We start from the raw sequence: 288,358 nt of genomic DNA, 5'->3' as shown, positions 1-288,358 counted from the left end.
AATATGCAGATTTGAATTTCTTGTTATTATTACAGTTGAAAACAGTTGTGCTGCTTAAAGGGATAGTTTACCCAAAAATGAAAATTCTGTCATTAATTACTGTCATTAATGTGTGGAACACAAATTAAGGTATCTTTGATGAAATCCAAGAGCCTTCTGACCTTGCATAGACAGTAACGCAACTGACAAGTTGAAGGCCGAGAGAGGTAGTAAGGACATTGTTACTAGCTATTGTCTATGGAGGGTCGGAAAGCTCTCAGATTTCATCAAAAATATCTTAACTTGTGTTCCAAAGATGAACGAAGGTCTTACGGGTTTGGAACGACATAAAGGTGGAGTGATTAATGACAGAATTTTCATTTTTGAGTGAACTATCCCCTTAATATTTTTGTGGAAACTATAATGATTTTTTTAGGATTATTTAATGAATAGACAGTTTAAAAGAACTGCATTTTTTAAAAAATGGAAATCTTTTGTAACATTATGTCTTTTGATTTTGATCAATTCAATGTGCCCTTGCTGAATAAAAGTATTAATTTCCTAAAAAAATCTTATTGAAACAGCATTTCAAATCCATTTCTATCTATTATAAGTTCTTTCAGCCAATAGAATTGTCTTGGGGTGCTACAATAAGTGAACTCAATTCAACGGGAGGAATGAATAGTCCAAAAGATTGCAGTTTTCGTTATACAACTTTAGGTTTGAGTGGGTGCAGGTTCGTAATTAACGGCAAAAAAAGTTTTATTTTTACCAGTTTCATTTAACAATTAGAGCCTATGAAATCTGTGAAATCTGAAATTTTACAAGGTGGTGATTTAGTATGGATTTGTACGATATGATTGTTATGAAAACTTAAGATTTTTAGGAAAAAAAGCAAGCATGAAGGACCAATCCTAACACTCAATGAGGTGAAAGCACATCGTATGAAATGGTACAAATGAATTTGTATGAATTCATATGAATTAGCCACCAAATTGACAATATGTAAAATAGTTAGCAGCCTCCATAAACATGCTCCAATTAACAATATTTTGCTAACAATTAAAAGTGCATTATGACTGAGGACCAGGATTGTGACAGGAAATTGTGACATCTTCTACCCCGCACATTAGAGGTTGTATGACTAGTTGTATGCCTAATATCTTATAAGGAGTGTCTATTTACACTAAGTGCAAATAGCCCGCCTTGTTGGCGGAGGCTGTTTACATGAAGTCCTCCCACCAATGTGTGATTGTGGTAGTCAACACTGCAAAAGATGATTATCAAACATCAGCTGTAGTGGCATAGATGGTAAAGCGCATAAAATAGTCTTTTCACTATTCCAGCTTTTGCCGAACTTTTCTCCGTTTTCACAACCCTTATCACATCAGGAAGGCATTCATTTTCAATAAAAATGAAGTAAACAACCAAAAAGTTGAAAATAAAGTATCTGGTAGGGTTGGGGTAGGTGTAGGGGAGGCTTTATTGCCCCAGTAAGGTGGCATCCATTTAATAATTTAAAGGCGAGACACTGCAGGTGAATAGGGTAAAAAAAAAAACCTAATAGTTATCGCCTTACTTACCCAGTTGATTGATTTCATTGATAATTACTTTTTGTATTACAAGTTTTCTAAAATGTTAGGTTTAAATATGCAAATGAGGCATTATTTAATGAAATATGCAATAATTTGCATACATTTCTAGTTCAAAAATCTAAACACTGTATGAACTCAGTTTTTAAAATTCTTGTTTTTTTGACATATTACACTCAAATGTTTTTACAGAGGGTATTTTGGGTATCTTATTTTGTCCCTCCACAATTCAGAAAATATTAGACAGAAAACAATATATTTTTTCACAATTTTTTGGGGAATAAACTGCTGTACATAATCAAGCAAATTATATATGAACAAATCCCTCTGTAAAAACCTTCAGCATATAGACAGGAATAAAAATGTAAAGTCTGGTGTGTGTAAGTGTTACTGAGATGGAGATTTATGGCTCAGTGTAGAAGAAAAAAGACCTTTAAAAATATGTATTGTAATTGAAATCTATTGACACAAATAAATGAAGTGCTATAAAAGATGTTTGGATGTTTTCTTTCCACTAGTCTGAAAAAACACTTTATGAAAAACCAAAAAGCCCAAAATCTCACATTTGACAGGTGCATGAAAAAACAGTGTTTTCCTGCAGTGTCTATAATTTAAATTCTATTTGTTATTATTGCATACTCTTTTAGAATGTAGGACTACATTACTGAGGTGCAGATAATTGCAACTATTTGCATTAAGTAGTATAAATAGCAGAAAATCCTGCTATTTTAACATAGTTTAACACATAGTTTAAATAGCATCTATCGCTAAGAAAATATGCAGTTTTCACTTAGTATTTAATTGGTCTTTACACTTAGTATAAATAGCATCTATTGCTATTTGCAATTAGTGTAAATAGCCTTTATCACTACACTTAGTGCAAATAGCTGCTGCCTATTTTATAATATGGTATGAGTATTTTTATCTTAAAGGACACATCGGATGCCCATTTTCCACAAGTTGGTATGATTCTTTAGGGTCTTCATGAAATGTCTACAACATACTTTGGTTACAATACCTTAAAGGGGTCATCGGATGCCCATTTTCCACAAGTAGATATGATTCTTTAGGGTCTTAATGAAAAGTCTATAATATACTTTGGTTGAATTCTCAATGGTAGTGTAAAACAACAACCTTTTTACCAAAATCAGCTTTGCAAAAATCATCTCATTCTGGTTTGGGCTGCTTTAAATGCAAATGAGCTTTGCTCGCCCCGCCCCTCTCCTCTCTCTGTGGAGAGATGAGCCTGTTTACTTTAGCCGCTAAACTTGCTAACTAGCACATTATTAGGAAAAGCGATTGCAAAAATTTATAAAAAAAACCCTTATACTCACTTCTGCTGTAAGTGAAGCTGGATCACGAATTATTCGCGCGAACATAGACGGATATATGTAGATCGGGAGGCGCATTCCCTTCACAAACAAGCGTAATCCACTGCATCTTCAGCAGCTCAGATGTCAGGAGTAAATGACGACCACTATGTTCATTATTACATCCAGCAACACAACACCTCAATCGCTCAATTCTTGTCTAACTTACATCCCTGCACCGGCATCAAAACATGGAGGCTGGACTGTTACAACTGATCTGAGGTAAGACGCTCATGTCAATCAACTATCATGGGAGCGGCCTCTGTCAGTGTGACGCCACATCGACAGGCATCTGAGAATGGCTCGATTTGAAAAAGGGGATATTATTTTTACAGATTAATTAAAAAACACTGCATGGATTTTCATCATTATAGGGTAGATTTGTACATACACTGCCAACACACATTAATGTTCAAACAACATGTAAAAGTGAACTTAGCATCCGATGACCCCTTTAATGGTCATGTAAAACAGCACCCTTTTTACCTTGTCAAAAACATTTCTTCACAACAACCCTGTTTCAGTGCATGTCTCTTTAAATGTTAATGAGCTACTGCTCACCTCACTGCTCTCCTCTGTTTTTTGTGTATTCTGTGGTGTGTTACCATCAAAAACAAAACTAATCCACTGCATTTTCATTGCCTCACATGTCAGGAGAAAATGAAGACTCTTACACCTGTTTCACAGCGCAAGCTTGAGCTTTGCATCACTGCGGTTGCAGTCTTGCGAGAGTATTCACACTGGAAGCATTTGTACAGCATCACAGCCACTCATGCTTGCGGTGTGATGGCTTTATGTTCACTTTTACATTCCAAGTACAAAACACCTGCATTGCTTACGAGACACTGTTGTCGCTACAGCTGCTCGAGCACGGAGAAAATGGCGGATACCGTTTAACTGGCTGAGGGTGGAATGCTAATACAGGACAGTCTGTACTTCTCAGAAAATCAAAATGGCTTGATTGAAAAAAATGGAGTGAATGGATTTTTATCACTGTATATGCAAAACCCATGTAAATGTGAATTTTGCATCTGATGTCCCCTCGGCATTCAGAGTCTTACTGCACATTTTCTTGATTCTGCATAAATGATCTATTTACGCAAAGCGTTGTCACCTGTGAACATCAAGTGGTTCGTAATTTCTTCAAACTTCTGCCTATTAAGCAGCAAGACAACAACTTTAGTGAAGTATACTCAACCTGATCCGTTTAATTGTCCTTCTCTTCTTCTTCTTCACTTTCTTTCTACTTGAGCAGAAGCCATAAATCAGTAATAAGGCTGTCAACTTGCAGATTGGAAAAAAGTGAATCCTCACGACGGCTAGTTTTACACCCAATTGGAGCACAAAGACAGAAAACGAACTTTAACAACGGGGGGCTGTTTGATGAGTTTGAATGAAGCCAGATGCGCTGCCCAAACACAATCATCTAGAAACTTTTAGAGAATCAAAGAGTAATGATTAAAAACATCTTTGTCACATGGCGGCTTGTTTTTAGGGATGTTTTGCAATCATTTAATTCAAACGAGGGCGATGTGATTTCTATTCATCAAACCGTGCTTCGCAACAGGCCAGGGTGCCATTTGAACAATCTCGCCATCGTCTGCATAATCAAAGGAATACTGTAATCTGTGCCATTTGGCAAATAACAATTAAGCGCATTAAGCTGGTGAATATGAGTTAGCAAAATTAAGTCACAGCAAAATAAATAAATAAATACAATATATGGATGACACATGCCAGTTATATTCTTTTATATGGTGGGAGTGTATCAGTCCGAGTTGGTGCGTCCCTGTGCCAGCAGACCATTAATTGATAGGCTTTTAGTGTGTGTGTTGGTGAGAGAGAGATGTGGCGGAGTGGCAGGTTGCCAAGCATGTCGATGTGGGCAGATAAAAACAATGGGAGGAAGATGGGAGCGAGACCTCCCTGAGGCCAAGAGGGAGTAAGCTATAAAGAGATAAATGAATACTAATGGAAAGATGATTGGCACCGAAGATGGGACACAAATGGAAGGGCACGAGGACAGGGCAGGGACGGCGAGTGATCATATAAAAAATGCTACAGCACTGCCCTTGTAGAGGTCAGTGTAAAAACACCACACATTTTGACTCTGATTTGGCCGTGGTAGCTTGAATAACAAGGTGTTTTTAGGATAAGAATAGGAAACCCTGTAAGATTTTGGGTTTTGTCTTACCCACCTGGAAACATGTCGAGAAGACCTGACAACAGTGTTATTGGGATTTGAATCTAGGATCCACGTGTCTCTAGAACCTTTTACAATAAAAGTCTTGCACTGAAGTGAGATGAAATAGTATCACTGATATATAAATTATAGTTTAGATGATAGTTTGTATAAATATTTAGAGTTTGTGTTTTCATTTGTTGTGTTTTTGTCATTTTTATCATTTTTTTTATGGATAAGTCTGTATACCTTATATTATCTTTTATATGTGTACTTTTGCTTTTTATCTGTTATTTTAAAGGGATAGCTCACTCAAAAATGAAAATGAGCCATTAATTAATAATTAATAATCAGTAATTAATGCCAGAATTTTTTTCAGTGAAGAGATTTTATTATCATTATTGTTGTTGTTTTAGTTAACTACAACAACCTTGATACAGATAATACTTAAAAATAAAATGATTCTTAAATACTTAATAAATAAATCATTTTATTTTAAAGTATTATATATATTAAATATTTCAAAATATTCCAAAAATATAATGCATAATTATAATTTCTATTTTAACTTTGTTGTGTTTTTGTCATTTTTATTTTTAATAGTTACGTCCGTATACTTTACATCTATATATATATATATATATATATTTATATATTTACTTTATACTCAGTTTTAGTTTTAGTTATTTTAAACTAAATAAAAATGAGAAATGTTACCATGGCAACTCGCTGACATAAAAATTTTAGCTTTTTTTTTTATGTTATATTTTAAAGGGATGGTTAAGCCCCCCAAAAATCTGTCATTAATTGCTAATTAATTAATAATTAATAATTAGTAAATAATGACAGAATTTTCATTTTTGTGTGAACTATCCCTTTAAGTAATTAAAGTTATTATTATTATTATTTTAGTTTTTAACCCAGATACAGATAATCTTGTAAAATAAAATGATTTTTCAAATACTTTATACATTAAAACAATCTAAAAATACTATGCCCTTTTTATAGTTTTCATTTAACTTTGTTGTGTTTTGTAATTTTATTATTTTTTAAATAGATACATCTATATACTTTACATTATTTTATTTCTGTTTTATTTTTATTTATTTTAATCTTTTATTTTAAAAGGATTGCTCACTCAATTAATAAACAGTAATTAATGACAGAATTTTCATTTTTGGGTGAACTATCCCTTTAAGTAATGAAGCTTTTTTTCTAGTTATTTTAATTTTAATTTTAGTTAACTACTACAACCTCATACAAATAATACTTTGTATTGATTTTTTCAAACACAATAATAAATACTTTAAAATATCCTAAAAATATTATGTGTACTTACTAAAATAGCAAGCAATATACAGTGTATAGTGTATTGCACTAAGTAGTAAGTTAGTGTTCCACTCTGAGCATAGCCATGCACTTGTCATTACCATAAAGTGTTGCTTCTTCATGTGTAGTGCAGTGACACAGATAAACTAATGAAATTCGTTGCTGATTACTTTCATTATCTTTTTTATTGATTAGCCATTGCAGCCTTAATTTATTCACAATAGACCTATTAGAAATCCACTGTGCAGTTAGATTTTTTTTTTTTTGTTCTTAGACAACACATGATTACAGAATGTCTGAGTCATTATACGCAAGATGGAGTAATTCTGAATTTAGATTTTCATAGCAGTTATTTTCAATCATTTTCCCACTAATCCTGCTCAATTAATTTCCGCTCCAAGGGTCATCTATAAACCATTGGGTCGTTTTTAATGGCCATTTGAATGCTGGGGCTTTTCTGAGCACTTCGTTCTGATGGCTCGAGTAGAGCTTCATGGTATAGCAGTCATTTTAATATTTCTTTAAGAGGAAATTTATTACAGTGGATAAAGGGGTCACACATAAGAATTTGAGAGTCTGATCAAGTGGCACTTGGTTTATATTTATCCATTTCTTCCCTCACACTTTATTAGTTCATTCATGAGCTCTTGAGAATTTCCAATTTTATTATGAATTGGCACCACAACTTAAAATTCATTATGGCATTGGCAAGCTGTCTGATGAAAATGGAATCTGCTACATTAATTAATACCATAGTCAACTGTCAATGGAAAAAAACTGGTAAGACATAAGGTTTATAACAGGAAATAGTGCTGTAATGGTAATTTTACAGCCTGGACATTTTTTTTATGCAAACTTTAAAAGATCAATGAGATGTTGGCAGGGTCCATGTTTTTCCCCTTATTGGTGATGACTGTTGTTAAACTCAATCATCAAACATCAAACTGAATGTGCCATCTTTTACTTCCAGGTCATTCCAAATCTGAGCCGTTTTACAGCTTGCAAATTTTTAATTCCACTGAATATTGTTTAATTAAAGCAAACTCAACTGCAAAGATGTGATGCTGTAAGTGATTATTTAATTGAGGATGGTTTGGATTGGTTTAGAAGACCGTGCAAATTCTAAGTGACCGAATCATTGTAACTCAGTTGTCAATGGTAATTACATTCAGTCTTTCTGACAATAGTGGATAACAAACACAGGATGAAATGGCCTAACTGCAAATCAAACCAATCATGAGTCAAGAGGTTTCTTCATAAACTGTGACAGATTGTCTGAACTGGGTTCAGGACTGCAGGTGCAGAGTTTGCCCTATAAAGCAACACATTTAAAATATTATAATATTATTTGCACATTTTTGGTAGTGACAATAATGTTTTGATAGCAACCACAATCACATTACATACTTTTAATTTACATACCTGTACACCTGTAAAAAATTGCTTTTTTTATTTATCCCAAATAAAGGATGTGTTCCCTTTTGCCACTACCGAAACAATAATGACATGTTTCAGTTGTGACTGTTACGGAGAGACAATTTTAGATACTTTTGGAGATACTTTTTGATTTTCTCCATGTAATGGACTTAACTGGTGCCCCGATTTTGAACTTCCAAAATGTAGTTTAAATGCAGCATTAAAGGGCTCTAAACGATCCCAGCCGAGGGTCTTATCTAGTGAAACGATCAGCCATTTTTTCGGAAAAAAAAAATTGTATACTTTTTAAGCACAAAAGCTTGTGTAGCACAGGCTCTGGGATGTGCATTCACGTACTATTGAATCACGTCGAAAGGTAGGTGGAACGTTCCGCATGACCTTTCGAGACCCAGTGTTTACAAAGCGAACGCGCAAAGACTAAGAAAGTGCAAGTCAAACGCTGTTACAAACAAAAAGGTACAACAATGTCGGATGATTCTGAAGTTGTAAGAGAAAATAACATGGAGTTTTTTGACATACTGTACCTTTTTGAGCCGGAGTACACAGACGACGAACTTGTGGTGATTCGAAGACGTGATTCATAGTAGTGATGGGAAGTTCGGATCATTTTACTGACTCTGACCTTTTGAGTCTCGTTCAGCAAAATGAACAAAGTCATTTCTTCATTTTAGCCAATCAGCATCATGTGACAGCCCCATAAGAACGAACGACTCGAAACAGGTGAACTAATTCCAGTGCAGAACCTAATAGGATGTTGCGCATGCGCGACTGAACGATCACTCCCTGAGATGACTCGTTCTTCCTGAGTCACATTAAAGATTTGTTCGAAATGAACGAATCGTTTAAGAACGACCCGTGGACGCGCATCCCAGAGCCTGTGCTACACAAACTTTTGTGCTTAAAAAGTGTACAAATTTTTATTTTTCAAAAACAATGATGATCGTTTCGCTAGATAAGACCGTTTTTCCTCAGCTGGGATCAATTAGAGCCCTTTGAAGCTGCATTTAAACTACATTTTGGAAGTTCAAAATCGGGGCACCAATAAAGTCCATTATATGCAGAAAAATCCTGAAATGCTTGCCTAAACAACCATAATTTCTTTACGACTGAAGACAGAAAGACATGAACATCTTGGATGACAAGGGGGTGAGTATTATTTGTAAATTGTTGTTCTGGAAGTGGAGTTCTCCTTTAAGCTAACTGATATTTAATTATTATTGTGGGTTTCAATAGATAATAGAACGATCTTAGTAAACATCTAAGATTTGAATACTTAAATGCTTTTTAAATGTGTTTTTTGGTTGTGGGACAGCAGTTTTACACCAATTCTGTAGAACGGCCCATATAGTTTATGGTAACATTCATAAGTTTATCACTTTTTCATCATTCATCAATTTTAGTGTTAGGTTGCTAGTTGATGTCCAATGTAAAGTCTTGGGCAAACCAGCTAAGAATCACTGTACTAAACTATGACAATCTCAAACTGTATTCAAACCGCCCCCAGTTTTACTAAAATTAAATGGCATTTCCAGAATTTCCAGCTAAATTACAGAAGTCTATTTTAGACTCTGACGTCAGTGGCGAATATCAAAAGCAAGGACAGTAGCAGATGAAAGACAGATCAGTTCAGTTCCTCTCGCCCAATGAAATCCAGCACTTAATGATCTAAGAATCCCATCAAAACTAAACGGCTTCATCCATCGGCTGCTCTTTCAACACATTCCACGCACTTTTTAACATTAGATTAAGCGATAGCTTTCTGAACAAAGTCTGAATTTACTGTCCGAAATGAAAAACACATTGATTTGTTCCTGTCGCTGAGCCTGGGCTTTGACTTTATTTTTAGAGAGAAGAAAAGAAATGATGGTGGGTGGAAAATATGAAAGCGCATGTACAAGCGACAAGATAATAAATTGTGTCTATCAGGGGGCTGAGACCACAGACGAGGGATTCTATCTTCTGATTCAAGGTTAAATGAAGATAAGGAAAGAAAATGTGTGAATTGTGAAGAGGGAGGTGGGGGGAGATGGTATTTTGCCGCTAGGAAAACCTATCTGGATCATTGAACATTTGAACTTCATCTTTATATCTTGCTTCTGGACCATCAATTACTGTTTGGACTCTGACGTCCCATGACCTCTGGGCAGAAGTGACCTTAAGTCTAAAAAGTTTCAGAGAGAACCAAACGTGGTTAAGATTGGATTAATAAAATAAAAATGAAGCAAAGCAATGTGTGAGGAAATAAATGTAAGAATGTAATGAAATAGATCCGTTCTGGTTTCCAGAACCAGTGCTAGACTGTTTATTATGGCTTTGTCTGCTAACTTTGTTCTCGTCTCCCACTCATGGGTGATTTGGGGTATTTTTATGCTGGAGATTTGTGAGGGAGATATATGAATCTCTAAAAATGAACAATACAGAAACTTTGGTCTTTGGTTTTAAAAGCGCAATATGCAAATATCAGAATATCAGAAGTTTATTACTCACCATTATGATTAGATGCTACATTCAATCTGCATATCTTCAATCTTCATGGCATAAATGAAGAACTGGACACACAATGCAGAAACTCATTTTCATCATTATTTTTCATGCTGAATGTGGCATTATTAGTATAAAACTGCACTATGAGTAAAAAGTCTTAGTAAAATTCTAATAATAAAATTCCAGCAGAGCAGAGATAATAAAATACTTCATAGAGAGAACAATAATTGAAACCTTTTATGTGATACAGGACAAAATCCTGTTGCTAGACCTCATGCTTGGATACATGAGGAAACTAATTTTTTTTTTTTTTATTTGGGCTTGAAGAATGACAAGCAAAAATGAAAATGAAATGCCTGATGAATGAAAAGTGCATCGCACCACTCTGAACGTCTCTAGCGTATTGTAGAAGTTTGCACAAAATCAATTTGGCCAATGTTCCAAGCTAGTTTAAGGTGAGGAGCAGGAGAAAGGAGTTTGAGCAATGGGTGATGAACAACAAATGTGGGCTAAATTTCAGATCAAGTCTGTTTATCAGGGCAACATAATGTACCATAAATTCCACCTCCACTTTCTGCCTCTTAGATAACGTTTTATTCAATTTAGTTGTGCTTCTTTCTTTTGATTAAAAGCTACTCAGCACAGTTTGACTTGTGGAGAACGGCTCTCCTTCTCTTAATGCCTATAAAGTTAGATTTGTCTCGCATTCTCCTGTAGAATTAGGAGCAATGTACCCTGTGGCTTGGCAAATTGCCTGTCTGTAGACTTCATTATGGTTAGTTTAACCTCACATGACAGGATATCTCTCAGAGGTAATATAGTGAAATTAAAATCAACTTTAGTAGATGTCAACAAACTGTGAATGCAAGCTGTCTCTAAGAAAGTACATTTAACAGCACTTTGTAGAGCGTGTCTGATAAAGTTGAAGACATATGGTAAAGTTGGGCTAAAACTATTTGTACCTTTCCAGACGTTTGATCTGTATTATTTAAACAAGTCTGCAAATATTCCTTGAAGACTTAAAAGTGTGCATATGTTGACCACTACTTCATTGAATAACTGATTGTTCATGTGATGCATTTTTTTTTAATACATAGTCACAATAGAGTTTTGTTGTATAAATTAATAATAGAATGTGTAACAATTTAATAATAGCTTATTAGTTTAGTAGCTTGAGTTTTTTTTAAATAAATAGGACATTTTAGCCTTGACACATACATTGTAAGAAAAGAAAGGTGATTTTTGACTGGATTTTGATTCATGCAAGCTAAATTTCACATGCTAATTTGAAATCTCTTTGCTAATTCTGGTCCCCACTGTGTGAAGGAAACGAGAGCGCACAAAGTCAAAGACATAAAGGAAAGTAGCGATTTTCCTTCTGCGGAGTCGCAGTATAATAATTAGTGGAAAGAATTAACTGGTGCAGCTACAGATGAGAAACATTCACATTTATCATGAGGCACACCTGGTAAAATGAAACATGTTATTAAAGCTTCAATGGAATGAATGAGTAGCGGAGAAAAGTATTCAGGAAGAACAGACTCAATGAAAGGGTACAGATATAAGTGGCTCTGGATGTAATCCAACTCAAGGACCACAATGATAAATTCAAATAGTTGCTCGTTTTTAAGAAGTTAAATTAAACTAGGAATGTTCTTTGCTGTGAAGTTAACAAGGCCAGGTGTTTTGCAGGCTGACTTTTGGGACAGAGAAAAATACAGCTGAAACAATGCAGTGAGTCGAGCTGGAGTTTGGTGGGTGTTTATGCTTGAACCTTTTTAACAATCTGAGGTGCCCTCAATCAGAGAGGTATCTTCAGCTCATAAAGAGTGAAAATTGGCATCATGTGAGCCGGGCGCAGGTGTGCCTGTCAAACTCTCATGCTAACCTGCCGTCATTAGAGAGCACAGACTTCCAGAGCAGACAGTCTCAGCAGCTTCATCTGAGGGACTCTACAAACCCACACAACAGCAGGCAAATAATGGACTTCTGCTTGAGGGACAAAATATCACAGAGTCTGTTTATCTGTTAGCCATCTGTCTGTCTGTCTATCTATCTATCTATCTATCTATCTATCTATCTATCTATCTATCTATCTATCTATCTATGTCTGTCTATCAGTCCGTCTGTCCATCCGTCATCTGTTTATAAGGGGTCAACCGATTAACGGCGCTGATATTAAGCATTTTTATGGTTATCGGTATCTGTCATTTTCAAAACTGATTTGCCGATAAAATAATTCAAAAGGATATAAAGAAAGTTTTTGTCAGAGCTCTTGTTATTCTTAATTTTGACATTAATTTTCATTTTTACACCAGACATATATCTGTTCAAAATATTGGTCTATTTGATCTGCAGTAATCGGTATCGGCATTGGTATTGATCTGTCGATCTATCTGTCTGTCCGTCAATTTTCAAAACTGATTTGCCGATAAAATAATATAAAACATTTAAAGACAGTCGTATCTGTCGTATCTATCTATCTATCTATCTATTAGGGGTCAACAGATTATCGGCTTGGCCAATATTAATAATTTTTATGGTTATCGGTATGTGTCATTTTCAAAACCAATTTGCTGATAAAGTAATGTAAAAGCAATTAAAGAAAGTTTTTGTCACAGCCCTTGTTATTCTTAATTTCAGCATTTTTTTTTCATTTAAACAGCAGACATATATATTGGTTGAAAATATCGGTTATCAGTCTACTTGATCTGTAATAATCGGTATTGGCATTGGCACTAAAAACACTTATATTAAACATTTTTATGGTTATCGGTTCAAAACTGAGTTGCCGATAAAATAATTTAAAAGTTTTTCAAGAAAGTTTTTGTCGGAGCTCTTGTTATTCTTAATTTTGACATTAATTTTAATTTTTACACTAGACGTATATCGGTTCAAAATATCGGTCTATTTGATCTACAATAATCGGTATCAGCATTGGCACTGATCTGTCTATCTATCTGTCCGTCCGTCCATCCATCCATCCATCCATCCATCCATCTATCTATCTATCTATCTATCTATCTATCTATCTATCTATCTATCTATCGGCGCCAATATAAAGTATTTTTATGGTTACTGGTATCAGCCACATTTTTAAAACCGACTTCTGCCTGTCCATCTGTCCGTCATCTATCTATAAATAAGGGGTCAACCGATTATCTGCGCTGATATTAAGCATTTGTTTTAATGGTTATTGGTATCGGTCATTTTCAAAACTGATTTGCCGATAAAATAATTAAAAAACATTTAAAGAAAGCCGTACCTGTCGTATCTATATATCTGTCTGTCTGTCAGCCTGGGCTATAAAACCTTCAAACTTCATGACTTCTGAATTGCTGAATGGTGAACAACCCTGTTTAGCATAAGATTCAAAAACTACACAATTCAGCTTTAATTTTTTCCTTTTCTTTTCTTTTCTTTTCTTTTCTTTTCTTTTCTTTTCTTTTCTTTTCTTTTCTTTTTTCTAATGTTGAGAAGTTTAAAGAGCAATTTATGTGTGAAAGTGTATTATATAAAGACACTTTATTGCCCTAGATGACATGCTTTCATTAACAGCTCTTCTTGGTTTCTTACTGATCTTTGTCTAACATACTTCCTATTAAAACAAAGCCCGCAGGCAGCATGAGAACTGAGTGCAGGAAGGCGATCTGTTGTCATTGGTGTGTGTGTTTATGTCAAAGTGCTTTGACAGTGAAGGCCTTGTGCTGCAGGCTTCACAAGTTTTCTTGTATTGTATCAGATGCCTTGTGGGTCCAGAATTACTCTGTGTTATGTAATAAACTTAAACTGTGTATTTGATAGATCGTAATGTCAAACAGGAGTTTTTGATGAGCAGTGTCTAAAACAGTTTCACAGTCTAACTTTGTTAAATGGAGAGACTGATTGAGATGGGCAATAATACTTCACCCTCACCGTATGTAATATGCAAGTACACATGAACTTTGAGGCAGAGAACTAGAACAGAATCTCCAAGGGTTTATTGATCCATCCATGACAGACAATCAAAACAGATATCATTCACTAAGTATTTAGTGTTATACTGAAACACCATTAAGCAGTTTGAAGATGTGATGAGCCAACAGCAACTGTCAGCATTAGTTTCTGAAATTGCCTTTTCAGACTTATCACTTGATGCAATCGATGAGCTGAATAAGAGGAGATTAATTGGCTTTTCTACGCACTAAGAAACTTAAGTAACCTCACTTATTCACAGTCATCACAGCAGGGCTGTTGAATACAGGCAGTGACGGCTATTATAAATGTGTTTGGGCTGAAAGTAGACCACCGGGATGCACCACTTATCAGTCACAATTAGGAGAGAATGGAAATCTAAGCTTTTCCAGTGGGGTCTTTTTTTTTCATTGTTATTTTTCTGTGCTGTTAATTTAAAATTGAATTATACAACATTTCTAATAATAGTTTAGCGCTGAGTAAAAATACATATTGATTTCTCCAATAAATCCCAATAAGCTTTGTGCTTATTCCAAATATTTCTGTCAAAACCCAGCCCTATAAAATCTAATAATATAATGTAAAAATAAAATTTAATAATAATAATACAAATTTTACAGTTACATTTTTTCATTTTTTCATATATTCTTACATTTTTGGACCCCACTGTATGTAGACATATATGGGTGTATAGAGTGAGACTGTGCTTTGATACTCATTTATAAAGAGAAGCTTCATTTAATCAACTTTCACAAGCTGTAAGGTCCACATTTCAACTATGGCAAATTTCTCCTCATGGCTGATTCCCCTCCGTGCACGCCATATAATTTGAATAAAACTTCCATCTGAGCTCTCCATGAAGGCCATCATCAGTTTGAATGCAGGCAGGATGCGGTGATGTCACAGTAATGATAGATTTGCTGTGTTTCTATGGCGCTCTAGAGAGGGAAGGAAGCTGTTTGTGTCTCAGGCCTTGGCCATTCTTTCGGATCGTCATTTGCGGTCATGCCGATCCGCTTATTAATAAGGAAAGGAGCGCACTTAACAAGTGCAATCAGTGCACATGGGCGGAGCTGAATGGTTGTAAGTAGAGGGTCAAGTATCTTTAAAAGACCTCTGATTCATCTGGTAATTATTTAATCTCCTTCCTCATACATCTCTGACATCTCAAAAACTCTAAGAAATATTACCTAGCATTACTGTAAAATTAATCAACAGCCGGGCCACTTATCCAGGAGGTCGCGTAGGGTCACAAATGTGCGGTAATGGGAGCAGAGACAAACAAAATGGCTTATTTCTTTTCAGTACAACAGGATAAAAGGACCTTTTAATTTTTTTCTTCCAAAACCCACTGGGCTGGGTGATATGGCCAAAAATATTATCACAATATTTTTCTTCCATGGCATACAATACCAGTATTTATTGCAATATTTATTTAATGGGGAAGGAAAATGAATGTAAACATAACTTCACACAACTGAACTCCACAGAAAGCCCTATGAAATTTATTTTAAATTCAGTGTTTTCCTTTTTTTCTGGATTCTGTGATTTATGATCGACATCTTGATGATCAAAAATAAAAAATGACCAAAAATGGTGTCTAATGAAATTAATTAAACTTTAACAGTTTAACCAATCTTTTAAAACATAATAAAAAAACCCAATTAATCTACAGCAGAACACAGCATTTTTATTTTTTAGTGAAAATGCTGCACAAAAAACTATATAATTTACATTTTTTAAGAAGCACATCTTATACAATAATAAATAATATGCATGTACTATATATATATATATATATATATATATATATAGATCACTGACGTATAAGGATTTTTGACAGACCAATTTTAAAATATAAAAAGTAATATCTGTTGTAATTGTTCAAACATTAATAATGTTGTGTACACATAAATTCATATTTAAATTTACAATTAAGTGATTTTTTTTTTTTTTTTTTTTTGTAAGCCCCTTCTCCATCAATTGCTCCATTTGGCCAGCTCTAGGAAGAGTCTTCCATTATGGATAATGGAGGCTACATGCTTCTGTGAACCAATGCAGCAGAATTTTTTGTGCCTTGATCTGTGACACAAGCCTGTTTCTGAGCTCTACAGGTGGTTATTTTGACCTCAGGGCTTGGCTTTTGCTCTGATATGCATTTTCAGCTCTTAGTCCTGTTGTGAGAGGTGTGTGCCTTTCCAAATCATACTCATTCAAATGAATTTACCACAGTTTTACTCCACTTGAAATGTAGTAACATCTACAAGTGATATGAGTGCTCCTGAGCTAAATTTCAAGTGTCCCAGAAAAGGGTATCAATACTTATGCAATGGACTCATTTCAGTTTTCTATTTCTAATAAATTTGCAAAGTTGTTACAAACCTGTTTTATGCTTTGTCATTATGGTGTATGGAGTGTAAACTGATGTTGATAAAAAAGTAATTTAAAGCAGTTTAATATAAGGCTGCAACATAACAAAATGTGAAAAATGGGGTATGAATACTTTTGCAAGGCAATGTATGTTAGAAACATATTTAAACATTTTTTTAAATCTTATTTTAGCCCTGTTGTACACTTTTAGACAGAAATTGAGAAAGTTAAAACATAGTTGAAAACTAAGAGGACAGATGGTTCAGTTCTCTGGACTGGCGCAAACCCATTGAACAACATACTGATATTTTTCAGAGAGACTGACTCAGTCGAGCTGTCCAAACTATTTTAGAGGACCAAATGTTGATGTAAAAGCAGACAACGTTGTTTAGACTGAAAAGTGATCAGAAAAGTCAATTTCTGTAGTTCTAAACAATAAAAAAACATATCTGTTGTTGTTTGTCATAGGAAAAAACTCTTTTTGTTGTGCTTTATGACAGATAGGAGGCACAAATGTTGTGCAAATCTCTGTTGCTCCAGACATGCTGACAGGATAAAACTTCGGGATTTCGAATTTTGTCATGTTGACTATTGGGACTTTCAATGCTTTGAGCCACTGGATAGAAAAAGAGGGTCTGTCTGAACAAACGGTTTGATAGATTCACAGGAGTAATGGCAAAATGTCTTCTCCTACAGATGCTGTTCTCTGTGGAGATTTGTTGTTTATCATTCGTTTGTATGTAATAAGCTTTCACTCAAACCTCCTGTTAATGTTTTTATTGGCACTTTGTTTCTGTTTTTATCCTGATCTACCTGCCTCGGGAATGTCATCAGCTTCGGTCTGGTAAGAAGCATCTGCCAAGAGAATAAATGCAAATAAATATGAATATTTACCAGTAGGGAGTGTCTCATTAAGAGACCCTGCTGTCTGTCAGTGTAACTGATTCCCAGATCACTTGGTGTGGTGGCTGGGAGCTTCGTCTTTCATTCTAATCTCTTTTAAGGACTAATCATTTTCGTTTTTAATTCAGATTTGGGCCGAGCGCAGTCATCAATCACAGCAGCCTCCTCGTTCTCAGAGCCACTTTCAGCTTTTGAGGAAAGACACAAGATATTCACAGCTGACTGGCCAAGCCAAATATGCACTGTCTCAACTGACAATGACAAATGCAGACGATACAGAACTAGTCCTGATCAAAGCCATCACGGCATTTGGAAGTGACAAAAAGATGCAGTAGTTTCACTGGGTAGAAATCTCCTATCAGACCTAAGGTTATTATAGTTAAATAAAACTAAAACTATATAAAAAGAGACTAATAAAAATCACAAAAACATGAATAATTCACACAATATTTAAACTAGAATTGAAATGCAAAAATTAAACTCAATGATACTAAAATACCAAAAACACTGACCTGACTTGAACCTAAAAAAGATTCAACAAACTATTAGGTACTGGTTTTGTATGTTGTTGTTTTTTTTAAAGTACATTTTCAGATATGATAATGATTTAGGTTTGAAGTTTTGTTATTGTTTTATTTTATTTATAACTTTTTTTTGCGAGTTTATATTTCACAATTCTTACTTTATAATTCACAATTGTGAGTTTATATCTTGCAATTTGAACTTTATATTTCACAACTGAGTTTAGTTCTCGCAATTCTGAGATTTTTTCTTGCAATAGTGAGTTTATATCTTGCAATTCTGACCTTATAATTTACAATTATGAGTTTATATCTCACAGTTCTGAGATTTTTTCTTGCAATAGCGAGTTTGTATCTTGCAGTTGTTACTTTATAATTCGCAATAACAAGTTCATATCTTGCATTTCTAAGTTTTTCTCTCACAGTTCTGAGTTTATATTCGCAATTCTGACTTTACAATTCGCAATTATGAGTTTAGATCTTGCAATTGTGAGTTTATATATCACAGTTGCGAGTTACTATCATGCAATTCTGACTTTATAATTCGCAATGAGTTTTTTCTCAGAGTTTTTTTGTGCAGTTGTGAGTTCTGAATTCATTTTTTAGAACTGTGAATTTATATCAAAAGTCAGAGTGAGAATTGCGAGTTTGTAACATGCAATTCTTAAGGAAAATAAAAGTCAGAATTGCGAGATGTAAACTCTTAATTGTGAGAAAAAAGTCAGAACTGTGAGATAAAAAGTTACAATTACCTTGATTTACTTTTTTATTCAGTGGTGTAAGCGATCTTCCATACTTCAAAGTATACTTAATTTGGCAATATAACGCTTTACATGAAAACAAAACCAGACCAAGCTACAATATTTGTTTTATAGGTTCTACAGACCAAAATATTTGTAAAAGTTTATTTAGGCCACATTTAAAAACAGTATTTTAAAACAAGGCTTAAATTAATTTGGTTCAGTGACAAATCTCTGACAAAGTTTTCTTGGAGAATTTTTTCAGATCAGGTCTCAGGTAATGAAGTAGTTGTACTGGTTATAGATTTGTATGAAGGATATAGCATGATTTGAATTCAGAACATCAAATGATTGTAAATAAATATAAAAAGATAATTTGACTGCTTATATTTGATCTCTTTCTTCTCACACTAATACTGATTTATATTATGGTAAACACACTTTAAAATACTCTGAACTCAGTTGTATTAATCACACAGGCCAAAAATATGATCACGTTCATAAGTTTTACAAGCTGGTTTGCACCTTTGAGATGTTCTGGGTTGAACAGCAAATCTAACAACAGTGGGTTAAGTGCTGCCTATTGCCACTCAGCCATGTAAATAGGTGAAATACGTACTTAATATGTAAAAGAGTTAGACCTTCCTAGGCAATGTTGCTTGATCTCATTTGCCTCAGAGAGAGCAAATTAAATGACAAGCCTGTTTTAATCCTGAAATAACCTCTCTAATCCTCCTTCAGTGGTCCACTGAATCCAGCCAACAAATCTCCTTGAAATCAAATCAAAGCGGTCTCTGTAGGGACCTCAGGGGCACTGCTATGCCGCACTCATTTGATAGGCAATTAGGTAACATAATGTTATGATTGTAAGGTTGTGAAAAATAATACCTGTGCGCTATGTGTGTGAGCAAAGACTTAAGATGCAATCTCACACCATTGTATTTCACAGCCGAAACTGGCCTTTTAAAATTACTTGGGTTGACAGTATGATTTGTTTTCCTGTGTTTTTTTTTTTTTCCACCCCATTATGAGTAACTTAGAAGCTGGAAGGAACGTCAACATTTATTTGCAAAATGACACCTTAGACATCACCATCGGACTGACAGGAGTGTAAAGAGCCTGAGACCAAATGAAGAAAAATGGCAAAGACTTTAAAAGAGGGGGAGAGAGGAATGGGAATGGCACTGCGGAGGAGTGAAGGCATCGGAGAGACAGTGGGGATGTCAAAATGCTCTTATTTGTAGTATCAGATGTGAATAATAGTTGGAGGCTGACATGAATCAAGAGAAATGTGCGTATGCGAGACACCAAAAGTAATAGTGACAGAGCAAGAGAGAGAAAACACACCTGCTGAACAACAGGTTGAAGAACAGTTTGGTAACACTTTAGTATAGGGAACAATTCTCATTATTATTTATTTACTTTATTGGCCTGCCTAACATATTGGCTGTTTATTAGTAGCACCTATTCTGCATGGCCATATTCTACATCCCTAATCCTAAGAGATGGCAAATGTACACACATCCTTCACTCAAGTAGAAGTACAGATACTCATATTTAAAAATACTCTGGTGAAAGTAGAAGTACTGACTAAACTTTTTTACTCAAGTTAATGTAAAGAAGTATGAGCTCTGACATGTACTTAACTAAAAAGTACCCATTACTACTACCTGTCTAAGTGTCATGCTGGTAACTGGACCTCATATTGACAGATTAATACAAAATATTTAAAATTTTGTTAGCTAATGAATGTATCAAGGCTAAACAACCACCATGTAGAACAGGGCAGGACTATGACAAAATTTCAGGCCGGTGAAATCTCACACTCATCCAGGCCACCCCATACACCCACAACAAATTTTGAAACCACTTATTTTTTGTATGGCCTTTTTTTTTTTTTTTTTTTAACCTAATAAACCTAAACCTATGTTATTGCTTTATCATGAGTCATATTTATCTTATTAAAATTAACCATGTTTACAGTATTATTAATTCTCTGGCTGCTACTGCTAAGAGATGCTAGCACTTAACTAAGTAAACAAAGACAAACTATAGTACAATACCTAAACTTAACAACTACCTTACTAACTATTAATAAGCAGCAAATTACAAGTTTACTGAGGCAAAAGCCATAGTTAATGGTTTGTTAATAGCAAGAACTGGACCTTAAAATAAAGTGTGACCAGCAGTTTTTACATATAATGGTGAAATTCACTGTAATAATGATAACAATAGTTTTCTTACTTTTACAACATTTAGTTCTGGTTATTAAATTTAATTGGCCGAGAGGAATTCCAAGAGTCTTGATATACAGTTAATTAAATATCTCTCTTTCTTTGGACATGTTTGGAGAAAAGCTTTACATCACATGCACACAAATCAGTCCTTTGCAGTGAATGGGTGCCGTCAGAATGAGAGTTCAAACAGCTGATAAAAACATCACAACAATCCACATGACTCTAGTCTATCACTTAACGTCTTACTTGTGAAAAGCTACCAACTGTTGCTTCCAGCTAAAATGTAAATGATGTGGAATGGAGGCGGCAGGCCTACTGAGATTCCTTCATGTTTTGATGTGTTTCCTTTGTACTGCATTTGCCTCTAAGTGCAAGATGTGGCATCAGTGTTTTTGCTCTGTTTTCCCAAAGGCAGAAGACTGTAAATTTATATAAATTTATGTATGTTTGGTAAAAGAGATGTTTGACAACAAATGAAAACAATACCTTATATAGTTGAGTAACAAGACCATGAAGCTAGTAGACATGTACTTAAAAGTCAAATTTAGTTTTATGGTGTCTGATTATTATTATTAATTGTTCCACCCAATGACGTTAGGGAGCAAAATGCATTAGCTGTCTTAATTTTTTAGTATTTATACATTTGAGTACTCAACAACCATATTAAAATTATTCAGTGAAATTGGACTTATCATCACAATATAATTATTTTTCCTTTAAATAAGATCTTTATGAAATCAAGAATGTTGATATCATAGAAATTTCACAATTCTTGTCACCAGTGTCAATATCACCAAAAAAAAAAAAAAAAAAAAAACGAACACTAGCCAAAAAGTTAACAGTCAGTGATTAAATAAGAATAGGAAACTAATTACAAACGGTAAAGTGAATGTTGTCAAAATGGTTATTGCTCCACAGTTCAATTATATATCCATGATGATACCTGTGAACATTCCAGACCCTATCTTTAAAAGATATGATAAAATTATCAAGGATTTTTTGTGGGAAGGAAAAAGACCTCGGATTAAAATGAGTAAATTGATCTCCCCAAGGGACAAGGGGGGGACTTGGATTACCGGATGTGAGGATGTACAATCTCTCTTTCGAAATGGCCAAACTGGCTAAACATTGGAGTGAGACAGACTCTGAACTGGACTGGATCAAAATAGAACAGAAATTGGCTTCACCATTTCATCCCATTAGTATTCTCTCGCAAAGCTCTGGAGCTAAATGGGACTCAAATCCAGTGATAATACACTCAAGACACGTCTGGAGCAAAATTCATAAACTGTGCAAGACATCACATCATAAACAGTCATATGCTTCATTGTGGAAGAATCCTGAAATCTGTATAGGCAAAACAGGGGTGTTTTGGAAACAATGGCAGCTGAAAGGGGTAACTGTAATTGGCGATCTATATGAGAATGAAATTTTTTTGTCATATGCTGAATTGGTGAAAAAATATAATATTGTCGGCCAAGGAAATTTTTGGAAGTATCTGCAGATCAGACACTGTGTTAGGAACAAATTTAATGCAAGTGATAACCCTGTGTATGCCTATCTTAAGTTACCCTGTGAAACCCAAACGGCTTCTATGTGTTATAAATTAATGCTCAATGTAAATGCAGATACCTGTAATAACTTGAAAACAATATGGCAGAAGGATTTGGGGATCAATATTCATGATAATGACTGGCTAAATATCCTAGCTAATGTGGGTAAGAACATAAGGGAAGCAAGGGGGAAATTCATCCATTACAAAATAGTACATAGATATTATTATACACCATCTAGACTTTACAGGATGGGGATAGCTGGAAATAGTCTATGTTGGAAATGTAAGGAAGAAGAGGGCACTTATTTACATATGATTTGGGAATGCTCCTTTGTTCAGCAATTCTGGCATAAAATTGTGAGAATACTTGAAGAGGGTTTGGGCTTTAATATACCTGTAGAACCACAATTATGCCTTCTTGGAGATAAATCAGTTGTACCTAATGTAGAAAAACACACATTTACCCTTATTAAGACTGGTTGCATCACAGCTGCCAGGATGATTTTACGAAATTGGAAATGCCCCAAAACCCCTGATTTAAAAGATTGGACTGATGGGATGATTGAAATTGCGTCATATGAATGCATGTTGGGAAGACTGCAAAATGAGGGAGGAATTAAGAAAGCATGGGATAACTTTTGGCAGCGTATAAAAATGGTGTAATGATCAGGACCCCCACTGTTTAATTTCCATGTACTTTTATTTTTGTTTTGTTTTATTGATGGTGACTGATTGGGAAGGGGAATATTGAATACTGTGACAATGTATGAAGTTTTGACTGTTGAACAATAAAAAAAGTTGAATTATAAAAAAAGAAACTAATTACAAACAATAGGACAAAAAACAAAAAATGGCACATACATTGTGTATATAAAGTAATCAAATATAAAAACACCGCATATTCTACACTGTGTAAATTAAATATTTCTTCTTCTTAAAGTTACAAAAGTTATTTAGTCAAAAGCACTGACAGATTTTCTCTCTTTTATTGTATGATTAATGTGAATGGCAGACAGCAGGAATATTAGACTGCTGTCATTTTAAGAGCTGTCCGAATGCAATATAATTTTACACGTTTTCTTTCTCAGTTTGCTTTCACTTAAGACCTAAATGACTGTCTTTACATGGATACTTGCAAAGATGGCATTTTGACAAAAGTGTGTGTATTTATCTGTTCAAGGCCTATAATGCTGCAAAAACAACTTAAGTTCAATACTACCATGCTCTATGAGTACCGTCTTCACATACGTGCGCCTCTCTCACAGCGCTCAGAAACAGTCTCTCAGACAGTGTGCGCATATATAGCGTTCTCTTTCACTGCTGATTGCGTTTGAATGGCTTAAAATCACTCGTTTTTTTAAACCGCAATGCTTAAAAACACATGCAAACGATATATTTTCGTGACCACGTAGCACAGCAATGTCACGTGAGTAGAGACAACAGTAGAAAATCTCTACTGATTGACAAATTTCACCCAAGAAAGCATTTGATTGGACAAAAAACTGTGTAGTGCAGGTTGAGTCATCAGTATTTTGATCTGTGTTTACTGAATAAGAGAGAATGTACATTTGTGTATACAGTATATGCTTAAAAAATACATGGTCAATGTTTAGTAGACTAGATGACCTCAAAGCTAACACTCGTGAACTAAAAGGCATAAAACATTGACATAACATTCACTGAATATCAACAACTCAGAGAGCTAACTAGCAAATATATGTAAATGTATTCTGGCTACACTGTGAGAACCCAACAGACTCTCCTCGGAGATCGTCTAGATTGCTGAGAGGTCATGATGAACACTGCCACGCGTGAAATAAACAAAGACCGGATCAGCTCGAAAAGATTTTTTTCTCGTACCACTGCCCTTCTGTTCATAACCATTCAGCTCGTCTGCATGTACTGTTATTTTCATGCTTGTGAATTCTGCGGTATCCCAGAGCCTCCAGCAGCTTGTCTAACTCCTCTGAAGTGTGAACAACAGCTTTTGAAAGATGAGGCATGAATTTCCGCCATGGAAAGGGCCACAGACCGCTGGATTATGATTGCTGTGGGCCTGCTTTACCACACTTTGTTACTGCAAAAACAAACTCAGAGGCCTTCAGCAAGAGAAAGAGAGAGCAGAAAACACTCACAAACCAAGTGCTCAGAGGGGAGAACTGCTTAAGACCTGTGCTTTTGCTGCACACATTTTTGAAAAGGCTAAATAAGATCAAATCCCAGTGTATTTATATTTCTATTGCTTCAATAATCAACAAGAATTTAATCTGAACTTGACAGCCAGTGATAACTATGCATTTTTATTGACATTTTTTACTCCTTTGTGTTAAACCCCAAAACATTGTTTTTTTAAAAGGATAGTTCACCCAAAAATGAAAATTATATTACAATTCAGAGTATTATAAATACTCTGAATTGTTGTTTCTGATAAGAGATTAACAATGTTAATATTTAGTAAAATCCCCATAAATAATAGAAATATTAAAGAAAATTAAAATCACAAAAGCACAAATATGTATTAGTTCTCTTAATTTAGTATGCTCATCTACTCCTTCTAGTCCTCGCTTTTCAATAGCTTGTAAATGCATGTGCGCATTTTACTTTCACTTTCGAATTAGTATCAATTCGGCATCAATTGATTGAATGGACAACAATGACAAACTCACTTATTAAACAGAATGATTAATTTATTATCAAAATGAATAAAAATATGGCATGCTATATATAGGCCATATAAAATAACAAATAACTTACACAGAATTTAAATTAAAAAAAAAACAGAAAACCAGCAAACACTGTGGAACCAAATAAATTAGAAACAAATGTTTAAAACACTTTCAAAATCAACAGGCTTTTCAAAATCTAAAATATTTTTTAAAACAGGTGCTTTTGCATTTCGCTTGGAAACAATATTCCGCTTGACTCACTCAGTGAAATCTGACTGCTGCCGTTGATCTGTGTTGCGCACCCTGCATTTAGCATCCGTGTTCAGTTTTTAAATGTAATTTTAACAAAATTAAATGATTTTTATTACTATAAAAGATCAAAATGACGGTGGGGAACGGTGCTACGGTGGGCAAGTGACAAAACCGGTGTTTTTGCTCACACAAAGTATTCTCACAGTTTAATAAAATTAAGGTTGAACCACTGATGTCACATGGACTATTTTATTGATGTCCTTACTATCTTTTTGAGCCTTGAACTTGGTAGTTGCATTGCTGTCTATGCAGGATCAGAAAGCTCTCGGATTTCATCAAAAATATCTTGACATGAGAGTGAGTAATTAATGACAGAATTTTCATTTTTGGGTGAACTAACCCTTTAAGAGTTTAGAGCGGCATGTTGGTGGGGTAGTAAGACTCCGTTGGACTGACTGACATAAATAGTTGATTTGTGCCACTGCAATATAGAAAAAACCCTACTTAATTTTCAATTTAAAATCTACTCACCTCAAAAAAAGTGAGGCACATTTGAATGGCCATGAGTATAGATACGCTGATTTCTAAAACTGATTTTACAAACCTTGAATGTGGGCTGTTTAAATGTACAGCATTTTTGCTCTTTTTTTCTTTAGTTGTTTGTTATCTTTGCAATGAATGATGTCTGAGATTTCCAGGCAGGCAAGGACACAGTGTCTTCAGTTCATTTATGGAGACAAGAAATAGGCACACGCTGGTTTGCAGTGCTTTATTGTTTAAGATAAGCAGTACTAAGAGAGGCAAAATTGTAAACACAGAGATGTTCTTATAGAGGCTTTTATCCTCTTTAATTCAAATCGTCATGTTTGTGCCAACTCACATGGCCTCTTTTGCCCTCTATGTTAGAGTTGATAGTTTGTTTTGCAGTATCATTTTTTATATTTCAGTTGTTATGCTTAGGTCAGACCAGGATGAAAATATATACACACAAAAATGTTAAGCAACACAGGTGTTTTCATTATTTATAATAAAAAATAGATCATGTGACACTGAATATCACACCGATCACACCGAATATATTTCCTTCATTCTGCAGTCTAAATTTTGCTTACACCACAATGTTAATAATGTTTTCCAAAAATGTTGGAAATGGTTGCCTTCCGATGCATGTGCGTACAAATGTGTAGACCAATTTAGAGTAGACGTCACAGCGCAGGCATAGTGGTTGCAGAAAAACACTGGTAACAAGTGGAGGTAAACAGGTCAAATCCATGGAATAAAAGAAAAAAAAAACATTTTGTGCCTTTTGATGTCAAAATTGGAATGCAAACCATTTTTAGAGAATACTGTAGTCAAAGTCGCCATTTGAAGCTAAACGCAGACGTTTAAATGGACAGACTATGGATGAAAACTGCTATGATTACTTTTAAAGCATAAATTTGATTTAAACAACAGGTCTACATAATATTCACATATGCTGTTCATAGGGGACGTATTACTATTAACATTTTTACATAACATTTATTTATTTTATCTTACAATTCTGACTTTTTTTTTCTGACAAGTTTATATCTCCTTATTCAGACTTTGACGAGTTGTTTTTACTTATTAGAATTGTGAGATATAATCTCAGAATTTCGAGAATGAAGTCAGAATTTTAAAATATAAAATCAAATTCACCTTTTTTTCTTTTATTCTATAGCTCCATACACTGTAAAAAATGAAAAAAACACAATTTGAGTTGAGTCAGCTTAAAATAATATGTTACCCTGCTGACTTAAAATTTTAAGGTTAGTCAACTAAAATAAGTTTATTCAACTTGAAATGTTAAGTTGTACTAAGTAACAACTTAGATATTTGTGTTTGCTAAACTTAACAGATGGGTAAGTAACCCACACTGTAAAACCCAATAGTTTACCTTACTTAGTTACAATTAGTTATCTTTACTTAGTTACTATACTTACTAGGTTTTATTAAGTTACAGCTACTTTCAAGGCAAATAAAACAATTTACTTACTTGTTTGAGTGATGTTTACTTAAAATATCCAAGTATCCACAAAGAAACCAATGACATTAATAAACCAGTGAGAGGCAGCAGTGCACTAATATGTTGCTAATGTGCAACATGACAACAGAAGAAGAAGAAAAAGTTTTTGAGATGGGGCAATTTTTAGTAGACTTTTCACTCACATCTTTCTTTCACTACTTGAATTCACTCATTTCCCAAAGTCATCTTGAATGTTGAATTTTCAATACAACTGAAATATTTGAGAGAACATCACAATTTATTTATTTTTTAATACTCACCATTATAGTGAATAGTGTTACTTTTGGTTGGGCATTTGGAACTTTGTTTATATTACTATAGTTTTCTTTCTATTGTTGCAGCAATGCAACATGAAATGAGAGTTCTTTGATTTCAAAGAAAGAAAAGTAATAAATAGTTAGCTTTTAGAAGGTGATCTATATTCTAGTTAAATCATTAGGTTGCATATTTTTCATGTTGATGATATTTTACAATTTTACGGTTTTTCTTTTTTTTATAAACACTACAAGAAGCTTGTAACTGTGTTGATACAATCTTTTAATATTTGGGGTAATGTGCATGAGTCACACACAGACTTCAACATTCAGCATGTGAATCACAACAATGGTAACAACTCAATTTTATTTATTTTTATTAACTGTATCAATAACCATTTTATGAGCTTTTTTTTTGTTTGTTTTTTGTTGTGCTACTACTGACACAAGACAGCAAATGAAATTGGCAAATACAAACAACAACAGTAAAGCAAAGCAACTGCATAATTTATTCATGTCGCAATGCACTCTGGGAGTCAGTGAGTAGCTATTAGAGGAATGGAGTAATCAGATAAATTAAAAGCATTAAGTAAATTCAACTTAAAATGGCTGTTAAAATGACTCTTATATTTAAGTAATGATTACTTCAAGTTTTCCAGTAAATGTTACTTAAATATTTTAGGGCAACCAGTTTCCTTAAGTTTTTTAAGTAAATTCAACTTAACCGGGTTTAGAGTGCAGCTGCCTTAAAATTTTAAGTTGATTCATCTCAAATATCTAAGTTGTCACTTAGTATAATTTAACATTTCAAGTTGTATAAACATTTTTTGAGTTGACTGAAATTAAAATTTTACAAATTATTTTAAGTTGACTCAACAAATAGTTTTTTACAGTGTGGACTGCCCACAAAAAAACATCATCCCTGTTTCGGATTTGTAAGACTCACTACCTAACGGCAGTTTCGTTGAATAACAGTGCTTATCGCTGGGTGACAAGCTCTTGTAATATGCGGAGAACATTTTGAAAATGACATCTAATCAATATTATCTATAATCTTTTTAAATCTTACTATTTTGTACCGTATCCGTGTAATTCTCTAGCCATAAAGGCTATCTCTCCCGGGTTTTCTGCAACCATGATGCACGCGCATCCCGAATGTTTACAAACAGATAATTGGTCTATATTCTTTCACTTCAGCTGTCCCTGTTTTACTCCTAGCACTGCAGCTAGTTCAATCAGCCCGGAGTCATTTCTTTGTTTCACTCTTGGTCAACGCCTCAGGGAGGAGGATTTGTTTTGTTCTGCACAGAAAACCCCTTATCTGATCTGCTCACTACACTCTGCTTAAGACTAACACTGAGCTGCTGTTATTTTAAGGAAAGCCCTCCAAGATTTTCCTCCCTATGGTTGGTGTTATGTTGTGGCACAGCCTGAAAGTGAAACATAAAAAATGAACTTATTATAACAAGCTGACAATGCAAGGAAATTGTGCTTTCATGACATTTCATGAAATTGTCAGGTTGCTTTTGAATCAGAATCAGAATCAGAAAGAGCTTTATTGCCAAGTATGCTTGCGCATACAAGGAATTTGTTTCAGTGTTATTAGCTTCCAGTACACAGAGACAACAACGCACAGACAATAAAAATAAGAGAATAAGAAAAATACACATAGAACATAAATAGAATATAAATAGACCAAAATAAAATAGAATATAATAATTTTGTGGTGTGTTCTGCCGAATGTTCAGCAGTTCATCCCTGGTAAAACTGATCGTGTTTGCAAAACAAAAAACAGGAAAAACGAACAAAAACACTAAAACAACTAGAGAGCTAAGCACAGAGGCAGCCATCCGCGGCACCATCTTTTGACATCAAAATGCAAAAAACCTGTCAGAACACCAGTACGAGCATTTACATACAGAACAAAATCAAGGTAATAGGAGCAAATCTTTGTGTTTCAGTTACGTTTTGATTGTCATATACTGAAAAAAGGTAATCTTAAATAGTACCATCTATATGAACTGGTCTTAATGATCAAGTCAAAAATATAATTTAACATCACTGAATCCACCTATAAAGTCATTATACTGACAAAACTCATTTATATGGTTTAAATGGTTATAATCACGTAGAAATAGCTCTTTGACAATTGAAGGTTACGACTTTTTACAGTGTACATACTGATTGTGAGCTAATTTGTATTTGGGCAGTGAAATGTGTTTCTGAAAGTAATCCTTTCTGTTATTAAGAAGAAAAAAAAAAAACATAATTCTAAAGCCAGCAGGTTTTTCAATAGGTTTTTAGTTAAATGCTTGAAATAAGGTCAACAAGGCATTTATATCATTTTTTATTCTACAACATAAAAATCACAGTAATACCCACATGTGATTTTTACTTGTCTTGAAAAAGTTGCTAACAAGTAGCTAAATGGGTCTACAGAAGATGCCAGGGATATTAAACATCATCAAGCTCATCAAACATAAAACTCATCTAATTTGCTTTTAGAGTTTTACTGTGTTTATAATCACACTCTCGCAAACTATTCTAACTCAAACTTTCAGGGAAAATGTTTTTAAATAAAGACTATAAGAGAGATGGTTGTTCATTTATATACTACATTTAGCTTTTTAGTGGGGCTGCCCTCAACTAAAGATTTTTCTGGTTGACTAGTAGTCGTTCATTTTAAGCATTAGTTGACTATTAGTCGCACGTTTATTAATAAACCATATAAATCATAATAATGAGCCTTTAATTGCCTACATAGCTTAATACGCGCTCAAGCGCACACAAAAAAGCCTGCCACATGCAGTGCACCAGCAGATATAATAATTATGAATGTGTCTGGGAAAAACAGCATGGAGACTCCATTAACATTTAAAAAATTTATTGATAAACTAGCACTTTCTTTGTTTTCGGCTTAAGAGATGAATGACTCATCTCCGCAATAGTGGATGCACCTGTATGGATGTTTCATACTGATTACATAATGTGAGAATATTTTTTTCTCTTTGAATGGGTTCATTTGAAAGTATACATTTCACTCTCTACACTGTAAAAAAACAATTTGTTGAGTCAACTTAAAATAATTTGTAACCTGGCTGCCTTAAAATGTTAAGTTTAGTCAACTCAAAAAAGGTTTATTCAACTTGAAATGTTAAATTATACTAAGTGACAACTTAGATATTTGAGTTGAATCAACTTTAAATTTTAAGGCAGCTGGGTTACCCATCTGTTAAGTTTAGCAGACACAAATATCTAAGTTGTTACTTAGTACAACTTAACATTTCAAGTTGACTAAACTTATTTTAGTAGACTGAACTTAAAATTTTAAGGCAGCAGGGTAACAAATTATTTTAAGCTGTCTCAACAAATTGTGTTTTTTATTTTTTACAGTGTACAGATATATTTTTATGTCTGTAAGGCACGTATACACGGAATTTCGAAGTTCTGTGCTCAAGTTCACACACTGTAAAAAAATGCAAATGCATATTTTCCTATTTACGAAACATTTTGAGTCTCAAATAAAAAATGTGCTTTTCTTGAAACAACATAAAAACCCTTGTCAGACCAACAAAATTGCCCCAAATGTTGTCCCAACTAGTTAAACACAGTTATCTGAACAAAACATTTTATATTGTTGAAATGTTAAGGCTTTGTGAGTTCCCAGCATGCATTGCGGCATGAATAAATTATGCAGTTACTGTTATAGAATTATTGTTTTGCTGTTTGCTGACTTAATGTAAACTTTTTGTTGTTGTTTTGTCATTATTGTTAGTTATTTGTTGCACTGTAATGTAGAGCTCATCTTTTTAACATTTGTTGATTGCAACCATTCTTGAGGTTTGTGTGTCTAGTTTTGAGGCCTAGAGTATGTTTGACCACTTACATCTGTTTGCTGGATATCTTAGTCTTGATGTTTTACAAGCAACGACAATATGTTGTCTACATATTAGTTATTCATTAAGGTCTCTATAACAATTCACTGTTTGTCATTTGTAAATAAACAAAAAATTGATACATAAAAAAATTAATTACCTCAGCGACAAAGTATCTTTACTGAGACAAACTAAAAATCTACTGTTGAGAGAACTCAAAAGTCTTACTTCATCAAGTTGCCTTATTTTTTTAAGTTTTCTCAACTATTTATTTTTCTACAGTGCAGAGACCAAGACGCAAGAAAGCGCATCCTGTTTGCTTTCATTATTTTACAAAAGCACAACACTGTAATTGTGAGTGAACACAAAAAAAGTAGTCTTTACAGATTCGAAAGATGTATTACTTTTTTCTGTACGACCAAAAATTAGTATTTTAAGAGTAAGTGACTGCATGAGTCATGCAGTGAGCACGAAACGGTTCAGCTTTCACACTTGAATAGTGCACAATTTTCTAGGTTAAAGGAGAAGTCCACTTCCAAAACAAAGATATGTACTCATATAATGTACTCACCCCGTTGTCATGCAAGATGTTCATGTCTTTCTTTCTTTAGTCGTAAAGAAATTATGTTTTTTGAGGAAAACATTTCAGCATTTTTTCTCCATATAATGGACTGCTATGGTGCCCCGATTTTGAACTTCCAAAATGCAGTTTAAATGCGGCTTCAAACAATCCCAAATGCAGTTGTACATGATCCTAGCCGAGAAAGAAACGTCTTATCTAGCACAACGATCAGTTATTTTCATAAAAATAATATATAATTTATATACTTTTTTTTTTTTTTGTGATTGTTTATTTTCAGTAAAGAACAGCCAGCATACCTGGCTTACAAAACTATATACAGACCAGGGTTTGCCATTATAATAAATAAATAAATAAATAAACAATTCATATACTTTTTAATGTCAAGCGCTCTGCTTTCACAGTTCATGACAGTTAGTGTATGTTGAAAAACTCCCATCTCATGTTCCATCAATCGTCCTATATCGCTGTTTTACCTTTTTTGTTAAGGGTGTTTGATCTTCTTTGCATGTTCACTTTGCAAAGACTGTGTCAGTACTTCTGCAGCGATGTAGGATGATTTTGAAATGATTTGCAAAATGAGGGAGAAAATACGATTGGAGTTTTTCGACATACCTTAACTGTCTTGAGTCAGAATACACAGAGCAAGGCAGAGCAAGGCAAGATGAGCGTTTGAGATTAAAAAGTATTTAAATAGTATTTTTTTTTAAAATGAAAATAACTAATCATTTTGCTAGATAGGACCCTTCTTCCTCAGGTTGGATTGTTTACAACCGCATTTGGGATTGTTTGAAGCCACATTTAAACTGCATTTTGGAAGTTCAAAATTAAGTCACCATAGCAGTCCATTATACGGAGAAAAATGCTGAAATGTTTTCCACAAAAAGCACAATTTATTTACGACTGAAGAAAGAAGGACATAAACATCTTGGATGACAAGGGGGTGAGAACATTACATGTGAATCTTTGTTTTGGAAGTGGACTTCTTTAACATTAGATTGAGCTGCCATGTTGCTACTACATACATATTTCAGATGAAAAGCCATATTTGAGGCTGATGAATGACAGATGAGCGTTTGGATGTCCTGCTATATATGTACTATATTACCACATAGAGCAGCCATTAACAATCTATCTGTCATGGACTGCATGACTTCAGCACTTCCTGTGGATTTTTTTTTTCTCCTAATAAACGAATAAAATTTTGGTCGACCAAGACTCTTCTTGTCGACTAACGGTTAGTTGACTATTAGGGGACAGCCCTACTTTTGGCAATTGTATTTAAGGCTTCAGAATTCATAAAAGTTGTGTTCATTTGTGAAGATTATCATGATGAACAAAATGTGTAAGAATCATACAATTCAGTCTCTTTAAATGATAATAAGTTACTGCTCACCCACCCCTTTCTTCCATTTTTTTGTGTATTCTGTGGTGTGTTAACATCAAAAACAAAACTAATCCAGTAACTCCTATGTTGGGCGAAATGAAGACTCTTATGTTCACTGTTGAATCCTACAAAACACCTGGAATGCTTACAAGACGTTGATGTTTGAGCTGCTTGAGTGCGGAGAAAATGGCGGACAGCGTACAACTGGCTGAGGGCAGAAATATGCTAATATGGCAGTCCATCGTGGGCGGGGCCTGAGCAGTATGACGTCACTTTTACCATTATAGGGTGGTTGTGTCCACGCACTGCTAAGACACATTTATATGCAAACACCATGTGAAAGTGAATTTTGCATCTAATGTTCTCTTTAATATTCTTCAGAGTAGGACTGTTTCAATTTGAGTCTTATGAACACATTTGGAAATGTTTCAATTGCAAAGAATTTAATTCTTCAATATTTAGAGGATAAGTGGGGGTAACATTTTTACTACTAGATAACATAATTGAGCACATGGAATGGCCTAATAGATCATATTATGCTCTGTCACTTGCTATTGCATTCAAGTACTGTGGGCGTATCAATTAATGTGCACTTATGTTGAATACAGTCCATTTTATTCACCAAGCAATTCAACTGATTCTGACTCCTTTGCCCTAGTATTGTTATCTTAACTTTAAGTAATTGATTTTTAAAAACTAATACTGGTAATTTCTTTTTGAATGTACACACTTATGGACTTTTCCCGGTAATTGAAATTCAATAACACAACATATTAATCCTCTGCAAAAAACAAAGAAAAAAGAAAACAAATAAACCAGAGAAGATTGGTTGCTTTAGAAAAGATTATCCAAGCTTGATAATGATTGCAGCATTACAGAAAATCAATAAACCTGATGCCACTCCAGCTTAACCAAACAAATGTGTTTTTCCTTACATAAAAATTCTTAAGTCTCTCAGCTGCCTGGGTTTTAGTGAGAGTAGCTGTGTTTTTCTTCTTCTCTTTCTGCTGTAGGCTCTCCGTCCTGTTTCGATTATACAGATTATAGAGAAAAAAAGAGGCCAGGAGATGAGGGCTCTGGAGATGAGTTCTTCACTCCACAATTCAGCTGGTCACGTCGATTAAGATGTGAACTTTTAGAGTTCCAGCAGTTCACATTCAGCTCAGGGGGCCTTATCTGAAATTAAAAAACCCTCCCTTTTCCTTCCGCTTTGAAGTTTCTCCGAGCCACTCAAACAGTTTCAGTCAGAGGATTGGAAAGCTGAATGAAGACTTTGATTTCTGGAGCTGGTTTTGGTCGTCGCTTTGAGTTATGCACCGGATGATCTGACGAGGAGAAACACGCATTTCACCGTTTCTTTAGCAGCCACTCCTCTTTATTACTGTCCACAGCCTCAGCTATTGGTTGGATTAATAGCCACATGCTAGTTAAAAGAGGTTACTGTAGTTCAGATGTCAGAGTTGTATCTTAGTCAAGAAGTTCGATCTTAGTCAAGAACCTGGTCAGTTAAGTCACTGATGGACTTCTTGTACCAGTTACTGGTCTAAGTGCATAAACATATGCATGTATTCAGGGTTAACTTTTGCTACACATACTAATGGTAAGAAAACTTAGAAAATGTTGTATTTCTTATCAGCCATGAAAATTATTTTTAAATATATATATTTTTAAATTTTATTATAGATAGGATTAGATTTGATATATTAGGAGATATTGTTTTTTAAGTTCACCCACCCTCCATCTCCTAGGAAACTCAGTCTGTCCTAATAAAGCTCCAGCTGCAAAGTAACTATTTTATTTACTCATTAGATTTGCTTACATTTGGTTCTTGGCAGGTGTATTTGCACAGATCTGAAGTTGCTTAAAAAAATAGATTCATTTAAGATGAATCGCTCTGTATTCAACCATCTAGTCTCAGATGACACAAACTGCCAATAGACAGTTTACAGGGAGTCAACTGCATATCACTAACCAAAAGTGTCACTGATTACTTATACTTCTAGCATTGATTTTATTTTAACGTGACCTTTAACTGAAAAAAACAAAAAAACAAAAATGTGTTTCATCACTTTAAATGCAAGTGTGATAGATAATCATTACATATCACTTCAAAGCACAAAGAAAAAACTTGAAACTCTTAAATATCTTGATGTTCATCAGTCTAAGGCAAAAACACATAAGTGGCTGTGGGCGGAAAGAAACAACTGTGAAGAAGTGTGTGGATCAAGAGGATAAGAGTTGTGCACAATAACTCTAAAACAGTAGTCACATCTATCTATCTATCTATCTATGTATCTTGTCAAAAGTAATTAAACTTAAAGGGACAGTTCATCCAAAAATGGAAAATTTCCCCTAATTTACTCACCCTCAAGCCATCCTAGGTGTAAATGACTTTATTCTTTCAGATGAATACAATCTGAGTTATATTAAAGGAGAAGTCAAGTCAGTGCAAAACCTAATAGGATGTTGCGCATTCGCGACTGAATGAATCACTCCCCGAGACGACTCATTCTTCCGAGTCACATTAAAGATTCGTTCTAAATGAACAAATCGTTCAAGAACGACCCATCACTAATTCGTAGCATCGTGAACGTGCATCCCAGAGCCTGTGCTACACAAGCTTTTGTGCTTAAAAAGTATACAAATTTTTATTTTTCTAAAAAAATGGCAGATTGTTTCCCTAGATAAGACCCTTCTTCCTTGGCTGAGATCATTTAGAGCCCTTTGAAGCTGCATTTAAACTGCATTTTGGAAGTTCAAAATTGGGGCACCAATGAAGTCCATCATATGGAGAAAAATCCTGAAATGTTTTCCTCAAAAACCATAATTTCTTTACGACTGAAGACAGAAAGACATGAACATCTTGGATAACAAGGGGGTGAGTACATTTTTTGTAAATTGTTGTTCTGGAAGTGGAGTTTAATAAATGTCCTGGCTCTTCTAAGCTTTAAAATAGCAGTGAATGGGTGTTGAGATTTTAAAGCAAAATAAAGTGCATCCATCCATCATAAAAAGTGATGAACGTGTGTACGGCAGGTAGCAGAAAATAGAGATTACAGTTAATAAACTTTTAAATATGGATGTTTTTCTTACATAAACTCATCGATTCACTTCAGAAGGCCTTTATTAACCCCCTGGAGCTGTGTGGAGTACTTTTTATGCTGGATGGATGCACTTTTCTTTGGAATTCAAAATCTTGACCACCATTCATTGGAGTTATAAAGCCCGGAAAAGCCAGGGCATTTTTTAATATAACTCTGACTGTATTCGTCTGAAAGAAGAAAGTCACATACACCTAAGATGGCTTGAGAGTGACTATATCATGGGGTAAGTTTCAAATTTGTGGTGAACTAATCCTTTAATATCTGGTTGTGCATTTAGCAGCAACATACATACATAAAACTTTAACAATTCACAACTTTTTAAACTACTTTAACTTTACAAATAAGGTTTTTTTTAAAAAAACTTTTCAACAATCCATGATTGTCTAGTTAAAAATTAAAAAAAAAAAAAAAAAAAGACTGATCTATCGGTAGCACTTTATTTTACAGTCCTGTTCTGCTTGTAAACATCACAGATGTTGTGTAGAGATAGGCCCTCAACGAAGAAGATGTGAAAATCTAAGGTACTTTATTCACCAACATAAACACAGTCGAGCACAAGAGAAATGCTTCTACACTAACATCAATACCAGACACTGACCAAGGAGCAACTGAGGATTTAAACAGAGCAACCAAACAAGAACTAAACAATCAGCACCTGAACTGAGTACTCGATCAATTAGTAACTATAGAAACTAAACAGGCAATGAACAAATAGAGCATGAACTAATTATCAATCTAGAAAACTGCTCAGAGTAGGCTACTAAAATAGAAAACAAGACAAGAAAACAGATCAAAAACAGAACCAAACAAGCACAAACAAACTCAGAATGTGACTACATTGTACATGTGACTACATATGTACAATGTACATACTATGTATTTATTATATACAATAACTGGGTAATAACTAGGTAATAACCCTGAACAATACCCCTAACCCTAACCCATGTTTTACCTTACAGGCTACTACTTACTTGTCCAAGTACACTGTACATGTAAAATAACCAATCTACACTCTTAAAAATAAAGTTGCTTTATAAGGTCTTCACGGCAATGCTATAGAAGAACCATTTTTGGTTCCACATAGAACCTTTTTTTTTGTAACCTTCTTTTCACCACAAAGAACCTTTCGTGAAACAGAACAGTTCTTTATGGAACCATTCAGACAAAAAAGGTTCTTCCATGGCATCATGAAGCACCTTTATTGTTAAAAGTGTATCTATAGGCTTATAAACTTTCAAGGCTTTTAACCTTTCAAATCAACTTCAACCCAAAAGTCTACCCCTTGCTGGCCTCTTTTCACATTGTACTTTTGAGTTGAAACTTATATGTTTGCATCATCAACTTGAGTGCCACTGTGACTACAACCTGAATCTCCTAGTCTTATACAGCAGGGAGTAGGAGATCAACACACCGACAGCAATATTGCCTCTATCACAGCAGTAACGCAGGGCTTGGCAGAACACCAGGTGGAGAAAATGTATCCTAGTAGAAAACTTGAGTGTGTGAATGCTCAGAAAACAGATTCTTTTCCAATTTCCAATTTCTATTTCATCACCTTTTTCAAAGATACCAATCCGTCTGGAAGGGTGCAGATGCTATTTTGAGAAATAGGAGAGAGAAATTGGACAGATTGGTTTAAGTAGATCTGTCATAGCCTGGGGGAATGAAAAAAACACACCAGGCAATTGGTGGCCTATGGAACTCATGCAAGATGGCGCAAGATTTTTGGCCGGTGTTTATGAGCAGGACAGTGCATGTGATTTGTTGGGGACTAGACTATTGGAAAGCAATGTTCGCATCTCAAGGACATAGAGCTCGCTAATTACAGTTAACCATTGCATTTGGCACCATCCAACGAGGATATGGTGGCATCAAGCCACCCTCACAGACAACAGGAAGCGCTGGTCTCTGAATGGCTGATGTCTCGGTGTTCAAGGGGGACTGCGTTTGGCTTGAGAATGTCTTTTGGGACCTCCTCTAATTATGGGCAGGCTGCCCTTAATCGGTGGTGGTATGCTGGCTGTCCTTGCTTTGATAGCTTGGCTGGGTGAACTCTTGGTAAGCAGGGCCAAATCCAAATGTCCAGCTGTGCTTGTAAGAGGATATTAACATTAGCAATATCTTATGTTCTTTGGGGATGTCTGTTGGATTTCATGCTTTGTGTTTTTAATCGGTGGAGGTGTGTACAATGATGGACACAGCACCTGTCAACCACATGGCTGGAGCTAATCAAATATGACATATGCCAGTCACACATGATATGACCTAAATAAAAATGCAATTGCCAAGAGCGTATATGCAGAAGGCAGAAGACAACAATTAAAGCATGTCATTAGGAAGGTTGTCTCAAGCTACCTCCATAACACATCTCCAAATATATCATGGTGTAAGCAGTCTTTTAGCTGCATTTATTACCTGGGTTATTGGGATAAGAATGTCTATAATAAAATAAATAAATAAACAAAAATGCCAAATATAGTTGTGCCATGTTCCTATAGAATTTTTATTGTTATCAATGCTGGTTTAATGTGGTTTTGAAAAAAAAAACAATGACATTTCAAGCTTACTGAATGTATGTATATATATATATATATATATATATATATACACACACACACACACACAAGTTATGTATTTATTTCTACAAATATAATTAATTATAAATTTAAATTAAATTTAAATTTATTTAAAAATGTCCAATTATTACATTTTTTTGTTTTCTTTTAGCTCTTGACACAAACAAAGGTCTAAAAGGGTGTACTTTATGATTTTTCTTTTATATTTTTCTTTTTTTTTATTATAAGAGAACATTATATCACCTTAAGTTTTTCTTTTTCTCAATAAGGCTGTTTTCTTCATTATGGTATGTTGTATTAACATGACATTTTTGACTTTTTAAATATTTTAATTCAAAAATTAATAACATGCCCATCATCGAAGAGATGTTTTCAGGTTATTACATTACTAAATTGCATTTTTGTAATAAATTAATAGGTAGGACAGAAAAATGAGCATCACATCATTGACCCACCTTTTACATTTTTTTAAACTTCTACTTCCATGGATGTCTAAGCACTGAGAGCATGTTGAGATAAGTTTTCTGTGGCTGCGTTAGAGATCATAACAGGCAGAAAGAGATCCGATGAATATTAATAAACGTCTGCGGCCCGTACCTAATGCCAGTTCCAAACTGAGGCATCATGGGGAAGTGTGGGTGCTCCGTAGCAGATGGAGACACTGTCTGTTTGTATAGCAGATTTCATGAATAAAGGGAGGGACATAAACAACTCTAGTTTGCCCAGTATTTAATGCAGCCAGAGGCCCAACGTTGACTATCCGAACTCCCTGGACCAACTAGTCATTAAAGAAAGAGAGTTTATAGGCACTCTGCATTAAGGAAGTGTGGGAGGGGAAAGCATCTAGAAAGTAGGAGTCTTAACCCTCTAATCAGAGCCCGAGTCAGACGCACACACTCGCTCATGTTTATCGGACACGCCGTGAGCAGGCTGGGGCCCCCTGGACATGTAGATATGCTCAGGTAATTAAAGAAGCGGGGGGCCGCAGGCTCTAACTCAGCCTTCATTAACATTCTCCCATACCGTCCTCCGATCTCGGAGCCTCTCCAGCCAGAACAATCAATCCCTAATCACTCCTCCCTCCCTCTGCCCGCCAGCCAGACAACTCAATCCATGCTAAGATATGCTAATGGCATTCCCGGCGATGATTACACTGTGCAGTCAACATCGATTTTCAGTGACCTCCCAAAATGATCTATCTTCAAAAGCAAAGCTAAAGAATACAGTGGTCTCTCTACTAAGCAGTCAGACCCAAACTGTATATTGTCATGCACGTGTGCATCCTTGTTAAGTAGTCACCTCTCAGACTGCTTTATGCAAAGCAACTTACAGTACACTTAAGCGACATTCCCCCCTAGAGCCAAATGAGGTTAAGCGGCTTGTTTAAGAGTGCAATTGTGATGGATCACGGGTTGCTTCTTGCAGTAATTAAACCAGCAACCTTCTGGTTTCCACTGAGGAGCTTTAGCCATGCTACTCCAGGTTTGGTATGCTCTTTGAAGCTCCTCAAAGTTGTGATTTTGTGTTCTTAAAGGGACAGTTCACCAAAAAAATAAAATTCTGACAGTTCTACTCATTCTTATCTTTTGTTGTTTAAAAACATGTATGACTTTCATTCTTCTGTGAGGAAGGTCTTTTGAAAGTGTCTCAGGGTGAAAAGTCTTTTGTTGTATCTGTATGGACAATCTTAATGCTTTTTGTGTGAACTATCACTTTAAGCATTAGACTTATTCTCTATGATTTAGAGAAGAAAAGAGAATACTTGCTCTAACTTTCAGTTTCCTCTCACCAATAGATGGCACTGTGCCGCCAATATTGTCAGCTCAGACCGGCTACAGAGAGCGGAGGAGCCTATTTAATGAAATGTCAAGACATGGTAGTATCTCAGTGTGTTGTTTGAAATACACAATGAGTCTCAGCAAAGCAGTTCTCAGAGAAAACCTGTGTTTTTGTCTTTTTTGCAGGCAGGAAGTTGGAGTAATCCAGTCTTTAATACATTGTGTGCTTGGATGAACTAAACTCTCGCTTTGTCATTCAAAACATTTTAAATAAAGACGTGGCTCAACAAGGTTCCTTCCCCGGGTTTGATGGCAAGGATTCAACTTCATTCTGGGGGTGACTTCCTGCTGGTTTGCGCTTTGACAGTATGAATGTACATAAGTTTGACTTGACTAGCTCATTAACGCTAGGCTTTAGTCTCCTTGTGGGAAAGAGGTCAGTGCTAAATTGCCCTGACTGCCATTCAGCATCTTTCATGTCTTTCTTTCACACACTCTTAATGGCTAATCAGCTACGTTGCTGAATATTCCTGTGTTCTGCTTTAGTGTGGCAAAGAGCGGGGTTGGTTTTTCTTTTGACCTTAGTAAATGAGGTTATGTATGGATAAATATGTGTTGTGGTGAGGGGGAGTTTGTGTTGCAGTACTGTAATGCCAATGTGGTGTTCTGAAAGCAAAAAATCCTATGCATTTTCTCCATAGAGAAATTGATTGTTAATGATTCCGTGTAACTTTATAAGACCAAACTACCTTGAGCCCTGAGGTGATGAATCAATGGTATATGCTTCTGTTGAAACCATCAGTCGGTGTAACTTCAACTTAATTTTTTTACAAATTGATATTTAATTTAATTTAGACTTATACTTCATTCCCCATTAATCCTACAGAGATTTATGTAGTTCATTCTTTAATAAAAAAATAACTATAATTATATACAGTTGAGGTCAAAAATTTACGTACACCTTGCAGATTCTGCAAAATGTTAATCATTTTACCAAAATAAGAAGGATCATACAAAAAGCATGTTATTTTTTATTTTGTAGTTTATTTAGTACTGACCTGAATGAGAAACAATGCATTAAGAGCCAGGGGTGTAAAACGGAATGAAGATGTGTACATTTTTCTTATTTTTCCTAAATATTATTATTTTACTGCTGTTCAGAAGCTACAGAGGATACTTGCATGTTTCCCAGAAGACAAATACAGTGAAATTTACCCTGATCTTCAAATTCCAAAAGTTTTCACTCCCTGGCGTTTCCTTCTGAAGCATCAGTGAACGTTTGAACCTTCTGTAATAGTTCCCTCAGTTGTTCTCAGTGTGAAAAGATGGATCTCAAAATCATACAGTCATTGTTGGAAAGATTTCAAATACACAAAAATGCTGAAAAACCAAAGAATTTGTGGGACCTGAAGGATTTCTTTGAAGAACAGTGGGCACTTTAACTGTTCAGGACAAACAAGGGACTCATGAACAAATATTACTAAACACAAACAGCTGTGGATCATTCAGGTAACACAATATTAAGAATCAAGTGTATGTAAACTTTTGAACAGGGTAATTTTTTATAAATTCAACAATTATTTTCTCTTGTGAACTATATGTAAATGTCTTTTATGTGAAATCTTATCTTATTCAGGTCAGTACTAAATAAAAAATAATAGTATTTTGCATGATTCTTCTTATTTTGGTAAAATAATTAATATTTTTGCAGATTCTGCATGGTGACCTCAACAGTACATACTGTATATAAATACTTTTGTTTTATATTTTGTTCCCCTCCTATTGTTTTCTATTTTTGCTTTTATTTTAGATTAAATTGTATTAAAAACACACTACGGTTTACTAGGCACCTTACTATTCAAAGAATCATTAAAATATTTTATTGCCATTTCCATGAAAATATTAAACAGCACAACTGCTTTGAACATTGACTAATAAATGTTTCTTGAGCAGCAGAAAAAAAAATCACATTTTAAAATATATTACAATAGAAAATGGTTATTTTAAATTGTAATAATATTTCAGAATATTACTGTATATTTTTTTGTCAAATATTCAAATAAATGTAGCCTTGGTGAGCATAAGAACCAAAAACCATTACAAAATCTTACTGACCTCAAACTTTTAACCAGTGTAAAGCATGATATTTTTTGCTACCAATGTTGTGATTTTTCTTGTTCCTGGTTGGTTTGGTTCACGACACAGAACTCTTTATTGAAGAATTATGTTAGAGAAAAAGAAAGGAAAAAATACTTCTAGAACGAAGACTACCAAACAAGTAGGTGGTTGAACTCTATTATATTTCATAGTGTATTATATTTCAGCACACATCACTAGTCTGGTAGAGTATAATCACAAGCAGCCGGACATGTTTTTCCATTTATTTCAAGACATCTGCGAGTGGCTTTATTAGTTGTCTGATTGTAAGGATTTGCTGGCATTTAACCTCACATACACACACCAAAGAAAATATCTTCAGTAATTTCAGCAATTCACTCCTTGAACTTTTTTGTTTAAAAGGACACATCTTCAAGTTTGAACCTCAGTGATGTCCTATCACTGGCCACCATGACCACACACATATCATATTTTATATCATGGTAAAAATCTATTGACTATTGAATTGTTCTTACGCTAAGATAATAATAACCATACCTCCTACAGATACCTTTTGGCACTTTTCATGATAAATGAGACATTATCATGATGTTTTCTCACAAAGTAGGTCGTATGTGATATGGGACTGTCATTTTGGGATATTGGTCCCTATTCAGTTCCCACAAGGACAGACCCAAGCACACACTGGCCTAAAGTTGAATAAGTCGAGCACAATCTCAGACCTTTATTTTTCTCCATCACGATTCCCTCTTATATCTCTATCCAAACAGACAGGAGCCTCCTATTATCATTGGTCCACTGCAGTTCCAGTGTGTATTTAATGTCTGCTCAACTGTACCCTCGAAACGCATTTTCACTCATATTTCATGAGCACATTACTCAAGCTTCTGCCTTATTCGACGTCCTAAAGCACCACTCATTCGGTTAATGAACCGTGCAATCAATTCCCACAAAGGAGGAGAGAGCGCCAAGTAAAAAAGATACGGTCACCGATAGTATCTATGACCATTTTGGTCCGAGACTTCCTGTATCGCCCTGGCAAATGATGCTTGGATGGGTCACAAACCTTTCTGAGAAACACTGGGATCAATAAGAGGCCATTGTGTTTGTTATGTGAGCTTCACACCTAATCCCAGAAGACATCAGAGACGCCCATTGTCTCAGGAGCTTCGTATAGGTGCTCTCCGGATAACAGAGATATCACTCACTCACAGCTTGGAGTCATGACCTGGGGTCAGCGGTCTGTATGTGTGTGTACACATTTCTGTCAGCCTGCGCTGTAGGATACTGCATATGTTTCTGTATCTTGCTGCCTGTTGGACAAAACCTGATCATATGTTGCACATTGATGTAATCACTCCTCACTGAAAAGATAAAAATACATTTCCACCGCTAATCCCACAACTGATTGAGATAAATGATACCAGTCTGTCATACCTTGGGGCACCATGCTTCTGAGACTCTCCGAGACAGTCGGTTTACTTTTTGCCCTTGGCGCTTATGTGCGTTTCCCATCTTCTGTGTGTGTGTGTGCTGTGTGCATGCATGATTTATTCAGCAGATATGCAGCTGCTTTGGCCCCACTGCTTTTTATAGATAGTCTGAAGACAATAAAGAAATGCAGGCACTGCAAGCCGGTCGCGAGGCAGTTAAAAGCAGAGTCAATAAAAATGATGAGCTTTTGCAGAGCGGGAGTGGCCCTGTAAATGCCTTACCTTCTTTTTCTTCTGCATTGATTTTTATTGTGCTCGATGCACCTGATTAATCGCCGGTGGCCCCTGAGTGGTAGGGGCCGTGGACGGCGGTGCAAAAGGTCCCCCAAAGCGCTGCCGCTCATTCGAGCAAGATCATCATGTGCTTTGTGAGCAAGAGAGAGACGCTATTAGGTAGGACTAAATGGCTTTGATATGAACTGTGTAGAGTCGAGAGGTCAGGATGGAGGCACTAACAATCCCATCATCCATTTATCTAGACCAAAGGTTTTCGAATTGGGGTCCGCGGATCTCCAGGGGGCCGCATGAGGGTGCTAGAGTGGAAATTTTTAGGGTTGTCAACACTGAAGTTATTGCATTAAGGATTAGTTCGCTGCAGAATTAAATGACATCCAAGATGTTCATGTCTTTCTTTGTTCAGTCATAACAAAATTAAGGTTTTTGAGGAGAACATTCCCTGGTTTGAGCTCCATATAGTGAATTTCAATGTGGATCAACAGGTTTAAGGGCCAAATTGCAGTTTGAATGGAGCTTCAAAGGACTCTACACGATCCCAGCCGAGGAATAAGGTTCGTATCTAGCGAAACAATTGGTCATTTTTTAAAAAAGAGAATATTATATATTTTTTAACCACAAATGTTTGTCTTGCACTAGCTCTGCGATGCACGTCTACGACTTCACACATTACGTAATCATGTTGGAAAGGTCATGCAATGTTAGTTCTTCCTCTGTGTATTCTGGTTCAAAAAGATAGGGTAGGGCGTAGGGGCGTGCGATATATATTGTCTGCGATAATATTGTAATTGTTGTTTTAACAATGATCAATTTGACATTATTGAGTATTTTGCAAAAAACATTCAAAACATCTGCATGCATTACGTGAAGTCTAGACTAGTGTCCGTGCGCATTAACAATGCGTTCTTTCACTGCATGATTCAGTCTATTAAAATACATTTAGAATGATCAGAAATTCAATACATGGGGATAGAAAATGATTTATTCCACTTCATATAGTTAATCAATATCATAGCAAAAATAACTATGATTACAAATGTGATATTGATTTTTTACAACAGTTCAACAGACACGAAGACTTATGTTCTAGACACCAACATTTTAGGCATTTTGCCAACAAAAATAATTCCAAACACAGCCACAGCACTGTTTTGCATCTGTGAGCAACATGATGATGTTTTGTTTCTAAATGATTCAGTTGTTTAAATGATTCGGTTCAACTGCAATGACTCATTAACTGTGACTTGCTGTTGGTTTTAATTCCACAGTTAAAGTATCTTTTTATTATTTAAATAATTTCAGATATCAATATTCAACGTTTTATGTTTAAAATATTAAAACATTATTTATGCATTTGTAACTGCAGGTTATTCAAATTCATGACCTGCATTAAACAGTGTGTATCTAATAAAAATACATTCAAATGCCAGTTCAGATGCAGCTTCTGTTTCCTTTGCATTGCAAAGACAAATTTTGTTGATACTTATTTCATTTGCTAAGAATCTTGTAAGAATCTGACTCAAAAGATAATGCACACTTTTAGAAAAAAAGGCTTAAATACCAGTTAAAATGCCCATAAAAGGTAAAAAACAAATTAAAAATATTGGAAAAGATTAATTTCTATCAGTGTGAACTGACCACCACACAGAATATGAAGAATGCCAAAAAATGTAGGAGTCAGCTGTCCATGGTAGTCCTTAAGATACCAGAACAATAACATACTCGTCTAATTAAAAAAAAAATTAAAAGTGTTTGCTTTTAATATCTACAATATCTTAACTTTAACAGCCAATACTGGATATCTTAATCAGGCTGATTTTAGTTTCAGTGTTTTGTAGTATTTTCTTTAAATTATTTAAACAAAAAATAAGTAGTAGAGACTTTTAATATCAGCCTTTCTTCAGATGCATATTGACCGGAATGTTAATATTGGTGCATCCAACATTCCAACATGTTGTCTTTTAAATATTATGTGGAATATGTGATATGAAGAAAGGAATCATCATATCTGGAGATGCTTTATATCAAAAAGTTTTTCAGCAAACGTTGAAAATAAGAAAGCCACCCCTAAGGGCTAAAGTCATGGACAACTCGGGATGTTTTAGCAGGGATGCGAGGAAATTTAAAGTGAAAATAACAAAAATGGTCTCTGCGGTGCTGCTGGCTTCCTGAGGGGAAAAATGCCTTCGTATTAGTGGCAAAAATGAAAGAAAGAAGCCAATTAGCGCCGATGGGTGCCGGTAATCAAGAATAACAAATGGCTGAAATTAGCTACCCCCCCATTCATCTTTGTCTAAACATCTCTATTGTGCAGCAAACGCAGGTTGTACGGCCAGTGAATTTAGTCGCATGCTTTAAAGAGATTCGACACCCGGAGGTGGCGACCCTGCTGGTTTCTCTCACAAAGCATGCATGCACACAAAACACAAACACGTACGTAGAAACTGCGGAGTGATTTATCTTTTGTGTTCATAAATGAATGGGTAGCTTTTATGTTTTCAGTGTTTTCTCCCTGGTTCTTTTAATGACCAGTGTTAAAGTAGCTCCATTTATCGACCTTCGCTGAAACCTCAGAGCGCGAAACGACCACCGTTAACAAGAATGTGGGGAGAGACAGGCTTTTAGATAAAAATGAGCGGATAAAGGGAAACTGGATCTTGCTTTCGCTCTCTCTCGCTCTCCCCCTGTGCACCACACAACTCTGGCATCAGATCAGACACCATGTTCTTTTGGTAGATAAAGGGAAGCTCTCACTATTGTAGCAAACACACCATCTTTTGTGACCGGCAACACCCATATGGATGATTACAGACTTGCCCTCTACAAAAGCCACTCTGCTGCCAGAGATCACAAAAACGTCCACGTCAAAATCTTTCTTGCCGTGACATAAACAAACAAGGCTCTTTTGAATAAAAGCAAGAACACAGATTGCTTAAACAGTAATTAAATCATCAACACTCATGAAACCATTGTTCCTGCAGAGTAACTTGTGGTGTTTGTGCAACCACTGTAACCTCAGGAAAAAATTGATGGATCATTATTATCACGTTTAGAGCAATGTAACTGGTTTCTAAGTCGCAATCTATGGTTTTAATCACAAACAAGATAGTGAACTCAAAAAATGGCCTTACTTGTATTAAAAAACATTACCTTTTACATTGGACCCCAATGACTTTTGCATGGACAATATATATATTCAAAAAACAGGTTTGGAATGACATGAGGGAAAATTTCTATTGAAATGGCTGTACTTAAACCCAAGTTGGTTACATTACTGTACATTCATGCAGATGGCTTTATCTAAACACATTTACTTTGCAATCAAAGTATACATATTAGCAGTTAATACGTTCCCTTGAGATTGAACCTATGGCCTTGTTACTAGCACCATGTGCCACTGTTTACGATACAGGAAAGCTTTTATACATCAGGCCATGTCGCCGAGCCCTTAGGAGATTATTATGAATGAACCTACACCATTCCTGCCAAGATACTGTAATTGCAGACCCTTTTACAGGGATTCAGCCCTCTGTGATTAACACAGTTGTTAGCTAACTTAACAATCTGTAATTATACAGTATATTTGCTTTATTTTTTACTGAAAACTGTTTGGAACATGAACTGTAGATATATAGAGTCATTGGTTATTAAAAGAAAATTTGATTTTTCACAGTGTGCAGAACATTTTAAAATCTAATAAAACCTTCTTTTTCAGGTTCTTCACGGGGTTTCAGGTTTTAAAGAGTGTAGTTACTGGTGATATTAATACATTTCAGTATGTGAGTTTAAATAAGTTAGTTCACCTAAAAATGAAAATTTCTCTTTAAATACTTTTAATGACCAGTGTTAAAGTAGCTCCATTTATTGACTTTTGCTGAAACCTCAGAGTGCGAAACGACCACCATTAACGAGAATGTGAGACCTTTGTTCATCTTCGGAACACAAATGAAGATATTTTTGATTAAATCCAACAGCTTTCTGACCCTGCATAGACATCAATGCAGCTGACACATTCAAGGACCGGAAAGGAAATCCTTAGTAAGTAGTCCATGTGACATCAGTAGTCCAACCTTAATTTTACGAAGCTACGAGAATACTTTTTGTGTGCAAAGAAAACTAAAACAACGACTTTATTTAACAATTTCTTCTCTTCCGTGTCAGTCTCTGGCACGTGTTTACAAGAGTCCCACGATGCATGTATATGGTTCTGCTGACGCAGAAGCCGGCGTTCTGACAAAAGAATGTTCTGCAAAAGAAGACGCATGCTGTACATAAAACAATCTTCATAAACACAGAGTATGACTTGCAATTTTTTGCCCAGCCTTACTTATTTGAAGCTGTCACAGTTATGAACTCTTTTGCTGTGTTTTGTTTCACATAGGTTCTGTCTTCTGTATTGGTTTAGTCCTTTGTGTTGGTTTCTTCCAGTTCCTGTTTGTCCTTATCTGGTTATGTTCCTGTTCTCATTAGTCTATTATTAGTTAACTCCCATCACCTGTTTTGCCCTTGTCAGCCACCCTATTTTAAGTCTCCTTTCTCTTCAGTTTTCTGTTGGTCAAGAATCGCATATCATTCATTCCTAAACTTTACCATCCATTACTGGTGATGAAATTAGGCTACTGGTTGATGTGTCCCATAGTGCCCTGCATTTCAGCCCGAGCCCAACGGGCCCTGACTCTTTCATGCCCCCTAGGGGTTTTGGGGCTATTTTCACATCATAGTTCAGACGCAGGCCAGGCTTCGGGCCTGTTTTAGGCTTCTCCTTATTTTTATATTTCAGACATCCACCAACTATGGTGATGAGAAAAATTTCCGCAGTGGTAGAAACAACATGAAACTTGATGGAGACACGCGAATGTCTCTGTCAGCAGGAGCAGGAGTGAGCATGCCTTCAGCTCAGCTGGAACAGTGGATTTAAGCGCACCCAATAGGCTAAAGCTTGCCGCAAAGCACCAGCAAAATTTATTACCACAAATGTGTCGGGGGGGGGAAATGGTAAGGAGATTTTTTAATTGTTTATTTATAATTGCAAAGTTGCCAACCTTGACTCGCCATCTCCTCTTTGGACGCACCTTTAGAGAGAAATGCATCTTTACAGATCACATAATGAAAGAGTTGAAAGAGTTTAGAGAGACAAATCGAGAACACAGTTATGATCAATGAATCTCTTTTTTACATCGTGTCTGCGCTTAGTCATCAGGTGATTCACGAGCGTGCAAAAATGCAATTGAAAAAAATGATCCGGCGCTTTCAGAGGGGAGTGAATTCTGACAAACTAAAACGTTTCTGATTGGCCATTGCATTCAGGAAATCAGCAGATATGTCTGTGATTGGCTACACTGCTCAACGCTGCAAAAACATGTTGCATAGTTTGTCAGATCTTCAATTGCTTTTGCTTTTGTTTGAGGGCATTTAGCACTGTCCAGTAACTCCGTACAACCGGGCCTGGGCATGGCTAACCGCTCCAATTTCAGTGTGGCTGACAACGGGGATGACTAACCATATGGGGGGGGGCTGCTGCCCCCTCTAATATCGCCCATGCTGTTGGTTGCTGTCAAATGTGTATGTTTAACCTAGAATATTTACCTTTTGTGTATCGTGTGGATTCTAATTAAAAGCATTTGAGTATTACCTTAATCTTCCTTGCCTTCCTTGGACCTACCGTGACAGAAGCAGAATATACAGATGATGAATTATGAGAGATGGCCGTTCATGCATCGTGATACTTTCTTTGTGCACAAAAATATTCTCGTAGCTTCACAAAATTTGGGTTAAACCACTGATGGAACTATTTTAACGATTTCCTATCTGGGCCTTGACCATGTCAGTTGCGTTGCTGTCTATGCAGGGTCAGAAAGTTCTCGAATTTCATCAAAAATATCTTCATTTGTGCTTCAATGATGAATGAAGGTCTCATAGGTTTGGTACGACATGAGGGTGAGTAATTAATCACAGAATTTTCATTTTTTGGGTGAACTATCCCTTTAAGGACATTTTGTACAAATTTAAAACTATGTTGATTTACCATTTGATGTCAACTGTAAAATCCTGGCTTGAAGCAAACCATTTGAGGACCAACATTTTTGAGGACTTAGAACTCCTAATTTGGACTTTCTAGTACAGACCATGTTTTTACATAGTTTTTTTTGTTGTAGTAAAAGGCTGCTAAATATTCATAAGAGAGAAACTAGTCAAAGTAAGCTTAATTTCCAAAAGGGGATCTGAGAAGCTGCTTGCCATGGACAGAATGGGTTTCTCCACAGCTGATATCACATACAAAGGAGGCAGGAAGCAGATGTTGTGCTTATCGCTCATGCTCGATGCTCAAGTTTGGCCACGGGCATTTAAATTTCCAGAGTGATGAGTGCACGAGTGGCTTTTTTGCTCGTGCCTCATTCAGAGGGCACAAACAGAGGTGCATTTGAATATTTCATCCCCCTTCCCCCCACAATGGCACGGCGTTTCGCTCAGTGCCCACTACGGATGTGTCACTTCATATTACTCTTTCATTCTTCTGTGTTCCTTACTTCCTCCATATTCATGATGCTTTCATTTCCATGGGATTCAAAAATGAAGGCACCAGAGGTTAATGTACTCCCTCTGTACACCATCACTGTGGAAGACGTCCCATAAGATGTCTTTGTTTGGATCAGTAAATGTTTGAGAAGATGCTTTGCATTTCAGACTCTTGGAGCGTTCTGATGGAGTCACGCAGCAAGGCTGCGGTGGTTGTTTTAGAACGCATTGCCCTGTTCTATTAGTAGACTGTGTTGTGGAGGGCGTCCTTGCTTTTGTGTGGGAAAGACGGACCCTATCCAAACAAGAGTCTTCCATGTGGAGGCATAATCAGAGAGCTGTGGGCGGACAAGGAGAAATCACTAGGTAGCTACTGTACAAGGCACTTTTGGCTCTTGAGATTGTATTTGTACGAGAGAAGATTTGTCTGCTAATTATCTGATGTAATCACAATGATAATCAGTTTGTGTAGATGTAGTACACATGAACAGAATTAAAACACATGCTGCACTGCAGTACAAAATGTTATTTTAGATAGACGTGTAGGAATGTTGAAGAGAAATGAGTAAAAGCCTTTATTGGAAGTGCTGTTACAACAACTACTGGAAGCCAATTAAAAGGCTAGTTTTTGGTAGTTAACACTTCAAAAAGTACATAAAACACATTAAAGTACCTTTAAAATGTACTTGCAGCTTGTGCGTTATATTTCAAGACTTCAGAATTCATATAAAACTTTTATGTGAAGAAAAGAAATTTCAAGCCATTATCCACTGTTAATTTTCCCCTCCGGTGAACTATTAACCACTGTAGCTGAATCATTCAGTTGAACTCATGTTGAACTGAATCAGTGAGTCGTTTGGTCCATTTTGGGAGCAAATAATTCAGCCCTGTTTTCTAGTTAATTTAAAAGATCTGACACAAAGTAAAGATTCACTGCAAATCGTTGCTTCTCTCCTATTGTATGTTACACAAAATTATAAATGGATTGGAAGACTTGGAAGTCATATGGATAGTTTTTGTGATACTTTTATGTGTTTTCTTGTCCTAAAGCTTAAACCTGCTTATATTCTAATTTAATGAAAAATAAATTTGATATTTGGGTAAACTACTACAAGCAGCTATATGATGACAAGGAAAGAATGCAAATCACATCTGTCCATGTACATGTCTGTACAGGTCAAAGAAATAATAAATTCAGCCAGCGTTAATGCATTGTGATTGTAACTGAGATGAATTGAACAAAATATTGATCATATGTGACCCTGGACCGCAAAACAAGTCATAAGGGTGAGATTTTTGAAACTGAGAGTTATACATCATCTGAGATACAACTATTTGAAAATATGGAATCTGAGGGTGAAGAAAATTAAAATATTAAGAATTTTTTAAAATTGCCTTTAAAGTTGTCCAAATGAAATAGCAAAGCACACTACTAATCAAAAATTAAGTTTTGATATATTTACGGTAGGCAATTTACAAAATATCTTAATGGAACATTATCTTTACTTAATATCCTAATGATTTTTGGCAAAAGAATTTTTTGGCTATTGCTACAAATATACCTGTGCTACTTAAGACTGGTTTTGTGGTCCAAGGTCACATATAAGACTGAAATAATGAAATGATCAGTGTAATCATATTGCAATCTTTTTAATACTTCTTGAGTTATAGGCATGCAAACGTTTCATATTTATGGCAGATGGGTAAATCCAATGCAGTTGTTTTGACAGAAGGAAACGAGATACATCTCTAGTTTCAACATTATTTCTTCTAAGGACATTCCTCTTTGCAAAAATATGATACTTCTTTTCTTTTAAAGTGACCCACATTTGGTTTCTGATCACTGAAAATTTGTACAGTTTGATGATTTACTCCTTAAGTCATACTGAAAATATCTGTGGAACTGAACCATACAGAGCCTTTAAAATTAAGATGCCAAAAGGGAAGTTTGTTAAGACCCAACATCTAAAAGGACATTAAGATATCTTCAATACTTCTTGAGTTACAGACATGAAAACTTGAAAAGTGCTGTTTCCCCATTTTTAAATGGTCACCTTTGGCACATAATGCAACAAAAAATGCTAAACGCAACAGATTTTACTAACAGATCTACCAATCTCCATGTTAAAATAACATCATGATGCTGCCATCTTTCTAAAGTCATTTTTAACCCCCCTGTAATTTGGCTCTGAATCTCAAGTGAGCCAACATTGCCATTTTGACCCCCCCTTTACAAAATAGTAAATTACTCAGTAAATATTCATCCATGACATTTAATATTTTAGCTTTCACCACTATATTATCTTTCTTTAGAAAAAAATATTAGCAAAATGAAGAAAATTGAGCCAGGGGAGTTTCTAAAATTTGGTACATTTGACATGGAATGGCCCGTTTGTGCACTAAACAATGTGACTGATGTAAAATCAGGAATGGATTTCATATGTGGATTTTCAGTACAAAAAAATGCAGGTTACTGAAGCTTTGCAAATAAAAAAAGTAATATTTCAATGCCAACACGGCATCCGGTTAGATCTATGACCGGCTGACAGAGGTATTGTAGGAACAACAAATGTTGTTTCAAGACTGTGTCATACTTGTGTAAATCATGTTATGCATTCAAAAACATGCATAAGTTATGATGTGAGAGGGGCCTTCCTGCCCTATGCCTTCCTTGCATGCTGTCTTGATGTAAAACTGTGGATTTCAAAGAGGCCAAAGCTCTCTAACTTGCAATTAACATCACCCCAGTGTTGGCTGCCTATCTGTCTCTTTCTTTTGCCGACTGTCTGTCTGATACTGGTCTGCAGTGGGCGGCATCAGGTTGTGTTGAGGAATTGGCTCGATGATGAGATGAGATCCGTTCCAGTGGGACGGGGTTAAACCCCTCGCAGTATGAAGCACATAGCTAATCAAGAAACATGTTCTGACACAACAGTAACAATTAACCCTCATTAGGGGTAATACACTCTTCTCGGTCTAATCAGACACACATGCATTGATACAGATGTGTCACACACACACAAACAGGCGCAGTTGGTGGTATGGGTGAATTTGATAGGGTCTTTGATGATCATCTTGACTTTGATGCATTTCTAATTTGATCTCACAACTTCTCGTGATCCTTTGCACAGACAATATTATAATTCAGCCTTTAAATGGAGTTGGAAAGATATAATTGATTAAAAATACAGTTAAAACAGTAATATAATTCATGTCCATTTTGGAAGAGAAACTTCCAGATGCAACATATATTCCAATCCTGATAATATTGCATTGTTTTGAATTTTATCTCAGTTTTCTCACAATGCTTTTTTTTGTTGCCAGTTTTGTTTAAAGGTTACTTATCTTATTGCAACAATACTGTAATATGTAATGCAACAATAAGACAATATTGCACCCTGGAATTTCTGCTTTGTCTAAATGCTAAGCACAGACTGCAAGCTCCGCTGGAAAAAAAACATATTTGTTTACTACAATTTTAGTCTTTGTGGACAGAACAGGACTGCAAAATAGCTGAAACCGCTGGCCCAGTGACCTCATAAATCTAAAAACCTAAACAGACATGTGGTGCTGGTCTAATCTGTTTGAATCAAGTGATAATATCTGTCATTCACAGCTTGTTGGTGCCGACTAACAGAAATAAAATGATTGCAGTCAACAAACACTATTTAAGAGGATTATGCCTCTAAATTTGTTCCAGCTGTCATCATCGAATGCATATAAACCTGAGCATCTACTAAGGCGAGAGAGATTTTCTTTCCAATATTTGCTATATCTCACACATAATCTGTGTCATACAGCAAAGAGAGACATTTTAAGAGAAGTCCACATCCAGAACAAAAATTGACAGATAATGTACTCACCCCTTGTCATCCAAGATGTTCATGTCTTTTTTTCTTCAGCCATAAAGAAATAGTTTTTTTGAGCTGAACATTTCAGGATTTTTCTCCATATAATGGACTGATATAGTGCCCACATTTTGAACTTCCAAAATGCAGTTTAAATGCCGCTTCAAACGATCCCAAATGTGGTTGTAAATGATCCCAGCTGAGGAAGAAGGGTCTTATCTAGCAAAACGTTCGGTAATTTTCATTAAAAATTACAATTGAAATACTTTTTAATCTCAAATGCTAGTCTTGTCTTGCTTTCCCTGAACTCTGTATTCTGGCCCAAGACAGTTAGGGTATGTCAAAAAAAACTTATTTTTCTCCATAAACTTCAAAAATCATCCTACATCATTGCAGAAGTACCAACCCAGTCTTTGCAAAGTGAACATGCAAAGAAGATCAAACACCCTCAACAAAATAGGTAAAACAGTGATATAAGATGATTTTAAAGTTGAGGGAGAACATGAGATGGGAATTTTTCGACATATCCTAACTGTCATGAACCGGGGGTGAGTACATTATCTGTAAATTTTTGTTCTGGAAGTGGACTTTTTCTTTAAACACTATACAGCGGGACAATAAATGACGAACACGTGCTTTGCGTGCTGGTCTGCAGTTGGGACACAGGTCCCCACACAGGTGGGAGTACAGTAATATGTGCCGAGGTCACCGCTGTGTCTCTAATGTGACCTGGCTAGCGTACGCATGAAGAAAACCAATGCAAGAAACCTGCCGAGGGCACAGTTAGTGTGAAAGATTCATGAACTTTTATTTCAAGAGCAAGCTGCGAAGGGTTACATATTTGTGTGTGTGTGTACATCAGCGCTGAGGAAGCACCTTTCAAAAAATCCTTTAAAATTTACAGTCATTTAGAATCATATTTTTAATTTGCCAATGCTTTTATCCAAAGTGGCTTACAAATGAGGATCATCATCTTTCTTTCTTAAGTAGAAAAGACCAAGGTTTTTGAGGAAAACATTCTATGACTTTTCTCCATATAGTGGACTTCAATGGGAGCCAATAGTTTGAAGGTTCAAACTGGAGTTTCAACACAGCTTCAAAAGGGCTCTACACGATCCTAGCCAAGGGTCTTATCTAGTGAAACGATTGGTCATTTTCTAGAGGAGGTGAAAAAAAAAAAAAAAAAAAAAAAAAAACTTTAACCACAAATGCTCGTCTTGCTCTAGCTTGATCTCACGCATTACGTGGTCATGTTGGAAAGGTCGTGACGGAGGTGGAAGTACCGACCCAGTGTTTAAAAAGTGAAGGTGCAAAGAAAGTTGAACTGCTTTTACAAAAAAGGTAAAACAATTTCAGATGATTTTGAAGTTGGAGGAGAAAATGAGATGGAGTTTTTGCCCTGCCTATCTTTTTGAACCAAAGTACACAGATGAAGAACTAACCACGCGTGACCTTTCCAACATAATTACGCAATGCTTTCATGTTCACAAACACTTTTCACTGTGTATGATTGCAGAAAAATACATACGTTTGTATACACAACAGATTTTGTGTGAAAATAAATCATACAAGTGGTTTATTTATTTATTTTTTAAATAATCTTTTAAATATATGAGGTAGCAAGAGGTAGAAAGCATTGTGAACACTGGTTTGTGCTGGTTTTGGAGAAGGAAGTTACTTAGAAGTCAGCATGGAAGTGGGCTACTGTAGCATGCCAAGAAACCCCATTAAATTTTCATGGAGGTTCAATCATGCTGAGATACGCAGTCATTACGGCTTGTTTTTAATTTCGTTATACCTATAAAAACTTTATGACGAAAAAAATAGAAAAAGATACAATAACTTTTACACAAAGTGGTCTGGGTTTGCCAGCCAAGAGAGGTCAAAGATGTTATGTGTTCTGTGTTGAATAAATATTTCATTAGATTTTACCCTGCGTCACTTCGGGTAACATCACAAGTGCATTTACACTCCATATATAACAAGTCTTCTGCGTATTATCATCTGTTCTGATATCTGAACTCACCCGTGCCGTGTCTGCAGGAGCGGCAGATGATATATTGTGAGCTGTAATTGGCACTTCAGTCAATGAAAGCTTTAGTGCAGAAGCCGAACTGACGTGGGTAATAAGAGGTGGGGTGGAAAAAAGTCCTCACGCAACCCGCTCTTGATTAGCATGTGAATGATGCGTGGCGAGCTGGTGCGAACCTGTTAGCAGTGATATGTCATCAGCCTTACCTCAATAGGAGGGCCCATTTGCGGTGAATGAAGCCCATCTGCTGCCCAGGCCTGTTTGGAAACCTTTGCTTTTGTGGAGCAGCGCAGGCACTTAGCACGCAGAATATGGCTAATTGAATTCCTCCACAGTCTCAATTAGAAGGAAGAGTAATTAAAACAGATGTTTGTGCTTGTGTGTGTGCATATGCGGTGGGAACAACATTTATTCCCAAGGTGAAAGCCACATGCATCAAAATATATCTCAGCAGACGATCCAAATTTTCCCATTTCTCATTCCATTCAATACATCTAGATGTGTTTCTTTATCCAATTCATGAATGCACTGCACACACAGGCACCAACTCCAGATGTGCATGTTATTCTCAGGTGGGTCTAAGGCCACTTATCCTGTGACCCTCTGACCCCTATATGTCACAGAGCTATTAGTTTTCCCATCAGCGCTTCTGTTATGGTGTGGCAAAAGTCAGGCATGCATAAGAAGCCAGAAAAACAACTGCCAGACGGTGGAACGGCCCAGTCCAAACAGATTCGGATTCATTTGAACTACTTAAAAATGCTACTGTATGTTCCCGTCTTTGCCATCTGGGGTTTGCAGCCTGGTTTCTCTGACAGGGTCAAAAAAAAAAAAAAAAAAAAAAAGATTGATGAGAGATTAAAGTGGAATGTTCAATTAGGATCCAGACTGGAGCTTGCCTCACTACACTTATCCTGATCAGTGATGTGGGAAATGTCCTAGACAAGAACAAAGCAAGTTGAAGGAATAGTTTGTCATCATTTACTCATCTTCTTGTCATTCCAAACCTATGTAACTATATTATAATTTAAGTTTTAATATAGATGCAGAAGCACCATTAAAGGGAACCCCTGGGTATTAAGACGTGTATGGCTTAATATAACATAAATGATATCTCTTACTAAAATATGTAGTAGATAACCCATAAAAGATTTATGTTGTTTAAAAAAAAAACCCATAGTTTTATACATATTTTAGACTATTGGGGGTGTGCCATTATTTCGATAATGTGAAATGGTTGCACTTTGTGAGCTACATTGTATGGCTCTTGTTTGTAATGTTCAGTCGAAGGGCAACAAGTGAAATGATGTAAGTCTTTACTGCTTTCCTAGTGATAAGAAGAGGAGAAAAGAATGGGAAGATGCCTGTGGATGAATAAAACTTCCTAAAGACCAGTGTCTTTGTTCTCTCCACTTTAGCCCTGATGCTTTCAGGCTTTTAGTGGACCACAGCCTGGCAGGATGTAAACATTTCGGCGCCTGTCATGATGCTGCAGCCAATGAAGGAGTTTCTCAGGATGGGTTTCACTCAATATCCAGGGGAGTTTAGACTCCTTGTGTGGAAAAACAAATGGTACGGCATTTGGTATGTACTGTAAAGGTTTTATGGGTTTTCTACTACATATTTCAGTAAGATTGACGTTATATTAAGCCATACAAGTCTTTATACCTGGGGTCCCCTTTAAGGTTTAAAAGTCATGCAAAACTTGTCACATCTGTATTTGATTCAATGGCCATTAGGAGTGTTCTGGCATCACAGTTCAACACGAATTCGGTACAACAGGAAATGTATTTTTACATTTATTACAGACAGTAGTGCTACATACATGTAGCATGAATAATTGTATGATTTGAATTAGATTGTAAAAAAATAGAATGGTCTGTCTTTAGATTTGTGAAAGTATGCTACATAAGACACCTGCACAAAACAAAGACGGACAATGAAAATGCAAATTTATTTTCTATCAGCTGGTGGCGCTTATGAAACAGCAACGATATAGAGTTTCCTAAGTTAACGCTGTAAACAAAGCAGCTGCGCTTATAAACACTACTTTCACGAGTGAGGAATAAAAGTATGCGTATTTGGCGTGCTGTCCGGGAAGAGGACTCTGAGCTTGGTAATTCCTCCCGAGCCCAGGGTACTCCCCCCCTGTCCAGGGAGAGGGGTCCGAGCTCGGCCCCTTAGCCCGGACCCCGCGCTTACACCCCCCGAAGGGTTAATGGCGAGGAGTCGGGGTGGAGGAGGGATGCTGACGATTAGAGATGAGGAAGGTAAGGCTGTTTAGATTATTTATGGGCGTCCTCCCGGGGTGGCGGGATGGACGTTGTGATTGCTGATGGTGAATTGGCCGAGTTAATTATGTGTGGGTGCTTCTCCCGAAATTTGTTAATAAAACATCACTTAACATGTGGTGGTAAGAGGAAATGAAAATACCATCAAAACAATTCTGAAGACAGTCAGTTGCTCGCAGAGATACATTTATATAAACTCCCACATACTATATAAACTCCCACATCCTGTATTTCGAGCATAACAAACAGTGAGCTTGATCTACCTGGTACAGTATTTTCTCCTCTTTACAGACATCATAAAAATTCCACACAAATTACATTTTGGGAAATGATTACAATGCAGTTTCTGTGCAAGTACGGAATAGACATCAGCCAAAATAAAACTTAAAACCAGTTCTGGCCAACCATGTGCATCTCTAAACTTTCCCAAACTGCTGATTTTAAATAAGCAGGTGGTTCTACTGAACTTGCCGCTCTTGTTTTGGGTTGGTGTGTAGATCATCTCTTTTTGTGGAATGATCACCTATGACTGACTGTATTGAACTAAACCATGACATCCACACCGTGATGGTTCGGGACGAATACATGTACTGTTACACACCTAATGACCATACCTGTCAACTCTACCATTTTTCCAGGAGTCTTCCGTATTTCTCACCCATCTCCCGCCCCCCTCCAATTCTGTTATTTCTCTCAGGAAACTTCCATAGTGTTTATAGCCCAAACCTTGTTAAATGAATAATCACATCCAAGGTCGTCCAGTTGCCAGATCTTGTATGAAACGCAACATACTCACACATTCGACACATCATACAAATTTCAACCCATTTGTGGCCTCAACCTGGCAAACTGCAACTTAGTTGCGCTGTCGATATCTGCACAGGTAGTAGACGTGGGAAGGTGAATCAAGTATTACTGGTAGAAATGGGAGGAGAAGACCCAGGTGGTGCTTTGGCCATAAAAAAAAACAAACAAACAAACAAACAAAAAAACTAAATAAACTAAATATACTTTAATAAATTTAACAACAGCTGTACAGAAGAATTTAATTTCATATCTCAAAGCATTAAATCACAACGGCACAATCGTGCAGTGAAGGCACAGAAGGGCACACTAGTCACTTTAACCTTCATCACTAAGGGACGGACGAAGAAACCGTGTTACAACCGGAACTTTATTTATGTGTATTAAGCCTGCCTCTGCCATCCAGCACCACTCATCTGACTTAAGTGGCTGACTTAAAAATAGACATTTTATGATATACATGGAAAAGATATCATGGAAAAGATGTTTTTGAAAGAAGTCTATTATGCTCTAAGGATGCCTTTATTTGATTGAAAATACAGTAAAAACTGAATTATTCTGAAATATTATTACAATTCAAAATAACTGTTTTCTAACTGTTTTGGAATTTACTCCCGTGATGCAAAGCTGAATTTTCACCAGCCATTACTCCAGACTTCATGGTCACATGATCCTTCAGAAATGATTCAAATATGCTGATTTTGTGATATAGAAACATTACTTATTATTATCAATGTTAAGATGGTTGTGCTGCTTTTTATGAAAAGCACTGTATTTTTTTTCAGGATACTTAAATATTAACATAAAGATAAACTAAAATAGAAAAGAACTGCTCTGTAACAGTCTTTACTGTCACTTTAGATCAACTTAATGCATCCTTGAATAATAAAAATTACAAAATGTATGAAATTTTCCTGGGCCCAATCTTTTGAACGGTAGTGTATATTGTGGTTATATTAATTTTTTAATATATTAACTATAACAAAACCTTCAGTGTATGACCAATTTTTACATTTCTAGTTAGTATTGAGTTCATAAAGCATTAGTTATTGTATTTTGGCACAGCAAGCTTTATTCAAGGGTTTAACCAAAGCTTGACTGCACATAGTGTTACATTGCATCCCATGTGCCGCTTTATTTTGCACTTGTGCAGCTGTTCCTTTTTAGCTCTTTGTCTCGGGGTGATAACCTCTACCGGTGGGCACCAGTCTTGGCTGTCAACTCTGGTTAATTAACACAGTAGATGAGACAATTAAATCAATATGTGAGTGGCAGAAACAATTTTACTCCATGATTGAATATCAGAGGGGATGAATACAGCCCAGAGAATTTCTGTTTAATTGTGTTGGCTTAATTAATTTTTTATTTTTTTTTTTTTTCGATCAATCATACAAAGAAAGCAAGACAGCAAGCAATGCCAAAACAGCCAGTTGTGAATGGAGCAGATTTCATCTCTTAAATGCTTCTAATACCTTTTAAAATCTGTGGGATAGACAACTCTCTCAATGATATAATTTCATCTCGTGTTCTATTGGCTGTTGTGTAGCTAATACTAATTATATAAATCCATACCTCATTGGAATGGTCTGAAATGCTATGCCGGCAGTGGATAAAAGAGTACAGAAGCCAGCGTTTCTGACAAAAGAGGATGAGGAAGATGTGCAGTGGGCTTCTAGTCATGCTTTTATTGCTCGTGATGGTTTGAGAATTACCAGACTTGGCTGCCTGTAAATGTCCTCTGGCCAATTTCTCAATGGGATGGACGTCAATGTCATTGCCTCAAAGCGCTATTCTCTCGGTCGGGCCCTGAACTTTTTAGAGCGATTATATGCTATGCTTTGTTGAATTGGTCCACTGATGTTCTGCCTAGCATTTCTCCTGCTCTGATTAAATGTGCAAAATTTGGGAGAAGCGCTTAAGCCATGAAAAGAATCTCATTTCCACAGGCTGTTTGTTGAAGTAAATTTTGTGTGCAAGTGTGTCTATGGACACTGTCGGTGTTTACGTGTATGTGTGTGTGTGTATATGTGGCATTGTTTATTTACTTGTGTGGATTGCATTTGTGATTTTTAGTTCTTTGATGTGTTAATCAGGTCTAGTCCCTCTTAGGGGAGCATCCGGGTTCAAAGGGAATTAAATCCCTTTTTCGTCTATGCGTCTGTGTGCGTTTGTGAACACTTCATAAAATGACTCTAATTGTCAGAATGCCGTAGCACAGATGGGCCTGTTGTCACGGAATTAACGTCGCTGGTTCAACTGTTGGATGAAATGCTTGACAAATAAAAAGAGTAGCATTCCTCAAAATTTGTGTTTAATTAATATTTCTTATAATTTAGCATGCACATGTAGACAACATAAAAAATAAATAAAACAATATATTGACGTTTGTCAATTTTTGTACACTTTTGTTTTTGCCCCCATTTTTCATGAGCTGAACTCAAAGATCTAAGATTTTTCTGTGTACACAAAAGGCCTATTTCTCTCAAATATTGTTTACAAATTTGTGTTAGTGAGCACTTCTCCTTTGTCAAGATAATCCATCCACCTCACAGGTGTGGCAAATCAAGATGCTGATTAGACAGAATGATTATTGCACAGGTGTGCCTTAGGCTGGTCACAGTAAAAGGCCACTCTAAAATGTGCAGTTTTATCACACAGCACAATGATGAATTATGAAAGATGTTGCAAGTTTCGAGGGAACGTGCAACTGGCATGCTGACTGCAACAATGTTCACCAGAGCTGTTGCCTGTGAATTGAATGTTCATTTCTCTACCATAAGCCATGTCCAAAGGCGTTTCAGAGAATTTGGCAGTACATCCAACCGGCCTCACAACCGCAGACCACGTGTAACCACACCAGCCTAGGACCTCCACATCCAGCATCTTCACCTCCAAGATCGTCTGAGACCAGCCACATGGACAGCTGCTGCAACAATCAGTTTGCATAACCAAAAAATTTCAGCACAAACTGTCAGAAACTGTCTCAGGGAAGCTCATCTGCATGCTTGTCGTCCTCATCGGGGTCTCAACCTGACTGCAGTTCGTCAGTGTAACCGACTTGAGTGGGCAAATGCTCACATTCGATGGCGTCTGGCACTTTGGAGAGGTGTTCTCTTCACGGATGAATCCCGGTTTTCACTGTACAGGGCAGATGGCAGACAGCGTGTATGGCGTTGTGTGGGTGAGCGGTTTGCTGATGTCAACTTTGTGGATTGAGTGGCCCATGGTGGCGGTGGGGTTATGGTATGGGCAGGCGTATGTTATGGACAACGAACACAAGTGCATTTTATTGATGGCATTTTGAATGCACAGGGATACCGTGACGAGATCCTGAGGCTCATTGTTATGTCATTCATCCATTCAGTTTCAGGTTTGGTTCTGATATTGTAAACAAACGCAAACATATACAATGTACATGATGGATGTACAATGCAAACATGTACATCCATCTTGCTCACATATTATCGTAGCACCTTTTGTGCTGAATACAAAAAAATTATATGTTGGCTAGTAGTATGTTATAAGTAGCTGAAATAAGCACAAATGTCAGGGCATGTCAAAACATCTAAAGGGCCCCAAAATCACCTCAGACCCCAAAGGGTTAAAAACAAATTATGTTTTTTTTAATAACTTTTGTTTTTATAACTCTTTTATTGGACAACAGGTTTAGAAAGGCTTATCATTGCATGTCATTAGAATGGAAGATGCTCTGCGTGTGTTGCTTTTCAAATATAAGGGGAACCGTTTCCTCATTTCAGCATGTGAAATCGTGGGCACACATACAGCAAATTCCGAGAGAAATAAAAGCGCGTATTGAACCATGGATGTCGTACCGAACGCTTCGATATTATATTGAGAATTGTGACATTCCTAGTACAAACTACATGATACCTAACTAAAATATTTTGATACTACTACTGAACCGATACCAAGACAAAAACTAAAAAAAGTACAGGAAGAGTAAGTGAATAAGCTAAAAGGATAAGATGGCATGAGCTAGGGGTGGGAAATATAGCCAAAATCTTATTTCATGATAGGAGTGTTCTTTTTTTTTTAAATTAATATCATGATATAGTCATTTTTGTTATTTTACCTCTATTTTAAATAATAAGAACATAGATGCAAGTAGCAAACAGAAGGACAAATACAACAAAACTAAGAAATCTCAGTAGGTCTACTGAACTGTAGCATTCAAGTAAGAGATAAATGAATAAAGTAATTAAAATGTAAACATAAAGTGCTGCATAGCTGCATTACTGCGCTTATAACAGTATATAAATAACAATTTTTAAACATCGAACGGATTACTGGCTAGTATTTTTTTGTGTTTACTTGCCAAAATATAAAACATGCTAAGGTCTGATGAACTAATGGGTTAATGAATATTAATTATGCTGTCTGCATTCATTCAACCTTTAAAATCGGTGAACGTTAGCCAATAGGACAACTGCTTGTGCATTAACTCCACCCCCTATTGAAGAAACTGGCAGTGTCTTCTGCTTGTTCTTCATAGCTGAATAATTCCAAACAAACTCATTCATTTGACAGGAAAACACCTCGAAGTTCATAATTAACATGTAGCATGTAAATTCTGTGTGGTATGTAAAACTCTCTCGCTTTCTCTCTCTTTGCATGGAAACACAGCTCTCTTAGCCAGGCGACAATGAGTTTCCCGCCTACACACTAGAGGCTACAGGATGTCAAATATGCTGCGCATCCATTAATATCAATGAGAATAGTGCGCAGTAAAGACGTAGAGTGAAACTCAAGAGTGTTCAGGCTAAGGCGAGTGAAAAAATATATATACTGTATATCGATCTAAACTTATTCTTAGCATCTGACTCAAACACTGCCAATCTAACAATTTATTAGCCAATGGCTAATGATACACTAATGATATGTTTAGCTGAAAATTTTGTCGCATATGTGTAATTGAGTGAGTGATTTACTCACATTGAGGCCCATTTCAAGGGAAACTATCATATCAAAGTGTTCCAATTTGAAACAAAAACATTTCTTAATCTAGATGAAAAATATGATGCAATGCATTTGTTATTTATTTGAAAAATATTTGTTTTGGATATGCAAATAAATTCTGAATAAAGCCAGTCTGTCCACAAACCTGCAAGCATGAAGCACTAGAGAAGTGAATGAAATGGACTTAACTAGACTCTCATTTAACACAATGACAGTGATTAAAATAGAAAACTAGAGAGAGCTTGCACTTATAAAGATGAGATTCATAAGTTGCAGTGACCTGGACCTCCAGTGTTAACACTGACCTTTTAAGTGAGAGACACTGGCACCTTTTTATGATCTGGACTCTGTCAAGTGGATGGAGTCAGAAGAGGATCCCACAATGCACCCTTTGCATATTCATGACTGCACAGATTTATTTATCACTCTCTGCAAACATGGCGCCGTTCCAGAAAAACAAACATGCCAATGTGTGTGTATTTGCATGCATGCAAATATCTTTGGTGTGTTGCAGTGCCACACATGGACAGTTTCCAGAGCTTCGGAAGACAGAATTGACATCTCGGATGAGTTCACTGCTAGGTGGAGTGCAAGAGGCGCAAAACAAGGTGACCTTTTTCATCCCCCCCCCACACACTTTTACAGATCTTGGCTCGCTGTGTCTGCCATGCTCATTATAGAAGCATTGTACCGCTTGCACCTGACAGTACTCAACAGACACAACGGGCATTAACATGCACCCCAACGATTGCCTCTCTAACAGCTAAATGTCCACAAAGCATTGGTCAGGGGTGTGTCAATGGCTACATTTACGTGCATCCTTATGTGCGTACTGTGATTAAAGCAATGCTGCAATTTACTTGTAGCTCATAGAATACTGTGATTATGTTAATGTGATTATGCTCAGTAACCATAATTGGCATACAATATGTGGACTACTGCTGTTTTAATTGTTCTATACAGGCTTGTATATGCTATATAATTATGCATGCATGTATAATCACATTTCCTCCACTGTCGCACAGTAGTGCACATTGTAGAGTCCTGCGTGACTGCATCGTTCTTCAAGTTTTTTTCCTTCAAAATCTGATTTGTTAGTCGATTGTACATTAATGGTAAAGTGTCCTTGAGCTTGCCAATGGTTTAAATTAATAATAATAATAATAATAATAATAATAATAATAATAAGCCACAATGTTTCTTAACACCAATGTTTTATATTAATAACTAAGTTAATAATAATAATAATAATTATAATAAAATAATAATGAATTGTAAAGTGACTAGTAGTTTAAATCAATGTTTATAACAACAACAACAACAACAATAATAATAATGATGATAATGATGTGCTTTATGCCCACAATGAAACATTATTATTATTATTATTATTTTTATGTCCACAAAATTTGTGGTTTAAATGGTTTAAATGAATGTTAATGATAAATGCTATATAATAATAATAATAATAATAATAATAATAATAATCATCATCATCATCGTTTTATTTATTAATGTTAATAATAAGTATGCAAAATAAATTAATAATTATAATAATAATTATTATGTTTCTTAACACTATTGTTTAATACTGATGATAATAATAATAATGTTTAATAGACGATGATAATAAGTTATTATTATATTTATTATTATTATTATTATTATTGTTATTGTTATTCATAAAAGAACAACATTAAAAAAAAAAGACCAGTGGCTTAAATAAATGTTTATAATTAAAGTTTTTGGAATGATGATAACAACAACAACCTACAACAACAACGATAATGAAAACAATAATAATATTTTTATAAACATTAATTTAAACAGATGTCAAGCTTTATCTTTATGCCCAGAATGTTTCTTAACTCCATTGTTTTATATTGATGATAATGATAACAGTTATTAATATTATTGTATACTACTACTGCTACTACTAATAATAACTATTATTATTATTATTGTTTAATTATTATTTAGAATTATTAATATTATTATTATACCCACATACCACTGCATGCAAGGCTCTGCAAACAGGTGGCATGGTACAAAGGAAAAAAAATAAAAGGAGAGACAGAGAGAGAAAACAGAACAACTGCAATGTTGATGGTCATTAGAGAGTGCCATTCACAATAGGAATTTTGATACCTCTCTCCATCCAGGCCAACCATAATGGCTCAGAAATTGCATGGCAACAGCCGTGATTACAGTAGGAAACTGTTGTCCCTGTCAAACACATACAAACAATCCTCCTCTCAGAAAAAAAACACTATCCTAATGCCTTCTCTTGCTGTCATCATCCTTTTTTTTGTAGAAGCAGTAAAACTCTTTGGCAGCAAAACTCCATCAACAGCGGCAGCGCTCTCATATGAATCAATAACATCGTGCTGACGTGGACCTTGGCCATCAAACGAGATGACCTCCTCATAAATGACCAGTTAAACCAAACACTGTACCATTACGCCATATGTGTGTTCCATAAAGAAGCTAAACACCTCACTGGGGAACTAAAGTACACTTGCCAGGGTCCTCTCCCCATTTGGCTGTAAAACATTTTCAAGGTGAGTCCATTCTGCTCGTCCATATGCAACGTTGGCAATTATACCTCTTCCATGCTGTTAATGTCTCACCAAGGTCTCGTAGAGGCAGCAGTCAGTAATGCGGAGCAGCTCGCCTGCTTGGTCATGCCCTGCACGTTAAACAGCACGACGCTGGCATCAGCTAAACTCAAGGCGACAACTCATGCGGCGGTTCCATCGAGGCAGACGAAAGCCGTACTCCACTGATCTCAGGCCTGACGGTAGCACATCGTGAACGTTCGCTCCACTAGCGGCGAACGGTGCGCCGCTGACCCCTGAGCTCCCAGAATCCATTCCATGCTCCCTTCAGCCTCCATTCCAAGAACCGCCCGTCTTCCCGCTATATTAACTATGCCATTGGCTTCACAGGAGGGAGAGAAAGGGCTCAAACCCCATTAGATCCCGTTAAATTCATTTTCGTTTGACCACACATCGAGTGCCTCCCCTCAGGCAGTCATAGTTCTCTTTCTGCATATCTAATCAGCGGTCTTGAGCCCCGTGCCCAGGCCTCGGCCCCGTCCGTGGTGAACACACGACTCACTAATGACGCTCCATTACAGGGCACAACCTCAAGCATGCGGGCGCTACAATCTGCCTGACATTGCCATAAATCAACCCAAATGCCCCGCTCCCTTTTTTTTCTCCCCCTTTTATCCGACCCGACGAATCGTTCCTGACAGAGTTTGGCCTTCAAAGCCATTACGTAGTATTACAGATTCACAGTAAGTCGGTATAACGCTGCCACCCAACCATTCCACAGAATTGACCACACCCCCATTTATCTATCTATCTATCTATCTATCTATCTATCTATCTATCTATCTATCTATCTATCTGTCTATCTATCTATGCTGTCTGTCCATCCATCCATCTTGTCTGTCTGTCCGTCCATCCATCCGTCTGTCTGTCTATCCATCTTCCTGTCTATCTGTCTGTTTCTCCACCTATCCATTTTTCTGTCTCTCCACCTATCTTTCTGTCTATTTTTCTATCTATCTATCTATCTATCTATCTATCTATCTATCTATCTATCTATCTATCTATCTATCTATCTTTCATCTTCCTGTATCTCCATCCATCCATATCTATCCATCTATCTATCTTCCTGTCTCTCTGTCCATCTCGTCCGTCCATCCATCTTCCTGTCTGTCTCTCCATCTATCTATCCATCTTCCTGTCTATCTATCCATCTATCCATCCATCTATCTGTCCATCCAACAATCAGTCTATCTATCTACCTATCTATCTACCCATCCATCTTCCTGTCTCTCCATCCATCTCGTCCGTCCATCCATCTTCCTGTCTGTCTGTCTCTCCATCTATCCATCTATCCATCCATCCAACAATCCGTCTATCTATCTATCTATCTATCTATCTATCTATCTATCTATCTATCTATCTATCTATCTATCTATCTCGTCTGTCCATCCATCTTCCTGTCTGTCTCTCCATCTATCTATCTATCTATCTATCTATCTATCTATCTATCTATCTATCTATCTATCTATCTATCTATCTGTCCATCCAACAATCCGTCTGTTTATCTATCCACCTTCCTGTCTGTTCATCTATCTATCTTCCTGTCCGTCCATCTATCTGTCCATCCGTCCATCCATCCATCCTTCCGTCCGTCTTTGTCTATCTCAATTCAGGAATTCTCAATTTAGTTGTGCTCTGAATGTTGTACAACCCTGACACACAAGCACATGGCTGTCATTCTGTCTTTGGGTCACAGGAGGGGTCAAATGTAAATGCACTGTGTGTCTATTCTATAAAAAGCATTATGGATACAGTGGGATGATTTTCACAACAATTTTGCCAGGGGGATTTTGGCAGATTTTTGCACATTATATTCTCAGTGCATCTCTGTAGTATCACTCCCCTGATACTTTCCATCGTAATAAACCAATATGCTTTTATTGTAATACACTCTTCTAAGAAAATCCCCTGGCTTACCTAATTTATAACTGTATTACATCAACAAAAAGTTTATCAGCCACTAGATTCTTGCAGAATCAGTTCTAGGGCACACACATCCTTTGGGTCTGCGTCTTCTTTGAGCGCATCAACGCTTTATATACATCAGTGTTGCACCTCATTGGCTGTGCGGCAGCCAGGTGGTCGGTTAATGTTCTGCAGGGAGTTAACTACAAGAATGAGTCGTGCCAATTGATCACTCCCAAATTGGCATCAGCAAAAGCCACTCTGATCTTCAAAATAAATCAGAATTAGATCTTTATGCAGCTTGTCCGACCCTCTGATCGACTCTTTATTGCACTCTGGCCTGACATAATATCAATCTAATCTGGAGATATGAGAATTTATATCGGATTGAGGTCGTAAATGTAAATTTGGTGCTGCGCACAATTAGGGGAGCCCTTATTCAGACCTCACGCTGCTCAGGATTCAATATGTTTGGAAGGTGCCAAAGCTATAAGCTAATTTACTGCCGCTCCAGTTTGGCCATTTGAATTGGTAATGTCTTTTGTTTAGTTGTGGCACTGAAAAGCAAAAAGCATTTAGCTGTTTATGCTCAGTAATGCTTGGGGCCAATCAAAAGCAATATGTGGTGTATTTTTGGACAAGCTACACACTAGGTCAAGGGTAGATTGTTTTTTTTTTGTTTTGTTTTGTTTTTTTTTAAAACATCTGCAGTTAGGGATCTAGAGACATCAGCTTCCTTGAAGCACCTCATCAAACTTTAAAGTAAAATTCACTATTAATTTAAATAACCTTTCTTTGCTCACTTCCAGGCAGTGTGACCTTACCCAAAAAACAGTGACCCATTTGTGCTACTGAGTGGTATTTTGAATGCATTCTGTTTTATGTTTGCAATAAACAGAAGTTTACTTGAGTTTTGACTAACAAACGTTCAAAACAGCCTTCCATGTTCCTCCTAATTTCCACCCTAGCCTAATCGACCTTTCTCATTTCTAATTTGTCAGTGAGGTTCAACAAAAGATCAAGCATTGACATTAAAAGGTCATCTCACCTGTCTGCTGGAGTTTGACTGAAGTTTGACAGGCAAAGTTGTCTAGGGTTGGGATGTGTCTGACATGCTATATGTCAGCTTCTGCATTACACACATCGACCTTAGACTCAAAATATTTACCCATTCGAGGCAACAGAGGTCGAAAAACCTCAGACTCTTAGCAGACATGCACAATTAAAGGAATAGTTCACAAAAAAACCCTCATGTTTTTCGTATGACTTTCTTTCTTTTCTTTCCGTGACACATTTTAAAAGAAAAGCATACAGGCTTTTTTAATTTTATGACCTTGACTTTGATATTGAGTAATAAGTCATAGGACCAAACTAGTGTAAACACCATACTTTAAAACAAAACGTTCAACAATAAAAGGTGCTACGCATTCAAATGCCACACTGATTTAAGTGAAAATATTCTAAATATAACCATAATCGTGAAGTCAAAGCTTAATGGTGCTTTAAATCCTCCAAAGCAAAGTGAGTGTAAAAACTCTATTGTGAACCAAAGAGGAGATTTAAGCAGAGGAAGAACGACACTGAACCTTTAAGAAACCACATCTTACAATGTGAGTGATCTATCTATCTATCTTTTTCCTTAAAAGCTATTTCTAGATCCTGAGGTTGGGCTTCACTCTTGAGTGATTTCCACAGATTATGGCCTTCTGCACGAAGACTGTCGAAATACCATGGTAAAGACCACAAAAAGCACTATGGCGAGGTGACAATGCACATAGGAATGAGGTACAGCATACATTACATACTATTGTGGAATTATATTTAATCAGGGATGCACAAAAATCATGCACAGGTGCACATGTGCGAACGAAATAAAAACTGTGCTGTGTAAATAAGTTAAGACGATGACATGGTTGATAGCCGTTTTAAATCAACTCTTTCCAACCATGACTGTATGATGATTTTGAAATCCATCTTTTGACACTGAGGACAACTAAGGGACTCATTTGCAGCTATTACAGAAGGTTCAAACGCTCACTGATGCTTCAGAAGAAAACACGATGCATTAAGAGGCAGGGGTGTAAACTTTTGAACAGAATGAAAATGAGTACATTTTTCTTATTTTGCCTAAATATAATATTTTTTTCATTTAGTATTGCCCTTTAGAAGCTACAGAAGATACTTGCATGTTTAACAGAAGACAAAATAAGTTAAATTTACCCTGATCCTGAAATTCCAAAAGTTTTCACCCCCCGGCTTTTAATGCATGGTGCTTCCTTCTGAAGCATCAGTGAGCGTTTGAACCTTCTGTAATAGTTGCATATGAGTCCCTCAGTTGTCCTCAGTGTGACAAAATTGATCTGAAAATCATACAGTAATTGTTGGAAAGGGTTCAAGTACGCAAAAGCTGAAAAACCAAATAATTTCCGTGACCCTGAAAGAACAGCAGACAGTTTAACTGTTCAGAACACATATATATTTATATATACATACACACACACACACACATACACACACAAAGAGTACCATTCATAACTCTGGGGTTGATAATATATATTTTAAAAATTTTCATACTTTCATGTATATATTTCAGTATAAACCAGCTTCAAACCATTCCTCTTTCTAAGCAAGACACTTAACACTTAAAGTTGTTGAGCCAATAATTCTGTTCCTTAGATATGTGATATCTAGAATAAGATGTGACAGCCGGGGACAAGTGCTGTAAAAAAAAAAAAGCGCTCGAGGAGGCACGTGGCCACTCAGCATGCAGGGTGATTATTCCTTCAGGCAGCCCTCAACTCATTACGGTGTGCAGTAATAGAGAAAAAGGAGAAGTGTGCGGCAAGATTTACAAGATAATGGGTGAGTGCTGCATTTTCAGTATGCTTCCCTGTGATTAAATCAGAGGCTCGATAAATATTTACATTCATCTAAAATGAGATTAGGCCTCGCCAAGATGGCTGGCAGTCCAGCCCGCCGCCCGAGGACAACAACGCCTTCGAATTCCTGATGAGATGCGTCAGTGTGAGTTTTCTCGTGCTGTTAGACCCACTTTAAAACTCAATCTTCCCAGAATAAGCTATTGCCCTCACAGACATTAAACGTGTAAAGGTCACCTACGGGTTGGTGATTGTTAGCAAAGTCAAATTTGGAAATGGGAAAAAGCCACCACAGAATAAAATCAAGCTTAATAGACTACAGTGGATCATTTGTTTAGTCTAGTTAGTCTGAATTTCTGACTATCTGTATGCAGTTTATCCTTCAATGATGACATAATCAGAGTTGGCATGTAAAACTCTTTGTTTCTACCCGAGCGAAAACGGCTCATTAATAAAGTTGATATACTGCACTGACAGTCCAATAGCTGGGCAAGTCTGAAAAACTGACAGAAAAAAAAAAAAAAAAGACTGCAAAGCTTTATCTGTTCTGACTACTAACAACGGGCAGCACAAATGGCCTTGGAGAGTGATATCTAAAAAAGCTTAATTTCAAAAGTCCTCTAGCAGACTTTATTTGGCCAACTAGAACAAAGATTTCCCTCCAACTATGAGTCTCTTCAGTGTAACAAAATTAGATCCACGTTTAAAGCTTTTCTCTCAAATAGCAGAACAAAGATTGATCAGAGCAAGAGAGTGACTGATATAGGGAATTGTATTTATCGGCGAAATTGCTCCAGGCAGTAAGGGGAGTGCATCAAAAATAATAAGATCATCGATTAGGAACAGAGGTGTGTAGATCAAAATGGGTTTTCGGGAGAAACTTGCTCGCAAACACACACTCAGATGTGCTGGATTGGTTCGTGAAGCTAGGAAAGCATTTGAAAGATGTTTGAGTTTTCCATAAAAAGATCATAAAGCCATATCTGATGAATAAATATGAGGTATGGGGGAGGGCTATTGCTAGGTCATTGTGGTGTTACTGCTCCAAGTTTATTTGCGATTATTTTTCAGGCTTGAAATCTTTCTCTCTCACTCTCTTACTTTCTCCCACCCACTGTACTTCCTTTAGCGTAAGTGATCTACCCTTCTTCCTATCCTCCAAAAATGTCACACAGAGCCACGTGATGAACGTGATTGTGCTTATTCCTGCGTTCTCCTGTCCCATTTCTGAAAAAGTGCAATGTAGGATCTTTACGGTTGGGGTGGAAGCAGAGCAGAGCGCTTTAATTTAGACTTAATTCTTCTCCTCTCCATACCCTTTGACCTGAATCGATCAGCATTTGTCATACTTCGTGGCTTTAGGTCATTAAAATGTAATTGAAGGCCCGCTGGTAGGATATAAGAATATTGCCTAGGGTGCAAAGACAAAAAATGTAAGTTCATTCTGACCTTTTTTTTTTTGCCTGACCTCTGTATCTAATTGTTCTCAAGAGACAGTTGCTTGAGTGGCACAGGATCCTTGGACAGGAAGAACACATTCAAAAAACAATGTAAAATAAAATATATATATATATACATTATTTTAAATATATTTCAAAATACACCAAAAAAAAAAAAAGCCCCAAAAATTGATAACGTATTTTAAAAGGATCAAAATTAGAGAATAACCAACAATTTCCTATTTAATAAGCATATTTTTTAAATGAAGTGTATTCTGAAGCACAGTATAAAAAAATTAAAGATATCTGAAAAAGAACTCTGATCAAAATTAGAAAACACTTACAGATACCCAAGTTACTGGTGTTAATCTGGCACCTGGCACTAATTTCCTTAATTATATGACAAAACCTACTTAACTGGCACCATTCCTCCAATTTTCCCTGAGATTAAAACTCTGCAACAGGAGGTGACCCTTTAAGCTATTGTAAGACAAGTTGGTCATTCCAAATCTGTGATTTCTTGAATACACTGCAGGTTTACAATGACATTAATACATTCAAGTCCCCCAAAAAGGCTGGTCGTCCACATAAGACTAAATGCACAAGAGGACAGGATAATGCAGTTTAATGCAGATAATTGAGTCTCAATGGGGAATTGGTTCAACACTGCAGTTGGAATTGCTTGCAAGTTCAGTGCTGTACAGGGTAAGGATCTGTCTCGACATGTTTAAGAGAAGTTGGACTGAGAGCACACTTGGTAGTGACCAAGCCTTTCATCAAGCAGAAAGAATCAAAAGGCGAAGCTCATCATTGCTGTGTGGAGAGTGGAGAACTGGTCCAAAGTTCACTTTAGTGATAAGAGCGAGTTTTATTTATTTGGGTCTGATTGGAAACATTTTGTTCAGCGTCAAACTGAGAAAAGACCGAAACCCAAGTCAAAACTGCGGTGAGACACGTACAAACCCCCATCACATATAACATACCATATGTATGTTCATCTGTTCCAGGGCAAAAAAACTCAGTGGATATTTCACTTTGAATATGTCACGAAACGTACATGGCGCTACATATTTCGCATCTGAAAATTTGCAAGATGGCAGGCCACTCTAAGGTAACTGAAACCCTGCAACAGAATGTTGACCAGATGAATGCCAAAGGAATGACCCTTTCAGTCATCGCAAGAGAAGTTTACAATGACACCAATTCATTTAAGTCCCCCAGAAAGGCTGGTTGTCCACGTAAGACAAATGTACGAGAAGACAGGATAATGTGGAAACTTTCAATGGGGAATCAGTTCAACACTGCAGCTGGAATTGCTGGCCAGTTCAGCGCTGAACAGGGTAAGGATCTGTTTCAGCATTTTTAAGAGAAGTCAGACTGAAAGCGCACTCTGCAGTGACCAAACCTTTCATCTGCAGAATAATTAAAAGGCTTGGCTCACCTTTGCTGAGGAGCATGTTGTGTGGAGAGAGAACTGGTCCAAAGTTATGAAAGCAAGTTTAATTTATTTGGGTCTGATGGGAAACATTTTGTTTGGCGTCACACTGAAGAAAAACAGAATGCCCAAGTGCGTAAAGAAGTCAGTAAAAGGAGGAGGAGGAGGAGGAGGAGGAGGAAGTGTCATGGTTTGAGAGATGTTTTCTGCAGTTTTTAAGCATATTTCACAAATAATTATATTCTGAAGCACAGTAGAAAAAAATTTGAATAAGATATTTGAAAAAGAACTCTGATCAAAATTAGAGAACACTTACAGATACCTCCAAGTTATTGGTGTTAATCTGGCACTTGGTTCTAACTTCCTTAATTATATGACAACCCCTATTTAACTGGCAGCATTCCTTCAATTTTCACTGAGAATGCAAGATGGCAGGTCGCTATAAGGTGAGTGAAACCTTGCGACAGGAGGTTGTCTGAATAAAGGCCAAAGGAATGACCCTTTCAGTCATTGCAAGAGAAGTCATTCTAGATCTCTGATTTCTTGAATGTTGCAGGTTTACAATAGCATTAATACATTCAAGTCCCCCAAAAAGGCTGGTCATCCACGTAAGACAAATGCATGAGAAGACAGGATAATGCAAAGATTCTTAATAGGGAATCAGTTCAACACTGCGGCCGGAATTGATTGCCAGTTCAGCGTTGAACAGGGTAAGGATCTGTTTTAGCAAGTTTAAGAGAGGTCAGACTGAAAGCTCACTCTGCAGTGACCAAGCCTCTCATCTGTAGAAAGAATTGAAAGGCTAGGCTCACCTTTACTGAGGACCATGTTGTGTGGAAAGAAATGAACTGGTCCAAAGTTCACTTTAGTGATAAGAACAAGTTTAATTTATTTGGGTCTGATGGGAAACATTTTGTCTGGTGTCAAACTGAGGAAAGAATGTAGCCCAAGTGCATAAAGAAGTCAGTGAAAGATAGTGGAGGAAGTGTCATGGTTTGTGGGATATTTTCTGCAACAGGAGTTGGGCCTCTTATACAGCTACATAGAAGGGTGACTGCAAATGTTTATCAGAACCTCCTTCAGCAACATGCAGTTCCTTCCCTGCAAGCGTCTCCCAATCAGCCTGCAATTTTCATGCAAGACAATGTCGCCATCAAACTGCACAACAGGAAAAGCAGTTCCTTGAAGCTAAGAACATTGAAATAATGAAATGGCCAGCCCAGAGTCCTCATCTAAACCTGATTGAAAATCTCTGAAAAATCCTTGGCGACAAAGTTGCTTGCAATAAAATGTTTTATCCGAGTTAGGGTACAGATTGTGAAACATGCTTTTTTGAAGCCAGATGGTGTAGTTACAACATCGACCAGCAGGAACTAACTGGGCCATGCTAACCAGCGAAACCTTGACCCACACCTACCAACAAAAGCAAATCAAATATCCATTTTGCAGTGACAAGGTCCATTCATATAATGAACTATTTTATTGCTTCTCTCACCTTTTTTCCCTGCCCTAGATTCGCATATACCATGGCACAGGTATAGAAAAACAAAGTGTTTTTGCAGCCGTAACCTGGTGTGACATTTATGTGCGCCATTGTAAACCCCATGAGTAAGTGTGCTTTTCTTAATAGCCATTTTACTCTCTAAATGACATGTTCCAGTTTTTTCCTGCTCTTGAACCTTTAACTCCGTCTGTGCAAATCCAATCAATACCTTATTATTAAGGTAACGGGCGAGGGCAGGCAATGAGCTACTTCAGCGTGCTTGTAATTTTTTTCTCTGCTCCTGTGAACGGCTTGTTTAGCGTGACAGGGAGATAATAACATTAATGTGTCATTGAGCATAGATTTCTGTGGTGCTTCATTGCGCCGCATCCATTGACAGCTCATCAAAATCAGCTCCTGGGAGGAGAGTCTGAACTTCAATCCGTGTTCCTTGGTGTGACGGCTCGAGCCTTATTGTCTAACGATGACCTCTAGGTCCAGGCCATAAAGCAAAAATCCATATGGTGTTGACGCGTATACAGTTTCATTAAATTGGAATTATTGATCAGGGTTTGCTGTTGTTGCCTAATACTCAGTGACGCTCACTGGACCGTAGCTGCTGTGACCAACGGGCTTCATAACAGTTTTATCAACACAGCAGGAAAAGACAGGAAAAGAAAAATTACTTTGAGGTAGTGAATCATTTTCATTGCAATCATAAAACTGGAAAAGAATATGTACAGTGTTGGTGGCCTCCATCGCAGAAATGTTTTTGAACAAAAGGACAAAATGTTAAGATCTGCATAGATTATTAATTATTACTACAGCACCAATGCCAAAGAAGAGCATCATAATTAGGGGTCGACTATTATTGGGGCCGATATTAAGCATTTTTTTTGGTATCAGTCATTTTCAAAACCAGTTAACCGATAAAATTATTTAAAAGCATAAAAAACCAACACAAACAGAACAACAACAAAAAATGTATAGCAAACTGTGATTATTAGAGGTTGATCTATAATTAAGAATAATCTAAAATTAAGCATTTTTATGGTTATTGGTATCTGCCATTTTCAAAACCGATTTGCTGATAAAATTATTTAAAAACAAAAAAAGTGACAAACAGAAAAAAAAAAAAAAAAAAAAAAAAAAAAAAAAAATATATATATATATATATATATATATATCAAATTGTGATTATTTGAGGTCGACCTATAATTAAGCATAACCTAAAATGAAGCATTTTTATGGTTATCGCTGTCTTCATTTTCAAAACCGATTTGTCGATAAAATTAATTAAAAGCATAAAAAAGCGACACAAACAGAACAACAACAAAAAAATCAATATCAAATCGTGATTATTTGAGGTCAACCTATAATTAAGCATCATCTAAAATTAAGCATTTTTATGCTTATCGGTATCGTCATTTTCAAAATCGATTTTCAAAATCAGAGCCCTTAATTTTTTTTTATTATTAATTTTGACATTACTTTTCATTTTTACATGAGACATATACATCAGTTCCAAAAAAAAAAAAAAAAAAAAAAAACTGTACTAATCGGTATCAGCATCGGCCCTGAAAAAGCTAAACTTTAGCATTTTTTATGGTTATCAGTATCTGCCATTTTCAAAACCGATTTGCCGATAAAATTATTCAAAACCATAAAAAAGCGACACAAACAGCACAAAAAAAAAAAAAAAAAAAAAAAAAAAATCAAATCGTGACTATTTGAGGTTGACCTACAATTAAGCATAATCTAAAATTAAGCATTTTTATGGTTATCGGTGTCGTCATCTGTACTAATTGGTATCAGCATCAGCCCTGAAAAAATTATTAATATTGTTCAATAGACACATTACAAAATTCAGAAGTATTAGTGTCACTCTTTCCTCTACTGTAAAAGCCAATCTTGCCAACCTCTTTCCTCAGAATAAGGCCACTATTGCATGACACAGCAGTGCAGATTACATCTTGATTGGTGCAAAGATGAGAACACTTCCTGTCTCAGCAGGAAGTTAGCTCTCTGCTGAGACCCAGCGGTGTTCTCGTGTGGCTGTTCATCCGTGCCATTCCCCCCGACCTGGCTGTGCTGATTAATCTCCCGCCGTCAGAACACTCAGTATAAATGAGTGGTGCTTCTTTTGTCTCTTGATGATGGAAGATGATAGGGAATTCAGCTTGGGCTAGAAGCAGGCAGCATTCCTGGGGTGGTAGTTCTTGCCATAGAGCATGTAGCAGTTTGGGCTTTGCTAGATCTGAGCTTCTGAAACGTTCTGTTGGATAGTTATATTGGTAGGTTAATGCACTGCTGACTGTGTGTGTGTGTGTGTGGTAGAGAAGTGGAACAACAAGTGCTCTTGAGTCTCAGTGGTGGATGTACCAGATGTGCAGCAGAGGGAGATGGAGGCTGTTATGAGTGGAGGCTAATCAACGAAATTATTAGATAAAGCCGCTCTCAGAAGATCCTGTTGGTATGTAGCTATGTACACAACTGTTTTCCAGTATTATATTAGTATTATATATATATAGTATTATTTATTAGTATTTAGTAATTTGGTTATGTGTTTTTGTCATTTTTTTATACTTCTATTTAGCTTTATTTTTTATTTCAGTTTTAGTTTTAGTCATTAAATACATTTTTTATTGCCAGAAAAATATAATGCAGAATACAATGATAGGAAAAAAAAATATATATATATTAATAATACAAATGACATAAAAATATATTTTTATATTTTAGGTTTTATATTTTAATTTTAGTCATTTGGTTGTGTTTTTGACATTACATATCATTACTGTATACTTTTATTTAGCTTTAATGACAAAAACTAAAACTGAAATAAAAATAAAGTTAAATAGAAGTATACAATATTAAAAATACATAACCAAATGACTAAAATTAAAACTGGAAATATAAAAATATATATTTAAAAAAAATATTTTTACATAATTTGTATAATTTAATTATTATTTCTATCATTGTATCCTGCGTCATATTCTACTGCCAAAAAAAAAAAAAAAAAAATAAAAAATTAATGACAAAAACTAAAACTGAAATAAAATAAATATTTTAAAAAAAATGATAGAAATAATAATTAAATTACACAAATTACGTAAAAATATATATTTTAGGTTTATATTTTTATATTTCCAATTTTAATTTTAGTCATTTGGTTTATTACTGTATTCTGCTATTTAGCTTTATTTTAATTTCAGTTGTAGTTTGTCATTAAATAATTTTCTTTCTTTCTTTCTTTCTTTCTTTCTTTCTTTTTTTTTAATGTTATTGCCAGTAGAATATAATGCAGGATACAATGATAGAAATAATAATTTAATTATACAAATTACGTAAAAATATAATATGTTTATATTTTAGGTTTTATATTTTTAGATTTCCAGTTTCAATTTTAGTCATTTGGTTATGCGTTTCTGACATTTTTATTATTGTATACTACTATTTAGCTTTTTTAATTTTTTTTTATTTTAGTTGAACTTAATTTAATTATTATTTTTATTATTGTATCCTGCGTCATATTCAACTGTCTTTAAAAAAAAAAAAAGTATTTAATGACAAAAACTAAAACTTAAAAATAATAATAATAATAAAAATAAATGGTAGAAGTAATAATTAAATTATACAATTTACGTAAAAATATTATTTTTACATTTAAAGTTTTATATTTTTATATTTTCATAATTTTAATTTCAATAATAATTTTAATTTCAATAGTTTTAATTTTAGTTATTTGGTTGTTTTTGTCATTTTTAATTATTGTATACTTCTATTTAGATTTATTTTTTATTTCAGTTTTAGTTTTAGTAATTTTACACAAAATATGGAAAAAAAAAATTATTTAGGTTTTACATTTTTATATTTTCAGATTTAATTTTAATAATTTGGCTGTGTTTTTGACTTTTTTTTATTATTGTTTAATTTTAGTCATTTTAATACTTTTAGTAGTTTTTAAGATGCATTTCTTTCTTTCTTTTCTTTCACCACGCAATAAAAAAAAATGAAATCATACAAATTATGTAAAGTATTACTTTTTATAATCTAAGGTTTTATATTTTTATATTTTCACTACTCATTTTAAGTCATTTGGTTACGTGTTTTTATCAATTTTTATTATTGTATACTTCTATGTAGCTATATTGTTAAGTTTTAATTTTAGTCATCATATATTTCTATATAAAATTCTCAATAACACAAAAGATTTTAATTACTAAATTTGCTTTTGTGAATATGAAATCGTTCACTTTGATATAGCTTTATTCTCTCAGATTGTTAAGAGGAAGCACAGATGATGTCAAACACCTTTTGAGTGGGCTGGAGACCTGTGGGCTGCTTTTCCCAAAAGCATCGTATAAGCCTAAGTAGATTGTACAGATCACTGGTGCCAATGTTTTCGACAGTCTACTTAAGCTTACGATGCTTTTGGAAAACACAGCCCTGATCAGCCTCCAATTACCTGTAGACACATCTCTCCCTCTGAACCAATCAGACTGATCAATCATTGCAAACATTCATGCTGCAGTGGAGGCACAGTGTAAAGCTCAGTGTTCTGGTTTGAACAGCAGAGAAAATGCTGTTGAAGCAGCTGATGTCAGGCTGCTTTACACACTTCTCGCTCTCTCCTATCTCGTCTCTTGATTTCTTACCTATTTGTTTCTTTTTTCCACCCTGCGGTAAAAGCAGTAATATAATTTCACCCCTTTTATCTATCCCTCTGTTTTTTTCCCCTTGTTCGAGTCTGATTTGTCCTTTCACAGAGTGTCTGACTATTAAGTTTAGTTTTTTTCATCTTTGATATAGTCGCAGCCAACTTCAGCATATCACTTTATAAAAAAATTCTAATGAGCAGGCTGGTTTAAATAGGGAAGCATAAGGATTTTGAGACAGCACTTTAATGCCTCCATTGTTGCTGTCTTAAAGCCTGATGTACTGCATAGAATTCAGCCTCAAATGGACTGCTTGCCCTACTTCCATATTCACAGAGAAAATCATCACAATAAAAAAAAACATACTTTTTTTTGAGGAAGTCATAACAAAAATGACTGAATAGTTATTCACAATTCACAGCTCTCCAAATAGAGATTCCATTTGAGCATTTTCAAGGGGTTTTGTTTGGCAAAAGCAACCTGATTTCTCTTCTTATTTCCTCTCTGTCTGCTGTGTGTCATTTGCTGAGCTGGTCATTTCTCAGCATGAATCCATTGCTAAAGGCAGCTGGAAAAGGCTGTGCCAGCTGCTGGCCACAGCGTCAAAAACACGGTTACTGCTCCAGAATGTGCAGAAGTGCACAAAATGACGGATAAAGAAAGAAAGAAATGAAAGGTGTTAATGGAAAAAAAAAGTGTGATAGGGCTACATTTTAGTGCAATATTTGTGAGTAAAGGCTCACAAACTTTTACATTACACTCTCTGGTCTCCTGTGCTTTTTTTGTGGGTCCTTCCTTCTATAGTATGAGTTCAACAGAACAGATTTGGAGAAATTTACATCGCTTTGCTCACCACTGAATCCTTCTGCAGTGAATGGGTGCCGTCAGAATCAAGGTGTGAGCGCGAGTGATTTACATGTTAAGTCAAAGCAAAGACGCGAATAGACATCCTGCGGCGTGATTCGTGCGAATTGAGCATTTTGGGCGTTTGACGTGTGAGTTGAACAATCTGAACTTTGGCGAATAGTTGCACCGCGTTAACCAATCAGGAGCTTGCTCTAGTAGTGACTTTATTACGACGTAGCGAGGGAAGGCAGAAATCCGAAACAACAAAATCATTGTCGCTGTATGCGGATACCCGCAGCTGTACAATACATCTTTGTACTTTTATAGAAACAGGAATAAAAAGGATCTTGCTTGGAAGAAAGTGAGTGAGGAGGTCGAACAATCTGGTAAGTTGTAAAAAATGCTCTTTACTCAATTTGAGCTATATACATATTGATGGACTGATCTGATGTACCCAGACACGGTGCCGAACGAGTCTACGCCGTTTTTCAGCCTTCCATAGCACATAAAGCGCAGCTACCCTCTTAACAAAATCCATGTCAGCCATTTCAGCTCAGCTCCCATGATGCAAATTTGCATCTGTTGTGAAGTGAATTTCATGCACGAATTAAGCGAGTAAACTCAACAGGTTCAAGCGTCCAACTACGCGTGAATAGCGTGATTTATTCTGGTGTGAACACACCGTCAGAGTTCAAACAGCTAATAAACCATTACAATAATCCACAGGTAATTCATTTGACTCCAGTCAAACAATTAATGTATTGTGAAGCGAAAAGCTGTTTGTAAGAAAGTTTGTAAGAAAGAAATCCATCACAACGTCTTATTCTTTAAACCATTGCTGGCCGTAATCCATCTAGTGAAAGTCAATCCCCCGATGTCCTTTCACATCAAAATCCACCAATATATTTGTTCTGAATTGTTTTTACTTGTATACAGTGCTTGTTCTGTGCATATTTCTCTCTTGATTCAGACAAACAAATAAAAATAATATATAAATATATATTAAAATATAATTTAAGTTTTATATTTTAGGTTTTCATTTTAGCCATTTAGTTAAGTGTTTTGTAATTTTTTATTATTGCATACTTCCATTTAGTTATTTCAGTTTTAATTTGAGTCATTTTAGTACTTTTAGTAACTTTTTTAAAGTAAATTTTTCTTAATAAAAAATATATTTTTATATTTTTATATATTTTAAGTTTTATATTATTATATTTTCAGGTTTAATTTGAGCAATTTGGTTATGAGTTTGTCATTTTTATTGTATATTTTTATTTAGCTATTTTTTAAATTCAGTTTTAGTTTTAGGCATTTTAGTACTTTTAGTGAATTTTTTTCCTTTTCTTTTTTTTTCTTTAATTTATTGTCTGTAGAATATTTAGATTTATTTTTATTTCAGTTTTAGTTTGTCATTTTAGTATTCTTAAGTCTTAAATTGTCGTTTTTCTTTTTTATTTTTATTGCCAGTAGAATATAATGCAGGATACAATGATAGAAATAATAAATTAATTATACAAATTACATACAAATATCATATTTTTATATTTTCAGTTTTCATTGTAATAATTTGGTTGTGTTTTGTCATCCATTATTATTGTATCCTTCTATTTAGCTTTTGCTTGACATGCTTTTTTTTCCTGAAAAGAAAAGAAAAAAAAAAAAAAAATCAATATTGATAGAGGATTTCAGCCAGAAGCTACAGTTTGAATTTAAAAACATCTTAATGGTGGATTTGTTTCTTATAAACACACAGCTTTTGGCTTCACAAGGCTATACTTGATGGACCTGAGTGATGTGAATAATGTGGAGATCAGTGTTTTTAGATGTTTTTATCTGATGTCTAGACACTTTGACTGTGTGGTTCTGAACTGACGCGCATGTGCAAAAAAAACAAAAAAAAACAAAAAAAACAACAACAACAAAAAAATACGCACAGGGTTGCCAGGTTTTCAAAACCTGCCAAATTGCTTTTCAAAATTAGTCTACAACTAGACCAATCGCATTCCGAGGGGTAAATATCATGTTAGTGGTGTCGCTTCAACTCATGGAGTTGAAAATTCCGTGGGAAAACTGTGGACTTGGCAACACTTGTGCTGTCATATGGAAGTAAACACGGAGGATATAAAGTAAGTGATTATGTGATTATTTATAGTGTGATCTGCTGCAGAAGCCAGTGAAATTATGAGTATGCAATATGAAAAATAAAGACAAGGATGTGACAGAAGAGATTTGAAACACCCTCATGTTTTGCTTGTATATAGAGTCACTGTAGTCTACTTATGAGTTCTGACACATCACACATTGTTCCCACACCTTGGTTAACTTCAAATTCAAGGACCTTTCAAGGACTTTCCAAGTCCAATACCCTCAAATTCAAGGACTTAATGTGGGGACACATTTCAAGTGAGCAAGGTTACATCATTTTACCTTGTAAGATACATTGTTACAGTTTTCATGTGTCAAACACAACTATGCAAAAAAAGCATTTTTACATTTATTTTATGACAGAGACATATGACAGAGATCCGATACTCTATTTGTCGTATTTCTGTTTTGCATAAAACTGTATAATACTAGGCTCTGCACCTGGCCAGGTGATGGTCCTTTGGATCTCTGGCAAGCCAAGACCCCAGAGTAGCGCAATGACCAAATCCCATATCAAAATGTAAAATATTCCATTTCCATACATAAAAAAATATATATTATAGTCACCCTTGTGCAGACTGATTATTAACACAGCTAAAAGGCTTCCTACCAACACAAAACTAATTTTGCAATATTTTAAACATTTAACGCACAAGAGAAAATCAACCTTTCTCAACAGTTTAAAATCAGTCCAATTCTGTGCAAAAAATGTGGATTTGGCAACCCTGTATCCAACATAAGCTGCAGGAATCAGATTTAACTGATCATAGGTCAAGACAAGAGTAAGAAGAGATGACTGACAAACCATGCTGGAGGATTTGCTACTCAGCAGATAATGTGCTCATATCTATCATCTTGTAAGATGTGCTCCCTTTATACAGAGTGCGTGTGATCGCGAAATTGAAAGTGAAAGTGAATAGCTGCTCATTCAGAAGAGATTTACATACTCTGCATACGAAAGGGCACAAAAATTAGATTCAATATCAGAATTATTGCGCGAGTAGGCGGTAATGGCCCGAAATTCAGCGGAAGCGGCATCAATAAAACAGTCCCGCATAGGGCTTTATTACAAAAATGCATATTGAATGGTGACCGTAGAAAGCAAATTAAGCAAATTCATTTCTGAGTGAACTATTCCTTTAATCGACCAAAGAACAACTGAACTTTCTAGACATCCTGGCTATGTGGTTCTGACCTGCCATGTGTGTGCAAAAACAAACAAACTAACAAAAAAATACGAACAAGGTTGCCAGGTTTTCACAACAAAATCCGCCAAATTGCTTCTCAGAACTAGTCCACAACTAACACACCCGCATTCCAAGGGGTAAATATGGTGTCCTACAATTCTGTGGAAAACCTGTGGACTTGTCAACACTTGTGCTGTCATATGGAAGTAAACACAGAGTACATAAAATAAGTGATTATGTGATTATTTATAGTGTGATCTGCTGCAGAAGCCAGTGAAATTATGCGCTGACTACCTTTCGCAACTGTTTTGATAACTTTGGGTATGTAAAATCTTTGAAGTGGATTCGGATTTAGTGCCAAATATGGAAGTGGCACAAATTGAAATTGAAAAAAAAAAAAAATCTGATTCCATGTGGTTTGTGCTGTTCACACTGTCAGGAGAAAAACAGATCTGAGTCACATATGAGCAAATACAATCAGATTTGGGCCACATTTGCCTGCAGTGTGAACATGATGGCACCCAATCACTGCAGAGGATCCACTGATGAGCAAGTAATACTAAATTTCTCCAAATCTGTTCTGATGAACAAACTCATCTACATCTTGGATGGCCTGAGGGTGACAGAATTTTTAGCAAATTTTCATTTTTGAGTGACCTATTCCTTTAATCAACCAAAGAATAATTGAACTTTCTAGACATCCTGGCTATGTGGTTCTGACCTGCCATGCATGTGCTAAAAAAACAAATAAATAAACAAACAAACAAAAAAACAATACGAACAGGGTTGCCAGGTTTTCACAACAAAATCCGCCGAATTGCTTCTCAAATCTAGTCCACAACTAGCCCACCCACATTGCGCTAACTACCCTTCGCAACTGTCTTGATAACTTTGAGTATGTCAAATCTTTGAAGTGACTCCCATGAGCGCAGAATCATGACGAATGTTGATCTAGAGTGACGTAAAAGCCGCATGAATTCTGGTATGACTGTTCAGACTGCAGTCGCATTGCAAAACATCTGACCTGTATCGGATTTAGTAACACATATGGAAGTGCCACAAGTTGGAATTGAAAAGATCAGATTCCATGTGGTTTGTGCTGTTCACACTGTCAGGAGAAAAACAGATCTGAATCGGATTTGGGCCACATTTGCCTACAGTGTGAACATAACCTCTGACAGCACCCATTCACTGCAGAGGATTCATTGGTGAGCAAGTAATGCTAAATTTCTCCAAACTCATCTACATCTTGGATGGCCTAAGGGTGAAAGTATTTTTTGCAAATGTTCATTTTTGAGTGAACTATTACTTTAATCGACCAAAAAACAACTGAACTTTCTTTTGTCTCGCCTGCATTTTATTTCCTCCCTTCACATTCAGGTCTGTTTTAGGATTAGCTGGTGTCCTTCTACAGTGGACCGCAATAATCATCTGTCTCTTCCTCAGAGACAGAGCCACCAGGTGCAGCTAATTAACAGCGTTTCATATAATGATGTTTGTGGGCATTCTTTGAAGATACACTGCACAGCCATATTCCCATATTTGAGTAGAAACATGTGTTTATGTGTCTATAGGAAAAAAGGGAGGAAAAACAAAAAGAAATGTCTGGATACATAAGTGTTTGGGAATTAATTATTTCAGTAATGTTTCTCTCTCAAGCCTCAAAGCGTGATTGGACTCTATTGTGACTCAAAGAGATAAAAAGCCACGTTCAGGAAGTGCTCCTCCTACACCGCCTCGGTTAGAAGCTCATAAGGCCAGTTTTGCCGCTGTCAAGGGGTCATTTACAGCAGCTTAATTAGGATAAGTGAGTAATCTCGCTAATTCACCTTTATTTACCTCTAGCGTGGGAACAGACAAGGGCATACAAGGCCATTTAATCCTCTCGAGAGTGATGAAGCCTGTCACACATTATAAGATGAGCATGTAACAATGTCACCTCTTACTTTGTTAAATAAAAGGAGATTTTATGGTAAATTAAAAGTGTCACAAAGGCTCGAGAGGTGTCTTTAGATAGTTACGGTAAATTGAACTGCATCATCATCTACAAGATCTGAACGTTCAGGCTTTAAATAGATAAATGTGAAAACATGAGGTGTATGTGTGTTTTAAATCTTGATTGTGACACTCTCAACTCATTATCAAGCTGGATAGAAAAGTTCAGATCTTTTTAAAGGGATTTATTATCGGGTCTGAGTGGGAGTACAATATGTTCTAAACAGATTCTCAGTTATCCTCTTTGGCAATGCATAACATATATTTCTGGAATCATCAATGCCTCCAGTTAAACTTTGGAAAAATATCTCCACTGAATCAACAGTTTGAATCAAGTTTTAGAATTTGGATGAGCCATTGCATGGTTTAAAGAATAATGCATATTACCTCTTATGAGATTTTTCATTAGGGACATCATTTGTTTGAGCTGCTACATGGCTCTACCTCACTAAGAAAATATTAATAATATGAATATTTATAATAACATTAAATTTTAAGTAGAACGGGGACATTTAGGTGAATGTTCCAAGTAATTTTAACAGATAAGGGTATTCAATGTACCAGAGTGTCACATTCAACATTATATTACATTGTATTATATTATTTTTTAGTCTATAATGATTTAATCATTATAATTTGAATTAAACTTTAAATATATTTAAACGTATTGCGGAAAAAATCCAAAATTTCCACAAATTTTGTATATATGCAGTTGTATAATATCCAAGGTACCTGTACACATTTCTAGTAATTGTGCAGTTAATTCTCATATTGTATTTTTAGAAAGTTTTGGAATATTTGTCCTCTCTCCAAATCTGTCCATACCAAAACACACTAATATATAATTTAATAAGAAGGTTTATACTGACCTATTAAGATTTTGCTTACATATTCCTTGTAAACATATTTTTTCTATTTTATTAAAAAGTTTTCAGAGGTAAATCAATAACAATTAAAACAATATTTCAAGTTTGATTTATGAGATTTGTTGTATTTTGAGTCCAATCTTTCTTTGTAAAAGGCAAAACGTTGATCACACTGATTTCCAACTATGACTGAACCAAAAACTATCATATCATCTTAGTTGATAATTCAGTACTTTATTTTTGACAAAACATCCCATGTTTCGGTAGTGACAGCACATTTTCAGTAGTGACAGTAATGTAAAGTAGTGACCACATCACATTACAGAATTTTAACCCACAAAACATACTAAAATACTACAAATTTGCATAACTGTATTCAAATTTTGTTTATTTCCCACAAATAAAGGATTATGTCTTTCCTTGTCACTACCAAAACAATAGCCGCATTTCTACTGTTGGGCCAAAAACAAGCGCGCAAATGGCCAGTCACATTTCCAATGTTACTTCCGGGGCTTGATCGTGCCTCGTCTGAGCTTTCGTGGGGCCAACGCCCAGGGTTTTTTGGCGCGCCGAAAAGCCTTAGGCCAAAGCAGGCCAGCTCGGGCTAGAGGAGATGCTATGAATAAAGGTGGAGTTTACCATAATGAATGAACAAAGGTGGAATTTATCATAGTAAACAAGGTAAATACGACCGCTTGAAGAAATCAGATACCAAATCAGACATATAGGCTATCACAATTGTTATCTGTCAATAAGTGTTGTTTCTTTATACCTGACTGTCTGTTGTTCATATTTAGCTCCAAGTATGTCATAAAATAGCCTATATCATAATCATAGTTTTTGTTCGGGAGCTCCCTCTGCTACTCATGTTGTATTTTGATAGAAAAATGATAGAAATGATCATTCTATCTAAAAGTGATGTATACAGTGACTACAAATAAACAGAAACAGATGTGATCTGATGTGTCCTCTTCTTTTGTGAAATAACGGTAAATACCACATTATTTCTGTGTGACTGTTTTTCAATCACAGTACTTTGCTGTCATACAATGATCAATCGGTACAGCACAAACAACTAACACCTGGTTAATTTAAGCCAGGGTCTCACCAAACTTGAAGCTCCAACTTGCCTTAACTCACCTACCTGGAAGTTTCAATTATACCTATAGAGGGTATGCATGTGATGTCACCGTCAGCTGGAGTGGCTGCGGCTCCACCCACTGAGTGGCAAAAAGACTGAGTGGTAGCATTGGTTTCAACGTGAATGCTGGGACAGAACACACAAAACACTTCTAAAACCAGAACAAGCTTTGCGATTGACTGTACAAAGAGAAGCAAATTAATCGCTGCAATTCAAAGAAACAAATGGCCTCCAGGCAGCAAAACACAAATTTGCAGTTATCATTTCATGTTAATATGTTGAATTGTGCAGTAAAATCATATCCTATATATTGTATTGTAGTATATTATATTGACAAGTCATCAGCTAAATATTTACCATCTTAAATTCTGCATAACTGTATGTTTTTAAATAAACACAGACAAAAACTATATACGTTTTTCAGCTGAACGATATGACGATATATATAACATTGATATAAGTGATCACCGGGGTTTAGACCAACCTATTTTGTATTTACAAAATGAGTTCACAGGCAAATTTGATTTATTTATTTTCCCCAGCATCAAAATCAGACACACGTAAGTGTTAGAAAACACGATTCCTGGCTGCATCAATATCCATTGACCACTGGATATTTGTTAAGTTGTTAGGAACATTATATCAAGTTCAGCAACCTTTAGTTTAAACTGATTATCGTTTGTTTTACCTGCGTTTTCGCATCTTCCCTATTAAGTCCATTCACGCCGAAGGCTCTTTTGCCACTCAGTCCGGCTGAGGGGCGTGTCCTGGCAGGAAAGTGACGTTAATGCATACCCTCTATTAAGACCTTGATTAGCTCGTTCAGGTGTGTTTGATTAAGGTTGGAGCTAAACTCTGTAGGACACCGGCCCTCCAGGACCGAGTGTGGTGACCCCTGATTTAAGCAATATAGAAATCCTGTACTGAACATGTCCCCGGCAAGTGGCACATCTGGTCACCCTAGTTTTAGGGAAGCGCTTCTGGTCTGACGGTGGAAACGCAGACTGATTTTGGGCTCGGCCGCTTGTGGGACAGCAGTTTGCATCAGTTCTGAAGAATGGTCCATATGAATGTACATTAATTGTGCAAAAGAATATAATGTTATACTGCAATATGGCGGAATATGTCCCACCTTCTAAATGAAAGAGCCAATCACTGATTGGTAAAATTATTGTGTGACTGCAGCTGCCATTATTCATTTTAATAGGACTTGGTTTGGATGCCCAAAATAGCTGCCCGGAGGCGTTGCAAATATGGCCGCCGAGTGCACAGACTTTCCTTTAAAGGGACTGTGATGGCACTAATGAGGCTTTGTGTCTCTGTGTATTTGAGTCATAGAAAAGCAGGGTTGAGAATAGGCAAACGCATTTACAGTGTCGGGATTCATTCAGTGACAGTAGCACCGAGGTTGACTGAGTGTCAGCACCACTGAAGGACGTTTAAAAGTCAACGCCCAAGTCCCCTCTACTTCTCAACCTCTGCCTGATGGGACTTAAAAAGTCATTTCAGAGTGCAATTCATGTTTGATGACTTTATTGATTTTCCTATCCCGTCTCCCTTCCTGCCCCACTCCTCCCATCGAGGGTCTCCGCAGAGTGAAATGTACCTACAGTTACAGCTTGCTGAAGCTTCAGTTCGCTGCCCCTAAATTACGGCCCTTCGCACTGAGAACGACACGAGATGAGAAAGGGAAAAATAAAGATTCAATTAACCTGAGTAAGAACTCGCAGTACGAGAAGAGGACGTTCTTGCACTGATGTCGTTGCTGCCTACACACTTTTCTTTGTGATTGATCGAGGACACACTTTTGTATCACCAGGTGTTTTAGCGGGCTTTGCGTGAGGGGGCCGGAGGCCGACGAACTGACAATCTCTGACATAAGCATCTGACAGAAACACACACTTTCCTTCCTGCGACAGTCCTGTGATCGTAAGCGAGGGTGAGGTATTACAACCTTGTCTGTTGCCCCAATTGTCAGCTTGCAGTCGCTGATGACAGTGATTGCACCCTCTCATCTTCCTTCTAAAGGGATGAGCCATTACATGCAATTTTTTATGGATGACAGCTAAATAGTGCCCTGTTATGCATACCTATTCACACACTTACACACGCACACCGCGTTTCCAACAGCTCCTGTTCATGTTCAATTAAACCCATAAGAGGCCATTCAGTGCAATGAGGCGGTGAGTCAGCCCTCCCACTGCCAATGTGTGCAGATCCACCATGAAAGACACAAAGTAGGCGGATGAGACCACTGACCCCGGAGGGAGGCGAGGGAATCTTCTAGTGCCTTGCACTTCTTCTCAAATAAGCTTTGTTTTCCATCATTCGTGATGTAGGAACAAAAATATCGATCTTCTGCCATCTAAACGTGATGACGGCCAAGTGCCCAATTGCTGTGCAGGTCAATAATAGCATATTTACTGTGTAGACATAGAAGAAGTGGCAGCGGGATCAGGAATATGTTTTATTAATGTGACAGATGTGGTACCACAGGTGGTCCACCACGACCAATTTGAGTGAAACATCCTTTAGAAGCCCAAAAAAGGGGGGTGGAATTTCATAGGATATTCATTTGTAAAGGGTTTTGGCCTATGGATGTTCTTGCAATACCACAAGCCAATCAGCATTGGCAGTCACACCTTGTTTGGCTCTTTATTCCATGTTCTATCATGAGCAAAGATGGCAAATTTATAATCATGTTCTTTCAGCAGCTCCTGCGCCAGTAGAGCAGCTGCCATTGAAACCAAAGGGAGGGTTAACGGATTTCTCCATTTATTATAGGCTTAGGTTAGTTAGCACTGGAAATGTTAAAACACCTGTTGAACACACCTGGTCCTTTTGTACTGCAGACCACCAGGCTCATCATGTTCTAGTTGGGTCTCTTCAAATAGTAGAGCTGTTGACTTCATGTCACCTGGTAAGTGAGTACACTGTTGGCTGACATGAGTTATCCATTTTAAATTGGGTTCAAATGATTGCGCACACCTGGCCACTGTGGTAAATGATGCCAAATCTTTGTAATTTGAAATTACCTGTAGCCTTTAAAGTGGTGGGACAGAGATGAAGTTGTCAAGAGGCTGCCTAAGTGGTCTGATAGATCTGGGTGAGAATACTCATGAATTTAGTCATGCATACTGCAAATTAACCAAACTGGGGTACATTTCAAAAAGCAACTATGGATGCAAGTTCTGTTGTTACCAGTAGAATTCAGAGCAACTTCCGACAATAGTTAGCTAAGGATACTTTTGGGAAAGGCACCACTGAACTGTTATTTTTTATTTTCAGAACTGAGTGCCCAATGAGCAAGGATGGCGTAGATTCTCAATAGGGGCGGAATCACACTAGACACAACAAATCAAATGTTCTAAATCCATTTGTCCTGTTAACATATAGCAAGAGAAATATAACGGGGCGTTCATTTATTAAAGGAGAATTCCACCTCCAGAACAACAATTTACAGATAATGTACTCACCCCCTTGTCATCCCAGATTTTCATTTCTTTCTTTCTTCAGTCATAAAGAAATTATGTTTTTTGAGGAAAACATTTCAGGATTTTTCTCCATATAATGGACTGATGGTTTGAACTTCCAAAATGCAGTTTAAATGGGGCTTCAAACGATCCCAGATGTGGTTGTAAACAATCCCAGCAGAGGAAGAAGGGTCTTATCTAGCAAAATGATCTGTTATTTTCATTTTAAAAAATACAATTTAAATACTTTTTAATCTCAAATGCTCATCTTGTCTTGCGCTGCCTGAGCTCTGTGTATTCTGACCCAAGACAGTTAGGGTATGTATTTTCTCCCTCAACTTCAAAAATTATTTCAAAATCATCCTACATTGCTGCAAAAGTTTCGACCCAGTCTTTGCAAAATAAACATGCAAAGAAGATCAAACACCCTTAACAAAAAAAGGTAAAACAGTGATATAGGGTGATTTTGAAGTTGACAGAAAAAATACAGTCTGAGTTTTTCGACATACCCTAACGCATGTGTACTGAACAAATACAAAACTGTTTTAACCACTGCATGAGAAATAAAGTCTCATCTTTAAAATTCTGTCAATTCTGTCAAATGTCATTTTGGTGCTCTTTGATGCGGTGAGACAGAAGCCTCAGTTTAAACCTCAGTTTTTACAAGTACTTTTAACATGAAATAAACATGAATGAACATCTCACGCCTCATGTAATCACTCAGTCAGTGATTCAAGCACAGAAAGATGTCAATAAAACAGCATGTAATCAAAATGTCACGTCGCATTTCATTTACCTGAGCACGTCAGTGTCCACAGCTCGCAATAGTTTGCTAGAGAAATAAAGACTGTTTTAGATATTAGACTATATTCTCTTATTTTACTCAATGTTTTAAATATACAATTTTGAATATAGAAATATTAAATGATTTAAACAACTAAAAAGATTAATCTAATTTCATTTAAATTAGATTAATCTTTTTTAATTTCATTTAAAAATGAATCTAAAACTGCCAGTAGGTGCTGGCAATTCACTAATTTAATTACTGAATCATTCATTCATTTGATTCGTTCGAAAAGCTGATTCATTCAGGAATAAAAACAAGTGACTGTCTTTATGAATTGGAAATTGGATCATTGACTCGCTAGATTCATTTAAAAACACACGTTGAGTTTGAATGGAGAGTTTCAAACTATTTTTGATAGAAACAGAGCAAAATCAGGCAATAGTGTTATAGTCAGACAATGTAAGTCACTTAATACTAACTTCTTGTTTATTTACTGTTGGATTAAATCAGTATCTCATTTACAAACTCCCTTACAAATAATTCAGAGTTGTCACTCATCTTAGTTCATTGCGATCTCACAAAGCTCCATTATAATCAACAAAGCTCTCTACACTGCACAATGAATCTCTTATTTACACTCTTTTTACACTTTGTTTATGAAAAGATTCATGGGATATGTCTGTGATACATTACTCAACTATTGTTGGTCTGAAAATTGGAAAAATCTTCATGAATTATCTCTACAGTAAACGCTTATGTCACTTGACATTCCGAATAGAATACTCTGATGTGCTCTGCGATCTGTCTACAGAAGGTATTCCTTATGGTGACTGACCTTTAGGAAGTTAGGGCTTCCGTCTTTGGTTTCCCTAAGGACAAAAACAAGGTTATCGCCGCCTTAATCTCTCTCTCACACCCTCCCCCGCTGTTTTCTCCTCTCTCTCTCACTTTCTTATTCTCTCTGTCTCATTACTGTGTCTCATTCTTCCTCTCGGGGTGATGGGTCTTGTCACGCAGTCCATGTTTGCCGGGGACAAAATGAAGAGAAATACACGCAACTGAGACTAAGAACACACTGTTCCTCCTCTCGTTTCTCTCCAATGGAGAATTTCATTATTCTATGTCCATTCTCCCAGTTCCGGCAGGAATATAGATCTTTATCAGGCAGGAAATGGTTTTGGGTGGGTGGGGTGTATTTATAGTTGGTGCTGGGTGAATGTTTTCCTCTGAGGAAATGCAGGACTCAGTGGAGCTGTGATATCACCTGAGCTGACACCGATTCTTATCGCGATCGTCTCTCGTTGCCTCTCCCTCACTCTTGATCTAGCTCTGAGGGATGTCAAAAGAGAGGATGGACAGTGTTTAGACTTCAGATTTAGCTCGTATTTGCGCACATTTCTGTCCTTTATCATCATGACTGATTTCAGATATTTTTGCTCTTCGGACATGTCTCTTTATGCACTTAAGTGCATTAAAATGTATGCATGTGATCTCAAACTGCTTTATGAACAATTTACATACACAGTCCCTCTCATACTGTACAAAGACTGTTTTATTCTTGTGATCACATCATTCGGACACTTCATTCAACTTCTGCATAAAACATTTCACCAGCTTAGTGCAAGTCATAAGTATTTTACATGATCTCTTTTTTTAGCTTAAATTATAATAAAAATCATCTTCCAAACTGTCCGCTTTCTCATATGTAGCACTGGATTCACTTTCATGAATCTGTTGATTTGAACACGATTTATATGCTTCATAAAACAATTTATCGGTTAATTTCAGCATTTTATAATATTATTATTATTATTTTTTTTTAAAGATACTAAAAGATTAGTTTTTTAAGAAACACGTTTACTAAACTGTCCACTCTCTTGTATGTAGCATTGGATTCATTCTCCTTAATTGATTCATTAAATGACCTGCTTCATAAATGATTCACCAGTTCAGTTCATTAGCATTTTACGTTGTCTTTTTTGTAGCTAAAGGAATAAACACATCTACCAAACTATTCATCGTCTCTCATATACAGCATTGAATTCATTCTTGTGAACTGATTCGGTTTGAACGGTTCATTTAAATGCACAAAGAATTTAAACTTTACTTTTTTTATACTTCTGTTGTTTGTTTTTCAGACAGATCTGCATCAAATATTAATCTAGCATCAAAAATTCATTCACTAATTAAATTAATCAGCATATTACACCATTTTTTTGCACAGCAAATAATATTATATTTATTTTAATAATGCTACAAAATAATAGGGTAGACCAGGTGCAGTTGGTACAGGAGTGCATTTGAAATACCTTAAATAACTTGCGTACACAGGAACCCTGAGCCATGATTTCTGCTCCACACATGTATTAATGTTCTCTTTGATTGTGGAAAATTTTAAATGTGTGTGTCTTTCCATTCCGAAGATATCTGCAAAAGTTTTTTTTTTTTTCCAAGGTGAGATTCTCATTTCATCCTTACACGACTGTAAAGTTAACTTACATTTTTATAAAACTTAATCTGTGCTGTAAATATTGACATATTGCATGACTGTGTCATGCAAAGTCATCGTGAAGTCTAGAGAAATGTCCAAGGTGGTCAGCGGGGTACAGTTGAGACACAATGTTTCATTTATTTATTATGTTTATTGTTATTATGTTTATTAGGTTACTGTTTGCTAGGGACGTCACAATTCTCAATATAATATTGAACCGTTCGTTACGACATCCACGGTTCAATACGCGCTTGTGAATTGCGGTTTTTCATTTTGCATTTAAATAACGTACTTGTTTTATTTCTCTCGGAATTTGCTGTATGTGTGGTCGTGATTTCACGTGCTGAAATGACGAAACGCTTCCCCGCTTATATATGAAAAAGCAACACACGCAGAGCATCTTCCATTCTAATGACATGCAATGATAAGCCTGTTGTCCAACAAAAGAGTTATAAAAACAAAAGTTAAATAAAAAACATTATAACTTGTTTTTAAAGGGGTCATCGGATGTTAAGTTCACTTTCACATGTTGTTTGAACATTAATGTGTGTTGGCAGTGTATGTACAAATCTACTCTATAATGACAAAAATCCATGTGGTGGTTATTAATTAATCTGTAAAAATAATATTCCCTTTTTCAAATCGAGCCATTCTCAGATGCCTCTCGTTGTGGCATCACACCCACAGAGGCTGCTCCTACGATAGTTGATTGACAGCGTCTTACCTCAGATCACTTGTAACAGTCTAACCTCCGTGTTTTGATGCCAGAGCAGGGATGCAAGTTAGAAAAGAATTGAGCGATTGAGGGGTTGTGTTGCTGGATGTAATAATGAACGTAGTGGTCGCCATTTACTTCCGACATCTGAGCTGCTGAAGATGCAGTGGATTACGTTTGTTTGTGAAGAGAATGCGCCTCCCGATCTACATATATCCGTCTATGTTTGCGCGAATCATTCATGATTCAGCTTCACTTACAGCAGAAGTGAGTATAAGGGTTTTTTATGAATCTTTGTGATCGCCTTTCCTAATAAGGTGCTAGTTAGCAAGTTTAGCGGCTAAAGTAAACAGGCTCGTCACTCCACAGAGAGTAGAGAGGGGCGGGGCGAGCAGAGCTCATTTGCATTTAAAGCAGCCTCAACCAGAACAGGATGATTTTTGCAGAGCTGATTTTGTCAAAATCAGTACCATTGAGAATTTTTAACCAAAGTATGTTATACACTTTTCATTAAGACCCTAAAAAATCATATCAACTTGTGGAAAATGGGCATCTGATGACCCCTTTAATTCACAACATCAGTCAAGTGTTTGAAATAACTTCCTGTGTGATCGGGATTCTTATCACAGAATGAGGCAGACAATAAATTCTATACTCATATCCTATGTATGTCGATTAGCAATGGCTTATGAAAATACACGAGATGGCTTGAAGAAAACAGATAAACCATATATTATTGCAGATGATTGCTCAGTGTTTTTTTTTTTTTTTTTTTTTTTTTTTTTTACTGTTTTACTGTTTACTGTACTCAACTTTTCAACTGTTACTATTAAAATGATGAACTGAAATTAAATACTGAATCGCCATTTGCCATTGCTGTACAATGTTTTACAAATGAACTACTTTTAACTAATTAAATGTTCAGATTAAATACTAAATGAACATAAAAACTGCTGAATTCTCATTTTTAAGGTATTTTACATTTGCATTGAATTGGTTAGGCAGCTTTACAGCATTACGGATGGGTGTCTCAACTGTACTTGGGTACTGTTCCAACTGTTCCTGACATGGGTACAGTTAAAACAAAAAAAGCATCTTGTGTTTATGGGCTAAATGTGGCAAAAATGACCCACTTATGGATGTTAATAGTTATTAGTATTTTAGTAGACAAGCAAAGGAAATGCCATATCAAAAATCACTTCTTTTCAGTCCCTTGTTTTGGTGTGGTAACGGAAAAAGCAAAAAGTGTACCAAGTGTACCCGGTCTACCCTACATTTAGTTAAATGTTGCTGTTCTTTTTTGTTTACAAATAATTTATGGAAATAAATACATTTTCAGATTTATTTTTAGCATTATGCCTTTATTTTGATAGGACAGTAGCTAGACGAAGCAAAGTGGGAGAGGGAGAGGGGGGGCGGGATCGGGAAAGGTCCGTGAGCCAGGACTCGAACTTGGGACGCCTGAAGCGCAACCTCGACGAGGTGATCGGTGCTGATGGAAATGAATTAATTTTCTTGTTTTGTTGCTGGAATTTAGTCTAAACTGATTTAATAAGATTAAAACTGTATCATAGCATGGCTGTTGCCCCTTCTGTCCATTTAAATGGAACTATCAAACCTACTACTGTAGCAAAACAGTGTTGATTTACTGTACTTTAACTACTTTCAATTTTCAGTAGCTTGTACCACGGCTTCCACAACACTGGCCAGCAGCAAAGTATAGAAAAATAGAGAACTCACAACCGCAAGATGGAGTCACAGACAGAACAAGAGGTGCTCCCTTTTGTTTGTGTGTGTGCTGATTTTGTCTCCCCGAGCAAACAGCCCATGCAAAGTTACAGTGAATCAGCCAGTGCCAATATCTATTTGTCTCCGTCCAATGGACCACAGAGGATCGAAAGGATTCACTGCACACGAGCACATGCAGTTCCTGTCAGCAGACGACTGGTGGCACTGCATTATCAGCCAAAAGCTTCGGGTTAGCCAACCTGTGTGCAGATAGACAACAAACACTGTGCTTATGAACATACTCTCACAGAAACACACACACACACACACAAGACCACACGAAATGATTAGTATGCAGGTGCACAAGCTCGCAGCCACAAATGTACACTGATAAACCAGTCCGATTCAATATAAGGAAACATGCAAGATGTTCCTTCTCAAATAGAGGCAGTATTAGAGCCACAGCAACAGCCTGGAGAGATTTCAGGGACTGGGGTTATAATGTGGGACAGTGGGCTCACTGTGGAGGCAAGATCCGCAGGAGGTTATTTGTCTTCTGTTAACCCTTTACGCGTCAGGACAGCTGCTCCTAACCCTGTGTCTTGCTGAGAAATAAGATCTTAAAATGTTTGAATAAACCAAATTGACCTTGAAATCTGCTGATGCCTTAAAAACGGCTCGGTTGGAGAATGGTGCATAAACTGAACTGTGAAACGTCACAAGTTTTGGAAACTTCTTTAAATGCATGAATGAAAACGGGACTTTGTAATTGCCTCCGATTATGCATTTTCGCACAGGGAGGGCGTGTATGTGTGTGTGCATGACGGAAAGGTGAAAGAGCTTATAAATGTCACATTTGACAAGATTACTGGCATATTATTCATTCCTTTATGCATCTGATAGACTTGTAGTACGCACACTTACAGCATAAAGTGGGCCAGATATAAATACGTGGTAGGATCAAATGTAGTATTGCGTTGGCTTAAGAATGTTTGTGATATTTCTTGCTGCCGTTAATAATCTTTTTACACTTGTAGTTAAAATAGCAGCTACAATTTTCAAGTGTAAATTGCCATGGCACCTTAGGTTACTATGACAGCAATGTCTCAACAGTAAACAGAGTCATTAAATGTAATTACAGCGACAATTTCGACAAGACGAGAATATTTCGACCCATATGCATATTTTTGTTTGTGCACATAGTGCAAACGTGACTTTTTACTAAAGTACGCCAGATTGGGTTAGTCTGCTGCATTGACAACAGCTAGTGTTCATCATAGATTTGTGGGCATGTTTAAACTGGACAATTTGTTTCAGTGCATTAGGCTCTAAAACTAAACAGACAGCGCAAATAAATGGCGCCATCTGCAAGTGCAGTTCTTTCTTCGAAGAATCGCTCTGTGAGAGTATTTAAAGTTGATTTGAATAGCAATAATTGGGTGTCTTCATGCTTTTGGACTTAAAATATGATTCTAAAACACGTTTCTAAACAGTGCAATGGTGAAATACTGAATGAATGTAACCTTTTCCCCACGTGCCACAACTGAATCAAATCAGCTTTAGCCTTCCGAACGGTTTCAGTGTTGGCTTTTTCTCTCCCTAGGGGCTGCGTGTGTATCATCTTCAAACAAACGGTTCACCTTTGTAAAAACACTGCGGCCTGCCTGCGGCCTCAAATCCTATTAAATCTCCCTCTCTCTTTCTCCAGCAAGCTGACAGGAGTGTGTGAATATGGAGAGAGTGGGAGTGGCAGCTGCATTCAACTCTTCCCCGGAGCGCTGCACATTTCTGGGGAGTGTAGGGTGTGGAGTCGAGGGAGGGGGGGCGGTTATGTTTGGCGGAGGCAATTAGCATAATCCTGCCGAGCGGAGACCGTCGTGTCTGTTTTCCTCAGTCTGGCTTATTTGGAGGCACAGGTAAATATTGAAGTTTATTGGTATGCAGACCTCAGAAATGAGACTTAAAAGACACAAGGTCAAATGGTTTAAACTAGTGTGGAAATAAGAATTTCGATGGTATTTGGGTAACGCTTTAGATTACAACCCGCAAAGAACTACGTAAGTAAACTGAATTTACGGTGTATGTTTCTGTAATTATAGTGTACCTATAAAGAACGTACATGTAGGTATAAGGGAACAATATGTTATATTTGGGTAATAAGGGGATAACAAACCAGATATTCAACCTGCAAAGAACTACATAAGTATACTGAATTTACGGTGTACGTTTCTGTAATTATAGTGTACCTATTAGTACGTATGTGTAGGTATAATAGAACAATAGGCTATGTTACGTTTTGGTAATTCGGGGGTAACAACCAGATATACAACCTGCAAAGAACTGCGCTAGTAAACTGAAGTTACAGTGTATGTTTCGCATTTATATTGTACCTACGTGTAAGTATAAGGGAGCAATATGTTACGTTTGGGTAATAAGGGGGTAGCAAACAGATATACAAATAATTTATAATGGAATTACTTAAAAACTTAACAGGTACCTATTCTATTAAATCGTAAGTTTGGTGTATCTATACGTAAGCTTTTTAAAATTACTGGGAAATTATACTCTTGTTCCATGTAGTTACAGGGTAAGTGTGCCCTCTGCGGGCTGTAAATTAAAGTGGCGATTGTTCCCCCTTGTTCAAGGAAGTTACAGGGTAAGTAAGTAAAAATATTTTTTTATAGTCGCTAATCCCACTTCTACCTCTAAACCTAACGTTAACTATGACTGAACAGTAATAAAAATATTAAAAAAAAACAGGAAAGTGCAATCACAATCATTTATTTATTGCAAAAATGTCAACAGCCATACAAAAAAGTAATCCAAATAACGATGCGTTTGCAGCCGCAGTCCTCTCTAGCGGAATACAGTAGGTTTGAGGTGCAGTAGGATGAGAGCAGAATTTAAATTGTTAATCGCTGAAAATATTATCCAGATTATTGTCTTGATCCACTCCTCGAAGGCGCCCGCGCGTCATTCCAACACATCTCACCAGAAACACGGCATGTCGTAATCTGTGACGAATGCAGGCGAGAGCCAATGAACGTCCGATTTTCCTGTTGCAAAATGCACTTTAGCACGGGTTTATGGCTGTTGCTGCTGGACTCGCTGCTAGAGATTGAGATGAAGATCGCCGGACAAAGCCTTGAATTCGGTTCTGGTCCTCGCAAATCGTATGGATTCTGAAGATCTGGGTTACAGCACACAAATAAAATGGTTTAATTTGTAATTATGATGTGTGTTCGGTGTATTTTATGGTTCTATTGTTAGTCACAGCATGTTAGAGAAAACGCCTTTGTGTTCCACCACGGCAAACGAAGTTAATATTACATGAATGATTAAACGATTGCAGAAATATTATTTATTTTAAGGGTTTAACGTGTAGTCATGATAACATTATGTAGACCTATTCTTGGAAACGAGCTGGCAACAGAAATCACACAGAACAGAATGAAATGTTATAATTTCATATGAAGTAAACGTTAAATGTTTAGATGATGTAAATATGTCAGTATTGTACATTTAGTGTCTGTAAAAATGTAAATAAATGTACATTTTGTAGAACCACATTTTACGTCACGTTGTTATATGTATTGTACCCTGTAACTTCGTTGAACAAGAGGGGAACAATCGCCACTTTAATTTACAGCCCGCAGAGGGCACACTTACCCTGTAATTACATGGAACAAGAGTATAATTTCCCAGTAATTTTAAAAAGCTTACGTATAGATACACCAAACTTACGATTTAACAGAATAGGTACCTGTTAAGTTTTTTAAATTAATCTATTATAAATTATTTGTATATCTGTTTGCTACCCCCTTATTACCCAAACGTAACCTATTGTTCACTTATACTTACACGTAGGTACAATATAAATACGAAACCTTCACCGTAACTTTAGTTTACTTACGCAGTTCTTTGCAGGTTGTATATCTGGTTGTTACTCTCTATTACCAAAACGTAACATATTGTTCCCGTATACCTACATGTACGTTCTTTTTAGGTACACTATAATTACAGAAACATACACCGTAAATTCAGTTAACTTACGTAGTTCTTTGCGGGTTGTAATCTAAAGCGTTACCGGTATTTGTTATATTTAACATCGTTTTATTAAAGGTTATATGGATTTATTTGTAATATAATGAAATCTAATACAATATGTTTGTGTGTACGTAAATACAAAATAGTAATGCTGTCAAAATTAATGCTTTAATGCACACAATAAATTTTTTTCAGTTGAACATTGTTAAACATTTTTTTAACGCAGTTAATGCAGGGGTGGAGCTATGGGTTGGCCACCCCACTTATAAGAAGAATTGCATTTATTTAGGCCTTGTCCACACGAACAATGTTTTCGTTTTCAAAAAATCTTTTTCTCTCTATTTTGGCTTTTTGTTCACACTGAGATGGCGTTTTTGTCCAAAAAAAAAAAAAAAGCTGTTTTCGGGTTGTAGTGTGGACTATGAAAATGGAGGCTTTTGAAAACAATGACGCATGTTTAGCCATGTGACATATTGTACTGATAGTTATCCATATTTACTTGTTACAGTATGTGCAATTTACTTTCACACTATTGTTACAGATGTTACTTTGTACAGTCTTCATATCACAGTCTTGCAAAGATCACAGAAATTTTTCTTATTCAGTAAAGCAAATATGAAATGTTTTCAGATGATTTAGTGTGGACAAGAAACTTTTGTAAAATGCTTGAAAATGCTCATGTGGATGGAGGGTGTTTTAAACGCCATTTTCATATATATATACATACATACACACATATACATATATATATATATATATATATATATATATATACACACACACATATACATATATATATATATATATGAGCTTTTTATTTATGTGAGCTTTTTACCCTGTGTATTTATTTTTCTGCAATCATACACTTTTGGTGCAGTGAAAAACACATTTTTTTTTCTTAGGGTGTGCCTTTAGCCCCATTGTATCCTAATGATTTTTTCAATTCACTTATGCTCACCAAGAATGAATTTTTGATCAAAAATACAGTAAAAAGGGTTATTGTGAAATATTATTAGGATTTAAAAGGATACCTTTCTATTTTTGCACTGATAGAAAAGTTTTATTAGCTACACCCCAGTTAAGTGAGGTCAGATTTAGGAGGCAAATGGTTGGGTGTGGGGCCTTAAGGGAGTCACTGAACACTACACTGAGTGTAAAGAACTCTTTATTAAACTCTCTGCTGAAACGCTTTTATTCAGAGATGAGAATCGATATTTCATCTCCTCAAAGGCTTTAAACTGGTAAATAAATCAAAATACATAAGGCGTGGAGGGGAAACCTGCCAGAAATTAACAAAATGTTTACCGAGGGATTTGTTTTGATAGAGCGTGACCCGTGCTGTTGTGTACAGTCATTAAATCTCGGATAAGGGCTCTGAATTATTAATCAATTATTTGGAGAGACTTGCATGAAAATGTGGCATTCTTTGTGCAGGAATGGGAGTTTTGTTTTAAGATGGGATAGGGAAAAAGTCTTTCTAAAAATCAATGATATTGTACGTTTAAATGCATGTTTTTAAATGTCAGCCAGGAGTCATTTTAAGGAAGAAAAAATTGAAAAAACAAACAACAAAAAAACTTCACAGAGCTATTCATGAGCTGAGATTGGTTTCAATTATCAGCAAGTGAATGAAAAACTCCTTCATGAGGAACACAAACTATTATCTGCTTCAATTATCAGGAGGCAGAGAACATTTTTGGCAAATTATACTTTTTCAGCGGAACCATGTTTATTCAAATTTCGTGTTGATTCGCTGTCTTCGTATCTTGTGACAACAGGTGAGCTCCATTTTTTTTTTCTACAACCAGCATCCCAGCGGTTTTCAGCAGGGTTTTTTCTTCTTTTTCCTCAGTGCTGTGTGGCGTCTTGATCGTGTGTATTGTTTTTTGGTTGAAGGAGTCAGTTAGACCTCTGAGAAGGGTGAGTGAGTTACTGTTTGAGCTGCTGTGTGTTGATGGAGTGCCGTAATTTGTATGCCTCTTTTCGCAGCTCTTTTATTGCCATTGATTTTTGGTTGTCCCCTCTGCCAGTCCTCAAGGGAGATGTGGAAGCAGAGAAAATGTCTGTTTCCCAGTAAACAAAGGATTTTCTCTGTCCATAGAGACAGGCAAAGAAAAACAAGGGCTGTGACACAACAGTGACACTTCGATGTAAAACCACTATTGGTGAGTGTTCAAAATAACACTACACCCAAAAATCATAATTCTGCCATTATTTCCTCACTCTCGTTTTATTCCACACCTGCATTACTTTGTTCTATTGTGAAACTCTTCTACATAATTACAATTTATGGCAACTGAAGCTTTCAAGCATAAAAAAGGGTGTAAAACCTCATAAAAATAATTCATATGACGCATACACTATTTTCAAAGTCTTCTGAAGCTATACAATCTTTTTGTTTGAAGACAAATTTGGTGTTTACTGATAATTTCCCTCTCCAGTAAGCTGTTGTAACCACTATAATTGGATCATTGCGTCTGTAAGATTTTGTGAATTTAATATTAAAAGTTGAAAAGACTTTCAATTACAGGCTTTTGCTGCCTTGGCTAATCTGAGCAGTGATCTCTTCTGAAACTGAAAAGACAAATGTGAGCTTACCGGAGAAAAATCTCCATTTTAGATCCAAAAGTGGCAACACAATAAAACCTCCATAAAAATTATTCATATGACACTATATTCCAAGTCTTCTGAAGCTATATGATCATTTGATGTTTAAAAAAAAAAAGACAAATTTGTTATATACTGAAAAAAACAATTTATTGAATCAATGTGTTACCCCGCTGCCTTAAAATGTTAAGTTCAGTCAACTCAAAAAAGTTTAGTCAACTTGAAATGTTAAGTTGTACTAACTGACAACTTAGATATTTTAGTTGATTCAACTTAAAATTAAGGAAGCTGGGTAACAAACCCAGCTTTTAAGTTTAACAAACCATTTTTTTGTTTACTCAACTCAAATATTTAAGTTGTCACTTAGTACAACTTAATATTTCAAGTTGACTAAATTTAAGTTGAATAACCTTAAAATTTAAGGCAGCAGGGTTAACAAATTATTTTAAGTTGAAAGTAACAAATTGTGTTTTTGTTTTGTTTTTTTTTACAGTGTAAGCTGTTAACTGCTGCGACTGGATCATTCAGTCAATAAAATTGATTTTGATTTTGTGAACAACAGGGTAAAATGATTCATTCAAAAGATGTGACTCAAAAGAATACCTTCATTGGGATTTTGCATCCTTTGTGGAGAGCTTCAGTTCCCATTCATTGTACAACAGCATGGAAAAGAATACAGTTTTGAAGTGACAACTTGCTAATTTTTGAGTAAACAAGCCCCTTCAACAATTCAACGAAGGCAGAAAAGTTAACCAACCAAACTTTGAATAAAAAAAAAAGCTCATCATATCCCAAAGGTTCAGGGTTTGTGAGAAGCCTTCTCCATCTGACGTGTGTATCTGATTTATAAAGGAAGCTTCTCTGAGGCCGCTTGTGTCTTCAGAGGGATAAGAGCTTAATTAACTTCATATCTGCCTTTGCTTATTGTCACCGCCATGCTCTTGCTCCCCGATACACACATAATAATCTGGCGTTATATGTGAGCAGACCTGCCAATGCAGCAAGTATAAAGAAAAACACATCAGCACTGCAGCCATTCTGTGGACGGGATGCCACTACCTCTTCCCGCACTTCTTGAGGAAGATCAATCCAGATTTTGTATCTTAATTTGATTAACGCTCATTCCTCCTACAGGACATTAGCCAGGTCACAGATTCAGATCCGGGAAAGGCGAAATGCACAAACTGTCAGCGCTTCCCCAGAGACGGAGATATAGAGTGGGAGAGAAAAAAAAAAAGGGGCAAGGGGGCAGCGTTGAAGCAAAAACTTTGGCTACATCAAACAGGGCAACGCTGAAGGGACACTCGCAGCCCATCAATCAGGTTATATTGCTTCGGCCTCACAGAAAACGCGGTCCCTCCGCGCCTCAGCTCTCCACGCTCTACGTGCCGCTCATTGTTCAGGCAGAGAGAGGGAGAATGCGCAAGTGAGAATCACTGTAATTAAAGCAGAACGGCTTTTAATTAAATCTTGTGTTGGTTAATTAGGAAAATTATCTTTAAAGCAAATTCCATCTTTACAGATGTTCTCGCTGTGCCTTCGCGACGACGGTGAGCGAGTTAAGAGGCAGGGGTGCGGCGGAGGGGCTCGATCTAAAGGCTGGTCATCCATTGCTCAAATGTAATTTCTGCCCATTGTCCAGCATAGTGGATTTCATTAGCCTGAATTGAAAGTGTAATGCAATAAGAGACTGGCTGTTTCTCAGGTCTCTGCTTTCCTGAGCCCCGGGGATGATGAAGGGGTCACTAATCTCATTGATTGACACACTTGGTCGAAGCCTCCGGCCGATGCTAACTTCTCACGCACACGTTACCAAATCTTATTTTTCCAATGACCTTCATATAGATTTTGTTTCACAATTTAAATATTTGAGAAAATGGTATGTTCTCATGATTTAACTTATTATTCCTACTGATTCTCATTTTTACAAAACGATATGTTTTATGCACGTTTCAGCATAAAATAACCATTAATGAACATCAGAAGATATGTTTAAAGAAAGATTACAACTTACCAAAACCTGTGTTCTGTCTCATTGCTCAAACAGTGTTTCAACCGCAGATAGACGCCAATATTACAGCTTGTAAACAATGTCACATAATGTCACATTTAACTTAGAAAAAACATATTCGGAGACCAAAAAACTAGTGAGGAGCACTATGCTAAATATACGTAACATATAACACATTCATTAGGGCCTGAGCGCAGCCGGTGGTGTGAGGACCCTATTGGAATTGCTCAGTTTCTTCTCCAAAATGAATCTCATTTTTGAGGGCCTAAACATGTTCAAAAACTCATGAAACTTTGCACAAACGCCAAATGTGGTGAAAATTTGCATCTGACATGGGTTTTAGAAGTGGGTATGGCTAAATGGCTCAACAGCGCCACCTATAAAAATTTAATGAAGCGCCCCTTGAGCTGCCTTTGGCATACATGTACGAAATTCGGTATATCTACAAAAAAGTCCCACAGTACAAAGTCCGAAACCGAAAACTAAGTCTGTTATTTAGAAAATTCTCTTTGCAAGTTTTGTGCCGTTTTTGCCATTTTCACGTATTGTATTTAAATGAACTCCTCCTCCAACAGGAAGTGACATATTTTACACTGTAACAACCTCCTCCTAGATATTTAAATGACAACGACATTATATTTGGTCAGTCTAATCTAAATGCCCTTGTCATGATAAATTGCAAATATTGTGAGTTTTCGTTAAAGGGCGTGTCTGTGGCGGCCTGACAAGTTCAATGTTTCGCCATGGAAAAAGAAGTTGTTGTAACTCAGACATACAATGTCCGATCTGTCCCAAACTTCACACGTTCGATAAGAATCCTGGTCTGAACAAATCTAGAGGCCAATATTACAGTATAATCATAGCGCCACAGGAAATGTCTTGTTTTACACTAACTTTAAACATACAATGTCCAATCTGCACCAAACTTCACGTTTAGTAAGAGTCCTGGCCTGAAGACATCTAAAAAGGCCAATATTCAGATGGAGACATGATATGTCATGCTTTACAAATACTTAAACATACCATGTTCAATCTGCTCCAGATTTCATGTTTGATAAAAGTCCTGGCCTGAAGACATCTACATGCCAATATTCAGTTATAGTCATAGCGCCACCAGCTGGCAGCAGGAAGTGTGGCGCATATAATCGACATATTTCTCCTATATTTACTGCTTTAAACTGATTCTCGTATATTTTACAGCATTAATTGACCGATTTTTTTCCTTGACTAAATTTGCCATGTGTTATACCTGATGTATATCCAAAATAATCAATATTGAATTGAACTGCAACGTTGGGAATACAAAAAATGAATTGAATCGTGAAATGTGCATCAAAACCCAGCCTTATTAATTAAAATACTGTGGTGACTTATATGCACGTCCTTTGACCGTCCACTTATTAGCAAATTTAGGTATTTTTCTAGAGGTTTTTCTAATTGTTACAAAAACATGTGATAGGGTTATGTGTAAACATCACAATATTTGTTTGCTGAATGACAATTCTGATCTTAATTTGAATGCTTATCAGCGTAGAGTATTTCACACCACACTAACTGCAGCCAAGAAGGTAATCTTTAGAATCTACTATGAAACCACATTCCCAGCTGACAAAATGTGGCTTATAGAACTAAAAAATATTGCGCTGTTAGAATGGTCAACAGATTTTAGCTTCTAAAACAGACTAAATACTGTGAAAGATAAATAGTTGGTATTCCAGGTGTGTATAAATGTGGTATGTCACCCCATTTTTGTTGTTCCTTTTTTAAGGCAAACCCTGGCTTCTATATAGTTATTGTAGGCCAGGTATGCTGGCTTTGCTTTACAATAAATAAACAAATCACAAAAAAACAGCCCTATTAATGTTGCCACAAACCCATAACATGGAAAAAGCTAATCAAACTGTGCAAATGCCAACATGAACATTGAAACATGAACTAAAATATGTAAGATAACAGAAAATACAACAAAATTAATGACATTTTGTTACAATTTTGGTATTCCAAAACCTGTTGAGAACTATTTCCTATAAAGCAATAAGATTGAAAAGGAGATTCTATTTCTTAGATTTTTCTCCCAAGAACCAGACTCCAGTAATCTCACATCCGTCTTTTCAGTTTCAGAAGAGATCATTGCTCAAATTTGCCAAGCCATCAAAAGCCTGTAATTAAAATCACCTTTACAACTTTTAATTTCAATATTTCAATATGAATTCCAGCATTTATCATCTTTATCAGCCTATGATTTTCACATTAATGTTATAGCTTTTTTAATTTCTCCTAATGGATCTCAGGAGATGCAGAGATCAGAGAGAACGTAAAATGCTCAATGAGAAGTTCTCCTCCAGTACAGCATCCTCAACAAAACAACGTTTTGCTCTAGGGTTTCTCTTCAAATGCTTGCCATCATTTTAGCTTCAAAAATACCCAAAGAGCAAACCACCAAAGTGACTCAAAACGCAAAATAAAGACTCTTGTGAGTAGGGGGATAAGATAGAGAGATGTGTACGTCTCAAATGTGGGTGCGTGACACGTGGACTAGTCCATCTCTTTGTTCTTCACCTCCTCCACTGTGAAAAGCCATTACATAAACAGCCCACTTCTTTCCCACTTTGCATAGTTCACCATCTTGACATAAGAGCACTGCAGAGCCTTTAACCACATCCACAGTGTCTGCAGGGAGAGTCTGTCTGTATCTCCCATCTAATCTGTTTTCATGTACCGCTAAAGCTCACTTTATGGACATGTCTCTTTAGAGGGTGACAGTTAAATTACTGCATCTGTTAATGGCTCATCTCTTCTGATTTATATGTTGCTGGGGGAAAGAGTGTATCCAGGCAACCACAAAGCCTAGCAACAAAAGGTCAAAGCAGATACAAAAGAGTGACTCACTCATAAAAAACTGCAGCATCAATATTGTTGCTGAGACAATGAGAGAAGAAAACGTTTTAAGAAAGAGGGAGGCTGTGCACCGATAAAAGAAATACCTGGCAGTTTGAAGCGCTAATCAACAGTTTGATCAGTACAATACAGGCTTTGGTTTTAACAGTTAACGAAATACATCAGCACTTCAAGGGTGAACACACTGAAAAAATAGGTGTAGAAAAAATGTTCTCTTGGAAATTTCTACTAGATTTCACAATTCATTACAACAGCAAGAAACACTATTTCCTTGTAAAACATTTCAATAATCTTTGTTTTATTCACCTTGAAAACTCATAATTTTGAAAAAAAAAAAAAAAAAAAAAAAAAAAAAATATATATATATATATATATATATATATAGTTTACACCCCACACATTCCTCACATTAGTCAAATTAAAATAAATATAATTAAAGGCACAATTGAATAGTTTTTCGTTATGTTGTTTTCTGAATAAGAGATGAAAGTTATCAAATTATCAAACAAATTGGTATTTGTAATGAGTCAAAGGTCAGAATTTGTCTTGTGCTTTGAAGGATGTTCCAGGCATTGCAAACAAAACTGACATGACCTATTGCACCTTCATTCATCCTTCTGAATCAAATGTCTTACATTAGCCTTTCAGATTCGGCTCACTCCCCGCTTTTCATAATCCTTGCAAGACTTGGAACAACAGCTATCAAATCAGTTAGCTTGGCATGTCTGACCTTTGTTTAGTTGTGTACTATTAGCAGGTATTGGTGTAGATTTGATTTGAACAAATCATTCAGACTGGCTTTGTAAATGCTTTTAAAATATCTGGCTTAGAAAATGATATGTTCACAAATTGGTACTTCATACTATCAAATGACTATAATTATTCTATTTTATACATTTTAACGGGATGCTTCACCAAAAAATGAAAATTCTGTCATTAATTACTCGCCCTCATGTCATTCCAAACCGGTAAGACCTTCATTCATCTTTGGAAAACACATATTAAGATATTTTTGATGAAATCCGATAGCTTTCTGGCCCTCCATATAGAGCAATATAACTGAAATGTTCCCTGATCATGAAACATTGTAAGGACATCGCTAAAATAGTCCATGTGACATCAGTGGTTCAACTGTAATTTTACAAAGCTGCGAGAACACTTTTTTTGTGTGTGCAAAGAAAACTAAAATAACGACTTCATTCAACAATTCTTCTCCTCTGTGGTCTCACCTATCTGGAATGATATGAGGGTGAATAATTAATGACAATTTTCATTTTAGGGTGAACTATCCTTTTACCACTGTGAGAAGAGACCATCATTTTCTATATACAATACACAATTCAAATTCAACTCATGTTATTTTAATTCTACAGTATATAAATTTTGGAGTCAGTAAGATTTATTTATTTTTTAATGTTTTAGAAAAAAGCCTTGTATGCTCACCAAGGCTGCATAAATAAAAGGATAAGTCCACTTCCAAAACAAAGATTCACATATGATGTACTCACCCCCTTGTCATCCAAGATGTTCACGTCTTTCTTTCTTCAGTCGTAAAGAAATTGTTTTTTTTGAGGAAAACATTTCAGCATTTTTCTTCATATAATGGACTGTTATGGTGCCCAGATTTTGAACTTCCAAAATGCAGTTTAAATGCGGCTTCAAACGATCCCAAAAGCGGTTGTAAATGATCCCACCCGAGGAAGAAGGGTCTTATGTTGCATGACGATGGGTTATTTTAATAAAAATAATACAATTTATATATTCTTTAATCTCAATCGCTCGTCTTGTCTTGCTCTGCCTGGATTGTTGTTTTTCCGGTTCATGACAGTTAGGGTATGTTGAAAAACTCCCACCTCATGTTCTCCCTCAACTTCAAAATCATCCTATATCGCCGCTTTACCTTTTTTTGTTAAGGGTGTTTGATCTTTTTTGCATGTTCACTTTGCAAAGACTGTGTCAGTACTTCTGCAGTGTTGTAGGATGATTTTGAAATGATTTTTGAAGTTGAGGAAGAAAATACGATTGGAGTTTTTCGACATACCCTAACTGTCTTGAGGTAGAATACACAGAGTTCAGGGAGAGCAAACGAGCGTTTGAGATTAAAAAATATTTAATTTTTTTTTTTTTTTATTGAAAACAACCAATTGTTTTGCTAGATAAGACCCTTCTTCCTCGGTTGGGATCGTTTACAACCGCACTTGGGAAGGCGGGCCTTCCGAAAAATGAATTGTGATTGGTTAGCTGTCCCACTTCGTTGTAATTGGCGAACAGCTTAGACGGTGTTTCAGTACTGCCACGCCCCTTGTCAAAGAAGCAAGTTCCGTGTACAACTGTTAGCGCAAGCTAGATTAAAGTGGTTCTTATGTTTTAAATATGGATATTTTTCTTACAAAAATGCATCGATACGCTACAAGAGGCCATTATTGACCCCTGGAGCTGCGTGAGGCACTTTTTATTATGGATGGATGCATATTATAGGACTTGTTTTGGACTGATGAGGAGAAACACCTGTCTATGCCATTCTAAAGCTTGGGAGTGCCAAGATGAATTTCAGTATAACTCCGATTGTATTCGTCTGAAAGAAGAAAGTCATATACACCTAGGATGCATGGAGGGTGAGTAAATAATACGCTACAGTAGTGTTGGGTCCTATCGTCAGCCTGTGAGATCGTGCTAATTTATTTAATTATTTACATACTTAGTTTCATTGCCCGAAACCAGCTCCAGCATAAGGCTAAAAGCAGCCTAACATTATCAAAGAACATCATCACTGATTAGCCTAACCTATTCTAGTGCAAGTTTGTGCATTTTAAAAAACACTCGTGTTATAAGTGAAGCTATGTACACTGTATGATGAATAAATCTCTTTCCACACACTGCACACGTTACAGTACGTTACAGCAGCTCTGACGCGCCATCTGGAGTAGATTGCGGCTTCGGCATGTGTTTCAACTCCCTGTACTGCACATGTCTGCAGCGCCTTACTGCTCTGAAGCGGCCACTCTAGTCAATGCTTGTGTTTATACCCACCGCGTTGTGGCTTGTTAAAGCAGCTCTCCACGCTGCATCGCTAAAGTTAGGCTAATCCCCCACCTCGTCCCTACCCACCCCCCCAAACAATTTGAATTCCCGTAGGCGAGATTTAATATGATGATATTCTAATGGACCACATTGAGACATAATTGCATGCGGAAAACAAATGCTATAGTCCAAAGGAAAGCTGCTACTGCATACAGGGCATAATAATAAAAACATTTGGGGCTTCAGCCCCCTTAGCCCACCCCTAGTGCCACCCCTGTGCTCAAGAAACATTTCTCATTATCAAACAGTTGTTATGCCTAAAGAGTTAGTCAACCCAAAAATGAAAATTGTCAATAATTGCTCACCTCACATATAGTTCCAAACACGTAAAATCTTCAGAACCCAAATTAGGATATTTTTGTTGAAATCCGAAAGCTTTTCTGGCCCTGCATAGACAGCAACACAACTGACACATTTTAACAGTATCCTTACTACTTTTCTGGGCTTTAAACGTGTGAGTTGCATTGCCGTCTATGCAGGGTCAGAAAGCTCTTGGATTATATCAAAAATATTTGTATTCTGAAGGTATTACGGGTTTGAAACTTCTTGAGAGTGAGCAATTAATGACATAATTTTATTTTTGTGTTCTATCCTTTTAATATTTGTGTGGAAAGTGAAATTTTTTTTTCAGGATTTTCAGATGAAAAAAAAAATGTATCTGTAACAATGTAGAAGTCTTCACTGTCACTCTGAAGATCAAGGTAATGCATTCTTCCTGAATATAAAAATACGTTTAATTTTAAAATCTGATCACAAACCTCTGAACGGTAATGTATACAAATAATTGTTATTATTTGTCTGCATATTATGTATCTTTTTTTGATTGACAGTTAGAATACATTTGAGTCTTACAGTGAACCAAACATACAGTTCAAACATCAGTACAAGCGATCATGTTCAAAGGTACACTAGAGATATTCATTAATGTGTTCCTTCAGCTCTTAATATAATACATAATCTTCACTGCTGGTGATGGATGATAACCTCTCTCTGACCTCTGAGCTGTTTTCATTCAATATCTACTTCAGCCTGCTGTGTCAGAAACACATGGAGATTCTAATGGAGTAACGACAAACCAAATCAAAGCAACATGCAGAGTGACAGTGAAATGCAAGTCAAGAATTGATTGTTAATGAATACCGGACTCAGAACAATATAACGCAGCCATACGTGAAACAAACATAAACATATTGAATTCCACTCGTGACCACCTACACCTACTGCAAGAACTGTATTAAAACTTGACAAATGCTCATCGCAAGCTAAATGTCAGAGAAAATACATGGTCAAGTGTTTGGAGACTTGAATTGATTGATTTTTGTTTTTTTTCGCCTCTCCATTCAGAGCCTAACTGCTGACGGCCTATGCGCCCTATTGGTGTCTGGCGGAACCTTCCGGCGTTTTCCCCTCTGAAAGACCCCGGTCAGATATAAGAATTCTGATCAGTGGGTGATCGGCCTCTGTGTTCCCGGGGGGGTCTTTGTTCACTGTAGCACATCTGAAATACCAATAGGTCTTCAGCCAACTGACGAAGGATAGATTTTTTTGAGAGATACCCTGCTGTCCTCATGAAAGATGCTCGGCCATTTTTGCAAGTATCAAAGAACTGCTCGCTCTGACAAGACAAATGCTGGAGACCTTTAGCGAAGCATGTTTCCACTGTCTCAGATACACCCCTGAGTGTCTTTTCACAGCAAAACCAGGCCAGCGCTAGGCTATGAGCACAGCTATTTAATGTGTTTCTATTTACAGGTTTGTTTTGGCTGTTTAAGAGGATAGAGTATACGCTGTTGGAATACAAATGGATCTCTCAGGCTTGGACTTTAGAGTTGCTGAGTGATACGGAACTAGTCACCTGTGTCACAGTAATTGTAAAGAGTTGAATTGACTAGCGGTGTCACTATAAATTTCTCTAGCTTCTACCAATACTAGTAAAATTTCACAGTTCTTAGTACCACTTTCAAAACCAAAGCTATTGGAAAACTAAAAAAAAGTTACTATTTAAACTATTTCAGGGCTCGACAACAAGAAGTGCCCGATGGCCCAGGGCCAACGTGAAAGACGCTCAGGACAGTTAACGAATCTGTCACTGCACTGTAAAAAAATAAAAAACACAAGTTGTTGAGTGAGCTTAAAAGAATTTGTTACCCTGCTGCCTTAAAATTTTAAGTTCAGTCAACTAAAATAAGTTTAGTCAACTTGAAATGTTAAGTTGTACTTAGTAACAACTTAAATATTTGTGTTTGCTAAACTTAACAGATGGGTAAGTAACCCAGCTGCCTTAAAGTTTTAAGTTGATTCAACTCAAATATCTAAGTTGTCACTTAGTATAATTTAACATTTTAAGTTGAACAAACTTTTTTTTGAGTTGACTGAACTTAAAATTTTAAGGCAGCCAGGTTACAAATTATTTTAAGTTGAAAAGTTGCACATCTTTATGAGAGATGTCATTACGGTTCTTAGGGACAACATATGCTGTTCGAATTTGTGTTCCCATATCGTTAGCATTGAAACTTTTCCTGAAACAGTCAGAGTAATGTCTCAGTGTTTCACGAGGCTTCATTTGCCCATCACTCCTGTGAACTGTTGAATGAATGAGTGTCACGTCCTGCTGGTTTACTTTGAACCGGAAGATGCTCCCACTTTTGACGCAAAGCCTCATGGGGCGTAGGAAACTTGTAGATACAGTTGAGTACAGATGCATCGATCGACTGGACATATTTCAATCATTTTTCAAAATGTCATGTGTGTGGAAATATTACGAACTATTTAAACGACCGTTATCAGAGGCCAGAGACGCTGAAGACAAACGTAAACAGGAAAAAATACTGTAGTGGGCAGAGCAAGATCACGGTTCACAATGCACAAAATAGTGGAAATATTACCCTAAATACTCAAACGGGGTTTATATGAATGTATCTCTGAGGGGAAGTGACTGTTTTAAGAAATGTTTACATAACGTTTTCTTTTTATTTTCCTTTGTATAATGCATTTAAAGTTGCATTCATAAGCACAGCGCTGCTTTGTTTACAGCGGCAACCAGGGAAACGCTGTATCATTATTACATAAGCGCCACGTGCTGGCAGAGACTGAATTTGCATTCATTCACTTCTCCTGCTGGTTTTCCCAAAGCATATTTTCATTTGTAATAAAATAATAATAATAAAATAATTCAATATTTAAAATAACTTTATATTTGTTACTTTATACTTGTTAGGCTAGTAGATTTTGCTGTGATATCGAAATTGGAGAATTGAGAATTGTACAATTTAACTGGTATGTAAAATTTTGATGTCATATAAGCTTATTTATTAAAATAAAAGATAACATGGGTCAAAAACTAATAGTCGACTAATGCTTAAAATGAATGACTACTAGTCGACCAGAAAAAATCTTTACTCGAGGACAGCCCTAAAATGAAGTATTTGGTCTAATAGTTTGCATTTACTGATTTTTGTCCAGCCCACTGCTATGCTTATGCTATGCTATGATCACTGTATAATTTTTATGACAATTTATTAATAATTTTGGAGCTTGACAGCAGTTTTAGCTTTTTTTATTTTCATCCAGATGCAAATAGTTTGACCAAGGCTGCATAAATTTTATAGTAAAAACAGTTTACCGTTTTAATCTGTTGTAAACTGTAATTTATTTCTGTCACATTTATTCCTGAATTTTCTGCATCACTGCTCCAGTTTTCAGTGTCACATGATTCTTCAGAAAGTATTCCAATATGCTGATTTGGTGCTCAAGAAACATTTCTCATATTATCAATGTTGAAAACAATTGTGCTGCTTAATAATTGTGTGGAAAATGACACTTTTTTTTTTCAGGATTATTACTGTTAAGCATCATGTAATTTTTATGATTATTTATTTATTTATTTAGGAGCTTGAAAGCCATTTTAGCTTTTATTATATTCATCCAGATGCTATTACAGCAAATAGTTTGACTGAAATCTTTTACTGAGGTTGTTTAGTTTGTAATAAACACATTGATTAAATGCCAAATCACGCAATTACACAATTTAACTGCATATTTATGCTAATCACACAATTGTGGTTTCAGATGTTTAAACTGAGGAGAGTTTTGGTCACTTATTCTTTACCTGTTTACCACCAATCAATCGTTATAATACACATGCATATAGATTGAAGATTGCGGATATGTTTCGGTCAGTCAGAACCTTCATAACAAAAATAAAAGTTTTTGTTTCATTTCATTTCTGGTCTACACTTAACCTTTTTCAAAATATCTCTACATCTTCAGAAGTGTAATATATCGTATGCTAACCTTTAAGATAAATTCTGCCATTTACACTGCACACAAATACCAGTTTTCTGTACATTCAAAATGACCTTTGAAATAAATGGCATACCGTGCTATATGGTAATATTCACATGTTTTCTTCAAATGAGAGTTCCTTTTGCTTTCCATAAATATGAGTTTTGTACTCTTTTAAAGATGAGCACAATGAACCTGTTATGTTAAATGCGCCCATACTCATTTCACGGGCACTAAAACAGCAGGACTGCATTCAGTCTTGACCAATGAATTTACATATGTCAGATGCATATTAATTTACATATGAATGCTGCAACATTTTCATTACTAAATGCCACCAATTAGATTTATTCAGTTAATTGTCAAGTATTGAGCCTAAGAAAAATTAGATGGTTGGGCACATCTGATTATCATTGATTTTGGTCCTGCTGACTGTTGTATCTCCCATCACTTCACATCAGAATGATGCTTATCCTATAATTCGGCTCTCTGAAATACTACTTCAGTGTTGTTGTGTCAAACTTAAACTAGAGAGGCAGAGAGTTTGTAAGAATAAGATTAATTTGTGAGTATTGCAATGCATTCATTCATTTGTATTGTTTCGTTTTCAAATGAAAGGCAGTGCCATTAATTTGATTCATGAGTTCTCTACACTTTAGACTGATTCTTTCTCACAGTTAAAATATCATTTATTGCTCATTTATGTTCCTGGTGCGGCTTCAGAGATCACACAGAAAGATAGTCACTAGGTAACTGCACGACCCAAAAGAAAGAGAATATTCCACATGAATTAGAAGAGAGTAATTTCTAGAGGTGGATTAAAGAGGAAATTTAAGTCATTTAACTGAGTCCAGTCATGCATTCAGCACCACTTTGCTCTGTTTCCATGTAGCGTAAGAATTGGTCAAGACTGGGAACTCCGGCAAGTCAAGCACATAATAAAATAACATTCATAATTCATACAATTTCCGCTTAAAGAACGGCAGGCAACCCGGTGGACTTCTGTGGGAAAAGTGTCTGTGCATTCGTGTTCCTGACCTGATGCAATATCCATTTACCTCTTCAATAAATCTCGTGCAACACAGGCGTCTTGAGAGGCAGGCGGTTTATTAAATCCCCAGTGATTGTTCCAAAATACACTCTTTCCAGGAAACTGAAGTCATATACTGCTGACTTCTGAGGACAGACAGTCCTTGCGTCGTCTGGATGATGCCGCTGCTATTTAAAGAGATATTGTTTCACCATATCCAGTGTCCTAGGAAAAAGACTTAACATTATTTAATTTCTCTTGACACGTATAGTTGCTCTTCTCACTTCTCACAACCTTTTAATCTCTTGATAATTTGTAGGGAGCAACAAAGTAAAGAGGCCATGTTGAATTCACATGCAGGGAACATTGAGAAAAGTAAAAGGGTATGCAGGCAAATTTAACTCAAAATCAAATCTTTTGATACACAATGTGTTAATTTTAGGGTCCTATGATTTCCACAATGTGGAAAATGGGGACAGAATCACGGAATCCAGTCATAAAAATGGAATTTTCAGTATAATACGGAATGTCACCGAATTTTCCAAATTTTGGATGAATAAATCGGAATTCTGCATGTTATGCGTGTCTCTATGTGATTAAATGGCGCAGACGTGCAATTTCGTTTACTACACACATACTGAGGGCGCTCGCTGTGTTTTCAGGCTCTGCCTCTCAATATACGAGTACATGAACGTATAAACACTGTAGAACTGCTCTGGGAGTCACTTCATGAGCATTTTACAGTTTTTTTTGTCTTTTTTTGAGAAAAACTATTGTCATATCATATACAAACAAAAACTTAAAGGTCTTTAAAGCAACCCATCAAAATAAAAGTTTGGTTTATTTAAAAAAAAAAAAAAAAAAAAACAGAACTAAATATATTACTTCACGTAATGATAGTACTACTACTACTAATAAAATTAAATACTATCTTTTAAGGAATATTTACCAGAAAAAAAAAAAAAAATTACTAGAAATTATTTAGCAGCAAAATGTAAATACACAACATAGTATTTCTAAATAAATTAACAAATAAATAAAAAACCTTTTATATAACATCAATGAATTAGGGATGCTTTTGTTTACAAAAAAATGTAATGAAACCATTAAAACGGAACCCAGAAAATTAATTAAAAAAAAAAAAAAAAAAAAAAAAAAAAAAAAAAAAAAACAGAATTTAGTAAAATTAAACTAAATTTGAGAAAAATAAATGAAACATTTCATAAGGCCTTAAAATGTAATTTTTGTTAAACTTAATAAAAATGAAATAAAAAAGAAATTGCTGTTAAATTGCTGTGTACGTTTCATGATTTTAGTTAATAAAACATGCTTTTTGATGATTGAAAAATAAAACTGTAAAAAAACAGAATTTGAAAAATAAATAAATAAATAAATAAATAGATAAATAATAAAAAAAAAAGATTTCACAGGGCCCTATAGACCAATTTGAAGTAGACGTCACAGAAACCTGCTACGATTACTCTACTTTTAAAGCACAAATTTGATTTAAACAATTTGTCTACATAACAATCACATATGCAGTTCACAGGGGACATATCATATTACAGTTGCAGCATGAAGTACTATTTAAACATAACATTTTACATAACGTTTACCGATTTTTTTTTAACAATTCTGACTTTTTTTTTCTCACAAATGCAAGTTTATATCTTCTAGTTCAGACTTTATAACTCGATTTAACTCAACAATAGAAAGTTTGCTAATTCTAAAGAAAAAAAAAAAAAAACAGTAGCTGTGGGATATAAACTCATGATTCTGAGCTGTGGGGAAAAGAGATTTTTTTTTTCTTTTCAGTAAGAATAAAGTCATAATTTTAAAATATAATTGACCTTTTTCACTCTTTTATTCCATGACTTCCATAGACCACTACTTGAAAACTGTCATTTTCTGTAACCAGATAAACTCAGTGTCCTCACTGTTTGCAAACACCGAATTGATCTATAATTTTAGTGATTGCCATAAGTAAAATAATGTTTATAAAATAAGCATGAATGCTCACTTTTTTTTTTTTTTCATATTGTCCTTATGAGATCAGGAGAATTTCACAGTGACAAACAGGTGTTCAGGTTCCCCTTCTTCTGTTTTTATAAATGTTTTAACCATATTTAGAAGTGATTCTTTCGTTCAGTCTGCCTTATAACATTATCAGGGTTAAAAGTTGTGCCTTTTCACGTAGTTCTTTCGATTCTCGGCACGTGCAGAGTTTCCTGCATGCATCCAGGCATTGTGAGGTTTAATTGGGAATTTTATGTCCCCTGCAGGTGATTTCAGGCATATTATTTCCTTCTCGCTGACACCTGCTGCCCACCAAGGTCATCCTCACAGGAAGCAGACACATGGGGAGAAACAACAGCAACTCACAATTAACCTAAATAATGAGCTTTCACAAAGCAGAAGCATGAAAAAATAGCACCTTTATATTATATTTCAGAAGTGTTTTGAAAATAGTTCATTAAACTAGAACTAAAAATGATGAAATCTAGGCAACACACAACAGCGTATTATCTAATGCCTATATAAACTTTGACTTTTGTTTTGCACAACAAAATCCATTTGCAGCTCTGAATGGGAGTTTTTTTTTTCTCAGTGCATGTTGGAAGAGATTTCTTTGCTGACCTTTCCAGCTCCCTCAAAGCCTCGCTTGATCAAAATGCCCTTCAACAGTTTCCTGGGCGCCGGAGCTAATTGAATCTAAAAGACTACAAGTGAACCCGAGGCCGTGGTAATGAGAGCCGCTCAGACTGAGCACAAAGGCTCAAGAGAAACTAGTGGCCAATCTCTTGGTCAGCCTCCTTCCAAAGGAGAGAGAAAAGGGCAGCAGTTTGCTCCCTCTGATCACCAGCAAAAATTTCAAAGGGCATTCTGAGTCACCCTGGCCTAAAACACAGCACTGATGTTTGCCAGAAATGTATGCACTGACAAGGCTGAAAGGTTAGACTGACATTACACGCCAGATTTGCACAAGAGCCGCTCGTAGTGAATATTTTTGAACTTCCACACACAGTGACGTCTGACCTTGTAAAACGCTGCGGCGTTTGTTATAATTGCAACCACACACAGGAAAATGACAACCTTAACCTCTGTCTGACTGCGGTCTCTGACAATTCTGCTTAATTGAGCTGAATGTGTACTATGATTTTCAAAGTAGTTTTCGGTAACAGAATCTCAAAGATACAAAAAACAATATAACATTTTTTTTTTGTCCTTTAAAACTAATATATCAGCTTCTCTGGTATATAACAATTTCAATTTCAGTTTCAATTCATTCCATTAACGATTCTTGTAGTACTTTCAATGAATAAATATTTGGGGTGAAAAATGCAATTTCATTCAGTGCCAAATGACGATTTCAATAATAAATTGGTTTGAAACAATTTACACAGTGTGTTTACACTTAAAATGAGTCTGTTTAGAGGTGATACATGCAATCCAATAATTAGTTTTGACCAACAATACTAAACAAAAATGTGATAAAATACCACAGACAAACCACGTGTATTTCTAAATATACTTTATCATAAGAAAAACTAATCTGTAAATACAAATCTACGTGAAAGCTGTTTAATTAATTAAAATAAACTGATTCATTAAAACAAATGGATGTGTGATTCATTAAACTCATTAAAATCATTCACTCAGGAATCAGACTACACTGGTTGTGCCCATTAGAGTAATTTGTTCTATAACATTACTGTATCTTAGCTGTACACTAATAAAAGTCTGTAAAAACAGAACCTGGTGTACTTTGTAATATGTACATGGGTTGTTGATGTGACATGTCATTTTTACTGTCCCACAAGATAAAAAATGAATATAATTAATATTGTCGTTATTTAAAATGCTGTTAGTCATTAAACATTTTTTTGTCCTACATTGAACTGTGGTTATAAAAGCTGCAGTGTTATTTTTATTTATTTATTTATTTATTTATTTTTGAGCCAAATGTCAAAATTGTCCTATGGTGTGCCTGACTCAAGTATGGTTCAATAAATTACAACTTTTATAAGTTAAAAAGAAAAGCATAAAATGTTAATAAATACCTCTTGCATAATTGTACAAGTATCTATTTTAGTAAATGGCAATCGTTTTTTTATTCATCTATATATTTCTTAAAGTATAGGAACTTGATACATTTTGTCTCTGAAAACCATGTCCTTTGGTGTAACACCATATCCTGATTTTAAATCAGCCAATTCCACGTTTATTAGCTGAAGGACCCCATTCATGGTCATGTTACTGAAACCCCTTGTCAAGCCCATGACATGTGCACATGGTCAGAATTGTTCAAATATTTAACTTTTTTGGAAAAGTGTTATATTTTGTTGTCCTTTGGTGTGACACACTAAATGATAATTTTTAATTAAAAACTGTATATTAAACTAATCATCGAAAAATTATACGTTTTGCAAACCGCTAATGACAGGTTAGCTTGGAATAGCAAGGTCATCAATTGACACAAATGACTGAAATGTGACACCTGTACTGTCACACCATAGGACAAAGATGTCACACCAGAGGACAAGGTCTCTTTAAAAAGCATTTTAAATAATTAAGTAAGATTTGTATGCTAACTCATTTTTTGATCATTTTCAGTGTTCTTAAATGCAATAATTACATTGATTAAAACATTTTATGTTTTGCAGAAAACGTGTACTGTTATAAAGTGTCATAAAAAATATGTATAAAATGTGATACTTTGTTGAAACAGAAAGAATTGAGGGAGAAAAATTATTGAACGAAAAAGGATGTGGAAATATGGACAGAAGGTAGGAAATCCTAAGAGAACAATGCAGAAAGTAAATAGAATCAAAATCATGCTTTAAAAAGAGTAGCTATATAGTTTTAAAAAAATTCATTCACATCTTAATGAATATAGTTTCAATCATATATCAATAATATTTAGCTGTATCATAAACATCAATCATATTTAGCTGTGCCGCACATGCAGCAGGGGGGCTAGAAGAGTTTCAGTAACACACTGATTGACTACGAGACTGAATTTTGTTGATGAAAATAAAATTGTTCTGTTTAAAAAACATTTTTGTATCAAAATTAAACTTTCTTTCTCAGTTGACATGTTCAAAATTAAATAGAAGTACTTTAATAACTACCAATTCTGTCTTTTAGTGTGATATAATGTCCTATGTCGTGACGTAATGTCCTATGGCGTGACATAAAAGAACCATAGATTTGTTTTTATCCCAAAATATCTTAAACAAAAACAAAAAAACAAAAAACAGTTGAGTATTGCAATAGGGGAGATAGAAATACCTTTCATCTTTAAATGGTATAATTTTCAGCAGTTTTGAACAGATGACAGAAAAGTTTGTCTTGTTTTCAAAGTTTGTTTAGGAATGGTCCAAGTCATCAGGAAAAAAAATGATGTTAATCATATTTTTTTTATTAAAATAAATAACACTATATGAAATTAAGTGTCTAACAATGAAGATAAATCGCTCTCATGCTATTTATATGTTATTAAGACTTTTTTTTTCTTAATCTTTGCTGTCACACCATAGGACAAATGTATGGGACAGTTCAGTAAAAAAAAAAAAAAAAAAAAAAAAAAAAAAAAAAAAAAAAGGGACCCTTTATATTTTCTCAAAGATCAGACTTCACACAACATAAATATATGCATTTCTTCTCTAAAAGCATTTTTACTGGCTATTTGTCAACTACCCATGTATTTCAGCAGTGATTTCTCACATTTTACACATATTTTTGAATTACACATTGCCTTTTGTTGTAATTTTCTGCCAGGACATTATCCGTTTCTTTACAAAATGTTTTGCATTGTAGTGTTTGCTCTTGATTCACACACACGCAAACAGGCTCATAAAAGTCATTTGTTTGGTAACTGAAATCAAATGGTTGCACTGTAGGATGTCTAGAACAGTTAACAGACATGCAAGAACAGTTAACAAACGTCATTTCAGTTGTGAATAAGAAACCTACTAACCAGTGTGCAAAATAAGTCGACGTTCTCTGAGAAATGCCAGTTTGTGGTAATTGTGTGTTTATTAGCTTGAATTTCAAAGCATGGCTAATCATCATGAGGGTCTGAAATGCTACTGAACTGACTATAAACAGGCTACTTACTGAGTTGACTGGATTCTTCATCTCATAAGCATATTTTCCAAAATACTGTTCTTTTTTGTGTGTAAAACATTTGAGTGCATCTTTACAGACTTTTTGGTAGCATTGTTTAGAAATATGCACTTGATTGAATGCTGTGTAAAGACCTCCAAATGCCGCTTGCCTAGATAATCAAAATACGTTCGCACATTCTCAAGGTTCATTTTAAATCAACATCTGTTAACACGAGTCAGAACTACAAGGCAAAATGGACTGACCTTGGCAACAACCTCTACACAGGTGCCGTATAACCGTGAAAGTAACAAGTCAGGCTTTACACCCGCACCTGCTCTGCTCGTAACTTGCTGGCAGGGCGAGGCAGTTTGGTCTCAGTCATTGATGATGGAAAGGGCTCCTCCAGGGCAGAGAAGCCTCTAGAACACTTGGCCACAATAGACTGAGGTCTGGTGATTAAAATCACATCAGTACCATGGAAACAGGGAGCTATATTGCTCCCCCTGGCCAAATTACTACACCATTTTAGGCTGTATTTTACACCAGACAATGCTATGCAGATTTTAGTGAGGGCAATTAAGGCCTGATATGTGCTCATATGCAGGCAGGCTGAAAGCAATAAAGGGAATACAAGTGACTTAGTGTTTTTATGCGCATAAAAGTCAGCAGAGTCACCTCACAAACTTTCAAGAATTGAGATAACATCCCTGCCAGATCATAAATTCATTTAAATTAATTTACAGGAGATTTTGGCATAGCATGTGTTTCCGTGCACTCTTTTAGAAGCAGTATTTTTTTTTTTCCAAAGTGTAAATTTATGTTCATTATTCAAGTAATTTTATGTTTTATAGTAGTTAAATTCAAAAATACATCATTTTATATTAAATTAATACAGCATATCCTAATTTAAATGTAATATTAACAATCAATTTTCATACATATACATTAAAAAAAAAAAAAAAAAATTAAACTACTACATTTTTGTCTCTTATGTGTAGAAATATAGAGAAGGGTATGCATTAGTCATTACTGGCCAAGTGTAACAGTCTCCTATTGCAGAGGAGTCTCTCTTTCTAAACCTAAACGCACAGTCTTACCACTGATGGTGCTATTGAGCTAAAAATGTGGAAGCCAATTTCCACAGAGCATTTATCATTGTCACTGTCTAAAACAGGTTTGCTGGTATCAAAACTATAACTTTTAATTAGCTCTTTTATTTAATTTCAGATGAGAACCTTCATTCTATTGTTAAACTCCCGTTTCTCTTTTTCCTGAGTTCCACCTAAGTGGGAGTTTTTGAGAAACATTAGTCATATATTCAATAAATAAAAGAACAACAAGATTTTTAACACTTATTATATACTTACTACAGTAGAAGAGACAACAACCAGAAGTGCACAGAAAAAAAAGGCTAGCCTCCAAACTCATATGACTTCCTTGCTTCAATGCAACACAAAAGGTGACATTTTGGAGAATGAAGTTCGTTGCACTTTTCCATGCAATTACAAAGAACGGAGAGTGAAGCTTTCAAGCGTCAAAAAGGATACAAAAGAACCATAAAAAGCACTCTTTTGTATTCTGTGAAAGAAAGAAAGTCATACGGATTTGAAACGACACGAGGATGAGTAAATGATGACAAGAATGAAAATTCTGAGTGAACTATTTTTTTAATATTCAATACATGTGTCGGTCAGACAAGCCTAGTCGAGACGACAGAGCAGCAATCATCAAGCTTCACGCAGAAAGCATCACAGTGTTTACTTGAACAGTTAATGAAGCCTCTATGAGCAACAAGAGTTCATACAAAATTAAAAATGAATGACAGCATTCAATCTCCAAATGCATTTATAATAAAGCAAAGCAAAATCCAATTTTCTGTGTATGTTGACTTTATTCCGTTTCTGTCAGGGCTGCGCCTTTCATTATTGTCTTGTGTATTTTCAGTGGCAGCCTCTATGATACGCATGGTCTGTTTGTGTGTGTATTCCGATGAATTGGCTGAGTCGCATTTTGTCTTGCTCAATAATTGTAACGGATTATTCCTGTGATGAGTTTGTGCAAATCAAAACCGGCCCTTGTAGTGTCAGGTCTCAGTTCACATTTTTATGTAATGACAGTGAATCTAATAACAACAACTAACATGCTCTTGGCTTGTGAGATGTTGCACCATTCTTCAGAACTGGTGCAAAGTCAGAGTTGGAAACATCTTGAAAAAACACATTTTGTATGCATGCAAATTGTGTAATATCCGAGGTACACGTTTCTAGTAATTGTGCATTTTATTCTCATATTGTATTTTCTGAAAGTTTTGGAATATTTGTCCTCTCCCCAAATTTGTCACTACCGAAAAATAATAATAAGGGTTACATTGACCTATTAAGATTTTGCTTACATTTTCCTTGTCACTATATATATTTTTCTATTATATTAAACAGTTTTCAGAGGTTAATCAATAACAATTACAATTTTAACAATATTTCCAGTGTGAATTGTGAGATTTGGATTTTGAATCGAATTTTTCTATGCAAAGGCAAAATGTGGATCATACTAATTTCAAAGTTAAGGATTCATTCATTTGAATATAGACTGAACCAAACACAATCATAACATCTTAGCTGATTATTCAACATACTTTATTTTTGACAAAACCCATGTTTCGGTTGTGCCTGCACATTTTCAGCAGTGAGAATAATGTTTTGGTAGCGACCACATTACATTACAGAATTTTTACTTGCATACTAAAATACTACAAAAACATACTAAAATAATATAGCTGCAAGCAGGGTTTAAGCGCTTTAAGGCATTTAAGCACATATGAAAAAAGACATTATTTAGCAAGCCTGTAACCACCTAAATCAATGATTTAAAAAAGCATTTTTTTTGGCAAATCCAGGTAATTTACCATAGAAATATTTTATGTTTTTAACATTCATGACTGTTACAGCACTAGCTGTGGTCCGATCACCTTAAAACTTTGCATGTTTGTTTAGAATCACCTGTCGCACATGTTCTGCAGGTTTCATGAAGTTTTGAGTTTTCCTTTAGACTTTATAGGATTTTAGGTCAATTTGGACAAGCCCCTTTTCTAAACGAGTACAAAAGTAGTTTTTTTTTAAAACATCTTCTCAATCCTCAATCATTTAACAAACAATTTGATTGACAGCAGTGGTTCTAGAAGCAAAGTAGTCCAGAATGAGGAGTTCCATCATATGATAAGAATATTGCGTGTATATGTGAAAAACCACACAATGTACAATCGCTATGCCCTTGGAAAAGGCGTTACCGCCCCCCAGTTTCTCACAGACCTTTGGGGCCGTGACTCAAACAGGCCAACTGAGTTTCGTTCCGATCAGCCTCCGTTACCCTTGTCTAATAGGTGCTCAAATTTCATCAGCCAATTGTGGCCATGTTTTCTTGGGATATGCAAATGTCCTTATAGACACTAGTGGCACTTTGGACCAAGACCATGCACAGTGATTTTCCTTGTTCCTGTTCCTTGGCCATTCTAACATTTACAGTAGGGTTTCAGCGCTACGCTTTTGATCCCCTAACTAAACACTGGCAGAACTGTACTAAAATTTTGTTTATTTCCCCCAAATAAAGGATTAGCATTAGGAAAACATTTTTTTGAACTTCACTTCACTTTAAAAAAACAAAAAGAAAAACAAAACTAAAATATATTTTTAAAAACAACAGTGGAATAAAATGCGCTACGCTTTTGATCCCCTAACTAAACACTGGCAGAACTGTACTAAAATTTTGTTTATTTCCCCCAAATAAAGGATTAGCATTAGGAAAACATTTTTTTGAACTTCACTTCACTTTAAAAAAACAAAAAAAAAAACAAAACTAAAATATATTTTTAAAAAACAACAATGGAATAAAATGCAAAAATTATTTCAATATCATTTTAATAAGTTGAAATTTAGGGGTTAGAGTTTGGGACAACCACCTCCCAATTGCAGGTACCCACTAAATTATGATTACATATATATTAAGCTTACTGATATTTCAAATATTATTGTGGGTTTCAATAGATAATACTGTAAAAGGACTTAAGTAAACATCTAAGATTTGAATACATAAATGCTTTTTAAATGTGCTTTTTTTGGCTGTGGGACAGCAGATTGGACAATAGATTGGCCCATATCTAAAAAAATAGTATTTTAATCTGTGTGCAAAATGATCAAACATCCAAAACAGGAAAATAAAAGCATGGGATACTTGTCTTCGTATTGTACCTTTACGATCTTTGAAGCCTTTGTAAATGAATCTAGTAAGGGGGATGAAAGCTACAGAAAGGTCAATAAAAAGGTTACAGTGCTTTGGTAGATCTAAGCAATCAGGTCAGTTTTGATCAGACCCTTTTGATTGAGACTGAACTTTGCTGCTCCCTTCTGCAGCGTCCAGTTTATAGTGTTAACCACACAGCAGACGGTCCAGAAGGCATCTTCCCCCCAGGGACTTTCTCTGGTTTGCGCTCGGGAGAAAACTGAAGGTTTGCGTTAACCAGTGCCATTAGATACTGTGACAGCCTTTATAAATCTTTTATCCCGTTCTTTGGGAGTGCTTCTGTGATACTTCACGACAAATTGACTTTGGGGAAGGAGTCAGATAGTATCGGAGACTTTAACTGCAGAGTCGGGCAAATAATCCCTAAAAACTCCTGCAACCCAGAATGAGCGAACGGAGGAGATTGACGGATTTATCTCACCCCAAACCTTTCTCTCTGTCAGTGCTTTTCATTCCGATGGATGTACTCAAAAACAGTCCGATAAATACTAGCCAATCCATCTGTTCCTGTTCAGTCACACTGATTTGTTTGTTAAAACTTCAACAAATATGACGGAAAGATGTCAGATTCTACCTCTCAAAATGAACATGCTGAGCATTTTGCTATTTAACCATACCGCAATTTTAAATCCTGAAATACAGTCCTTATGAAATGCATTATTGTACTATAGGCATGCATCCTTTTCTCGTTATTCTCTTCTGCTTTTGCCATTTAATGCTCAGCATTTTAGTGCTATAATCAACACATTCATCTTCATTCACATCCTAAACAATAGCAAATGAGGATGAAGGATGAACTGGGAAATGCTAGACAGAAGCTTTTTAAATAGGAAACAGTGCTCATCCTTCTGCATAGTGATATTCATTTCTTTTAATGGTTTTAAAAAAAAAAAAAAAAAAAAAAAAAATCTGTCTCTTTCTTCAAAAATAAGCACTTGAAACTGACCGAATCATATCATAATGTGCATATCCTAAGCTTTTATGCTGCATTTAATGTAGTTAAAAAGCACCAATTTATTTAATTGTAGGATATCACTTTTGAGATCACTTGAACATATAGTTTACCACAATACTAGGCACTATTAAGCATTTTTGGTTTGATATAAATTTGAATGTACTTCTGTTAATGTTGTATGAGATCATTTGCACTGCCAACTGTAATTGTTGTCCTTGTAATGACTACAGGCTAGGGCTGGCCGATAAATCGATAACGATAATTGTTGCACGATATTAGTTTCCTCTATAAACTATATTTGTGTTGAATTTTATTGTGTTATTAATGCAGACATGTATTAAATGTATTGAAGGAGGAATAATGGAATATAATTACAGTATTTTTTGTGATTAAGCTATAGTGTTTATGCATTTACACTAAATGTATTTAGACTACTGTTTTTCACACAAATACCTTGGAACCATATTACATTTTTACCATGGTAATGAGGTGCTGTACTGTTGTTTTAACTGTTATTATCACGATCTATGGATGATACTATTGAAGAGCAATGAGTAATTAAAAAAAAAAAAATAAAATAATAAAAAAAAAAAAAAACAGTCAGAATAATTAAATTTCATCATATAAAAAATGAGGTTTTTACAGATACAATTGATTGTGATAATGAACCTAAATCTACATCTGCATCCTAACTCAAGCTACTATCAAAAAAAAAAAAAAAAAAAAAAAAAAAAAGAAGTTAGATTATTATTATTAATATTATCAGGTAACACAATCCCATTTCTTGATTTGAAACAATATTACTCATTAAAACATGCAGAACTAAGTTTTTTTTTTTTTTTTTTTGTTAAGGAAAAATGACTGGAAAACTGTTAAGAATCCAAAAAACCTGAAGTGTTTGTCATGTTCTGACCATAAAGAATATTTTAAAGCAACATTTAACCATCTGGTTTTGTCAACCTTCACATTACAGCAAAAACATGCCTGTAAACTTGAAAGAAATAAAAATGTGACATTTATCGTGATAATTGACTGATATAAAAAAAAAAAATATCGTGATAATGTTTTGGCCATATCGCCCAGCCCTACTAGAGTTTAAACATGGTCTTACACTATGTTGGGCTTTGCAACAGTTGTGTTTAACCAAAAAGAGTTAGAGAAAAAAGAGTTAGAGACGCCACTGGTATGAACAGGTAATAAAAAAAGATGGAAGTGCTTTCCAGTATGTGGGCTGCAGGAATTGTAAGACATTGTAAGAGATTAGGATTAGGATGTATAGGATTATACTGTCTTCTTCTAAATTTTTGGTTCAAATTAGAAAATACACACAATAGTGGAATACACACAGTTCTGAGGTTCTGAATTATTAAAATTTTTCTCTTTGCTTGGTTTAAGGCGCTGAAAGCCTTAATGCACCCACTTTCTTTTTGTTATTTGTTTATTTATTTATTTTTTAAATAGGGTGTTTCCTAAGTTAAAAGTGCACTGAGTCACTCCGGCCTGCTCTCTCCAGGTATCTGGGGAAGAGAAGAGCAGTTTAATTGCTACAACATGATTTATTTGACAGAGCCTGAGGCAGTTACAATGTCCTATCCTCCTCATGCAGCACTGCAGAAATGCCAACTGACAACAGCCTGCATGAAAAAGTGAAACAGCAGAGGAAAAACCAAGGCTAAAACATGGTTTAATAGGAGAAAAGAATAATAAATAAATAAAAATAATAATTACTTAGTTCAACGTAAGCCTATGGGGTATTACATAAATATGTTTTCTTTTTGAAGAGCTACAATTATAACTGGTTGAGGGAATAGTTTCCTTTAAAATGACAGTTATGTCATTATCTGGCTGAGGGAATACTTTGCTCAAAAATGACAATTATTTCATTATCTATGCATTCTCATGTTGTCCCAAACTCTACAACAATTGTTTTGCAACTTTATACAAAATGATGTCGTTTCAATTCTTACAAAACAGGACCAGAATGACATACAGTAACTGTATATGCGCACATTCAAAACAGAAACCAAATGTGCCACATTTGACACGCTCAAGTTTACTTACTGTATTAAAATTATATCTGGGTCATGTGAAGAAAAAAGTTTTCCTTTTTCCCAAAAATCCAAACATGACCTTTCATAGCTGCTTTGAAACAATCTATATTGTATAAAGTACTATATAAATACAGGTGATCTGTAGGAATATGCGCATAAAATACCATCTATGTTTGCTACTGTCCACCATGTTACCTTTACTGGGTAACACAGTTGACAGGTAACTTAGTTGACATTTTTAGTGTTTTGGGCCTATACTCAACATGGAAGCCTAGAACTACTGAGCGTATGTTTAGAAATATATTTTCATAAACAAAACATAAGTTTAATTGAATTGTCTTGTTAAAATTTGCAGCTATAATACTTGGGTAACACTGTTGACAGTCAATTAATCCACTCTTGACACAGGTTTGCTAGTTAAACAAATATTAGGGGAAAGAGAAAAAATAACTTCTAGTGTTTTATCCATGCGCTACTATAGGAAATATCATCATAATGTGCAAATTATGCAAGAATGGGACAAACCATTCCTTTCTGAGGGGGGTTTCTAGAGAGTAACAGTTGACAATGGTTTTTCGGACACAAATAAACCAAGTTATATCACAATAAAGACTTATTATTTTTGAAGCACACACCCAAATGTCTTGATAACCTAATCTAACTGAAGGCAAAACTATGAAATTAATTGATATTTGAGGTAATTTTCATGCTTTACGAAATCGGACAGCTATGTGATATGAACATCATTTTTGAACAAAAGGCTTTTTCAACATATAGTAGCATGGTTGGGAAAAATATAACATTGTACCTAAAATTAAGCATTGGGGCTTTATATTGATGAAAATATATTAAAAATATATTTCACGGACATGAGATGCACCCACAATTATAGAATGACCCATCTAAACTTAATCATAATTAAATTTACACATGAAACAAAGCCTCCCATTGTGAAAAAGCAGCATATAAAACTGGCACAGCGACCAGGGCCAAACATTTTGGTTACCATGTTGCAGGGATGTAACGTTAGCTTCCTAGCCTGTGTTAAAACTCTGGCGCAGCATCTCATTCCACTTTCCCTCTGGAACTTAGCTGTCATTAACAAACATACATTACCTCACAACTTAATTAACACTCGTTAAGATATACTCTCTCAAACTTGGATACAGATAACGTGCGGCATTTGCAATTTAACCGTGTCTCCAAGCAAAACAAAGCGGTGGTTGAATACTGTGTTTTTGAAGGAGTCATCTGAGTGAATGATTCAATGACTCATTTATGTTTCCCTCCTGACTGTGATTCATCAGTGATTCACTCTTAAAAACAGTCATTTTTCGCCACCTATGGGCGTTTCCATGTGACATACAGAAGAATTTTAACTGAAAGAACATAAAATACTTTTAAACACGTTTAACAGACATGCCTGTTGAATGAAAAGCCCTTGAAGACAGTCTACTGTAATATGTCCATTTAACACAATAGGAAGGACTGTCTGAGAAGTTTAAGCCTTGTGTAAAGCAGAAGATAAGGAAGGAATCAGTGGAGTGACCTCTGTGTGGGTTGCGTGGAGAGCCTGCCTAAGAGGCATTCATGGCAACATTATTTCGGATGTTGAGCATCATGATGATGGGGGCTCATATGTGAACACCTCTCATGTATGGAAATGTTCTGGAGAGGAGAATGCTGAGGGTGCTAAAGCATGCCTCATCTCTTATAGTCAGTGACTCACAGGTTACTGAAAACAAAACCGATGCAAAATAGCTCTTATGACTGAGAATAAAGAATGATTCAGAGAGACTCACGAGTTGAGGCAGTTATTTGACTCTGACTCAACTATCAGGGTTGCCATGGTGAAAGGCTGGTTTTAGTTCTGAAAAAAAAAACCTGTTGTTTCAAAATCTAGTGAGCTGTCTCTCTGCCTACTCCCTACATGGGCGGCTGCCTTTTAAGACAACCTTGTAAGTGAAAGATTTGGAGGGCTGTATACATAGGTATCAAATCAACGCCTCACAAATACAATACAGAGCCTATTTAACCTATTTAGGTCTAATGGGTATTAGGAAATAAATAAATCATTTGTTATTATTGTTATTCATTTTATTTTGGGATGAAAAATTTAATATTGTACAAAATATTATTAGTCAAGATTTCTTTTAGTTTCCTGCTATCTTGGATTTATTTTTTTCCTCAGAGTTCTCTGTAACGCATTCTGAGATTGCTTTAATTCATTTTTGAATGATTATTATTTTTCATAAAATGAATGAATAAATGAATGAATGAATGAATAAATAAATAAATAAATTGTATATAGTATCATTTTTTATTTATTAATTTATTTGTATCTATAAATAGTTGTATTATTATTATTACGAAGTATAAAGTATTAAGAAATATTATTTTTATTGTTATTAATGTTTTTATAATAATAATAATAATAATAATAATAACAATAAAATAATAATAATAATAATAATTATTATTATTATCATTATTATTATTGTTATTATTATTATTATTATTAATTTATTATTATAATTATTAAGAAAACAAATTAAGTATTAAGAAATATTATTTTTGTTGTACTTAATGTTTTTTAATTAATAATAATAATAATAATAATAATAATAATAATAATAATAATAATAATAAATAATAATAATAATGATTTTATTAATGTTATCCATTTTATTTTAGGATAACATAAATTTCTGTAGAATTTATTAATGTATTTATATAGAACAAAATATTATTAATCAAAATTTATTTTATTTTCCCGCTATCTTTTACTATCCTGCTATTTTCTTTTACAAAAAAAAAAAAAAAAAAAAAAAAAAAAACTGGAACAATTACTATTTTTTTTCATAATTACTCGTTTTTTAATACATAAATAAATAAAGAATGATACATAATATCTTTTTTATTTTTTATTTAATAATTTATTTTTATCTAAAAATAGTTGTATTATTATTATTATTATTAAGAAGAAGAAGAAGAAAACAAAGAATTAAGAACTATTGTTACTGTTGTTGTTGTTGTTATTATTAATAACAACAACAATAATTGTATTATTTATTTATTATCAATTTTGGAATGAAATACATTTCTATAGATGTTTTTTTTTTTTTTTGAACATAATATTGAACATAATATTATTAGTCAAGATTTATTTTGCTTTCCTGCTGTCTTGCATTTCTTTTTACTCAGAACACTTTGTAAAGCTTTTTTGTGTTTTTGATACATGGGATTCTGCCTTGTACAATTTGGCTAAAAAAAAGGGGGTATCTTAGAAGGTGGCATGGTTCACATGCCTTCTTTTTGAACAGCACATTGTAAGCACACCTATGATGCTCTACAATGCTGGAAACTCTCTCTTTTCAGGTGGGCTGAATAAGAAATGATTTATCCTGCTAAGATGTTGCAGACAATAGACTTGATCAATATGCCTCTTCATCGGTCTGGCTGGAGCTCTTCACAAAGAATCGAACTCTTCTGTGCGTTTTTCTTCCTTCTTCAGCTATGGCATTTCCCTCTCACCTGTCATCCACTGTCTCTGATCAATTAGGCCGCATGCCTGTCAGTTGTGTTCGCTTGCATTCATGTCTACAGACCTATATAATAAATCTATAGCAATAGTCTGACATAAAGATCTCATATTCTCATATATTTCTGTTCAAGCCACACACAGCGTTACATGGAATCCTGGGGAATTGTTGCTTCAACAAGGTCTGAATCTAGAAAGCTATGATTGCTGAAGATGACTGTCACGTTTAATCGCCGAAGGACGCTGTGTTCCCACCGGATGCTTTACTTCTGGCACTATTCTGCAGGTCCCAGTGAAATATTCAGTGTCGTACAAGGAGAGGTTGTTCTCTGAGTAGTGCTGAGAGGTCAATGGCACTCACAGACCCATTTGCATTTAACACTGAATGCCGTGACCTTACGTGATGTCTGAGAGGCAAAGACCATGGCCAGAATGACATTATTACTAAATAAGAGATTAAAAAGATTTCCCTCTAGACTACTGTACTGTATGGAAGCCTGTTTCTTCTACTGCAAAAAAGAAGGTAATTCTGACTTTTTTTGTCACTATTGTGAGTTTACATCTCGTAATTTAGACTTTTTTCTGGGAATTGTGTGATACAAACTCACAATTCTTAACTTTTTTCTCAGAATTGTGAGATATAAACTCGCAATTGCAAAGTCAGAAAGTTGCGAAGTGAGATTTGCGAGACATAAATGGACAATTCTGACTTTATTCTCAGAATTCGAGTTTGTGTCACAATTCTGAGAAAAGTTGAATTTTTATTCCACAGTTCTGACTTCATAACCTGCAACTGTGAGTATCATGCAGTTCTGAGAAAAAAAAAATCAGAATGGCAAGTTTATATCTTGCAATTCTGACTTTATAACTATATATCATAATTCTGAGAAAAAAATCAGAATTGTGAGATAAAGAGTCGCAATAAGTGGTGGAACAGCCTTCCTTTTAAATAAAATAAAATAAAATAAAACAAAACATGGTAATATATTTATAATTGATAAACATTTTTGATCTCTTAATTTGGGCAGGATACATCCATAAAAATGAAAAAAAAAAAAAAAAAAAAAAAAAAAAAAAAACCTGGGAGATTTAATGCAAGTAAAGGAATTTAAAAGATTGAATAAAAAAAAAAAAAAAAAATACTAATTAAATGAAAATGTATTTATTTTTTATTAAATATATTTTATTATATTTATTCTGTGTTACAAAATATGGGCATTTTCTGAAACAGATAAGAAAACAGGCTTCGCAGTGTATGAGGAAAATATAATTTCTTATAAATACACTTTTGTCAGATTTTGTGAGATTCACCACCTCACATCAACATAACATATCAGATTTGGAAAATTTATAAACTGTCTTGATCTCCTAATTTTTTGCAGGACACATCCATCAAAACAACAACAACAAAACCTGGGTCATTCATGAGATTTAATCTAAGTAAGCAGATTTCAAAAATAAAATAAAATTAAATAAAATAAAATAATTTATATTAACATGTATTTATTTTTTATTAAATATATTTGATCATAATTATTTTGTGTCACAAAATATGTGCATTTCCTGAAACAAATAGGCTTCGTAATAAATGAGAATATAATTTCTTATAAATAAAATTTAGTCCGATTTTGTGAGATTCACCACCTCACATCAACAAAACAGGCGTTGAGATATGGAAAATAAACTTTCTTGATCCCTTACTTGGTGCAGGATACAACCATAAAAAAGGAGAAAAACCCCAAGGGAGCTGGGTCATTCATGAGATTTACTCTAAGTAAGGGTATTTTAAAAATTGACTATGTGTCCAATACACAGAATTTATCTGGCAGTAATGTGTCCTCTTTGTTTGTGAGAGAGACTCTGTGTATTGAGCGGCAGAAACACTTTCCCCCTGCCATTTTCCCTCTGCATGGTTTCTTCAACACTTTGTCGATATAATTATTCCATTTATTTGGTCCATTCTAGTCTGAGATCCCTCATCACCTGCTCTGAAAGAGAATCTCCTGTAGTAAGGGCCTGAATTACAATGCAATTCGTTTTAAAGACAAACTCACTTTGACATAATGGAAAAAATCTGTTTATCCCCAGTTTACAAAGGTGCAAACTATGATAATTTGTCAGTTAAATCCATCAGGGCTTGATATGGTGATGCAACACATTGCTTTCCTATCTAAAAATAGCTAAATTCTTTCCATTACTAACGCCGGTGTTGAATTTTAAAGAATATCCTGGCCTCTCTTTTCTATATGATGAAAGTAAAAAAAAACCAACAACTTAAAAAAAGTTGTTTCAACTTAAAAAAGTAAGTGTTTGTGCTGCCTTAAAATTTTAAGTTTACTCAACTCAAATATCCACGTTTTCATGAAGTAGAACTTAACATTTCATGTTGACTAAACTTAAAATTTTAAGGCGGCACAAACACTTACTTTTTAAGTTGAATCCTATTCAAAAAGAGCATTCCGATTAGAGGGTCAAAACGTGGACAGAAAATAGGCTATTACTTCTAAATTCTGATGTTTTTTTATGTAAAAGTCTTGATAACATTATAAGTGGACCTCAAAGAACAGTACAAAACAATAATAATAATAATAAGTCAGTTCATAACCCCTTTAAGTTGCTACTCACTGAAAACTTTGAAACTGATTCATTTTTATGTGAACTATTCCTTTAAGGATTCTGGCTGCCAAGCTAAAGGTTGCAGGTTCAAACTTTTGTAAAGCTGAGAATTATTGCGATCCCAGCAGTGTGTCTCTGTTGCCAAGCAGGTCTACTGTTTGGCATTGAACAAAATATCAAATTATGCAAATAAATAACTTTTGCCTCAGCTATACAGCTTGAGCGTATATGGTCTACTCTTTGGCTCGCTTGGGTAATTAGTAACTTTCTCTACAAAAGTTAATGGAGATAACATAATGCAAGAGCAGCGTCAGTCTATGGTTATTCTTGGAAGTAACGTGATTTCCTGAATTGTAGCCATCTGTTGAGTGGGAGGTGCCACAGCAATTAAACAGCTTTAATGACTGATCTGTAGAAAAACACCTAGCTGCGACGCCACTCACTAACATCAGCTTTACGCAAGAACATCCGTTCCACCCCCAGACTGTCATTCACCCTCAGCATCAGCCCGAGACCTGTCTCTGATGAAGAACATGTCAACACATACTTAACTTTCAGCACCACTGTCAAAACACCATTTGACAAAGCCCACCAGACAACTCTGGGAGTAAGAAAGAAGTAAAATGAACTAGTGGGAAGTGTTTTGCATTCTTTGAGTTGAGACTGAGAGGATATAAAGATAATGGTTATACAATGAGCCGCTAATGTGAAATTTTGCTCATTTTGATCTAGACAAAATGATTCAGGAGTGTCATCTCAGCAGGAAGGTTTAAAAGCACAGAGGTAGCGCTGATTTATGGCAGATGATCTCTCCTTGAAGGTTTTGGGTGTTTAATAAAATCTTAAAAGAGAAAATTTACATACACCTTGCAGAATCTCCTAAACGTTATTTTACCAAAATAAGAGAGATCATACAAAATGCATGTAGATGTTTACATATAGTCCACAAGAGAAAATAATAGTTGAATTTATAAAAATGATCCCGTTCAAAAGTTTACATACACTGTTATCAATTTTTTTTTTTTTTTTTTGTTGTTTAGTGATAGTTGTTTTTGAGTCCCTTGTTTGTCCTGAACAGTTAAACTGCCTGCTGTTCTTCAGAGAAATCCTTTAGGTCCCACAAATTTTTATTTTATTTTTTTGCATTTGTATGTATTTGAACCCTTTCCAACAATGAATTTGAGATCCATCTTTTCACACTGGGGACAACTGAGGGACTCATATGCAACTATTACAGAAGGTTTAAATACTCACTGATGCTCCAGAAGGAAAAACGATGCATTAAGAGCCGGGGGGGTGAAAACTTTTTGAATTTGAAGATCAGGGTAAATTTAACTTATTTAGTCTTCTGGGGAACATGTAAGAATCTTCTGTAGCTTCTGAAAAGCAGAAATCAATCAATCAATCAATAAAGATATTTAGGCAAGATAAGAAAAATGTACATGTCCTCATTCCGTTCAAAAGTTTAAACCCCTGGCTCTTAATGCATCGTTTATCCTTCTGAAGCATCAGTGAGCGTTTGAACCTTAGTTGCATATGAGTGATGGATCTCAAAATCATACTGTCATTGTTGGAAAGGGTTCAAATACACAAAAATGCTGAAAAACCAAAGCATTTGTGGGAACTGAAAGACAGCAGGCAGTTTAACTGTTCAGGACAAACAAGGGACTCATAAACAGCTATCATTAAACAAAAATCATTCAGGTAACAACACAGCATTAAGAATCAAGTGTATGTAAACTTTTGAACAGGGTTATTTTTATGAATTCAACTATTATTTTTTTCTTGTGGACTATATGTAAACGCCTATGTTAAGCAAGTTACATTTTGTATGATCCCTCTTGTTTTTGTAAAATGAGTAACATTTTGCAGATTCTGCAAGGTGTATGTAAACTTTTGACTTCAACTATATATAACTATATTTATATATATGTATTTTCCAGAATGATAATTTGCCGAAATAATCAAAAAGTCAGATTTAGCATGAACATGATTTATCTGAATAAACTGTTTTATGATGAGTAAAAAATAATGCTATAATTCATTGCATAAAAGAATGATATGAAATCAATTGGGCCTATTTAGTTAATAATTAATGACATAATTATATTTAATTGTATAAAAGATAAAATGACTCATAAATTATATATCACTTTCACATTTTAATAATAAATGATGTAATTATACATAACTGAATAAAAATACAATACAATTATATAATATGAATTATGTATCAATTTATCTTTATTTAGTCTAAATAAAAGCTCCTCTTAATAAGATTCTGTGGAAAATAAGGTGAGAGGAAAGACAAAAAAGAGAATGAAGGTAAAACAATAAAAATGACTTTCAGAGAACAGCGAGTAAGCCATGACAATAAAACATTTCTACACTGCCTCAATATATCCTAAATACAGGGGCAGTACATCTTGCAGCCTGATATTTTCGTTGAAAGGCTCTTCTAAGTCTGTCTCACATGTGAGATGGCTAGGAATATGACAGAACACAATAAAAATTGCTGTCTGTATGTAAAAGGATGCAACAAATGCATTTTTTTTGCCACGTTAGGGCAGACAATATCACACTGTTGTAACACTGCTTTACATCATTTCTCTGCGAGACTGCTCTGTGTATAGCTCACATGTCTTTAAAATGCAATTAAAATGTCTCTTGTGATCTGACAAACGTCTTCATCTGACTCTGCAAGGATAAATCTCTTTAATGCGTACAGTGGCGACAGTAATTTTATGTACGCCCAAAAGAGGAACACATGCAAACCAATTTGTTAAAGCCTTCTAGAATACACTTGATGAAGTGCCATTTTTAGATATTAAAATATTTTCCCTTGTGTTTAATATCCAGAAACAAGTCATTTCTAGATTGATGTGCCTAAAAAAACAACCTATTTGTCTGACCGGTGCAGAATCATTTGAAAACGAATTTCAGCAATACTGTTTGGCGATGCTCCACCTTTTAAATACTCAAGAAATGATGACCCTTTCTTTAGATGTCATAATATTATCAACAGCTTCCTCATCCTGAATTTACAATGCTTAGTTGCTGAGACGAAAAGTTCCATAATGGATTTATTAAAATTAATGATCGTGCTACCAGCTATCATCTGTAATCTCTGCACTTCAATTCCAGTCATTAGGATTTATTGCAGTCTGGAATTATTAAGCACTAAATACATAAAGTGTGTGCAACTGCAATTTACTTCCTGTCACACAGTGCTTTAAAAACTGGTGTATGGTGTTCTTGTTCCTAAAAAGTAGCAATTATGATGAAATGAGCTCAATTAGAGACTTGGATTGCTTGGATGCTACTCTTCAGGTAAAAATGTCCTCTTCAAAATAGCCCCTGAGACATGTTTAAAAACTATAAATATAAATTTTGTATGAATACATAATTACATCCGTGTGTATTTCCAGATTTAAACATCCTTCCTGAGGTACGTCAGATGGCAATTTTCCTTACATCTATGTGTGTTGAACGCTAGACGTTCAGGCAGCTGAATAATTGCCCTTTGGACAGGATATTGTGTTTTACAGGAAATGAAAAACTCAGAACACAAAAGATGAAAAATGCACCCTCAAAGATTACGTTTCAACCTTCATATTTTTAAAACAACGTCCACGTTCGTTTCTAAAAGCAATAAGGACGACCCTTGTTCCCCATGTAAACAGGCTTTCACAGACATGCGCGGCTGATTATTGGCCACATCTCGGCTCTGTTGACGAACGGGTTGCGGTAATGGAATATCGTCGTGTCTTTATGAAGCCCCTTTTAAGTTGGTGCTCCTTTCCAGGTAGAAATTGGGCTTTGACGGTAACAAAATGTACAGGGAATAGGCTGGCTCTGCTGCTCCTCATTACCGCCAGAGCCTAGCTGTGCTAGCCCGACTGCAGCCCTGTGACTCATTTCTACAGTGAGTGAACGAACGCCACCGCTCCACTCTCCTTTATTAGCATGAAAGCTTTTCTGGCAGATCGCGGGCTCTGAAGAGCTCCCTTCGTAAAGGCATCCATTTGTAGCTTTAGTGACGGCATTATTCGAACACCTCAGGAAGGTAGAGACGTCATTATTAGTAATTGACTGCTCATGCGGTGCATTTTATTTTGATTTTGTGGAGTTAGCGTAAGCTGATCAAGAAGGCTGGCTTGGAAGGAGAGTGCCACTTGTGCCTCGTATATTCCGAATGTTTAAATGCACACTGCATTTTCATATAGTTCTGGTCATATATCTACATTGTGAGCCTCTAATGAATGAATCACGGTTCACTCAGGTTCAGATATGGTGTAAGATAAAGGCTAGATGTAAGAACCTGACCACAAAAACACTAAACAACTGTTTGTTCATGAGGCAAGACAAACACAAATACATGCAGCACAAAAATACAATAGGCTATAGAGATAATCTTGTAAGAATTGATTGTTGATTTGTTTAGTTTTATTTTATTTTTCATTGTACATATTTTGAGGGCAGGTTGTCATTATTGAGTGAAAATTGCATACAATAATTCCACCTCTTTTATTCCTTAAATTAGAAGTTCACTTCCAGAATGAAATTTTTAAGTCTTTCTTTATGTTTTTTGAGGAAAACATTCCAGGATTTTTCTTCATATAGTGGACTTCAAAGGTGGCCACTGGGTTGAAGGTCTTAAAAGGGCTCAACACGATCCCAACAAAGGAAAGATCTTATTTATCAAAATGATAGGTAATTTTCTAATAACAATAAAAATATACTAAACATTTTAACCACAAATGCTCATCTTGCACTAGCATTGCATAATTAATCAAGCATGCGTGACCCAGTGTTTACAAAGTGAATGTGAATAGAAAGTCAAACACCCTTTATAAAAAAGGTAAAACGATGTTGGATGATTTTGAATTTTGGAGGAGAAAATTATCTAAGGTTTTACGCACTATACCCTACCTTTTTAACTGAAATACACAGATGAAGAACTAACTGTGCGTGGTTTTTCTAATGCGATTATGCAATGCGTGAAAACACACATGTGCATCGCAGAGCTAGTGCATGACAAGCATTTGTTGTTAATAAGTATATAAATTTTTATTTTTTCATTTTGCTAGATAATGCACTTATTCCTTGACCTTTGATCGTGTAGAGCCATTTGACACTGCAATTTGGACCTTTAACCTGTTGAAGTCCACTATTTGGAGAAAACAGTGGAATGTTTTCCTTTAAAAAACGTAATTTCTTTGCGACTGAAGAAAGAGACATGAACATCTTGGATGACATGGGGGTGAGTAAATTATCATAGATTTTATTTATTTTTTTTTATTCTGGAAGTGAATGACTAAATGACTTTTCTTCAAATATAAACATCACAAAGTTTCATTTTCTATTGTGGATGCTCGTGTCTCAGCTACTGTATCTTGAAAAAGAGATTGATGTTTGACTAATAACACTATGCAAACGAAGTATTGTTGTTCATTTATTTTTAATAGCTTTTCCAATTATGCAAGCAACAATATCCATTAGAAGTTATTGCTGGTGTATGCTGGCGCAATTGGACTTCATGCTGAAATTTATGTTTATTGTTTGAAGTTTACGCTGAAGACGATTTCACCATCTATTAGATCTATGTTTTTTTCTTTTGCTGGTGTACAGCCAAGACTAGCCGATCTATAAATGGACAATTACAGCACCGAAAGACATCGTCTTACTCAACACTTTTTTTTGTTAATAACCCTGGATAGTTTTTATTTCTTCCTCACATCTGTACTCCCTTTCTAAATAAATACTCAGCCCCCAGTCTTGAAGAAAAAGTTGTGGAAATGAAGATTCACTCACAGGCCATTCAAAATGTAGATGATTTTGTTTCTTCACTGGATCAGATTTGAGGAAATTTACATCACTTGCTCACCAATGGATCCTTTGCAGTAAATGGGTGCCGTCAGAATGAGAGTCCAAACTGCTGATATAAACATCACAATAATCCACAAGTGATCCACACATCTTCAATCCATCAATGTACATCTTATGAAGTAAAAAAAGTCATTGAGATATTTGTTTAGAACTGTTTTTGCTTGTAAACAGTGCTTGATCTGGACATATTTCTCTCCTGATTCAGACGAGATGAGTTTTTCACTGGAGAAAGCAATGATTATAGATAAGAAGACTCATATTTCATAAGACTCAAGTTAAAAACGTTTAACGTAAACATGCAGCTGACGGCACCCATTCACTGGATTCATTGGTGAGCAAATGTTGTAATGATAATTCCTCCAAATCTGTTCTGATGAAGAAACAAACATCTACATCTTGGATGGCTTGAGGGTGAGTAAATTTTCCGCAAACCTTAATTTTTGGGTGAATTAATGAATTAAATTTGGCAGTACTATCTTGTAGATCATTATATGCTCCCTGTAGATAAAACCTTTAGTACTTTATAAAATTGTTTGTTACTGTGGTTTTATTTCGTAAATTTAGTCCTTCACTTAGGCCTTTTGTGTTATGTGTCAAGTATGAATGAGCCTGTAGAGTTGCGTGCGAGTCTGTGTATCCCCATCTGTCAATGGGAGTGCATGAATGGATGTAAGTGTGTGTTTTCTGAAGAAGGTGTTAAAAATAGGGTAACATTAATCACTGACTGAAGCAGACACAGATCAGTTTGGATGGGCCGTGGCCGGGCGTCTCTGGCAGACCTCAGTGTCTGAGAGTGAGACTGACAGGCTTTAAATCAGGGCCTGTCTGTGGTTGTCACAGCAGATGGATTCGAGACAGATTTACCACCGGAGCAGACCAGGAGGCTGGAGGGAGGTCAGTAAGCACAGACAAAAACGCTGAGTGGGACAGAGGGAGAAATCCCAAGGGTGAAAATTTAAAAAATTGCTTTTGAAAGCTCTCATTTTTCCTCTCATTGGAAAGGTTGAGAGCAGACTCTTAAACAAACAAGAATCAATGAGCATGCAAAATCTCCTCTAACCTGTAAATGGATGTCTGATGCCATGCTGGTGTTCCACAGGTTGAAAATCTTGAATTTCCTCTTAAAGGGGTCATCGGATGCCCATTTTCCACAAGCTGATATGATTCTTTAGGGTCTTAATGAAAAGTCTCTAATATACTTTGATTAAAAGTTCTCAATGGCTTTGTAAAACAACACCCTTTTTACCTTGTCAAAATGAGCTCTGCAAAAATCATCTCATTCTAAGGGGTTGTTCCTTTAAACGCAAATGAGCTCTGCTCGCCCCGCCCCTCTCTGTTCTCTGTGGAGTGACGATCTTGTTTACTTTAGCCTTTAACTTTAACTTTAGACGCTAAACTTCCTAACTAACATGTTATAAGGAAAGGCGATCGCAAAGATTCATAAAAAAATGCTTATACACACTTCTGCTGTAAGTGAAGCTGGATCATGAATGATTCATGCGAACATAGACGCATTTATGTAGATTGGGAGGCGCATTCCATTCATAAACAAATGTAATCCTCTACATCTTCAGCGGCTCAGATGTCGGGAGTAAGTGACGACCACTATGTTCATTATTACATCCAGCAACACAACACCTCAATCGCTCAATTGGAGATATTCTTGTCTAATTTACATCCCTGCTTCGGCATCGAAACAAGGAAAGTTATTGGACTGTGACAGCTGGTCTGAGGTAAGAGCACACACCGACTGGGGGAAAAACGAACACTCTTGTAGCGCATCTGAGTGAACATTTCTGTTGGAAACTGCAGTGGTATGTACTTATAGGTACATATTTCGCGTCTCGCATCGCAAAAACGTTCCCACAGGTAAGTTTTTGTCATGAGACCAGGTTTTTAAATGTATTTTTGATCGAACAAATGCAGACTTAGTAATCGTAAGTAATTTGTATAAAAAATCATAAAAAAAAAAAAAAATAAAACTTTTAACCAGTAGTGTACTTTGGCTTTTTAACAATTATTACTTTGAAGCAGACTCATTTTTGCATTTTGTTTGGCCGGAACAACTTATCCAGCTTCCTGCTTACAAACTGCGGAAATTAATGAATTAAAATATCAACTTCAGGAGAAACTGCTGAAGAGCTGCATATAAATAGAGGAAGATGAAGCTGCAAGTCAATTTTGATACCTTCAGACAGCACCTATCTATTTTTAATAATGCAATTAGATCGGGCTGGTACGCTCATTTCACTAAATTGGTCTCTGAGAACCAGAACACCCCAAGGGTGCTATTCTGGACCACTGACAGGCTTCTAAACGCCTCTCTTAGAAGTCATCCTGACATAATCCCAGGCTTTAAATGTGATAAGTTGGCAGTGTTCCCTAGAAAAGTATCAACAGTTAGGTTGGATATAAACAGAACATTGGGAAATAGTGCATTTGAGACTGTTATTTTATCATTTACCACTGCAAGGAGCAAATTTAGTAGTTTTTAATGTTCTTGATCCGGATGCAATGAGGAAAGTGATTTGGTTTGCCTTTGTATAGAATCTGCTTATCAGGTTCAAATCAAATAACGAATCTTATCTGAGAATGATTTAATACAGCCAATTGCCTTTACTATTTTAGAGATGTTGCATGATGATAGTCACTTTTTGTTTCACAGTCCAGAACTAAATTTGTTTATTTTTTTTTTAGAGTTTTTACAACATCAACATTAAAATATTACACATTATACACAAACGTTAAGGGTCAGTAAGATTGTTTCTGAAGTCTCTTACATGCTCACCATGGCTGCAAAAAAAAAAAAAAAGAAAGAAAAAGTACAGAGTAAAGTAAAACTTCGTAAAACAGTAATATTGTGACATATTACCACATAAATAATATATATATATATTTTAAATAGCTGGATTTTGAGCAGCCATTACTCCTTATATAGTCTTATTTATTTTGGAAACAGATACAAATGGATTCTTTGATGAATAAAGTTTAAAAGAACAGTATTTATTTAAAAGCTTTTGTAACCTTGTTAATCTTTTTATTGTCACTTTTAAATCATTTAATGCATCCATGAATAACAAATACAATGAGTAAAAGTATTAATTTATTTAAAAAAAATAAATAAATAAATATCATACTGACCTCTAACTTATGGTAGTATAAGTGTAATTACTAGACATTACAAATTATTAGACAAATGTTTATTTTTATTTATTGATTTATTTCAAATCCCTTCTGGTGCTGTACTGCATTAAAGGTGCAATATATATTGCATGGATTTATCAACGGAGCTGCATCAGATGAAAACTAATGAGGATGACAGCAGTGAGTGTTTTCCAAGTAATTTTGTCAATTTTACCTGATGAACAAACACATATGGAGCAAAATTGCATGGCTGGAATTCTGAGAGTGGTGATTTCCATATAATTGAATCCAGATTATATTTAATTAGGCCTCATCTGGCATGACTGAAAGCGCATCCCTGGAACACACACATATGCCATGTAAAGCTTCAAAGAAGGTAATTTGCCTTTTTAGATGTTATAATATGACTTAATGTTACTGACAAACCTGGACAGAGCATGTTCATTTGATACGATATATATATTACTTACAAATTGTAATCCATTACTGATTACAAATTGCATGACAAAAATAGAAATTGTAGTTAGCAATGTAATCTTTTGGATTAGATGTAAGGTAATGTATTCTGACTACTTCTTTTTTTTTTTTATGATTAAGCATTACATTACATCAAGATTACCCAAACTGGGGTTCTTAACAAAAAAAAAAAAGCTATTAATTACATAAATAATAAATATGTCAGATTAATCTAATTTATGTGGCCAATTTCTATGTAATTATAGTCACCTGACTAGTGGCTGTTGTGCGCAGTTTATTTGAACTGAACTAAGCTGAAGGATGACATCACTGAATTCAGTGGTGAAAAGCCTTTAACTGAACATTGAGTGTTTACTGTTGTCTTTTTGCATTATTGACACACTATTTCCTATTTAATACTGTATAGCTGCTTTGTCACAATCTCTATTGTTAAAAGCGCGAGAGAAGATGAATTAGGGCAGATCAATACTTTATGAATAATTTACTGGCATTATGTGATATGTATAAAAAAGTAACCGTAATTATTATGAGCACTTTAAAATGTAATATAATCTAATTACAACTACTTGATTTTTGGAATCTAATTATGTAATACAGATTACATGTAATCAGTTACTTCCCAGCACTGTGTGTGTGTGTGTGTGTATATACATATGAGCAATATCACACTCGTAGCTGTTCAATATGGCTGAGTAGACCTACGATTTGCCCATAGGTATTCACAGCATGCCGATATACAGCCATATCGCACAGCTACGAGTGTGATATTGTGTTTACACAACAGATCGACAGCACGGGTGTGTAAGTACATAAACCCTCTTTTGTGCAAACTACTTCCTTCCGCCATGAATTCAAATCTAATTCGAAAATGTCACTTTAAAACTAGTAACAAAGGACCATTGAGTTGGTTAATTGAAAGCTTATTGTATTACTTTATTAAAAGCTTGTTGTATTATGTAGAGTATCATGAGAGAAAGAGGGACTGAGTGAGTGTGGTTACCTGCCTCTGATACAGCATTCATTCTTCAGCTCAATCTCATATTCACAATAAAACATTAGTTTAAATGTCCGCTGAGGAAATCTTTGTTGTACTATCCTTTCATACATAAAGGGTGATTTTCAATGACAGCGCTGCTCACTGCATTTGTTGGCTGCGTCCTACAAGGTGTTGTTGACAGTTGACAGTAAAAATAACTTCCGTTTACAACAGCATTTCAGTCTTTTTCAATATAAAAATCTTTATTGCTGACACTCTTTATTTAGCTCTTTATCACTCTTGCTGCCATCTAATGGCGGAATAATGGAACTAAAATTACCATCACGAACACACGTGTTTCCCGAAATATTAAATTATTTTTATGTAAAATGTTTAGTCAAAAGTACAAAGGCAATGCTCTGATATACAGCATTAAATTTACATAAAATATAAAGTGATAAGATTTTGCCCTCTGCCAACTTTTTGCTCTGGAACAAATACTGCCCGTTAGATGTATCCAAAACGAATTATATCTCATGTTTAACCACTATAGAGATATCAGAGCCAGCGGCAAATTCCAGCAGCAAATGGAGCTCACATCTTCAAAAACATTGAAGCAAATGTTCAAATAGACATTATCTTTATTAACGAAAGTTTGAAGTCTAAACAAGTATTTTCTGGCCTAAAAACTCTTAAAATACTCTTAAAATAGTATTATTTATAAAATTGTAGCGGATTTGGGCATCCACCATGACTCTCACTGTGAGAAATAGCACAAGCGGAGTGATACAAACGGTAAAATGGTTGGAGTTCTGATATCACTAGAATATCACACTCCTCTCAGCCAATCAGATTTGAGGACCAGAAACAACTATTGTGTATGTGTGTATTTTTAAATAATGGCAAATCTCTCCATTAGCATATGCGGTAAGTATTTAAAAAAAAACATACAGTACACAAAAGCGATGACTGACAGGCGGATGGGTGATAAGCTGCAGTCTATTATCTGACTTCCCATGGTGCTGCACTCCATGCTATTTAAAAACGAATCCAGACTTGCATTTAGTTTGCATACAAGAGTTATCATGTTTTTTAATGCTGCTGGCGTATTCGATGTTTATGATAAAACATCAGTCATGCAAGTTGCTGAATTACCTCGCATGACTGACATCTGCAACAACCTAAAACGAATCAAAGCATCCACCAGTCACTTCCAACTAAACAACCTGAAGCTTCATTACATACAGTGCATCTTATTAGTGCTTATTTAATTAGATGGTGGAATCAAAACATAAGGTTGTGCTCAAATCAGAGGTCAATGCATAATTATCAAGGCAGAACATGCTTTCTTATGTCCCTATGAAATAAATATCCAGCTGTTTGTTCAGTCTCATCTTGACACGCTTCGTTAGTTCAAGGTGTTTAATTAGAATATCATGTTCTCCAGCCAGCTGACGGTTTGTAGCGCATCTCACCAAACTTTCCCAGCCGCACAGGTCACGGAGGTCCTAGCAAACACCTCATAAATGTATGAAAGGTGTTTAGCAGTACCGTTAGCTGCATTAAACAGGCTCCATGGGCTTGTTTATTGGTCTAAACAGTTCACAGCCTGATTACTGCATTTCAGTATATGGGGAAACTTTGAAAACAGATGTCCTCATGCATTAGTGAACCCATTATAAAAAATTAACACACAGCAATGAGACAAAGCCAGTGGGGTTATGTTCATTTAATTATTACTTTGATATTCCTCTGCTGTTATTTCCCCCCTCAGCTTTGTTTATGTTTATCTTCTGTTTGTCGTATAATTTAGTTTACACAAATCATATATACAGTATACATGGACCTATTATAAATAATTGAGTGTGCTCGCAAATTCAATTTTAGACTGGCTGTACCTTAAATGTCTGATAATGAAATGTTAATCCAATGTTTATAACATCAATGTGATATTTTTATGTACTATTTATTATTACATTTTTTTTACTGCTACTACTGCAGCTGATTGATATAACAGTTCTAATATTTACTCTTCTTCTTGTCTCTCTCTTATGTTTAATTATTTACAATTTATTTCATATATAATTCATAAATATTATTTGTTATTGTAGCAGCAGTGGATCTATTAACATGCATTTTACAGATCTGTTTTCTATAATATTAATCTTTCTAGTTTATTGCGGCCAGTGATGTATTAAAAAAGTGTTGAGTAACTAATGCTGACATAATTAGGTTCAGGACACTGGGTCGCTCTGGTGACATGAAATTAATGTCCTCCATTTGCAGCATGGCCACATTTTCCCTCCCACCACATTCCCATGACTCCAGTGCTAATGTATTCTTTTAATCGAATAATAACACACATTTATTATCACAAGCATTTATAATTGGTTAAATCTTTATCAGTGGATTTATATGCTCATCGGATGACAATGCAGAGCAAAGGACAGTATTATTATAGTGTTATTTATATACTATAGTATTCATTAATGTTTTGAATTGGCTTTTATTTATATATTTTTAGTTTGAATTTCAGTTGAAGTTTTAGTCATTTTATGTGCTTTTTATTTAAAAAATATTTCTATTTAGCTTTATTTTATTTTCATTTTAGTAATTTTTGTGCTTCAATTTAACCTTTTCAGTTAGTTATCATATTTTAACATTTCAATATTCATTTAAAGCTTAAGGCAATTTCTAATTTTCAATTAAAGTTAAATTTTTTAAACATTTCTTTATTTTTAAATGAACTAAATTCTGTGTCCAACCATCTTGATGTCCATCCATCCATCTATACATCCATCCACCATCCTGTCTGTCATTTATCCATCCATCCAAGAGTCTGTCCATCCATCCAGCAGTATGGCCATCCATCCATTCCACTAACCAGTCATCTAGCTGTCCGTCCATCCATCCATCCATCCATCCATCCATCCGTCCATCATTTATCCATCTATGCAGCAGTCTGTCCATCCATTCATCCGTCCTTCTATCCATCCTTTCAGCAGTCTGTCTGTCCATCCATCCATCCATCCACCATTCTGTCTGTCATTTATCCATCCATCCAGCTGTCTGTCCATCCATCCATCACTGTCCTTCCATCCATCCATACATCTAGCAGTCAGTCCATCCATCCAGCAGTATCTGTCCTTCCTTCCATTCAGCAGTCTGTCCATCCATCCATCCTTCCATCCATCCATTCAGCAGTCTGTCTGTCCATCAGTCCATTCATCCATCAATCCATCCACCATTCTGTCTCTCATTTATCCATCCATCCAGCAGCCTGTCCATCCATCCATCAATCTGTCCACCCATCCATCCATCCATCCAGCAGTATGTGTCCATCCATCCATCCATCCATGCGTCAATCTGTCCTTCCTTTCATTCAACGGCCTGTCTGTCCACCCATCCATCCATCCATCCATCCATCCGTCAATCTGTCCTTCCATCCATCCATTCAGCAGTCTATCTGTCCATCCATTCATCCATCCAACAGTCTGTCCATCCATCCATCCTTCCATCCTTTCAGCAGTCTGTCTGTCTGTCCATCCATCAATCCATCCATCCATCTATACATCCATCCACCCTTCTGTCTCTCATTTATCCATCCATCCAGCAGTCTGTCCATCCATCCATCCATCCATCCATCCATCCAGCAGTATGTCTGTCCATCCATCCATCCATCCATCCATCCATCTATACATCCATCCACCCTTCTGTCTCTCATTTATCCATCCATACAGCAGTCTGTCCATCCATCCATCCATCCAGCAGTATGTCTGTCCATCCATCCACCCATCCATCCATCGGTCAATCCGTCCTTCCATCCATCCATTCATCCATCCAGCAGCCTGTCCATCCATCCATCAATCCATCCATTCATCTGTCATTTATCCATCCAGCAGTCTGTCCATCCATCCATCCATCCATCCATCCATCCATCGGTCAATCCGTCCTTCCATCCATCCATTCATCCATCCAGCAGCCTGTCCATCCATCCATCAATCCATCCATTCATCTGTCATTTATCCATCCAGCAGTCTGTCCATCCATCCATCCATCCATCAATCCATCCTTTCAGCAGTCTGTCTGTCCATCCGTCCATCCATCAATCCACCCATCTATACATCCATCCACCATTCTGTCTCTCATTTATCCATCCATCCAGCAGTCTGTCCATCCATCCATCTGTCCATCCATCCATCCATCCATCCATCCAGCAGTATGTCTGTCCATCCATCCATCCATCCATCCGTCTTTCTGTCCATCTGTCCTTCTATCAGTCCTTCAGTCTGTTTGTCCATCCATCCATCCAGCAGTCTGTCTGTCCATCTGTTCACCCATCCGTCCATTCTACCTCGTTCCATCAGGACGCTGCAGCCACTGAACGTTTCACAGTGCCATAAATACGAGATCTTAACCTTTATTATATAGATATACTTTTTTATTAGAAATATGACACATTCATTTTGTGCTCTGAAAACTGTACAATAACAAAGAAACCCCAGTGAACTTAAAAAAGGGAACGTGGAAAGGCAGGGAGAGGAGGAAGGGGAGAAGGAGGGAGGGGCTGATGGTGGAGAATTCAGGCAAGTACGTATCATGTGGAGTGACAGTCAGTGATACCGAAACACACACCGTTACATGATGTTACAGAACACTGATATAGTCCAGTAACCCAATGGGATTTGGGGAGGTGGGTGGGTGGGATCTCAGAATCGCAATGATATCTATAATAATGATAACAATATTCCCCAAGCACAGTAAGAAAGATATTTATAGGCTAAAATTCATTTTGTAGAACTCTTCTGGAAATAATTACAATGCTGTACAACAGGACTCTGAGGAGTGAGTCTTGTGCTTTCTCTGTGTGCGACCACAACCTAACCAGAGAATAACACCCCTCTGCAGTTTCATATATAAGACTATTTATAATATATATATTTATATATTCATATTCATCTCCATTTTCTCTTTCAAACATGATTCTGCACATATTCGGAGACTCAGCAGTTTGTTTCAGGTCTCTCAGCTCCAGTGATTCTGATGAAAACATCAAGCGAATGAAACGTGTCGGTTCACACGAACCCGCCGACTGGACCCGCTTCCAAGTTGAATCTTACGCTGATGTCACTTCGGTGCCGATTTTCGAAGGATCCGCAGGTTGGGACAGCACAGTGGCTAAGCTGTGGGTTGTACTGGCTCAGAAGGGTGTTTGAGACAGATTAACAGTCAAATGGCTTTGGGGAATCACGTCGCCTCTTGCGCCCCAAGCGTACGCATGTGTCACACTGATCAACAACGATGATAATAAGACTATTCGTTTTCAAGAATTCGATTTTGAACGACGTATAGCTCACCTGATTCCTACCGGGCAGTTTGAAAGCTTTCCGTTGTAGCGCTATGTCTCTTTCTTCCATCACTAATATGTGTGTGTGTGTGTATCCAGAGGTGTAAGAAATTGAAGGCCACTCACTAAGGCTCATCTGCTCTTAGTCTGAATTCCAGTCCTTCCCCTCAGTCGGTCACTCCCAATGTTCCCATGGCAACATCCCGGGTCAGCACTCAACTTGCCCAGTTCAGCCGTTCTTGGTAGCACCAGCTCATTACCATAGCAACAGGCTCAGACCTGGATTTTCGAAAGTGTTATGATTTGCTTTGACATTAAGGAAAAGGCCATTCCAGGATTACAAAAAAAACAAAACAACACAAATAAAAATTGCACAGCCATGTTGCTCTCACTCTCTTTCTTGCATACTTTTTGTTTGTCCGCACTCTTGCTCAAATCTCATTCTCTCTCTTTGTCCCTTTTCCCTGCGAGTAGAGTTTGTTCTGTTTCTCTGAATGCTTTGGGGGTCGCTCAGACCTCCGTCTGCAGGTCCATGATCTCTTGGCCCACCAGAGGGATGGTGGCACTGGCCTTCTCCCACTCCACCGCTTGCATCTCCAGAGGAGAGGCCTGTAGGGGCTCCAGCTCCTTACGCACCCATGATGGGGGCGAGTGGGTCTTCCTGATGCCCTCCCACGCCCGCTTACTGGGAGTCTGCTGCTTGTCCTGCATTAACAAGAAGAATAACATTTTAGTGTGATTTTTGTGTGTGTGTGTAAAATGTCAAGTAACATCATAGTTTGGTGCAAAATCTGAAAAAAACTGAATTATGTTTAATACAAAAAATTATAATTGTTATAACTGCACTACTTGTCAGAGTGCTGCCCATAACCCAGATAAAAAATTAAATACTATAGAAAATTAAATAATAGAAAATTTATACTATCAGGACATGTCATGCCAAAATTATTATTATTATTATAACAATTTAATAATACAAGTAATCAATTTCATGCCATAATTTTAGGTCAATATAGAGTTAAAGTAATATTTTGATTTTGAAAATACAAGTAAAATATAATAAAATAAAAATATAAATAAAGATTAAAAATGTATAAAGATCGAGATATGCCTTGTAATTAGTAATAATGTCTGGATAAAAAAACAATCACATTTAATCATTTCTTAAATATGAAGAATATATATATATACATATATATTAACAAGATACATACATATATATTAACAAGAATTATTGGCATTTTTTAATACATTTTCATTATATTATATTATATTATATTATACTAAATTATATTTTTATATTTTAACTTTTAAGTGTTATGAAAATGTCACAAAACCTGCATGCTCCAATTTCTCAATGCAAAGTATAATTTACACTAGACTAGAATGTAGACTGAAGACTGAAGTAATGGCTGCTGAAAATTCAGCTTTGTCGTCACATGAATAAATTGCATTTTATAACAATTTAATAATACAAGTAATTAATTTCATGCCATAATTTTAGGTCAATATAGAGTTAATATAATATTTTGATTTTGAAAATACAAAAAGTAAAAAATAAAAATTAATAAAATACAATAATAAAAATATAAATAAAAATGCGTAAATAATTAAGCTATGTCTTGTAATTACTAATAATGTCTAGAAAAAAAAACAATCAAATTGAATAATTTCTTAAATAGATTTATGAAGAGCAGCATATTATTTATAGGAAAAAGCTGAACTGAATTTAATTAACTGCTGCTTGTCCTGCATTAAGAAGAATTATTAGTATTTTTTAATACATTTTCATTTAATACATTATTATATTATATTATATTATATTTTATTATATTACATTATATTATATTAAACTTTTAATTGTCAAGAAAATGTCACAAAACAAAGTATCTCAATGCAAAGTGTACCGGTAAAAAGTCTAAAATAATTTTCAGTGTTTATTGTTTCATGTTTTAAGGATCATGTGACAATGAAGACTGAAGTAATGGCTTCTGAAAATTCAGCTTTGTCGTCGCATGAATAAATGGCATTTTCAAAGTATATAAAATAGAAAACACTTATTGTAAATTGTAATATTTCACAATATTATTATTTTTACTGTATTTTTCATCAAATAAATGCAGCTTGGTGAGTATTAAAGACGTTAAAAAAATCATAAATAAATAAATGAATGAATGAATGAATTTATGAAAGCTATTTCAGACTTTAGACTGGTAGTGTATGTTTTCTTTTAATTCTAGTATGAAATAACAACATAGAGAAGCAAAGCGGTAGAGAGAGAGGGGGACGGGATCGGGAAAGGTCTTCGAGCTGGGATTCGAACTCGGGACGTGCAATGTTTTTTTTTACATGTATCATTTTTTTTCATGAGATCCACTTAATGACAAATAGAAAAGGAGGGAGGAGTGATTAATATAAATTCGTACACTAAGATTAGTTTTATCGCTGCCTCCTGATGACACGCTCCATCTCTTCCCAGTCTTCCCTTCCACTGGGGGGAGAATCTCTGTCCTTCTCTGCATGCTGCAGCTTCCTGTTTAAGTCCTGGAACATGTCCTGGTGGCGCTTCCGTGTATGCATGATCTTCTGCAAGACAAAACCCGCATTTAAAACCTAAGATGAGATGAATGAAAATGCACCACACAAGACTGCTGTCATTTGTGGAAAGATTTACATTACACTGACCTCAAAGTCCAGCTCTGCATAGCGTGATTTTCGTCTCTAAAAGGGCAAATAAGAAAAGGATGTTATTGTGTGTCCTTTCAGAGTCGTCTTAGGGGGAAAAAAATAAACAGCAAATGGGTCATTCCCAAAATAAAGTGACAAACACGTCCAAGATATTTCAAGAAATCCCATATAAAAGACATCATTGTGTAACCTAACATTTTAATACTGTACATATTAGTTTAATCTTGAACAATCTTATACTTACTCTTTATATTCATTTTTTAGTTTAAGTGCAAAAGAGCAAAAAATAATAAGAAATAAAATACTAAACACTAAAACTTAATATAAAATACTAAAACGTAATTTACTTAATTTTCAACTTAATTAAGGCTTTAATTAATTAATTAATTAATTAATTTTTTTCCAGTTTAAACATTGTTGCACCATGCAAATTATAATTTAATATTTAATAAATAAATATGTTAAATAAATTACCATTTAAAGCAACTAATATAAAAGCAATTAATATTATAAATACTTTAATATCACTGGCAACAGTATAAATTTAGGCTATTTTGATTTGGAAAATCAACAGAAATTAACAAATTTTTTTTTGTCTTGATAATAAACGAATCAAATGTAATGCATCCTAATAAATCCTTAATAATTAAAATTAAACATTCAACATTTTGTAATATTTTGTAAGTCAGTACTATTTGAGAATGACCCAAATGCAGAAAGTAGAAAGAAATCGATTGTAAAATTTTGGCACTTTGGACAGACTTTGTGGAAGCATTGTGCGGCTTTTATATTGCACGTTTCCACCGAGCTCCTGGCATGAGCGTGCGGTAAACAGCTTGTGACCGAATGGCCTTTCTTTAGCCTGTCGGAGAGCGTCTGAGGGCAGTCTGACATTCTGCCTGCGCTGTGCGTGGCTGCAGCTGTGCGCCCGCAATGCATTCTGGGAGCATGTTTGGCCTGAGGTGAGAAGGAATCCACGCTTGTCATCTGCTCCCTTTTAAAGCATGAGCAAAATCTGACCTTTGCAGAGACTTTCTTTTCTAAGAGGGATAATTGCAAATGCAAAAAGGCATAATTTATGTAGCCTTCTTTCATTCCTTCCTTTTTGAAGCGGCAGATTTTTTGTTCCATTAAGTGTTGCGACGCAGTTTTTTATTGAAGGCAAGTGCATGTGCATTGGCTGATGTCAGTTGAAATGTAATTCTGAGCCACGTAATGACAGTCCTCTACGCAGACACTCTCCACAAACATGCTTTTTTCACTCCGCACATAAATTAGGACACTCGCTCCCTTGTGGCAGATATGACAAACATTGATGTGAATTCACAGCCTTGTAGGCAGATGGGTCTACGGCAAGTTTCTTTGGACCACAAACCAAAGTGTCCATCAATTATTGGAAATAATCACGGCGGAGAAAAAAGGTGGAAGATGAGGATGAAAAGACATCATGATTTAAAAGAGAGCAAAACCAGCATCTACAAAGTTGTAAGGCGCACACACATTTGCACCGTTAGCCATTAAATGTTAATGAATAGTCATTTAGAAAGCTGTTGTGTCACTTCGGTTCTGATTCATTTAGGCTGTGAATCTTTCAATACAAACTGTGATGAGCGTTTTCATTATTTAGACAAAATGAAGTCAAACAAGCTTGTCTACTATGAGGAAACAGGTGCAGGACATCTATCACATTGCAACCCTCTACAAACACCTTAGCAAAAGAATCGCCATACTTTTTAGATAACTCGCCAAACTGTGTACTGTGTAGAATTAAATATTACATTGACTTATATGCAATAATAACATATCGTAAATGATGCCTCTTACTGAAATATGTATTAGAAAACCTGTGATTTACATTATTTAAAAAATCCACATCTTTTTATGCATATTTTGTACTATGGAAGCCTCCATACTCGGAAAATAAAATACTGATACGATGCCACATTGTGCAGCTTTTGGTTGTCATTTTCAGTCAAAGGGCAACAAGAAAAGCGATGCAAGTCTTCACTGCTTTCGTAGTGATAAGAAGAGGAGAAAAGAATGGGAAGATGCCTGTGGACGAATAAAACTACTTAAAGACTTGCGTTCCACTCTTTCCACTTTAGCCCTGATGCGTTTGAGGCTTTTAGTAGTTCACAGCTACTGAAAGAACTTACAAATGGCAGAGACAAGAAACGCTAGATGCCATCCTGGCATGATGTAAACGGTGCGGATTTCAGTCGATATCCGCATTTGGTTTAAGCCTACGCTTAAATCCGTTGCCACCTGCAAGCTTTTTGAGTAGCTGTGTCATCGTATCAGTATTTTATTTTCTGAGTTTTATCGAAATAATGGCGCCCCCCCATAGTCCACAATATGTATAAAACGATGTGGAATTTTTAAATAACGTAAATTTTTCATGTGTTTTCTACTACATATTGGAATAAGAGACATCATTTACGTTATACTGAGCCATACAAAATCATTTGTACAGTGTACTAATTCTACTACTAATCATATAACATAAACTAAGGTCTCAAGAGCTACTGAGCTCATAAATATTAATCACATTGTCTGCATTTGCTCAAACTGATTTGTTAAAAACAGGTGAGCGCTAGCCAATGAGGTTGCCGGCTGTGCATTAGTTCCACCCACTACTAGAGACAAGAGGGTCATTTACATGTAGCGCGACAGTTCTTAATGGTATATAAGACTCTCTTGCTTTCTCTCTTTATGAGTGCATATGAGAAAAAGAGCACTCTCAGCAAAATTACAAGAGTTGGACACCTACACACTGGAGTTTACGATGAGCAGAATACGCTGCTTATCCATTTATATGATATCAATAAGAAGAGTGCACTGTAAAGACGGCGAGTGGAAAAACTCTCAAACACTTAGAATGTTTGTGTGAGTAGAAATATAACTGTGCTAAACTTATTTTTAAAGGGGTGATGAACTGAGAAACCAAAATTGCCTTGATCTTTTGACATACTAGAGGTCATAGTACTATAAAAACATCCTGTGAGTTTCAGAACTCAAAATTTTGTTGTTAGTCCAAAAATGCGCATGTAGAGTTTACGAGAGAGACAAATGCAGGTCTACGCAGAGAGCAAATGATAAAGATGACTCTGAAAACAACAGGATGCTTTGTAGTGCCAAATTGTGGAAAAATGTATTGCCTTCCTTCTGATCCCAACGTAAGTGTGGATGAACTTTATTTGAATGAAATTCCAGACCGTGTCAGTAAGGACTCGGCCCTTTGTTTACTTAATTTTACAGCGGATTTGTTTACAATTACCCATAGCGTCAGCGATACAATGCTCATCTCAGGGAACCGTCAGTAACTGGAGTGACAGAATTTGATTTTTTTTTTGATTTTCAAAAAGATTGAAACTACAAGACGATGATGTGCCGCCTATATTGGATCCGACAGCGATGTTGCAACAAAAGTGTGAGTAACTGTTTTCATTACGTGGTCACTATTGCTTTGTCTCTCTTTGTCTCTTCTTACAGATCGTTATTTATGTGTTTTAAACTTAAATCACAGCGGCGTCCATCTATGAGGAATGAATGTACGCTGTTAGCCAATCATAGCAGTGGGCGTTTACTTTTGAGTCTACAATCCGCCACACCTATTCAAACAGAGTCTTCTGCACAGGAGGAAGGACAATAGCCTATTACTTCTAAATGATGTTTTCTGATGTAAAAATCTCAATAACATTATAAGTGGACCACAGAGAACAGTACAAATTTAAAAAAACAAAAAAACAAAGACAGTTCATGACCCCTTTAAGGTCCATTTGATAATGTCATACATATAGTTTTCAAAATCATTCTAAATGTAAAAGAGTAGAGTTCACACCATTATATACAAACTATAACAATAACGACACAAAGGAACATTGTGCATTGGTGTGGACGCTGATTTAGTTTTTATTTCTTCTCTAACGCAATCACTGGTGAGTGAAATCTAAAAAATTTTTCAATTATTGTAAGCCAGTGGCATTATAGACATTGTTTAGTCACCTAGTGCAAAATTTTGTCACGCATGCAAGTGGTTTCCTTGCAATGTAGAGGGTTGCATTGTTTGATGATTATCATGGTTTCTTACCTCCAAAGAGCTCATAGACAGTGTGGAGACAGTCTCGCTTTTAGACATCATCCCAGAGTTCCCAGAGTCCCCTTGCTCACATGTGGTTGTCATCTGGGACTCGCTGGAGATGTTCTGCACTGTCTGCACCGGGGAATCCCTTTCTGAGCAGGAAACGCTGACTCGGTCGGTAGGAAGGCTTTTCAACCCGAAGCCTGGCACAGGATCGGTGCCAGCGGGGTTGGCCAGGTGGATGAGCCTGGTCTGGGGTAACTGTTCAATGCTGATGTTGTACTTGGTTGCTTGGTCGTCCTTACCGCCCTTTGCGGGCCTAAGGGTGTTGTTGTTATTGGGCAAGAGCACGTAACCCTGACCCGACCCTCCTCCGCCGCCTCCTCCTTCGGGACCGCTGCTGTCTCCCGGGGCTCCGTCAAGTTGTTTGAACAGCTCGCCATCACAGATGTAAATAGATTTAGCTCCGGGTAGCTCTGTACTGACCCCGGCAATGCCGCCTTTGTCGCGACGCATGGTGAGAGTGTGGCTGGCGTAGTCGGCGACGTTTTGCAGGTGAACCTTAGCCATGCTCGCAGGAAGGGTGTTGAAGTTGGAGCCTTTTTGTACCGTGATCTGTTGTGAAGCTACCTTCTCTTCACCTTGTTGGGAGGGACGCTTTAGGGTGCCTGCGAATCAGAGAGAAAAAGCCTTAGTAAGTGAAACGAGATCACAGTAGAGAAAACGCATGCTGGTTTGATAGAGCGCTGCTACATTTAGCTGAACTTTCATCAGCTCATATTATGACGTAATTAATTTAAATAAAACTTTGCTGAATCATAAGAATAATACAGTCTGTTAACAAAACAAAGACCAGCAGATGCATCTGACTGCAAAGGGCCTTGAAAAGCTGTAGTAATCGGTGCTTCCGTGTTCCATTTTAACCTTTTCATTACATTTTAGTCATTAAACATCTTATCTAATCAGTTAAATTTAATCAATTTTTAAACAATATTATTTTTTAATTTACAATAAAATATTGCATATATATATATATATATATATATATATACTTTGTATATTTGTAGCAATAGCCAACAATACATTGTATGTGTCATAATTATCGATTTTTCTTTTATGCCAAAAATCATTAGGATGTTAAGTAAAGATTATGTTCCATGAAGGTGTTTTGTAAATGTCCTGCTATCAAAACTTAATTTTTGATTAGTAAAATGCATTACTAAGAACTTCATTTGGACAACTTTAAAGGCGATTTTCTTAATATTTCATGTTTTTTTTCAAATAGTTGTATCTCTGCCAAATATTGTCATATCCTAACCACCCATACATCAATCAAAAGCTTATTATTCAGATGATACTGATGTATAAATCTCAAAAAATTGACCCTTATGACTAGTTTTCTGGTCCAGGTTCACATTTTATTGTTCAATAGTAATATATTTCTATCATAATTTCTTCGAGTTAACCAGACTTTTTTTTTTTTTTTTTTTGCAGATTGCGATTACGTACCAATGGTTATATTTTTTTCCAAATAAAATAGTGAAATGCTGATTAAATCGCAAAAAGTGATAAATTCATAAGATGGCAGACGAATGTCAAACACACAGCGAGCGGCATGCGACAAAAAATAAATATTTACTGATGCTAGTCCATATTGCACTTTGAATTTTATTAATTTTACAGGCCTACTTTTGATTTATTAATCCAAAATTTGCCAAATTCTGTGACATTTGGTGCTATTAAATGAATTCTATTTTTATGCCTGGTTTCTGCAAGTGTGCCCAAGTTTCTAGCATCTCAGAATTTATAGGTCCCTAATGATGAAACTTGGACCTTACAGTAGAGCAGTTTTATGAACTAAAGAGTTGAAATGGCAGACAGCGAATATGCTAATGAAATAGATAACATTTAAACTTTAAACAGACATATTCTAAAGATTGTTTTGATATGAAAATAAAGGAGTAAATACACAAAGGATCAAGGATTAATATTTTGATTTTCCCATGAGCACTGGCAAGCAAATTGCACATTTAGTGAACTGGCAGGTAATAACTGACTACATGACAAAAGGTCAGTGGAAAATAGGAGCAAGCAAAGTTGAAATTGGTCGAACTCTGAGGGGTGCATTACAACGCTTCGCACAATAATGCAGCCAAGAATTAAACTTTAGCTTTAGCAAGTCATGTGAAAATGCCTTCAGAGCAACTAACTGAAGGAAGGCTGATTGAAGGCTTAGTTTTTAGTCCTTCACACTTCAAAAAAGCAAAAAATATCACATCACAAGTCTCTATTTCCAGATGCTAGCTTGATATGTCGTCTTGACAAATAATCAGAATCCCATTTCCGATAGATATCAGAGAAGAAAGCTGCTATCTGATAATGAAATGTCGGGAGGGACTTAATTAGGACAGGCCGGCAGATCTGAGGCACGGGAGGGGAACAGACAAGTCTATTTATCTGCATTTTGCTTCTCGCCCGCTATCATATCGTGTTCTGAATCTCCTTGAAGAAAATGCATTATGTGGCCTGTAAAATGGCACTCATATCTTGTATAAACCTCTTAGAGGGATGTCACAACAACTTTAAGTGACCGGTGGAGCGTACGTTGTGAGAGACTCACCTGATCGGCAAGCCATGTCCACATCCTTTTCAAAGTCGGTCTGGAGAAAACAATGCGAATGAGATGTTTTAACCACAAATTTTATACTTAGTGTAACAGAAATACAGAAATGTGGTCTCAATTCACCATCAGCTGAGCATGGCCGTTCTGGAAAGATCCACCAGAGTCACCGTTTCCATCTTCTTGACGATCAACAACACGACACTTTACTGCCTCTTGAACCTAATTGATTGTAAAAATCATGTTTAAGTATTTAATTTGCATCTAAAATTTTAAAGTACAACGATATTAGACAGGTTCTCTAACCTCTCTGCGTAGGATGCAATGCACCATCACGATAACGAACCCCTCGAGGGAGTCAAAGACGGCAAAAAGGATCTGAAACAAGGCTGAACGGCGGTCAGTGATTGCCAAGACCGCCGACATCCAAGTAAGAGCCAGCAGTGGCAGTACAACGCAGGAGCTCCACAGCGACGCCCTACAGGAGAGGAGCAGAATTACAATAAGTGACCGTTTACATCACCATTGGCATACAAACTGACAAAGAGGGCAAAGCCAAAGGATAAGCCTCTGTTTTGAAGTGACTTTAGTTGATGTTTAGAAATTTCTTAAAGAACTAATTAATATTTATTACACATTTTATTGATTTCTTGGATGTCTGAGGAGTGTTTTACAAATATGAATGTGGTATTGCACTAAAAAGCATTGCTATACGAATACACAGATCAATACAGTGTTCAATATGAGCTAGAGTTGCCCTTTTTGTTGATTACACTCTGAACAATATCAATATAGCGGTACTCAAAACATGTAGGTTCAATCACAGTTCAAAACATATGTGAACAGGTGCAACAGGTAAAAATAAGCCAAAAGAAAAATAAAAAAGGAGCAATGGACTATGAAAAAAAGGAAGACATATGAGAGGATGAAAGATGAAGGAATGTAGACATTTCAGTGGTCTTTAGAGAAGAACTCTCCCCTGATCATGGATTTGGAGGAAGGGCCAGCATGCTTAGCAAGTCCTACATCTCACTATTTTTACTATTTTATTCCTTTTTTTAATATTTAATTTTTTTGTTTCTTTTTAACGCACCAACAAACACACACTCTGACAATCACTCACACACACGCCAGAAAAAGCTCATATAAACACAAAAAAGAGTGCAGTGGCTACACTGTTGGGAGAAATAATTCATTTTTTTGATATACATAAGGGATTTACAATAGATGTCTTTCATGAACAGATACACAGACCCTATAAAGATATGTACATAACTGTAGTACTGTGTCCTATAAACCTTTCATCTGACATTCTGTACACAAGCACTGCTAACCGCAAATGTAGTCTACCTCAAACACATACTATGGTAAAACCTCATTGACCTTTAATCCTACTCGTCTGCTGAGGTATGTTTACAAATAGCTGCAATTCACCAGCAAAATATATATGAATATATATTGTAGGTTGCATGTTTCTAACCTCTCTTATTGCTTCTGAGCTGCCGCCACATAAAAAAATAAAATAAATAAAATAAATCCTACGCATATTCACGTATATTAATAAATGGCTGGTCTACTTTATCTCACATTGTGGAGTGAAACGCCTGGCCAGTTCCAGCAATAGGCTAATGACAGAGACCTGATAAACATGGCTCACTGCAGTCTCACAGTCAGATAAGCCATTCTCGACATGGCTGCTATTAATAGCCCTTACAAAAATATCAAGGCATACCATGGCAACCATAGTTTCCACCAAAATACCACAGAGTTCATCCAAAATACCATAGAGTTACTGTCACTACAGAATATTTGGCCACCACTGAATCACAACAGAAATGGGGGGAAAAATGCAAAGAGATGCAGAAAAAGTCCATTAATGTTTTAATGATACAGCATAAAAATATATATATTTCGAAGTTGAAAGAAAAACAAAGATAATTGGGGGACATTTTACAAGAAAACACTATTTCAGCATTTCTTCTTTGAAATTCCACATTAATTCAGTGAGTTCTCTTTCTAATTATTTGTGTAATTTAATAGCAATTTGAGTGAAAACTGTTTATACATGTTTATATATATATATATATATATTACAAGATTTCTTGTTAGCAGTATATATAATATATAGTATGTGATATAAGCTAATTCATTTGAATGATACCAGCTGAGATGTAAGTACATGTTCTTGAATTATTATTTATCGGAAGTTTTTTGTAAGTATTACTTATACTGTTATGGTATGCTGTCATATTTTAAGCTTATTTTATTTATTTATTTATTTTTTATTGTTAAAGTTTTTTTTGAAGGTTATTTTTTTGGGTTTTAAGAATTTATGTCCTTTGTCATTTTTTATATTTCTATTTTAATTCTATTGTATCATTTATTTATTTATTTTTTATTGCAGTTTTAGTTTTGGTAATTATAGTACTTAAACTTGTTTCAGTTAGTTGCCAAGGCAACATTTTCGATTTATAATTTTCATCTAATATTTATATTATTTTTTATGTTAAATAAATATTAAATTAGTGGGAAAACATGATTTTTTTTTTTTAAGTATAGTGATTGAACAATATGAGATTTTAAATGTCTGATATCTAATATTGATAATAATTTTTCATATAAGTAATAAAAAATAAAAGTAAATAAAAATTAAATTAGCAGGATATGAGTTTTCAAATGTCTGATATGCAGTAAATACAATATACAGTACGTGATATAAGCTTATTCATTTGAATTATACCAACTGAGATGAAAATAAATGTGCTAAAATCGGAATATTACAAGTTTTTTTTTTTTTAATAAGTATTACTATTATAGTATTTAATCATATTTTATTTACCAAGCATTTTTTTACATTTTAAGACTTTATTTTAGGTTTTAAGAATGTTATATCCTTTGTCATTTTTTAAAAAAAAAATATTTCTATTTAGCTTTAATTTATTGTATTTTATGGCACCTTTAGTTTTGGTAATTGCAGTACTTATTTCTTATTTTTACTTTTCTAGTACTTATTTCAGTTAGTTGCCAAGGCAACATTTTAAATTGACATTTTTCATCTAATATTTATTTGACTTTTTAAGGCCTTAATTCAATTACAGAAACCCATTAGTCTTAATTACCAATAACAACAGTGAATATTTACTAGAAATATCTGAAAGTGCCAATGCATCTGTCAAAATGCATTCTCAAAATGGCCAAATACTGGCTGATTTATAGGTGATAGATGATGCCTAGATGATTTATTGATCTATCAGTAATCCAATAACTAGTAGATCATAGTGCCAGCAACACCAAGGCCATGGGTTTGAATCCCAGGGAATTCACATACTGAATGCACTGAAAGATATTTTGAATGAAAGCATCTGCCAAACGCCTAAACGTAATTAAACGGAACTAAAACTACACTACTTTGACAGAAATTATGGTTACCATGGTAATCTCTAGATAGGAACTGTCTGGTCAAACACGCTTGCACACTCGCACAAACACACACATACAGGATGAGCTCCTATTGCAATCTGCATGATTTAGCATTGCGACAACATAAAAGCTCTGTCTCTGCTGATCACTTTTGACATAACAGCTAAGTAGCAATAGCAGGGTGAGGGAAATGAATGGGGGAGGAAACCAGAAAAGGAAAAAGAAGGGTGAGGTAAGAAATATGCAGAAAGAAAGGCAAAAAAAGAACCGAAGGCAGAGCATCAAAGAGTTGATAAATAATTAGCGGGACTAACATGGCGTTACTGGTAGCTGTGGTGGAAACGTCAGCCGACGAGATAACTCCGCACTTGGCACATTTGAGCGTCATATTGTACAGTGGCACTGTCATCTGACTGCAAAGTCAAATCAACACACTGAAATACACATGTACGCTTACATATAACCACACGCACGCTCTCGCACACACACACAGAGACACATACACCTATATACACGCAGAAACTAGCAGGCCACAGAATCCCCTTCCAGCTCTCACTCAGGGCAGATCACTGTCAAGGCTTTGGGAAGAGTGCGGGAATGATGGAAATGATGCCGTCACGTTATTTCTAAACAGGCCTGATTGAACATGTGGGACAAAAAAAGGAACTCTATATGCAGTGCACGTATGTATAGATTACCATCATTTATGTCCACTGACAGTCTATGTAAAATGCTACATGATTAGATTTTGATTCTGTCATATCAATGACATCAAAATCTTCTTTTGCATTAGTATGCCATATGGAATTTGCTTGATTTAGGCTGCGAGCAGTTTATCCGTCCCACTCTGCATCTGTCTTTGGGCCCTGGAGAGAGACATGGGAACTCGAAAAAGCTGGCTGATAAACATACACACAAACATTCATGCGTGTTGACAGCCGGAGATCGTGCGTTCACAGACTCGAGCTAAATCACGGTCATTTTAGGAGACACATTAAAGTCATCCACAGCCATAACTGTCAATATCGAACTCTTGAGTATATGTGTGTGGCTTGTTTTGTTTTAATAAACTGCAGCATACAATCATATTTGACATTTGAGTACAGCATACAACCGTATTTGAGATTTTGAAAATATGCTTCTAGGATCTCAAATGCATTTCAATATTTGCAGATAGCTAACGAAATGTGAAAAATATGCAAAATATGCATTCCATTATCAGAAAATAATAATAAAAATAAAAATAAGAGAAGCTGCATTGTTTAGCATTGTCCAAAAAACAAAACACAAATACTACTGTTCAAAAGTTTAGGGTTGTTAAGATTCTCTTTCTTTCTTTTTAAAGAAATCACTTATGCTCACCAAGGCTACATTATAAATAAATAGTACTATTGTGAAATATTACAAGTCTTCTATTTTAATATATTTTAAAATAAAATTTATTCCTGTGAGAGCAAAGCTGAATTTTCAGTATCATTACTTCAGTCTTCTGTGTCACATGACCCTTCAGAAATTATTATAAGGGCCATTCTACAGAATTGTTGCAAAGTTGAAATCATCATGAAAAAAATGTCTCTTTTTCCACAATTTTTGTATGAATGAAAATTGTATAATATCTAAGGTACACATTTCTAGCAGCAACAAACATTGTGCAGCAAATTCTCATATTGTATTTTCAGAAAGTTTTGGAATATTTGACCTCTCCCCAAATTTGTCACTACCGAAACCTATTAAGGCCTTTTACGACTTTGCTAACATCTTCCTTGTAAATATATTTTTTGCTCTTTTATTAAAAGTTTTCAGAGGTAAAGCAATACCAATTACAATCTTAACAATATTTTAAGTGTGAGTTACGAGATTTGTTGCATTTTTAATTTAATTTTTCTTTGTAAAAAGCATAAAGTTAACAATACTGATTTCAAAGTTAAGGATTCATTTGTTTGAACATACATTGAACCAAACACTATCATAAAATCTGACCTGATAATTCAGTATACTTTATTTTTGACAAAACACCCCTTGTTTCGGTAGTGACAGTAATGTTAACGTCACACTTTAACCTCAGAATGACCACAGAATTTTAACCCACATACTAAAACACTACTAAAACTAGTAAAAAGATATTTAAAATACTACAAATCTGCATAAATGTACTAAAATTTTGTTTATTTCCCACAAATAAAAGATTATGTGCTCCCTTTTGACACTACTGAAACGATGACATGTTTCGGTCGTGACTGTTTCGGTAGTGACAGTTTTAGATGTTTTTGATGCTAATTAGCACATGGTTAGCTATAAAAACTAAAAGTTACTCACAGATTTTCACACTGGTGACCACATTTACCTCAAAAACTTGTAGCTATGGGAGGACACAGGAATATGTCCTGATCATAAATGTAGGAGTGTAGTTAAAATCAGTTTCAGCCAATGGACTAAAACATACACTGTTTCGGTAGTGACATGAAAAAGCGGGACACATTTTTTTAACATAAAGTTTCATAATTTACAAAGAAAAATTTACAAAGAAAAGGATATTTTTAAAAACAACAATGGAATAAAATGCAAAAATTATTGTAATATTATTTTCCTAAGTTGAAATTTAGGGGACAACCACCTCCCAATTGCAAGTAGCCACTAAATGATGATTTTATATGTATTAAGCCTACTGATATTTTAAGTGCTATTGTGGGTTTCAATAGATTAATTGAAGGATCTTAGTAAACATCTGAGATTTGAATATTTAAATGCTTTTTAAATGTGTTTTTTGGTTGTGGGAGAGCAGTTTGCACCAGTTCTGTAGAATGGCCCATAATATGCTTAATTGGTTAACAAGAAACATTTCTTATTAATACAGTTGAAAATGGATGTGCTGCTCAATATTTTTGTAGGAAATAAATGATATGACAAATAAAAACTTTTGAACGATAGTGTACGTAATGCTGTTGTACACAAAATAGCCACCTGCAAAAAAACAATTAAAGCCATCAGCTTGGCATGGCTGCCCAAACGGATAGGAAGTTGTTTCTGCTACTGGCAGACATGTAGATTAAACCCCACATAATGTAAGAAATTCAATTCCAAGCAAAAGGCCAATGCGACCAATAAAACCTCACTAGAGGCAGTGATATTAAAACGCAATCAGCATTTTTTTGAATTACATGCTAGTCCTTGTGGAGTAGGAGAGACTTCAAAGACTGAGCTGATATGATCCTTTACCAAATATTAACACAAAATTTCTCATTTATCTTTTGTTTTGACTTGCCGCAGGTAGTAAAGCAATGCAAAAATTCTTGATGACAGCCACAACAATTGTTAAAATGCACTTTGATATTCTAAAATGGAAGAAAATGGCAAAATTTACAGGTGCACAGAGACTATCCAAAGTGCTACTCCTGCAATAGGCGTAATTAACAGCAGCACTTATTAATTAGGCTAATGAAAAATGCTGTGTTTAAGAACAAGGGCGAGGGAGGGAGGAAAAAGGAAAGAAAAAAAATCCTCCCTCTAAATCTAATTCACCCTTCCCATCTATCAGCACCAAACAACGACAGCCAGCCTTGAGTTAATCGGTTTCTGCGGAGAACGCAATGCGGCTGGAAAATACTCAAGCAAACATGTTGATAAGAGTTTCGGAATTGCAAAAATACTTCCCATTATTACTTAAGCACAAACAGAACTCTGACTTTCCAAAATGTCCAGACAATGAAATCCACATACAAGCATTCTTTTGCACACTTCCAAACACACACAGACTCACAGAACTAATTTGTGGATCCACACAAGAATCACAAAACTGAATCTAAAGCTATTCTAAATCTAAATTTATAATCTAATGCACATTTAATCTAACCAGCATGCTTCCATCAGAATTATTCAGAAAATTGACAGTCCTAAAAGCCCATTATGATGGCATCAGGCAAATTTAAGCACTAATATAAGACTGTGTACAGGGTATTGTGGGAGACGGGTGGACGGACCTGCATCTCAGCCAATCAGTGGCGGGTGGGCGGGGCAGAGAGGAGAGCCCTGAGTGTGAGCGAGGGGATGCTGTGGTAACTCTGATACAATGTCTCAAAGAGCACAAAAACAAACACAATCGATCAGAGAGATCATAGCAGAGGCAAACACAACATAGCTGAAATGAAATAATCATAATAATAATCCAAAAACACAAAGGAAAGATAAGGACCAGGGAAAGAAAACAGTCGGATGCGAAAATGATGCCAGTAAGGGCACGCGTCAGCCTGCAGGCAGTGGAGCACAGCCCAGAAAAGGAAACACAGACAGTCAATCATGAGTCATAACATGAGCAATATTCGTCTTCTCTGTAATAAATCTCGGGCCACGTTTCTGCTGTAAAGCCTGATTGGTAGAAGGCATGTGAATCTTGGAAGATTAACAATTCCAGTGTGTAATTGATGGTCCATGGCACGGAGATGGACAGCGTACGATTGTGGAACCCTTATAATGAGGTCTATAATAACAATTCGCGGTTCATACTTCAGCTTCAATGACATTTAACTCACACGACTGAAAACTTGTCAAAATCAATGGATATAAAATGAGAAATTCGCTCAGCCTGAGTGCTATTGATCAGACGCATGAAGCTGACGTGTTATGTCAGATTTCCTTTGCCGGCTCCTTTGCGACTGCCCCTCAAATAAACATTTCACACACAGAAACATGACACACAGCTTTGTATCAAGATGCACAGCAACACCTAAAAATCAAGAGAAGCTGGAGAAATGATTAAGCGACACATGGCAAATCACCAACGGAAATGTGAAAGAAATGCAATGGGTGAGCAGAAATGTCATCTTGCTTTTGACGGGACCAATAACCAGTCCTTTGCGATCTCTTCCCCTCTCTATTGAAGAAAAAAAGTCGTTTTTCTGCTTTTATGCACAAACCTTGCTAATTTTGATTACTTATTTATCTGTACAACAAGAAAAAAACTACTAGCATGGGGTTAGAGAAACTCAAGATTTAGCTTCTGAAAACAATCAGATTTTAAAGATCATTTTTTGGTGGTCCTTCTGGAGAGGGGAGAGATGTTATGAAAGGTCTGGCCAATGAATCTCTTTCTCAGAGCTGGTTAGAGGTCAGCCAATGAGATGAATGAGTGCTGTGAGGCATACCCGGCCCTCTCCTTGAGTTTCATATCAGTTATGCCATCTTTAGACACCAGTTTGTTAAAAACCAGAATCCCGATAACCATGTTAACCTGGTGAAGAGAGAGGAGAAAGGTGAACATGTGCATATTAAGACTAGTAGATCAGTCTCACAATGTTTGTATAACTTTAACTTGTGGTTTTGTTGTTTTTTAATTTGTTTTATTTAAATGGATGGTTTACCCAAATATGAAAATTCTGTCATTAATTACTCACTCTAATGTCATTCCAAACCCGTAAGACCTTCGTTCATCTTCGGAACACAAATTAAGATATTTTTCATGAACACTACATAGACAGCAAAGCAACTATTTTAATGATGTCCTTACTACCTTTCTGGGCCTTGAACGTGGTAGTTGCTTTGCTGTCTATGCAGGGTCAGAAAGTTCTCGGATTTCATCAAAAATATCTTAATTTGTGTTCAGAATATGAACAAAGGTCTTACGGGTTTGTAATGACATGAGGGTGAGTAATTAATGACAGGATTTTCATTTGTGGGTGAACTATATAAAAATATCCAAATATGTGACCCTGGACCACAGTACCAGTTTTAAGTAGCACAAGTATATTTATAGCAATAGCCAAACATACATTGTATGGGTCAAAATGATCGAGTTTTCTTTTAAGCCAAAAATCATTTGAATATTAAGTAAAGATCATGTTCCATGAAGAGATTTTGTAAATTTCTTACTGTTTTTTTTGATTAGTAATATGCATTGCTAAGAACTCATTTGGACAACTTTAAAGGTTATACATAGATTTTTTTGCACTCTCAGACTCCACATTTTCAAATAGTTTAATCTCTCTGCAAATATTGTTCTATCCTAACAAACCATAAATCAATGGAAAGCTTATTTATTCAGCTTATTTATTTAGATTATGTATAAATCTTTCAAAAAATGTACCCTTGTGACTGATTTTGTGGTCCAGGGTCACATATGTTGTTTTACAAGCTACTTCTGCACTAGGATTGTAATAAAAACAATATTTCAGGAGTCAATTTCCAAATATACACCTTAAATTTTAAGTTGTAATATTAATATTAAAGTCTTTTGAACAATTAAAAATCAGCTACTGAGAGATGTTTTGATTAAACTGCAAGAGAATGACATTTCTTATGAGACTCTATAGATAATTCACCATTACATTGTCTGACAAAATGAAATCTGTTATTGAATAAAATAGATACCGCTGTAATCCATGTTAATATAGTCTAAGCCCAGATCTCGTTTAATTAATCTGCAGCGGTGTAATGACTATTATGTCCACACTTGGCACACTTAGCATATGCTGCGTTTAAACAGAGCTACTAAAACACATGTTCGCTGGATGTTATGTTCTGGGGTTATGAGAATAAAATCTGGAACTGTCTGCAATCTCATTCACAAGTGCTTGTAGTGGTTTATTTGTTGTAAAATTCTATATTTGGGTGCAGTGATGCTAGCAACATTAAACACTGAGTCTGGAAATGAGGGACAGAATATTTCTGCGAATAAATCAAACGGAGAGAGAAATTATACCAAGACGACAGCAGCAGCTGGTCCCACAAATGCGTACAACAGTCCGCCTTCCAGAGACAGCCAGCAACTAACACAAAACATAAGAGTGGAAAAGAAAGAGGGAGCGAGAGCAAGAGAGACAGAAGAAAGAGACCAGAGGGAAAGAAAAATCAGTGATGTGGTTGTCAGATAATGTGGTTGTCATTAGTTATTTTTAACATTTTAAAGTGTCCACTTGATAAATGCAATGCAGGGACAGACTGGCTACTAAAAACACAAGAACTTACACTACCAGTCAAAAGTTTTTGAAAAGTAAGATTTTTAATGTTTTTTTAATGTTCTTTTTTAAAAAGAATTCTCCTCTGCTCTCCAAGCCTGCATTTATTTGATCCAAAATACAATAAAAACAGGAATACTGTGAAATATTTTTACTATTTTAAATAACAGCTTTTTTTATTTATTTTAAAATGTCATTTATTTCTGTGATCAAAGCTAAATTTTCAACATCATAGTTTTCAATGTCACACGATCCTTCACAAATCATTCTAATATGCTGTTTTCATTTAATATTATCAATATTAAAAACAGTTGAGTACATTTTTTAGGATTCTTTGATGAACAGAAAGATCCAAAGATCAGCATTTATCTGAAATTAAAAACTTTAGTTACATTATACATTATACCATTCAAAAGTCAGTACATTTTATTTTGTGAAGAAACTCTTTAAAATGTAAAAATATTGCTGTTCAAAAACTTTTGACTGGTAGTGTATATACGCAAAAATAGATGACTGATCAACTTTATCATAATCATGCTTACTAGTTAACAGTGCCATATCCCTTTGCCTTGGTGAATCCAACAGAAATTGCTACAACGAGAGCAGGTAAACCTATAAAAAAGGGAACAGTAGAGAGAGTAGTTAAGTACTTAACACTCACATCAAGATGTTTAATTAAATTCAATCAAATTTCATGGGTCTTTTTTCCAAAGAAACAGATTGTAAATGAAGATACAAGCCTAGAAAATACAAGACAAGCCTCACCCCAACCAAGGCAGAGGAAACGCTTGCGTATGATGCGGTTTCTAAGACGGCCAGTCACAGCCATGTAAGACTGCCATGCCTCCGTAAGAACCCAACAGAAAGAGGACAGGAAGAAGAAGTGTAGAAATGCAGCCACAAGAGTACAAACAACCTAAGAGCAAGACAATAGTAAGAGAGAAAGAAAGACAATCCATGCATCAAGTAAGGAAGGAGAAAAGAGGAAGATCATGAACATTTTGTTGTAGATTAACGGTTTTATCCATTTATTTGTGTTTGTTTGGCCATACCTTGTTCCGTGTCTGAGTTTGTCCGATGAGTATGAGTGCATTGGAGGAGATGATGGACAGACAAAAGTTGATGAGGATGACAGAGCGTTCTGAGCGGATGTACCTGAAGAAAAACACATAGAAACACTGAGCCAATACATCTGAATGACGTCTACTGCTCGCTTCCATTCAGCCACAATGCTTTCAATAGACAGACACATAAATGGAACCTGAACTGATGTATAATTTCAAGCGGCGACCAAGATGTGACACTGACCAAGTGAAAGCATCTGTACAGATCATTAAAGCACAAGATGCAAAGGAGGAAAAAGCATGGTGAAATAAAAAAAAAGAAAGAAAGAAAAAAGAAAAAAAAAAAAAAAAAAAACTTTAAATATATTTTGTACGAAAAAATTAGGATTTTTAAATGCAAAAAATAAGTATAAGTAAGGATCTTTAATACAGTATATTTTTAAATGGTTTTGAAAGAAGACTGCATTAATTGATCAAAAACAGTAAATTAATGAAAAAAACAAAACAAAATGTAATATATTACTTTGATGCAAAGCTGAAATTTCAGCATCATTAATGCAGGCTTTAGTGTCACATGATCCTTCAGAAATCATTCTAATATGCTGATGCTGATTTTATTTTAAAAAAAATGACAAAATAATTCAAAAATGTGCACTGGCCATGAACAAAGCTGTTACTGGAACTGACACTAGAATGACCACTTTTGTTAATTGCCCAACTGAGAACAATTATTGGCATTAAGCTGATCAGTATTTCACGAATAACCACACTGAATAGTAAATAACAACATGACTTGTTTAGAATTTCATCATGTCAAACAACTGAATTGAATCTCAAACTCCAAAGCAACCCAAAGCTTTATACACAAATATGTGTCGCTGTCCATGGTGCTGAAACCCCATTGCATCCCATCAACATCTAAGAGTTTCTTAGCCAGATTGTGTTTCATCAGCGGAAGATCTTGCTTACCTCCAAACGGACACATAGATGATGATGAGGAGGAGCAGGGTGAGGGACGAGACCCCGCAGCCCACGATCAGAGTCACAGATGGAAGCTGGGTCTTATCCATGTTCTGTCAAGACAAAAAATAAATTCAGTTAGCGCTCACAGATGCTAACGGTGCATCAGGCTAGCCGCCTGCTGTCCTCCATGCGTTTCTGTGCAGAAGAGAGCTGGGCTGCTGTCCGTGTGGCTCCGGCTACGGAACAAGGTGAGATGAAGGTCACACGGCTGATACTGAGGACTGAGCTATCCAGAGGGCACAGCAGAGAGCTATAGAATAGCACCCTATGACTGCTTCTAATGACATACAGACAACCGGAAAAGCAAAATGCCTGACGCTGTGAATTACTCATACAGTGATTGTGAACCAAAAGCCTCAAATGTAACACATTTGCAGGCTTGCGCAACCATTGTCTTGGTTGCCATGGTGATGTGGTGGAGAAACAGCGGCCACTGCAGTGGTGTACGCAGCATTAACTGTACCATAGGTGTGAGTAGTGAAAGCCAGTGTGTGTTTGTGAATATCTGCATTCCTTGCTCAAGACTTACGCTGATATAATGCACGACTGTTAAACATTGTAAATGTGGTACAGCAGAGTTAAGGATGTCCATGGGTGCTACGCATTCTCAGAGGTGTGGACTTCTCACCTTAAGACCAAAACACACAGACTTACACTTACACACAAAGATAATTGGTTGAGTTTATAGCCTGTCTTGTCTCCAGGTTTAATGTGCACACAGGGCCAAGTTAATTAAATCCCTCTGATTAATCTGCACTGCAGTGAGGTCCCCACTGACAATCAAGAAAGAAATGCATCCTCTGAGACTAAGTTTGTCTTCTCCTAGCCAATCAAACACTTGACTAAGCCTAAGCTGTGGAAGACAGGCTAGTACTCAGAACAACCGCTATCGAACCAAGGGAATTATTTAGTTCATCAGCGCAGAGAGAGACTCATAGGAAGCTGGGAACGGAAACTATCAAATATCAAGTCTCGTCAGTTTTGAAAACGTTTTATAGCTAATTGCGAGACAGCAGGGAAAAGAAGGCTTGGAAAGTCATTTCTGGAAAGTTGGTGCACTTATACTTCATTTGCTTCATTTGAAATTTGTTCGGTTTTGTAACAATTTAGGCCTGTATGCTACCATTGGTGTCAGGACAAGAAGACATAAGAGGAAATTTGCCAACATTTAAAACTAAATTTTTAATTGTGTTCAGCCAATATTCAAAAATATAATTGTTTCTTTTTTTTTCAGAATTTTGATGTTTATATAATATGTATACATTAATATATGTATGTATATAATACACACACACACACACACACGATTCATTGCGATTAATCGCATCCATCTATCTATCTATCTATCTATCTATCTATCTATCTATCTATCTATCCATGCAGCACACACATATATATTATGTCAATGCAAACTTTTATTTTCAATGTAATTAATCGCAATTAATCGCAATTAATCACGATTAATCATTCAACAGCCCTAACAATATCTATCTGTCTATATATATATACACACACACGCAGCACACACACATATATTATGTAAATGCAAGCTTTTATTTTTGATGTGATTAATCGCAATTAATCGCAATTAATCATGATTAATCATTCAGCAGCCCTATCAATATCTATCTGGCTCTGCAATAATGGGTAAACACATAACTGTTAAGCCACAATGTACTTGAAAATGCATGGTTGTTATTTAAAAAGCCATTAATTAAACAGTACATTCAATAAGTACTAAGGACATTGGTCTAACCATTATAAATATTTTAAAACTTGTATGCAAATGAAGTAAGACTGCACAAACACAAATAATAGACTTGCAAAGGCAATACTGAATCCTGTACAAGTGACAAGCAAAAAGATGATGGCCTACCTCAGAAGAATGTACTAACATGAAACATCTCAACACAGCGTGCGGTTTCTTTTTCTCGCCATCTTCACTGACCCATATTTAGGAATGATGTATTCAGAGCTTCATCCAAGTACAACTGCAGCGTAACTGTGCATTTCTACAAGCTTTAGCTCATAAATATTCAGCCTGGGCAAAACCACATAATTTTTTCTCATCTCAAACTGCGTATAAAGCATAAGACAATCTGACCCATGTAAACCAGAGCCTGGTTCAAAGCTGGAAACATCTGTAGAAAGACTGGCATGTGATTAAAATAGCTGCAGTGTACTATCTCCCTTTATTTCTTTTTTTTTTCTCTCTTTCCATGTGCACTGCAGCTGACTGTATAGTCACTCAGAATGTGGGAGGGAAAGAGAGGAAAGGAAGTGTTTCTCTGGCTCTTTATCATTCTGAAGCTGTAGGATGCTAGTTGCCAGCGGAGGGGCCGTTGGATGGGCCATTTTGAGGTGGCAAGTGGAGCTGCAGGAATAATTAGCGGCATAGCAGTGGGGGTCTGGAGCGAGAAGGCTAGAGAAAAAGAGAGACAGACAGGGAGTGGAGCCAAGGGGAGGAGCGGTCCTCCCTTCTGCTGGCACACGGCTACACAAATGAAATCCCCACAATATGCTTCCCACGAGGCATGGAATGAGCTAACTGCGACACTCCCTTATTCCACGTCCATCTGACCAGGTAGAGCGGGACGGGCAGCCATCATAAGGCGAGCCATTAGCATACAGCTATAGCTCTCTGGATCATTATGAAGAAACATGAAGATCATGCGGTTTTTACACACACATCCATGACAGCAAACAGCAGCATGTAAATGCACACAAGAGGCCTGTAAAACACTGAGAAAATGTGTATAGTGTAAACTGGATTCAAGATGGAGCTCAGTATGTCCTAAAAACATTGCTTGAATGAACTGTGACATCAGCCTTGATCAGGATTAAATAAATATAAGCCTATTCACTTTAATGCACTTTCCTGGTTTTATTGCGAATGACCAATCAGTGCACATTGTTTTAAATAAAAATAGTTTGTAGTTCCTCTGAAACGAGTTTCCTTTTTCTGCTGACATAACTTAGGCCGAAAGAACAATTTGATCATTTTAAAGGGGTAGTTCACCCAAAAATGAAAATTCAGGCATTATTTCTCACCTTTATGTCGTTCCAAACCCATAAGACCTTCATTCATCTTCGGAACACAAATTAAGAATTTTTTGATGGAAACTGAGAGCTTTTTCGACCCTGCATAAACAGCAGTTCAAGGCCCAGAAAAGTAGCAAAGGATATAATTAAAATAGTCCATGAGACATTAGTGGTTCAACCTTAATTTTAAGAAGCTACGAGAATACTTTTTGTGTGCAAAGAAAACACACATCTTCTGCGTCGGTTTTTGATGCACGTTCACAAGAGTACCAAGATGCATAAATTTTTGTCTTAAATATCCTGAAAGCTACAGAAGTCAATGGAGTATTCAACTGTTTGGTAACCCAAATTCTTCAAAATATCTTCTTCTGTTGTCAGCAGAAGAAAGTAATTAATTCGTAACTTGAGTCAATTTTTGAGTGAACTGCACATTTAAGCAAGTTAAATGTATTGCAAAAAGCAATTCACACTTCTTGTGGGCATTGGAGAACAGAAATTCCTTATTTCCAATCCAAATGATTCACAAACTGAAGTAGGACCCTACTTTTTGTTCCTTTTTTAGCACTGAACATCATGCTCAACATTAAGCCAGTAAAATGTGTTACAAAAAGCAACACATACTTGTTATGGACTTTTCATAACCCATATTTCTACTTCATGCACAGTAGCCCGTATGTAACGCTGTGATCCTAAATCTGTTTTGTTATGATGTCCCTTTTTCACTTGGTTTCCCAAATCAAAACAGTGTCACAACAGTGACTTCTGTTGCTGAAGCAGCCAATCTGAAACATCTTGGCAGAGCAAATGAGAGAAGACGTGGTCATTGTTTTGGCCAGTAGGGTGTCAAGCTTCCTCTTCCTCTTTTTTTGGGCTCTTTGGCTCATATCTGGGCCAAGCTGCACAAAGAGAGTGTTATAGCGTGTTCTATAGCTTTAAGAACTTCCACTGCCCATGCTGTTTCCACGGCAACTGGTGAATAAACTGCTTCAGAGGCAGTTTCCAGTCTAATAATAACTAATCACACTGAATGAAAATTCCACACAAAGACACGGCCCTTTCTTGCATTAAACCAAACCAAATCCCATCATTTTAAATAAAGACGCTGTTTTAAAGGAAGACATATAGATTCACACAAAGACAACCCTCCAAGGCCCAAATGAACGGATGGTGTGTCATTAAGATGTATGTTTTACACTCATGGAAAGGCCAACAAATCCCTACGCATATTTGAATGTACCAGGAAAATGCATCTGAGGTGTCCACACAGCAAATTCAACATATATGGGAATTTGTATGCTGGTGTGATTTCAACAAAATGCATTTCTTAACAAATAATTGATACTGTGATCTTTAACATTATGTAGGCAGCTATTTTGAACTATTATATTAATAATCACATGCATTTTCTCTGTACAAATATTTAATGTATGCAAATCCAATATGAAAGCCAGCATGTTTCATCCACTGCGTTCTAGCGTTAAACAAACCTAGCAAAACGTTCGTTTTTGTTACAAACATTTGTATATACATTCAGAACACATTAAAGAATAAAACATGTTTTAAATTGTTTGCATTAAATCTGCTGTATGGCTCTGGCATGCCGTGGAGAGGAGGAGAGGGGGGAGTGAGAGAGGGATCTGTTGATACACAATGACAATGACGCCTATGACCAAAAAAAGCGGTACATTAAATCACACATGTCACACAAACGCGTCTTTTGACGTTCTTCGGCATTAAAGGAAATAATAGAAATGGCTCGACTTACCACATCGGGATTGAGGCGTGCTAAAATGGCGAAGGTGGAGAGTCTGTCACACAAGCATTTGGTTGTGCTGGAGTCGACGGGCACGGCTCTACAGCCTCGCGCAGACCAGGAGCCCAGCAACGACGAGCTGCGGAGCGGAGACAGACAAGAGCGCGGAATGAGATCAAATCCCTGCGCGATAAAACAGCTATTTTCTCTAATCCAGCGCACACAGAGCCCGCCGTATGAGAGCCGGAGCGCGAGAAAAGACAGTGAAAAGACAGATGAATGGACGATGTGATGCAGCGCACACCTCTGCTTTCTGCATGGCCAGGTTAGCTGATGTAAAAACACTTGCAGAAATGTAAAAAATAATCATGCCATGAAATAAAATAAAATTAACAAATACTTTTAAGTAGCAAACCATTTATTAATAATAGTCATATTAAAAAGGCATGTATTATTATTATTATTATTATTATTATTATTATTATTATTATGCTAGTCTAAAAACCAGCCGCACATATGCGCATTCTAATCCCTGGGTAAATATCCTGGGTTATCATTCCTGTTTTACACTGGTCGCATTTTATCCTGGGTTAGTAGCAACAGTAATTAATCTTGAGTAGCCAGGTTTCGAATTTTACACTGTACCTTAGTAAATCTCAGTTAACCCCAGCATATTTACCACACTAGGCTAAAAACATTAACTGACAGGACGCGACCAGCATGCGCAAATTAAATATATCCGCATATAAATTCGTAAAGTGTCCTAAAAATTTAGGAAAGCACAAACGAAACGATAAAGTCTCTTAACTGCCGTTAACATGCTAGCGCCACAGTTCAACGCCATTTTCAACGTTCAAAGCGGAAACTAACAAAGCGCGCCAAAGTTTGTAGGCGCTGTACAAAGAACATAAATATTTAATGAGGGAAACGTTGACTCAGTATATGATTGGTTGGTTGTTAATGAACACCACCACGACCACCATTTGTGGATAATTAATGAGCCTTGTGAAATACAGAAAAGCACAAAGGAAACGATTAAGTCTCTTAACTGCGATTAACACCTTAGCGTCACAGTTCAACGCTATTTTTAATGTTCAACGCTGAAAAAAAGCACCAAAGTTTCTAAGCACTGTGCAGTGAGCGTGAATATTTAATGAGGGAAGCGTTGACTCAGAATGTGATTGGCTGTCTGTTGATAAACAACACCATTTGTGGATAATTAATGAATCTTGTGAAATGCAGAGAAACAAAGGAAATGATGAAGTTTCTTAAGTGCCGTCAACATGTTAGCATCACAGTTCAACGCAATTTTCAATGTTCAATGCTAAAACTGAAAAAAAGCAGCAAAGTTTCTAGGCACTGTACAAAAAGCACGAACATTTAATGAGGGAAATGTTGACTTAGTATATGATTGGCTGTTTGTTGATAAAAAAACCATTTGTGGATAAGGAGTCCCGTAAAATGCAGAAAAGCACAAAGGAAATGACAAAGCTTCTTAACTGCAGTCAACACTTTAGCATCACAGTTCAACGCCACTTTCATTGTTCAACGATGAAATAAAAAGAAAAAAGCGTCAAATACGGACATGAATATTTAATGGAGGAAATGTTGACTCAGTATACGATTGGTTGTTTGTTGATGAACAACATGAACAAAATGATGAACATTTGTGGATAATTAATGAGTCTCGTGAAACGTAGAAAAGCACAAAAGAAACGATAAAGTTTCTTAACTGCCACCAACATGTTAGCATCAAAGTTCAATGCAATTTTCAACATTCAAGGCTGAAAATAATAGTGCCAAAGTTTCTATGTAGTGTACAAAAGGCTTGAATATTTAAGAATATTTTATATATTTTAGAACGTTGACTCAGTATATAACTGGTTGTTTGTTGATGAACAACACCACCACCATTTGTGGAAAATAAATGAGTCTCGTGAAACATAGAAAAGCACAAAGCGATGAAGTTTCTTAACTACGGTTAAGTGTTAGTGTTAGCATCACAGTTCAATGCTATTTCCAACACTGGACGCTAAAACTAACAAAATGAGCCAAAGTTTCTACGGGCTGTACAAAGATAATGAATATTTAATGAGGGAATTGCTGACTCAGTATATGATTGTTTTTTTTTTGTTGATGAACACCATATGTGGATAATTAATGTGTCTTCTGAAGTGTAGAAAAGCACAAAGGGAACGATAAAGCCTTTTAACTGCCATCAACAAGTTAGCATCACAGTTCAATGTCATTTTTAATGTTCAATGCTAAAAAAAAAAAAAAAAAAAAAAAAACGTGCCAAAGTGTCTACGCAAAAATCATGAATATTTAATGAGGGAAATATCTGACTTAGTATGATTGGCTGTTTGTTGATAAACAAAACTATTTGTGGATAATGAGTCCGGTGAAATGCAGAAAAGCACAAAGGAAATGACAAAGCTTCTTAAATGCAGTCAACACCTTAGCATCACAGTTCAAGGCCACTTTCAATGTTCAATGATGAAATTTTAAAAAAGCGTCAAATACGAACATTAATATTTAATGAGGGAAATGTTGACTCAGTATACCATTGGTTGTTTGTTGATGAACAACACCATCTGTGGATAATTAATAAATCTCATGAAGTGCAGAAAAGCTCAAAGCAAATGATAAAGTTTCTTAACTGCGTCAACATGTTAGCATCACAGTTAAACGCTACTTTCAATATTCAGTGATGAAGTAAAAAAAAGCGCTAAATACGCGCATGAATATTTAATGAGGGAAACGCTTACTCAGTATATGATTGGTTGTTGATAAACAACACCATTTGTGGATAATTAATGAGTCTCGTGAAACACAGAAAAGCACAAAGGAAAAACGATAAAGTTTCTTAACTGCCGTCAACATGTTAGCATCACAGTTCAATGCCACTTCAGCGTTCAAAGATGAAATAAAAAAGCGCCAAATACGTGCATTAATATTTAATGAGAGACTCAATATATGATTGGTTGTCTGTTGATGAACAACACAATTTTGGTATAATTAATGTTGGATAATTTAATAATGTCGATTGATTGATTGATTACTGTTGTTTCAGTAAAAATATTACTACAGCTTTTTGCATTTCAAAACACAAAATACCATCAAACTACAAAGAATCACTTTGAAATAAAAGTTCCCAAGGGACGGTTTGGGGTAGCCTTTTCACACTGTGTTTAGCCTGCAGCAAGCCTTCCAAGTGAAGTAAAGAACAGTCTCTTTTACCTGTCAAAACTTTGTAAGTTTATAAAGTGTGGAGGAAAAGTGCAATGGAGCAGAGGATGGATATTACACTGGGACATTGAGACCTGGGGTGCAACATGAGGAAAAAAAACAACAAAAAACAACAAAAAACTTCCAAACAGAGCAAAGCGTCTTACGTTTTCTATTTATGACCTACAATCTGTGATGATGTCAGATATGCATGTGATGTCCCACATGTTCAGATACAGAATAATAAACAACATAAACTAAACTGGGAACACTTTACAATAAGGTTCATTTGTTAACATTAGTTAACTACATTAGCCAACTTCATTTATAATTTATTAATCTTAGTTCATGTTAATCTTAACATTTACCAATACACATTGCTGGAATCAAATGTTATATCTGTTAATATTATTTAATGTACATGAGGTAACACAAACCAACAATGAACAGTTGTATTTTTATTAACATTAACAAAGATTAATAACTACTATATTTCTCATAGTTAGTTAATGCTAGTTGTACAAATTAACTAATTGGACCTTGTTGTAAAGTCTAACACATTTACTCAATGAAGATTTTAAATGTTCTGCATTTCTGAATCAGCACTGTAATAGAAAACTGTGAATAATATTAAAATGTCACAGAACATTATAATATATGAAGAGATTACACACACTAAGTCATACACTAAAAATAAATGTCAGAAGCTGACTTTTCAAAAGACCCGAAGGAACATTAATCCACATCTTTTTTGAAGATTTTTTTTCTGTCTTATGCTCCCCATGAAACTTGCATGCACCAAAGCAGATGACAATAAAAACATATCATAAATATCATAAATACAAGTAAACCTTTAGATTACAGTTAGTGCCGCTGCCCAAAGCCACTTAATAATTAGTCCATTCCGCCTCCTACACAAATGTGAATCTCATAATCTTGATGAGGAACCCTCTTGACAGCATGATTCGGCTGTGCCTGATCTAACGCTCCAATAATTGTAACAAAGACCTCATAATGACATCAATGAAAGTGATATGAAAGTCATATCAAAACATACCCACTCCATGCACAACTGATCCTAATAGCGAGCCATCAATCATGTAGCATCCTCTTCATGCAGCTGCAACGTGGAGTCAATATACTCACACTCACACACACACAAACGCTTTTCCACACAAACCCAGGGTTACCGGCACCATTCCAAACCCACTGTGCGGTAGAGCTCTGCAGTCTGGGATACCCATAATGCACTGGGGCTTGAAGAGCACTGAGGGCCAAACAGTATAGCGCTGGAAGCACAGTGTGTTGCAGCCCCAGGGGAGGGCTCAGTGTTAACATTAGCACATAAACCTGAAACTCAATATATTATTATCCACTGCACAGACACTGCGCGTGATACGATTAAGACTTTGTGTCGACCACACAAATATAAAGACAGCGCAGCACGGCTGTGTAATTGGATCATGGGCTTGCAGTCCAGCTGTAGTGTGCATGTTTGCAGAGAACATGCCAAGTGCAGATGCATAAAAAACGCAAGCGTGTGTCATGTAAAATAATATATGTGTGTATATATATATATATATATATAAAAACCCCAATATGTATATATATATAAACACTGTGGGTGGAGTGAAAAATGATAGCAATTATAATGGTAATAGACTGTCAAAATGCAATGTTACTTTAGTATTATTGTTATTATTTTCAGATTTCATTATTAAATTTAACTGAATTAAATTTGTATTTATTTTATTTCCAGTTAGTAATTGTAGTTCTTCAGCTTTTACTAAACAGAATTTAGAAATGTTGCCTTGACATCTACCTAAATATTTTATTTCATTTCATTTCATTTCATTTCATTTTATTTTATTTTATTTTATTTTATTTTATTTTATTTTATTTTATTCTATTCTATTCTATTCTATTCTATTCTATTTTATTTTATTTTATTTTATTATTTCAGTTAACAAAAATGTTTTAACATTTTAACTTTTAATTACTTTTTATGGTAAAAGACTGCAAAAATGCTATTCAAATCTGGTAATTAGCAATGTTACTTTAGTATTGTTATAAATATTTTTTAGTAATTTTATTAAAAGTTTTGTCATTTGTTTTTGACATTTTCATTATTTTATTTTATTTTATTTTATTTTATTTAAAATATTTCTGTTTAGGTTTAGGTTTTTATTTATTTTATTTCCAGTAATATTAGTTCTTCAGCTTATACAAAGCAGAATTTAGAAATGTTGCCTTGAGATCTAACTGTTTTTATTTTATTTTATTTTATTTTATTTTATTTTTTTTTATTTCAGTTAACAAAAATGTATTAACAGTTTTAATTTAAATTATTTTTTATGGTAAAAGACCGCAAAAATGCTATAAAAATCTGTTAATTAGCAATGTTACTTTCTAGTATTATTGTTATATTTTAGTAATTGTATTATAATATTTAATTTATTTTATTTTATTTTTTAAACAGTTTTATTTAGGTTTAGGTTTTTATTTGTTTCATTTCCAGTAAGTTTAGTTCTTCAGCTTATACTAAACAGAATTTAGAAATGTTGCCTTGGCATCTAACTAAATATTACTTTTTAATTTAATTTTGTTTTATTTCAGCTTTACTTCACAACAAAAATGTTTTTAGTATTTAATTGACGATAATAACCCTTTTAATCAATAAACAGTAAGTTCCCAAACTATATGATGAAAAACTGTAATAAATATAATGTGACATTTCATGTAATATTTACAGTAAAATATTGTTAATGTAGAGTTTACAGAAGTAAAAAAAGAACAAATAATCTTATAATTACAGTGAAAAACGTACACTGACATACTTCCATGTGTGACATGTGGCTACCACAGCTGCTGATTTTTTACTGTAAATTTTACAGATTTTTTTTAACACACTAAATGCATGCAAAATGCCTTAAGTAAATCCATGAATGAGAAGGATCATGTAAGAACCAGCAAAAAAAAAAAAAAAAAAAAAAAAAAAGACTGGCTTGTATTGCCAGCGTGTGATTGAAGTGCGAGTCAACAGAAAGCCCACACTCTTTAAAGCTGTTAAGTAAAAGACAGTCGGTGACAAGGACGCCTCCTCACAGTCCAATTTCTCTCCCAAATATGAACTCATTAATCATAGCAGCTGTCCAAGATGGATTTTAATTTCGCACCGAACACACACCAGCCCCGGCTCTCCTTCGCTCAATGCAGGCAGATTACATTTCACTGTCCTCTTCCTGTCTCTCAGCCTCTCTCTTTCGCTCCCTTTATCTCACTCCTTCCTCTCTGTCACACTCCTCCTTGTCTTTCCTTTTCTTCTCATTTCTCTGTATTACAGTTTTTCATTCTTGTGTTATAATTGCTTGGTGTTATTATTACTTTTCTAAGCAATTGGATGTACATTTTTTTCTGCTTAATGTTAAAGCATGAAGAACGATTGTCCGTAGTCTAATATACAGTACTGTATATACTATTTAAAAAGACTAAAATAATAAGCACATTTATTATTGTGTTTGCATTTATTTGATCAAAAATACATAAAAATACAAAAAAAATTACAAAAATTGTAAAATATTATTACAATTTTAAATAACGGTTACCATTTAAATAAACTATAAAATGTACTTTATTCCTGTGATGCAAATCAGAATTTTTAAAGAGCCATTACTCCAGACTTCAGTGTCACATGATCTTTTAGAAATCATTCTAATATGCTAATTTGCTGCTCAAGAAACATTTCTTCTTATTATGTTGAAAATGGTTGCACTGCTTAAAGGAGGAGTCCACTTCCAGAACAACAATTTACAAATAATTTACTCACCCCCTTGTCATCCAAGATGTTCATGTCTTTCTGTCTTCAGTCGTAAAGAAATTATGGTTTTTAAGGAAAGCATTTCAGGATTTTTCTCCATATAATAGACTTCAGTGGTGCCCCCGATTTTGAGCTTCCAAAATGCAGTTTAAATGCAGCTTCAAAAGGCTCTAAATGATTAAATCTTATTTAGCGAAACGATCTGTCATTTACTTTTTAAGCACAAAAGCTTGTGAAGCACTAGCTCTGAGATGCACGCCCACGACACTACATACTACAGAATCAAGTCGAAAGCTCAAGCACGACTCACCACCTGACTTGCTGATTCTTTCCAACAGCGGAATAGATATGGTCCATTCTTGACAGCATTGAGATTCCTGCTCCGTTGGCAATGGTCGTTTGAACGTGGTCTGCCTGAGGCTTGAGAGACTTGTGTCGCCGCAGCACTCTGTCTAAGTTCATCGTCTGTGTACTTCGGCTCAAAAAGGTGGGGTATGGCGAAAAACTCCATCTCATTTTCTTCTACAACTTCAGAAACATCCGACATTGTGGTACCTTTTTGTTTGTAAACAGCGTTTGACATACTTGCACTTCATTAGTCTTTGCACGTCGCATGTGACCTTTTGACATGATTCTGTAGTACGTAGCGTTGTGGACGTGCATCCCAGAACTAATGTTACACAAACTTTTGTGCTTAAAATGTATACAAATGTTCATTTTTTGAAAAAAAAAATTACTGATCGTTTCGCTAGATAAGACCCTTCTTCCTCAGCTGGAATCATTTAGAGCCCTTTGAAGCTGCATTTAAACTGCATTTTGAAAGTTCAAAATCGGGGGCACCATTCAAGTCCATTATATGGAGAAAAATCCTGAAATGCTTTCCTTAAAAACCATAATTTCTTTACGACTGAAGACAGAAAGACATGAACGTCTTGGATGACAAGGGGGTGAGTAAATTATTTGTAAATTGAAGTTCTGGAAGTGAAGTTCTCCTTTAATATTTTCATCATTTTCACCTCCAGGATTCTTTGATAAAGACAGTTTAAGAAACACTGGCTATGCACTAAAACACACAAAGCTATGCCCTTTTAAACAATAACAACATCAGTGAGCTTTGCATACTTTCTTCATATTTTTAACAGGATTTTTCAATACTATTGTTCTCAGTCTGTTCCCCCTAGAGGCAACGGCAGAGAAGTTTATATCTTTAACATATCTATATGTATCCATCTAAATGCAAATGTTCCACCCACACTGCATTAAGTGCTATGGGCGCAAACTAGTCTTTTGCAGTTTTAAAAGACAAAAGAGAGTGCAAACAGATGGATGTGTAGGGGGTGAAAGTACAAACATGACCAGGAGGCCCATGGTTCTTTGTTAAAAGTACAACATAATTCTGGAGCTCGTCTGTCTGATTGTCTGTCTGTCTCTTTCAATAGAATCTGGCTTCAGAGATGCAGTCTCAATTTGCTTGCTCTGTCTGCAGAGGAGAAGATAAGTAGAAAAGAAGAAATAAGTTTCTGCTTATGTTTGCTAATGAAACCAAACTTATTCTCATGGTAATACATAAAGATTCTCCTATTTCAGCTCTTCTGTGTGTGTTTTGAATGTAACAATAATAATTCAGATGTAAATTCCGCAGCTGAAGCACTTCGAGCGACGCCGTCGTGATTGACCTGTTATGTGTCTCGGCACTGGTAAAGACGTAGCAATCATGTTTGTTATAACAGGCCAAGCATTCATTTATTCAGATGATTGAGATGATTATTGAGATGACAGGATGGATTTCCATTTGAATGTCAGATGCCAGTCCTTTACTCATACATTTAAACGTCTATACGTTATAGTGCATTAAATGTTGTGAGAAGCAAATGTAGCTCATAACACTTTTTTTTTAAAAATCCACATTGTTTTATACGTATTTTAAATTATGGGGGGAACCATCATTTCAGTGATGTCAAATGGTTGCACTTGGTGAGGCATGGTTGGCACTACCTGGTGCTATTTTTTTCAAAACACAACTTGGAAAATAAAATACTGATACAATGTCACACTGTGCGGCTTTTGATTGTAATGTTCAGTTGAAGGGCAGCAAGAGAAGTGATTTCTCTATCAATAAGCTTTCCTATCGATAAGAAGAGGAGAAAAGAATGGGAAGAAGCCTGTGGATGACTAAAACTTCCTGAAGACTTGCATCTTTGCTCTCTCCACTTTAGCCCTGATGTCTTTGAGGCTTTTAGTAGACCACAGCTACTGAAAGAGCTTACAAACGGCAGAAACAAGAAATGCTAGATGCCATCCTGGCAGGATGTAAACATGCTGACACTTGTCATGATGTCGCAGCCACTGAAGGAGTTTCTCAGTGCAGATTTCACCTGATATTTGGGGGTGTCGATGGTTCAGCATTTTTAAGCAGTTTAAGCCTACGCTTATATTCATCACCACCTGTAGGCTTTCAGTAGCTGTGGTCATCGGATCAGTATTTTATTTTCCAAGTTGTGGTGTGGTAAAAATAGCATCAGGTAGCGCCAGTAGCTCACCGAGTGCAACCATCTGACACCATTGAAATAGTTCAAAATATGTATAAAACGGTGTGGATTTTTTAAATAACATAATCTTTCATGGGTTATTACAATATTATTACAGTTTAAAAATAACTGTTTTCTATTTTAATATATTTTATTTTATTTATTTATTTTTTTCTGTGATGGCAAAGCTGAATTTTCAGCAGTCATTACTCCAGTTTTCAGTGTTGCATGCTCATTTGGTGATAAAAAATTGTGTTGAAAATCACATGTGCTGCTTTTTTATTTTATTTTTTGCAGAAACCATGATGCATTTTTTTTCCTCAAGATTCTCTGATGAATAGAAAGTTCAAAAGAACAGCATCTGTCTTAACTGTCATTTTGACCATTTTAATGTGTTCTTGCTAAATAAAAGTATTCATTTCAAAATGCAAACTTTGGAATGGTAGTACAACAATATTTATAAATGAACAATACCAAGACTAATACATGTTGTAAAAATGTTGTTCATTGTTGATTCATCATACCTAATGGATTAACAAACTAAGCCTTTTTGCAAAGTGATACCAAGCCAATAATGCAAAAATGCAAGATGCACTGATCATTTGCACTGATTGTTAGCTACCAACATCATGTCTAACAATTTTTTGGATAATCTGCAAGCACTCCAACTATTTATAAATGAGGTGGCCCTTGAAAGGATCTGGCAAATATTCATGAATATTCATGCACATTTGGATTTTACTAATGCTAGCTGAACCTTAAAGGAGAAGTTCACTTCCAGAACGAAAAATTACAGATAAATTACTCACCATCTTGTCATCCAAGATGTTGATGTCTTTATTTCTTCAGTCGATAAGAAATTATGTTTCTTGAAGAAAACATTTCAGGAATGTTCTCCATATAATGGACTTCAATGGTGCTACCAAGTTTGAACTTCCAAAATGCAGTTTACATGCAGCTTCAAAGGGCTCCAAACGAGAAAGAAGGGTCTTATCAAGTGAAACGATCTGTCATTTTCGAAAAAAAATTGACAATGTATATACTTTTTAACCTCAACGCGTAGTCTGTGTAATCCGGGTAAATACAGTTAGGGTAGAGCGAAAAACTCTCATCTTATTTTCTTCTTCAACGTCAAAATCGTTGTACATCATTGTTTTACCTTTTGTAAAGGCGTTTGATCTTTGTACGTTCACTTTGTAAACACTGGGTCGGTACTTTTGCAGCGATGTAGGGAGATTTTGAAGTTGGGGAAGAAAATGGATGGAAGTTTTTAAACATACCCTAACTGTATTGATCCTGAAAAATAAGTTCATGCAGAGAATAGACAAGATGAGCGTTTAAGGTTAAAAAGTATATAAATTCTCAATTTGTTTAGAAAATGACCGATCGTTTCGCTAGACAAGACCCTTCATCCTTGGCTGGGATCGGTTAGAGTCCTTTGAAGCTGCATTTAAACTGCATTTTGGAAGTTCAAACTTGGGGGCACCAGTGAAGTCCACTATATAGAGAACATGCCTGAAATGTTTTCCTCAAGAAACATAATTTCTTACTGACTGAAGAGAGAAAGACATGAACATATTGGATGACAAAGGAGTGAGTAAATTATCTGTAAATGTTTGTTCTGGAAGTGAACTCCTTTAAAAAACAACAACAACAACATAAAAACAAAAATAAAATGTCTACAGAGAAAATATCTTGCATATGCTAAAACCCTTATACAGTGTTATCCTTGCAACGTATTTCCTCTGTATTTCCTACAGAGAGTGCATGTCTGCAGCCAGAACCTTCTCGTCTCTTTCTCTCTCATCTCTGTCTAACTGCTTTCCATTGTAGCCTGCTTTGTTTCTTTTCTTCTTAAATTAGAAATGTGTTTCCCATAATTGCTGCTGATGTGTATATAGTACAGAAGGAATGTGGCATTCACCAGTGGAGTCAGTGTTGGGTCAAATGAAGATCAAGGCAGCTATCTGCAGGATTCAACATCTCCTGTCACCGCCGTTCCATCAACGTTTTAACATACTACAGCATGTTGTCTCTAACCCTTTATCAACACACCCCTCCTTAAGCCTTGGGAAATACACCTACTGCGTGACTGAAGATTCCCCGCAAAAACTCAGCAGACAGCAAAAACAGATTTAAACCAATAAATGGTTTCTCACCTGTCATTCTCATCCCAGGAAATGCAGGTTTGGTTTGTGGTACCCTGTGGAGAGAGAAAAAGGGTGAGAGGCAGGAAAGGATGTCACCTTGTGATTTTGCCTTGCAAATATGTACCGGTGATTCTTCAAATAGGGGAACTTCTGACTACCTAAAATCTTCGAATATTAAAGTTCTTCAAACCATTTTCATTTTCATTTAAAAGAGTTTTTTCATGTCCTGGAATAAATCTGATTACAGCTATCAGCTTTTAAGTGGACGTTTTCAAATGGTTTCTGATGCTGTGTGATAATAATCTTTTTTTTTCTCCTCCAAAAAGTTGGAGTCTTGGAAAAATGTAGGCAGGATGTTAATGACAGCAGTAAGAGTGACACAGTCATAGTTTGAATAATATTGGAACAAGACTGTACACATATAGCGTTTGATGCAGCATATGGGTTTAAAGGGCAGACTGACTTACATTGTAAAGGTGTGAGAACTCAATCTCTAGTGGAGTTGAGAGGGAGCTGGGAGTGGGTTTGATTGTCACAGAGATCACCTTGGAGTTCAGCACTGTGCTATTTCTGCGAAAACACAGAGAGGAATGAGAGAAAATATGAGGAGAACTGCACGAAAACAGAAGGAGGAAAAAGAGAGGAGGTCAGAGCCTCCAAAGAAGCTGCCACGTTCCCAAGTGACACATATAGTAGTACTTCATGAGAAACTTCACTTTGTGCTGTGGTAAATGTGCATGTCATTTGCTCACAGAGTATATGTGCATTCATCTATCCACACACATACACAGCAGTCTTTTTGTGCCACTTTCTGTCACCAGATATCAGTTTCAAAATCACCACATTCCAGGAAATGAGAAAAAGAGAAAAATGAGAAAGAAAACCGAAAGAACAAAAAGTGTCAATCTTTTTGTTGAACCCTAGATGTTTCAATACATTTAGACATCTTTCAATTGTTCAGAAAGGCTATAAAAGTATTACAATGCAAGAGTGTATTTTTATATTGTTTTTATGTAATATTGTAGAGTGTCCTTTTAAAAGTCGCTTTAAAGAAACAAATGAACATTTCATTTACTCACTGTCATGTCATTCCAAACCTTTATGACTGACTTTCTGTTCTGGATCACAAAAGAATTTTTCAGAAAATGTCTTAGTGTTCAAAACTATTTGGTTACCAATATAAATAATCATAACATAATCAAAATATTCTCTTTTGTATTCTGCAGAAGAAAGTCAGCTATACAGGTTTGGAGTGACATGAGTTAAGTTGCATTGCTAAGAACTTCATTTGGACAACTTTAAAGGCCATTTTTTGCATCCTTAGATTCCAAATTGTCAGAAACCACACATCAGTGTAAAGCTTATTATTATTTATTCAGCTCTCAGATGATGTATAAATCTCAGTTTTAAAAAAATGACCCTTAAGACTAATTTTGTGGTCCAGGTTCAAAAATATACAGTATCTCACAAAAGTGAGTACACCCCTCCCATTTCAAAATCACTTTAGTATATCTTCTCAAGCGACAATACTATAGAAATGAAACTTGGATATATTTTAGAGTAGTCAATGTGCTGCTTGTATAGCAGTGTATATACTGTCCCCTGAAAATAACTCAACATACAGCCATTATTGTCAAAACAGCTGGCGACAAAAGTGAATACACCCTGCGTCAACTTGCCCAAACTGTGTTCAAAGTGTCAATATTTTGCGTTAGCACTATTGTTATCTTGCACTGGCTTAATCATTCTATGCATGGAATTCACCAGAGCTGAACAGGTTGTTGCTGGGATCCTCTTCAAATCCTCTATAATGACATCATGGAGCTGCTGGATGTTAGTCACATGGTCCTTCTCCACCTTCCGCTTAAGGATACCCCATAGGTGCTCAATAGGCTTAAGGTCAGATCACCTTTACCTGCACCTTCCTCAGCAAGGCAATTGTCATCTTGGTGGTGTGTTTGGGGTCATTATCATGTTGGAAAACTGCTGTTCGGCCCAGTTTCTGAAGGGAAGGTGTCATGTTCTGCTTTAGAAATGTACAGTACTTAATGGAATCCATGTTATCCTCAATGAACCCCAGCTCCCCAGTACCAGCAGCACACATGCAGCCTCAGACCATGATGCTACCACCACCATGCTTGACTGTAGGAGAGACACAGTTTTCTTGGTATTCCCCACCAGGGCATCACCACACATGCTGGACACCATCTGAGCCAAACAAGTTCATCAAAGTCTCATCAGACCACAGAACATGGTTCCAGTAATTCATGCTCTTGGACAGGTTGTCTTTAGCAAACTGTTTGTGGGCTTTCTTGAAGAGGCTTCCTTCTCGGATGACGCCAATGCAAACTGACTTGTTGCAGTGTGCAGCATATGGTCTGAGCACTGACAAGCTGATCTTCTACTTCTGCAAGGTTCTGCACCTGACTCACAGAACGAGCACTCAACTTCGTTGATCAACCCCTGCGAGGCCTATTGCCTTGAATGAAACCCGTCTTGGAAAATCTCTGTATGACCCTGGCCACAGTACTGTAACTTAGTTTCAGGTTTTTACTGAACCTATTATAGACTAGGCCATCTTTGTGGAGAGCAACAATTCTAATTCTCAAATCTTCAGAGAGTTCTTTGCCATGAAGTGCCTTGTTGAACATCCAGTGGTCAGTATAAGAGAACTGTACTCAAAGCACCAAATTTTAACTTCTCTAATACAACATACACAACTTTGTACGGTCCTGTCAAGCAGACAAAAACATGAACATGGTGAATAGGACATGTGGCTTTGCATGGTTAAATCACTTAAGGTGTACTCACTTTTGTTGCCAGCTATTTTGACAATAATGTTGAGTTATTTTCAGGAGACAGTAAATATACACTGCTATACCAGCTGCCCATTGACTACTCTAAAATATATAATAAGTTTCATTTCTATAGTATTGTTCCCTAAGAAGATATACTAAAAACATTGCTGAAATGTGAGGGGTGTACTCACTTTTGTGAGATACTGTAAAAACATAATCATAAAAACGCACAAGTATACACAATACATACTTTGCCTTGTAATAGTATTATTATATGAAGATAACAGGCATACACATGTAGCTCCTATCTGCTTGCATGGGGAATAAAACAAATATATAAATAAAATAAAACAAAATATAACATTTGACAATAATGGTATGAAAACTATCACTACTTTAGCTCAAATAATACTAAAACTTGAAAGTGTTGCAGCCTAAGCATCTAGCCATCTAGTATCCATAAACATGATCAAAAAGGCAAGTAGTCTTTCTTTAAAACCAGGAAAACAGCAACAAAGAGAGAATCCAATTTGAAACGCACAAAGTTAAAGTAAAAATTAAAATAAAGGCAAGGTCTCACCTTTGTAGAGAGAGAATACTGCCCAAGTTTCTGTACAGCACGATTCCAGTCACAAAGGCTGAGGCGTCATCTTCATCTATGACACAAACACACATATGCGTATAAATACAGTATCACCTCAGTTCCTGTTAAATAGAAAGTCATAAAGCAAAGCGATGAGGAAAAGAAATGCTATAAGAGGTCATTGAGATACAGACTTGATTGGTGTGTAATCAAACTCTTTATTTAGAGCACTGCAATGTAACTGAAGGTGAGATTGCAGGTTGCTCTCTCTCCTCCTCTTTCTCGCTCTTTTTCCCTGCAGCTTCTCACCTCTGAGTTGGGCAACATGACTAATCACTTAACATATGCATGCATAAACCTTCATTACACACACAGAAACAGAGTTTGTTCCAAGAGATTTCCTTTTTTTATGCACACACACAGGTTTACATGTTTGATAAGGACATTCCATATAATGGTTTTTTATACTGTATAATGGTATTTTCTATCCCCGTATCCCTCACACAAAACTTTCTGCTAATATATATTTTCAAAATAATGAATTATGTATGATTTATAAGCTTGTTTAATCACGTGGACCAAAAAAAAATTCTTCACAAGATCAAAATGTACTGTTTAACTATCGCTAAACAAAAAAACAAACAAACCAAAAAAAAAAAAAAAAAAAAACAGCTGTGGATCATTCAGGTAACAACACAGTATTAAGAATCAAGTGTATGTAAACTTTTAAACAGGGTCATTTTTATAAATTCAACTATTATTTTTCTCTTGTGGACTATATGTACATCTTTTATGTGAAATATCTTTTTTCAGGTCATTTCTAAACAAAAAATAACATGCATTTTGTATGATCCCTCTTATTTTTGTAATATAATTAACATTTTGCAGGTTCTGCAAGGTGTATGTACACTTTATATATATATATATATATATATATATATATATATATATATATATATATATATTTACACATACTGAAAACTCAGCTTTGCAATCACAGGGATATATTATATTTTAAAACAAATTAAAATAGAAAACACTTGTTTTAAATTGTAATAATATTTAACAATATTACTGTTTTACTATATTTTTGATCACATAAATGCAGGTTTGGTAAGCATATAAAGCCTTGTTCAGACTGTCAGTCGAAAAACTATTTTTGTTCACATCTGATTGGAGTCCAATCATATTTAACAAGTCTGAATGACCAAGAGGCATTTCAAAGATGGCCGCCGAGTGAAATGACTTGCCTTAAAGGGACTTTGGTATACACAGATACACATAATTGGCCTGTTGGTTTGAAATGACAGGGTGATATTTCTTGTGCTAATGAAGAGAGTAACGCAGTTGAAAAGGCGTGAGTAAGGGGAAAGGGCAGCGGTCCAGCCTCTGTCACACTCACACTGCATCACTGTCAGAGAATAGCACCCAGCAGTACCTCCTGAAACAATGCACACACACACATACACAGAAAGTCCATCTGGTCTTCAAGCTACACTGCTCTAAATCATGCCAAAACATGTGGCAGACTGGCATGCGCTGTTAGGGAGAGGAAGAGTGCGAGTCTGTAGGGGGGTGCCAGGCGGCGGGCAGAGGCCACAGCTCCAGGGCTGCAGCTGAGGTCCCATGGGCCAGAACACAGACTGATGGAGGGGGACGGTGGGCTGGGGGCGTGACAGTCTCAGGCTCCCTCAGGGTAAGTGGGTTTCTGCTTGCCCACCCCTCTTCCCCTCCTACTAATATGCCAAAGCCACAATAATGCAAACAGATGAGACCCGAGAGGGCATTTATGGACAACACAAGGTACTAGGGGAATGTTCATTGTTTAAAAAACAATTAAACAACTATTACTCACCCTCATGTCGTTTAAAACCCGTAAGACCTTCTTTCTTTTTCAGAACACAAATTAAGATATTTTTCATTAAATTCGACAGCTTTCTGACTCTGCATAGACAGCAAAGCAACTGACACGTTCAAAGGTCCAGAAAGGTAGTAATGACATCGTTAAAATAGTCCAAGTGACATCAGTGGTTTAACCTTTAACAAAAATACTTTTGTGTGCACAAATAAAACTAAATGACTTTATTCAACAATTTATTTAATCTTAATGTGTGTTCCAAAGATGAATGAAAGTCTTACAGGTTCGGAACGACATGAGGGTGAGCAATTAATGGCAGAATTTTCATTTTTGGGTGAACTATCCCTTTAATATTTCAAGTCCACACACTGTAAAAAAATTTAACTATTAATTTTCCAGTTTATGGGGCCTTTAAGTTGTAAATACAAAGAAATTAGACCAACATAACTCTCCAAATGTTGTTCTGACTTGTCAAAAACAGTTACAATAACTAGTTAGGAGTTAAGAGAACTAAAATATGAATATATGTGTCCCTGGACCACAAAGTCAGTCATAGGAAGCATGGGTGTTTTTGTTTTTCTTTTATGCCAAAAATCATTACGATATTAAGTAAAGAACACATTCCATGAAGATATTTTGTAAATTTCCTACCGTAAATATATCAAAACGTAATTTTTGATCAGTAATGTGCATTGCTAAGAACTTCATTTGGACAACTTTAAAGGTGATTTTCTCACTAATAAATGCCTTCTGAAGCGAATCGATGTGAAAAACTATTCATATTTAAAACTATAAACCATAATCTCTAGCTTCCACTAACTGTCATATGCATGTCAACGAGAGAGTGGCGTTCCAGCAGATGGCACAGGATGTAGGTGTAGCGTAAACTCCGGTAAGCAGAGACGAATGCGGAAGTGCAGAGGAGAGAGCAAAACGAAACACTGGAAATTAGAAAACAAGTAAAAAACAGGGATTTGCCAAAAAAAAAAAATAATAAAAAAATGTTGGAGGATTTCTCCATTTTCTCACCAGAGCTTACACTACACGCAAGTCCTATGCTTCACTTCAGAAGGCCTTTATTAACCCTCCAGGAGACATGTGGAGATCTTTTTATGGTGGATGGATACAATTTATTGGACTACAAAATCTCAACACCCATTTAATGCCATTATAAAGCTTGGAAGAGTAAGAACATTTTTTATTATAACTCCATTTGTATTCATCTGAAAGAAGAAAGTCATATACACCTAGGATGGCTTGAGGGTGAGTAAATCATGGGGTAATTTCCATTTTTGTGAGAACTACACCTTTACCCTGATTAAACAGATTCAAGGTTGAATCGTTAACTATAAGATACATGTAGAAAGTAAATAAGGTGAGTTTTGAGCTCATGCCGACTTTAATATTCGTGTTTTGTTTGAGAATGAATCATTCCCTGACTTGTATTTTTGTTTCAAGAGCAGATCCTCTGTAAGAATTAAAGTGTTTCGTTCTGTGACAATGTGTTTCATTGGATTCAGTCTGTCAAATTCCTCTCTCACTCGCTTCTAAAGCATCTTTAATATAAAAGCTCATCTCAGCATGTCCAAATCTTGACGACCTGTCAATCCAGCTCTGGTAGCATGGCAACAGATCTCCCAATGGGAAAGGGAATTAAACCTAATTGCGCCTGATTGGCTCCTGCCGACTCCTGATTAAGTAGCAACTCCTCTATTAGCATAGTCGCGGGGAAAGAAGCATCTTAAATGGCCTGTAACGTCGGACATGGCAGAGATTGAACAGCCTACAATAATCTGCTCTCTAACCAAGGAGATAAAATCTGTCAAGCAAACAAAGATTTGTTACGGATAAAAATTTCAATTGTTTTATTAGGGGAAAAAAAAAATGGACCAGAGGGGGCATTAATTATTCAGAGAGAAAAAAAGGAATGGAATTTACTGTGTAATGTCATAGAATGTCACAGAATTAGGAAAATCTGAAATAACAAATCATAAGTAAGAATGTAAAATCAATCTAATTCTAATTGTGATTTGAACATCTGCTTGAACATCGGCCACATTTAAACCTGTGCTTCCCATATGAGCACCACAGCACAATGTGTCTAAAGCATGTGTACTTACCACTAGACCTCTGTGTTAACAAATATACAGGTGCATCTCAAAAAATTAGAATATCATGAAACAGTTCTTTTTTTTTGGTAACTTATTTCAAAAACTGAAACTTTAATATATTCTAGATTCATTGCATGTAAAGTGAAACATTTTAAAGTTTTTTGTTTTTCATTTTGATGATTAGAGCTTACAGCTCATGAAAGTCAAAAATCCAGTATCTCAAAATATTAGAATATTTCCTGAGATCAATCAAAAAACAGATTCACAAAAAGCAGATACAAGTTCTTTATAGTATGTTCATTTATGCATTCTATACTTGGTCGGCAGCACAAATTACAGCAAATTACTTGCTCCTAGCACGAATTACAGCATCAGTGTGGTGTGGCATGGAAGCGATCAGCCTGTGGCACTGCTGAGGCACTACTGAACCTTCAACTCATCTGAATAACATTGGATTGACTGTATCTCATCTTTCCCTTGAAAATATCCCATAGATTCTCAGTGGGGGTCAGGTCACGCTTGTTGGCTGGCCAATCAAGCACAGTAATATCATGGTCAGCAAACCACTTGGAAATGGTTTTGGCACTGTGCGCAGGTGCTAAATCCTGCTGGAAAAGGAAATCAGCATCTCTATAAAGCTTGTCAGCAGATGGAAGCATAAAGTGCTACAAAATCTCCTGGTAGATGGCTGCATTGACTTTGGACTTAATAAAACACAGTGGACCAACACCAGCAGATGTCAAAACACCCCAAATCATCACTGAATTCAGAAACTTCACATTGGACTTCAAGCAGCTTGGATTCTGTGCCTCTCCAGTCTTCCTCCAGACTCTGGGACCATGATTTCAACATGAAATGAAAAATTTACTTTTATCTGAAAAGAGGACTTCGGACCACTTAGCACCAGTCCAGTTCATTTTCTTCTTAGCCCAGGTAAGAAGCTTCTGACATTGTTTCTGTTTCAGAAGTGGCTTGGTAACCCTTTTCCTGAAGACGTTTGAGCATGGTGACTCTTGATGCGCTAACTCCAGCTTCATTCTATTCCTTGTGAAGCTCTCCCAAGTGTTTGCTTGCGGTCATCTCTGTTGCATATGCACCGTTTCCTACCCAATTTCTTCCTTCCAGTCAACTTTGCATTTAATATGCTTTGATACAGCACTCTGTAAACAGCCACCTCTTTCAGTAATGACCTTCTGAGACTTACCCTCTTTATGGAGGGTGTCAAAGATTGTCTTCTGGACCATTGCCAAGTCAGCAGTCTTCCCCATTATTGTGGTTTCAAAGAACAAGAGATACCCGGAATTTATACTGTAGAGATCGACATTTAATGAAACTGAAATGTAAATATTCTAATATTTTGAGGTACTGGATTTTTTACTTTCATGAGCTGTAAGCTCTAATCATCAAAATTAAAACAAAAAACTTTTAAAATGTTTCACTTTACATGTAATGAATCTAGAATATATGAAAGTTTCAGTTTTTGAAATAAGTTACAAACAAAAAACTTTTTTACTATATTATAATTTTTTGAGATGCACCTGTATATGTGACCCTGAATAAATATGCAATTGATGTATGGTTTGTTATGATATGACAATATTTGTCCGAGATACAGCTATTCAAAATCTGGAATATGAGGGTGCAAAAAAATCGAAATATTGGGAAAAATACCTTTAAAGCTGTCCAAATGAAGTTCTTAGCAAAGTATATTACTAATCAAAAATTAAGTTTTCATAATAGGAAATTTACAAAATATCTTCATGGAACATCACCTTTACTTAATATCCTACTCATTTTTGTCATAAAAGAAAAATTGATCATTTTGACCCATACAATGTATTTTTGGCTATATAATATACCCATGCTACTTAAGACTGGTTTTGTGGTCCAGGGTCACATATGTGTGCAGATGTGTGAGACTGTATGTTTCTTACCTGGTTTTCCAGTGACTAGAATGTTTTTAGCCACTCTGACTTTGTCTTCAGAGTTGCGAGCCCAGTCCACCATCCCCCTCCACCCCTTCATGGGGAAAGTGATATCTGCATTTCCTGCGACAGGCCGCTTGTGAATACTCAACACTGGAGAGAGAATCCAGAGGGAACGGTAAGATCCATGGCAACACCAATATCCTGACTCACTGCACAGCGATCACATCTCAACTAGAGAAAGTGTCATGCTGTCAGACGACTCCCCCATACAAACTCTCTCAGCTCAAACACTTTCATTCTCCTATGATCTCAGCCTTCTGCTGCCAGCCATATTCTCTCTACCGCTTAACAACGACAGCATTTTAATTACAGAAAGAACTTCCAAAACTTGTAAAAGACCCATTTTTATTTATGAAACTCGAAAAATAAATCTGTGTAAATCTTTCATAAAGCCATTTGTACTTTTCAAATGATGTAATGGAACGATTTACATACCAATGGTTTTACTTATGATTTATACAGATATTTGCACTGCTTGTGTTTCAAGACTTTCAAACTAACCAAGTAACCAACTAATTAATCTCAGCCTCAGAACTTGTGTTTACAAGATACAGGGCTGATATGACATGTTAGACATAGTGTTTTTCTTCTTCTAACTAAATACAGTAACTGAGTTTTTTTTATTTTTTATTTTTTTGACTGACGGCAAAGACATATTTCAGCAGCACCACACGCATATGTGTGAAGAAATTGTTGAATAAAGTAGTTATTTTGGTTTACCTGGCACACAAAAGGTTTTTTTGTAATTTCATAAAATTAAGGTTGAACCACTGTCACATGGACTAGTTTAATGATGTCCTTACTACCTTTCTGGGCCTTGAACGTGGTAGTTGCATTGCTGTCTATGCAGGGTCAGAAAGCTCTCAGATTTCATCAAAAATATCTTAATTTGTGTTCTAAAGATGAGCAAAGGTCTTATGGGTTTGGAACGACATGAGGGTGATTAATTAATGACAGAATTTTCATTTTTGGGTGAACTAATACTTTATATTACTTGGTGAAAAGAATGAAATTGGCAGACCAGATTTGATCAAAGTGTCTGTGTGTTAATTGTTCCTAATAGTGCCACCCAATCCTAATAGTGTTCTTGTGTTCATGTTTTTGTGTATTATTTTCCATCTGTTGATGAATGTGTGCTGTTACATATGCATACAGTTGAGGTCAAAAGTATATATACACCTTGCAGAATCTGCAAAATATTCATTATTTTACCAAAATAAGAGGGAGCATACAAAAATGCATGTTTTTTTATTTTTTTATTTAGTACTGATCTCAATAAGATATTTCACATAAAAGATGTCTACATATAGTCCACAAGAGAAAATAATAGTTACATTTATTAAAATGACCTTGTTTAAAAGAATACATATGCTTGATACTTAATACTGTTGTTATCTGAATGAACCACAGCTGTGTTGTTTTGTTTAGTGATAGTTGTTCATGAGTACCTTGTTTGTCTTAAACAGTTAAACTGCCTGCTGTTCAACAAAAAAATCCTTCAATTCCTACAATTTTTTTTGTTTGTTTTTTTCAGCATATTTGTTTATCTGAACCTTTTCTAACAATGACTGTATGATTTTGAAGCCAATCCTATCACACTGAGGACAACTGAGGGACTCATATGCAACTATTACAGAAGTTTCAAACACTCACTGATGCTTGAGAAGGAAACACAATGCATTAAGTGCCAGGGGGTGAAAACTTTTGAACAGAATAAAGATGCATACATTTGACTTATTTTTCCTAAATATATATATTTTTTCATTTAGTTCTACCCTTCAGAACCTACAGAAGATTCTTACATGTTTCCCAGAAGACAAAATATGTTAAATTTACCTTGATCCTCAAATTCAAAAGTTTTCACCCCCCTGGCTCTTTATGCATTGTTTCCTTTTGACGGATCAGTGAGCGTTTGAACCTTCTGTAATAGTTGCATATGAGTCCCTCAGTTCTCCTCGGTGTGAAAAGATGGATCTCAAAATCATACAGTCATTGTTGAAAAGGGTTCAAATACACAAACATGCTGAAAAACCAAAGAATTTGTGGGACCTGAAGGATTTTTATGAAGAACAGCAGGCAGTTTAACTGTTCAGGATGTTCACACAATGGACTCATGAACTATTACTAAACAAAAAAACAGCGGTGGATCATTCAGGTGACAACAGTATTAAGAATCAAGCGTATGTAAACTTTTGAACGTGGTCATTTTTATAAATTCAACTAGTATTTTTTCTTGTAGACTATATGTAAACATCTTTTATGTGAAATGTCTTATCCAGGCCAGAACTAAATAAAAAATAACATGCAATTTGTATGATCCCTCTTATTTTGGTAAAATAATGAACATTTTGCAGATTCTGAAAGGTTTATGTAAACTTTTGACCTCAACTCTATATCTGCATCTTATAGCTTTGTGTGGGACTGATAGGTCATTGCTGTAGGACAGGTGTTGTCACTTTGGGAAAATCTGAGCTCATGGGCTGCTCAGTGATTCAGAGGTAAACAGAACCTTTCACATCCCACTTTTAAACTCTGACAGCTGCAGCCCACCACGTATGACCATGAAGGTTCATCTCCCCGCTGTTTTTGCGAACCTGGGTGCTGAGTAAAGCATAGTCCTTTTTGTGCAGGAGAGATGTGCGTGGTTTAGGGTGTAATTCCGAAGCTATAGAAATGGTGAGCTATACATATTTGGAAATGTGTGTGAGCAGCATATTACAGACACACTCCTTCATAGCTCAGGGACTGCTCAGGATTTTCAAAGGGATATTGTGTAGTGCCTTTTTGACAAGTGTGAAAATGTTCTAAGGTGTGTGTGAGTAATAGTGTGGGGGGTGATTGCAACTGGTTATCGCTTTCAGCACCATCAAAAGCCTGTATTAATTAATTTATTTGTTGAATTTGTGAAGTTGTAATTAAAAGCACAAACATAAAAAGATGACAGACATTTAAAACTACGAAAAAAGGTCATAGGTAATCACCCACGAAGATTTATATACATCACCACACCCTGAATGATTAAAAATGCCTTTTAAAAGACCTTTCCACATTACTGAACACCATTCATCAGATAGTTAATTACTTCTCAATGCAGTTTTTTGCTTCATGTTCTCCAGTTCTTTTTTGGGTTTGTGGTTTTAACTTCTAGGCTGCTTATCCAAACATACAACCACTTAAGTACATGACCATTATTGCAGGGGTGTAAACAAGCTAAATGTCAGTGGAAACTGACCGAGATTGTCGGTGACCTCATAAGTATCCTGGAAGTCCTTCATGCGGAGACTTATGACGTCCACAAAGTCCTCCACTAGACGAAAAAGCTCCTTAACATTGGGCCCAAGCTGCCAGAAAGAAAAACATGTTAAAATGTTTGTTAGTTCTTCTTTCAATATGTTATTCTGTAAGTGCATTTTAAATTCTCTTATAATAATAAATATTATATTTTTCTAAAAACAACTGCTGCACAAGCTTAATGAGACCCTTCCTTCAGAATGTAAACTGAAGCTTGCATTAAGACATAAATGGTAAACTAACTAATGATCTAACTAAACAGCAGGAGACAAACCGCTGAAAGAAAGATGTGCAGCGAAGAGAAGAGAATTAGCCAATTAATCACCTTTAACTTGTATAATTGCTAAATGAAAGACTGAGAAGATGCCAACATTAAAAAAGGGAATGAGAGAATGATGAAGGAGTGAAGGCAAGAATGAATGTGTGAATGAATGAACGACAGAGATGTGGAGAGAGAGAAAAAGTGAAGGCTGGTTTACCAGTTGTGCTTCCTCCCACCTGTCCCTGTTTTCCTCCATCAGTAAGTTACTCACAGACTGCACAAAATTCTGTGAACAAAACCACATGACAGAAACATTCAGGGCCAAAACTGTCTTTTATTTAGAACTAAGCAAATAATGTTTTACTAACCCTCATATCTGCATTACTGGGGCTGTAGTAGGATCTCCTAAATATCTCTGTCATGTTTTTCAGTACATCTATGATAGCCAGAAGATCTCCGCTGTAGCTTGTTCCATCACTAGACGTCACTCTCAGCTTGGTCATGACTTCAGAGACCCCGTCTCCTACAAGCCCTCGTTGAGCCTTGGACAGGTGATCTCTGGTCTGGAGGAGGTAAAAAAACAACCTTAGCTTTGCAGACACCATCTTGGTTTTAAACTATCCACCTTTTTCTTCCAGTGAAAGTGGGCTCAGCCATTTATAAATTTTATGGGTGTGGATTCCAGTCTCGTCCACGTCCAACTATTTTTAGCTGTACAATGCATTATCATAATTATGAGCACACTGGTTTATAGTGCAAACAGTTTAACCATTTACTGCACATTATTATTCTTTTTGTTATTTCCCTATAGCTGATAATGAACCGGAAGTCTCATCCATAGGCTTACTTCCGCGTTGAGGAAAAAGATGGCTAAACCTTAGTTTGGACATCACCTACCAGTGTTTGGATACTTCGGTAATCATTTGAGACGCATTTCATGTACGTTGGGTTTTCCCAGTACGCAATGCCCTCATCATCCAACGAACATCGCCGAAGAATTAATCCTGCATCACAGAAATGGGTCAGCATTAGCAGATTTTAAACAAGGATTGGTTAAAAACTGTATACTGCATTTTATCTGGTTGGTTTTCTTATTTAAACCAAGCTTTTGGAGCTGTCCATGGTGCTGAAAATGTCTCCTATAGCTTTGAGGGCGATGACTGTTTAGGAAGTTATTCCGGTGTGTTCGTGTTTGCATGAGTCACGTCTTACCTACAGCATTCGGAGGGCAGCGGACAGCTGCAGTGTCCCCTGCAGGAGTTTTCTTCCACACAACATTAGAGAAATTCTCCTCGTCACAGATCTCATGCGGCTCTGCATAAAACCAAAGTCAAAAAACACAAAAACCTGAACAAACCCTACAAAATGTGAACAAAGCAACAAGTAAGCTACAGAACTACAAAATAATTCTTCTTACGTCTATAAATAGTAGAGAATACGAGTGGGCGATATGACCAAAATGAGTAATTGTATTTAACAATAACTGTGTATATCAAAAGTAGCACGGGAATATATTTATAGCAACAGCCAATAATACAACGTATGGGTCAAAATGATCAATTTTTCTTTTATTCCAAAAATCATTACGATATTAAGTAAAGATCATGTTCCATGGAGATATTTTGTAAATTTCCTACCATAAATATATCAAAACTGAATTTTTGATTAGTAATATCCAAGAACTTCATTTGGACTTTAAACTTTTAACTTTAAAGGTGATTTTCCTCAATATTTAGATTTTAAAATAGTTGTATCTCGGCCAAATACTGTCCTATCCTAATAACCCATACATCAATGGAAAGCTTATTTTCAGCTTTTAGACAATGTATAAATCTCGGTTTCAAAAAAATGTACCCCTATGGCTGGTTTTGTGGTCCAGTGTCACATATATAATTATTTTTGCTGGAAAATGCTAACATTTTAGATGCAATTTAAATTTCACCATTTTTCATTATTTCAATGTCATAGCAAAAACCAATACTAATATAAGTAAAAGTTTCTCAAGCTAACTGAAAACTAGCAGGTATATTAGGCTGCTCTCACTTTAAGACCTAATACACAGATCTAATGTTCTAAATAATAAAAAAAAACACATTTTGACATAACTTTGTGTTTGTTTGACCATTTGAGCAAAATTAACTGCAAGTGACTCCGCACTCGTGCTGTGTGACAGGCAGCACAATAAGATTCGAAAGACATCTCAATTAAATACATGCACACTGTTCTGACAGATGGTTTTAATTAAACCGTCTTTCAGAAATAAAACCATCTGTCAGAACAGCGGGCAAGTACCGAATTGAGACCCCTTTCGCATTTTACTATGCTATAGTGGTTAAAATCTCTCTAAAGTTTAAGTGTAAAAACGTGAGGGCATGAACTTAGATGATGCGCAACACTGCTGCGATAGAGATGGTGATTGAAAATGTATACCAATTGTCAAATGTCAACTAGTTTACCATGTCTACAAGTATATCGCCTACCCCTTGCAAAGAGTGGCTTTTGGCTACAACCATTTGATTGTCTCACCTGGACATCTCTTCTCATTGCAACGTCTAACTTCCTCTCTGTCCCCTGGGCACGGCTCCCCGCCAAAAAAAGGACCGTAACACACTCTCTGTCTTTGCTGGCTTCCTCCACCACATGTTTTGGTACAACCAGCCCAAGAGCTCCAGAGCTGCCATTGACCATCCACAGGACACTCTCTAAGGAAGCAGTCTCTTGTCTGACGCCACTCGCCCTGACACTCTAGGCCCCCATACGAGGGCCCGTTACACTCCCGAGTGCGCTGCATTGTTCCATTTGAACAGGTCGAGGAACAGGAACTCCAGCTGGACCACTCATTCCACACACCATCCACTACAAGACATAAAGTTATATGAAGAAACAAGAATTTTCTAAATGTTAGGACTGAGGATACAAAGTGAAATTACATTGACAAAAGAGAAAAGAAACAGAAAGTGGAGCATAATAAGGGGACATTATTGAAAGATATATTGCAGGGGAAAGACTGAGGAGCTTTTGGATTGCCAAACGCTAGCCAAGTCCGCAGTGATTTAAAGCCTCACTTAATCACCATCATTTGCTGTGAACTTCACAATGGTTCCTTTCAATCTCTTTTTCTACAGTGCCTCACATTAGGCTTTAATTGTGCTGCTTGATGAAACTCATTAAATGTGTATGAGACAGTCTGTATTTAAAGACCCAAAGATCACCTGGGCATACAGCAATGTTGCAGAATTTGGTCTGTTTCTCTGGACCTTCGCAGTCGCTTCCTCCAAACAGCGGCTTCTTGCAGGAGCGAGTGCGGTCCCTGTATCCACGGCCACACGTTGAAGAACACAAGCTCCATGGAGTCCACTCATCCCACGACCCATGCACTGTAATCAGAGTGGCTAGGGTATGATTTATAGAGAGCAAAACGCACCTCGACAACACACAAACACAACTAAAAAGGGTTCACACTGACAACGATCTGCAACGACCTGAATTAATTTGTTTTCAACGGGAGTTGCTGTTTTCTCGATGACATGAGCGACTGTTTGGGATGAGATAAAGTTGAGAAAAGTTTAATGAGAGGCGACGTAATGAGACGAGGAGTTGGACTTCCAAGAGGAGTGAAGACATTGGAGCAGTATGCATTGATCATTGTTCATCTTGTTCATGATATGATGCATTGCTGCAATTTTACGAACATTTTCCACTCCATTTTTAGCAGCAAGAAAACTGATTCCCTGTCCAAACAGAAGAACTTTTTTTTTTTTTTACCAGCAATACATCACATTTGTGATCAGATGTTCAGAAGTTATAGCCATTTACATAGCCCACCTATAATGCTACAACAGGAAGATCTAACAGGAATGTATGTATGCTTCCTAAAACGGTGCACTCGTATTGCTATGGATTGGAAAAACTGCAACACCCAATAATGCGGCTCTAGTAATGGAAGTCGCGCCTTCTGAATTTCTCCATATAGTTGACTTCAGTGGTGGCCAACAGGTTTAAGGTCCAAATTGCAGTTTCAGTGCAGCTTCAAAAGGTTCTACACAATCCCAGCCAAGGAATAATGGCCTTATCTAGCAAAAAAATCAGCCATTTTCTAAAACAAAAAAGGAAATTAATATTCTTTTTAATCACAAATGCTCATCTTGCACTAGCTCTGCAACGCGCATGCGCAACTTTACATATAACATAGTCATGTTGGAAAGGTCACACTTGATCAGTGTTTCATCTGTGTACAATATACTTTTCTCCTCCAACTTTAAAATCATCCGACATCGGATGCCAGTTTGATTTTCTTCACACGTTTGCTTTGTAAACACTAGGTTGGTACCTCCGCCTATGTCACACATGACCTTTCCAACATGATTATGTAATGCATGTAATGCAAGTTGTGGTTAAAAGTATATCATTTTTACATTTTTTAGAAAAGACCAATTGTTTCGCTAGATAAGACCCTTATTCCTAGACTGGGATAATGTAGAGCTCTTTGAAGCTGCACTGAAGCTGCGGTTTGGACTTTCATTGGCCATGAATATGTTCCTCAGAAAATGTTATTTCTTTGCGACTGAAGAAAGAAAGACATGAATAGTGTTGTATGGCTGAGTAAACTGTCATTTTGTGCTGCAGCTATTATTAGACACTCCCAGTGGTGCCACTATGGTTTCTGTGCCCCCTAAACAGCATATTGACTTGGGCGTCCTCGGGTGAAATCGTGTTTTGTCCCCCTCGGTAGAAATTGATTCTATTCTGGACACTCCCACAGAAAACTGAGACTTGTGCTTAGGACTGCGCATTGGCACTGACCAACCAGACTTTGCTACTAGCTACCAGCAATACAGCAAAAACAGCTGTCAGTGTGAACGGAGAATTACGCGTAGCTCAAAACACAATTATACATGGAACTTTTACTGTGTAAAGACTACTAAAATTTTCGGCTGCAAGTTCAGAATGTTAAAGAGCAGTGGTTCTCAACTCCAGTCCTCGGGCCCACTGCTCTGCACATTTTGTATGTCTCCCTCATTTAACCCACCTGATTCAGATCATCAGCTCGTTAGGAGAAAGATCCATGAACTGAACAGAGTGTGTCAGATTCAGAAACATACAAAATGTGTAGAGCAGTGGGCCCTGAGGACTGGAGTTGAAGAGCAAAACATTCTGCATAAAGTGATTAGCAATAAATAAACATTGTACTTGACTAGACACATGTTTTTATCTGAATAACACTTTCGTCTGGCCCCCTGAGATGCTGAAATGGTAGTATGAAAAGAGATTGAGAGAGGCCATCCTACATGCAGTGGGATCTATTGGGAGTTAGCTGACAACGCTGCTCTTAAACCCATTAACATCTTACCACGGCTCTCCAGCATCCAGGGTTGAGGGGGAGCAGCCGTACATTGAAGCCCAGGAAAAGTTAGCCTCAGGTAGGCAGCGGCTTGAGGGTGAGTGGGCAAAGCTAATGGACTTGAGTGGAGGTGGGACAGGTGACGGGAACTGGATAAGGAAGATGGTGGGGGTGAGGAGAGGCCTGAGGTGGGCTGTGCTTACCTGGACACACAAGAGTGTTATTGCAGGGTCTCTGTTCACGCAGCGGTCCGCTGCACTGCGTGCTGTATGGCACGGAGACACATAAGCGAGTGCGGCTCTGCCAGCCCTCACCGCACGTGGTCGAACACGCGCTCCACACAGACCACTCCCCACCCGACGTAGGATCCACTGAGAGGGACGGGGAGAAGTGGGGGCGGGGATGGGATGGGGTAGGGAGCAGAGGAAAAGGTAGGAAAAGGGCCAAAACTAATTAGCATGCGGGATTAGCCACCTTATTTAATAGGGGAAGCTTAAATCATTTTGGCGCCGAATACATATCCTCAGCATTAATAGAAGTTCATGCTTTCAGTTTTGGGATATGTAAGTCAGCTATCTATATGAGGATTTCAGATGGCTACCCAGTGGATCAGACTTTAATATCTGAGCAACTGGGAAAGCCAAGGAATCATGTGTAATCCCAAAGGAATGGGAACATATTAAATGTCCAATAGGAAGCACCTTGACAGACCAATAGATGATATGGGCTGTCATGGTTGTCCAATAGAAAGAGTTAGGCTATCATTACCATCAAGTGGAACGAAATGGAGAATCAAGAATGTCCAATAGAATGATACTGAATGTCAAAATGAAAAGTGATAAGGAGGGAAAGATTAAACCTCATTCTGACAACATTAGGGGTAATAAATGTTTTAGTTTTCATACTAAAACCCTGCATAAGCATATTTAATAATATGCATATACATGAGTGTTATATTTAATCTCTGAAACCATCAGTGCACATTTTTTGTGCACCTTTAAGTTTAGAAATTTGCATAAATTGTGTACATATTGTTAATGCTGCTTTCAAAAGTAAAATAAACATTGGTAAAATCACACATTTTTAAATATACTTTCTGATTCACATATAGATTGTTTAACTTAATTATGAAGCCCCAGCCTCTGTTTATGGATTCACTGCAATTTCTGATTTGTAACATTGGAATAAAAAAGAGAAAATTTGTATTTATTTTAAAGTGACAGTCTCATATCGGTGTAACTGTAAAAATGAAAGACAAATTCATGCAGTACTCACAAAGAAAAGACAAAATACTAGCGATTACATCATATTAGTCCAATATGTCTTTTATATCGAAGCATGCAAATCATACATCACCACCCCCAAGCAAGGTGTGTCTTGTTCTTGTATGTTTCATAATAAGGGATTACGACCCTTTCAAAACGCTGTTAACTCCCTTGTAAGCAATGGTGTCCATGATTCATGGATATCTCGACGTTCCTCCATGAACCATGCCATAATACACATGACAAAGACAAACAAAACATAAATCACACTGACAGGAGCATAAAAAAAACAAGGCCATAGCCACATACGCATCCAGTCTACTCCCCTGTATGTGGACTAGTGAGTGAAACAGTTGCAAGTGTGTGTATACGTGTGTGTGACCCCAAGCTGCAGAGGAGGCTGATGCCACCTGTCTTCTTACCTGTTTGGGAAGACTGCTGTCCGCTGCGGGTCTTATCAGAGTCCTCTCGCTTACGGCTGTCCACCGAGCGCAGGGATTGGCTACGAGTGCCAAGTCGGCCTGTGCCTGCAGGATGGGGTGGGGTTAGCAACTACAGTCGACTTCTGATTGGGCAGTGCTGTGCGACCTGAACATCTAGACCAGCATCAGCCATGCTTGGGATTTTGTGTGAAGTTTAATGTTACATAGCTGAGAAGATGTGAACCTGTGTTTGGTTTGATAATCTCCATGCGAACGCGAGACTCTCTGCGAGAGTTTGAAAACTTCTAGGCTTGCGTGACCTCGAAAACGTGTGCTTTGAACACGGCAGGAAGTGTGCAGAAAGAGGGCGAGATGGAGCGAGCAGTGGATGGCGGATGATAAAAATAAGCAGACCATGCGGAACGGAGACACAGACAATCGAGGTGAAGACATCTGCAGCTGATGGCCTTGACCATGGAGTGGGTTATTTACTCATGGCCTCCATCCAAACTGAGCGAAGATCTACTCACTACGGTCACATTCACACTGACTTGGTCAGTGACGCCCTTACCAAGCATGGCCTCTTGTATTCCTTTGTATTTCACTGGACTTAAACTCTTGCCTTTAGAGGAATACTGCCTGTAGCCTATGGGTCCAATGAAAAGCACACAGAAAAGCTCATTCTAGCATCAGTCTATCATTTTATTATCGTTATTGCTCTATCATTGTGTCACACAGGAAGCAAAATATCTTTTTTACAGTGAAATGTGGAGAATGTAAAAAATGAGGTGTCAGATAGTGATAGAGAGAGAAAGTTCGAGAAGAAGTGGATGTGCGAACGGTCACGTGCCAACGTGCATGAACAAAGAATGCAACTTACCGATGCACGGCTGAGAGTTGCAGGGACGACCTTCTTCCAGAATGCCCTCGCACAGGTACGCCTCCTCAGGTGGTGACTGACAGGTGCGTGTGCGCGTCTGGACTCCGCCTCCACATTCGCTGCTGCACTCTGCCCAGTTGCCCCACACACTCCAGCCACCTGTATGAAACCCACACACAGACACATGCACAGTCCGTGTGAGTGTAATTCTCAAGAAAAAGCCATTTATTAATAAATTTTTGTGACACAAATTAAATTTCCATCCCTGCTATGCAATAATGTTCTGCTTTCGTAATCCATTATGATGGCAGTAAGATGTAGAAATGGACCCATAAATACCAGTAGGATATGAGTCCCTGTTTTCTGCTCCCTCATGAATGTTTAATAGCAGACATTGCTGCCTGTCTGATCCCGGAGGCCCCGACAAATATGTATTAATCTGCATGAATAGAACATGAAGCTGGACCATGTCCAGCTGCAGACATTTTTAATTACTCACAAATCAATTGTACGGGGGAGGGTACGTAATTCGACACTCAGTGCCGCTCTACCCGGAAAATGAGAACTGAAATGAAAGTGAGAAAGAATCAGATACAGCCTATATTTAAAATGTCCATCAGAACATATTACATGGGGAGGGGCCATACAGACAATAAAAACAATACAAAGATCAGGTAATAGGGTTAACAGTACCCTAGTGAAAAATACATGTACTAAAATATATTTTAAATACATTTATTTCATGCTAAGTATACTACAAATACATATTATGCACTTAATAAAAATACCCTTCAGTTGTACTTTTAGTATACTAAACTGGTATATTTAAAGTCTAAATTGGAACAACCAATTTGTACTTAATGCACTTTAATTGTGCGGAAGTAGTGCTGAAGTCCAAATAAAGATATACTTAAGTATATTTGATTGTGCTAAAGTGGAACTATTGCTAGTATACTTTAAGTACACTTTAAATAATATTCAAAATATTTAAAGATCATACGATCCTCATCAACAGCAACATTAAAACAAATTTTAGGCTTATTATGAAGAAATGTGCATTGTGCACAAGTAGTACTCCAAATAAAGTTCCATTACAATTTTTTATAAATGTAAGTCTCGAGTGCTATGTCAGTAAATACGTTAATAGACTTAAACTATAATTAGCATAAAATTAATTCATTTTAAATCTATTACTTTTTACTAGCTATATATCAGTGATAATTAAAAGACAAAATCTATTCATTAAACTAGTTAAAAAGGAAAAAATAAATATATTTTTAAAAAGTTAAAATGCTAAAAATCTAAGTGTTGTTTCATATACAGTATTTTTGAAAAATGTGTTTCATATATTTTTGAGAAATGGCATTTTCAAAAATGCATGAAACCAACATTGATTATATCATATTAAAAAATTAATTACTCTATAAATGTCAAGTGGTGTATGTATCAAGTAAATGAAAATAAAATATTTTCTTACCACTTACAACATTTTTAGAAGGCAAAAATAAGTGTCAAATATTATGTTGTCTTTTTCTTTCATGGACTTTTGGATTATGAAAATCATTAAGTTTTTAGCATTTTAAACAAATCATAATAAATGATTATACCAAACAATGCATGTCAAAGGTTTAGTAATAATTATACCCTTGTAGAATTTATTTACAGAATATTTAGTGAATTTTTACACTGAAAAAAAAAAAAAAATGTTGTGTATATTTATCTGAACATATAAAACACAAATTAGCTTAAGTTTTTATTTTTTATTTATTTATTTATTTTTTAATATCCCAGCTGCAGTTTAACTGATATTGGATTGGAATGCACAATAAAAAAAACATGATTTTTGAAAATTAAACAAACAAGCAAGCAAACAAATAAATAAATAAATAAATAAATAAATAATGAGTTATGTTTTTCCATCTGTTTTATTTTAAATAAAAAGAAATATATATTTATTTATACATATACACACGTAAATATTTCTTAAATATATACGTATGTGTGTGCGTATTTATATATACATATACTTTTATTTTGGATATGATTAATCGCGATTAATCGACTTTAAAAGTAGCAGACATAAGTCAATGACATGCACAAACAATATAACTTAAAAATCAAACAATTTTGACTCAAATTGAAAGCATGTTAATCACAGAAGTGTTGTGTTTAAATTAAAGATGAATAATATGTATGAACTGTACATTTATTTCTGAAAATCTCAATAGATCCAGAGAAAAAAAGGGGGTGTCACGCCATTGACCCTAATATTCACTGAACCCTCCCAACTGTTACATTCGAAGCATCCCTCGTGCAAAGCCCGAGTTAATACATTACGCCACATAAAGGCCAGATATAAAAACAATTTATGCCTTTTCTGCACTGCTGATACAAATCTGCCGGCAAGCCAGTGCTGAAAAGCAGAATCAATATCTATTTGTTTGAGCAGGATGAGCGATTAATAGCAAATTGTTTACTCGGGGTGCTGAGATTGGCTTTGCCGCATGTTGCGCGAGACACATTCACCTGATAAAACATAACGGATTCTAATCTTCAATGCCTCGGCCTTGAATATACAATCAAATGTCCTCCTTACACAGCAAGTGACAATCGCATGCAAAATGAACCGGGACGGCTCTCAGTGCGTTGCCCTGATTAATCCCATCCACCAATCACGCTTCAAGTCAGATGGCTTCATCAACCAATCGCACGTGGCATAAACAGCATGCGCAGCCAATCCCTGCTCCACGGGGGAGCGTAAGTGGTAAAAATCAGTCTTAAATAAGCTTCTCAGCTCCTGTGCTGAATGACTCCAGCCTTATTTAAACAAATGCGAGTATCGAGGAACAGTAAAAAAAAAAAAAAAAAAAAAGCTGAATGAGTAGGGTGAGAATATTCGTAAGGCAAACAGTCTTTAGAAAGAAGTCCAGATAGGAAAAAATAATACTCCATTTGGAGATAAGATTTTCTCTCTCCGTGAAAAACGATGGGAGAGTACGACCTTTTTTTGGCTCAATAATCACGAGCTGAAGGAGAAAAGGGGGGGCAGAATAATATAGTGTTTTCTTTCTCTGTCCCCAAGGACATTTTATTATGCTTTCAATAATTTAGTGTGCTTCTCTTGTTCGGTTGTAGCTCCCTTACATCCAGACTCTTTGCGGCGGATGCTATATCATCTTTAAACTCTCATATTCGTCCTCTACTCGGATGTTTCTTTCTATTCATCAGCCCTTCCTCTATCATTCTGTCTTTTCGCCTGTTTTTCAGATTGCAGCTGCAGCACGCACCTGCTTTTCAAAGGATGAGTGTGAGGATATACATCATTCGGCCCATTAGTAAATATCATCTTGGCTTACGAAAACCTCAAAGTGACCTTCACTTTCCCTCAGTGGTGGGCAGAAGGTGTAATAACAGCTCAAATGACAGTGATCTGAATTCATCAATACCAGATCTCACCATAATCTCAGCCCGTTGCGTATCTGCTACGGAACCAAGGTCAGTCGGCACATCTAAATTACACCCTACATTCGACTTCATGCATTGTTTTCTGCTTGCTTACGTGCATTAAAACACAGCCCGTGGGTCAGTGATGGAAAGCGAAACATGGGAAGTACTGACACCCAGAGGATGCTACTAGTCATTGGAATCCGGCATCAAAAGAATGTGCAAGCAAATAATAATAAAAATGAATTAAAACGAGAAATTAAAAAATACAAAAACATCTCATGTCTGATATTTAAAAAAAAAAAAAAAGTCTAGGAAAGAAATGGAACCATAATCTCACACCTTTTTCTCTCTGTCCGTCTCTATCTGTCCCTCTGATGGCTGAAGCTCACAGGTCTAATCCACTCTTCTGTGTGTGCATTTCTGCTGTCAGTATCCTGCTTAGAATAAATATTTGAACAGCTGTGCTTACACATCTCATTGATTAACCTCACTCCAGGGGCAGGAAACACAACTTAGGTTTGCACCCTTGCCGCTTCGCATAATCTTTCCTGTCTTCGCACTGCTCAAAATGGCCCGCGCAAACCAACTCTCAATTAGACGACCACAAGTATCCTACCCATGAATTTTAACATGGTTTCCGTCAACATGTGGGGGGGATTATATTGACCAACAGCTCTTAATGTGCACAATTTCCCTTTGAGATTTTACCTCACTTGAAACTCTGGAATACTGGAAAATATGGACAGATTCTTCAGAGACATTACAGGTAACAGGTGATGTATTTGGCTATTAATTAAACCGTTTGATATGTATTTAATTACTAGTCAATGGTTTGAAGTGGTCTGGTTTGGGTTTCTGATGCCCGTGACTACCTGATACTGTATCATCATCCAATGGTATTTTATGCAGATATGACCATAATAGAAAATGAAGTGATTGAAAGAAAAAAAAAATGCTAAATTGCTAAAATGACATCAACATTATTACATTACATTATTATAAGCTCAGCATCCCCACAACAGAGGATGAGCAGTTTTCAAGAATGGATAGGTACTATATTAATTTTAATAATTAATATTGTAAACATTATACTTTGTATACATTTTATGTTATAGATATATACTATTATTCACTAAATGGTTAATTGCATTTTATCTTAATTTTAATATATACTATAAACTCCAGCATTCCTACAAAGAGGATGAGCAGTTTTCGAGAAAAAGTGGAAACAATCTTAATTTTAAAATTTGATATTGTTCATTTTATACATATTGTTAACATTATACTTTGTGTACATTTTTATAATAATATATGTTATAAATATATCATACTACTGTTCATTAAATGCTTAATTCCTTATCCGTGAGCCAGTGAAAGTGTGACTGATCATGTCACCAATGATTATAATAAATAATGTTAATGAATGTTAATGAATAACAATTAGCAGTGGTTATAGCTAGTAAATAAGCTATAATTGCAAATAAACAATACAGCTATGGACACCAATACAATTAGAGGGAAAGGTACAAATGAACAAAGTGTTTTTCATTCATCTTACAATGCCTGTTGCTCTTCATATATTGCAATAATAGAAACTGGTTACAAACAAAATCTTTTTTTAACAGAGTGAAATTTGTCTCTGTGCACTTAGATTTACAGGTAAAATCATCATTATGTTATTAAAAAATTTAGCTTTTTTTTTTTGACAACATTTCCAATACAGTGTGGTTTCTAGAAAAAAGTATGCTGTGATTGGACCATTGTTTCCAACCAATAAAAACTTTGCAGATAATATTTGAGTGCTGCAGCAAACTATAAGTTAGTCTAATTGATTTCTCAAAACTGTTCAATGTCAAAAGAGTCAGATGTGATTGTATGTCTGTTAATCTCAATTAAAACACAATTATTAATGTTCTTATTTTCTAATCATTTAAATGCACTGTGTACAATATACACAAAAACAGCTGTTGATTCTTCTTCATGATCAATCACTTTCTCTTTGGCTCATTAATGAGCAACAGGCCTGAGTCTTTTTCTATCTCATAGATTCATCCTGGTGATTGAGATTCCTGTTTAGTGATGATCACTACTTCTGCTCTGTCTTTCAATGGTCAAACAATGACAAAACCAGTGACTTCTCATCAGTAGAGTGCATACGTTACAGGATTACGGCCTGTGTCAGGTGGGGAGCTCAGAGTCTACGCTGTTTACTGATGAGCAAGTAGATAAACAGATCAAAAGTACGACAGAGATATGAATAGGGGTTTGGTTGAATGTTCTTCGGTTGCAGGTGCGGGTCAGAGAAGTCGACGTTTCAATTCCGAAGATGGATGCCTCTCCTCGGCAGGAACAAAAGGGGAAAAATCGAGCTCGAATCAAAAACACCTTCACTAAAAGGATCAGATGGGCCTCACACTTTTCACAGGCCCACAGATGAGTGGAAAAATAACAGGCTTTTTTTATTTTCCTCTTGCACATCAATCTTCAGCAGAGAAACATCTGCTCATAAGACCAAAAGGACGTGGGTGCACATGTGAACACACACAAACATACACGTGAACACACCATCTTGCCCTCACTTCCATGCACTTTCAGCTCTCAGATCAGTGACCGCCAAAATGGATGATTACTCTAGGGCCGAACTACTCGGAAAAGCATTAAACTCTCTGAAACTCCAAAACATGTACAGAGAAATACATTAATGCTAAGGAGCAAGAAAGCACCCTGCCTAATAATAAATAAGCTGCATTTGAAATTGTAATTTTGATACTGAGATTACATATATTTGCTATATAGTTGATTAAAAGACAAACAATGAATAATGGCAAAATCATTCCACCAGTCAACTGTGAGAAATTGTTTTACTTAAAAACGCTACTTATGAATGATTTACTTTCTGAATTTCATTGTGTACATCCAGTAAACAAGCCTTATTATTGCAGCAAGTTCGTTTAATTGAATTTCCCAAACTGGCAGCTGTCCACTATTAAAAATGCATGCGGACTTTTAACTATGATGCTATTCATAGCCAGATGTTATGATATGTGGAATGCAAAGTCTATTATCTAATCTGAACTAAAACACAATATATGTCATTATGGTATATGGCATTTAAGGTGGCAATCTAAAGCTATAAAGACTTTTGACAAAATGAATATGAATACCACTACACTGAATGACAAAACTAAATCAGAGCTGTCTGGTTTGTAATTGCCCAGTATAATGTGCTTTTGCTTGATAAATGCCGCTTTTCTATTTTTGACATGAGGCACAGCTTCAGACTAAAATAAAATAATTTTATAAATATCATAAATGGCTTGCTATGAATTTATTTATTTATTTATTTATTTTACTTTTGACTCCAGCTGATTTCTGGTCTATTCCTTACAAACGGAAATCATCTTTTATTGCTCTTCATGCATTCTTATTATAAAATAGCCCATAAAAGTCATATTTAATACAAATTAATTGACATAAATAGAATAATAGTAGGGGTGCTCCTTCACTTTTGAGGCCGAAATCATCTTTTCCGATTGCTCTTCATGCATTCTTATTATAAAATATTTATATAAAAGTCATATTTAATACAAATTAATTGACATAAATTTTTAATAAATAGTAGGGGTGCTCTGGTTATCAGGACTTTATTATTTTATTTATTTTAAGCTTTTAATTATCCGATCATTTTAACGATCTTTAAAAAACCTTCTATTAATCATGTATAATTATTTATAGAGATATTCTAATCAGGATTTTTAGACACTTATTCGGGGCCTTTAATTATATGCATTTATGGTGTAATTATGACATTTTCGTGTCCATCCTTGTTCATATTTATCGCAAGCAATGCACTGTCACTTTAATTCTAAAACTTTAAAACTTAAACGACGATGCGACACTGATTCTGTTGTGGAAGTAACAATTCCTGTGTTAACTGTGCAGCTTGCTTATAGTCAGTCGCGATGTGGTGATTGGAAGCCATTAGCTCACTTTAGCACGTCATCAGCTTTAGATCAGTTTATGAGATCGGCCTCTTTAGAGACCGCCGATCATACATCCCCAAGCGACTATCGGCCGATAGTGATCGGTAGCCGATCAACCAGAGCACCCCTAAATAATAGAAAACAAAATTAACACCTGAACTACTTCTGAATGCTCAAGTTGTTGAGTATTAGTGATTGTGTGTCTAAACTAGCCTTTTTTTACTGCAGAGAACAAGAAAGAATAAGAACAAGAGAGAGAGTGAGGAAGAAGGAGAGAATATGCATTAGCTCCCATATGGTTAGTAAACTTGATTAAAACAGCCTTCATATTGGGAATTGACAGCGTTCATACTGAGCGTATCACTCTGATTCAGTGTTCTTATGGAAACCACTTTGGTGCCACATGTATGTTGCAGAGCCTTAGGTGCATTATACATTCCTACATGCCCATCTGTGGTGCCTCTCAGAAGTACGAAGAAGGCTTTATCAGACAAATAACCCCTAATCCCCCCTAATCAAACCATTCATCGCTTCTCTCTCAGTGTCTCCTGCTTGCTTTCGCTGGGTCAATCTCAGCATGTTAGAAGAGATTTTCTATCTTTTATAGATTCTGTTTTGTATGGACTGTGGGTTAGATGTGACTCTAGAGATGTGAGAGGGGGTAATCATACAGATAGGTTGGGGAGCTCTTTACAGCACTGTTGTCTTTCGCTCTCCATCACAGACACACACATACACCCACGCACAAACACAACAGGTCTGTCTGCGGGAGCATGTGTTCACTAATAAGCAGCTCCCTAGGACTTTTTAAAGCTCAAGGGCCAGACACCAATCTGTGTATATGTTCGTGTTAGCATTCTGATTAGATCACAGTTCAGATCAATCTTGTTCTTTATATATTAGAGAGACAGTCCATCCAAAAATGAAAATTCCAAAAAAGAACAAATGTTAGCCAAAACAGTTTTAGTTCCCATTGACTTACATGATATTTTTTGACCATACAACAGAATACAACCTTATTTTGTGTTTTCATTTTTCGATGGACCTTTAAATAAAATAACATCAGTGGTTGAGTTATTAACTGGTGAGTATCTGTATCTAGAAGTTTGCTGGATATTATACTTATTTTTATTTCAAGCAGCTTAAGACAGACAAGGTGACAAATTTCAAACAATATGATATTATGACACCATTTCAAACTTTTAATTTCAAATCGTCTTATCGTTTTAAATATCACTTTTAGTATTTCTCACTGGTACTGTAAGGTGGATAAGGTGTCTGCTAAATGAATAAATGTAAATATAGGCATAAATGCCAATGTAAGCAAATGTTAAAACTCTGCGAACTTGGTGTTCATAAACGAGACACTGAAAGGGCGATGAGATTCTATGTGAAAACGCTCTTATAATATTTGTAATGGATTGTGGTGTCTGACTTCCAAAGAAGCTTTGTAATAAAGAATTCTGAGGGGAATTTAAATAGAGAGCAAATCATTTGCTGCCTCCAAAAAGTTCAAGATCAGTCAGTACTATTCAATTTCACAAATGCGAGCGATCAGAGAGAGTGAGGGACAGGGCTGTCAGGTTTTCACAACAAAACCCACTCAATTGTTTCTCAAATTTAACCCCAAAGTAGCCCAATCCTGTTTTGAGGGGGGTAAAAATCGCGTTCTGGGGCGTAAAACATACGTTTAAAACACACACGGGGTTCCCCTGGTAAAATTAGTATTCTAGCGGCTAAATATCACGTTATTGGGGTCACTTCAACCTGCGGATAGGGCTGGGAATCGATTCCAAAAAGAATTGATTCCGAGGTGTTGGGAATCAAGAGTCGATTCCAAAGGTCGGAATCGATTCCATCAGGGGGAATCAACTCCCTATTCAAAGCTGTTTTCAGTAAAAAAAAAAAAGTTGTTATCAAACGTCGCTGAACGTCGATTCACGAAAATAAACTGAATGAAACGAGTCGGTACTGAGCACGTCTGAGTTTGAGGATGCAGCCTTCCGTTAAGCACTTCTTAATTTGCCTCTGATTTGTTTCCACGATAAGGATAGATCATTTTAATGAATCAGTTCAAAAATGATTCAGAAGTTATTTTACAGTGTAACTGGCTTATATTGTCCACATGAGCACTGCACAACAATTGATAATGACATGATCGAGGGTCTTGGCGAAATTAGGTTCCTCCAACTTAAAAAAACAAGAATCGGAAAAGAATCTAAAACAACAGTGAGGAATCGTTTCTTGGAATCGAATCCCATTGATTCCAGAACCAGGAATTGGACTCGGACTTGATTCCAAAATTTTCGGAATCGAACAGCCCTACCTGCGGATATGAAAAACAACAGTATGAAAGTAGCCCAATTCTGTGGGAAAACCGCGGACTTGGCAACACAAGCGAGGGAACAAAAACACTCAATGCTATACAATCTACGTACAACCAATCATTTCTGAGGATCGGGCAGGAGCGAGGACAGACTCCGCGAAGGGCCACGTAGTGATTTTAGAGCGGGCATCTCCGGACAAAAAGTGTTCAGAGAGAGAACGAAATTAGCCTGTAAACATTAAACAAATGTAAACAAATCTTTACCAAACAAGTCCCAATACAATTCCAGACAAACAACATTAGGCTGAAATAATTTGGCTTGAGTGGCGAATGGTCGTTGTGAGCCACGCTCATGCACGTGTCGACTCACCAAGCACATGTCGCAAAATCAAAAATAAATACGTTTTATACTATATTTTGTATAAAGAAAACAAGGTCATTTACTCACCCTAATATTATTACAGACCCGTTCGTTCTTTCGTGGAACACTAAAGCAGACATTCTGTAGGCTGCGTTGAATGCATTCATGAGTTGAACTCAGAAAAATGAATCATTATTAAAACTTGTGAACCAGACCAAATGAATCATTAAAAAGATTCAACTCAAAAGAACAACTCATTCACAAATCGTGAATCATGAGCACACTAAAGTTGTTGGATGATTACAGAAGACATTTAGCATGAGAGTCATATAAACTACTTTTACAATACTTTCACATCATATTTAAAGTTTGAAAGCTTCGGTCCCCTTTCAGTGCAATTGAATAACTATGGAAAAAAAAATGCAGGAATCAAGCCAGAAGTGCCGAATGTAAACAAACGAACGACATGAGGGTTATTAAATGAAGAGTTAATTTGCAAAAACAGATAACTCCCTTGTTTAAATTTTTTTTTTTTTTTTTTTTTTTTTTCTGCATTCCAAGTAATATAAATCAAACTGCAGTTGGGTTGTTTTGATTAAACAGTAATAACTTTAAAAATACAGTTCAATAAAATGCAATTAAAACATAACACAATAAAAACATGATTTATGAAATAAAAACAGAGTTATTGGTTTTTGCAAATAAACTCTTCAATTAGAAACATAATTTTGGGCGGTGAAGTGTTTGTGTGTGTGTAGCTGTTATTGTTTTACATTATGAGAACCATATCTCCCCACAAGTATAGTAATATCAGTAAATTTTGACCTTGTAGGGACTTTTTTTTTTTTGGTCCCCATGAGGAAACAAGCTTATAAATCATATACAATTAAATGTTTTGAACAGCAGAAAGTTTTGTGTGGTACAGTTTGTACAGTATGAAAAATCATTACGTCTATGGAATGCCCCCCCCCCCCCCCCACCCCAAAACTAGAAACTAGTATATGTGTGGTTGTGTGGCATTGTGACATTATTATCTTGACAATTAAACACATTTTCTTCAAATTCCTATTACAGTTACATGCTTGGAGATTATACTTTATGTCATTTCCATTGTTTTCAATGCTGATTCTTGTGTGATTATTGTCATACATTATTTTTTTAATTGCCACAAATCACCTCTTTGGGGGCTTTTACAGATTTAGAGCTATTAAGACAGCATTATCATAACAAGAATGAGGCGGTGTCATTGTAAATAGAGATGATATAACTGAATCAGCTTCAGTCATAAAGTAAACAATGAAAAACTGATATTATCCCAAACAACAATGTAACACCCTCTTGGAACAAACACCCTCAAAAATCCCTCATTGAAAGTGTGCATGAAATAGCGATGAACCCCTACAGCAAGACAGATGTCTGACAAATTTCTCCCCCCCCCCATCCCCTGTGTGTGTTTACAAAGGACTAGTACAGTCTCACGGCTAACATACGGTCTTAAAACACATATACACATCCTAATGCACACCCAACCTGAGGCATTTTTTATTATCAAGCATAGAGGCAGTAAAACTGCTTAATTAAAACATGAATATTTTATGAGCTCTGGAGAGCTGCGGAGGGGCCATGAGCTAGCATTGGCAATGGTAGGAGAACGAGAGCAAGAGAGAGAAAAAGATACAGACACAGACCATCCGTCCAGCAGAGATAAGCGCTGTGCTTATCCTTCACAGAGCAGTGGGAGCAGTTTTCTAAGCCGTACGTTAAAAAACGTGTGTGCCCCTGGTGGCCGAACATGCTCATAACACACACCCCCACACGCAGTGACAGAGTGCCGCCCGCACAACCGTTTTCAGCCATCCACAATGAAACGGCTCAGCATGAAACGGCTCACTGGCGTGAGGGACTGTGTGTGTGAGAGAAACAAAAAAAAAGAGACACGGCTACAACAAAACAGTGATAAGCTAAATCTTATTATTGCGCCTAAAGATGAAGAACTGAGGACTATGGGGGCAGTCAATTTAAATTCCTTCGTTTAGCAACATCACAGCCAAGCTATTATCGGCTCTGCTCTCAATTCAAAGCACCTAGCTGAGAAATAACAAGTACGTGCTTTCATCTAGCTTAACCAAAGCTCTCCGAAACACATCAGTCCCAAGTAGCGAAAAAGTGCAAGTCATGAGGGCAGTATTTTCTGCTGTCATCACCTCACACCTGAAATTCTCTCCCCCGCTTTTTTCTCACTCGACTCCTCTTCCATTCTGTCTCTCAAATCCAGCCTGTAATCTGTCACTACTCTGAGCAGTGAGAGATGAATCTACTCATCTCCCATGATGCCTTGCCTCTGAGCAATGGGTCACATTCACACAATAGACATGCCTTTAGCATTTTAAGATGGAATGCACACTCTCCCCCTCATGTGTCCCTCTCCACTTTCACTCGTAGGAATTGGAGGGAGGTGGGCCACTTCCACCTACGGGGGATGTGGAAGGAGGCGCATCTCCAAATTGGCCGCACATAAAATGGACAGTGTGCCATTAAGACTGAGCTAGGGATATCCACGGAGCGATAGGTCTTGGAAAGTAGCATTGTAATGATGCACAGCCTGTCTTTCAAAAGTCATCTTTCATTTGCCTTTCTGCTCTGGCTCCATCCGATAGGCCCAGCCGGACATTTCTGGCTCGCCTCCCAAGCTCACGATCAATTTATGAGATGTTCTCTCTTTATCACGCCCTTCGTACATCTATTCTATCTGCCTTCCTTGTCTAGCATTGGATAAGCTCTTGCTGTGTACACATACATTAGAAGGACATCTTTGACTGTTGTGATGCATCAACATTAAAGATGGGCCACTGGCTGCTGAACATTTTATATTAATTAATCTTTTTTATGCCTTGCAAATGTAAATGTTTGGTTTTCTGTTATGTATTCTACATTGTAAAATGTGCTGATTTGTCACCAAGATAATGTTATCCAGCTGGCTAACATATGAGGCTTTGTTAAAATCACAAAAATAATTTGTGATAATCTTGGAAGCATAATTTACAATGTTTGCTAAAAAATAGAAACCAGCCTGTAATGTTGTCTATTATATACATATACATTATAACTGTAAAATTTTAATAAACAAAAAAATTGTAATCATGGCCATAGCCAGGTTTTGAAAATTAGTGGTTGTTAAAGAATTTTATCAGTTGTTTATTATTCATGCAACATGTTATAGTTATAGCTTATAACTTTGTCTAGTGCTCTTATGATTGTTTATAGCATGATTTTTGAAAATGTAACAACTATACTGGCATAGACTTTTTTTATGGCTAGTGTTGGCGTATTTCATCTCATTCTGTAACCTACTTGTTCTACAGATATGTGTACCGGTGTTAAATGCTACTGTTCTTGACAGCGTTGATAACGTTCCTGACAAATAATGTCATGGTATATTTTTGCACTTCTCTTACTGTCAGCAATAACTTGTCCATGGGCTTTTTTGATTACTGTCAGTTTAAGTGCCGGCTATGCAGTGTGTTGCCAGATATTGCTATTAAAATAAATAAAAAATGAAAAAAAAATAAATACATAAAAAATGAACCGAAATGAATTAAAATCTTTTACAAATAAGGTAAAATAAAGATATCTCTGACCCTAAACTGCAACTTTGTACTTTATTAACTTTCTAAAGTGTCAAATTAAGTGGAAAAGACAAGTCCAAAAACACTTATAATAGCTGGATCTGGCAACACGGAGGCTCACAACCTCAACTCACGACTCTCTCTCTCAAGCCTTGTTCACTCCGGCTGTGTCTTGCAGCAATTATTTTCATACCACGGACGCTAAACATTCTTGCAAACTGTCTAAACTAAATTATACACGTCATGTATACATCCATATGATGAGTTTAGCAGCAAATTAGTAATTCAGAAAACAAATTTTATATTTGAACATTTGAACATTTACAGAGGTTGGGATCTCTTCTTTTGTGTTTTTGTGTGAAAATGTTGACAGGGAAAGTAAAAAGTTAAAGTTAAAGTTAAAAAATTACTTCTATATATTCTATATAATTTCCATTTTTGCTTAGGCCTATATGTTCTGTATAAGAATTAGTAAGCAAAATGTACTTTATAACCTAAATATACCAAATTATTACAATGAATTAACCTCAACAGCAAGAACATATTCTGTGCAAACGGTTCCGTTATCACTGGGTTCAGCTGTAAAACAATCTCAAACATTATTCATTACATGCCTTTGGTGCTTTTTTACACACAGTTTTAGATACTGTGAGCTGTGGAGATCCATCACCCATCTGTGTTTTTTAACAAGCAGAAAAAAGGCAGACATAAAAGAGAAGAAAAAGGAGGAGAAAGTCCACAGAAAGGTCACACAGTGCAGTGGGATGAGTGATCTTCCAGTCCATTGGCTACAGCCTCTCCTAGGGGTTGAGTTTCTGTGCCACATCCACTCTTGGAGAAGAGATCACATCATAGCTCTGAACTCAGTAACCGGCCCCATTCCCTTCCTAATAATCAATCTCCAAGCACTGCTATCCTGTGTCATGTCTGCCGCATCAACTCTCCCACGGGCCGATCTGATATCCCTATCTGAACCCTCACAGGATCACACATGGCGCCAAGAAGCCAAGGTCACCCAGCTAGGACACATCAGCTGAAACCTAAAACCTTTTTTTTTTAACCTCCATCAGTTCTCTCTGAACTCTTGTTTCTTCAGCTTCGATTGTTCTGTTGCTTTGCTACTAAATATGACAAGCAACCAAAGCCACAGTGGGAACAGAGAACAACATTTTTTAATTCAATATCCATTGAACCATGCCGATTTATAACTAGATAAAAACAGTTAGCTTACCGCTTGTGTCAGTGTCAGCTGTTACTTCTTTCACAACAGGGATGCAGTTTTCCAAGTAGACCCCGTCCCGATAGCACCCATTGGTTTCTTTGTCTGGCGGAGGCTGGTCCCAACATTGGCACGGTGTTTGCATGATGCCACAGGGCCGGTTGGAGGTACTGTAGGTCAGGCAGTCCTCCAACCATTGGCACAGCATTTGACAGGCAGCCATGCTGGGGTTACGCTTCCCAACTACGAGATACTCCACCTTAAATTCCCCATCGCCGTTCCTGGATCCAGCACCCGCTCTGGGCAGCCCTTTCCGGATCTGCAGGAATTGTTTTCCGGCCTCCAGGAAGGCAACGTGGGTAGAGGCATCACACAGCTTCACCACCTCGTCGAAGCTCTCCATCCCGAGGAAGGTTCGTGTCGTCTCCAAGAAGGAGTCAAACTGGAAGGTCCGGTGCTGTCGGGGAATGCAGTCCCTAGATGGTTTTGTGACCTTGATGAAGATGGTGTAGCGCCGTGGGTCGGGGTTCTGCAGGGTCCAGGAGCAGGGCGTGCTGGGAAATACCGAAGACGAGAGGAAGAATCCAAAGAAGCGGCTCTGGACCAGTGTGGAGCAGGTGTCAGACTCCGGACCAGAGGGGGCAGCGTTGAGCATGTCCAGCCGCAGCAGTTGGAGAAGAGGCAAAAGCAGGACCAACGATGAACAATTCCGTAAGAGTTTTGATATCATGGCTGTAAACGGCAGAACGGTGTGCAGAAAAGTGTGAGGCTGGAGGTATCTCTTATTGGGCACCGTTAACGTAAGATCAACAGCCTCGTTTTGTTGACTAGCTGATATTCTCGGATGTTTGCTGAAACGACAGCTCAGGATGTGAGGGAACTTTGGCTCATTGATCCAGTTTGCTGTCCATGATGCCAGACGCCCTCAGAGAGATCTGCAGGATTAGAGAAGACAGAAAAAAGAGTGTATAAGCCAGATGGGAAAACAACAACAATTATCCATTGACCAGATAAGCGTGAACATAATAACTTCAAAAGTGTGTAGACACCAACACGAGTGACTTTGGTACTTAGAAATTACCATGCTGGGCTATATCGATCCAGAAGTGCCGCACCTGTGCTTTACATTCAAAAAGAACTCTTTGTTCCCAGTGAAGCAGTCACTTTCTGCAGAAACGTCACCCTCAATCTTGTATTTCATCAGTGAGCTCAATAATTTGTCCAATTATGGGGCAATCAATTACAAAAATATGAACACCTGCTGTCATTCATTATTTCCAGTGCATTTGCTTCATGCCAAAATGATCAATAGCCTCAGTCCTCTGCGAATCATTAGGCTAAAAGCGACTGGATCATCTCTCAGACGGGCCTGATTGTCATTCTTTTCCCTGACAATTCAGTGTCTCGTGCAGTTTTACAGCACTTAGAGATAAGAAATATGTGAGGTCACATGCAAGAGCAGTAGACAGACATCTTGGAGACTATTCTGATGTAATCGCAGTATTTCCATGTGCCATTAGTCACTTTACAAAGTGAGCATCCCAGCACCAGGCTCACCCTGAAAGCCATATACCATACAGGAAGATACCATGCAGATTTTATTCTAGGTTAATCATCCTTATCTAAAGGCATTAGCTTTGTTCCTCATATTCAGCATGCTAAGAAATGAGACGAACCCAGACAGGGGAAAAAAAAGTGCACTGAGTCATGTAGGTTCTAAATATGCCTAAATACTGGTGGATTTTGGAAACGGATGAAGAAAAATGGGAAGCTTCATTCTCATGAAGTGATGTGATATTTTTTAATACTCATTACTACTTTAATATGTGTAATGAGTTTGTTCTGCAATCTTAGTATGCTCCTTCCTCTCGGTATTGTTAATAAATATAGCAGTCACTATCGGCATATCTTGCAGGGTATTGTTGGAGATTACATGTTTCCACAAAGATGCTGGATAATGCTGTTATGAATGTGTGTGTGGGTGAAATCGATGTGTGTGTCTATGAAAAAGAATGAAACCAACAGATGTGTATATTTCAACCAGTTTTGTGAATGTGCAAGAGTGAGCGTATGAGTCAGTACTAATTTTTGCACCTTATTTTGTTTTAGTCATACTTTTTGTCGTGATGAAAATGTCATTTAAGTCAATACTCTGTCATGCTATATTCATTCATTTTAGTCCATTTTACTTTGACTGAAATGGCATATAATTTTAGTCGACTGAAATAATTTTGAGTGTGCTAAAATACCCGTTAGCAAAGCTGTTCATTTAACCATGTTCAGCTCTTGCAGCTTTAGCAGGGGGATCACAACTATACTATGACTGGATCATTTGAATGAATCTGTTACATTTTTCCTATCTTGAAACTTACTGCATTGCATTGCATTGTTCTTATTTTGAAGAAATGTTTCCAATAAAACATTGCTACTATGTATATTAAAATATACAATACCGTGAGTATTTACTTATGAACAGCCAGAAATGAACAATATTCAGTCAAATTTCACAAATCCGTTTCATAAATGATTTATTAGTCCACACATACTGGTATTTTTATAAACTGAGTTTTTCCTCCCTACGTTTTAAAAAACTATATTGTCAAAATGAAAACGCAAAAACACGCTGTGAAGCGCTGTCAAGATCATGCCAAACCAACAGGTGGTGATATGACCCTAACCGTAAAGCCATTTTGGCCAATCAGAAGCCTGAAAAAGCACGCACACTGACATCACAAGCCAAAATATCCAGTTTCATTAGCTACACAACAACACCGCAACAAGTCAACAAGCATGCAATCGCAAGCATGCTGTTTTAGCTTGTTTTTCAATCTCTCATCTTTCAGCTCTTTCATTGTGAGTCATGTTTTTCATGGAACTTGTACCCAAGGATTCTGCATCCTAAGTCTAATTCCGTGCCGGCTGAGCTACCAAGCAAGTTTATTACATCGGGTGTTGTGGCCATTTTCGACCCCTTGCCAAAGTATTACTCCCTCTCATTTAAATCGGTATATGAACTGCCTAATTGTAACCCCTACCCCACTCCTAACCTAAACCTATCAATACTAGGGGGGTAGTAATGTGGCGGGGATCAGCACTGGAAAGCGAAACATATGGAGCTGTAATCACAACTGTGTACGAAAGCGATTACAAGTGCTCGCTGTTGTACCGTCTCTAGTGTTAATTTCTGTTGGAATCTGCAGTGATATGTGACCCTGGGCCACAAAACCAGTTGTAAGTAGCACGGGTAGATTTGTAGCAATAGCCAAAAATACATTGTATGGGTCAAAATTATCGATTTTTCTGCTAAGCCAAAAATCATTAGGATATTAAGTAAAGATCATGTTCATGAAAATATTTTGTACATTTCCTACTGTAAATATATCAAAACTTAATTTCTGATTAGTATTCAGAACTTCATTTGGACAAATTTAAAGGCGATTTTCTCAATATTTAGATTTTTGCACCCGCAGATTCCAGATTTTCAAATAGTTGTATCTCGGCCAAATATTGTCTTATCCTTATATCAATGGAAAGTTTATTTATTTGGCTTTCAGATGATGTATAAATCTCAAGTTTAAAAAACTGACTCTTATGACTGGTTTTGTGGTCCAGGGTCACGTATGTGCTTATTGGTACGTATTTCACATCTTGCGAAAATGTTCCCAGAGGTGCGTTTTCGTCATGAAATCAGGCAGACTGGAGTTTCTGAAAATCTTCACCCTGGCAGGAGCTTTCAAAAACATTCAGTTTAAGTGACCTGATACTGCGTATGCATGAGGATGAAAGACCAAACCCTACAGAAAAAGCTGTGGTTTTGAAAATACCCTTTTCATGTGGACAGGGCTCCAGGGATTCAGTAATCATTCTAGGGGTGTTGCTCGTTGGCTAACTATAGTCACAAATTCCACTGAACTGTATTGGTAATGACAGAACTTGCGAGCATATTTGCTTTTAGCTTCACTTACAACCTGAGTTTTTTTTTAAAAGCATAAACTTTCACTAGACTAGGTTGTTAAATACAAATTCAGTCATATTAAAAACATTAGGCTGCTTTTAGCCTTATGCTGGAGCTTGTTTCGGGCAATGAAAAGCTAAGTATGTAAATAATTTAATAAATTTGCACAATAATATCATGTATCGGCGATCTCGCAGGCTGACGATAGGACCCAACACTACTGTAGGATCAACTATACCTTAATATATTCTTAAGTATAACAATGCAGACGGAACTTGCTGTTTTGGCAAGGGGCGTGGCAGTACTGAAACACTTTCGCAATGCAGTGGGATAGCTAACCAATCACAACACATTTAGGTTTTCGGAAGGCGGGTCTTCATCATACCCAGAACTGAGCCATTTGTGCCAGGCTGGGGAAAGTATTGTAATAATGTAAATTATGTGAAAAATAATGCGTTTTTCGAACCACCAAGCATGTTCTAGTACACGCCCAAAACAAAATCAAGACTTTGTAAAAGAGCATAATAGGAACCCTTTAACCTCTCTCTCTACGGGATGCATCCAGGAGTCCTCGTGACACAGCCTGGGGTGAAAAGCAGACCAGAATACATGGATGTGGCTGACTACACAGGTGGTTTAGTTTTTTACGGGCAGATGATATAGAAAACAGCTCCAATTGATCTCAGCATGACCTCAAACATTGCCTTACACACACACAATGGCACGTATCTGCTTGGTCCCAGATAAGCTCTGTTCAGGAAGCTTAAAGCATAAGTCTTTAAGTGAAAGAGTGGGCGTTTTTCGAACAGAATAAACAGTGCTTTTCATGCCAGTGGTATCCGTAATGAAGCTGGAGGGTGTAATCATCTAATCCGTGTCTTAACTTAGCCTTGACGTTAACCGGGACATTCTCAAGGCTGAACCTCATGAAGCACCTCTATTGATGCAGGGGATGATCGCTCATCCATTCTCTTCTGCCCCAAGAAATTTAGCTATCCCAGCATGCACTGGATAGGGTATGTGACTGCTGCACAGTGTTGCCAGCTCATTACAGACATGTCTTGTTTATTGATCAGCAGCAGTGACACACTGAAAACTGCTATTCAGTTAATTGAGCCCTCGCTTTTACACACTATGTCACTCTGGATGAAAAGAAAAGCTATAAAATGTACATTCTAGGTGAAAAATAATGCACTAGAACCAGGTGTGAAAACAGATAACTGTAATTAGTTTAGCTTTAAAGGGACATTTCATCCAGAAATGAAATTAAAATGAAAGGTCAATAAAGGTCATTAAACTGAATCTTGCAACTGTTTTTGTATGGACAGCAGAAGCTTTTTTCTTGATATTCTTTTTGTGATTCAAAATAAATGGAAAGTCATACAGATTTAGACAGAGATTAGGGTGAGTAAATCACAAAATTTTCTTTCTTTCTTTCTTTCTTTTGACCTGTACGCCATCAGCATTCACAGTCAAAAGCATTTCCTAATCTGTCACTCTCGCATGTGCGTGTCAAGTGTGTCGCGATCAGTTCCGTGCTGTCAAGGCATTATGGAAACACTGACTGTTTTTCACATACTGTTAGCAGCCTCGGATTCTGAATATGCTGGAAAAACTGCTCAAGCAGAAAGGGCTCACGTACTTGCATTGACTTCTGAGAGAAGAAAAAGAAAGACAGTACTGAAAATACAGATATTTGATGGGGCCATGATGGGGCCAGCTTTCCATGTTCATTAGACAAGAAAGATGCCATTGAGTATAATCAGATGAAAACCACCTTTATTCAATTAAGCTTTTCCCCCGTAACTTTGTGTTGAGGTGCCGTTTCATTACCCATTTCACTATTCCTCAGGGACAGCATGTAATCATAGTATATCACTGGAAATAGTGACTAGTATTGCTGGTAGTTTGTGTAAAAACATTGGGTGGGAAAAAGAAGATGCAGGAGTTAGAGGACGAATGGATGAAAAAGTGAGCGTCAGATAAAGAGAAAGATGGAGAGATGGAGAAGGGAGAAAAGACAGGCTGTCGTTTCTCATGGGTGCTCTCGTTCATCTGCGTCTCTTTCCGCGCTCCGCCCCTTATTTATTTTTTCTTCCTCTCAAATTAAAGAGCTACAATGACACCCCAGCGAACAAGGTTATTTGAGCAAACAGAAGGCAACAAGCATTGCTGCCTCTTTCAAGACCAACCTCATTCTCCTCTGTTTGCGCATCAGCGTCTGTGACAACAAGCGCTAGGCCTCACGCGGTCGTGGAATTAAAGAGATAATTATCTGTCTCTGGTGATGAATGTGTTTACCGAGCTAAATGCCAGGCCTTCTTTCATCAACTTATAAACCGTTGCTTTTCCTATCAGACAAAGTACAGGATGAGGAGGATCTTGCATCAGAAAACTGTTAATGTCAGATGGAGGTGCTTTTGTTCTCAAAAAGTCCTTTTGAGTCCTTCCCCAGATAGCACGCATACTTGATATCACTTGATCTGGAAAGTGTACAGACGTCTGACAGATGTCTGTGAGATGTCAGTTTTACATAAATTCTAAATCATAAACATCTTAAAGACATCTAATAGACGTCTATTTGACATCTGATAAGAAATGTCCTATAGACGTATTGCAGGTGAGCAAACACTCTAAAAATACGTTTTGCAGATGTAAATGCGGACGTCAAATAGACGCCTCCGAGATGTGCGTGTGCTATCAGGGTGTACAGAGTGATAGTTCACCCAAAAATGATTATTTACTCATCCTCACATGGTTCCAAACCTGTATGACTTGGTTTTCTTCTAAAGAAGATATTCTGAAGAACATTGGGGTTCTAGCAACATTGGACCCCATTGACTTTGAATAGAGACAAAAAAGAAAAAAAGGTTGACTACAAAGTGAATTTACACTTACAAAACTCACTGTTTATTTAGTCATCTAAAATCATACACATTTGTATTTGCATTAGAACAAAATGGTGTTCCTCGCCAACATTATGACTTCGAGCTTGGCTTTGTAAATCATGTCTTTGTTGTGTGGAAAAGAGCTGCTTATTCTGCAAAATGTCCCTTTTTGTTCCATGCAAGAAAAAAGAATCTTATGGTTTCTAAATTATGTGAGGTTGAATAGACTTTTGTGTGAACTATCGCTTTAATTTCAACGTTCAGTGCTTCCTGGGTTAACCTTAAGCTAGGTAAACAGATCAGAGGTAGCAGCATTCTTGCTCTTGAAAGAGGTGCGGAACAGACTTATCTCTGCTGTCTCAAGCTCTCTGTGAGCCATAGGATCAGAGCTTGCCTGGGAGATTTACTGAACAAAGCTAAAATCGTCTTTAAATCTAAAATTAGGAAAGTGGATATGGAAAGAGATCTTCACACCCTTAAAACGCACTATATTGTTGCTGGGAAATATTTTGTATGCTATTGTCATAAATACAGAATCTTGCAGCTTTTGCAAGGCAACATTGTATTGAAATTCATTATACTTTTTTTCTCCACAGTTGTTCGTCTCATACCGCTTAAAGGGATACTTCACCCAAAAACATAAACTCGTTAATTACTCACTCATTAATTACTTACCCTTGTCATTCCAAACACGTAAAACCGTTGTTCATCTTCAAAACACAAATTAAGATATTTTTCTGACCCTGCATAGACAGCAACGCAACTACCACATTCAAGGCCCAGAAAGCTAGTAAGGACATTGTTAATAGTCAATGTGACATCAGTGGTTCAACCTTAATTTTATGAAGCTACAACTTTTAAACTTTTTTTAAATACTTTTTGTGCGCAAAGAAAACAAAACTAGCAATTTTATTAATTTAATTTAAATTAATTAAAGTCTTATGGGTTTGGAACAACGTGAGAGTGAGTAATTAATGACAGAATTTTTGGGTGAACTATCCAGAATCCATTGATCAGATGTGATTTTTATAGAAAGTTCTTTCTAATTTTTAACCTAAACCAAAAGGGTCAAGATTGGGCTGGGTGACATTAAAATTATTATTATTTTTGGACGTCTTTAAAAATACTGGTACTAATATACCCTAAATGATGCATAATAATACTTTATTGGGTACATATTAAAATACAAAAGTTATTATACATATTAACATTGTTGAGTAATACATTACAGCACTGAGTCACTTTCTATGGAAAGCAATGCATTACATTACTTTTGCATTACTTTTTCTCATCTGGGCTGGGCTTGCTTGTTTGTTTTTAATACTAAGACATGAATAAGCTTCAGCCATTCTGGATTGCATGAAAAATAGGATGCAGGAGAAGATATTTCAACACTCTTCAACAATAAAAAAAAAAAAAATAAAAAAAAAATGGTATGCTTATTTAAAGGGATAGTTCACCCAGAAATTAAAATTCTGTCATTAATTACTCACCCTGTTGTTCCAAACCTGTAAGACCTTTGTTCTTTTTCGGAAAACAAATTAAGGTATTTTTTGATGAAATCCAGGAGCTGTCTAACCCTCCATAGACTGCAAGGGTCCTTCCACGTTCACAGTCCAGAAAGGTAACGGTGACGCGGAGGAGAAGAATTGTTAAATACAGTTTTTATTTTAGTTTTTTTTGGATTCTTGTATCTTCGTAAAAAATTACAGTTCAACCACTCATGTCACATGGACTATTTATTTAACATATTTAATCATTGCAGGTTTGCGTCATATTCTAAATATGCATTTCACTGTTTTTATTCATTTTTAAGGAATACTGAATCTGTTTTGATGCAATGTTCACATTTAGTATAGAACTAAAGTAACATCATGTTTACACAGACAGCGCACGCAATGCATCTGTATTTACTCCTGATTTCTCTCAACATGGGGACAGGAGAGCTGTCAGTCAATAAATGGGAAAACAAAGTAACTGGAGTTACTTATTTGAAAAAGTAATGTGATTACGTAACTCCCAACAGTTACTGCTCAGTGACAGCCAGAGCACTTACGTACACCTGAAAATACAACAAATTTTTTAAATTTATTTTATTATTTTATAATGGCTCTTAACAGCTAACATTTTTTTAAAAAGCATGCCATTTTCCCAGTTTCTTGCCTTTGTCATAGCTTCGTGTCATTGCCAACAGCTAGTCATTGCTGTCATGACATAATTTCCTGTGGCTCGAGAGTGATTAGTCACATGGCATTTATGGCTCATGTACTTGGCTTAAAAGCTTCTGTGGTAGCAAAGATTTCAAGTGATTTCAAATTACGTGCTTCCAACAGGTCCCACGCCAGATAAACCACTAAGATGAACGGGAATGCTAACAGATCACTTTCTCCAGGTATTCTAGACCTACCTGACCTATACCAAACCTGTTGTTTCCTAATGCAACATTGAAATCGATGTAAATGTCTCAGAGGTTGATCAGAGGCAGACAGAGGTCGACATCATGATTTGAAGAGACAAAGAGGAGGAGATGGACAAACTGGCAGGGGATGGAGAGAGTGTTAGAAGGACAAATGTTGAGGGGGAAAAGAGAAAACTGAACATCTGTTTGTGTGATGATCTAACAGGCTGCGTCTGCATGCTCTCTTTCCCCTGGCACGCCTGCTCCAGCACTGTTTGTTTTCTCTGTCATCTCTGCCACAGACTACCGCTTACCTGACGCTAATTTCAATTAGGCGTCTAACTGTCTGAAGAAACGAATAAAGCTGAAGAGCCACATCAAAGACAACAACAGAGACAAACTGTAAGAGACAGATAAAATATAAACAATTGGACATGTCCATGGCCAGGAAGCCAACATCAAGTATTTAGTAGTATCTTGAACCAAGTACACACTGTGCTTTTATAAATGTCTTTTACGATTGTTGCAGTCCAAATTGTATGATATGAGCCCCGTGGGATCTTGTGTAGAAGCCAAGGCTGACATAATTTTTTTTCAGTCTGTACAATATATCTTAGGATGCTTTTAAGGTACTAAAAAAAACCCTGAAAACCAACTTAAACCATACATGCCAAAAAAACTCCTGATGAACCTAAAAAACATGGAATGTGTAAAATTGATATGTATATATAAAATAAAATATAGAAATGTTACAAATATTTTAAAAAGACATTTAAAATAAACCCCCTTTTTTTCTTTTTTCTTTCTTTTTTTTTTTTGCTTAACACAGCAATTGTGAGTAATTGTGTGGAAAGTTATGGGCTTGTATTATGATAATTGCTAGAACTGTGGACTTCCTTGTTTAGATAATCCAGATGCATCAGTTTAAGAGTGAGGATAAGAACAAATTAAAGTGTGTGTTGTGAATCTGGTGAAGATTTTGCATAAGAATCATTTCTGAGTGAATGAAACCCAGTGTCTCTAATGAAACTATTTTAAGCTCTTTTCATATCTGGTTAACATGCAGAGATTTGACGCCCCAGCCCCTTCATTACCTTCCCCGATTGATTATATATGTGAACCAACAGTTCATTAAAGAAATAATTTGTCCTCTTATCCAGCTTCCACATCTGTGTGCTCTTTGTCCATTCGTCCAGAAGATACCCAGTGGCATCATCCCCTCACATGAAAGAAAGCAATTATCTCCTCCCGTACATAATGCCCAAGCGGGGGCTTGGAAAGGATACGCCGCTGAATACTACCCTAATTGGGTTCCATGCCGGCAGAATTTACAACATCTGTAACTCGGATTATAGTGGTGCCAAACAAAGAAAATTACAAAAGTGGCTTTACAAACACTTTTATAGGGTGTTAATGATAAACACATTCATTGTGGCGGTAGTTCGTCACAAACATTTACAATCAGGGGCTCAGTTAGCTTAAAAGAGGTCCTTTATTTCCGGAAGCAGGGTGACAAAATAAATCAAGCATGGCTGGGAAAAACACTGGCCTCTGTGTGTGTGTATGTGAGTGAGTGCATTTCAGTGTGCAGAGACTGTTTGGGAGAGTTCGGGAGATGAAATGGCTAATCGCTCATAATTCACACATCTCACAGTGGGGCTGTTGCAGATGGCGTCGAGACTGTCCTCTTTTCTCTCCATCAGAATCAATCCCACAGATAATGAGTGCTTTGTGCCTGAACATAATCAGATACATATGAGAGGGAATTGTAGTGAATATCAAATCCAATCAAGCCATATCACGTCCACTGCAAATGAGCCAGACAGCACATTTGGGCTTTAAGTGTAGGGATAAAGGCTTCATACCCTAGGGCCTTATGCTGTCAGACTGAACCCACTTTTGCAGGGACCACATTTCATGGGTTTGATTTCATCATCTTTCATGTTACTTTATCTATCCATCTTTGTCTGTCTATCTGTCTGTCTTTCTGTTAATCCATCCATCTATTGATCCTTTATCCATCCATTTATCTCTGTCTGTAGGTCCATCCATCCATCAATATGTAGTTACACTGATGTATATTCATCATTTAACAACTATCTATTCTTCCATCCATCTATATGTATATCTTTCATCTTGTTAATCCATTCATCCATTATCTGTCTGTTTTTCTATAATTTACCTATCACCATTCATCCATCCATTATATCTCTATCTATAGGTTACGTATCATCTATTCATCCATCCTTCCGTCCATCCATCCATCCATCCGTTCATCCATCCATTATCTATCTCTCTATCTATAGATTACCTATCATCATCCATTCATTTATTCATTATCTATCTCTCCATCTATAAGTTACCCATCTATCTATCCTATTGGTATAGCCATCCATCCATTATCTCTATATCTATAGGTTACCCATAATCCATCCATCTGTCCATTATCTCTAAATCTATAGGCTACCTATCATCCATCTATACGTTATCCATCCATCCATCTATACGTTACCCATGATCCATCATCCTTCCATCCATCTATAAATTGCCCATGATCCATCCATCCATCCATCCATCCATCCATCCATCCATCCATCCATTATCTCCATCCATCCATCCATCCATCCATCCATCCATCCGTCATCCATCCATTTCTACCTCTCTGTCTATAGATTTATCCTATTCATCTATCCATCCATCCATCATCTATTTCTATCTTATTGGTATTGGTATCTATCTATCTTATCTATAGGTTACTTATCATCCATCCATCCATCCATCTTTATCATCCTATCAATCATCCATCCATCCATCCATCCATCCATCCATCCATCAATCATGTTTAAGTTACCATCACCATCCATCCATCCATCCATCATCCATTATCAATCTATATATTTATAAATTACCTATCATCCATCCATCATCTATAATTTATCCATCAACATCCATCCATCCATCCATCCATCCATCCATCCATTATCTATCTCTCTATTTATAGGCCACCATCATTTATCCATCATCTGTTTCACGAGTTCACCCTCACATCTAATCTGGTTGAGTAAACAGTAAGCATATTTTGGTGTGCTGTCCTGGGGGAGGGCTCCGAGCCCGGAATATGTCCAGAACCCAGAGAACTCCCCCCATCCCAAGTATAGGATGAGGATAGATTAAGAGTGAGGAGTTGGGGTGGAGTGGGGATGCCGAAAAAACAGTCGAATGATGGAGGTAAGTCGGCTGTGTGCTTATATATGACTTGTGCTAGCTAGACGAGTTGCATCTGTGCCAAATTAGTTGATTATCTGATCATGCTCCTGCCGAACTTTGTTATCAAACATCATAAGTTACCCATCACCATCTTCTTTCTTTCTTTCTTTCTTTCTTTCTTTCTTTCTTTCTTTCTTTCTTTCTTTCTTTCTTTCTTTTTCCTTTGTTTTTGCTTTACTTTTTAAATTCATTTCCTTCCTTCCTGTCTTTTTTTTATAAATATAATTATTTCTGCTTGACATACCTCTTTTCCAACAATTTATTTGTTCCTTCCTTCCTCTACAGCAGACTATTACTCAGCATCTCATGCGGCAATATTTAGACTCAGAGGAAGACCTCAAGGGCTAAAGTTGCCATTTGGGAAAAAGCCCCAAAAGACACGCTCTAGCTAATTAAAAATTAAAGGCATCCACTCAGTCAGTATTATTGTACAAAATTCTGATAGCACATAAGGGACGCAAGACTGAGGTCTTGACATCAGCAGCTGAGAAACTAAATGACCTCACATCATCCTCAGGGTGACATTGAGGCCAAACATTGCATACTTCTTCTTATACACACACACAGACACAGTATGGCTCTTATCAGCTCCATAACACAACTAACAATCCCACTCTGTTAGCTTGAGTCAGTTCTCACCCAATGACTATAGGGGACATCTGCGGCGGGAGACGAAAGGGGGTGTCAGTTTCCTAAGGACAACCATAACTAGGAGTATTGCATCATGATTCTATGATGCACAAAAAAGATATCTGAACTGTTTTTTGTGTCTTAGATGGATGACTGTGGTTTTTGTTTATCATGAATAACATGTCCCACGTTTAAATGTCACTCTTTTAGGGAGAAAGAGAGAACTGTCACACATAATCAGGCCTTAATGTTGCAGATAATAGCTTTTGTTAATGCATTAGTCAGAGACTGTATTATCATTCGATATAGATCTATCTATCTATCTATCTATCTATCTATCTATCTATCTATCTATCTATCTATCTATCTCAAAAGCTTTTTAAACAAATGTTCAGATGAAATTTTCAACTAAGAACAAATAAGAAATCATATTATGTTCAAGGAGGAAAATGAAAAGTTTAGTGAATCCATGTATGAAGATTGACTTTTTTCGCCACATTTCAGTAACTAAAATAAAGACAAATTAACATCATCTCTTCCAGGTAAGATTTCTGCACTCCAGAAAATCATGGCATAGTTTATTATTAACTATTTGCATGTATTTTATTTTATTTATTTATTACTTTTTTAAAAATCATATTTTCAAAATGCATTTATTAAAATTGCTTAGAATCACCATAGATCTGTCCAATTAAATGTATTAAAACTACTACATTTATTCAGTTAAAATGTACATATTTCAAAAATGGCTACACTGTAAAAAACAATTTGTTGAGTCAACTTAAAATAATTTGTAACCTGGCTCCCTTAAAATTTCAAGTTCAGTCAACTCAAAAAAATTTTATTCAACTTGAAATATTAAATTATACTAAGTGACAACTTAAACATTTGAGTTGAATCAACTTAAAATTTTAAGGCAGCTGGGTTACTTACCCATCTGTTAAGTTTAGCAAACACAAATATCTAAGTTGTTACCTAGTACAACTTAACATTTCAAGTTGAATAAACTTATTTTAGTTGACTGAACTTAAAATTTTAAGGCAGCAGGTTAACAAATTATTTTTAAGCATTTAAGTATTATTTTAAGCTGACTCAACAAATTGTGTTTTTTATTTTTTACAATGTAGCTGTGGAACAAGCAATATTTAATTTACGAAAATGTATGAGATTAAAAAGAGAATTATTGATGCTAGATATATAAACCTTGTTTTTTGTGTATTTAAAATGCACAGTGTATTAGTACAGAAATCTTACCTCTTTAATTTATGTATGACTAACAAATATGTATCACACAAGTTTTTTATTTTATTGATGTTAAAATGTTTAATCCAGAAATGCATTTCAAATACATAAATCTTAATGTGGAATATTTTTTAAGTCTAGTAAGGAATATTGTGTATCTTTAACTCACCTTGACTTGACCTCATACTCAACCACACCTGTGATCCTTTCCATTCTTTGTGTCTGCCTTTCTCTGTCTGTAGCCTACTGACCTCACGGCTGCTCTAGAGAAACAAGCGCACGAGTGTGTTTGTAGATACGTGGGACTGAGGGTGCTCTGGGCGTACAATGCCCATCCAGTGATAGAGAGCTGTGGCAGACCTCGAGAGAGTGAGAGAGTTTGGGTGTGGGAGTGTGTGTGCGTGAGAGAGAGTGTGGGAGCTGAAGGGACCCATTGAGCCGGGGTCCCTCGCCTCTGCCTTCATTAACATGCAGATGGGAACAGCTGTCGACACTTTGCTGTGACGGCTGAAATATTTACGACTCGCTGTTTACTGAAAGACTCTCGGACTGACTAGCCCGTGAGTCCGTCTCTCGCTGTTTCTCTGTCTTCAAGTTATCTAGACAGACAACCGGGATTCTCCGCTGCGAACGCGACGCTCTCGTTCGGTTTGATAATGGAGCGTTTGAGTGGCAGCTTTTAATCCGGCCCCCTCTCTAATGATATTTGCTTTTTTTCCCAGTACATCTGCAGCTATCAAAATGTCACAGGCAGATTTACACAAGACCGGACCACCAAACAAAGCTTATTTCACCCTTCCACTTGAGAGAGAGAGAGAGGAAATCCATATCTACTACAAATCAATGGCAGGAAATTTACGAGCTTTACCTACAGGCCAACGGCGGCTAACATCTCACTACACGAGCATGAATAAATGAATACATAAGCAAGGCGGATGGATATCTAGAAGCGAACGAATACGGAGGCAGAGAGTGAGCTCAGTCGCCGGGTCATCGGCAACGGCACGCAGATGTCTTACAAACAAACAAAAAGTCAATGAGTGTGTTAACATTACGCTCACTGGATAATTACATTAAGCGCTTGCTGAGTTGATCGTGGTGCCATCGAAGCAATAAAAGTTTAAGGCATTATCCCTGCTTTGTCTTTCTCCTTCTCTTTTGCTATTTGTCTCCATTCTGCCCTGCGCAGCCTGAGGGGCCTGCCGTGGTTGCTCATCACGAAACTAAATAAAACACGACAGACCTTCAGGGCACAATTACCCAGTGTCAACAATTAGCTCTCCGTGCAGACACTTCACAGAGGGGTCTCTGAAGGCACGCACACATCCATATGGAGCCCCAAGGAACTTGTATCCTTAACCTCACTTAAAAAAGTACAGAGCACATGCCACAGGGTTTTTTTTTTGGAGGGACATAAGAGTTTATTATATAGCATCAAAATCTCACTACTTTACTCTGTCAGTGAACATTGTTTAACTTTGTATGTATTGTATATGCATCACATTAAAAAAAAAATATTAATCTGAAATTGCGTATTAGAAATAATATTATAAATTTAAATATTAATTTTTTAATTTTAATTTTAATTTTGGAATAAAATGACCAAGACCTTTGTCTTGGTAAGATAACTTGTTATTTATCCCAAATACATTTTACTACCTTTTTACACAATTAATATTTTCCTTTTTTCTTTTCTTTTCTTTTTTTTTTTTTTAAAGTTTTGTACTGCATTTGATTATTTAATTAAAAAAACCCCATTATATTCACAAGCAATATTTACACTGCTTTTATTTCACATTTCATATTTAATCTTAGTCACTCTCTTCACTGAGACTATTAACCAACTACTTACTTTATTGCGGTAAAATTGTGGTGAAAATGACCTTTTAAAAACATTTTAAATCAAACAGTATATATAAAGGCACCTTTTACCCTGGGGTAATTGTTTTGAACAAGTATTAACTTAGACATTATTTAAAACAAACAAACAAACAAACAAACAAAAAAAAAAAAAACATTGCCCCATACTGGTGAGCCTTTTACCCCGTGTGTGGGGTAAAAGCCCCCCCTTGCCACCTTATACATTTATAAGATTTTAAATCAAAATAAACGACTATAATTTATTGTCACACAAAATCTGTTGCTTAATAAATGTTCAATACAAATGTATATATTTTCTGCAATTACACATTTTAGGTGCAGTTAACGGCACATTTTTTCTTAAGGTGTGCCTTTAGCCCCGTTGTACCCAATAGATATATTTGGATTGATACATTAATGATCACAAGCCTTGACATGGGTAAAACAATAACATTTTTAAATCTAAATTAGACTGTATAATTTCAAAATTTGAAGTAAATACAAAAAGGTCTTTAAATCTGTAAAATTATGCTACATAAAACATTTGAATTAGGTAAAAACTGACAGACTGAATGAGAAAGCAAACTCACTCTTTGACAGCAGGTGGCGCTTACTGAACAGCAGCAATACAGCGTTTTTTTTTGGTTACCGCTGCACTTATGAAACTACTTTAATATGCGTTATATGGAGTCAAGATGAAAAGAAAATTTCATCTAAATATTTCCAAAGACAGTCAGTTCCTCTCAGAGACACATTTATATAAACTCCTACCCACAACTATATCTCAATTCATTTAATTTCTCAACTGATTTGAATCATCACATATTTGTATTGATTTTCGTGGCTCATTTGAAAGACTGCTAAAATAAACAAAGATATGTTCAAAAAGTCATACATATAAGCTATAAGGTTTGTGGGGCAGTTCACTCAGAACACGGTTTGTATTGTATTGTGACTTGTACAGCATTTTGTGCAAAAATGCAGCATTTGTGTTAAAACAAGTTCACCTTTTAAACAAACGTGTCAAAACCTAGCATACTGTCCCATTCCACTGCCTCCATATCACATTTTTAATGCAAAAATGTGTTTTGTTCATTTGAAGCATCATGGTACTTTTTCTGCTTTTTGTAATGAACATCCAGCTTTGTGTAGTATCTGAGTTTTGGAGCAGCTGGTTTCTAGCTGGTCATTTGTTGGTTCAAGCTGGTTTAGGTGGCTGACCAGCTGCACTACCAGCTGGTGAAGACCTGGCTGGGCTGGTGAACCATCTTGGACCAGCAAAAAACTATTTACCATGTTCCAAAAACCAGCTTGACCACCTTATGCTATATGACCTGGTTTTCCCAGCAGGGCTGTGAGTGAGAAGCCAAGTCACGCAGACTCCACAGGGGGATATGGATGATTACACGCATTGACAGTACCGGTGGGACACTATTTCATGCCAGCAAAGACATACCGAGTAATCCAAAACTCTTTCTAAGGTAACGCTACCCCATCTGTCCTCAGTACAGTAATGATAACACTAAAAGAGCATAAGAATGACACGGGGAGGGAACGAGAGCAATTGAGCCATGTCACTATCTGCGGGCTGACACAGGCTATCACTGTCAGCGCCTGAGAGATGACCTGCTCCATCCATCAAACTGTCCCGACCTGAGAGCGAGAGAAAGACGAAGAGAGATTACAGCCTGTTTAATCTCCCTCGTTCTCTCTCATTAGAAAAGATATATAGTCCTATTATAAGAATCTGTATGGACAATGTGGACAGATTGACATTTGCAAGACAGAGTGATGTGGGAATAAGCCCTTCAGAAGCAAGACACACAAAAAAATGTGGGTATAAAACAGGTGCGTTTTAGCCAACCTTGAACTTCATGTTAATGTGAATTCTTTAAGAATGCTACAATAACAAACTGATACACAAAATATTAGGCTATATAATGTAAATGTGTTTTTTTTTTTTTTCATGTGTGGTGTATGAGTGCAAGAGAAAGTAAAGTTACTCTGCTCTATTGCTAGAACATGTTTTTGTGTTTAATAATTTGAAATGCTAATTCCATTCTCTAAAACAATCCAGATATTTTCAACTGATATCAGTACAGAATTCCAAATTTGATTTTATTAAGATTCTCAAGCTATTTATTCAATTTTTATGCTGATTTCCAATTATTCATATTCATTTGGGTACATTTCAGTTCAGTTATCATGGCCATTTTGCTTAAAAGAACAATATGAGTCATCTGTTTGTGAATCAGGCTACACTGATCATTTTGATTCATTATTTTATTTATTTATTTATTTATTTTTTCAAATCATTAAAACTATGTTGGTTCATAAGAGTCATTTGTTCATGAATCAGTTTTATGTTTGTTTTTTGTGTGCAGCCCACAAGGAAATCTAGAAAGATGTCCATTATTTTGCGTTACACAATTTGTTCGTTGGATCAAGCAAACTCATGTTCACTTTTCTATGATTTCTCAGAAACCCTGCAGTTGTTGATTTTATTGATTTTAATTATTATGATTCATTTGGGCATATTTCAGTTTTCATGTTCATTTTGCTTAAAATAACCATAAGAGTCATTTGTTTGTGAATCAGGCTACACTATGTTTTTGATTCATTAACCTGTTCATAAGAGTTGTTTGTTTTTGAATCCAGGTACACCTGTCATGCCATATACTTTTTAAATCACTTAAACAAATTTGTTCATTAGAGTCATTTGTTCAAAAATTAGACTACACTGATTGCATGCAGTCCACAATGAAAACTAGAAAGATGTCCATTATTTTGCATTACACACTTTTTTTTCGCTGTGTCAAGCAAACTCACAGTCATTTTTCTATGATTTCTCAGAAACCCTGCAGTTGTCAGGGTTTCAGGTTTCTTAGTTTGTTTTTATTGAGATTCTCAAGCTATCGATTTGATTTTATGCTGATTTCAAATGATTCTGATTCATTTGAGTATATTTCAGGTATCATGTTCATTTTGCTTAAAAGAACTGACTCATGAGAGTCATTTGTTTGTGAATCAGGCTACACTGATCAAACTATATTTTTGATTCACTAAAAAGAACCAGTTAATAAGAGTGATTTGTTTTTTAATCGAGTTACGCTGGTCATGCTATATATTTTCAAATCACAATGTTTTATGTTTGTTTTTGCGTGCAGCCCATAAGGAAAACTAGAAAGAAGTCCATTACTTTGCAGTGCACAATTTTTTTGTTGCATCAAGCAAACTCACATTCACTTTTCTATGATTTCTCAGAGACCCGGCAGTTGTCAGGTTTTCAGATTTCTTATTTTAATTTTATTGAGATTCCCAAGCTATCAATTCAATTGAATGCTGATTTAAAATGATTCTGATTCATTTGGCAATATTTCAGTTATCATGTTCATTTTGCTTAAAATAACCGACTCATAAGAGTCATTTGTTTATGAATCAGGCTACACTGATCATACTATGTTTTTGATTCACTAAAAAGAACCAGTTCATTTGCTTTTTAATAAAGTTACACCAGTCATGTTAGATATTTTTAAATCACTCAAATAATTTGGTGCATAAGAATCATTTGTCACAAATAAGACTATACGACTATTGATTCAATTTTATGCTGATTTCAAATTATTTGGATTCATTTGGGTATCTTTCAGCTTTTACGTTTATTTTTGCTTAAAAGAACCATAAGAGTCATTTGTTTGGGAATCAGGCTACACTGATCATGCTATGTTTTTGATTCACTAAAAAGAACCAGTTCATAAGAGTCGTTTGTGTTTTAATTGAGTTACATGCGTCATGCTATATATTTTTAAATCACTGAAAAGAATTGGTTCAAAAGAGTAATTTCTTTACGAATCAGACTACACTGGTTGTGCTTTATGTTTGTTTTTGCATGCAGCCCACAAGGAAATCTACAAAGATGTCCATTATTTTGCATTGCACAATATTTTCATTGCATCAGACAAACTCACATTCACCCTGCAGTTGTTTATGTTTAATTTGACCACTTTAAATTGTTAAATTTTTGAAAAGACACCTGACCCCTTAAAATTTGGGCCTGTACATTTATACACACTACATCACATGTGGAGTAAACAGTAATGCAGCTGCCGTTTGCCCGAGGAAAACCACATTTGTGCAGAATTTGGAAATTAATGGAATGGAAAGAAAGAGTTTTCACTGCCACAGATAAACGCTCTACTTCACCAGTGTCTACAAAAAAGGCTGACATGGCCAGATTGGACAGTCTGCACTTCCGGGAGCAGATGTTTTCACTTTGATTCTGCTTTTCGCATCCTTCTACTTGTTTATCGAAGGGGAAAAAAATACTTTTATGATAAACACAGTGGAAAAAAAAACAAAAAAAACAAGTCTAATTACTCGCAGATGTATTCTGTTCAAAAGATTGATTTGGTTATAGCATTTAGCCAGTAAAAAGAACCACAGATGAGGAACACTGGGGATCATCTGTTCTTGTTGCTTTTTATGTCTACACAGACATAAAAAGCAACAAGAGAAAGGACGTCTGCCGCAATATGTTGAAAGGCCACTATGAACTCGGAATTGAAAAAGGCACGATGACGGAACAGGAAAAAAAATACGAACGCTGCACCCTCAGAACATTGATGCGCAGCGACTTAAAGTCACAAACATGTCTTCAGGTAACAAACAGTTACAGTGATGGAGTCGGGTATATCACAATAGCAAACACACATCGCTGACAGCTATTCAAGCGCTACGTCGGTGCCGAGAGTGACACACCGGCGCAGTGGGGGAGTTAACGACACTGCTCCAGAGACGCAGGCCTTCTGAGATTTGAGGGGGCTTTACGCCGCGACAGAGATGCAATGTCAGATACTGAGGATTATGCATGCACTTCACATCAAAGACAGCTTTGTTCTCACAAGAGAACATAGACAGGCAGAAAAAGAGCGACTACATTCATTCATTCGCTATTACAGACCCCTTTGATAGAAGTTTGTACACAAAATGGCCTTAAACTGATGCAGCACAAAGCCTCGAAAAGTCTTTAAAAGAGATTTCTTGTTCGAAATTGCGTAGGCACTCCAGGATGTAACGATTTTGAGCTATTCAGTTTTGCAGACATTGCTGTAGACAGGGACTCCCTTTGTGTAAACATTTTAGCTTGAATAACACTCAGTCTTTTCGAAAAACAAATGACTGAAGAGTAAAGGAAAAAGGAATTATAAAAAGTGAACCAGAGATAAAAGCAAGTCGCTTTGCTTTCTATTGTCTTTTTTTTCCAAATGGTTCTTGGTTGCTGTAAATGAAGGGTCAAACAAATATTTGAAATGAATTCACAAAGGAGCAGAACGCTTGCCATCTGTGATATGTATCATAGTTTTCAGTTTGTCTCTGTAGTGTTCATTCTCTCTTTTAACCTTTGTTTAACCGACTCATTTTATCTTTTTAAAGTCAGGATGAAATGGAAACTGCAATCGTCTTCTCTTGTCTATTGTGGCATAGTAATGTATATGTGAGTGAAATGGCTTCCTGAAAGAGAAAAAATAGGATGGGAATTGATTTAGGCCAAAAAAAAAAAAAAAAAAAAAAAAAAAAAAAAAGATAAGATAAGTCATAAATGTGATTGTACCACATGAACTTGAGAAACTGACTTCATATATTCACTAAAAATCACCTTAAAGGACAAGTCCACTTCCAGAACAGAAATTTACAGATAATTTACTCACCCCCTTGTCATCCAAGATGTTCATGTCTTTTTTTCTCCAGCTGTAAAGAAATTATGTTTTTTGAGGAAAACATTTCAGCATTTTTCTTCATATAATGGACTGATATGGTGCCCTGATTTTGAACTTCCAAAATGCAGTTTAAATGCGGCTTCAAGCTTCGAGCGTTTGACATTAAAAAGTATATAATTGTATTATTTTTATGAAAATAACCAATCATTTTGCTAGATAAGACCCTTCTTCCTCGGCTGGGATCATTTACAAACGCATTTGAGATCGTTTAAAGCCGCATTTAAACTGCATTTTGGAAGTTCAAAATTGGGGCACCATCAGTCCATTATATGAAGAAAAATCCTGAAATGTTTCCCTCAAAAAACATAATCTCTTTATGGCTGAAGAAAGAAAGACATGAACATCTTGGATGACAAGGGGGTGAGTATAATATCTGTCAATTTTTGTTCTGGAAGTGGACATCTCCTTTAAGACCTGTTGGTTAAAACTGGAAAAATACCTTGGAAAAGAAAAGCTAGCCCTGACAAAACTTGGTTTGATATTTTTTTATCAAACTGTTTACTTTTACACATGCCTACTGTATATATGAATGGACCACCACTATTTCAGTCTTCAATGAAAATGCTCAACAACATGGCATTGGAAGTCGCTCAAATTCAATTATGTATCGGACCAACAGAAAAAATCTCAGAGCGCAGTCCTGCAAATGTCTGCCAGGCTAATTTTCACTTCATAAATAGTGAGAAAGCTATCACAGCTTATTTAATAAGCATGTGCCGAAAGGACACATGCTACGTTATCTTCACATTAGAAGAATAGTGGCTTTATTTGATGTTTTGAGAGGAGACGAATATGATTTACAGTGTGTAGGGGTGGTTTGATTGTGACATCCATATGGGTGCCATTGAAACAATGAAACGCCTCTGTGCACATGCATTTGACATTTAAAAATATGAATACGCGCATAGCCAAGAAAAATCTTCCCGTCATCATGCTCTAGTCGTACTCTGCCATCTATAATTAGCTGACAAAGGTGCCATACAGCTCCGGTGTCCTCACACATTGTGTCATCTGCCATCCTTCCACCGCTGGAGTTTCACTGCATAATTTAGGTAAAAAAACAACACACACAGAGATGTGTGTGTATGTGTGTGAGAAAAGCATTCTCAAACAAGGTGTTTCCCTCCCTGAAGCAATCACAGATTTATTTTGAGCCCAGATCTGTGAGAACGCTCCTTCACGGAGAAACACCATCCAGCCTCTCTGACTTAGTCCTCATTCAAGACACAAAGGCCTCACTAGCTTTTCATGTTCTTCACCTTTACGTGGGTAGACGGTCGTGGGACGAGTCAATGAACATGTTGATTTTGGTACCAAGAGAGAATCCTAGATTGAGGAGAATCACAGAAGAGGATATTGTGCACTCTAAAAAAAAGCTCGGTTGAAAACTACAGCTTTTGACAAACCCAGCGGTTAAATGTTTAATCTAACTGCTGGATCAAAGCAAACGAGTCTTTAACCCAGCCTTTTGGATAGTTTAATTTAACTCAACTATTGCTTAAAAATGACTATATGTGATGTGATCTAGGAAAACCCAACACATTTGACCTTTTTTAGGTTTTGATACCATATGAAAGCTGTTCAAGCCCTTTCCAATTTTAATTTTGTCCATATCTTGAACGTAACAAAAGTTATGGCTGATAGGTATGATTTTCAGGAATGGAATTTTGAGAAAAATGGGTTTTACTTTCACTTCACGGTTTTAACAAGCGCTGTCTGTCAAGTCAGGAGTGCTATACTGCATCATTACACAAACAGACTAACGTCTGCTTTCCATTGTTTATCATGGGCATAGTCTCTGAACTTTTGACCGCCCCTTGTATGTTTATATAGCACGAATAGTGTACCTTTTAGTTTACATTTAGAAAAGCGAGCACGGCGCAACTGCTTGTGCACTCTGAATATAACAGACTGTCATCGGACTCCTCCTCTTTAGTAACTTCATCATCCGAGCTGTCATCTCTAGATGTGAATTAGTCCATTATAACATCATTTAGGGCACTGACATCACCAAGATTGTTCAGATTGATACGAGTAAAATAGTATACAGTTTTTCAGACTGCTTGTTGCGGTCCGCCATCTCACGATATTAAAAATAAATAAATAAATAAAAACTTTGCGTGCCATAGTTTACAGAGGACTGGTGGGGAATGTGCATTAATAAACCTCTATTAAAGGTGAACTTTTTTGTGGTGTTCAGAGAAAGTATCTCCGCAGCGCATTCTTAACATAAGACACAAAGTCATTTCTGCTTGCTGCAATAAATCAATGTTTTTCTGCACTAAACAAGTTCATTTTGCCAATACATTTTCAGAGATGATAGTCCAGATGTTATAGAATAATAATTTAATTAAAACCTAATTTTGACAAAACAAAATTCGATCTATTTCCTGAAAATGTCCCAGCGTGACATCCGACGGGTTTTCAGAGATCGCTTCACATATTTCTTGCTTAAAGTGAGCCCAAAATAGTTTGGAAATTAACATTTATTAATACGTTCAATAGATATTAATTATTAATATGGTGAATAAATAATTATGAAATAATAAACATTTTTTTAAATTGCTTATTAATAAATATTCACCTTATGATTATTGCTGATGCCTCTTAATTTTTAAGTAAGAAATATAGTCATTTTTAAGCAATAGTTGAGTTAAATAAAACTACCCAGAAGGCTGGGTTAAACATTTAGCCCAACTGCTGAGTCAAAACAAACCCAGTTGCTGGATTTGTCCATATTTCACCCAGCGCTGGGTTGTTGTTTTTTTTTTTTTTCTCGGAGTGTGAGAAGATGGGCTGACAAGGACTTTTACAAGGAGAAAGATTAAAAAATAATTACCTTAAAATAATTTATTTTAATTTATTTAAATAATTAAACAATAGAAGTAATACAAATAATAATTTTAATAGAAATAAAAAAAGCGCACAAAATAGAAAAGAGCGTGATTTTAATTAACATATCTATCATTACAATGGTGCAATGATGATTCTGTGAACCCAATAACTGGAAATGTGCACAGTGTGATCTCAAGTTCAAATCAAATGACCATGTTTTATTCTTCTTTTTTTGTGGACGTCTTGAACTTACCAGGAGTGGTACTGAATTAAAATACAATATCATAATTTATTCTTTCTGAAATATCTGTTAATGTTTATAACATTCAGAGTGAGATATACAACAATATGCCTCTGTGTCTCCTTACTTTTTTAGCAATCTAGCAACCGACCAATAAGGGTAATTTCTTTTATTATTATTATTATTATTATTTATTTAAAGGGGACATCAGATGCCCATTTTCCACAAGCTGATATGAATCTCAGGGTGTTCATGAAATAATTTGGTTAAAATTCTTTAATGGTCATATAAAAGAACACCTTTTTACCTTGTCAAAAACAGCTCTGTTCACAGCAAGCCATTTCAGTGCATGTCTCTTTAAATGATAATGAGTTACTGTTCTCCCCACCCCTTTCTTTCATTTTTTTAGTGTATTTAGTGGTGCATTACCATCAAAAACAAGGCTAAACCACTGCGTCCTCAGTAGCTCTGATGTCGGGAGAAAATGAAGACTCTTATGCTCACTTGTACATCCAACTACAAACACCTGCATTGCTTACAAGACATTGTTGTCGCTACAGCTGCTTGAACACAGAGAAAATGACAGACAATGTACACTAGAAATATGCTAATACGAGATGTCATACTGCTCATAAAATTAATACAGCTTAATAATTGAGACTGTTTAGGTTTTTTGGTTATTAAAAAAGGAGTGAATTGACTTTTATTATAAAAGAAATTTCAATTAGTCAATTAGTTTTGACACACTTTGACAAACATCCGAATCACATACAGATCATTTATTGTCATTGCATTAAATACAAAATGACATCACTGTACATCCATAGCACACACACATTTACTCTTTTACTCTTAAGCAACCAAAGTTGCATCATGCGACACACCCACAGCGAAAAACAAACACGCACACGGTCGCAAAGCCATCTGTGCAGCGTTTGAAAAGCCAGCCATTAATACACTTTCGTGGCAAGGACCTCAGATGGGATGCTGGGAACTGTGTCCTTCTCGCCACCTCATTCCCAGCCTGTTCCCCCTGTCTCTCAGCTCTCTGTCTAAGATTCATTAGGCAGGAGCACAGGCTCTGATTTAGACCCTAATTAGGGAGCGAATGGCCAAATGCGCGATGTTCCAACCCTGATCACTGTGCTCAACAAGGATGGCCAGGGGCCACAGGCTCCTGTGCACAATCACACCACTAATCGGTTAGCACCTTGCAAACATGCCGACCTCATTCCCTCAACACCTGGCCCCCTCTCCGTACCTACTCCATCACGGGAGGTCAAAATAGTCAGAAAGCTAGTTTAAGGAATCTATGCAGCATCACGGTAGCTTGATTGGACTCATAGCATAGGATGGCAGATGGTGTGGCCAAATAAAGTGTGGTGCTCATGTGGACAGCGCAGGTTTGAGTTTGGCCTGTAAAGTGTCTCAATTTTATTCCCTATTTTTGTCAGTTAATCTCTACTGAACCAGTCAAAAGTTTGAAATATTTCTGATTTGTTTATGTTTTTGAAAGAGGTCTCTTATGCTCACTGAGGCTGCATTTATATGATTTGCATTTATATGATTCTCAGGAGTCTTCAGTGTCACATGATCCTTCAGAAATACTTCTAATATGCTGATTTGGTGCTCAATTATTAGCAGTAATTAAAGCTCAGTTATTAATGGTTGTTGTTATTTTCAGCGTTGAAGAGTTTTTGCTGGATTTTTTTTTCAGGATACTTTGACGAATAGAAAGTTTGATGAACAGCATTTATTTATAAATTGAAATATTTTGTAATATGTCATTACTGTCACTTTTAATCAAATTGGTATGTCCTTGCTGAATAAAATCAACAATTTCTTTCTTTCTTTTTAATAAATTACTTACCCTAAACTTCTGAATGGTAGTTTTCTCAAAATGTTAAGCAGCAGTTTTAAGCAACTGGTTTAAACATCAATACTATAATTTAAAAAAAAAAAAAAAAAAAAAAAATAATAATAATAATAATAATAATAATATATTTTATTAATAATATTACTGAGAGCTCAAATCATATGGTTTATTTAATTTTTTGTTATTAAAATTAATACTATTGAGAGTTCAAATCAAATGACTTATTTACTATTATGATTATTATTATTAATATTATTGAAAGCTCAAATCATATGGCTTATTTTAGTTTTTTATTATTATTATTAATATTATTGAGAGCTCAAACTCAAATCATATGGTTTATTTATTTATTTATTTTATTTTTAACTATTAAATACTATTGAGGGCTCAAATCATATGACTTATTTACTATTATTATTATTATTATTATTATTTATTAAAATTATTAATATTATTGAGAGGTCAGATCACATGGTTTTTGTTTTTATTATTAAAATTATCATATTATTGAAAGCTTAAATCATATGGCTTATTTTTTTTTTTTTATTAATAATATTATTGAGAACTCAAATCATATGGTTTATTTAGTTTTTTTTAATTATTATTTTCAATGAAAGCTCAAATCATATAGCCTATTTTATTTTTTTATTATTAAAATTATTAGTATTGAGGCCTCAAATCATGATTTTTTTTTTTACTATTATTATTTATTATTAAAATTATTAATAATATTGAGAGTTCAAATCACATTTCTTTTTTATTATTATTAAAATGATCATTATTGAAAGCCTAAATCATGTGGCTTATTTTATCACGTTGTATTAATAAAATTAGTAATAATATTAATTGAACAATAACACTGAAAATAATAAACAATGTTTCTTGAGAACCAAATTTCTGAAGAATCATGCAACAATGACTGCTGAAAATTCAGAGTTGCCATCATGGGAATAATTCTACTAAGTTACAATATATTCAAATAGAAAACGGTTTAAATTGTAATAATATTTCTGTATTTTACTGTATTTTTGTTTAAAGAAATTCAGCCTTGGTGAGCATTAAATCATATGAGCATAAGAAGTAAAAACACTTCGAAACTTTTTTTTTTCAATTACAGCAATTACAGCTAAGACATCAGAAGATGTCCGAAGATTTCCTTCCAAGTCTCTCTATACGAAAAGCCACAAACACTATTTTCAGTACATGAGGTGTTGTGTAAACCAAAGCAGAGAGCGTGTGAAATGTTTCTGTGTATGTTGGGAACAGAAAACTGTCGCAAACAGACTAGTTGAGAGGCTTATGCATGCACAAACGTGCTGGGACTGTGCTTAATGAAATGTGCTCTGTGACTTCTGATGCATGTTGGCTTGACGAGGAATGGTAGATGAGAAAGGACTATAGCCTATGACAGAAGAGGATGTGAATGACAGAATAAGGATGTACAGGAGAAAGACAAAAGGGGGACATCTAGGTTAAAAGGCATGCATGGCTGCCCTCCAAAAAGCCAATAGTGCCAGCTTGCCCAATTTCACCCCAGCTCATGATTCAGAACTATGCTGTCAGCCTGACTCCAGCATGATCTATTTTTATTCTCAATGTATCATCCCTACTCCTTTCCTTAGATGAAGAAAACACAGCCGTCCAAATATCTGTGGCCACAGGGCAAGCGCTGCGTTCTGTGTTTGCTTCTTAAGCTCAAAACTCCCTGGAGACTCACCGCAGACATGTATCTAAAAGAGCCAGTCGGCCGGAACTGATATGACTGTGCCATTTAGATTTAACACAAAGATTGTGACATGCATATTTCACCGTAATCAGTCAGAATCATGACGTGCTTTCTGTAGCGATGATACAGAAAGAAATGCAAAAACATTTAGATTTTTTATTATTAACATTATTGAGAACTTAAATCATACGTTTTTTTTTTTTTAATTATTAATATGATTGAAAGCTCAAATCATATAGCTTATTTTATTTTTTATTATTAAAATTAATACTATTGAGAGCTCAAATCATATGTCTTATTTACTATTATTATTTATCATTAAATAATTATTAATTTTAATTTTAATAAAATATTATTAAAATGATCAATATTATTGTAGGTTCAAATCATATGGCTTTTTTTTGTTTTTATTATTAAACGTATTAATATTATCGAGAGCTCAGCTCATATGGCTTATTTTATTATGTTTTATTTTTAACATTTTTATTATTATTAAGAGCTCAAATAATATGTTTTTTGTTGTTATTAAAATTATCAATATTATTGAGAACTCAACTCATTTGGCTTATTTTATTGTTTTTATTATTAAAATTAATTTAAAATTCATAATAACTCAAATCATATGGTTTATTTGTTATGTTTTTTTATCATTATCAAGATGATCAATATTTTTGAAAGCTCAAACCATATGTTTTTTTTTAATTAAAAGTATTAACATTGTTGAGAGCTCATGTGGCTTATTTTATGATGTTTTATTATTAGAATGTTTAATATTATTGAAAGCTCAAATCATATAAATTATTTTATTGTTTTTTTTTATATTTATTAAAATTAAAAATATTATTGGGAGCTCAAAATATATGGCTTATTTGTTATTATTATTTATTATAAATATTAATAGGAGCCTAAATATGTTTTTTATCATTAAGATGATCAATATTATTGAAAGCTCAAACCATGTTTTTTTTTTAATTAAAAATATTAATATTTTTGAGAGCTCATACCTTGTGGCTTATTTTATTATGTTTTATTATTAGAATGTTTAATATTATTAAGAGCTCAAATCATATGGCTTATTTTTATTATTAAAATTAAAAATATTATTGGGAGTTCAAATTAAATGGCTTATTTGCTATTATGATTTATTATTAAAAGTATTAGTATTATTAAGAGCTCAAATAATATGTTTTTATCATTTAAATGATCAATATTATTGAAAGCTCAAACCATATGTTTTTTTTTTAGTTTTTTATTATTACAATGATTAATATTATTGAGATCTCTACTCATATGACTTTTTATTAGGTTTTATTATTAAAATTAACAACATTATTGAGAGCTCAACTCACATAAAATATTTTAAAAAATTATTAAAATTATTAATATTATTTAGAACTCAACTCATAATACTTATTTTATTACTGTTGTCATTTTTTTTTAAAATTCAAATCATATAATTTTAGCTCAAGTCATATGACTTATTGAAGTAAGTGATCAGGCATCAGAAAAAATACCAGACTTGCATTCACAAAGGGAGATCAGCGGGAGCATATCTTCAGATCACAATGTCATAAAGACTTAAAGGTGGCTTTTTTAAACTTTTGCTATTCAATAACACATTAGCAACTTCCTAGCCACCCTAGCAACCAGCCAGAACATCCTAGCAACGGTATGGCAATGTGCACCAACCATATCTTCACACCAGACACATTGCTGTTGGCTGTTTTTTAACTTGGGCCAATAAACCATGAACCCTGGGGATACTATAGCATGTTGGCAGCAAGTTTCAATATTACTATTTCACCACTATTATTATTATTGTTATTGCTTAATTATTTTATTATGTATATAACCACTCCTATCATTTTTGCTATTATTGGTGATGATGATCAAATATAGGCTTACAAACATTTGTAAAATAGATCTGAGTACTGCACACAGGTCGAGCAGCACCATAACCTGTTGTTGTGGAGCTCGTCTGTGGGCTTCAGACGGGCTGAGGTCGCGTGTGCTGCAGTCAGAGGCTCTGGCGAGTCTGAAAGTGCGCAGTGAGGCATCTCCTGCTCCGTGATCGCTGTTTATTCCCTTATTCCCACGGAGGGAATTGAGCGCTGGCACAGTCCCCCCTACTGTACAAACACGGAACTTCTACTCACTCACCGTCAGTAACTCTCTTCCAAACACCAGCAAACCACATCTATTATTACCAAACGAGAAGTTTCCATACTGTCGGTGCGTAATGGCGCATGTAGCTTGCTTTAGACTTTGCAAGCAGCATATGGTGAAACAGTTTAACAGAACAAGAAAGAGGAAGAGTCGAAAACAGAGCCAGAAATATAGTCATTGTTTATGGTTTTATGTTGTGTATTGCAAGTATTATTGTTTGAGTAAAATCACTGGCATCTTACTTTGTTATTATTCAGTGATGTGATTTTTTTTCTAAATTTATTGTAAATATTTGATTATTGGTGATTTTTCATGTAAGAACGTGCAAATAAAGTACTACATGCAACTATAGATAAAAAGAGGGAGAGAGAAATTTAGAGTTTGCCTTTCATTCTCATTGTTAAAGAGAGACATCATCACTGAACCGGACAAAACACGAGCTCTCAACCTTTTCTTCCTTTCAATGTGCTGCTGAACGCTGCACTGGCTCTACATCACAAGTGTATTGCTCTTAATATCAACTGACACACAGGTTCTGTAATAATATTTAAAGTGGACTATATGTCATATGTGACTATATGTCACATATGTTATATCAGATAAACACATTAATATAACCGAATACAAGAGTAAAATAGGCGACGTGCTGTCTGGTAAATCGAGTGACCAATACGAAAAAAAAAAGACACAAAAGTTGTTAAAAAAACAAGTGTGTTATATCGTGAATAATTTAACTAGATGAAAGCTTTATGTTGGAAACAGTTCTGATAACAGTTTTGACAGTATTAGGTTATGTTTGACCATTTATGTTGTGTAGGGGAAGGAAAGGAGACAGGAGACGGGAAGGTATATTCCCATTCCACAAGGGAGATCCGAGTAGCAACTAATTACGCACAATCTATAACCAATGTAAAAACATAAACACCACATATTTAACTGCTTCCAGCGAAGCTAAAATGGTCAAATATGTCTGTTCTGAGATCATGCTCTTATGTCAAAACAGTTTTGTCCACTGGACACTGGACTGGTCAACACCGCAGTTTGGTACCTTGGAGAGCGCAAGCTGTCTGCCGAGAACGACCAACACAGATATACGCATACGAGTTCAGAAATCCTATACAATTTGAATTATACAGATTTGTCGTGTGATTCTCTGATGTAACACTTATAAAGAGTAGACAAAAGATGTAATAGAGTTGATGAGAATGACCCTGGTCTCTATCAATGTGTGCGTAAAAGGAGATATCGCTCAATTATTGTTGACAAGGCATAATTGATATGAGACTATGATTAAATTAACGAATAGCCTGTATTATGATGTGTAAGCAAAAGCATTTCATTTAATTACCATTTCAAGTGGTCTGAAATGGGTAAAATGTAGGCTCTGTAATCACATTCTATATAGATCATAATGAGGGTTTACCTCCAAAAAGTTGGCATGTCCCATCTGTTTGTCTGCACATAAAAAGCCTTCGACTATTCCTCCAACTTGTTCAGAATAAGTTCGGTGTATTCATTCTTTCAACAGGCAATATCTGCTTGAACAATGACACAAAAGAAGGTCTGTTTGCTCCAGTGGAAGAGAGGTGCTCATAAGACCGAAAAAAGCAACAAGCATCCATAAATTCACAGCGGATCCTGTTAATGTGTGTTTCTGTTCTGTCACTTCTGATAATGTTACTCTGTTTCCCCAAATGTTTATTGTTTAATCCAGCCCGCAAGTCGTAATGGTTGTCCCGTTTTCCGGAGAAAAAGTCCTGAAGTGGTGTGCGAAGGCTCCAGGGAGGTGTGCGGTGAGTAGCCCAGGCTCGGGTCGGGTGTTCTCTCGGTGCGTGTCGAGGCAGTGGGAGTCTTCCTCTCCTCGCCCGCTCTGTCCACACAAACTGGATTCAGTGTTTGAAGGCAGGCAGTTGGGCACTAAAGCATATATCCAGCAGCCCCCCCTTGTGGAGCAACAGCATTGCGTGGGTCACACCAGAATGAAGGAGACACAACGATGAGAAAGTGAAAATGAAGCGCACAGAGAGAAAGACAGAGAGAGTGAGAGAGCGCACAGAAGCAGTTGTTTAACCCATTCAGAGCCGATTATAAAAATAATTATAATATATTTGTATAAATTTGTATGTATGTATGTATATATATATATATATATATGTATGTGTGTGTGTGTGTGTGTGTGTGTATGCATATTTAAAATATTAAATAAATACAAATGTAATTTACAAAATGTATACAACATGTAAAAAGATGTTCTAATGACTATGTTTTTCATCACTTCTGCGCGGCATCTTTTTAAAAAAGACGAAATTTACCACACTAACAGTTACAAAATGCCACTTTTATGGATATTTTCATTGAGGAAACGTGATACACAGCAACCTGCGACGTCAATTTGCAACAGATATTTGGCGCCAAACCACCGGAGGTGCGCTTGGATAACGCGGCTCGGCTGTTCGCGGTTTCTCCAGTGTTTGGCTCGTGGGCGGCCACCTGCTCACCGCGCGCGCTCGAGCTGGAGACTCTGGGTTCTCCAGCTCGAGGGCGGGGAGTGGGAGGCTTCTTATGCTAAAGCTGCGCCTCATGGAACCGATCGGAACCTGACAGAAGCCGGGAGAGCAATATTACGCAAAAACATGTCGTCATGGCACCAGACGCCGCTTTCCTGTTGCGCAAAGGATGCAAATGATCAGCTGGCATTCAGGGCAACCTGTGCCATGTAAACATGGGGAAGTGTGAACTCTTTGCAGCATAATCTGTGTAAAACCAATAATTATGCAATATAGGAATGATGAGTTAAAGGTATTTCTAAACCATATGCTCTGCAAGTTTGTTTTTTAAAGAAACAGCCCTGGTGAAAAAACCAGCATATGCTGGTAGGTATGTTTTGATGCTGGAATGCTGGTTAGGTAGGTTTTGATGCTGGTTTAAGCTGGTCCTTTGCTGGTTTATGCTGGTCCTTAGCTGGTTTTTGCTGGTCATGTTGCTGGTCAAGGACCAGCATAAACCAGCAAAGGACCAGCTTAAACCAGCATCAAAACCTACCTAACCAGCATTCCAGCATCAAAACATACCTACCAGCATATGCTGTTTTTTTTGAACACATACAATTTTGAACACATACGCGTGTACTGTTGTCTTTTTGCCCATTCGTCAACATTAACGTGCCATGTCTTTATATATCCAATAACTTTTATTTGTTTGAGTTTTGCCCTGGACTTAAACATCCCACATCAGGAAAACACTCTGATGTGGGATGTAAAAAGAAGAGCTTGCAGAAACATACGTAAGTAAAGGTTTCCTGTTTTTCATGTGGTACAATAAAATAGAAATATGCATTGTGTTGTCTCAGTTTAGAGCATTTCTCCTTTTGTGCTTCACAGAAGAAAGGTCACACCGGTTTGGAATAACATGAGGGTGATTAAATATTGATGGAAATTCAATTTTTGGGTGAGTAATACTATACAAATCCCAAATCCCTTTGGGATTACCCCAAAATATCCCTTCAGGATTCATTGATCTACTTTACCTTTCAGATATAGATCTATACCAGTCCTATCTTCTTTTCCACCGTGTGTTCAGATGTCAGGTACAAATGTGTTGCATTTATGTTCAAATAACTCTTATTATTTATTTCAGTTTTGCCCTTGGCTTGGACATCACAGCTGGGAAAACCCTCTGATGTGAGACTGAAGGAGAAAAATGTGTTTCCGTGAGCAAGAGCATGAGTAAAGGCTTCTTTTCTCACATATCCACATGCAATAGAGAGATCCACTGAAATGCATAATGTCAACTTCAATCCCCTGCCCCAACCCACACAAATCTATATACACTTACAGCTCACAGCATCTGCATTATCAACCATTCTAAGCTATGATTTATTCACCAGATTGCCATAAATTGGTCTCTAAAATATTTGACATGACAGATAAATCCAAACACAGCATCTTATTTGTTCACATACATGTTCTGATTTGTATACAGACCAAAAAATAATGTCTGCATGAATGAGCGATGCCTAAAATAGCTTAAAGTAAAAGGTTCTGCCTCCTCAATGAACCTCCATCCTCGCATCTCGTCAACACTTTCAGACAGTTATTGTGTGGCTCCTTATTTAGTCTGAGCTAAAAATGGAAGTGTACTGTGAAAAACATACACTTTGGTAAGGTTTCACCTTAGATAGGCCTGTAAATGGATCTAAAGTTAGACGTCACTCAGTGATTAGGTAGAAATATCTATCTATCTGCACTTAAATTCAAGGCTTTTTATTTATATGCTTTTTAAAATTAAAAAAAAAAAAAACACTCTTGCTTTATGGTTATATGCATTTATTTGAATATAACTTTGTTTTAATTATACTTCTTGGCTTTCTCAATTCAAATCTGAATGATGCACAATCCTGTTGGGGGGATACCAGCATGCAAAAACCACAACATGTGCTGCTTCAGCAGAAATTATTGCTATCTTAACTGTTATATTCAACAGTATGCTTTGAAAGGATAGCCCAGACCTTTTGCCAGTGAGTTGGTGGTTGATTGTTTTAGGGAGGTCATTCTCACATTGAAAAGCAACTTTCAGTGAATCACAGCTCAAAGGCAACAAGAGACTGCAGCACTGGAGGCCAGAAAAGCTGTCTTGAGTCTTATTCCTGCCACAGAGGCATAGTGTGTGAAAATTTCTGCAGATTGAATACAAGTCGGGCAGCAGGCAGTGTTTCAGTTGTGCTCAAGGGGGCAAATGACAGATGCAGACCAACCAGAAACGAGTGAGCTGCAGTAATCTAGTGGAGAGATAACTAAGGCCTGGATGAGTGAGGAATGTAGAAAGGGCATCAGTTTTGAATTATATCTTATCTGTGTTAGTACCATCTAACTTGTCATTTTCACAGCCCTTCCTTTTTTGAAATCCTATTACAGTCATTAAAGGCATGTCTGCTGGCATGCCTGTGTAAAAATCCCTCAGCCATACCCTGAGGTTTTTCAATAATTTGGATTCAGATTAGGATGAAAACAAATACCGTGTAGAAATGTGAATAAAATACAAGTGCAACACTAAATGCTGTCTGTTACCATCAGTGTAATGTTCATATCACAAGCTTCATGTACAACTTGACTCTATCAAAAAGTGATTTAATCATGCTTTATTTATGAAGCAAGTGATGTTGTTGATTTGCTGACTTGTTTGTTTGTTTGTCTTATACCCAAGGTGTTTGTTTTTTTCACTGGTGTGGTTGTTGCAAAGATGGTGAGGCTTTAGGACAGCAGTCCCTGTTCTATCTAAGCGTCTCGTCTTGCTGGAATACGGGGGAGGTTTGGACGTGTGAACGCACAGCACTGTGGGCTGCGTTTCTGCTGAGAAAGGAAGAAGGAGAGGGGGATGAAAATATGTGTCAGTTTTAGAGTCTCAGATGAGTAATGCAACCATCTGCCTCTGCCTGTGAGTGTTTGCATGCACATCTCGTATATGGACCGTCAGATGCAAAAACACACGCATAAACACCTTGTTAGAGAAGTGGTTAAAAGAATAGTTAAACAAAAACATGTAATTCTACAAAAAAACAGACCAAAGTCTTGAAGACACATAATAGCTTTATCAAAATTGCATTCACACTTACACAGTCAGATTATTGAATTAGTTGGACTCGAGAACCAGATCAGTGATTGAATCATCCTTGTTAATCATTCTTTTCAATAAACCGGTTGATTCAGTTCACAAATTGGATTGAACAAATTTGGTTGAAATTACTGATTTGTTCATGAATCAAAATTCAGGTCACTGGCTCAAGCAATCAGTTGATTTGGTTTATAAATTAGTTCAAGAATCAAATTTCAGTCCACTGACTCGACTCAATTATTTGGTTAAAAATGGATTAAACTATTGAAGTGAATGGACTGATTTGTTCAAGAATCAGAGTTCAATTCACTGACCCAGTAAATCATTTGATTTGGTTAAATAATTGGATTGAACTATTCAGTTGAATGAGCTGATTTGTTCAGAAATCATAGTTCAGCTCACTGACCCAATAAACTGGTGATTTGGTTTCCAAATTAGATTGAACTGTCCATTTGAATGGATTGATTTGTTCAGCAGTTCAGCTTATTGATTGAATGAATCGGATGATTTGGTTCACAGATGGCATTGTGTTCAACTGAATTTGTTCAAGAATCAGAATTCAGCTCACTGACTGAATTAATTGGTTGATTTGATTTACAAACAGGATTGAATGATTCAGTTTAACTGACTGATTTGTTAGAGTTCAGTTCACTGTCTAATGAATTGGTTTATTTGGTCTGTAAATTGGATTGAACAGCTTTATTGAACTGACTGATTTGTTCAAAAATCAGAATTCAGCTCACTGGCTAAGAGATGAGTTGAACTGGCTTACCAATTAGTTCAAGAATCATATTTTAGTCCACTGACTCAATATGTATTTAAAAATGGATTAAACTGTTCAGTTGAATGGACTAATTTGTTCAAGAATCTTAGTTTAATTCACTGACTCAATAAACCATTTGATTTGCTTAAAAAATTGGATTGAACTATTCAGTTGAATGAGCTGATTTGTTCAGAAATCATAGTTCAGCTCACTGACCCAATAAACTGGTGATTTGGTTTGCAAATTAGATTGAACTGTCCATTTAAATGGATTGATTTGTTCAGGAATTCAGCTCATTGACTGAATGAATCGGTTGATGTGGTTCACAGATGGCATTGTGTTTGACTGAATTTGTTCAAGAATTAGAATTCAGCTCACTGACTGAATTAATTGGTTGATTTGATTCACAAACGGGATTGAATGATTCAGTTTAACTGACTGATTTGTTCTAGATTTAGAGTTTAGTTCACTGTCTAATGAATTGGTTTATTTGGTCTGTAAATTGGATTGAACAGCTTTATTGAACTGACTGATTTGTTCAAGAATCAGAATTCAGCTCACTGGCTAAGAGATAAGTTGAACTGGCCATTTGAATGGATTGATTTGTTCAGCAATTAGAGTTCAGCTTACTGATTTAATGAATCAGATGATTTGGTTCACAGATTGCATTGTTCTGTTCGATTGAATTTGTTCAGGAATCAGAATTCACCTCACTGACTGAATGAACTGGTGGATGATTCACAAATGGGAATGGTTGATTTGGTTTGTAAATTGGATTGAATGGCTCGACTGAACTGACTGAGTTGCTCAAGAATCATAATTCGGTTTGATTTGGTTTACAGATTAGTTCAAGAATCAAAATGTAGTCCTCTGACTCAGTGAATTAAACTATTCAATTGAATGGACTGATTTGTTCAAGAATTAGACTTCAGTTTATTGATTCAATGAACTGGTTGATTTTGTTCACAAGTTGGATAGAACAGCTAAGTTAAACGGTCCGAATTTTTCAAGAATCAGCTCACTGACTCAATGAATCATTGATTTATTTCACAAATTGGATTAAACAATTCAGCAGAACGGATTTATTTGTTCAAGAATCCAAGTTCTAGTCTCTGACTCACTGAACCGGTTTATGTGGTTCAGAAAGTGATTGAGCGATTCGACCAGACAAACTGATTTGTTCAACCTAGGGGGCACGATTCAGGTGGGGGCCGTGATGACAGTTTTATCTGGGGCCCAAGAAATTCTAACTGCAGCTGTGATTTGATGTAACAAGAAAAGAAAAATAATCTTTAAAATATAAAAAAAAAAAAAAATCTTCTTTCTGAGTCCAGCATGTTATGGAAGGGTCAGATGCAACTTGGCAGGGTGTAGCTCTGTTCCTGTGCTGAAATGTGCTGTGCTAGTCATTCAGCTGAATGCTCGCTCTGCTCTATTTGGTTCAGCATCCCTTTCTGACTGTTTTCCCTCTGAAGAGAGCGAGAGAAGAGAATCTCCTTGTTCGGATGAGTGTCAGAGAGTTTGACCTCAGGCTAGAAAGGTCATGGCTGTGGAAACAGAGTAAGCATTTCATGTGCGATCGCAAAAGCCTGGAGGTCATTACAATCCTCGCTCTCTGAGGGAAAACCTGTATATACACACACACACAGAGATATAAACAAACAGCCGGGCCATATGCTGTCACAGCTGAAAATAACAAACACTTTCACACCATGCATATGGACGGTTCTCAGGGTTAAACCCACCGGACTTCCTTTTTGTGCATGGATATTATTAATCTTGCTGATCTACTATTCCCAACACACAAGAAAACTTCAAAAGCTAGTATATTTCACATGAAAGACATCCTGCAATTTCAACAGACTCAACGAATCAGTTCCACATGAAACAATCTGATAGCTTTGAATATGAGAATAATCCAGATGAGATGAACTTGCAGACTTGAAACGGCAACCATATGGTGGCACTAAATTCAGCAAGTAGACACATCTACCGTTCAGCTCTGATGGGAGGAGCAGTGTTTGAAGTGCTATGTTAATAATTGTTTCCTCTCTTTGCGCACTTCATCTCTTTTCATTTCCTCTACACGTTTCTAATCTCCTTCATTGACTTTTTTCTCATCTGCCTACCTTTGGCCTTTGATGATTGTAGCAGGGATTGTAACCCTTTTCAGTAAAACCTGCTGATTTGCCTTGGAAAATGGAACAGAGACACTGTTTATACACTCTAAAAAATGTTGTGTTAAAAACAACCCAACTAAGGTTATTTGTCAATCCAGAGCTGGGTAAATATTGGACAGAACATGTGCTGGGTTATTTTGACCCAGCTGGTTGGGTTAAATGTTTTTTTTTTTTTTTAATCAAACATGTTAGGTTATTTTTTAATGTCAACTATTGTTTAAAAATTATTATATTGCTGGTTTAAAATGGACTGGAACTTATAAAAACACACAGAATTACTAGAGGCAACAGCAATAATCAAAAAATGAACATTTATTATTAAGCAAGAACATACAGACATAATATGATGAACTGAATTTATTTGGATGAGTACAGAATAGTTTACAATATCATATACATTTAAACTCATTTAACAAGCATTTTATACATGAAAATGTTACATTTAAAAGTAGAATCTTAATTTGAGTGTATCCAGCCATTCTCTGTAATTTATTTTTACTGAAATAGTGCTTATTCTCATGCCTTGTATTGCTGAAATCTGAGCCGGTGAAGGGCTGCTGTTCGCCAGGTTGACTGCGAACTTCAGACCGTGGCCTTGCGTTTTACTCGTAGCTGAAAGATGCCATGATTGACTCCAAAAACTGGCCATAAACAAACAGCACTGACATTAGACAACATATTTTAAGATTAAACAATAATAAATAAAATCCATTTAATTTATGCAAGGCAAAAGGCGTTTCCATCCTGCGAAACAACCGCTGCTGACGCAGCTTATTGACATCTCGTCTTTATGTTGCGTTGCGTAAAATAATACAATTTACAGCACAGTAAAGACTTTAAAAAATAAATAAAATAGATACAAACCTCTATTTTGCTGAAGAAGTGAAAATCAGAGGCGCTGAGAACCGCTCTCTCCTGTAAAGCACTCAAAAAGTCTGTGGTCTGACTAACTGTAACTCAGCAGCTGGATTGTTTCGTCAGAGACAGGCTCAACCCAGCAGTTGGAGGTTTGCCAGGATTTCACAACAAAAACGGTACCCCGTTAAAAATCACTTTCTGTGGGGTAAAATACACGTGTTTTTGTCAGGGATCCCCTGGTAAAATCTGCATTCCAGGGGATAAATATCACGTTTTTGGGGTCGCTTTAACCCGCGGCAACAGTGTTAAAGTAGCCCAATTCCGCAGGAAAACCACAGACTTGGCAACTCTGGTAGCTAGGTAGAAAAAAATAACCCAGCGTTAAAAATGACCCAGCAACAGTTACAGAAAAACTACCCAGCCCCTGGGTTAAAAATATTAAAAATAACCCAATAAAATGACCCAACGGGCTAAACCCAGCATTTGGGTTAAAAAAATAACCCAGCATTTTTGGAGTGCATATGTAAAGTGTCTGTAATGTTTGTTTGTTTTTTTCTACTAGACACATATAAGGTTGGAATAGCATGAGTAAACAATGGCAGAAATTTCATTTTTTGCCTTAATTATTCTATTAAGTAAATCTTTCTTTAATTCACTGCCATCAAGGTAAAACATTAAAAATATCTCATTAGTGATTCCTCTTTTTTATGGAAAAAAGTGGTGCGGTTTCATTTGACATAAAACAGCTCGATAAACGTGAGAACAAGGAGACTCTTTTAAAAAATCTGTTCGGTCTGTCTTTAGCTCTTCAGGAGGGATTTTCTCACCCTATTCTTTCCTATTCTTGGAGTTCAGTGAGTGATGGATGCAGTGAGAGGCTGATACGGAACCCTTCCACACCTTTAATTAACAACAGATCTTAAACAGGATCAGTCAGCCAAAGCTAATTCACAGGACACTGCCATTTTGCTGCTGTGCAATTCCTTAAAATTCCTTCAAATCACAAGCTTTAGCACCTCTCACGTTTCCACATCCACTTCAATCTCACAGACACACAGTAGAAGAAAGAGAACTTTTCATGCTTTTCTAAATTTGATAATTTCTTGAGTCTCTGTGTAAGGTTATTTGACTGTGACCTACGCTTTTGGTTTACGCCTGTAGACGTTTTATCTAATGAGAAGCTAGTCTGCAATTCACAGAGCTCTTAATGGAAATTGGTCTGTTCATTGAGAGAATTTGGGTTCAGATATAGTTGAGTGAAATTGTGTAGATGATATCAGGTTCATCCTGCTTTAATGCAGCAGTCCGAGGGAAATTAAGTAGGCAGTTGTCCAAAAGCAGAGAAATTAAGAGAAATAAAGATAAAGAGAGAATGTTTTTCAAATATTAAAGGGATAATTCACCAATTCCATGTTGCTTCCGATCCGTGTCAGTTGGAACATCTTTATTATGCATTACATTGATCAAAGTTGACAGTAAACATTTCTATTAATTTGTATAAACATATTTATATTTCAAATAAATGGTGCTCTTTTGAACTATGTATATTTATCAAAAAAAATCATGTGACGCTGAAGTGAGGAGTGATGATGCTGAAAATTCAGCTTTGTCATCACAGAAATACATTACATTTTAAAATATATTAAAATAGAAAACAACTTCTGTTCAATTGTAATAATATTTCGCAGTATTATTGTTTTTATTGTATTTTTGGTCAAATATGTGCAGCCCAATTGGTGAGCATGAGAGAATTCTTTGATATACAAAAAAATCTTACTAACCCCAGACTTTGAAACTCTTTTTCTGTTAGATTCAGGTTAACTGGGTTCACGAGTGAGGAAAACAAATGCATTCAAGTCACTCCTGATGAGGACAACAGTCAGAGGTTATGAGCAGTTGCGCACAGCAGGATGAGGAAGAATACAAGGAAGTGTTGTTGTCTGATGGCAGCAGGTGGAAGAATCTCCAGGAGGGTTTCTTACAACACTGTGGTAGGATAAATCAGCTGTTATAGGTACAGATGTACCCCTGCCACTCTCTCCAGTGACGCCAATGAGGAAGCAGTATGAGTTGGTTCAGGTACCTATGGGATTGCAAGACAGAACATTAACTGTAAACAGTTCTCCAAAAGAGATGCTCTGTTTAAAAATGTCCTGGTTTTACATTTAAATAAATACTTAATAATTTATTCAAATAATACATAAGAGAATAGTTCACACAAAAAATGAAATTAGGTTAAAATGTACTTACTCTCAGGCTATTTAAGATGTAAATGGGTTTGTTTTTTCATTGGATCAGATCTGGAGAAATTTAGAACATTACAGTGAATGGGTGCCGTCAGAATGAGAGTATAAACAGCTGATAAAAACTTCACAATAATCCACAAGTAATCCACACGACTCCAGTCCATCAAATAACATCTCCTAAAGTAAAAAAAAAACTACATGTTTGTAAGAAACTAATCCATCATTAAAACTTTTGAACTTTTCTGGTGTTCATAACTACGCTTCTTCCACTAAAAGTTCTTCCCCTGTCGTCCCCTCACATCAAAATCCACCAACATATTTTGACAAAACAGTTTTGACTGTTTTCAGAATAAACAGTGTTTGAACTGTGCATATTTCTCTTCTGATTCAGATTACTTTTTTATTGAAAAAAGTCATATTATGGATAGAGGACTCATATTTTAGCTAGAAGCAATGATTTGAAGTTGAAAACGTCTTAATGATGGATTTGTTTATTACAAACATGCAGCTTTTCGATTCACAAGATGTTAACTGATGGACTGAAGCTGTGTTGTAGATTATTGTTATGTTTTTATCAGTTGTTTGATCTCTCCACAGCACCCATTCACTTCAGAGGATCCGTTGGTGAGCGAATTCTGTTCTGTTCTGCTCCGTAAATCTGTTCTGATGAAGAAACAAACTCATCTTGAATAGTCTAAGAGTGAGCAAATTTTCTGCAAATTTAGGTAATATTTAGATAATTAATATTCATTTCATTTCATTTTGTTTTAAAATAAGTGATAACATTTGCTTTAAACAGATCCTGTAACGCTGTCAAACTGAACTGAATAGCGTTAATACTTATAAATAAATTTGTCACGATTAGAACTGCTGCTTTCTCAATGTCACTAAAGTGGTCTGTGTTCCTAGATAAATATCTTACACATACACACACACACACACACACATACACACACTGCTTTCTGCTTCTCAGTAGATGACAAGTGGGGCCGGTTTGAGATGTCATCCATTCAGGCAAGGTGAAGCCGCCTGGGGAGAATTGGACTGCACATTGCATAATTCACCACAAGATGCTCTAAACTGATAAAAGATTAATGTTTATAGAGTCTTTGTGGAGGCAAACAAAAAGGAGTGACGTCAAAAGAAAAGTGTACACTTAGATTTGGAACGCAGATAACCTAATATGAAAGCTATTTGAGCAATTAAATGTTGTTCGGGCAATGCTTATGAGATATTTCTTTAAATATATGTTAAAAACAAATTAGACATTGGAAATAAATTATGCAGAAAGTATAGAAGTGTGAAATTTCCATAACATAGTCTACATAGTAAGAATTTGATGAGAAATATTTAGGAAAGTGATCTGAGAAAGAAGTAGGATTGAAGCAGAAGAAACCATTAAGAATTTGTATTATTTTTTTTCTTATAGAGTAATGCTAGTTAGAGGATCATGCTTTTAGAAACACAGCAGTTGATTTAAAAAAAAAAAAGTAAAACAATTGCATCAATATCTTTTTTGTAGCTTCCTCGCTGCTAGAATCAAAGGAATGTTTTATGAGAAATAGACAGCGTATAATCCTAATAGCCTATCGAAACCTCTGCAGTGAGTCCCATTCATAGACGCATATGATTCGGCTTTGTGGCCCTGGGCATCATCAAACCAATCAGGCAACTCAGCAGACCATGTTTATAAGCTACCAATCAGACACGCCTCGCCTGCAACTCAACCCCCTCCCCTTTCCTGACACGCCAATCAAAGCCCCCCCACTAATGACCCTCACACTAATGAAATCATCTACCTGTGCAATTCCACAGCAAGCCATTTTTGCTGCATCACAGGAACTCTAATTATACAGACATGATTCAGTAAACACTTCCAACGAGAATGTTCCAAAATATCATTCAAAAGGATGATTCCTTAGTATTATAGCATTAGAGGCTGGCCTAGAAAAACCCAGAGGTAGACGTTGAACAGAAGGAGCATTGATGTAGTTAAGTTTTAAGTTGTGTTGATATAAACGAAGAAGAGGGGGAGGAAAAATCTAGATGAATTCAGAAAGCAACAAACAGCATTATTATTCTTCTTTAACCAAACGTTCACCACATTCTTAAGTCGAAGTAAGTGGAGCTCTGTAGAATTGTTGAAAAAAGTTGTTATTTTTGTTTTCTTTGCACACAAAAAGTATTCTCGTTTCTTCATAACATTTGAACAGTTGAACCACTGATGTCACATGGACTATTTTAACAATGTCCTTGCTATCTTTCTGGGCCTTGAATGTGGTAGTTATGCAGGGTCAGAAAGTTCTCGATTTCAAGATCAAAAATATCTTAATTTGTGTTCTGAAAACGAACAAAGGTCTTTTGGAACGAAGTGAGAGAAATTAATAACATAATTTTCATTTTTGGTGAACTATTCCTTTAAATGTTACTTCATATATATACAGTTTTTTGCAAAAGTTTTGGAACCCCTTGCAGAATCTGTTAAAATGTGAATAATTTTAACAAAATAAGAGAGATTATACAAAATGCATGTTATTTTTTATTTAGTACTGTCCTAAATAAGATATTTTACATAAAATATGTGTACATATAGTCCACAAGACCAAAACATAGCTGAAATTATTAAAATAACCCCATGCAAAAGTTTGGGAACCCTTGGTTCTTAATACTGTGTGTGGTTACCTGGATGATCTACGATTGTTTTTTTATTTTATTTTTATTTTGTGATGGTTGTTTATGAGTCCCTTGTTTGTTCTGAACAGTTAAACTTCAGAAAACTTCAGAAAAATCCTCCAAGTACTGCAGATTCTTCAGTTTTTGATGAACAGGATGAAAATGTCCAACTTTTTCTTATTTTGCTGAAATATATATATATATATATATATATATATATATATATATATATTTCATTTAGTACTGTCCTTCAGAAGCAACAGAAGATAACTGCATGTTTTTTTTGCTGTAGTGTGTCAGTAGGAAATATCAGTTTACATTTCTAAACATTCATTTTGCCATTAATTATAATAATCCAGTGAGATTTTTGTATGGAGCACAGGCTATGGAGCACTCCTTGTGCAAATGGAGATCTGATCTCTCCATCATTCAATCCAGTCTGTCTTGAGAAACAGAAAAAACGGAGACAGACTAAATTCAGAAGAACTGTGGCAACATCTCCAAGATGCTTTAAGAGACCTATATCTATAAAGCTACAGTACTGTTAAAATTTTTAGGCAGTCTTAGGCACATAAAATGAGGATGCTGTCAAAAATAATGTCATAAATAGATTTTCTTTATCAATGAACTTATATTAACTAAAATAAATCAGCATTTGATGTGACCATCCTTTGCATTTAAAGTAGCTTTTGCCCTAGGTAGTTTTTCAGAGTTTTTCAGGTAGCTTTGCAGGTAGGTTACTTGAAACATCTTGGAGATGTTGAAACAGTTCTTCTGGATTTAGTCTGTCTCAGTTATTCTGTTTCTTCATGTCATTCCAGAGACAGACTGGATGGTGGTGAGATCAGATGTCTGTGTGGAGCACTGGCTGTTGTCAGACTGGTTGTGCAAACAAAAATCTCACTAGATTATTACAATTAATGGCAAACAGAATGTTTGGAAATGTAAACTGATGTTTCCTACCGACACACTACAGCAAAAGATAGAAATAACTTACTTTAAACCATTTTTAGCTGGTGAAAATACTAGTGGCCTAAGACTTTTGGACAGTACTGTATATATATCTTAAAAATTGAGTTTGTGTACACACCTTTTAGAAGAAACGTAATTTATCAAAATGATCTCATGAGCATCTTTGAGGTCCACCTGTTTGTTGGTCAGAACTATAACCAACTAACCAACCATTCTAACAATACTCTGACTTTCTCTTGACTTCTAGCTATATGGTTTTAGGATAAGGATTTAGGATTTGTTGCATATTGATATGTTTGCTTGTTCTCTTTGCCTTGCTTGGTCGCTTCACTAATGTTTTAATGTGTCTTAATAATTGCTGTGCTCATCAACACTCTGATCCAAGAGAGGAAAGGCGTGCATTAATTTAGCAACTTATTACATTACAATCTGTCCAAAGGAAACAAATTATTGGCAGACCATATAGTGTTCTGCACATAAGAACTAACAGAATTATTATTGAATACCTATTATTCAAGTTTTTATTGGACACTTTATGTGTAAGGCTGCCAATGTATAATTTCTGAGCCTTTCTGAGTTCACTTTACTTCTTCTGCAAGTGTGTTTGTGTGTGTGGGGGACTCGGGACTGATTAGATGGGTATTTTGTGCTTTGTTTAGTGATAATAATTACGGAGGGCCATCCAGATTGATCAGGTCCATAGAGCGTCTGAAGCAGCTGCCCATAGGGACGCATGGTGGTGTATGGGCACACGCTGTGATGTGAGAAAAAAAAAAAAAAACCTGGACAGGATTCCCAGAGCCTCTTCATAAAGCCAAGGAGTGACAGGAAATCCATTTCTGTCGCATGCAATTACAGCCATGCTGATTCGGTGAAAAAAAGCTCCTTTTTTATTTATCGTCAAGGCCGTGGAAGAGCTGAGGTGGTCCATACCCTGACAGCCAGGTTCATGGGGCAATCCAATTGTTTTTCAGTGAAGCACAGCAACACGGTGTCACATTCACACTACTGCACTCATATGTGTACACAGAAAGCCACATACAGTCTCCTCACTGTCACAAGGAAGACATAAATATAAGCTGTTTCTAGACAATCATGCACGCACACACAATCTGGTCAAGGATACATATTAAAGTGATTCAATTATAAGGAAGAACTCAAAATCTTTTGTATCGAACTGGCATACAGGACACACTCCTGCAGCCCCTGTGGTGATATTGGCCAATTATATTATGGTTAAATTTGCCTGTCTAAAACTATTTAATCAAAGGCAAATATACAGTTTTTTTAAAGGGTAATTCCGTTATCATTTATTCACCCTTATGTCGTTTGTAAGTGAATAAAGGCCTAATTTTAATCTGTTCATCATATAAAATGATCATATCTCTTCACAAGACTCATATAGATTCATTTTATGACATCTTTATGATTTTTTTTTGTATCTTCTGGACTTTCAGTGAAGGGACTATGAGAGCCTGTTTCCGCTACTGAATAGAAAAAAAAGGGTAATTGCAACTTTTTTTCTCAGAATTGCATAATACAAACTCACAATTCTGTCTTGTTTTCACAGAATTCTGAGATATAAACTTGCAATTGCGAGTTACAAAGTTTACATCTCTAAGAATTCTTGTACATCTTGCAATTCTGAGAAATAAATCAATTGTGAGTTGTAAAGTCAGGATTACGTGATATAAAATGGCAATTCTAAATATTTTTTCTTTTTTCTAAATATTTTTTCTCAGAATCGTGAGATATAATCTGAGATAAAAGTTCTGGAGTCCAATTTTGAAGGGAAGCAATTCTGACTTTCTAACTTTCTAACTTTATATATATATATATATATATATATATTTTTTTTTTTTTTTTTTCAGTGAAAGTTGTTCATGAGTCCCTTGTTTGTCTTAAACAGTTGAACTGCCCGCTGTATTTCAGACAAATCCTTCAGGTCCCACATATTCTTTTAATAATATTTTTGTATATTTGAACACTGACGCTTGAAGAAAACACAATGCATGAATAAAAAATGATATTTTGGCAAAATTAGAAAAAATGTACACGTCTTCATTCTGTTCAAAAGTTTACACCCCTGGCTCTTAATGCATCGTTTGTCCTTCTGGAGCATCAGTGAGTGTTTGAAACTTCTGTAATAGTTGCATATGAGCCCCTCAGTTGTCCTCAGTGTGAAAAGATAGATCTCAAAATCATACAGTCATTGTTGGAAAGGGTTCAAATACACCAAAATGCTGAGAAACCAAAGAATCTGTGGGACCCGATGGGTTTTTTCTGAAGAACAATGTGCAGTTTAACCGTTAAGGACAAACAAGGGACTCATGAAGAACAAACAAACAAACAAACAAAAAAAAAAAAGCTGTGGATCATTGAGGTAACAACACAGTATTAAGAATCAAGTGTATGTAAACTTTTGAACAGGGTAATTTTTATAAATTCAACAACTATTTTCTCTTGTGGACTATATGTAAACATCTTTTTATGTGAAAAATATTATTCAGGTCAGTACTAAATAAAAAATAACATGCATTTTGTATGATCCCTCTTATTTTGGTAAAATAATTAACATTTTGCAGATTCTGCAATGTGTATGTAAACTTTTGACTTCAACTGTATCTTACAATTCGGAGAAAAAAGCTACATTTGTGAGTGTTTATTACGCAATTCTGAGAAAAAAAGCCAGAACTGGGAGACAAAAACTCGCAATTCTGAGAAGAAAAAAAAAAGCCAGAATTGCGAGTTTATATGTCACAGTTCTGACTTTATAACTCGCAATTGCAAGTTTATATCTCGCAATTCTGAGAAAAAAAGTCAGAATTGTGGATTGTGAGATAAAAAGTTACAATTACCTTTTAAAATGTAAAAAATCACTGGCAGAAACAGACTTCCATAAAGAGCAGAAACCTTTTAAGTTTTATTAAATAATATCTTAATTTGTGTTTTAAAGATTAACTAAAGATTTATGGATTTAGAAAGACATGAGGGTGAGGAAATGATGACAGAACTTTTTATTGATTTTTTTTTTTTTCATTTAACTCTTACAGTATATGCATCTCAAAGAGGCATACATGTAATTTCATTTTTTTTACACAGGAATTACAATCATGACTCTTTCTGCAGATTTCATGCCAACAGGAGGCGACAAGTGTCTTTATAAGTGAGTCACTGAATCATTCATTCAACCGATTTGTTCAAACACAATGATTTATTGCAGGACAAAACAAATAACTTTCTTTATTACTGAATAATTGAGTCTTTCAGTCAAAAACGCTTGTTCGTTAGGAACGCTTATAAAGTAAGTCAATTAGGAATGAAACAAGTAAGTCATTGAATCATTCAGTAAACATTTGTTCAAATAAATAAGAACAGCCTATAAAATATTATTTTATTTAACTTTAAACCTGAGATATATAGGAAGACGTGGTTCTGAATAAAGTCAGTTTGATAGCATTACAGTATTTACACTTTACGGAGGAATCAGCTGGCTTATTTACAGTTGACTTACAGCTATTTCTGCTTATTAAACTGGAATAGTAAAACAAGGAAACAGGTAATAGCCATGGCGGACAAACTAAAGACAGATTGTACTCTAGTTCCTAGTTAAGGCTATTTATAGTTAAGCTCATGTTAAATTATCTCAGTAATAGTAGCACATACTGCCTAGGCTGAATCATGAAGTCATCTTCTTTAACTCAAGACTGTACCCCCGGCCGGGCGGATTCCATGCCGAGCAGGAAACAGAAAACAGCCCAGCTGACATACATTTTCCCCCGTCCCTTTGCCAACCCCCCTCCCGGTTAGTCACACACCACCACGCCAGCACTGCCTCTGGCACACAGGAGCTGGAGCAGTACCAAATGATTATATACGCTTATTTTCATACAAACACACACACACACGTACACACACATTGTCCCTCTCTCACGTACGCCCGTAGACAGGGAGACTGTCGCATTGAATACAACGCAGCATTATCATTAACATGCAATACAGCTGAGAGAGGGGTGTATCAATTATATGGATTTATCATAAATGGATTTTGTGTTGTGCACACAATAGTCTCACTTGCTGACCATGTTTTATGTGCGCGGCCTCTTGTTACCGATTGCACCTGGTTTGCCAGAACAGAAGCAGGAAAAAAAAAATTAAAATCCACACAGCCTAATTAATGTACCGTGTCAGTAAAGCCTCTTTGCTTGTAGCCTGAAATCTTTCACTGCTTAATACAGGATAATTATGCTGAATTCTCCCTCTCTAATAAAGAAGAATGCTTTGAAAGAACTGGCAGGCTGAGCATCAGCCCTCTGATGAGAGAATAAGAGATATCTGTGTAATTATTCACTTCTCTTTGTGCAAATGGGATGATTACCGTACTGATCGGGCTAATGCACCTGAACCTACAGTACAGATATATACATGAGAACAATACACAAAAGGTTCTTTACAAATGCACACACCTGTGCAGATGCACACACCTGTGCAGATGCACACACCAGGGTGTGAGGTGTAGATTAGGGGTGGAGCGAGATTTTGTAGAGTGATTTTTATAGAGTGATTTTTTTTTTGAGTTTTTTTTTAGATGTTAGAGTCAGAACATCTGTGTTTGAGTCTCTCAAAAACTTTGTGTAACACATGTCGAAAAAATATAACCACAGTGATAATAGCCAAGCAAAATGTAAAAGATTACAAATATATATATATATATACACTACCGTTCAAAAGTTTGGGGTCAGTACATTTTTATTGTTTCTTTTTTTGTTTCTTTTTTTTTTTTTTTTTTTTTTAAGAAATTAATACTTTTATTCACCAAGGATGTATTAAATTAATAATTAAAAGTTTATTAAAAGTTAATAATAAATAATTTACATTGTTATAAAATATTTATATTTTGAATAAACACTGTACTCTTTAAACTTGTTATTCATGAAAAAATCCTGAAAAAAAAAATCAAATCACAGGTTCCAAAAAATATTTGGCAGCACAACTGTTGATATTATCCAACATTGATCATTCTAATAATAAATCCGCATATTAGAATGATTTCTGAAGGATCATGTGACACTTAAGACTGGAGTAACAGCTGATAAAAATTCAGCTTTTCATCACAGGAATAAATTCTATTTTAAAGTATGTTAAAATAAAAAACATTATTTTATATTGTAAAAACATTTTGCAATATTACTGTTTTTTTTTTTTTTTATATATTTTTAATCAAATAAATGCAGCCTTGATGAGCATAAGAGACTTCTTTAAAGACTATTACAAGTCTTACTGACCCCAAACTTTTGAATGGTAGTGTATATATATATATATATATATATATATATATCCTCTGGGCAAATTTGGTACAAAAGTTGGGTACTTGATATTGACTTCTTTTATGTTTAATGTTTATTAAACAGCTGTATAAATGCAATATTACCCTGTTAGTCAGATATGACCAATACAAAAATAATGAAAAAATACAATAGAAATATAGAAGAAATATTTTGGAAAGATTTCCGTTTTTTAAAATACACATCTTTAGTGACACTTAATGACTAATAATGTTGATGTGAACTGTGTAGAAGTGTGTAATATGCCACTCTCTTGCTTCACAACTGTACAGAGCTTGTGCAGACATGACGTCACATGATTTTACATAGTAATGTCACATGTCTTCTGAGTTTGTTTCCAAGGACTGTTAGTTTGAAGTTTTTCCCATGAACTCTTAGTTTGAATTATGTTCCATTGTTCTGGTGTTTCTTCCTTTGTGTGAGTTTGGTTTCTTGTTTTTTTCAACTCTTCCTTAGACTTCAAGCTGTTTCAAGTACAGCTTATGTCCAGCCTTGCATAGTTTAAAAAAATTGCAGTGATAATGGATTTCATAGCCTGCTGCAAGGATAATGTAATTTGGTAGACCCTGGTTCCCCTCACAACATGCCAATAGGAGTTTTCCATTGGCTTTTGGATTACCGCTGTATATACGCTTTGTCAGCAACAAATGTTTCTTACATGTTTTGTTCATTGTGATATTCTTCACAAATAAACAAAACTTTTATGAATTTTGAAGTCTTTGAAGTAAAAAGTTACTCATAGTTTGTTAGTCTTCTGTTGAAAAGTTTATGTTAGAATAGTAAAAGTGTGTAACATAAGGCTGAAAAAGTGGATTATTAAGTACCCTGCTGAAACATCCAGCATAAACCAGCATGGATTCCAAGATGGTCCATGTGTGTGCTGGTACAGTGCTGGTCCAGGCTGGTTTATGCTGATATAGTGCTGGTTTAGGTTGGTTTATGCTGATATAGTGCTGGTTTCTGCTGGTTAGTGCTGGTCCAAGCTGGTTTATGCTGGTATAGTGCTGGTCTAGCTGGTGGACCAGCATATCCATGCTGTTCTCAAGCAAAATGGAGCTGGTGATGTTGGTTCACCAGCATAGTTTTGCAAGGTTGAGTATCAGTAGGCCAGCTGTCTGTATGCAAATAGTGTTTTTGGGGACAAACAAAGTTTTCTGCATGCAAAACATACCTTATGCTGGTCCACCAGCACACCTGCTTACCGTGCTGGAGACTCCGTCATTTGTTCCACATTAGTTCAACAGTGTAGGACCATTGTTAATGATGTCACACGCTGTGGTGGAGTAATAACTTCTACTATTTAACTGATTAGAGATCTCTAAAATGCGGCTATATTGAATATGCCACCTGATGACTAATTTACTACTTTTTGTTCCCTGTCATTTTGCTGTATTTGATGTTTGATTCATCACTGGTTTGTGATGCTGTTTGCGAATGTTCGTTTAAACTATGGTTTCGGGAAACACTGAATCGTTGAACTATGTTGGTAACGACGGAACTTGCGACCATAGTTGGCTAATGATGCTTTTGGGAAACGCACCCCTGGTCAGGAGAATGACGTTTAATGTCTCTGACGATCTCTTTAGGTCCCATTTAGCCGCTTGTTAGCACGTAAGAAATGCTTAATAAAAAAAGCTTAATAAAAGTCATGAGTGCAATTACAGATGCATTTCACTGTATGCCATAAAATAAAAATATATATATTGAGCTTCTGTTAACCATAGACCTTATTTTAGGCATTTATCCAAAAACCCATTGACTTTGTGACAACGGATGTGGAAGTTTTAAAATGCTATTCATTTCCAAATTTAGGACTTATTCTTGCAGCATTTTATTTTGCTACAAAGCAAAGCTTTAGAGGGATTTCATCTCGGGGTGAAAATGGAAAACATGGATTCAGAGTTTTGCTTCACTCTTAAAAGAAACATTTGATGCCCATTTTCCACAAGTTTGTATGCTTCTTTAGGGTCTTAATAAAATGTCTTTAACATACTTCAGTTAAAATTTTTCTATGTTTGTGTAAAAGCAACTCTTCCTAGCACGTTACCATCAAAAACAAAACTAATCCTCTGTGTCTTCAGTGGCTGTGATGTCAGGAGAAAATAAAGACTCTTATGTTTACTTTTACATCCAAATACAAAGGGGAGAAGAGTGGAAACATGCTAATACGGGACAGTCCATCAGCGCTCATGGGCGGGGCTTGAGCAATGTGATGTCATACTGCTCAGAAAATCAAAACAGCTTGACTGTTTAGGTCTAAAAAAAAAAGAAAAAGAAGAAAAAAAGCGAAGTGAATGGATTTTTATCATTGTAGGGTGTTCACACACTGCAAAGACACATTTATATGCAAACCAAAGTTACACCATATGAAAGTGAATTTTCCATTCAATGTCGCCTTTAAAAACAAACTTTTTGGGCATCTATGGTTCAATGAAAAACCTTTAACATCGATGGAACCATTCCATTGTATTCCATTCCATTCCTAGGTTCTTTATAGTGAAAAAAGGCTTTTCACACACAAAAAATGCTCTTTTAAGAACTGAATTGAAAGGATTTTTCAAAAACCAAAAATGATTATGTTATGACAGCTCTTAAACAAACCTAAACCAGAAAACCACAGCTAATCAAGCAGTGCATCCGAAATGTACTGAGGTACTACATTTGAATTTGAACTTACTTTGTGACTAATGAAAAAGTATGTTCTATTTAGTATGAACATAGGTACTAGGCCTATAAACAAAATTCAAAATGTACTACATTCGTCATGGTGTCATTGTCACGTGACCTACCAGTGCCAGTTATGTCACTTCACTGCTATTCACAAATCCTCTCCTGTGGCCTCATGGGATGGTTAAGTGTCCTTTGAATACACACTTCAGAATCTCATCAGAATAAGAATTTCTTTCCTACAGTTTTTCAAATACTATGATTTTGGACATGCTATGCTTTTGGTATACTGTTAAGCACATAATATATATAGGGAAGTATTTGTTCGCAAAGTATTTGCAAAGTTCTTCTAGATGGCTTTAAAATAGCAGGCAAGTATTTTGGAGCAAGTTGGAACTACACTTACAGTAGCAAGATAGTGGGTCTCCAGGAGCAGGGTTGAAAACCTATGTTCTACTGCCATTTTTTTCAAAATGCCAATTTTGGAATGTTTATTTTTAATAGTGTTTAATTATATAGGTCCCATAAACAACAAGAGTGTCATCATGTTCAGTGTCTTTGCACTATAATCGAATAACCGTGAGATTGAGTGTGACTGTTTCACTAAGTGAAAGTGTCATTGCCTGGATTTTCTCAGCACCAAACGCTCCACACCCCGACAGGTCTATCCCCACTCCTGCTAGGTGAGAAGGAGATGACAGAGAAGCAGAAATTGAAGTTTCTCCGCAGGTGGGAGCCCACGCAGCCACGCTTTGACACTTGTCTGGAGGCTAAATATAACCGCTTGTTAGCTGAGCATAGATATATCGATCCTTTGGGCTCCTGGCACCTGTCAGAGTGCTTTCTTTCTTCACGTGGTTGACGTGTCACCCTTTGCCCAGTCACTCTTACTCACTGTGTTCAGTGTATGGTCCTTCCCCAGCCCCTGCTGAGGCACTGATATAGATGTTGTCAGCTCTGTCATATGATCATATGCTGAACGATTCAAGAATACAGAGCCTGATATGTGTGACAAGACATCAGCATTTCTGGATATGATAGATGTCTGTAAAAGGATGTCTTCACAGTATGAAGAGTGATACACAGGTCAGCATGTCTGTATGCTAGTAGTTTCATGCTCAGTTCCTTAAAATCTGCTAAGCTAGAAACTACTTATCAGTTAACATGAATAAAGCTATAGTCTTTGAATTATTTGTGTAGTAGAAAGCTTGAAAAAATACCACCAGCATAACTCTTTATGAAACTCTTTGAATGTCCAAATCCTGAACATTAAACATTTACTAGACTCCACATTTCCTAAAAATGCATAAAACACTTCATTTCTACATTCACTCTCCTAATAGAGGTCAATGTAAAGCATGCTGGGAAAAGGAAATGCTCTGCCCAGTTTCAGCAACAAAAGAACAGACCCAGCTCAAATGGATTAATTAAATTGAACGAATGTTCAAGAATTGTGTTGTATTAGTATGCTTAATTAGTTGAGTAAACTGCTAAATTTCATTTTTAAATAAACTTTAGATGAACTTTTATTTTACTGAAGCCATTTAGTGAACTTATTTTATTTTGAATATTTTATTTAATTTTGATAAATAATAATAATAATAAAAACTCACAAACATGATTACAGTTACATTAAATACAACTCAAAAAATGATTTAAAAAATGGTAAAACACTGCTACATATTTATTAATTTGTATTTATAATACTTCTATGTAAAAAACATACAGTTGCAATCAAAAGTATTCAACCCCCCTGACCTGCAACGGATTTTGCAAGAACTAATTTTTATTTCATTTTATATACATTTTCTTCACTGTGTTGTTCATATTTTACATTAAATGTAACTATATCATACAACCACAAAGCACTAATTTATAGAATTTGTATCATGCATGAGAAAAAAATAATGTGCTGGCCCTGCCCCCAGACCTGAACATCATCTTAGATTTCATATAGTTGACTGTTGACAAATGTGATGCAGGGGAATGACTCAATAAATCCAGTTATGACCTAAAAAATTAAAGATACTGGTGCAAAAAAAGGCCCGTATGTGTTTTATCTCATATTTATATATATCACATATCACATGGCAGCAAGAGCAATACGACACGAGTGCTGATTTTTTCCCGATCTATTACGAGCTTAAATTTGATTTTATAGAACAGTTCAGTAAATAAGAAGTTGATATTGTGTCATAATTTAAACACAATATTGTGTTTTTACTCAATTTTGCAGAGAACATACCTTTGAAGCCACAGCAGGAATCAATGATTCAAAGGCACATTCATAAAGACAGCCATTTACTTAATTCCTGAATGAATCAAATACTGAGATGTTTCTCACATTATCTTTTTTATGTTCCATAGTTTACGTGAGATTTGATTGTGGCAGTTTTGGAAATCTGGAAACGTAGTGCATTACGGGGTGAAGAGATTTCCAATACGGCCCCGTGCTTCCTCTGAAGGTCCCTTTCAGCCTGTAGCTCGCCACACGAGATCAAAGCAGCAAATCAATACGCAAAACACAGGAATACCAGCAAGACGAATGGGCTTTGAATGGGGAAGTGAAGTGGGAAATGGATTTTTAAGTTGGCCTGGAAAGCATTTGCAAGTGGCATTTAAAACAGAGGGGGATTATAAGGGAGAGGTCGCTCGGGCAGTAAAGATCCAAAGTGCTGCATGTCCATTATGATCACATTCATTACACAAGCTTAAGCACCAACACATGCCCTGGCTTGTTGATTTCTAACTAAAGAGAGTAATTGTAGAACTGTGCTTAATGTCAAGTGTCAAGCTTTTATTGAAAGTAATAAATAAGCTTGATAATTGAACCTGCACTGATGGGACTACAAGGTTGTAACTAAATCACAACGCCAATTGCCTTATAACAAATTAGCCTCAACCTTGAGAGGATCTAGTGTGAGAAATGAGTCCCAGAAACTTCCAGAACAAACCTGAAGAAGCTTAAAGACATATAAGCTAATGAGACCGATGACTTCGCTCACAGTTTTTTAAAATGATTAAAATGACCTGGAATCCAGTGGCATATAGATTTGTTCTCCTCTCAGGGACAAACGTTGGGTTTCATTAGAGCGGGACCCTTCACTTCAATACTGATTCTACTGATAAAAGTTGTATTGATGCTTTCCCTCGCTCATTAGCCCTCTAGCATAGAATGCTAATACTGTGCTATCCTGTTTTTCCACTTGTTATTGGCAAGGGAGAAAATTAAGTTTATAGTTGTTTCTTTAACTATGAGCACTTTTGCGCTTGAGCGCTGTTGAAGAAAGTAAACTTTCCTAAAATACACTTTTCACACTCTCAGTAGTTTACTTATTTTGTCCACTGACAGTGGCTAACAGTGTAGGCTGTATAGATTTTCTCTGAAAGTAATAGCAACTCCCACAGTAGCATTGATGCTGAATCGTATATGATGCAGCATTGGAGTGCTAAAAAAAAAAAAAAAAAAAAGAATAGGAGAGAGTGGGGTAAGTTGAGCCAGTGGCTAAGTTGACCCACCCTCTGTATCTTGGCAACTGTACACTTGTGTGACCATGTATTTTGGAATCACACATCATTTCTGCTAGACTGTGAAAAGGAGAAACACATGGGAGGTGTGGAAGGCACCCGTTTACTTTAAAAACTGTTTTTGGCTTGTCAGTAAAATTTTAGCAAAACAGATGTAATGGCTGTTACATCAAAGCAAATTTATCTAGTTTTTACCAACATGGTTCATCTTACCCACTGACTTGGGTCAACTTACCCCTAACCTGGGGTAAACTGAGCCACACGATCACTTTTTATATAAGATGCCATAATTTTAGAACCCTTTGTCATAGATACATTTTGATAATTTAAAATGATAGGAAACATCCTTAAAGTACTTTAGATACTTTCATTGTACGTCTTCCTCTTTTTACCTTATCTTGAGGACCACATAAGTGAATACAAAAATGTCTCAACTTAAACCCCACTCTCCTCTAACTGACTTGTTCACACTTTTTGCATTTATAGTTTAAGCAAATCACAGCTTGATGTATGAACTGATGCACAATAAATTATGTTTACCTTGAATTTCTTCAGACTTCACGTCTCATATTTTATCTCAAGATGCTCTTTAGGAATTTTCTGCTGATGGTAAACAAAAACATTAACTACTGAAAAACTTTGTGGTTGTTGGGGAAATGATGCCACAACTATGGGACAGTTTGAAAAATCTATATACTGTAAATCATTTTCACAAAATAAAAATGGAAATGCTGTGTTTATTTCACTCTGTGTTTATGATAGTTAATATTTCATATGTGATGGATTTTTTTTGTCTAGGACAAGAATAAATCAATCAAATCTATCCAAAATTAGAAAAGTAGTAAATGATGCAGACATGAAAGAAAAGTTTTCAGCTTGAACAAAAACCAACCCTTCAGTTTAGTTTGGTTTTATTGATATTTTCACTTTCCAGGAGGATCAGCACACACCAGATTGCATTGCTAGCAACAGACGTGTACAGTATATATGCATCTGTGTTTTTTTCATATTTTAGCCAACCTTAAATGCCTTGCCAGGAATGTGATAGACGTGTCACGTGTGATGTGTGAAACGCATAGCACCATAATGATAAGGTGCGAACACAAGAGATTGAAGATGGACAGCGGGACATCCATCATGTCCAGGTGGACACGCGAGCATGCAGTCCTGAGCTATTATTTCAAACTTTAAATTCATCCAGAGGTAATTTAACTTTTCATTGTCGCTTGGAGCTCTCACGCTGAGCAAGGACTGAATGTAGTTGACGCCGAAAAGCTGAAAATTACAAACAGAATGTGCGAGTGCCAATACCCAGCCTGCGTTCCCAATGAATAAAGTCTTTTGGATTACACCAAGCTCCTGCTGTTCACATTTGCAATTCCAACTCAAATCTGTCTCCACTTTCTCCATGCCCTTGTTTTGATACGAACATGTTTGTAGCCAGATGAGCACGAGTGTGTACGTGGAACACTAAAATATATGCTGGAGGCGCTTAAGTGATATAAGCACCTCTAATTTTAAGACACAACCAGCGTGAAAGTGCTCAGAGTGCTGACGCGGATGCAAATGTTGTTATGGCATAAGTGGGAAAAGATGGCCTTCTTCGTAAAAAGCGCTTTAGTAACATTCCACAAATGTGCTGAGCGGCTTCTCATAGTTTCATCTGCGTATCTGCTGAAGAGGTTTGAGAAAATGTGCCCCGTAAGAGGTTTTCTATGCATCTATGTCTCGGTGAGAAATGATAATGCGATATGTGGCATGTGATTTTAGCAGTTTCAGTGTGGCATAAAAGCTCAGGCAAAGCGTATCGCTCTTTTATTATTAGTGCTCTCAAAGAGCGTGCGGGATTCATTAAGTTTTCATTTTCATTCACTTAGCGGAAGTTGGAGACTA

At 36.0% G+C, this 288,358-nt stretch overlaps 1 protein-coding gene across 1 annotated transcript; it reads right to left on the bottom strand.

The window, feature by feature from the left end:
* Nucleotides 1-155,048: 155,048 nt before the first annotated feature.
* Nucleotides 155,049-261,586, bottom strand: adgrb1a (adhesion G protein-coupled receptor B1a). Its single transcript, XM_051131286.1, is given in 31 exon segments — nt 155,049-155,345; nt 157,067-157,120; nt 157,122-157,226; nt 157,326-157,361; nt 161,419-162,077; nt 164,030-164,069; nt 164,156-164,251; nt 164,336-164,507; nt 172,588-172,673; nt 174,141-174,207; nt 174,939-175,008; nt 175,162-175,312; nt 175,449-175,551; nt 176,430-176,533; nt 181,291-181,417; nt 193,011-193,054; nt 193,469-193,571; nt 196,380-196,455; nt 202,286-202,429; nt 205,572-205,680; nt 206,110-206,178; nt 206,261-206,455; nt 206,790-206,896; nt 207,105-207,206; nt 208,419-208,748; nt 209,105-209,269; nt 211,437-211,604; nt 212,921-213,025; nt 213,801-213,959; nt 228,775-229,697; nt 261,047-261,586. Coding segments are annotated over 30 exon segments (4,659 nt in total). The 5' UTR covers nt 229,493-229,697; nt 261,047-261,586; the 3' UTR covers nt 155,049-155,150.
* Between the last annotated feature and the right edge of the window lie 26,772 nt (nt 261,587-288,358).

The sequence above is a fragment of the Labeo rohita genome, chromosome 16 (assembly GCF_022985175.1).
Source record: "Labeo rohita strain BAU-BD-2019 chromosome 16, IGBB_LRoh.1.0, whole genome shotgun sequence".
NCBI lineage: Eukaryota > Metazoa > Chordata > Actinopteri > Cypriniformes > Cyprinidae > Labeo > Labeo rohita.
Note: the sequence above shows the minus strand (reverse complement) of the source record. Positions and strands in the feature narration are given on the sequence as shown.